Genomic DNA, 288,358 nt, shown 5'->3' with positions numbered 1-288,358 from the left:
GCAAAAGAACAGAAAAAAATAAACCAAACAAGCTCTAGAGATAGGACAGAATTGAGGACACCAGAGGTAGAGAGGGTGGGAATAAAGGGGGAGGGGGCCCAATGGACTATGATGGAAGATTATGGGTGGGCTAGAGGGAGGAGAGAAAAGACTTATACTTTAAAATTTCCAAAAGCTGTTAAACTGAACTGCCCCACTTTCGAGATAAACACAAGAGGAATGAACACATTACAATCTCAAAGAATTATAAATAATAAAATCATAACATGCATTTTAAAAGGTTAATCTCATGAGAATATGTTATAGGCAAATGAAATGCTAGCTGGTATGAGCACAAAGTTATTCTGGAAAGCTTTAAAACCTAAAAAGCTTATTAAAGAAAATTATGCAGGAAAAATATGATCAGTGAAACTTTCCATAGAAAACTTGGTGTTGTGGGCAAAACATTCAGATACCACAAATAACCTTTAAAAACCCTCTTTTGTTTCTGCGAGTATTGCCTGGCTATGTAGGATCTATGAAGCAAATAAAACATTATGAGAACCAAAGTGAAAAATGAAGAAAAGATAAGCTCAGAAAAAGGGCAGGCTAGTAAGTCTTCAGAAAAATGTTTCATTGTAACAGGCAAACCCATCCATAATAATGAAGGTTAAGAAAAAGCTTCTATAAGGAACTTACATACATAAGGTATTTCTATCACATAGGAAACACTAGAGATATTCCTATCATATACCATCATCTGTATAAAATGATTAATAGCTTATAAGAATACCAATACTGATATAATACATAAACTCACAAGTCAGGAAAATAAGGCCAGAAAGTTTTAGAGTTATTACCCTTCTATATACTATGTACAAAAGCAAAAGGAATAGGGAAATGTAAGACTAAAAAAAGATATCAAAAAGATATGAGAACGCACAGATAAATTCATAAAATGACATATGTTTAAAAGAATTTGGGTTCACATTCCATTGCTGCTCCCAACAGTGAATGGGCAACTTTTTCAACTTCTTTGAACCTCTTATTTCTTCACCTCTAAAATAGGAAAAAGCAGAATGCACAAGGACTTTAAGGATTAAGTTAGGTCTCACAAAGACATTTCTATCTCACACAGAATCTGCCAGGGGATTTACAAAGTTGTACTTTCAGGCAGCAAGGGAAAGAACTCTATGTGATTTCCTCAGTAAGGTTTACTTACTGCAGCACTCTTTCCAGGAAAGTTGAAAAAGGCATCAGGACCATATTTCTGAGGTACGTGCTTTAGCACAGACAACAACTTCCCAGCATGTGGAGGCTATGAAAATAATCAATGCATTAACCATGTTATTCAACATAAAATGAAATACCTATTTTCAATATAGTCATATTTTAATATATATACAAGAATCACCAAATAAGCTAAAAAACATAAGCAATAACCAAAGGAAGTTAAAAACAATGCACTCTATGTGTTTCTGGTAACATATCACAGGACATGTGAGCGTTGATAAACAAAAAGCAATCAGTTGACACTTGAAACTCTACTCCACACTGAAGTAAAAAGAATTCTTTAAAACTACACACTGGATCGACCCATATGAGCGGTTTCATTTATGTGTGGAATACAAAGAAACAAAGCAAAAGAAGATTAAACACTAAACCAAAACAAACCCTGAAAATCTGACTGCAGAGCTGAATCACAGGAGGAAGGGGGTGAGGTGGGAAGCACAGAGGGAAAGATACTAACAGACTAAGGTGGAAGGTTATTGAGGCTCGGTGGTTGGCTTCGGGTAATAACACACCTCTATACTCCATGCACACAGTGTTGTAAACCATCTGTAAACCAACTCCATAAAAATAATAATATTTAAAAACTTGGGCAGAAGAAAGATATGTAAATTAGAAGATATAAACTCCATTGAAGTGAGACTCCATTACAGAGTTGCTTATATGGTACCAAAAAAAAAAAAGTTCTCCCTAGGCCTACTACTGCTGTTCCCTCTCAACTACATAAACCTTACCCATATTTGAGGGCTAATCTTAATGGTCACTTCCTCGGGGCAGTCTTCCCTGACCTCTGTGACTGGATCAAATCTTCCTATCATATTTCACTGTGATACATCTCCAGTATATGGCATGCATAAAAGTAGTAACATTACATTGATTGAATTAATGCCTCTTCAGCCCACAAGTCTCCTCTAATACAGGAAACAACCAAAAGCTAAAATGAAAAAGCCTACTTAAAGTTAAAGCAAAAGATAATCAGAGCTATATTATCATTTTAATCAGGTTACAAGCGAATAAAGTACAGGACATTTCTCCTTAAAGGTTCAAAACAAGGTCACACTACAAGTGAAATTACTGGTTTGCCTTTACCTTATTTGATAGCTGGTAGGTTACCATTACTAAATGTTAATGTAAAATTTCATTCTTAAGTGATCAAGAAACAGAAACATAGAAAATTAGAGAAAATTAATTTTCAACTAGCTAAACAAAACCTGAATAATATGACTGTCTCTTACTGTTATTAATAACTCATTATTTTTCCCTTTATCCCCTAAAGCTAATCACACTCAACTTCCAATCCCATATGCAACTATATTAATATATTTGATGTTTTTATGTTCCTCTGAAAATATATTTTTGTGTTTATATTTACCTGACCAAAAAAAAACATAAAACTAGCTTGAGCGATAAAATTGATCCAGAAGTAACTAATCTACCTGCAACAGCCTAACAATGGAAAATGGAAAAAGCACTCATCAAGCAGTTAACAAGGAGTAATTCACTATGTCTCACATTTTTTATGTCTAAAATCACTAATATAAGCAGCAGGAAAATGTGAACTGTGACCCCTGAGAACAAAATCAGCAAGTAAAAAATTGGTATAGAAACTGACAGACAACGGAATTTTTAAACAAGACATAAAAGCAATCACTATAAGTAACTATTCCAAGGATTTTTTTTTTTTTTTGGTAGTTTGGACAGCATTAGTTTATAATAAAGGAAATTATTTACATGATGAAAGATTTCCGATGATACCATGATACCATTTTGTCATTTACTTCACCCTATTTACTTTCCAAGAATATCACTAAACAAGAAATAATCCTTGTCTTCTAGAACTACTTTGGTGCCTCCATATTCATGGAGAAGAACATGTTATCTCCAATTTTCACACTAACTGGTTGAATCTCTCCTCCCTTTAGAGTTCAATCCATCAGCTACTACTGTTTCTTACAATACATTCCCTTGAGATTCTTCTGGGAACATAATGATTCCTTTACTTACAGTTTCAGTCACATGCCTTTCAGCCTTTCAACTAATACTCTATAGACACTTTCTAAAAGCCTGCCTATTCGGCCATGACTCTGGCAGTAGCAGGTCATTCTCTGTTCTCATCTGCCACTGAAAGGAGAGACCCGCAGTCCAGAGTTCAGCCCTCTGGACACATGAAAGTGGGAAAAGACCATTCTCAAGCATTTAAAGGAAAACATAAAAACATAATGAGGAAAAATGAAAGATAATGAACCAATGTGCCAAAATAAAAAATATCTGAAATCTGAACATTTTAATGGATGTAATTAACACACTGCAGAAGAAAAGATTGGTTACCTTAAAAATATAGCCAAAAAAAGCAATCTGAAATGACTCACAAAGAGAAAAGATTGGAGAAAAACATGAACACATCACAGTGACCTGTGGGCTGACACATGTAGCCGGAACCTCAGAAGTAGGGAGGAGAAAGAAGAAAATGATATTTGAAGAATTATGATCAAGAAGTTTCAAATTTGATTTAAATTATATTATAAACCCAAGATACAAGAAGTCTATTAAGAATCAAAATAAGATACACTGTACAAAGAAAAAACTGCTGAAAATCAACGGTAAAATCTAAAGACAGAGAACAAGAGCTTCACACTAAGAAGCCAGAGTCTAATCAATTTAACATCATAAATTAGGAGTACATAATTGCAGAGCAGAAAATTCAATATACTTAAACAACTAGATTAACACCAGCTGGCTGGTCTCTAAATGATACTAAAACAAACCTAGAAATGCAACGAAAATAAGAAAATGTTCGCTAGCTTTCTCTATAGGATAAACAAATGGTAGGAAGAAACAGCTGATAAGGCACTTGGAGTTCAAAATAACTGTGAACACCACTACAATTCATTGCAAAGGACAATAAATTGAATCTAAAGAGGGTAGACACAGTTAATTGCAGAGTTTTTGTTAAGTATATTCAACTTTAAAGGCCACAGTGAAACTATTCAGATCAACGTAAAGAGAGGCTAGGTACTGCTACTGAACACTTCTACTTCTCTCTCTGTCCTTAATCTTCCTCTGGTAAGTTTTTGAACATATTTAAAGAAAAACAACTTGAAAAAGGGCCAAATGATTAGCCTTCCTGGAATATGCCTTTGTCTATACTTCTGTCCTGTCATGGCAAAAACAGCTATGGATATTTAAATGCTATTTTAATCTCTCATCAATTTGACATTAACATTCATAATAGCCATTTTTTAAAACCTACTATTGTGTTTGGGCAGAGAGATCCATTAGACTACCAAAGAGTATTTAGGCTTTTTTACCCATTGTCCTTTATCTCCTTGAAGTTTACTGAAGAATAGCTTTAGTTCTCGAACTGTCAAATTATAGCTAGCCAGCACTCCCAACATGTCAACTAAAAGATCTGGAAACAAAAGAAAAAAATTAAATTAAGTGACTGACATTTTTTGACTATATAGTGGGCTTACTTAAGAGTTTGTATGCTAAATAGTTCTGTAAACTACTATCATATTGTCAACTTTTTCAATTTTCCAAAAAAATTGTCATACCTGCTATCATATTGTCAACTTTCTCAATTTTCCCAAGCACTTTTTCAACAAGGCCTACTTCAGTGCAGACATGAAGATTTCGTATGCTTTTCTTCAGGATGGCAGTAAACATGCTCCAGACTTCTGCTTGGCAAGTAATGTCACATTTTTCCAGTAGGTCCACCATGCAGATGATACTCTCACCTTCTTGAATGATAAAATTCATTTCCAAATCAAACTGCCCTCCTACAAGCTTTCCAAGAAAAAAAAAAAAAAGATTAAAAAAACATGATGTCTTAGTACTTCTTCAACAGAACTATACCACACCCCTAAACTTTAGATTAGTAATAACTACCCAACACATTCTAAAGAGACACACACATGCTCCAAAATATAAAGCTTTTAAAGAAACCTTCAAGTCACAATAACACAAAGTAAAGCCTAAAAATGAAAATGGAAATATTGTTAAAAGCAAGTATGTCATGTAAATAAATCACTACCTACTGTCCTGATTATAAAGATCTAACTTATCCTTGACATATCACAGACAACATCCTCTCACAGAAGGAAGATTTTTAAATTTTAGCAAACCCCAATTGTTTAAAATACTTTTGGAATTACTTTCAAGAACTACTCTTTTTAACTAGATTTTTTAAGAACTCTGAGTAGTAGTTAAGATACATGAATCACATACACTCCTACCCTTCTGCATACTTCCTGGTTTTTCAACAAGCACTCCTAAGCCCAAAAGGTAGGCACGAATAAGAAGAAAACAAACAAAATCTAACAGCTCACAAAAGAATAATGGACATGTTCATGTTTGGGATAGAATTTATCCCAAAAAAGCAAACAAGGTTCAGAACTAGGAAATCAATTAAAACAGCTTGCAGCCAGGAACCCATATGTGTCCTCTGTTCGTTCTGCCAAAGATACACACTGGTCTGAGAATGAGAAAATGAACATGAAGCAGTATCTACACGCAGGGTGATAAGAATTCCTGGCGATTCAGTGATAAAGGCATCTGGTTCTTCTAGGAAAGCCCTGGCGGAGATTTTACTGTACAATTTTTTGCCTCATCAGTCACAAGCAGCATAAAAAGATGACAGCTGGATTTCAGCTAAAAGAAACAGCATAATGTGATTGGGTCTATTCTCCCAGCTACATGGTCCTCGCTATGCAGTATACACATGTGGTTCCCAAGTCCACCCCAAAATTCTGTAAACTACTTAAGGACTCTCGTATAGACTTTGTTCTGTTTTGTTTGGGTAATATTATTTATTTGGTGTTTGCTTTTTGTGCTGAAATAATTTCAAACATTGCAAGATAGTACAGGTTTTCTGTATACCCTACTGTAGCCAGTTTCTCCAACTGTGACTATGTTACATAATCATGGCAGTCATTAAAACCAGTGAATTAACACTGATACACTACCCTTAATAACTTACTCACTATGGACACCTGTAATACTAATGTCCTTTTTCTGGTCCAGGATCAGCATTCTTTAGTGTTCTCCAAACTAACACAGTTGTTTGACTTTCATGATTCTGACACTTTTGAGCATATTTGACAGCTATTTTACAGATTGTATTTCCACCTTGATGGTGCTACTTTTTTAAATTCAGACTATACATTTCATGGCAAAAATACCCAATGTATGCCCTTAGTGTATTATTTCAGATGATGTCAATATATTTCACTATTGGTGATGCTCACTAGTTCTGAGCACTGGTTGAAGATAGTCTGTCAAAAACATTTCCATTTTAAAGTTAGAATCTTCCATTTTTTTAATTACTAAGCACTTTGAGAATATACAAATATTCCTCAAAGGAATATTTTGAGGATACAGAAATACCTTGTTTCTCATGCAAATGGCCAACAGGCATATGAAAAAAATGTTCAACATCATTTATCAGGGAAATGCAATTCAAAACCACAATGAAATACCACTCATACTTGTGAGAATGGCTGTATTAAAAAGAAAAAAAACAGAAATAAATGCTGGTGAGAAGGTGGTTAAAAAAAAGGGGGGCGGAGCCTCTTACAGTGCTGGTGGAAATGTAAACTGGTCCAGCCACTACGAAATGTTGTATGAAGGTTCCTCAAAAAACTAAAAATGGATCTTCCATATGACCTAGTGAGTCCATTCCTAGGAATCTACTCAAAGAATACAAAAATATTAATCCAAAAGGAAACCTTAACTCCTATGTTCACTGCAGCACAATTTACAATAGCCAAGATACACAAACAACCTAAATGGCCCAAAACAGATGAATGGATCCAGAAAATCTGGTGCGTGTACACACGTACGTACACACACACACACAGTGGGATACTACTCAGCAATCAAAGATAAACTCATACCCTCTGCAGCCACATGGATGGAACTGGAAGGGATTATGCTAAGCAAATAAGTCAAATAGAAAAAGATAAAATATCGGATGGTTATACTTACATGTGGAATATGAAGAAACCAAACAAAGGGTCACAAAAAAGACAAAACTTGAGGGGGAAAGGGAAAATAGTAGGAGGAGAACTATGGAGACTACACCTTAGGGGAGAAATCAAATAGTGTCCAAAAATTAACACCAATTTAAGAAAATAAATGGGAAATATATTTATCTTGTTTCTCATCACACTTTTAGGCATTCACTGACAGATATTAAGTGCAGCCATTATTACTGTAACTTTGCTCAACAGTGGTTTTATATTTCCATCATAATTCCTACATAATTAATTGGTGAAGATTCCTTTAAATATAAATTAATCACACCTCAAAAGCCAGCACCATATTAAAATATGACTTCCTCACCGAAAGTCAGGAATAAGACTTGGATACAGAAGTCACTTTCATCAAAAGATAGCAACATGTAAATACCAGAATAGAGGCATTTAAATTACAATTATTTTCAGATGATATACTATATATATCAGAATAGCCAAAAAGCTTCAGATGAAAAATTACTACAAATGAGAAGAATACTTTTGGGTGAATGCTCTCACCCTCCCGAGCACCTGGCCTGTACCCTGGTTCTTGTATAAATAAATAAACAAATAAATAAATAAATAAATCTTTAAGAAAGAAAGAAAAGAATGAAGCACATTCATCTGACACAAAAAGATTTCTAAACTATATAGCTTAGACGAGAAAATGAAGGCAGAAAAAAAACATGTTAATAATAGGCTACAAATAGGGCTTCCCCAGTGGCGCAGCGGCTGAGCGCTGGGTTGCGAGGCTGACCACAGTCTCTGCAGCGCTGGTTCGATCCCAGGCTGCTCCCCGGCCACCAGAGGAGGGTCCCACATGGCGCGCAGACCTCTCCTGCCGCCCGCTGCTCCCCTCAGCAGTGTACTTCGGTCCTTCTGCCTGCTCTGCTCCCCGCTCTGGCGAATTCTCTCGCCCTCCCGCGCTTCTGACTGTACCCAGTGCTTGTATAAATAAATCAATCTTTAAAAAAATAATAAGAGTTGTCATTTAAAAAAATAATAATAATAGGCTACAAATATAAAACCTAGAGCAACCTACATCTAAGATTGATACACAAGATACTAAACTGGAAAAGGTCACTGAAATATCTAAGGGAAGAGGGCAAAGGAAGAGTTTTTACTGCACACACTTTCAGACATCCTCCACACTGATCTAAGTGGTCAAAAACTGAGTTGCAACTAACTTAAGAGACCTGACCTTCACCTTAACATTACTTACATTTAGTCTTTCATTTTGATCTGTGTTTATTACCACCAGTAACCATCCTTCTAAGAAGCTATAGAATTAATTTTTGAAAGTAATTTCCAAAAAACCCCAAATATTTCACAAGCTTTTAAATTGAGTTTATACTGGGGAGCAGCATCCAGACAGGTGTTTTAAGTACTTCTCCACTGCTTTAAATATTATAAAATATGCCTTTCAAGGAAAAAATTGATGGCAGAAATTGGTACATACAAATGTGTGGCATGTTTGATATACTATATGTATGCATATCTATTATACCTAGAGAGCATGCATGGGGTCTACAGTATGTCACGTTAACCCTTTCTAATAGTTATTTGAAGCTGATCAACCTTCAAAACACAAATTTGTTTCCAATGACAGGGATCATAATCCAGGTCCAGGCATTGGCTAGTTATTATCTGAGCTGTAGTAATGGCTCTGCACTACAAAATGTAATCTTCCCGAATGTCACAGTAAGTTATGAATATCTGAGCAGCCTAATGCACTTTACTAGCCATGAAATGTGAAAATGTAATCTTATTACCTTTTTTATGGTTGTATTTTTTTGAATAATGTAGCTTGGAAACTGATGTATAGTCTTTTTCTGCATTTTAGTATGATTTGGTCTCCTTTGCTATATAGAACATTTTTCAAAACTCTCCATTTCAACATATTTTAGTCTTGGCCTGAACTTCATAAACAATTTTTATAGCTACCTTCAGGGTGGCATAACATGCTTTCTATAGGTTACAGTTTAATGCACAAGATTACAGAAATTTTAAGGCATACTATTCAAGAATTCAAATAAACCTTTACAAGTTTTATATTAGGACTTTAATTGGTCATGATTATTATTTTCTTCTCAATGTTTATATTAATAAAAGGCTTTAGTGGAAATGAATCACTAAACCTAAGTCACTTGTATTTTCAGAAAACCAAGAAACACATAATAACCAAAATTAATTATCCTCTCCTCAAAAGATTTATGAAACCAGAAAATGTGTAATACACAGAAAATTCTAATACATCAGTTTCCCCCCGAAATTTGCTTAGTTTTTCCTTAAAGATGTGTGTGGCAGGGGTAAAGTAGAACAAAAAAGCTAGACAGAGTTTATCTTAGCTTATGAATCTAACTATCAATAGATACATCCTAATTCTTGTGACAAATTACCTTTTCCCTATACCTGTCTATTAATTTGTAAAATGAACTAACTAGAATAAGCTTCTTTTATTTAACTACATCCTTCAAAAATATATTTACTTTCTAAAAGTGCCAATCTCAAGGTTTCCAATTTATCCCCTAGAATCTATTCCTAAGTGAAGGTGGCCCTACACATGTTCAGATGCACCAGAAATTTATTAATAGGGAGAAGTTGGAGAAAATGACAATGCTGTAGCAAAGACTGTGCTATTTCCCAATGTACATTATTTTCTTTGCCATAATAATATAAAGAGCTAAGTTTGGTACATGGGACCAAAGCAAAGAATCTGATCTCCCAGCTTTCTCTCGAAGTTCCTTGAAAAGGTTACATCCATGGGACCAGTGATGACATGCAGTAATATGTGCAACTTTAGGGTATACACTGCTCTTAAAGGGAAGGAACATGACTTTTCTTTCCAACTTTCCTCCTTCCTGTTACCTAAGATGCTGAAATAATGGCAAGAGCTAGAGAAATCACCTGGGAATATATGTTGTCAGTGTCATGTAAAAGATAATAAGATAGAAAGATCTATGGATCCTGACAATTACAGAATTGCCTTAGTAGCCCTGGGCCCTTTACCCAAACTTTCACTTAAAGAATACACTTCTACCTTATTTAAGTGGCACTGCTACTTGGGACATTATATCTGCTGAAAACCTATATGCTGACTTATATACTACACTGAAAAATATATATCTACACAAAACTGGAAAAAAATTTAACTATCTCAAGTGACATATCCTCATTCCTACCTCTTACACTATGAATATTTTGACCTATTTTTAAGAGATGGTGGTATGATCTAATAAATTTAGAAAAGGAAATTACAGAACAGCCTACTCTAACTATAGTCTTACTAGGTAGCTTAATAATTGTTCTACACCACCACAACACCAAAAGCCACTTGTCATGGGTAAAATGATATCCCCCCACCCCAAATTCTTACATTAAACTCTTAGCCCCATAGTACCTTAGAATGTGGTAGACTCACTTGGATACAGAGTTGCTTCAGTTGTTATTAGTTAAGATGAGGTCATTAGGGTAGACCCTAATTCTATATCTGGTATCCTCGAAAAGAGGACAAAGACTCCCACAAAGGGAGAAAAGAACATCACATGAAGATGAAGACAATGTGGGTGATTCTCCTTAAAGTCAAGGAATACTAAAGATTTCTAGCAAACCACCCGAAGAAGAAAGAGACACGGAATATATTATTTCTTATGATCCTCAGGAAAAAACCAACTCTGCTCATGTATTTATCTTGGAATTCTAGCACAACTTTGAGGTAATAAATTTCTGTAAAGTAGGCCACCACTTCTTAATACTTTGTGACAGCAGCCCTAGCAAACTAATATACCGCTATATTCCCCAGGGTTCATTTTAATGTCACCTACTAAATACCCCAGGAAGCATTCACACAAACTCTTGGGAAAGCCAGACCGTGACACAGAGACTCAGTTCAGCTTATCCTGTACCAGCACCTTCATTTAAATGGGAAAACACTGCACTTCTCTTACAAAAATAGGTCTGTGATTAGTGGTCAGTTTTTCAAAAATAAGCAGTACATTGTTGAAGAATATAAAGATTCTTTTCCTATTGAGGAAAAAAATAAATGGCTCACACCAAAGTTAGAGATATGATAACTGTTCCAATGAGGAAAAAAATTTCAAAGTATTAATATTGTTGTATTACTAATCTGTTGTTGGTGTGTATATATATGTGTGTATATATATTTAAGTATATGTATTTATTTTACACATATCCTTGGTATTTTGATACATTTTACAATTTTAAAAAAGTGAAGTGGTTCCATGCTGAAGATATCCCTAAAGTAATTGGCAGAAAGATACATAAATTCAAACTAGAGAGGCAGAGGCTGCAATATAGTCCCTCAGATAAAATAAACTCACAAACCATAATCAAAACACACATGAGAAATTAACACAGAATAAGGAAAAATAAGTAGATACATTAACAATATTAGGCCTGTAAGAACTTCAAATTAGAAATTTATAAAACATAAAATTAAAGGTAATAGTAAAACTGTGATATTACATGCAGACTACGTAAAAAAACAGCTTTTAAAACAAAAAGGCAGTCACTGAAATGACAAAAATTAACAGACATGGAAAAATAGATAAGGGAAAGTTGGATAAAGAATTTGGGAACTGAAACACAAAACTTAGGAAATCCCCAGAGGGAGGACAGAAAGACAAGGAAACAGAAAACAGGAAACAGAAATATGGAGGATGCCAGGAGAAGAATCACATATACTTAACAGAAAAGAAGAGAAGATAGTATATTCAACAGTGATAACTGAAACTTTTCTAGTAATAATCAATGATGTGAATTCTCAGAAAAAATGACCCCAAGCAATTATTTACATAAAATTTACATTACAGACATTGCAGTGATAGAATCAGACTTATTTTGGTAATGTCATATGTTTTCAGATCAAGTATTTCTTTTTTTTTTTTTTAAAGATTTATTTCCTTATTTACACAAGCACTGGGTACAGTCAGAAGCGCAGGAGGGCGAGAGAATTCACCAGAGCCAGAGCGGGGAGCAGAACAGGCAGAAGGACCAAAGCACACTGCTGAGGGGAGCAGCGGGCACAGCAGGAGAGGTCTGCGCGCCATGTGGGACCCTCGCGGGGCGGCCAGGAATCAAATCAGCACTGCAGAGCCTGCGGGCAGCTTCGCAGCCCAGCGCTCAACCGCTGCGTCACCAGGAGAGGCCCTCAAGTATTTCTTTTATAATTATATTTCACTCTACTGGAATCTTATATTTCTATAAGACAAAGTTTTTCTCACAGCTATTGATATAAGTAGAGAAAATTATTCAACATGTATAAGAAAAAACAGTCAGTTTAATATAAATTATAATAATTATGAGCCTTAGTAAAATGTCATTGGAAACAAAAAGGAACTTTCAACATATCCCCACCCAAGAAACAATTTATTCAAATATAAGCATCTAAAATATTTCCTAATACTTTGGTACTGACAATCAAATCCACTATTTTAGAATCCAATTTGAATTATAAAATGCCTAGAGTTGGGTTAAACTTTCCTTACAGAAATACTTGGGTTGGATTGAACAAATTTTCTTTTCAGCAACTTGCTCTGGTTATTTCTTATTCCTTCTAAAATCATGGCTTTAAAAAACTATCCACATCCCAGGAATTGTAGGACATTTACTCCAACATCAGATAGTTCTCATTTCATAAAATTAGATTAAATTTGCTATTGCTTACCCTTGGCTTCCCTCTTTCTTGCATCCTTCAAAGTACTGTATCTTAACATTTCTTTCTGGTCAGGCTCAAGATTTGTCTTTTTCAAGCTCAAGATTTGTCTTTTCCAAGAACCATTTTGACCTTCCAGCCTACAGTAAACCTGAGTGACCAATGTGGTTTTACCATTATTCAACTGTTTTTGACTATATTTTCATGACTTCACCTAATATTTCAATCATATCAGACTTAACTTTTCCACATCACGTATTTTAATAACTTGTTCTCTAATTATTTCCTGTCAGTCTTTTCCACTCAAATAGCAACGGATGATGATCTCTAAAAATAGGAACCATTTCAAAAACATATATTTATCCTTTATAACCTTAGCACTGTACTTGATATGTAATGGATCTTTATTAGCACAATTATCATTAAGTTTAAAGACTATTCATTATTTATATTTATTTTTTTTAATAGAGGCATGTTATTTATTTATTTGTTTGTTTGTTTGTTTTGTTTATACATGCACTGGGTACAGTCAGAAGCGCAGGAGGGTGAGAGAATTCACCAGAGCCAGAGCGGGGAGCAGAGCAGGCAGAAGGACCAAAGTACACTGCTGAGGGGAGCAGCGGGCGGCAGGAGAGGTCTGCTCGCCATATGGGACCCTCCACCGGTGGCCGGGGAGCAGCCGGGGATCGAACTGGCACCGCAGAGGCGCGGGCAGCTTCGCAACCCAGCGCTCAACCGCTACGCCACCGGGGAGGCCCTATTCATTATTTTTAACAGCAAAAAAATTAAGGAAATATACCTGAATTCTTACTGTATCCCAGTGCAATCAGCAAGCAATCTGAAGCCCAAATTTTTAGTAACTTTAACCTTTCCCCAAAAGCTAAAAAAGACACTAAAGTTTCAATACTATAATAATGTACCAAGATTCCTGCAATAGTAAAGCCATCTCTTCAAAGCATTTGTCCACATAAAAAGCGTCACATGAACATTTATACCAAATCTATTCATAAAGAATAAATTGTGGGATGGATACCATTAATAGCATGAATCAATATCAAACATTATGCTAAGACAAAGAAGCAAAAGACAAAAGCTACACAGCATGATTCCGTTTATATGACATACCAGAAAAGGCAAAAGTATAGGGAGAGAAGATGAATCAATGGGTGCCAGGGATGGAGATGAAGGGACAAATTTAAACACACAACAGGGAGAAATGTTTTTGGGTAATGAAATCTTCAGTATCTTGATTGTGGCATTGGATATACCCAAAAAAAATTTTAAAAATTAAATAAGCTCAAGTCACTTACATTAAACAAAGAGAAAAGTAAAATCCACGGACTACAAGCAACAATTCAGGATTCAGACGCAGAAGACAAAGGAATATAAGGCAATTAGAAGAGATGAACAGAAAACTTTACCCTTAACATTCTGTAATGTAAACTACATTCACAAATATACCAGGAAGACTAAAATGAATAGAAATATACCATAGTCTCACAAAAATACTAGTCTAGATTTGAAAGTTTTCTGCTAACCCAGTAACAAAGATTACCAAAACTTCCTACAGTCATAAAATTCTGAATTTGCAGATTAAGAGGATTAAAGTAAACACCATGGGGAACAATCCCATCATTTAATATTCTGAACCGAAAAATACTTTGTGGTTTTTGTCCCCCTTCCTCTCTGACTGTTTTCTGGGTCTCTTGCTACTTTTTAGAATGCCCAGAGCACCAACATACTGAGAGTCATATAAAAATTTCCATTTCTGTCCTTACAACTAATCCCTACAAAAACCTGTCAGTAATACACTCAATTATTGCACATCTAGATTATATTAGAACAAAAAAATTCAGTCAAATCTACAAATCAGACTTTCTGACTCAGTCTCATGCTTTCATCTTAACAATCTACCATTTAAGCTAAATTTTCAAGTTTCATTATATAGTGAGCTAAAACAAATACTTGAAAAATTTGTGATGTCACTGTTATAAAAAGTAGTCAAAATGCACTTAATGATAATTAAATATCTTTATAGTTTCTTAAATCTTCAAATGTACTACAAAGTATCAAATAATCACTTCTTCCTCGTTGTTCATTACACCTTTCATAAGAATTAGAAATTTTCATTAAACTATAGCATGTTGGGGGCCTCCCCGGTGGTGCAGCGGTTGAGCGCTGGGTTGCGAAGCTGCCCACACCTCTGTGGCGCCGGTTCGATCCCCGGCTTCTCCCCGGCCACCAGTGGAGGGTCCCACATGGCGCGCAGACCTCTCCTGCCGCCCGCTGCTCCCCTCAGCAGTGTACTTCGGTCCTTCTGCCTGCTCTGCTCCCCGCTCTGGCTCTGGTGAATTCTCTCACCCTCCTGCGCTTCTGACTGTACCCAGTGCTTGTATAAACAAAACAAATAAACAAATAAATAAATAAAAACATGCCTCTATAAAAAAATAATTAAAAAAAAAAAAACTAGCATGTTGGGCCTCCCTGGTGGTGCAGGCAGTTGAGCGCAGCACTGCGAAGCTGTCCACAGCGACTGCAGAGCTGATTCAATACCCGCCTGCCACAGAGATACCCACATGGTGCGGCAGACCTCTCCTGTCTCGCCCACTGCTCCCTTCAGCAGTGTATTTCAGTCAGTCTGCCTGTTCTGTTCCCCACTCTGTCTCTGGTGAATCCTCTCACCCTCCCGCACATCTGGCCTGTACCCCAGTTCTTGTACAAATAATCTTTTTTTAAAAATAAAATAAAGTGGGCCTCCCCGGTGGCGCAGCGGTTGGGCGCTGGGTTGCAAAGCTGCCCGGGGCCTCTGCGGCGCCGGTTCGATCCCCGGTTGCTCCCCGGCCACAGGAGGAGGGTCCCGCATGGCGCGCGGACCTCTCCTGCCGCCCGCTGCTCCCCTCAGCAGTGTGCTTCGGTCCTTCTGCCTGCTCTGCTCCCCGCTCTGGCTCTGGTGAGTTCTCTCGCCCTCCCGCGCTTCTGACTGTGCCCAGTGCTTGTATGAATAAATGGATGAATCTTTAAAAAAAATAAATAAAAAAAAATAAATAAAAAAAATAAAAATAAAATAAAGTATAGCATGTCCACAAAAGCAGTAATAAACAAAAAGCTTTTATGACAAAATAAGTCTGAGAAATACTGAATTAAACAAGGCAAGAGGTATTTACGTGATTAACAATCTCAGCCTTTGTTATGCTACTGTGCATTATATATCTTGAAGAGATGCATAAACAATAAGATTACTTTAGGGAAAAGAAAATAAGCAGTCAAACTCTATTAAATGGATCTACCACCCATTCCTAAACAATTCAGTCCAAAACCCAGTGAGATCACATGTCTACCATATGATGGTCTTCCCTGTATACAGTATACCTTAGCTACACCTCCATTCCATAATGTATAAATGTCTAATCACATCTTCTCCTTTCAAAGAATGTTTTCTTCATCTCGTTGGCTTAACTGAAATCTGACTCTTCTCAGAGGGTGCAACCACACTATCTCTCTCCTTTTAAAAATATTCATTCTTTAACTCTGACTAGAAAACTCAAAAACAGATTGAGATTCTCTTTCTGCTTCCAGAGCATTGTTATTTCACCCTTGTGAGAAAGTTCACCTTTGAAGGTTTGAACAATCAATCCAACCTCGCCACCCTCAATCACGCCTCATCATTGTCATCTTAACTGTATCACCTTCGCTCGTTAAAGAGTTTGGGATCTCAGTCATAATTTTCCACTTTTCATCTGCTATAATCTTGCTAACTTTCAGTTACCATATAGATGGTATAGCTAAGCCCTAAAACATGATTTTAATATCTAGCTTGACTTCCTAAATCCAGTTACTTTCTATCCCTTTCTACCCACTAGGACTGCATCTTAAATTTTGAAGTCATCCTACCTAAGACAATGAAAAATGTCACAACTTACTCTATTCATAACCCCCTCTACTTTCAGCTATCACACCATCCCATCGCCACTATACCCGCTCTTTCACATCTGAATGACTTCCAGACACAACTACTACAGATCAAGCTGGCTTCTCCCCCAAGTTTTAAATCCATGTGTTCCATGGCCTATAAACATCCACACATACTGCCTCGAAATAAGCATGAACAAAACATTACCGATTACCTCCCTCATATCCCTGCTATTATTGTTAGCCAAATCAGTAATCCTAGTCAGGCAGTCCACATGCAGAAACCAAAACATCATCTTCAATTCAGCTTCCTCCATCTACAATGTCCCTTTAACCAAATTTTAACAATTTTATCTACTAATATTTCTTAAATTTTTCCCTCCTCTTCCCCTTTCAGACCATCACCAAATTAGTTGAGGATCCCTTCATTACATACATAACTATCAGTACTAGATTCACTTGGTCACGTCCATAAAATACAGAAGGATATATATATATATATATATATATAAAATGCACACACACACACACACACACACGGCTTTCAACAGTGGTCACCTTATAAGAGGACATGGGAGAAAATGTCTGGGAAAGGTGGGGATAGGCAAGAGAGAGCGCAAAGTTTAAAAAAACAAGAACCACACATAATTTTTTACATGTACATGTAATGTTTATATAAAATTATGTATGTGACAAAACTTACACATTTTATAATGCAAAACAAATTTATTCTAAGCTTTATTTCTAAGGGCAATTATATATATCATATTTGTGCTATTCTTTACTATAAATTTTTTAAGCACTGAGAAAAAAATGCACTTTCCCATGTTCGCTGAAGCATTACTTCTAACACACAAAACATGGGAGCAATCCAAGTGTTCATGAGTGGGTTAATGAGTAAAGAAAATGTAATACACAAAATGTAATAGCATAATGTTATCAGACAAAGACAAACACTGTATGTCACACTTAATTTGAAAAAGAAAAAATTAGCGCATACCAAACTCACATAAAGAACAGACTGATGGGTTTCAGAAGCAGGGCATGGAGCTTGGGTGAAATGAGTGAAGAGGGTCAAAAGGTACAAACTTTCAGTTATAAAACAAGCAGCATGGGAATGTAATGTATAGCATGGTGACTGCAGTTTATAATAATGCATTGTATATATGAAAGCTGCTAACAGTTCTCATCACAAGGGAGAAAGATTGTGACTATTTGTGGCAATAAATAATAACTAGCCTTATTTTGGTGATTATTTAGCTAGATATACAAATATCAAATTATATGTTGTACATCATATATCTCAATATTTTTTTTTAATCTTGAACTGACAAAGTTACCAAACTAGAGAACAGACTGCTGATTGCTAGGCCCTAAGGAGGGAGGCAAGCAGAAAGTGGGTTTGGCTTTAAAAGGGCAACAGGAGGGAACTGTATGACATGGAAATTTTTTATATCTTGATTGTATCAATGTTGGTGGTGTACTATATTTTCCTATTGGAGCAAACTGAGTAAAGGGTGCAAGAGATAGTTCTGTTTCTTATAACTGCATATCAATCAACCAACAGTTGTCTCAAAATAAAAAGTTTAATATAAAAAAAAAAAGTAACTGTGTATGTGAGGTATTTCTTTGCCATGGGATTAACTGTTTTACTGATTATTATTCCCACTGAAAAGAAAACCATATTAACCCAGATGAATCTCTCACTGGTAGGTCAAGAGAGTCAAGCTAAAAGGCAAGGACACACTCATGAGTGCAAATTCTAAAGCCATCTATAATACCTACAGTTCCAGTTTATTTAACTGTGCCTTCTTCCCCACCCAAGCCCAGGAAAAAAACTGTTAATATATTTAATCACTTGCCCCTAAAAAAGGGTTTGCCATATAACAAAAGCTGATCCAGCATGTATTGATATCACATAGAGTTTAACTATATATCCTATTGACTCAGATCACATATGCGCATTATAGGATAAATATGCAAATTTGAACCTTCACACAGGAAATGAAATTTTCTAAATCCATTACATAACTTCAGATTCATATGTATACTGAGGGCTAATAAATCACTTAAACCTTCATACTCAGAACCTTTTTAAATTTGCATTTATCTACAGTAAATACTGCCATGTTCTTTAATAGCTTGCTAGTTCAATCTAGCAAACTAGTGATTTATAGCAATGACATATTTCAAAAATCAGAAATCTGTCACTGTTTGACAACCACTCAGAAGTCCACTGAACTTACATTACTCAGAATCAAAACATCACAGTATTTGAAAGAGACAGCAAAATGTCATGTTTTACATGATCAAGCCAATCATTCCAGTTTTTGAGTTTAATGTTTATAACTGTTTAAAACTATAGTATCACACATACTTTAAGATCCTTTATTATTTTATCAAACCCTGATCTATGATGTTATCATTGTCTCAACGTTTCCAAGCTAATTTTAAAATACATTGCTAAATTTCACTTTATATTTAAAGACTGAACAACTTCTATTTTGAGAAGTAACAAAATTTATAATTTATATAACTAATAAGTTCTCTCATAAGAGATGGACTTTTAGAAACTTGTAATAATTTCATATCAATATGCAGGGAGGTTTCTCAGATGCGAAAACAGAAACTGTATATTAATAGAGAAACTGGAAATATCCTAAATGGTCAGGGCAACATCTGCTGTAACCTATACACACTGGCTCTGCCTTTCATCTCCCATTCCATTCACAGGAGTCTTCCAGCAGACAGCAACAGTACCTCACACCCAGGCCACAGAGAGAACACTTCACTCAGATTTGGCACACACAGCTCCCCGTTCTTTTAGTCATATTGACACAGGGGTAAAAATGTGACCTAAGTCAGGCCAATCAACATCATTACCAAAATTTGTTTTCTAATTGGGAGGTGGCAAAGAGAGGTTTTGACCTTTTTCCAAACTTGAAAAAATATATAAGTGCATGACTGCACATGGAGAGAGAAACCTCACCACACAGTGAATAGAGAAAGAATACTTGGTGGCATCAACTCTTTATTCCAGCAAAGCTCCCCTGGCTCTCTAGCTTTATTCAATGATTTGTCCTGTTCCTATGGACCAATACTCCTCTTTATACTTATGCTAGCTTGGTGTTTGTTTCTATCTTGCAACCAAAAAGTCCAGACTAATTTGGACTTAATTTTTTCAAATTATTCAAACTTTCTCTAATGAGAGTCTATTAGTTCCAATGTCTTCCGTTTTATAAAAAGTACTTTTGTAATATCTCTATGCTAAAATAAAATTTGTATGCCAAATTTCATCAATTCTGAAAAAAATAACTCAGAAATTTAAAATGTGTCTTACAATGAATGCATCTTAAATTGGACTTACTATGGTGATCATTTAGCAATATATACCGGTTTTTCCTGAATGTTGGATAAAAATAATGGCAAAGGTTGTAACTGATGGCAACTTAGATTTAATAAAATGCAGTCAATAAGTAACCAAGAAACAACAAAGCTACACAGTATTCTAAGCGAAATAAAAGAGGATAAAAATACCTTAGATTTATCAACATATACTTGTAAATGTTTTTCTATGTAAAGAAACCATGTGAACATGTGTGACAATAGGTGTAACACATTGAGATTTATTTTATATATATATATATATATATATATATATATATATTTGGTCTTAAGCCCAGTTCTAGTGCATAGCTGCTAAAATCGTTGGAATTCCCAATGATGAACAAAGCTGTCTTTTGTTACATTAATGAAGAGAAGACTCAACAGTCCCAAGGCCACCTAAGGGTGGGGGCTCGCAGCCAGGGCGAACCACAGGATTTGAAGATTGGATCTTTCAGTTCCATCCACTGACCTCCAGGGAGAGAAGAAGGGCTGTATATAGGGTCAACTGTCAAAGTCCAGTGATTTAATCAATCATGCCTAGTAGTCAGGCCTCAATAAAAAAAATCAAAAGAGCTTCCAGGTTGATGATCAGATAGAAATACAAGCCTGGCAAGGGTATTGCATGAAAGCTCTGCACCCCTTGCTATATACTGGTCCTATGTGTCTTTTTCACCTGACAGTTTCCTGAACTATATCCTCTTATAATAAACCAGTAAATGTTTCTGAGTTTTGTGAACAACTCTAGCAAATAAACTGAACCCAAAGAGGGGATTTTGAGAAGCTCCAATTTACAGCCAGTGGGTCTGAACCACAGGTAACAACCTGGACTTGCAATTCGCATCTGAAGGGGCACCCAGGTTAGAGTCTTACAGGACTGAAATTCTTATCCTGTGGCATCAGATGTTACCTTGGGTAGTCAGCGTCACAAGTGAGTTGAACACCCAAATGGTGTCCCAAACATACTACCCAAATCATACCCTGTATCTTTTCCAATCAAAAGAAATAGAATAGAAATAAATAATAAGAGGAAAAGTGGAAAATTCACCAACATAGGGAGATGGAGCAACATGTTTCTGAACAACATGTTCCTTTGGTCAATGAAGAAACCAAATGGGAAGTTAAAAATTATCTTGAAACAAAATGGAAACACAACACAATTTATGGAATGTAACAAAAGCAGTTCTAAGAAGGAAGTTTATGCTATAAATGTCTGTATTCAGAAAACAGAAAGATCATGAATAAACAACCTAACTTTATACCTTAAGAAGTAGAAAGAGGACTAGACCAAAGTAAGAAGTAAGGAAATAAAGATTAGAGCAGAAATAAATGAAGTAGAAATAAGTGAAATAGACAAAAGTCAATGAAATTAAGATTTGGTTTTTCAAAAGAAGCAAAATTGACAAGCTTGTAGCTACTCTTAAGAAAAAAAAAATGACATCAGAGGTTAAAGATGTTACAAATGATATTACAGAAAATACAATGGATTGCAAGAGATTACTCTGAAAGTTATATATGCCTACCAACTGAATAACCTAAAAAAATGAATTCTTAAAAGTATAAAAGCCTGTAAAGGCTAAATCATAAAAAAAATAGAAAATTTGAACAGCCACATAGAAGTAAGGAGACTGAAACAGTAATCAGAAATCTCTCAACAAAGAAATGTTCAGGACCAGATGATGTCATTGGTGAATTCTATCAAACATTTAAAGAAGAATACAAACCAAACTCTCTCAAACTCTCAAAAGACTAAAGAAAAGGGAACACTTCCAGACCCACTTTATCACACCACCATTATCCCGATACCAAATTACAGGTCAGTATCCCTGATAAACATAGATATAAAAATTCTAAGGAAAATATTAGCAAACTGAATGAACAGCACACTGAAATAATTATACATCATGAGCAAGTCACATTTATCCCTGGGATGTAAAGGTTTATCAATATATGCAATTCAATAAGCATGATACATCACACTAACAAATTGGAGGGTAAAAAAATCAAAAGATTGTATTAATAGATGCCAAAACCACTTGACAAAATTCAACATCTTTTCATAATAAAAATACTCAACAAATTAGCTACAGAAAGAATGTATCTCAACACAATAAAATCCAATTATGACAAGTCCACAGCTAAGACTGTACTCAATGATGAAAAGCTGACACCTTTTTCTCTAATACCAGTAAGACCACAAAGGTGTCAGGTGAGGGAAGCACATGCATATATGAGACTACAAATATATAACCCCAAAGCTAGATACATAAATGACTGATGGATAAAAATTTAAAAAGCAAGGGTGTCTACTCATATCACTTTTATTCAACATAACACCAGAAAGCATACCGGAGTAATGAGGCAAGAAAAATAAATAAAAGGAATAATACTGTCATAATGAACCGCCACACCATTATTATTACTGTGAAAATAATTGGAAATTTACAGCACAAGATACTCACAAATTCTTTCATAGGCATCTTAAAAAAACATCAACACTACAAAAATGAAACAAATGTGCACCATCTTATGGGCATTTGAAGTAATTTGTATAAATCCAGTCATTGCAAGGGCTTTTAAAAGCCACATACTTAATAAAAGCTTGATTATAAAACTTCTAAAATTTCAAATTTCGTATATACCAAATAAAGTTAGCAAGTGGTATAAACAGAAATATTTTAAAATTTGAATTCAAAATAGCTTCAACAAATATTAAGATAAAGACCTTGAAAATGATCCTCAATGACTAAATATAAAACAAATGCTGTAGAAGAGTTCAATAGAAGCGAAATCTCAAACAACAGAAAAAGTTAAATAATACATCACTATTTAGCAAGATGAGCCAGGCATGTGAACTAGCAAGATAAACCATACAACTCTGAAGGTAACATAAGCTGAAACTTTCTTTTTAAGAAAAAAAAAAAAAGATTTATTTATTTATACACGAACTGGGGTAGAGGCCAGAGATGCGGTAGGGTGAGAGGATTTGCCAGAGACAGAGCGGGGAACACAAGCAGACTGACTGAAATACACTGCTGAGGGGAGCAGCGGGCAAGACAGCAAAGGTCTGCTGCACCATGTGGGTTGCTCCCTGGCTGGCCGGGAATCAAACTTGTGCTGCAGAGTCTGCTGATTGCTTCATAGTGCGGTGCTTACACCCTTGCACCACCACTAAGGCCCCTGAAACTTCTTATAGTTACTGATTTACTACTTTTAAAAAGTCAGAAGAGGGCCTCCCCGGTGGCGCAGCAGTTGAGCGCTGGGTTGCGAACCTGCCCGAGGCCTCCGCGGCGCTGGTTCGATCCCCAGCTGCTCCCCGGCCACCTGAGGAGGGTCCCACATGGCGCGCAGACCTCTCCTGCTGCCCGCTGCTCCCCTCAGCAGTGTACTTCGGTCCTTCTGCCTGCTCTGCTCCCCACTCTGGCTCTGGTGAATTCTCTCACCCTCCCGCACTTCTGACTGTACCCAGTACTTGTATAAACAAAACAAATAAATAAATAAATAAATAAATAAACATGCCTCTATAAAATAAAAAAAAAAAAAAAGTCAGAAGACATGCTTAAAAAAAAAAAAAACAAGCTTCACATTTCCTCTACTGTACATTAAAAAAAATAAAGCCATTTCCCATTGGGGGGGGGAAGCACTTTAAAGCAATTTTTGCTAGCTTCTCTTTGTGTAAAATAAAAGTTAATTTTCTAAAAGCAATTGAGTGGAATATACTAACCTGACTAACAATGCCAAACAATGCAGTTATTTCCTACCTGAAATTTCATCCAAAGCAACATACACTCAATGGAGTGCTTCAGTGTCACATTCTCTCTGGTTCAGATTACGTGAACTCATTTTCTGTAAGTTAATAGTTTGATCAAGTATCTTCTTATAGTGTTAGAAGGGGTGGCACACTTAGAGAACAAAAATTGTAATTTTAAAAATCTTACCAAGAATTGACTGTTAACAAGTCAAATCTCTGCTCTATATTAACATCTCAAAAGAAAATACATAAAATCAATCTTCTATAATGTAAAACATAATAATTCTGTTCTTAAGATATTTTAAATGTCTGAAAGAAAATTTCTGAATTTTTGTCAAGTAAGCTATTACTCAATTTCCCTTAAATAAACCATCTCATTCTGAAAAATGGGAAACAAAAGGAAGGAATCAAGTACTTAACCCTATAGATAACTAAATTGTTTCATAAAGTTCTTTATTACAGAGAATTCCAGTTAATGAATTTAGAAAAAGATAGATTTAAAACCACCATGTGGAACCCCTGATGAAATAATGGCTATAAACAATTGTTATTAATGACTGTGAAAGCCACTAAGTGAAAGGTAAAAGGTTCAAGGGAACTTGAAAATAGATGGATCAAGTTAACAAGACCTAACCCTACTAGAGGAATAATCTCACTGATCTTAACATCATAGAGATACACCAGACTTTAGGTGCTTCCTCACTAGTATGCAATAATTAGTACACAGCCTGCCTATAAAGAATTCTCACTACAAAGAAGTTTAAATCTCAATTCAGACTACTGGAAATTTATAGAAAAATGGCCCAATTCTATAGGAAAAAAAAAAGAGAGATGACAAGAAAAAATGAAAGTGATGGGAGATCTATCAACAGGGGGAAAATTAAGAGACTCCTATATTAAATGAACTGTATATACCTTCTTTTGCTCAAGACTTGATAATCCAACTATCTTCAAAACAAATAAAAAACTAATAGAAATGAAGGAATTTTGAACATCAAATACTTGATGAATTTAGAAACTCATGAATTTTTAAAAAATAATGGTAGTTTGATTTTTTAATTGTATCTTTTTAAAACAGACTGAAATACTTAGAAATTAAAAGGGGAGAAGGTAAATTTTTTGCATTGCTGAGCTAGATAAGGTTGTTATATGATGTTAATTAAATGTTAAATACTGGGGCCTCCCTGGTGGCGCAGCGGTTGGGCGCTGGGTTGCGAAGCTGCCCGCAGCCTCTGCAGTGCCGGTTCAATCCCCAACTGCTCCCCGTCTGCCAGAGGAGGGTCCCACATGGCGCACAGACCTCTCCTGCCGCCCGCTGCTCCCCTCAGCAGTGTACCTCGGCCCTTCTGCCTGCTCTGCTCCCTGCTCTGGCTCTGGTGCATTCTCTCACCCTCCCGCGCTTCTGACTGTACCCAGTGCTTGTATAAATAAATAAATCTTTAAAAAAAAAAAAAAAAAAAAGCTTCTATACAGTAAAAGAGACAACAACCAAATTTAAAAAAAAAAAAATTTAAATACTGAAAAGTTGAAAACTAAACAATTAAAGTCCTTACTTAAAGTCCTTTCTACCATTTTTAACAAAATATAAAAAGTTTCAAAACATTCACTTGACATTAAAGTTTATGTTTATATGCTATCTCAAACAATCCCCCAAAGGTGAATTTAAACGTTCATTATCCAAAATAAGACGTCTACTGCGTTTATCATGCCCACATAGGAATTTGATAGCTTCAGTCAATCTTCAACAGCTCTAAATTAAAAATTAACCAGAAATGCTTTTAGGTATCAGCAATAAAGAAGTTAGAACAGCAGAGCACAGAGCATAAGAATGGATCACTGCAAATGAATCTATCAACAACCATTAAGATACATGCTGATTACGGATAACATTCAAATACAGCAGGCAAAATTAACAATGAGATATAGGCAAAGCAGTACAAAAACACAGAGAACCAAAACAATATACTTTATAACTCAGAGTAAAACAATGGCATAAATTTTGTCTTAAATACCAATTTGAAAAAAATGAAGAAAGGTCATACTTAATCCACTCACTTTGTGTTCTTTGCATCTACTGAATATAGATGATCCAAAAAATTATTTGAATAAATGTATTTGAACAAACATGTTTTTGTGTGTATATATATTTGCAATAATACAATAAAACTGATACACCACCATGAGATTATATATCAATGCAAGTCTCTTGTAAAGAAATGTAGTTATAAAAACTTCAAAAACCTTAAGGAAAAATTCATATCACTTTATCCAGAAATAGGACTTCTAGAAGTCTATCCCAATAAACCAAAATATTTAAAGTACTTGACACACACTAGTGAAGTTACTGTAATATTATTTAATACAAATAGTAACAAACTACTTAGATCTCTAACGGCACTGTAAAGTATCAACTAGGCCAGGCCAAACTATATTTCCCAGAATTTTCTTTCTTGTACATCTCCCCTAATTAGATAATCTGATTCTTATGGGAAATTTGGAGGGCTGAATTGAGGCTGCAGCCATTTTGTATCTCACACACATTCTCTTACTTCAATGGCTGGGGCTACCACTGCCCCTCCTTCCCCTGTATTTTCTTTCAGTTTCTCATACTTCTATGCCAAACATGTATGTCAGCTTCATGACAAAGCAACCCGGCTTCTGTACATTCACACCACCAAAGTCAGCAGCAACAGCAAGACTTCATCTGATACCGTTCTACTCTGTCCTTGTAGGCTCCCATTTGTACAGCTCGTTTATTATGGTTTCCCCTCCACTTTATATCCATCTTCTCTTCCTGACTGCTTGCCTTATATATATATATATATATATATATATATATATATATATATATATGAGGCAGAATAAAGAGAAGCCTGTGGACCCCCAGAATTCTACTGGCAAGAAGCAAGCTGAGACTTCTGCTCAGCTCTAAAAATACGCCACCTTTCTGAAAAAAGGAACAAAATTCTGATGGCAGAACCAAGGAGCTAGAAAGCCAACTAAAAGCCATGTAAAATTATTTTCAACTTGAGACCTAGCCAAGAAACTTTCAACATTTGTCTGGCTGGATTTCAGAACTGCTTATAAACCAGTGGCTCCCTTGTGTGTTCCCCACCTTTTAAAACATGAATGAACACAGCAGTCATTCAATGCAGTTCCACCACTGAATGCTGGAGGTTGGGGAGGAAGGACTCATCTCTAATAACAGATCTGCAGAGCTAGACGAACAGTCCTGTGGAGTCTTATCCATACTTGGCCTTTGATTAGGTAAGATTTTGTACATGGTTGGGTGTTGTTTTAAGTCTCTAAATTCTGGTTTAATTTTTCATGCAACACAAATCTGTTACACTGAAAAAAACCCTGACAACGTGTCTCCCACTGGCCATGACAGAGTTTCTGACACTGGACTTAACGTCTCATGATAAACTGGGAAACTAATCAAACTACATAAAGTAACTCTTCAGATAACGGCAAACAGGCAAAACTGATGTGTGATCCCTGAGGAAAGGTAAGCAAACAAGCTAAGACGTCTCCCTACTCTATACCTAGAGATGTCAGAGGAAGCCCCAGGGCTCTAGTGGCAGCTAAACTTGCCTGACCCCAAAGTGAGCCTTGGGGAGAGAGGCCCACAGGGCGCTGGGGCCTCCAAGCTAAGCTACAGCCTGCAATCAGGAGACACACCAGATTTGAACCTGGCCAGTGGCATAGAGATGCAGCAGAGCTTGCATGACCAGCTCCACTTCAGAGCCCACTTCCAAAATAACACCTCCTGGTGGGGTTTCAGCTTTTGAATATCACACCAGAATTATAAATGGACCAATAAGAATCAAGCTCATCCGAGACCAATCAAGTCTTAAAAATGGAGGTGGAACTGTAAACAGACCAAGCAGGTTTGAAAGGTGGGTACCCTGAAGGACCTATAAGTGGAGGTTTCAGGGGGCTTCCAACAGATTTACTGGACAGAGTCCTTTGCAACTATCATGTCAGACCTTCAGCCCTATCTCCAACAATGCTGACTGGCAACATTGGTTTGGGCCCATAATCTCAAAAGTACTGTCTTCCATTGGCAGCATCTCTAAAAGCTGTAACATTAGTGCCTGGTTCTCTGGCACCCCTACTTGCTGACCAGCACTGTTGAACTGTGACCAGTACTGCTAGCCTATGACCAGCACTGCTGACCCATGCCTGGCCCTCTCTAAGACCCTCCAGCACCACCTTCTTCTGACCTTACTACCCTACTACCCTCCAGCACCACCTACTTCTGACCCTCCAGCACCAACTCCTGATTCTGTTGCCTCTGGCACTATTCAGTCCAGAGTCTGGTGCCAACCAGCCCAGCCTCTGGAGAGATACTGCTGGCTGCTGCAATGCCACCTCAGCAGCAGCACCTGTAATTACCTCTGGTTGTCACCATGAGTTGGTTCCTGGCCCACTGCTTATTGGTCTCTCATCAAAGGGAAATGCCATCTTGCAAGAGCAGCCTTCGGTTTGGGCTTCTGGACACTGGCTACCATCAAGGGTAGGACAGTTGGCCCTCTGTGGCCTTAGAAACTCTTTTCTTGGGCCTCCCTGGTGGCGCAGCGGTTGAGCGCTGGGTTGCGAAGCTGCCCGCGGCCTCTGCAGCGCCGGTTCAATCCCCGGCTGCTCCCCAGCCACTGGAGGAGGGTCCCACATGGCGCGCAGACCTCTCCTGCCGCCCGCTGCTCCCCTCAGCAGTGTACTTCGGTCCTTCTGCCTGCTCTGCTCCCTGCTCTGGCTCTGGTGAATTCTCTCACCCTCCTGCGCTTCTGACTGTACCCAGTGCATGTATAAACCAAGCAAACAAATAATAAATAAATAAGACATGCCTCTAGAAAATTAAAAAAAAAAAAAACTATAAAAAAAAAAAACTCTTTTCTTTTCCCAATTTCACCTTTGTTAATAAAATTCACTATTCTTACACCCTGAGTCTGAGTCATGTCTCGCAGTTGCAAGCATGTGGGTGAGGACCCACAAAACATACATATCTCCAGTCTTTGCACAGTTTTAGAGGCACTTCCTAAGTCACTCTACAGGAAAGAGAATCCAAGCAAAGCACAGCACTCTCAAAGTGTTAAAAAGATGGCAGTATCACAGAGTTGAGGAGGTAACTTTCATGAGTTGAGGAAACACAGATCACAATTCACAAAGACTAAAGTGACTGGAATCCAAGTTGCAGAGTACCAGAGGAGAAGGTTACCTGAGAAATTGCCCCTGAAAACTAAATAATGATCCCCTTGAGCATTTGGATAAATACTAAGCTACACAGGCATATGGTGAGAACTACTACAAAGTTGCAAGCAAAAAATTCTCACCGATCACACAGGATTATAAGAAGTCTGAATTCTACCCAAAGTAGAAAAACCTGGGAAGCCCAATAACCTTAAGGAAAGACTCCTAAAGGATCAAACCACAGCAGTATAGCTAAATTAATTAAAATTACCTCTAAAGAGGTAACTCGAGGTTCACAATAGCAATGTTGGAAAACAAGTCTTGAATCTGCCTTGAGGGAGATACATAACAGAGCAATGGAAGGGAAAGTTAAAAACTCAAATAGAAACCTGGTCTTTCAAGCCATACAAACAGAAAGGCTGCAGAGTTAGGTAAAAGAGTCATAGAAAGGAGAAAGTTCTCTATGAAACCACACTGGTCTCAGGCTCATCCCTGTACGATGCACCCGGCCATACTGGCAAACAAAAACTTTGATAATTTAACTAATCAAGTCTCTGACTAATCCCTGAGTGGCACATGCACAGGGCAGACCCAAGAAAGACAATGGTGTAGAAAATTGAACTGATATTGAAACCACCATACACAGAAACCAAGAAAGAACTTACGGTCTCACTGTAGCCAACTGAACACCTGTTAAAACAACAAATTTTCCCCAAGGAATGTAATAAACTAAGGGCTTACCAACATAAGATTCAAAAAATCTAGGAAATAATCCGAAATGACTTGGCATGCAAGAGCCAGGCAAATGTGACAAATTTTAAGAGAAAGGATAATGAACAGATGTCAGTACCTAGATGACTCAGAAGTTGGAATTATCTGAAAAAGTTTTTAAAGCAGTGATTATAAAAAGATTTTAAAGCAATGAGTAAGCTTTGGGAGGTGGTGATAAAGGTAAAGAAACATGAAATGAACAAAAAGAGGTTCTCAGCAGAGAAATTTTGGAAGTGAAAATCTACTGAAATATATATTCAATTTACATAGGCTCATTAGTAGAATGGAGATAGAGAAAATAATCAGTAAATATAAAAATCAATTATCCAATCTGAAGAATAGAGAGATGGCTTTATTCAGTCATATTGCTCTGTAGTTTTAGGGACAAACAGGACAAATATGAAAATTCTGACATACATGTATATACTGGAGACCAAGAAGAGGAGAGTAGAATAAGATTGAAGAAATATATTGGACTAAACTTGATAAACTTGGTGAAAAACATAAATTACTTTGAATATACATCATCATGAATTCAAACTTCACGTAACGGAACATGGGTCCTTCGAGTAAAAGCACTTCATCAGGAAAGAGAGTTGAAATTTCTCCTCTATAATAACAGACAATAATCTGGACTAAATGATCTCCAAACTTCAAATTATACATTCCTATAAGTAAAAAATTAAGTAGTTAAACCATGCACATATTAATGTATAAATTATGGATTACTGAATACTAATCTTAAGTTATAAAAAAGCATTAAGTGAACAGATAACTAATTTTCATACAGATACAAAAAATCCTTTTGTACTCTTTGAATTGTTGTTTAAGTGAAAGGAATAAGCATTTTTTTAAATCTTGTTTAAACGGTGATAACAATTATAAATCTAGTTTAAGTTCAGTTTTAATGTCAAAATATATTTTAAAAAGAACACAAATATATGTAAATCCACTACTAAGTTAGGATCCATTGGCTTTGCTGAAAATCAGATATAACTTTCCAGTTTCTCTTACAAACTTATTATAAAATGTTACTTGTAAAATTAAAGTTAAAATGCACTATAACTGTAAAAAACTGAAAATTTTGTTCCTGCGTTTTTCAAAGTATAACCTCTTTTGTAAGTGGCATATGCTTTGCAGCAACAAGATAAGGAAATAATGTAAACATTTAAAAGAGGTTCTCAGTAAATTTTTTAATGTCCTTTTCACAGGACAAATTTTATGCAAAAATAAATTACTTTTGCACTCATAACTAAAATGCTAACTTTAAATATCAAAGGACAGACTGTATGAAAATTCCACTGTCAGTTACTTTGAAAAGATAACAAATTTAATCTTTTCTATAATAGAAAGATGCCTAACTCATCTTTAAGTTTAAAGACTCATCATGCTGTAGGTAGTGATTCTTTGAATATTTAAAAACACATAACCACTTCTCATCACAAAATATTAAAAGTCTATTATTTAAAATAATATTGAGTTTAGGGCCTCCCTGGTGGCACAGCAGGTTGAGTGCAGCTCTGTGAAGCTGTCCGCAGCCTCTGCAGCACCGGCTCAATTCCCAACCAGCCAGGGAGATGCCCATATGTCGTGGCAGACCTCTCCTGCCTCGCCCACTGCTCCCCTCAGCAATGTTTTCAGTCCTTCTGCCTGTTCTGCTCCCTGCTGTCTCTGGTGAATTCTCTTACCCTCCCCGCCTCTGGCCTGTACCCCGGTTCTTGTATAAATAAATCTTTAAAAAATAGTAATAATAATAATAATAATAATAATAATAATAATGAGTTTAAATTCACTCACCCAGGTACAGTAAATATAAATTATCAGTAAATTTAAAAATAAATTATCCACTCTGAAGAATAGAGAGATGGCTTGAAACCACCAATGGTCAAATCTGTTTTGTTTGGTTGGAAGTATGTTTCCAGAATACAATCCTAGAAGTGGACTGGTTGGTCAGAAGTGCAAACACATTTGTAGTTCTGTTAGATACTGCAAATTATTACTTTTCATTTGGGTTGAACCATACACATTACAATAAACTGAAAGGAAACAGGTATGCCACACAAGCTAGAAATCTCACTTGTGTCATCTGACACAATGAGGCACTACTGCAAAGGGAAATGTTTTTCTTATTATTTTCTAATTTGATAAAGAATGAATACAAATTTCCATAATCCCTTTATGCACTTTAATGATTCATCTTAAGCATTCCATTTTGAAGACTACTGTTGCTCCCATATTTTATTAAAAACAATTATATCTATATTTGACATTACAATTCAACTTTTACCAAGTCTTATCCTTCCAAGGGGAAATTATATAGATGGCTTGGATATCTTTTCCAGAATTAAGGACCAAATACATATTTTATCTGAAAATAACATGAAATTAATATGAACTTTTTCTGAATAACTGAATATTTACTTCCTACTGATAGAATTTCATTTAATGTTAACAACCCTGTGAAAAGCACACATTAATAATGGCTACTCTTTTCATTTTAGAGAAAAAGTACCCTATCTAATATTTTTTTAAAGATTTATTTATTTATGCATACAAGAGCTGGGGTACAGGCCAGAGGTGTGGGAGGTGAGCAGATTCACCAGAAACAGAGCGGGGAACAGAATAGGCATTAACCAAAGTGCACTGCTGAGGGGAGCAGCCAGCAAGTCAGGAGAGATCTGCTGCGCCACGTGGGTTGTTCCCTGGTCCGCCAGTGATCGAACTCGTGCTACAGAGTCTGCCTATTGCTTCATAGTATGGTGCTTAACCCCTTGCGCCACCGGGGAGGCCCTCTCTAATATTTTTAGCCCTTTTTATTTTCAGTATTTTTCTGATATATTTTTAGTAAGAAATGCAGAATTCTCCTCCTTAAAAAGGTTACTAAATGTAACTTTTTCATGGTAACATTCACTCATTAGTCATATCATTACTATTCTCTAGATAAGGAATCCTGTAGTTGTGGTTTTTAAATTTTTAATTTTAATAAAAATTTCAGAATTTTTAAATACTGAATCCTCCTTGTGAATGTATTTTCAGCTATCACTCCTGTTATCAGTAAGCCAGTTTAAAATACTCAAGATCCTTCCAGCGTATTATTTCAAATGTGCCAAGGAAAGAAAACTAGACAAATTAAAAAGTTCGATGCTAAATACAATTTGATAGAAATAAGATGATCCCAAAGCCTAAAGGAAAGAAGACTGAAGAGTGACTGTTAATAAATACAGGATCTCTTTTTGGGTTGACAAAAATATTCCGGAATTAGATATTGGTGCTATTTTTATAACCTTGTGAATACACTAAAATATACATTCAAATGGTGGATTTTAAGATACGTAAATTACATATCAATGAAAACAAATATTTAACTATTGAGTCAATTAAGATCATTTATTTCTGAACGCATTATCTGAACATCACCCTATGCTAAATATGCAAGTGCTCTCACTTTCCAGATAGCAGCAACTGCAATCACACAGTGACTAAATCTGGAACAGCTGGGGTGGAAAGGCTACCGGAGAAGCCCGTGGCTGGACTCTCTCGTATATTTTCAGAGCCTCTGTATGTTTTCCCCTTGGACTAGTCTGAGCCGCCCCACAATGTGGTGGCCTTAAACAGCTGAACTTGAATTGCAGCTCAGGATTCCAAGCATAAGCTATGACTCAGAGGTCACATTGTGTCACTTCTGTCATACTCTACAGGGTGAAAGCCACAAAAACCACTTTCAGCTTTAGAGGGAGGAGACACAGGCCTCACCTCTACTTACAGTGTAAAAGCACTTGAGATGGGAGTTACCATTGCGGATATCTCTGGAAAATACTATTGGCCTCAGGTCTATTTTCAGTAAGCCAAGGTTGTCCAAAGTCTGATCTCTACATTTGTGATATATCAATAACATTGAGTGTGTGTGTGTACACATATACGCTAGATTTCATCAATTCTGAGGTGCCTTTAATTTTCATATTTTAGCTTCTCAGAAAAACAGTGCACTTGGTGGTATTTTTGCTAGCCAAACAGAAGTCTTGTAGAACTCAAGTTGTTACTTCTAATGGTATGACCAGACAATGCAACCATTCTTGTCAGGAAATCACTTAAATCATTTGAGAAAGGAATATGACATGAGTACTATTTATTTGTTTAAAAAATCTTCCATTGGCCTCCCCGGTGGCGCAGCGGTTGAGCGCTGGGTTGCGAAGCTGCCCGCGGCCTCTGCGGCGCCGGTTCGATCCCCGGCTGCTCCCCGGCCACCGGAGGAGGGTCCCACATGGTGCGCAGATCTCTCCTGCCGCCCGCTGCTCCCCTCAGCAGTGTACTTCGGTCCTTCTGCCTGCTCTGCTCCCCGCTCTGGCTCTGGTGAATTCTCTCACCCTCCCGCGCTTCTGACTGTACCCAGTGCATGTATAAACAAAAAAACAAACAAATAAAGAAAGAAAGAAAGAAAGAAAACGTGCCTCTATATATATAAAAAAAAATAAAATAAAAATAAAAAATAAAAAATCTTCCATTACCACCATCTGATAAATTCATGAGTAAGAGAAAATGTAAATGAAAACTATACTACCATAGTATTTCTCACTATTCACACTGGAAAAACATCCAGAAATTGCTACTACACACTATGAGTAAAAAGACACTTTCATATATTGCCAGTGGCTATGTAATATGGTTCAACCCAAATGAAAAGTAATCATTTGCAGTATCTAACAGAACTACAAATGTGTTTGCACTTCTAACCAACTAGTCCTCTTCAAGGATTGTATTCTGGACATATACTTCCAACCAAACAAAACAGATTTGACCAAAGTTATTTATTCCAGCATTATCTGGAAATATTAAAAACAATCTAGGGCCTCCCTGGTAGCACAGGGGTTAAGTGTCTCAGCGCTATCAAGCTATCATCAGCCAAGGCAGCCTGAGTTTGATCCCCAGCCAGGGAGCTAACCCATATGATGCAGCAGACTTCTCTTTTGCCCGCTGTTCCCCTCAGCAGTATGTTTCAGTGGATCCACCTGTTCTGCTCCCCACTCTGTCACTAGTGGATCCTCTCACCCTTCATGCCTTGCATACATAAATAATTTTTTTTTTAAAAAATGATCTAAATGTCCCAGTATGTTTGACTGGTTGAATTGCAGTGGCACAAACATACCACAAAAGAAAACTATACAACTGTAAAAATCAGTGAGGATGATCTCTTAAGAGACACAGACTGATTTCCATTAGAAACTGTTCGAGGGCCTCCCCGGTGGCGCAGTGGTTGAGCGCTGAGTTGTGAAGCTGCCTGCGGCCTCTGCGGCGCCGGTTCGATCCCCGGCTGCTCCCTGGCCACCGGAGGAGGGTCCCACATGGCGCGCAGACCTCTCCTGCTGCCCGCTGCTCCCTTCAGCAGTGTACTTCGGTCCTTCTGCCTGCTCTGCTCCCTGCTCTGGTGAATTCTCTCACCCTCCCGCGCTTCTGACTGTACACAGTGCATGTATAAACCAAACAAACAAACAAACAAATAAATAAATAAATGAGACATGCCTCTAGAAAATTAAAAAAAAAAAAAAAGAAACTGTTTGAACAGTTAAGTTCAAAAGAGCACATGCTGGGTGCCAACATACAGTTGCAATGATAAGACAGGTAGAACTGACTTTTAATAATAGATGAATCTACAATGTAAAATACGCAAATGTTTTTAAAACTTTCAAGCTTGTAGTTATTAATAAAAAAAATGTTTTAGGTCTAAGTTTAATAAATGTTTTCTCTTGATGATACATAAAATGACATATCCTATAATTGATAACATCTTAGAGTCAACAAGTAGATAAGCAAAAAGCAATTCAAAAGTTTTCTTACTCCAAATTGTAAGATTTTAAATAAAAAGAAGACCCACTATATATACTAAAACAAAACAACCTACAGGTATGAAAGACAATCACATCTCTTCAAACAACTGAGATGTTGCTTATTAATTGTTCCTTACATCTCATTCTATTTAATCACAATTTAAAATTACCTAAACACACTGTGAGGAAATCAACGTACAGCTATTTAAAACTTGAGTGTATTTTTTAAAATAAGCCTTGAATGTTCAAAAACTAAAATGCCCATTGAAATCCAAAATCAAATACTGAAAAGAACTAACTCAAAACAAGTGCAAAAATGTTACAGTGTAGCAAACATAGGATTCAAATACAGTAAGTAGTAAAAACAAAATTCAACTGCCAGAGAATTCCTCATAAAAATATGATAAATGCTAGAATTATCAGAATTGCTTTTCTCAAAAATCAGAATTGTTTTTCTCTCCATGTTACAGTATTTGACAAAAAGCAAAATACACAAAAAAAAAACTACAGATTTCTTTAGTAATCTGTATGATTTTTACAACCTCATTTCTACTTCTGGAAGAAGCTAAAGAAAAATCACTAAGATAGATTAAATAAATTACTTAGAGACAGTGAACAAAGTAACCACAGAATGTAGGACAATGCTTATCAGTATAACCAAGTGAATGTAATGGAAGAAATTTAGGCAATTCACTGAGCTGGGAAAACAATCTGAAAATGCTCACTGTGACCTGTGTGCACTTACACAAATGACAGGTGCAAACTGCAAAGTGAGAGAATAAACTGTGTACCAAATAATTTCCTAGGAATGATCCAGTCTGATGATTTTTCCACTCTCTTTGAAATGTTCCATTCCAACTTGCAGCCACCAAATGCGAATCTAATGAATATCTTTTTTAAAACGCATTTATACTGAATGATCAAACTTACAAACAGAACTGAACATTGCTACATGTGGTATCTCCAAGTAAGTCACAAATCATTCACCATAAGTTAGTCCAATAATGTGGAATAGTCCATCTAAATTTCTTTTAAGATGCCAAAATTAGAAATCTGCAGTAATATTTTTCTCCAGTTTATATTTCTTTAATATGAAAAAATTTTAATTAAAAGAAAATACATAGAGACAAAGTCCCAAAGGCAGAGTAAGGGGCAGGGGGAGTGGATATGGAGTTACTATGTAATGGGTGTAGAAATTGAGTGTTACGGGCCTCTCCAGTGGCGCAGCGGTTGAGCGCTGGGTTGCCAAGCTGCCCGCAGCCTCTGCAGCACCGGTTCGATCCCCGGCTGCTCCCCGGCCACCAGAGGAGGGTCCCACATGGCGCGCAGACCTCTCCTGCCGCCCGCTGCTCCCCTCAGCAGTGTCCTTCGGTCCTTCTGCCTGCTTTGCTCCCTGCTCTGGCTCTGGTGAATTCTCTCACCCTCCCGCGCTTCCTACTGTACCCAGTGCTTGTATAAGTGAATAAATAAATAAAACTTTAAAAAAAAAAAAATTGAGTGTTACAAGACGAAAAGGGTTCTGTAATGTTAATGGGGATGGCTATACAACAATATGAATGTACTAAATACCACTTAACTGTATACCTGAAAATGGATATGATAAATTCTATGCTATATATATTACCACAGTAAATAAAATTGGGGGGGGGGGGAAATGAGCTGATAATGGACCATCTAGAGGTGAAAAATCACATTAAAGAACTCAACACCTAACAATCTCCAGATATCCAGCAAAAGGGCAAATTATACTACCTAATTCAATAGTTCTCAAGTGTATCATTCTGTTATCAGAACATTAAAGCTAATAATTCAGTTAGTTTAAATATGGTTAAATGACTTGTATTTTTAAATTTGATGTTTAAAGAAGCAGGATTAGGTATCTGATGGGCATTGGCAAGACAAGGGCAGGAAGAAGGGACAGGTATCTACTCTCCTGAGGAGGCAGAGGCATAAGCACCTTACGTGATAAACTCGATACTGAGTTCAGGGTAGCAGGCAATCCGGAAGCAGGCCAACATGGCTGAGGCTAGGCAAAGCTGTGAAGCCCTGGCCTAGGTATTCACATCCCTGAATGTGTGGTTGATGCACTCACCCCTCAGATGTTGCTGGCACATAATCCTTCACATCTTTACTCAATTCTATAAAGAAACTACATCTTAGGATCATGTTTTATACCAGTTTTGGAAAGTTTATAACCTTTGAAACATGTATTTCACACAAGGAGATTCTTTAAATTCTTTTGAGAAACATCATTAAACATCATTATAATACTTTGCCTCAAAAAAATGGGATAAATGATTACTCTAGAGAGGATATAGGAAATCAGTCAGGAAGAGGGAGTATGGCAATCAGATTGATGCTCAATAAACACACAATTAATGAACTCCTTTGGCTAATCTCATTCATTTCTGTCTCAACGTGTCACATGCCTACTACCACTGTTCTCTCCCTTAATGCTACCCCACCCCACATGACCTTAATTATCTACTCTCTCTTCCACAACAAATATGTAACTATTTCCTAAACACAGCATTTAAATGAATCACAAAATAAGTAATAATAAAGGGGAACACAGTAATTTCGTTTAAAAATACAACCAGGGACTCCTTTTGGCACAGGGGTTGAAGTCTCAGCACTATCAAGCTATCACCAGCCACAGTGGCCTGAGTTCCATCCCCAGCCAGGGAGATGACCCACATGGCACAGCAGACCTCTCCTTTCTCACCCACTGCTCCCCTGAGCATTGTATTTCAGTAGATCTGCCTGTTCTGCTTCCCACTCTGTCCTGGTGAACCTCTTACACCCGCCCCCACATCCGCACCTCTGGTCTATACCCCAGTTCTTATATGCATGAATAACAATGAATCTTTAAAAAAAAATACAACCAGTTCTCTCTCTACCAAATAGTTTTTTAAATAAAATTTATTAAAATCAAGTTTTTGAAATTCTGTTACCTGGTTGATACAAAAAGTATTCCATAAAGTGTTTAATTATTTTGTGCTGAAATACTTAAATGAGCAAAGTGCAGGCACACAGGGATTTTTTTTTCCCCAGGACCCTCACGCAGATCAGTTTTTCTTATTCTCAACTTGCAGCTGGGAATCTCAAAAATCTACAAGTGATTAATAGGTAAGAATTATAGATTAGTTATCAAGTAAACACTCAAGATACTTATTTGACAGTGTATGGTCATGCCCATCTCTCTACTAATATATATATATATATATCTCTGGGCTGCTTTCATTCACACATGCATCCATGTATTCATTTAACAAATATTTATTCCATTCATATTAAATGCTCTTTATAACCTCTAAAGATGGCATCTTAATTCAAGCCACAAATCTCACTTCCTGTACTGTTCTCTAACATTATTTAAAGACAATTCAAACTTTTCTGAACAGGAAGATTAAGAGCATGAACCACAAAAAAAAAAAAAAAAAAAAAAAACCCTAGAGCCTGGTAATTACATTCAACCTGGTAAAATTCAATAAATGAAAAAAATAAACCATACATAAAAACACACCTGAAATCTAAGAAACTGCACTTAGGGTTTTTGTTGTATCTAATATTCAAAAAAAATATGCAATTTCCTAGCTGACTGCCATCTTCCACAAAAACTAAATGTCAATCTGCTACAAATTCTAAACACTGGCCTTCTTTCACATGCTAACACATTCCAAAGAAATCTAAAATTATGTTTAGGAGTGTGCAAGTTTGTGTGTAATACAAGTGAAAAACAGAAGGACTTGGAGTTTAATTCTAATATATTCACATTTTAATGTGAAAGAAAGGCAGAAGTAGCAAAGGGGAAGAAAGAAGGAAAAGGAATTATAAAAGTGCTGGTATAACCGCATTTACAAATTAAAAAAAAAAAAACATTCCTTATAGCAGCATCAAATTCTTTCATATCTCACTCTCGCAGCTAGCTATCAAACTCATGTTTACATCCAAAATAAATCAAATATGGAGTAGTAAAGCAAAATTAACTATTTTATGTTAACTGGGTCTATGTAAATTGTACTTTAAAGTGCTGTCATTTAGCATTTTAGCCAGAACAAAATTTCAATGATTACGTGTTGATACTGAGAATATTTATAACCAACATACTTCTGTATCTTCCTGTTGAGGGAGAAAAGGAGATGAATGACAGTAAAAAATAGAAATAAGTATTAACTAATCCAATTCCTAAACCAACATCAAATCTTTCCTAATACATTGAACACATAAGTTTTATAACTAAGTATATTTTAAACATAGAAAAAACAACTTTTTACAAACACTCAGGCATATTTACAATGTACTGATACAAGTGAATATGGTCTGCTAATAGTGTAATGGTGGTGCCCAGTAAAAAGGGGAGGTTTCAGGTTCCCTGCCGCACCCAAAGGAGGGTGGAGCTGAGCAGGGAGGAGAAGAAGATGGAGAGGAGACTGAGAAGGAAGGAAGCAGGATGGAGAGCAATGAGGAGACAGGAAGGAGGCACATGGAGCAGAGAGACATGTAAAGAAGCTGCACTTGGTTTCTGGTCGTGAACTGGTTGAAACAGATGTGGGTGGGAGCACGGGGGTGGGGGTGGTTAACAATGACAGCTTTTATCTTGATTTTGATCTTTTCCTCCCAGACTTGTCTGGCTGTTTCTGACCCTTTTCTATAGGCCCCCACCGGAAGGTGCTTTAGACTTGGGGCAGGCTTTTGGGCCTTGCTTTGGGCCAATCCTGTTTGGCAGGACATTTACCCACGAGGGGATGGGTAACTTTGGGTGCTTGATTTGGAAACTATATTCTTTGTCTTTTCTGTCTTTTCTTTTATATACTAATTGTATTAAAGTTCCTTTCTATTAAAGGTCTATATGTTTTGTCTTGATGCTGCAGATGGCAGATCCTATTTAGAGTGGGCAGGTTTGGGGTTCTGGGGTGCCCCTCTCCCTGCCCTGTAACAACAGTGCTTTCAGGTAATCAGAATCTAAAAATTATACTTTCAAAGGAACTAAACGAAGTTAAATGTAATGTAAAAGACAACAAGGTAAATGTTCCACTATTTCAAACATGCTTTAGATATAATTACAAGCCCAGTAAGAAGAAACACAAATCTGGTTTTGGTTGTTTGTTTTTACTACTAGAAAACAAATAGCTCAAAAAAAAATTCCAAAATCATGTATGAAAAGGTTCATGTAAGAAAACACTGAATAACATTTCATACTTAGGGGGAAAAAAATACCATTTCCATCTAGATTTGACAAACTCTAGGGAATAAAATTAGTTTTATATCCTGAAGGTCTCTACATAGATCAGATCAATTTTAGCATCATCTTATCATCATTGCCCAGTAAGGACCAAGAGCAACATGAGTTTTGATTTTGCAATCTCTGACCTTAGTCAAAGATTACTTAATTTTTACAAATTACAATACTTAGATTAGAAAGTAGCTATTCTCAAATTTTAGCTGAAGCTCTTCTAAAATAAAAATGAACCCTTCAATATCAGCCTATTAAATATTAATTAAACTAGACAGAGAAAACTTCTTTCAAAAGCATAGTTACTTTTCTAAGTAACTAGCACACTATAATTACAAAAGTAATACAGTAATTTTTCCCTTTTATTTACTAATGTATGACATTTTGATGATTGAAATCAAGCCTGATATGTTTGCAGACTTGAGGTATTACAGACATGGCCAGTCTTCAACCTACTCCTTGATCAGCAGAGGATGCCAACACATGGTCTGAAACAGAATGTGGGCATCTGGCAAAATGATTAAAATAAAGGGGAGGGGATGGGCTGGTGTAGTAACTGTTTCCAAACCAACTGGGGATGGTCACCAAAGTCATCATGCTAATTTTTTCACTACATTAATGATAACAAACATAAAAACAAAATAGAGATCTACTCACCTATGGTAACTGATAAGAAAGCTCTTACCAGCTTTCTGGCTGAAGTAGAATGCCATGGAAGCTTCCAATTCAAAAAGAACAGAATACGGATGCTAAGGAAAAGAGTAGGCAAGCTCAAGAGAGGAAAGGGGGAAAGGCAGTTCTATTTGCCATAAATAAAGGGAGAGAAAAGAAATCTTTGTGGAAATTTCCATCTTCCTCCATAAGATAAAAAAATAATAGAATGTTCCAATCAAATGACAATATACCCTGTGGGGCCAGAGAGCTGAGAAGCCAACTGAAAACATGCTCATTAGAGTGAAAATCTGACCTGCCTCTGGCAAATGTATTCTTAAAACTTTGTTCCATAGCAACTTTTCATGTCTTTAGATTTATAGAGGAAGGGATTTCCTCATCCATACCAATTAACTATATTTCCAGATAGAAATAAGAACTTAAATTATGCAGTAGTCCCAACAATTGGGACTGTGATGGGCTATGATTCAAAATTAAGAATATCTTAAAATCCCCTCCTAATAATAAGAACTGAAAAAAACAAAAAACCACCTATATAGGAATTAGAAAAAGTATGCAAATGTATCTGGACTTCCTGAGAACATGGTAATAACAGGAGTATGCGTACAGATCTCTAGGAGCTTGGACAAAATCGACTCAACTAGCACACTCACTTACTGAAAATCTTCCCTACAATATCAGACCCAAATTAGTATCCATTATCTTTTTCATTTAAATTATTAGACTTCTACCTCAGTGACTCAAGAGGAAAATAAAGTGAAACCATATATATAAACTCCTGGACTTCCAATTTCAAATCCAAAATCATTTCAGGAGACAAAGTAAACTGCACTGCTCTCGTAATTGTATAGCACCCAGGGGAGACTGTCAGAGGTCAGTACACAACACAAACCAAGGATACCAGCTTATCAATTTCATATCAACTTTAGCAGCAGATTTTATGTTCCTAGAAAATTGTACCTGAACATTTAGTAATCTTAAGATTCTAAAGATCTAATTGTAAAGAGTCAAAGAAAATTAGCATATAGAAGTCATATTGTAACAGGGTGGTGCCCAGGAAGAGAGGAGGTTCCAGGTTCTCTGTCCCACCCAAGTGCCTGTCAAGCTTTTTAATATGTAACAATCCTTTATTAGATACAGAATCAGCCCTATTTTACATAAAAGAACATTAGAGAATCAGAGGGGTAACTTACCCAAAGTTCATACAGGTATGGAACAAAGATTCACAAGCAAAGGGAAAGAGAGAAAGAAGGAAGGAAGAAAAAAGGATGGCTCAGAGAAACAAACACCAGAGCCTCCCTGGTGGCCAGGGGTTGAGTCTCGCCACTATCACCCTAAGACCTGAATTCCATCCCAGCCAAGGAGCTAACCCAGATATGGCACAGCAGGCCTCTCCTCTCTGGCTTGCAGCTCCCCTTAGCAGTGCATTTCAGTAAAGCCACCTTTTCTGCTCCCCACTGTCTTTGGTGAACACACACACACACACACACACACACACACACACACACCACCTCCGCTTATACCCCAGTTCTTCTACACACAAAAAAAGGAAACAAACACTACTGCACTAATATACAAAACCAGAGAATTTATAGAAAACGTCACAAAATAAATGATGCTTGGTAAATTATTAAATGACAAATATTCAAGGAAAAACAGACAAAAGTACAATTGTATTTAAAACCCTGTAATTATTCTGTTGTTATATGTATTGTGTACTTTAGCTCCAAAATATCAGATCTGGAGAAACTCCCTTTTAGCCATTCTGCTAATCAGATAAATATACATACACACACATGAACACACATCAAATTACCCTAAACCTAATTTAGTCATCTAAGCATAAGTTAGAATAAACTAAGACAAGACTGTGAAAAAGTACAACATATTTAAAATGGTAATTTATATTTGCAATCCAGGAGAATTTAGTATATATTCATTACATTTAAAATTCACTGTACAAATACATTATTACATCAGCCCCCTAGTGTTAAGGCAAGTATCTAGTAACACAAGCGTGAAAATCCATTTTAAGTACATGAACCTCAAAAAAAGCCAGTTTCCTTCCTCACACCTCAATTGAAAAAAAAAAATCCTAGTTCCTCAATTTGTCTGTAATGTTAGAGTAGAAAACCAGTTTCTTGTAAACCATTGATCTTCAGAAAGAAACAATCAATTGAAAACTACATATAAACAGCTATGATCAGATTGAGCTTTTTATTTGTATGTAAGTTTTAAGAAAGAGGGCAAGAAAAAAAGATGTGACTAAATGAAAAGGAGAATTACAAAGCTTGATCCACTAAAATGAAAGCCATAAGGGCTAAGTAAAAGAGAAATGTTTAAAAATGTAGGCAATCTGGGTTTCCAAAACCAGTTCAAACTCTAACCACCTAGCCTACCTAAAAATTGGAAGGGTTAAACTGGGTTATTTCTAAGATATCTACCAGCCAAAACAGGGAAAGAAATGCAAATAATTCAAAATAAAAGTCACATTAATGCTAGTTAAGAAGGGGTAAAGCTGTCAAGGACCAAAAATGAAAAACCAAAAGATAATCACCTCAAGGAAAATTTAGAAAAGTTGAGATTATTTTAATTAAAACCATATCCTACAAAAGAAATTCAACAAAATTACCAACAAAGAAAGTTTGATGATTTTTAATTATTTATATGTTAGAATTGGAAGATAATGTCACTTTCACCACAAGTAGAACTGAAGTATGATTCTTATTCTTATGTCTTAATTCAATCCATTCCATGTTAATGATTTGGCTTAAAATGATACATTTCAAGATGGACAATACCATACTAACCCACTAAAAGACTCTTGCCTGGTAACAGAAAAGTAAATATTTTGTTACACCAGAAATGTTAAATATTGCAGGTTAAGAAAATTTAGAACCACAATGAAACACCACTATAAATTTAGTAAAACAATAAAAATTAAAAACACTGACAATAGCTGGGTCCTCCCTGGTGGCCCAGGGGCTAAAATCTCAGCGCTATCAAGCTATCACCAGCCACAGCAGCATGAGTTCCATCCCCTGCCAGAGAGCTAGCCCACATGGCATAGCAGACCTCTCCTATCTCGCCTGCTGCTCCCCTCAGCAGTGTATCTCAGTAGATCCACCAGTTCTGCTCCCCACTCTGTCTCTAGTGCATTCTCTCACCCCTCACACCTCTAGCCTACACCCCAGTTCTTGTATGCATAAATAAAAATAAATTTAAAAAAAAACTGACAGTAGAAGTTGTTCAGCAATTTCTTAGATTTAAATACAATTGAGAAGCTAAGTAACCATTTTCTAAAATACTAATATGAGCACCTAATTTATATTAATAGTCATAGTGAGCAAGAGTGAAGTTCAAAGAACCTTATGTCAAAATCCCATTTTTCATGGTACTTGAGTATCTTTAACCTCTCCAATCTTGTGTTCTTGTTATAAAACAAGCTTAATAAAGGAGTTGTGTGGATTAGTGAGACGATCCTTGGGCAACACTCATGTTGGCTATATGTAATCAACAGACTCGTCAAATACCTGACTTATATCCAGGTTCACCCCTATTACAATGTAATTGGAGTACAAAACAAAGCATTAATTTCAATCTTTGTTCTGAAGCACTACTTGCATAATATGATGTAACAGTTCATGCACCACAGAATAAGATACCAGTGTCTAACAATATAAACTGGAAATATATTTGAAAGATGTTATGCTGAATTTTTTCACACCGAATGTAGAATTTGACTAAGTGAGGAATTTCCCTTAATGTCTCAAATATCTAAACTAAATAAATCAATGACAATAGTGCCTACAAATAAAAGTGAACCTTGAAATCTTTAGGTCAAAAGTTCCTCCCTGGACTGATAAAAATGTTCAAAACAGTAAAATTATAAAGCTTCTTGTCAATACAAATGGTATTTCTAGGAAGACTTAACATTCCATATAAATGACTGAAAACTTCTCACAACATTCCACAATTCTAAAAACTCAAAAAACATATTTAAATATCAAGATTTAAAACACTACCCCTACACATAAAATTTCCAGTAAATAAGTGTGTGTGTGTGTGTGTGTGTGTACTTGGTATAGGGTTGCTTTCTAACATGAAAATTGTTCACTGACTGTATATAAAATGTAAGAATTTAGGAAAGATGACAACTGTACAATCTGTATGCTAATGTGCAGTAGAATTATCTGTAATTATCTAAGGTACTCCTGGGCTGGTTATAACTGGCACACTGTAGCCAAAATTGCTACTAATTTTATTCACTGGTTATCAGATACCCAATGCTTTGTTACACCTTATAGTTTTAGCAGGACAGTAAATGGACTAAGATTACCTAAAAACTATCACTTTACAAACACCTACAAATATTAGTGAAATATAATAAAAATGTTTTCCAATGTAGAGCTGAGCTTGCAAGAAAAAAAGGGCAACTCCCCAAGGATCTAAAATGTAGGGTTTGAACTGCTATTACAATTGCTGAAGTACCACAGGAGGGAAAGCTAGTACCTCAGGAAGCTTGAATTTTAATGCCCCTATAAAAACAAGAAATAAAGTACACAAGATGGGGAACTAGAAATGAAATCTGAAAATACATAACTCCCAAAAGGGAAATAGTAGATGCCCCTTCCCAAAAAATCCATCCACTGGCACTGGGAAAACACAAGTAACTACCCTTTGGACTACTGATCTACAGAGCAAACAAAAATCTCCTCTGAGAAAATTAAGTTTAGGGATAGTCTTTGCATAGGTTTGTGACTTCGAATTCACAGTACTGGCATGAACTGGAAACCCCACACTGATTTAAAAAAAAAAAATTTAAGATGCCAGGTATAGCATCCTCCTGAGACTCCTAGCAAAGAAAACCAGTATGTTCAGTTTATAAACATTTTTTTGTAAAGATTTATTTATTTATTTATACAAGCACTGGGTACAGTCAGAAGCGCGGGAGGGTGAGAGAATTCACCAGAGCCAGAGCAGGGAGCAGAACAGGCAGAGTGACGAAGTACACTGCTGAGGGGAGCAGCGGGCGGCAGGAGAGGTCTGCACGCCAAGTGGGGCCCTCGCCGGCGGCCGGGGATCAAACTGGCACTGCAGAGGCTGCGGGCAGCTTCACAGCCCAGCGCTCAACCACTGCGCCACCAGGAGAGGCCCAATAAACATTTTTTAAGCACCTACTACATGGCAAGTATCCTTCCAGGAATGCAATGAATAAAATGGACAAAAACCTCCAGTCCTACTGTTGTAAGGCAGGGAGAGGAGCACCCCAGAACCCCCAAAACTACCCGTTCTAAGTAGTTTCTGCCATCAGCCACATCAAGACAAAACATACGCTAGTGCGTAACACTTTAATAGAGGGCCTCATGGTGACGCAGGGGGTTGAGCACAGCGCTGTGAGGCTGTCCGCAGCCTCTGCAATGCAGTTTCAATACCCTCCTCCACTAGCCAGGGAGATAATTCGCAAGGCAAGGCAGACCTCTCCTGTCTCGCCCACTGCTCCCCTCAGCAGTGTATTTCAGTCAATCTGCCTGTTCTGTTCCCCACTGTCTCTGGTGAATCCTCTCAACCCCCACATACCTCTGGCCTATACCCCAGCTCTTGTATGCGTAAATAAAATAAATCTTTAAAATAAATGATGAGTACCTAAACTAGTACTAAAGAACTAAGAACTAGAAATGTAGAAGAGGGAGAAGGTTGCAGAAATATTCAGTATTCCAAATCACATCCCAAATATCAACATTCAAATCAATGACTCAAACTTACAGGAAAGAATAAATCATAGTCAACACATTCTATTCAATACAGCAAAAAAGTCACAGTTCAAATTCAGTTCTATGAAAAAAGATCAAAATAGAAATGTATCAGGAAGAAAAATTCACCCATGGCACCCTTCACCTCATTCCAGATTAGGTGGTAATATACTAAGAAACCAAATATCACATTGTATTTCACTTTTATACTTGAATGACATTGTCCTACTAGATAACTCTCCAGACTCACTATTCAATTACATGATTGACAGATGCCTTAAACCACTACTATTTCACATTCAAGGTCTTTGCAATTATAAACCATATATAGTTCAGTGGTTAAAAGCTCAGAATATAGCAGCAGTCTGTTCTGCTATAACATCTTTGCCTTGAAACACCTCCTACTGATTGTTAAGAAGTAGAATAATACAGGAACAGTGTGGAAGTGAGGTTGGTTCATTTACTGTTTCTTCCAACAAAATGAAAGAGAAATTCCTAGCAACATATAAAGATCTTAAGTCAGAATATTTACAGAATTGCTTTCCTTTAATGCAAATAGTGCCTGGATTAATGACTGCAAGAACTGCTGTGCATTAAACGTGATAATTTGCAAGTACAGATTAAGAAACTGCAGAGATATTCCCCCCTATATTAAAATAACGAATAAGTAAAAAAAGCTACACCATGTATCAGATGCTAGTACTAACAAATGTTCTCCATCAGAAGCTATGCTACCAGGCCTACTCCTCAAAGAAGAAGCAAAAGTCCAGAAATCAGTACTACAAAAGTGAATGTGATGCTAAAGTGGAAATACCTGAAGAAATTTCTCCTTGTGAGCATTTTCATTAGAATCATTGTTCATTTTGTTAATATTCTGGTTACAAAGTTCCAGAGGTTTTCAGTGGTCCATTCTAGTCTTACTCCCCTCCTGCCCCCCACCATAGGCCTTGCTATCTTCAACTTTTGCAGAAAACAGAACATTCAGCAGAAATACCAATACCTATCTGATTGTGGCAAGTATAGGAATTTAAGTAATACACACAAACAAAACTGGCAAACTTAGTTACTGTGATACCTGTAACTCAAAACTATTAACTTTATCTCAAAAACACACAAATTATCTATACTGTTCCCACAACTCCACTACCTCTTACCATAGCTGAAAATTAAAAATTACCCATCAAAAAAAAAAAAGCTTGAAAAGATTAAGAAGTGTAAATCCACCAAATGTTTCAGTAAGCCAGCAAAATAACCCCCTCTCACGTCTGCCTACAGGCACTGTCTTCGGCAGCCACTGATAAGGAAAATATTTTGAAATGCTTTGATGCTGTGTCTCCTTGATATCTATTAATTTCATAGCAGCTAAATCTAAGAAAATGATATAATAATCATTTCAATATACCTTTATATAATTTTGTTCAACAATTAATATTTTTCTCTATTTTAGAAACCAATGAGCCTTTTTAAATAGAAGCCTACTTTAATTCTAGAAAAGACAGGATTTCTCTTTTTAATTTTCATGTGTTAACTTTAAATCAAAACTTTCTTAAATGCTTTGTGTTTTATACATTTATTTACATACTTATTAGCTCTGAGATATTATGATTATTTCATTCAAGATACTGAAGCCCAAAGATCATAAAGATTAGATTCAATTAGATATTTCATTTATCTATATTACTTTATGAGAAAGATATTTTCACTATAAACAACAAAATCCAACAACTCATCAGAGGTCTAATTATTTAAAACTCCCACAGGTTCAAGAAATTTACTATAGTTTATATACAAAAATACCACACCAATGAAGTCATTACTCACTGAACAAAGATCTTGTTAGGCAAGAAAAAAATCATTTTCATTTCTCAAGCAACAAATTTATATCTAGCAAAACATAATTGGGACCTCATCAATTTTTCATTTTCTATAATAGAGAAAATCCAGCCCCTCACTTGTCTTTAAAACTCATTTTTAAAAAACTAATTACTAAAAGACTGAAGGTGTAAGTCGAATCAAGGGAAGTGAGAAATAAATACAAAGCCCCACATGCAAAAGAGACAATAAAACCTAGAAAATGAACATCTGATATTTACTTAACCTTAGAAGTCACTTGGTGTCCAATTTCCTACCCAAAGTAAGAATCCATTCTACAAAATAGCCAATATGCAATCTTCTAAAACCTCCAGCAACAAGAAATTCATTACCTTAGACAAAACCAATAAAACCTTTGAGGAATCAAAAAAGATATGCACACAAAAAGATTTTTAAAAGGTAAAACTAGGTGTCTTGTATAAAATAATTGAGAATTTGTATATTCTCGATAGCCTTTTTTTTTAACTGTTTCCTTTCTTATTTTGTTTTTTACCTTGAATTTTGTCCCAATAATACTTAAAACAAAGATTCACTAGATATCTACAAACAAGAAGGTTTCTGAATATATATTCCTTAGATGAAAGCCAATAAAGATAACTAGAATAAAAGGAAAAAAACTAGAATAAAAGGAAAAATGAATGCTGCTGGACATGTATCTTCTTAAATTCAAAAAATAATAGAAATATGTGTTAAGATTTTAACATAGCTTTTGCAGAAAGAATAACAGAAACTATGTTTCCTAATAAAAAGATTAACACAGTTCCACTTAATTGAATAAACACTTGCTATATCAAGCACTGTACAAGTTCTGACAGTATAAAAAACAAGTATTGTTTATCTAGGTAGTTTAAAACAAAATTGTATTATGGACATCTTTCTTTCATGCACACAAAAACTTTTAAATGTTTAAAATAAGATGTTTGATTAAATATACCCCCAATAGCTACCTTGGTCAATATGAGAAAACTTAGTTTCTTTTGCTATTAATTCACACCCAAAAAATTATTTTTTCAGTTCCCAAATGATTTCTCTTAAAATGAACCAATTCCAAAGGGAACAAGACTATACCAGCAGGAGACGAAATCATCAATTCTATCACTTCTACAAACCTATAAAGTTTTTAAAACTCACCAATTCTTGCAAATTTCTTTTAATTAACAATATAACAATATCTACTCATGAGCTATATAAATGTTCCTATACTTGGAACCATTTATTCCTCTTCTGGAAATTTCAACACACAAAGATGCCTTCAGAGTATTTTAATAACAAAATAAAATTTACTAAAAAGTAACATCTCATATACTAAAAATTACAAAACATTAAGAAATTAAAGACAACCCAAATAAATAGACATTCCACATTCATGGGTTGAAAGCTCAACACCTCTCCCATCAAAATCAATAGATTAACAGAAATCATACCTTTAGTTTACAAAAATTAAATCAAAATAGGTCTTAATAGAAGACCTAAAACTATAAAACCTCTTCAACACAGAACGTAAATATTTTCAATTAAATTGATAATGCCTGCACAATCCCGTAAAAATCTTTATAAAAACCAAGTGAATTTTATGGTTTATGGTAAATTATAACTCTATAAAGGTGTTTAAAAATAAGTCACCCCTGAAAAATGGTGATGGCTATTAAATGAATTTCAAAAGATGAACTATATAGTATGGTGCAGAACCAATTAGGTCAGTAATGGCTATGCAAAAATTATATGGCTGGAATATGATGACTATATCTAAAATTACAAATACTGAAATAATAGCAAATAGTTAAAATAGCACTTGTACCACACATTATCTTAAGGTATTTATTCACTTAATTCTCACTACTACGTAAGGTACAAAAACTAGAGCAACATCAAAAAAGTTAGGATCAAGAATGATTTTTTTTTCTCTCTACACAAATGAATATCATTAACATTACTAATATATTATTATGCATTTGTAGAGATGAATACCTGACATCACCAGTTGACTATGCAGCATCCAATTCACCTTTTCACTTTCTTACCCATCTTTTTATGTATCTACCACTCCTCATACAAAGATGTCTGAGAAAACTGTCCCTATTTTTAGGTTATAACATCAAGTACCAATCACAACATTTCAACAGTCACAGTTTTCAGTTTAGTGGACTCTTGTTAGAATTGTTAGGACAGAGAGGTTCTCTCTCCCAAGAGATGTGAATAAGAATATATATGGCCCCAAATGCCACTGGAAGTCACACTACAACCATGAGGAAAACATCAACAAATTGAAGTTCACATCATAGAAAAAGAAATCTTTACCATTATTTTGTTACTAAAAGTCTTACCCTACTTTGGACTTCCAAATAAGTGAGTCTTTTTATTGCATTTAAACTAGTTCAAGTTTTCTATTCAACATGAAATACAAATTGAACTGGGGGAAGTCCATTAACAAGCATGTCTCTAAAATGAAGTACTCTTGGGCCTCCCCGGTGGCGCAGCGGTTGAGCGCTGGGTTGGGAAGCTGCCTGTGGCCTCTGCAGCGCCGGGTCGATCCCCGGCTGCTCCCCGGCCACCGAAGGAGGGTCCCACATGGCGCGCAGACCGCTCTGGCTCTGGTGAATTCTCTCACCCTCCCACGCTTCTGACTGTACCCACTGCTTGTATAAATAAATAAATAAATAAATAAATAAATCTTTTAAAAAAAAAAGTGTTAAAATGAAGTACTCTTAACCCTTAAATTTCTGAAAGCAGATAACAAGAAAGAAATAATTCTAGATATATACATCAGAATAAAAAGCATGCTGAATGATTATCGTCATTCATGTAATCATTCATGAAAGATTAAAATCACAGTAACTACCTGTGATTTTATGTGTCCCATATTGTATTATTTTTTTATTTTTACTTGGTATTTTAAAATGTCTTTTTAAATCTAGATTTGAATTCTTCCTGAAAGATCAAAAGACATGACACCATTGGATCCACGTTATTGCAGGACAATAATCAACTAGACAGGAATAGCCACTGCCCATTTACGTTTACAAGCACACTCTCCACGCAGTCAGTACAAATAGCTTTTGTGCGATCTCCTCAGCTCCTGTACTAGGAGTTTGCACAATTAATTTTTAGCAGGACCTATGTATCAAACACTATATAACAAGTAATGAAAATTTATCTTTTAGCTTTAGCATTTTAATTAAAACCAGTTACCTTTTAAACAAAAAAAAGTTTCATTAATACATATATTTATCACCAGTCCATGGTAAACACTATTCCAGTGTTTAATAGCATTGAATACCTCTAAATAACTGATGGAAGCCTTAAACTTAGCATCAAGTGCCCGAAAATGTCAACACGTTAATTATTTTGGGTCCAAGAATGTGACAAATTACCTTAGCACAGATGAAGACAAAATAAAATGATTGTAAATTGCAACAAGAAATATGTAAAAGTTGAAAGTTTGAAACACTTGCATATACAGCTGTATTATTATTCAAAACTGAACTATAAAACAGATTTGCAAGAGAAATTATAGGAAGGGTGGAATTCATAACAGAGAAAGGTCAAACTACATTAGCAAAGCAAGGAAAGACCTCCTGAGTTATATGGTGGCTTTACCAATTACTATTTTGGACACAACTCTGGGACAAGGGGAACTTAATTTTAATAGTATAAACTTCATTGTTTAAAGTAGTTGATACGTAATCAGTAACAAAAAGAATCAAAACAATGCATAGGGTCAGAAAAGTCATAATGCATTTTTTCTGTTTTTCAAACATAAAACAGTCATGACTTTTCCAACAGCCCAATATTTTAATCAAATGCCTAAAAAAAAAAAAATAGGAGGAAGTTATGACTGCTACAAATAATGAACTGATGAAAATCTACTGCACAGGATAAAGGGGGAGCACACCTGAGGATTAAGTGACAACACACTAGTTCCTTAAGTCAGATGGAAGGTTCACAGGACTGATATTTTTGTAAGATTTCACTGCTCACACAAGTCACATATTCTTTAGTCTGTATCCTATTTTGCACAGTTTAAAACCCTGCATACAGAGTGTGGAGGATTTCTGGGTTAAGGAGAATTTATGGCTTCTACGGCTTTGATGGAACCTCAGATGCAAGGCCTTCTGGCCAAGCGTCCATGATTTCATATTGTTGGAGCAATGATTTTATCCCCAGGTGTTGCAGCTTTCTGGAAATCTGCTAAGGCTGAACCAAGAAAGAAGGCACACACTGATTTTTACAGAAATTATGATTTCCTGAAAGATTTGGTGGAAATAAGAAAGGTTAGTGTTTTTCATAATGCTGTGATTTTGGTACGAAAGGATTTCTTTGCCTTGACTTCCATCGAAGTTTATCACTGACATGTGTTCCTAACGGTGAATGTTTGGGCTAAGGAACAGTTTCTCTTGGTAATAATAAATACTGTAGGTTTAAAAATGTCTTCATTAACCCAATATACTACCTCTTAAAAAAACTTTATTATCAAGTTTCTGCATCCACATTTTGAGTGAGATAAAACTGACCAAATGACCTGGAAAACGTTTTTCAATTTCTGTCTTTTTTAAGCAGTTCTTTGAAAGTTATCTGAGTGTTAAATAAAAAGAAATAAAATCTACTGATGGAAGTTGCACCATTAATATTTAGTGGAACCAAGAATTTTTGTGTCCTTACATAGGGGAAAGCTATGCCTAAACTATAAATACCTGCTTAGGGAGGCAAACAATTCTACACCAATTCAAAAAAAATGATGTAATCCTGGAAAGACTGATATTCTAAGAACCACCCAATTGTAGGCAATCTACTTAACCTTCCACTGTCTCTGTTTCCTCATCTATAAAATGAGATATATGTATGTTATTGAGAGAAGAATTAAAAACGTGTAAAGCATCTAGCCCACTGCTAGACAGTAGTAGCTAATAGATACTAGTAATTTTTCTAACATCACTTACCAGTTAATATAATTTCCAGGACCTCCCTGGTGGCGCAAGGGGTTACGATGCAACCTATGAAGCTATCCACAGCCACTACAGCATGAGTTCAATTCCAGGCCAGGGAGCTACCCAAATGGCACAGCAGACCTCTCCTGACTCGCCCGCTGCTCCCCTCAGCAGTGTATTTCAGTCAATCTGCCTGTTCTGTTCCCCACTCTGTCTCTGGTGAATCCTTTCTCCCGCCACACCTCTGGCCTGTGGCCCAGTTCTTATATGCATAAATAAATAAATCTTTAAAATATATATATAATTTCCTTCTTTCAGTAGAATTAAGACTAAGGCAAGACCCCAGATATTCGCAAAGGAGCATGGGAAGTAATGGAAAGAGAGTAACTAATCTATTCCTCTTTACACATCAGAAACGAAATAAGGAAGAGCAGGTGGTGTAAATGAACAGATTTCCCTGTCCTTAAACCACACAACCATTACCCTGAAAACATGCAGCTGTGAATGACTTGACCAATAACCTTAAAATTTCTACCAGGCATACGGCTCCAGGTAGCATATAAGCAAACTACTACTATAGAATTTGGTTTTTTCTTAACAATAGAATACAAGAGGGGCCTCCCCGGTGGCGCAGCAGTTGAGCGCTGGATGATAGAGACCAGAGCTCATTATACTTTCTTTATCTTTGTGTATATTTGAACATTTCCTCAAAAAACATGTGTTATATGTGTATTTGTAGGTGTTTATATATAACGTCCCAAAACACAAAACTGGCAGAGAAATAACCTATTGTTGAAAGTTTCATCCTTCAAAAGCAAGTGAAATTCATCTAGCTACTTTCTCACTATATAAGCTGTATATATCTTTTAGATACATCTGCAGGTGACCAGAATATTTATAAAGGTCTAGTGAAAGAAATAATGAGCTGTCTTGGAACAAAACAAGCTTACACTTGAAAATTTAGAGGCAAAGGAGAAGGGGTACTACACAGTTATTACAACTACTGCCATCTTACTTGTTCCCATGTGTTATTGTCTCCATCAGGTGAGCAGGTGAGCCAAATTTAGCTTTTACTCTTAGAGTTGATGAGCAAGAGGTTAGAATAAATAAATCTAAAACGTTCCCATTAGAAATGATTGCTATTTCAGGCCTCTCTGGTGGCACAAGGGGTTAATCACCGCACTATGAAGCAATCCGCAGCCTCAGCAGCAGGAGCTCAATCCCCAGCCCACCAGGGAGCAACCCACATGGCACAGCAGACCTCTCCTGTCTCACCCGCTGCTCCCCTCAGCAGTGTATTTCAGTAGATCTGCCTGTTCTGTTCCCCGCTCTCTCTGGTGAATCCTCTCACCCCCCCGCATCTCTGGCTTGTACCTCAGCTCTTGTATGCATAAATAAATAAATCTTTAAAAAAAAAAAAAAAAAAGGCCTCCCCCAGTGGCGCAGAGGTTGAGCGCTGGGTTGCGAAGCTGCCCGCAGCCTCTGCAGCGCCGGTTTGATCCCCGGCTGCTCCCCGGCCACCGGAGGAGGGTCCCCCATGGCGCACAGACCTCCCCTGCCGCCCGCTGCTCCCCTCAGCAGTGTACTTCGGTCCTTCTGCCTGCTCTGCTCCCCGCTCTGGTGAATTCTCTCACCCTCCCGCGCTTCTGACTGTACCCAGTGCATGTATAAATAAATAAATAAATAAATAAATAAATAAATCTTTTAAAAAAAATGATAGCTATTTCAAAGAATGTAACTGAAAAAAAGGAAAGTACTGCATATCCATCTTTTAAAAACAATATTCACAGCCCATCGTAGTATAACCAGCAACTTCCAGTGACCAAATATACTTTCCTTCAAGACAAAATATAGACATATCTGCCACAATCCTCCTTTCAAAATGCCCTTCAATTTTCACATGTAACCCTAAAGTCATTCCAAAATTTAACTTTTGATACTTATATCTAAAAACTCGTCAAAATTAAAAATAAATACTGACTGTGCAAATTCCTCTTTCATCAGTCCTATGAACAAGAACTGTGTTCAAAACTTAGATCAGACTCAAAAGAGTAGGCAGGACTACCCATGCACGTTACTTCTCAAGTACAATAAAAGGCCAGGAGAACTTTTTTTAAATGTTAAAGAGAAATGCAAAGTTCGCAATACATTCCAAGGGAGAGAAAAGTTTTTCTAGAATAAAAAACCCCTCCACTGGAACTCCCCAAAATACACCCATGGCAACAACAATTTCCTTCCTTAGCACAAGAGAGCTATTCACTTTCACAAAACCTGGAGCGTGTAAGTTTACATAATGCCATTAAACTGAAACATACACGAAATCGCTTCATGTAGGTCAGCGGAATTTCGTGTTTCTATCCATGGAAAAAGCCATCATCACACAGTCTGAGGAAAGCATCTGGCTCCAGCTTCAATGTCTAGTGCCCCAACCCGGTGAGAATAAATGCTGATAAAATTATCTACTTACCAGGTTAAAGACAGTTTCCACGATGTCCCTGTTGGATACTTCTCCAACTTCCACCAGCCCGGTCAACACGGCGAATTTCATTCGAATGCCCCTGATGGGGAGTCCTGGTTTCAGGGACAGTGCACCCCCTTCTGCAAGGGTTTCTTCTGCTTTCCCTCCACCTCCCCCGTCATCACCTGTTGGTGGCGGGGAAGGGACATTCTTGTTTTCGCTAGCCATTGCCAGCTCGGGAGGAAGGACAGCTCGGAGTCGCTCCGGGACAGCAGCCGCTGCACGGGCACCGAGCACACCTCCGGCCACGCACCACGAAGGTCACTTCCAAGTTGTGGAGACACCCCAAAAGCGGTTGCTGTGGAAAGTCCTTGGCGTCGCCCTCTTCCTCGTGGAGAACACTTGTCCAATCTCTCTCCCCGAGGCTGACAACAACGCCAAACCCTATTGGAAGATTAGATCGATGTTAAATAGGTTAGGTTTGCTGGGGGGTGGGGGGGTGGAGGCTGAGGGGCGCGGGGAGCAGTTACTGTCCGTCAAGTGAGTTCCCGAGGGCTCCCGACGCCCCGCGACCCGCTCTCCCGGGCTCGGAGGCCGGCTCGGCGCGGCGGGCTCGAGGGCCCGGGCGCAGGTCCCTCCCCCCCCACGGGCGCAGGTTCCCGGCGCGCGGCCGCCTCGCCTCGCAGGTGCGCGGGGAGCGCGGCCGCGGGCGGCCGGGGAGGGGTCGGGAAGGGAGGGCCCGAGCTCGCGGGGCGGCAGAAGGCGCCCCTCACCCGGCCCCTCGGGCGTCCTCACCCCGCCGGGGAGCCGCGCGACGGCGGCGGAGATCCAGGGCAGGAAAAGGCGGGGGCAGGGGGCGGCGATTGCTCTCGGCGCGCGGCCCAGGGGGAGGAGTGCCGCGGCCCCGGGCACCTGAGGCTCGACGGGCGCGCAGGGAAGGTGTGTGGGGCGGCGGGAGGCGGGAGGCGGGCGCGGGGGGCGGGGGGCGGTCCGTGCACCTGGCCGCAGCCGCCCCGTTTCCCCGGCCGGGGCCCCCCGCGGCGCTCAGCCGCTGCGCGCACGGGCCCCGGGGACGCCGCGGCCGAGGCGACCGCCGCCGGGGAGGATGCTCCCGCCCCCGCCCGCCCCGCCGCGGCTCGCGCGGCGCCCCGGGTGCCCACGGAAGCCGCTCCCCGCCGCCATGACAGCCCGAGGGCCCCGGTGCGCGTGCGCGGGGCGCGGGGCGGGCGGGCGCGCAGGCGGAGGCCCCGCGCGGGGTGGGGGCGCGCGGGCGGCCCCGGGGGCCCGGGCGGCGCCAGGTGCGGCCCGGCGGGGCGCGCGCCTCCTTCCCCGCCCGCCGCCCCCACCTGGGAAGGCGCTGCGGCCCGAGCCGAGGCGGCGGCGCTGACGCTCCTGCTGTTGTCAAGTTACGGGAGGGCCTCTCGGCCGCCCGCCCGCGTTGCCAAGGTGTCTTCTGGGCTCGGAGGAGGACACCTGAGGGACCGCCACGCGCCGGAGGCGGCCGCGCGCGAGCCGACGGGGCTGGGGGGAGCCGAGTCCCCACCCTCGACCGCCCTCGGCGCGCGCTCGGCCGAGACTCGGAGCGAGGTCTCCGCGGGGAAGCCCCGCAGCTGCCGCCGCGCGGGAGGGGAGCGGGGTTGGGGCGAGGAGCCTGGGGAGACGCCGGCTCTGCAGCTGCCGCCGGCCGGGCCTCGCCCGCAGAGCGGGGACGGGGACACCCGGGCAGCTGCTCCCGCGGCGCGCGGGCGGGGCGCGTGGGGCCCCGAGCGCTGGCTCCGGGGGGCTTTCCTCCCTCGATTTTTCCAGCCTGAAAGTTAGACCATTCTCCATGGATGAGTTTAAGAGACCGATTATATTAGGATAGAAGCCAGCACAGGTGCTCAGAATGTAGCCTTGCACCCCCAACCACCGTTACAGCGAAGCATCCTTGATGCGTTAGGGAAAAGCAAACCAACTAGTACAGAAGAAGGTGATTTTTCACCTTTTCGGTCCCCTTTGAGATCGTAAGGCCTTAAAAACAGTGGTTAAAATACGCCTAGTTCACTAAAATGAAAGTGACGTAAAAAGTGGTGTCAAGCAGAAGTTAGGAAGTGCTATGGAGGAGTCAGATAATTATATTGGTTTAAGAGAGAAAATAGTTTCCTAGAGGAAGGATTATTTGAGCTGGACTTGAAAAGTCGACTGAACTTTAACTATCTCGTGGAAATTTGGGAGGTGGCTACAGCTTGGAGACAAGAACCACAGGAGTGTCTTAACTGTGTACTGAAATGTTTGCATACTAGAATGAACTCACCTGTATCACATGTTTGCAAATACTTGTTAGATTTGTTTTATATAAGTGGGTTAAAATAGTCCAAAGATGAGGCAGACATTTTTCTCATGAACTGAATTGGTGACTGGCACATTGCTAGGGTAAATGGCACATCAGTGGCTCGCCATTCCTGAAATCCCTGAAAAACTAAATCCCTGGGTTTGGATAAATCTGGACTAAGTCGGGGAGGGGGAAGAGCCTTACAGGAAAGACAACTTTCACTTGACCTTTAGCACCTGTGAAGGGAAGATGAAATAGTGAAAGGCTTCTAGCAGCATTTTGCTTCAGTTTTGGTTAAACACTATAATCTTGAGTATGTTAATATATCTGGCATGTATGTGCAGTAAAGTACTTGTTAAATAAATGAATGCCGTCCATTAAAGAAGAGCAAATGATAGTGAAAATACTATACACATGGCATGACTGCCAATTATTCAATCTAAATGATCTAGGGTTAAGGTTTGCGTCATGGATTTTCCAGCTCGCAGTGAACTTGCTTCTACTGGTGAAACAAAAGGGGATGTTAAATTATCAAATAATTACCAACTATTTCAAAATTTTCAGAAGTATTCAACCTCCTGCTTCACTTTGCCTCTTGTTACAGTAAAATAATTTGTAAAAATCATAGGAAGGAATCATAAAGCGAAATTTCACTTCCAGTCAAGACACTGTTGAAAGTAACAATAGCTGTGGATTATCGTTTAGGTATAAAAAATAGAACCATGGTGTAGCAGCAGGAAGGGACAGAGTGCAGGTTTTCTATGATTCGAGCAGACCGGATGAAGGAGGAGTCCTGGAGCCCTCAGTTGCTTTCCAGGCTTTTATTAGGATTTACCAGGCACACAGCAGGCAGGGGCGCTGGGGGGCCGGGAGGCTGGCAGGCCAGCCCCCAGCAAGTCTTCACGCTATCTAGGCTCTCCGACGTTCTCTCACATTCTCTCTGCTTCTCTCGTAGTTCTGCTTCTGCATTTCTCGTGGTTTTTCTCGTGGTTTTGGTCGCTGCTGGCATCCCCGTGACGCCGCCCTTATAAACCCAGTCTTAGCCCAGGTGAAGCCCATCTACATATGCCCACACCCTACTCCAGGTGCCCGCCATCAGGCATGCATTCAGGACTGCAGGGACCCATCATCAATCCTAATGGCAGGAGGGCAGAAAAGCCTGATGTCATTTTCACTTTCCCTACACATGGTGTTCACTTGGGTAGCACATACTAAAATTGGAATCATACAGAGAGGATTAGCATGGCCCCTACAGGAGGACGACGTGCAAATACATGAAGTTTTGGAGGTGAGAAGGTGAAGAACAGTTTTCTGTCCATCAGCTCTGAAATCCCTTCATGGTCTCACAATACTTTGAGCATTGTAGATATTCCATACATATTACTTGAACTGAGTTAGGACTCTATAAAGTTCCATACTTGAATGTCTCTGACTAGAAAGCCCTTGCCTGGGTCTCTACAACTGGAACCAGTTAGAAAGAGAAGATCCTGAAATAAATGCCTATCTGAATATGGAAAGCAGTTTTATCATTTGTCAAAATTTGTATTTTTGGTACTACAGTGTAGGTTTTCTATCAAAAGCCTTCATATGAACTATCAACAGATGAATTTGGAGGGCTGACTGACTTGTATGCCTGTATCACACACTCAGCTGCTACACAGGAAGGGAGACAAGATTAACCTCCTGTAAAGCCAGGCTCAAGTTTCCTATCACCATCTAAAAATTTGTATCTCTCTGACATCACCATTTTGACGGAATTAAGAATTAAAGTTTTCAAATTTTTATCTGTCTCTAGTATACATTGAAATCATAGGGAAAAAAATAATACATGGGGGATTCAGAAGAGAAGCCTTGGGCCTATCTTAGAAGAACTCAAGCAAAAAGAATGTAATTCCATGGTGAAATCAAGATTATTGATCTATAAACCCCTGCATAATATGGTACCAAATAGAACAAAACATATTTAAGGCAAGTGGAAATTCATTCAATTCAAATCATTTTTTAAAAAAAGTGAACATTTACAGACTGTCCGTATGTATTAAGCACTAAACATTTAGGTTTGAAGAGAAACATTCATCCCTACTTTGAAGACTAATGATCTAGTTATTGAGATAGACATTTCAGTGAAGTTTGTTAAACCTATGAAAACCTAGAAGATTTACAAGGAAAGGTGATATGAGAGTTGAATAACAAAGAATAGGAACAAACCAGGTGGAAAAAAGTCAGAGAAGGTCACTCCAATATGAAAAGTCTCTGGAAAAAAATGAATCCAATTGTAACTCTTAAATAGCTTTTTCTTCTGGGTAGAACTATAGAGCAGCAAAAAGGTTACTCTATTAACCATCTATAGGGGAAAAAATGCATCCTACCACCTCTACTTTGATCACATCCTCTTTATAGGTACTCTATGTATGAGGAACCAAGTGCAGATAATTCTTATTACACAGCATTAAATAACATTATAGTGTTTATTTTCCCTGCACAAAGTGGGAAATAGACCTATGTTTACACAATAGACTAAAGAAGGGAAAATTGAATAGATTATGACCCATTCTTGGTTTTATTGTGAATAAAAATTATGTTCGCGTAACCAAGATCCCATGTCTGTATTATAATAGTATATAAACATGGTGAGTTTGGAAAGAGCAGTAAGTTGTTAATAGGAAGTTGGCTAGAGGCAAAACTAGAGAGGTCCTGTGAACCCCAGAAAACCAGCTGAAGAACTGGACTCTATGCAGATGGCAACCTGCTACCTTCAGTGGATTTCAGAGGACAGAGGATTTCACTACCCACTTAAGAAAATCACTAGCAGGGCCTCCCTGGTGGCGCAGCGGTTGAGCGATGGGTTGTAAAGCTGCCCACAGCCTCTGCAGCGCCGGTTTGATCACTGACCGCCCGGGGAGGGTTCCACATGGTGCGCAGACCTCTCCTGCCACCCGCTGCTCCCCTCAGCAGTGTACTTTGTCACTCTGCCTGTTCTGTTCTCCGCTCTGGCTCTGGTGAATTCTCTCACCCTCCTGCACTTCTGACTGTACCCAGTGCTTGTATAAATAAATCTTTTTAAAAAAAGAAAGAAAGAAAAGAAAATCACTAGCAGCCCCAGCTTTTGTGTGCATAAATAAATAAATCTTAAAAAAAAAAAAAGGAAGAAAATCACTAGCAGTCACCCAATACCAATACATATTTGGGTAGAATCAATTACCTAGGCTTGGCGGAATGCAATGTTTCTGTAACTTCATAAAAATTTGCATTTATAAAAAGTGTAAAAGTGTATGGGATAGGGCCTCCCCGGTGGCGCAGCGGTTGAGCGCTGGATTGCGAAGCTGCCCGCGGCATCTGCGGCGCCGGTTCGATCCCCGGCTGCTCCCCGGCCACTGGAGGAGAATCCCACATGGCGCGCAGACCTCTCCTCTCCTGCCGCCCGCTGCTCCCCTCAGCAGTGTACTTCGGTCCTTCTGCCTGCTCTGCTCCCCGCTCTGGCTCTGGTGAATTCTCTCACCTTCCCACGCTTCTGACTGTACCCAGTGCATGTACAAACAAACAAACAAACAAACAAATAAATAAATAGATAGATAAATAAATAAATAAATAAACATGCCTCTATTAAAAAAAAAAGATATTTTAAAAGTGTATGGGATAATGAGATGCTTAACATATCCATAGCAGGAGGATGTTTTAGGATTTTCCTCTATATGCTGAGAAACTGAAGATTAAGTAAAATGTCTTAGATTATTTCCCATAGATATAACACTATTCTTAGTGATCAGCTATGGACGTTTGATATTCTTTAGCAGTTAAACACACTTGAATTGAAACATATTTGGAAGATTGATGTTATTGTATGTGCCACACAGTTCTAAGAAACCGGTGTGGTACAGACCTAGGAAAATGTGTTGCCACCAGAAAACAACAACCACATGCAGAAAAGTGAAATTGGACCTCTGTCTTATACAACTCACAAAAATTAATTCAAAGTAGAATAAAGATTTAAACATAAAACCTGATACTGGGAAAAAACATAAGGTAGGAACTCCTTAACACTAGTCTTGGCAATGTAACAAGCAACAGACACAAAAATCAGCAAATGGGACTGCATCAAACTAAAAAGCTGCTGCACAGCAAAAGAAACAACAAAAGTAAAAGGCAGTCTGTAAAATGGGAGAAAATCTTTGCAAATTGTATATCTGCTAAAAAGTTAATAACCAACACATATAAAGAACTCACACAGTCCAATAACCAAAAAAAAAAAAAAATACAATCAAAAAATGAGTAGAGGAAATAGAGATTTGTTCCAGAGAAAATATCCAAATGGCCATAAGCTACATGAAAAGATATCATCACTAATCATCAGGCAAATGCAAATCAAAATTACAATGAGAGATCACGTGGAAACTATGAAGAGCTAGCAAGTATTGGCAAGGGCAGGTAGAGAAGGAACCCTTGTATACCATTAGTGGGAATATAAATTGGTTCAGCCACTATAGATAACTGTATGGAGGTTCTCCCAAAAATTAACAATAGAACTATCAATTCCACTTCTGGGGATATAACCAAAGGAAATGGAAATAGGATATCAAAGCAATACCTGCACTCCCATGTTTGTTGCAAAGTTATTCACAATTATCAGGATATGGTAAGTGTCCATAAATGGGCAAATAGATAAAGAAGATTTGGTAATAAAAGATTACATAGCCATGACAAAGGAAGCGATCCCACCATTTGCAAAATCAGAGATGGACCTTGGGGCATTAGATTGAGTAAGATGTCAGAGTAAGACAAATACTGAATGATAATATTTATATGTGGAATCTGAAAAAGACAAACTCATAAAAACAGAGACAGGGAAGGGGGAGTTGGGGAGATGTTTAAGAAGACATGCTTCCAATTAGTGGATAATAAGTCCTGGAGATCTAATGCACAGCATAGTGATTACAGTCAACATTACTGTATTATAAACGTCATTATTACTAAGAGACTAGATCCTAATTGTTCTCATCAAAGTTAAGTAACATGATAGAGGTGTTAGTTAACACTACAGATGAAATCATACTGCAAATATAAATATATCATCAACACACTATACACTTACACAATTCTATGTCAATTATATCTCAATTTAAAAAAAAATTGCGGGGGAACTCCCTGGTGGCTCAAGGAGTTAAGCATAGCACTGTGAAGCTGTCTGCAGCCTCTGAAGCACAGGTTCGATCCCCAGCTGGCCAGGGAGCTACCCACATGGTGCAGCAGACCTCTCCCGTCTTGCCCGCTGCTGCCCTCAGAGGTGTATTTCGGTCAGTCTGCCTGTTCTATCTCTGGTGACTCCTCGTACCCCCTGCATCTCTGGCTTGTACCCCAGTTCTTGTATGCATAAATAAATCTAAAAAAAAAAAAAATTGCAGGCTTCCCTGGTGGCACAAGGTGTTAAGACACAGCACTCTGAAGCCATCCATAACTGCTAAAAGCAACACAAGAAGAGTGCCAACTTGAAAAGTTATTTCTAAAGCAAAATGTGGTTAGTAAACAAAAAACTGCCATTTAGGAAAATGTACATTAATAGCCAGGGTCTTAATGAGATTATTGGAAGTTTACGATCAGTATCTACGGAAGAAATACCTGGAGGTAACTATTTTTTGTTGCACAGCAAAATTAGAAATTCTGTTCTTCTGCTAAACCCAACTGCTTTTAATGAGAGGTTATTGGTTTAACTTTGTGTTTAAGCTTCAGGAAAACAAAATGTAATTTGCTTATGTCATTTTAAACAGTTGAGAAAAATCTAATATAGAAACTAACACATAGCAGTACTGATGTAGTTCTGGTTCCATGAGTCATAGTCATAGAAGCTTAGAAAGCAGAAAAAAAAAAAAATGAACTACTGAGTTGAGGCTCTGGAACAATGAGACAGGACTAACTTAAATGAAAACAAGTTTGAGAAACCGCCCCTAAACTGAAATACTCATTTATTTCAGCCTTTCGGTTTTGTTCTGTATGTATGGATGGATGAGAAATAAGAATACAAAGCAATTTTCTTTCTTTCTTTCGTTCTTTTTTTCAGTTCTCCCTTAACCATTGTTAATCAAGGTGGTGGCACACAAGGTGAGAACAACAACTGAGCAAATACATTTTGTTCTTTCCTTTAAATTTTTTTTCTTGACCACTTTTTTTTTTATTTCCTTTTTTTCTCTTTGTTGTTTTGTAACAATTTTTTTATGAAGTGCCTGCTCAGGTTTGTTGTTTTTTTCTTTAAGTTTTTTAAGTTCCTAAATATTTCACTGCTAAAAACTAAGGTGAATTTTTTAGTACTATTAAATTATTCAAAATTGTGATGATTCAGACAAGCTTGATAAATCTTACCTTTTCAATAGGAAAAATGAAGACCAGTGCCTCTTCTGAATTTTCAAGGCCAAATATAGAAATTAGTACAATTGATAGTACATGAAGAATGGATTGTGGCCATCAAGAACAAGGCAAGGAGATCATTTAGGATAACCCTTAAGTCGCCTAAGCAAGATGGAGGTTGAAAGGGAAACAAAAGGACTCAAGATATATTTTGAAAGTAAAACCAAGAGAATTTGCTAATGCATTGAATGTAAGGGGGTGACAAACAATGAGGATACGGGAGGGATGAAAGATGGCTTCTAGATTTTTGAATTGGTGGTTTTGCAGTGGAGATGAAGAAAGTTGGGCTGGAAGAAAGTTGCCCTTGAAATCAAGGACTTGCTTCACTAGTTACCAGCCTGGCTCCTGAAGTCATTTAACTCGCTCCCCACCCCACCCCAAGATTGATGGTAAAGAAGAAAACTAATGCCAAGCCTTGGGCTATGAAAGGTAAAAGGAGGTCAGGAGAAGATAAGGAAGTAGCAAAGGAGATTGAGGAAGGAGACAAAGAAGCAGCTGAAAAATGGGAGTGGGGAGTCTCAGAAGCCAAGGAAGGAAAGCAGTTCAAGGAGGAAATGACCAGAATATGATTGTGCTCACTCACCACCCTGGTTAATGATATCAGCTAGTGGAAACTTATGAAACATATCAGCACTAGAGGCTGCACCTGAGAAAGTGCTTGCCTTTGTGGAATTCTCCCCAACCTTCTTTACCCACAAAATTTTTGTTATCTGTCACAAAACTGATAATGGTATATTTGTTAATCCTCTTACTACATTTCTCACCTCTACTTTAAATAACACTGAAGGGGCTTACATAATTACTCAAGCAATGCATGTTGACTGAAAAAAAAGTGGAAAATGTAGCAAAGTTTGAAAATGAAAGAAAAAATTACACCCATATTTACAACACAAGGATAATAAATATGTATTACAAAACTGAGATCACATTAAACACAATGCTTGTAGTCTGTTTTTTTCACTTAGAAATAGTCTTTTAAATCTAACCTTAATCACTAATATTAATTCACTATTGGCTAGATCATAACATAAAACTGTTTACTAGTTAGGAGCATAGGCTTTTGTACATAAGACATCTGCTTTTTCTACTTCCATGACTTACTGCCTATGTGTTCTAAAGAAATAGTGAAAAATTATTGGAATTTCAGTTTCTTATCTATAAAATCACCCTTGAATAGTACCCATTCAAGGATTTCAGATAAAATGCTAGCATGGTACCCCAAAAGAAATTAGTGCTTAATAAGTGTAAGCCATTATTTTAATAATTATAAGCATATATCACTAAATAATGTTACTTTTTAACTTTTGAAAATAATTTATAGAAGCTTGTTTGATCAAATTAGCTATTTCTGTTCTATTTACCAGCTAGTCTGGTTAGCATTTAGGACACCCATACAATCTTTGATTCAGTCACAAATTCCATTAGGTTCTGGGACCAAGAGGGGTAACTCTTGACAACCGGTTTTTCTTTGATCACTGGGTTCATTAGAAATCCATGAAGCAAAACAATTTCACTGTTTTTATTTTCCAGAATTAGAATCTCAGATACAGAATTAGAATCTCAGATACAGTTCTTTCAAATGACATTAACAGTACCACTCTGTTAAACTATATCATTTCCCCCTAACACTAGGACTAAGCACAACAAATTCATATGAACTTCTGTCTGCTCAGACAGAAGTGAGCCACTTTTTTGTAGACAATGAAATGAGAGAAGGCTAACCAAAGTTCATGAAGCACCTAGGAAGAGGCATTACTGAATTCTATCCTGCCTGACACAACACCCCGATGGCCTGACACCCTCCCCTATGTTCTTTCACTGCGCACAGACTGCCTGCTGCACTAGGTTTCCCCTTATCAGATCCTCTGCTCCTGTGTCAACAAAGAATTATTCTGAAGTCCTTGGTAGTGAACTACGCTCTCACTTACACTTTGGTCACTTTTTTGCACTGAAACTTCTTCAGTGCTCCTGCATGTGTGCTATTTTATGAAAAGTTTGGGCCAGAATAGTGTGGGACTAAAGCTGCAGCAGCCACACCTCCTCCCCTCTTCACCTCCACCTCCTCCAAAATTCTGTTCTGTGAATTGTGAATTGTCTACTGTGATCTCTTTCTGCAGGATTCTTAGTGTTTCATGGAAACTAGAGAGATTACCAATACTATGTTAACATAGCTTTCATTTGTTTACAAAATCTTACTGTGAAGCTTGCTAAGTATTTTCTTTTTCTCAGGGAGGCACACCTGTCAATCCTCCTCCAATGAGCACTAAGTTCTGAAGCCAGCGTCTGAAACTTCAGTTTTCCACTGAAGCCAGTGGGAGGGGTACCCATCAAACTGGTTTGACCGCCTGAAGATGACTGATTACCCCAGTCTTAGGGGCAAAAAAGTGGAACATATACAAAATAATGTCGGTCTGGATTTCCCTTTCCTGGGGACCACCCTGTTACACCAGTGCTGAAATTCAATTTGAGGGCTAAGAACAACTACTGAAACACTTTTCACTTTTTACCCATTTTAGGACTGCCATGCAAACACAGCTTTAGAGACCTGCATTGTTCTTACCAACATCACAGATTTTATTGTTCTTCAATTGAAAGAGTTTTTATGTCTCCAAGGACCTAACTGATTGCTGGGTCACTTTGACAATGAAGTAAATGAGTCTCCTGGAGTAAATAAAAGTTACTGAATCTGGGGGCCTATGAGTTCATTCAGGTTAAATACTGGCATTTAGCTTCCTGTTTTAGTAGAAAACAAAACCAGGAGTATACTTAAATAAAGATTTGGCCAGTAGTTCTGTTAACAGGGTGGTCCCCAGGAAAGGGAGAGTTTCCAGGTTTCCTGTCCCACCCAAAAGGAGGGTGGAGCTGAGCAGGTAGAGAAGGGGCTGCAGAGGAGACTGAGGAAGGAAGGAAGCAGGACGGGGAGCCAGAAAGAGATCTGGAGGAGGCACATGGAGCCGAGAGACACGTGAAGAAACTACACTTGCCTCTTGGTCATGGACTGGTTGACACAGATGTGGGTGAGAGACCCGTGGGAAGGTGACAATGGTGGGTTTTGTCTTGATTTTGATTTTGCTCTTTTCCTTCCAGACTTGTCTGGTTGTTTCTGATCCTTTTCTGTGGGTCCCCACTGGAAGAGGCTTTAGACTTGTGACAGGTTTTGGGGCCTTGTTCTGGGCCAATCCTGCTTGGCTGGACTTTTACCCACGAGGGGACGGGTAACTTGGGTGCTTGATTTAGAAACTATACTCTTTGCCTTTCCTGTATTGTTTCCTAATTGTATTAAAGTTACTTCCCATTAAAGTCTCATATGTTTTGTGTTGATGCAGCGGATGGCAGAACCTATTTAGAGCAGGCAGGTTTGCAGAGTTTGGGGTGCCCCCTCCCTGCCCTGTAACAGTTCCCTATAAAATTCATTTCATATAATGAAAAGAGAATTTAATTCTATTGGAGACCAATTTGCTATGTTCTTATTTAATTCCTCTGAGTCTCATTTTTACCATCTATGTAACAAGGACTAACAATTGCTGTTATTAGCTACAATGATCACTTTAAAAGGGAAGCTTTGATATAGACAATGAACCAATAATGCAGGAAGAAAAACAATTTTAGGGCCTCCCCGGTGGCGCAGCGGTTGAGCGCTGGATTGCGAAGCTGCCCGCGGCCTCTGCGGCACTGGTTCGATCCCTGGCTGCTCCCCGGCCACCAGAGGAGGGTCTCACATGGCGCGCAGACCTCTCCTGCCGCCCGCTGCTCCCCTCGGCAGTGTACTTCGGTCCTTCTGCCTGCTCTGCTCCCCGCTCTGGCTCTGGTGAATTCTCTCACCCTCCCGCGCTTCTGACTGTACCCAATGCATGTATAAACAAACAAACAAATAACTAAATAAATACATAAATAAAAATACATGCCTCTTAAAAAAATTAAGAAAAACAATTTTAAGAATCACACAACATTTGTAACTTCTATTTTTTTCTTAGTCAATGGGGCATTAGTAATAAATTCCCTCATACCTGGAGAGATTTGAACAATTCTTATCCTCAAGGTCATATATAATTGCTCCTCCTTTTCACATCCACAGAAAACTGCTTATGTTTCTTATCAGCCCTATCTTTTTCTGCTTTGAGTTTTAATTACTTGTTTACCAATCTCTCTCCTCCATAGACTGGCCATTTTAAGATTCTTTTCCTCCTTATATCTGAAAACTCACCTTGGATGTAATATATTTTCTTTTTTTTTTTTTTAAGATTTTTATTTATTTATACAAGCACTGGGTACAGTCAGAAGCGCAGGAAGGTGAGAGAATTCACCAGAGCCAGAGCAGGAGGCTGAACAGGCAGAAGGACCGAAGTACACTGCTGAGGGGAGCAGCGGGCGGCAGGAGAGGTCTGCACGCCATGTGGAACCCTCGCCGGTGGCCAGGGATCGAACTGGCGCTGCAGAGGCTGCGGACAGCCTCGCAACCGAGCACTCGACTACTGCGCCACCGGGGAGGCCCCTGTAATATATTTTCAATAAAAGTTTGTGTTGAAAGGAAAGAAGTTGGATATAGAACCTGTTATAGCTATGTTGACAGCCATGTCCTGATTTGCACCTCCTTTTTGTTCTCCTTCAATAGAAAAAGGATCAGAAGAGCCAGTAAAAGTACTGTAAAGATGAACTGGAGAAGAAAGGGTTTTAAGAAAGAAGATTACATATTTAAATGCTGCAGATTGGTGGGGAAAGATGATCAAAACCTATTGGTTGGTCTGGTGGTTAGAGGTGACCTTCAATAGAACAGTCTGAGAGATAAGGAAAAGTCAGATTACTGTGGGCTGGACACTTGAATGGGTAGAGATGATAAGTGGCTGGGAAAGACATTCTTTCAGGGGTGAGCTTCAGTCTAGTATGACACATCAGCACCCTGCACAGTTCTATGCTCCCACCAAGCTGGCCACATCACAGCTTCCTCTTCATACACAGTGATTTCCATCTCTGGGATTTTATCTTTGGTATTCTCACATGACCTCAGTGTTCATTGACAATTACTCTGAAATTCAGAAGTCTTTTCCCAACTGCTCCTGTTTAATGTGCTGTTTTGCCCTGAAACCAGTAACATGTAATATGTAACTTTTTGTGACACTTAACACATTCAGAGTTAGAAAAATGTATGATTTAACTTATCAGACTTTAAAGGACAAATTTTAGTAAATACTAAAGCATAGTATTTCATATTAAAATACTACGTATTCAAATAGTATTTATGCAGATACAGATAAAGAGTTTAAAATCAGAAAAATTAAATCAACAGACTTTAGAGTTTCAATTTAACCCAACAAACAGGTATTGAGTGGCTTTTACGTGCAATACACTGTGCCCTCAAGGAGTCTAAAAGATTCTACTAGTTTCTACAAATAGTAAATATTTCGGCCTCTGTTGCAACTACACAACTCTGCCTTTGTATCAGGCAAACAGTCATGGACATCACTTCCCCCTAACAATAGCATCTAAACCAGTAGTGATGATTAAGTTCCAGTAAAAATTAATTTTTGAAATTTGAATTTCATATAATGTTCACATCATGAGACACTATTCTTTTTTTTCCAATGATCTAAAAATGTAAAAACCATTGTTAGTTTGTGGGTCATACAAAAAAAATGTTCTTAAGAGATCAAGGGGGAAGTATTTCATGGTGAAATATGATATGTGTAACTTTCAAATGGTTCAGAAAACTACACACATATAAAGAATAGTAAAGCAGACATATAAAATACTAACAACTGGAGACTAGGTAAAGGATATATGGGTGTTCTTTACACTATTCTTTTAGCTTTTCTGTAAGTTTGAAATTTATCGAAATAACAAGTTGAGAAATTTTTTAAATAGAGAGAACAGATGTACAAATCTCTGGCCCTGAACTGTATATTCCAGTGGGAAAGCTAAGCAATATACTACTAACAAATAAGTAAAAGCCATTCACAAATTGTAAATTCAGTGAAGAAAATAAATAAGATTATATGAGGGGAGGGTTACTTTGGACCCTGTTCAAAAAAACTTCACTGTGGAGGTATCATTTCAGCTGAGCCCCTCAAGATAAGTCAACCAAGTCAAATGCCAGCAGAAAAAGTATTCCAGAATTCTGGGTTTAGGAAATAGAACTGTAAAGGCAAGTGTGTCATACAATAAATTTGAGAAGTACATGCAGGCAGGACCCAAGATTATACAAAGTGATAGGTCGTTGTTAAGAGCTTAGATTTTATTTAAAAACCCAATGAGAAATGTTTACATGACTTTGTGAGTTATAAACTTTTAAAAAGGGAGTTTTAAGATATGTGAATTCTGAGGTGTTTTTTTTTTTTTTTTTTAATGTCTTATTTATTTATTTATTCAAGCACTGGGTACAGTCAGAAGCGCGGGAGGGTGAGAGAATTCACCAGAGCCAGAGCAGGGAGCAGAGCAGGCAGAAGGACCGAAGTACACTGCTGAGGGGAGCAGCGGGCGGCAGGAGAGGTCTGCGCGCCATGCGGGACCCTCCTCTGGAGGCGCTGCAGAGGCTGCGGGCAGCTTCGCAACCCAGCGCTCAACCGCTGCGCCACCAGGGAGGCCCTTTTTATTTTTTTTTTGAATGTTTTAATAAAAATAAAAGTAAATGCAGCAAACCCATAGAGATTTTAAGCAGGCTCACAATATGGCCTAATTTACCTTTTCAAAGGTTACTCTGACTGACTGCAGCTTTCTTAATCACATATCCTTCCTGCCTTGTAAAGTTCCAAGTGTGTCTGATCCCCCCAATAATCTGTAAGTGCCTGAGTCGTGGAATTGGTGTCCAATATATCTTTATTTTCTTCAGAGTGGTAACCCATTGTCTTACTTGTATTTTATGTTCAGAAAATATTTGCTAAACAAAGGGAAAAAACACATCAGTGATAATTATATACACTCTGTAGAATATATACAATTTACATTTTTGGAATCAAGAAATGAATGTCCAAATACATAATAAAGCTTATAATCAATTTCAATTATAAAATACCCCCAGAAAGTTACCCCCAGGCATGGGATTGTTTCTGAGTGACTTGAATTTAATTTTTGTGTATTTTGGGCCTCCCTGGTGGCGCAGCGGTTGAGCGCTGGGTTGAGAAGCTGCACGCGGCCTCTGCGGTGCCTGTTCGATCCCCGGCTGCTCCCCGGCCACCGGAGGAGGGTCCCACATGGCGCGCAGACCTCTCCTGCCGCCCGCTGCTCCCTTCAGCAGTGTACTTCGGTCCTTCTGCCTGCTCTGCTCTCCGTTCTGGCTCTGGTGAATTCTCTCACCCTCCCGCGCTTCTGACTGTACCTAGTGCATGTATAAACAAAAACAAACAAACAAACAAATAAATAAATAAAACATGCCTCTATAAAAAAAAAATAAATAAATAAAAAAAAAAATAATTTTTGTGTATTTTGTATATTTGTATATTTTGTCATATATTTCAAGTTTCCTACAAATGAATTGGTAACACTTTTATAATCAGAAAAACAAAATTTTTTTTTTTTTTTTGTGGGACCCTCGCCGGCGGCCGGGGAATGAACCGGCGCTGCAGAGGCTGTGGGCAGCCTCTCAGCCCAGCGCTCAACCACTGTGCCACCAGGGGAGGCCCAGAAAAACAAATAATTCTTTTAAACTTTTGAAATGATCATCTCTTTTGGGTTATAAGTAAAAATCAGAAACAATAGCACAAACTAGCATTAGGTGTCTCCTGAGTACACATACTCTGTGGCACCCCCCTTACCCGCAGGAGGTCACTCATTCATGTGTGTATTTATGACTGAAATAAGCAATATTGTCAAGTCAAGAGGAGTTTAACGATTAGAGAAGGAACAGAATCAAGGGAGAGTATTCCATTAAGAAAAAGCAGTAAGGGGGAAGACAAGAGAGGATTGTGTTTGACCTCATCTGTTTGCTGGGAAAGAGAAAGAGAATAAGCATGGAGAGACTCATCCTGGAGGGATGAATGAGACACAGTAAAGAATTTGGACTTCATTCTAAGGAACAAGGGACCAATGAAGAGTTTTAAGGAGGGGGAACGTTTGATCAGATTTATGCATGCCCAGACCAGATGCTGGGTAGAGGCAGGAATGGGCTCAAGACAGTGGACCTTGTTTAGAAGCCAGAGCCTAAAGCCAGAGGCACATAACATGGATCAGTAGTAGACTGAACTCCGGGGGAAAAATAACTTTATTTTTACGGTCTCAGTTGGAAGTTAGGAATTCTTCCAGTTATGCATGTAGACAATGAATTATCATTCTGTCAACAATATCTGTGACTTGAGAACCAATACAATCACGTGCATTCATAATACATTCTAGCTTTGTAGACATCTTACACATTGCTCCTGCTCATTATTACTGTGAAATTATAATTGTTATTACATCCACTTCTGGACCTTTTTGTTAATGGGTTAATAAAGAAATACAAGTTGCTGTTACGTTTAAAATGTTCTGATAATTGCACTGCAATAAATAGGTTTCTGCTTTATATATTTAAAAACAGTACTGGAGAAAGTTTTACTGGCTTTACCACATGGATAAAGTGGGTTGTGGCACAAAAAAAGGCTTAAATAGCTGCTCAGTTGTAGTTCTACTGAAATCTCAGTGATTCCTCTAAAATACCAGGGTCCCTTCTCTGACCTCCACCGACTTGACCTATCTCTTCAGGTTTAAAATTCATTTCTTGGGCCTCCCCGGTGGCGCAGCGGTTGAGCGCTGGGTTGCGAAGCTGCCCGCGGCCTCTGAGGCGCCGGTTCCATCCCCGGCTGCTCCCCGGCTGCTCCCCGGCCACCGGATGAGGGTCCCACATGGTGCGCAGACCTCTCCTGCCGCCCGCTGCTCCCCTCAGCAGTGTACTTCGGTCCTTCTGCCTGCTCTGCTCCCCGCTCTGGCTCTGGTGAATTCTCTCACCCTCCTGCGCTTCTGACTGTACCCAGTGCATATATAAACAAAACAAACGAATAAATAACTAAAAACACATGCCTCTTTAAACAAAAAAAAAATAAATAAATAAATAAATAAATAAATAAAATTCATTTCTTCACTCCACTCTCGGAATAACTCCCTAGACTTCATCTCAAGATTCCCTGCACCACCCATCACCCCCATCCCTCAGGTGTCCTTTCTAGGTACTTTCATGACAACCTGTTTTTACCTTCAACACAGTACTTACCACATGGAACATTTGAGGTTTTAAATATCACAAATGGCCCTGAAACTCCAGGACATGTAGTAATTTATCTGTCTGCTGAGGCATGAAATAGGACTGCCACTGCTGAGCTAGAGTCGCTCAGCCAGCCAGAAGCCCGCCCGCCTAGGGGCCACATTGCTACATGATGTTATTTAACGTGCATAACATAAGCTATTATCCTCATTTTACAAATGAAAAATTTGATGAAATCACAAAGTTAAGTGGAATCAGAGGGCCTGGAGATTTTCATATGTCTTCAGTCATGTCTCTTTAGATGACTGGATTGTATTTGCCAGCATCATATTGTTCAGAATCAACTACAATCACTGAAGCCAGATAAACTTATCTTGCCACCCCTAGAGTACATAGTGGGCCTGACAATCACTAGGTACTCAATAATGGCATCCTGATTAAGGAGAGAAAGACCTTCTTGGAGGCCATGGCCTTCAACTAGATCCCCATGAATTCCCAACTCCCAGAAAAATGCTTGGTTCATAAAAAGTGAAAGTTAATTGACTAGCTTGTCTAACTGCTTTGATTAATGTTTGACACTTGACACACATTTTCTTTGATGAAAGATTTTTTATAAAGTCTTTGAACAATAAATCCATAAATAGAACAACTTTATAGATAATTGATGATTTCTTTTCAGTTTCTAATGTTCATATTCTTTTCTTTTTTAAAGAATTATTCCTCTATTATAAGATTTTTTTTAAGATTTATTTTTTATTTATACAAGAGCTGGGGTACAGGCCAGAGGCACAGGAGGGTGAGAGGATTCATCAGAGACAGAGTGGGGAACAGAATAGGCAGACAGACTGAAAGCACTGCTGAGGGGAGCAGCGGGCACAACAGGAGAGGTCTGCCACGCCATGTGGGCATCTCCCTCACTGGTCAGGAATCAAACTGGCGCTGCAGAGGCTGCCGACAGCTTCACAGCACTGCACTCAACCTCCTGTGCCACCTGGGAGGCCCTATTATAAGATTTTTATTTTATTTATTTTTGCATAGAAGAATTGAGGTGTAGGCCAGAAGCACAAGGTGGGGCGGGGGGGGGGGCGTTGGTGAGAGGATCCACCAGAGACAGAGTGGTGAGCAGAATAGGTAGATCTACTGAAATACACTGCTGAGGGGAGCAGCAGGTGAGACAGGAGAGGTCTTCTATGCCATGTGGGTCACCTCCTTGGCCTGGGATCAAACTCAGGCTGCTTTGGCAAGGGAGGGTCATAGTGGTGGTAGCTCTGAGACTCAACTCCTAGACCACCAGGGAGGCCCTCAATTTTCATGTTCTTTAGAATGACTTGAATATCAGTCACCCTGATTGTTACAGGAATTGTTTACTTATAAAATATAAACAGAGGGGTCTCTGATGGGTCCTCTCACACCCCCCCCCCGTGCCCCTGGCCTATACCCCAATTCTTATGTGCATGAATAAATAAATTGTTCAAAAAAAACTACAGACAGAGAAATCTACATTTTGTTTCAACTCTTGATCATCACTAAGCAAACAACTGGCACACACAGGTAAAGTGTACTTTACATAACCATGTATTTTAAGTTACAATGAAATATGTAACTATTTTCTCAGACCAGTACTTTATCCTTATAGAATAAAATGAGACAAAATAAATACAATCAGGAAAAACTCCTCATGAAAACTTTCATTATATTAAACTAGAGAATTTACTTAAGCTTAAGATTTGTTTTTGAGGAGAAAAAAATGTTATGGTAGTATTAGGCCAAATGTGTTTTGTGTGAATAGTGTCCTATCGCAAAATGCTTTCCTTCCTGGCCAATTCAGAGACAGAAAATCCAAACATTAAATGTACAAATTTCTACTTGACAGCTCTTTGCCCTTTTCCCTCATTAGTTTCAGTTGAACTGAGCTTGCTCAGACAGTCACTAATAACTGCATGTTCTGGGTATATTTAGAAGCCACCTTGCAGAGGCATTTGTCTTTGCCTCTAAGGCTAGAGTTCCAATAAGCATTTCAATTTCTACTTCTTACATATCACAAAAGGCCCAGTTTTGTAAAATTAATGACTTTGACTTTTTAAAAATAACAAATTTTCACATGGTAAGAGATGGCAAAGGCATTTGATACTATTTCTTTATATGTTATACAAAAAAAGTAAATGTAGTAATATATATTTTATTTATTTTTTGGAAGACTTATTCCTTTGCTGTAAGATTTTTATTTTTTTAAGTTATTTTTGCATAGAAGAACTGAGGTGTAGGCCAGAGGTGTGGGTGGGGGCTATGTGTGAAAAGATTCACCAGAGACAGAGTGGGGAGCAGAACAGGCAGATTCACTGAAATACACTGCTGAGGGGAGCAGAGGGAGAGACAGGAAGAGTCTGCTGTGCCTTGTGGGCCATCTCCCTCGCCAGGGATGGAACTCAAGAGGGCAATCGCAGTGGTAATGCTGAGATTTATCCCCTACGCCACCAGGAAGGCACTAGTAATACATTTCAAAACAATTCACATAAATATATGCATAAAATGTAATAAAAGAAAAATTATTTCAATTATTTGTGAAATTTGGTTGTATCATGACAAGTGGTATTCTTTTATTGGATCCTAATGCATCCTGAGCCTACATGTAAGTGGGGTGATATAATGGAAATGCCATTGTTCTGTCACACCTAAAAAGTCAACAACAGGATTAGTCATTAAAGGTTTTCTTAGCACATAAATATCTTGAACTGTATTAAGTAACTCTGTTAATTTTTCTCTATGAAGTCATTACTATGCATGTCCTCCAGAGAAAACCATGGTCCTAAAGCAATAGCCATCATGGTCATTTGTAAGTTTTTATGGAGAGAAAGCTATGCTACAGGAAAAGGCCCACCTCTTGGCATACCAAAGTAGGGACCCAGCATAGCCAGGAATGAAGGACTGAATGTGTCACCATCTTTCTCTACAGCTTGTTCTGAACTCAAGGAATAGTGACTTTGAATGGGAAAGAGGTAAAGAAATTTAGCAGTGTTAACCAAACCTCAGACATGTCTTGCTCAGTGACAAGAACAAATCCATAAAGCTCCCACAAAGGAGGCAAAATTTTAGTTAAAAAAAAAAAGTATATTACAATCTTAATAACTAAGTGATATTTAGTAAATCCAGAAAATATTCCTAAATTTCTGCAGTAGGATAGCAGATCAATTGGAGGCAATTCTTTTACTCCTTTCAAAATGCCATCAGAACTAAAGAACAGAGAAAACAGATGGCAGCATCCAAATTTTGGAAGCTGAAATCAAAATAGACCAATGGTCACTGACTTAGATCTAAGAATTCTGAATCCCAAGACATCACTAGGAAAACTGAAAGTCAACTCAATTTATTTTATAGAATCTTCGACAGACATGGAAAATGACATCAACAGGAAGTTCTAGAACTTTCAGTAAGGAAGACTAGGGTGAAAGAAGTTTGACCTCCACTTCAACTGGGAAGCAAGTGCTCTTCCTCAAGCCTAAAGATGTATCAGAAATTTACTCTCTAAAGAAGGCAAAACTTAAAGTTTCTAAACTATTAAAGTATCTGTGTAGTTAATAGTAGACTCTTCCTTTGTGTGAAAGAGCTTTCATAGACTTAGTGTTCACAGAGAGGGAAGAAAGGATTTTCCTAATAGTAGTTTCCCAAGAAACTCCCCAAAATTATCCATCCCCTTGTGGCAAATACCTAGCCAAAAAGGCTTGGCCTGAAATGGTGTTTCTAAGGCCTGAAAGCTTGCCTCAAATCTAAGGTACCTCTGGCAAGGAACCACAAGAAAGGGGCTAGATAGGTCTGAGAGAGCTAGGACAGCAGGAGAGATTTAAAATTCAAAATTAAAGCACAAATCAAGGTAACAGCTTCCATTGTCTCTACAAGAACAGCCTTCCCACATGTCTCTCACCCATGTACCTCTTCCAAGTATCTCTACATGTCTCTCCTCCACGTCTCCTTCCATATCTCCCTCCAAGTAACTATGTGCAAGTCAAAGCCAGAGAAGTAAGAGAGAGTACTTAAAGTAAGAGAAGTAAGAGAGTGTACTTCCATGTTATATTGGCCCAACTGTCTGCTTCCTTCCACCCTCAAGTCCCAGTAGCTCCCCTACTCAAGAATTCTGATTCATGGCAGATTGGGACTTCTAGTCCAATGTGGGGTCATATAAGTTGGAGATGGGGAACATGGCACCTCTCCTTAATGGAGGTGTATCTGTAACAGAAGCAAGAAGATAAGCTTTCAAGAAGCAAGAGAAATGCATTAAAAATTCTGAACAAAATGACCACCAACCTAGAATCCTACCCTCAGAAATTATCAGTTAAGAAAGAGGATTAGGGGCCTCCCTTAGTGGCGCAAGCAGTTGAGCGCAGCGCTGTGAAGCTGTCCTCAGCCTCTGCAGCGCTGGTTCGATCCAGGCCGGCCAGTGAGAATCCCACATGGTGTGGCAGACCTCTCCTGTCTCGCCCACTGCTCCCCTCAACAATGTACTTTGGTCTATCTGCCTGTTCTGCTCCCCATTCTGTTGCTGGTGAATCCTTTCACCCCCTCAAGCACCTTTGGCCTACACACCAGTCCTTCTACACAAACATAAATAAATAAAATCTTAAAAAAAAAAAGATGTTTAGGCAGCCAAATAAGAAGGACTCTATACCTATGGGTGGTACAAAGCAAATTCACAGGTCGTAAAGCACCAACAAAGCAACTGGCTACAAAAGCCACTTGCAATCATGCGCCCTCTATTGGAGGGGTAAAGAAACTTCAGTATTGTGGCACTTAGATGTGACCAGCCATTCACTAAATTTCTGATTCACCAACTTTCCTTTTAGCATTTGGTGGGAGAAATTGCTCATGACTTCAAAGTAGATCTGTGCTACAAGAGCACAGCATTGGTGCTTTGCAGGAGGCTAGTGAGGCCTGTCTGGTTGGCCTCTTCGAAGACAACAATCTGTGTGCTATCTGTGCCAAACATATAACAGTTATGCCAAAAGACATCCAGCTACAGCATCACATGCGTGTGAAGAATCCACTATGATGGGAAACATTTCGTTCTCAAGAAAATTTTTTTTGTCTCTTCTTCCTGTTACTGGTATTTCTGAATGTTAGCTATTTTTTTCCCCATGTAGTCAAAAGGTACCTAAGTATATGATTGCAAGTGGAAAAATAGGGGACAGAAATCAGGTATTGTAGTTTTTTCCACTTTCATTTGTATGTGAATTTTTAAAATAAATGCAGGGACATAAAGCATTAATGCAAGGGGAAATGTTTCAGCAGTTCAACTTTATAACAATTATAAATAACTGTTAAATTTTCCTGGACAATCCCAGCATTTGGATTTTTTAAAAACAAGTATATTTCTAATTGACAGTGATTAAATGGTGTGTGTAGTATTTTTATCATACAGTCGATTCCATCCATTCACTATACTTTTCTGAGTTGTACTATATGCAAGTACATGTTTGTTTGTTTTTTTTTAAAGACCTCAACAGATTCCTTTTTTTTTTTTTTAACATTTATTAATTTATTTATACAAGCACTGGGTATAGTCAGAAGTGCAGGAGGGTGAGAGAATTCACCAGAGCCAGAGGGGGGAGCAGAGCAGGCAGAAGGACCGAAGTACACTGCTGAGGGGAGCAGCGGGCGGCAGGAGAGGTCTGTGTGCCATGTGGGACCCTATTCCGGTGGCGGGGGAGCAGCCAGGGATTGAACCCACGCTGCAGAGGCTGTGGGCAGCTTCGCAACCCAGCACTCAATCGCTGCACCACTGGGGAGGCCCGCAAGTACATGTTTTTAATGCTGTATTCTGTGCTTTTCCTGTACATTTGCTATTAAAAATGAATTAAGCTATAAAAAGCAATAATATTGTCTTTGGGGAAAGAGATGAAGATGTGATGGAGAGGGCTACACAGTCCCGGCACTGGTACTATTTCTTCATCCAGGTGGTGAGTATACAGATTTATCATGATTATTTTAAACTATGCACATGTGGTTTACACACTGTTCCAAATTAGTGAAACAGGAATTTTATTTTAATTATTAAACTGCATTTTATTAAGCGATCTTTCTGTTTTATCACCAACTTTAATTTCAGATCTTAATCAAATACTAAGTGTTTATAAAACAATCTTTCCTGGTGCAACAATTTTTTTGGAATAAAAATATTTAGACAAAACAAAAAACCTTATCTTGCCTGTCACGGAACATTCCTTTCAAAAGAAAGTGAGATGATTAAAAAAAAATTGCTGCTATGTAGAAAATAGCAATTTCCTCCCAAGTAGGCATAATAGGACATGTTTTGGACTACACACGTTTTCTTTTTCCTGAATGGCAATCTAATGGGTTATATTATAAATATAAAAAGCTAGGAATATTTCTCAATATTTGTGATAGTTGTATAAGCAGCTCTATAAATTATGCAATGAGCTATTCAAATAAATAACAAATTTATTAAAAATATCATTGTTTAATTCAGCAATTTATCAAAAGTATATTAAAATGAGAATCAGAAGATCTAATTTGCCACTACTATATCAATATCAAGTACTACTTATTGTTCTTAAAACACTCAAGATCCAGAGCCTTCCTTGTGGCGCAGGTGGTTGAGCGCAGCGCTGTGAAGCTGTCCGCAGCCTCTACAGCGCTGGTTCAATCCCAGCCGGCTGGGAAGAATCCCACCTGGTGCAGCAGACCTCTCCTGTTGTGCCCACTGCTCCCCTCAGCAGTGTATTTCGTCAGTCTGCTTGTCCTGTTCCCCACTCTGTCTCTGGTGAGTCCTCTCACCCTCCCACACATCTGGCCTGCACCCCAGTTCTTGTCTAAATAAATAAATCTTTAAAAAAAAAAACACTCAAGATCCAGATTTATTTATTAAATCAACTGTGGCAATCTTAAGTGAGTCTGCTTACCTTTGATTTTGAGATGAGTTTATAGAATACAGTGCTATCTTTATGTTCCTGTTTTGGATTTTGGTTTTATTTTCAATTTCTGAATCATTGCTGAGGTCAGGTAAGGAAATTTTACAAAGATTCATAAAACATACAAATATTTTTCTAGCTTGACTAAATGTAAGCTCTAGTTAAAAAACTTAGTTTTCAACTGGGCACATTTGCCTCAGGCAAATATCTACTTCTATCTATGCCCAAGAGTTGTCTGATTCATCACTTGTTAAAACTGCAATTCACCTTGTACCTCAAAATGCTAATTATATCTACCTTTTCTAGCATGTACTACAATTGCAAAGTAATTGTCAATCCCAATTTAAAAATAAGTCATTTGCTGAAGTTATCAATAGCCTAACTACTTTCCATAAATCCTTAATACAAACAATGATTTCTTACTAATTAATTGAATAAAATTTTATTGCATTCCTACTAAGTACTCAGCACTGTACTAGGTGTATTTGATATGCATATATTTAGTACATTCATGTATAAAATAGGCAAATCCCCTTATAAAGCATATATTCCAATGGGGAACAGATGATACAAAATATATACGTGTGTAACATATGGTATATAAGGAAGCAAGAAGAAATGTGTAGAAAAATATATCAGGCAAGGCAAGGCAAGTACATGTCATGAAAGTTGCAATTTTAAATAGGGTGGTTAACAAGGCAAGTGTGACCAGAGATGTTGAGTGAAGACTGCTGTACATGAGATCAGGAAATCAAGGAGCCCCATCAAGGATAGCCTTGTAGGTATGGGGTGGAGGTAGAATATACCAGCCTGAGATATAGCACTTTGGCATATTGATCATTTTGTGTTGCATCGGGCAACACAACACTGATAAGGAAATGGGAGTCATGTAGTAGGCTCCATAATGCAGGGTGCAACTGAAGAGCAAGATCCTGGCCTTTTTATTGATACAAAGCATTAGTTGTAAGGGGGAGGGGCAAAAGGAAAGGGGAAGGAGATTAAGGGGAAGGAGATTAAAGAAAGGGGAAGAATGTAGAAATCAGGGATTGTGAGTCTGCCTGCCCTCCAGGCACTTCTCATTTGCTTGATGACTGGGTATTGTCATTGAGATCACGCCCTAATCCCCCAGCCATGGTTTTAATCTTATCAACAAGGCTTTTACTGATCAGCTTCCAGGGTCCCTTGTCATACATTGGTCCTGGGCCCTGGGTGTTCCTGGTCATACCTCGTGATGCATAGCCTTCCCAGCGTGATCCAACTTTGTGCTCTTGTTTGATTTGAAAGGCACATTGCAGGCTTGGGCTCCTGTATCTAACTGACCAGGCCATTTTGATCTTGCTTAGGATTTAGAACTATAGGTGACAAAATGGTGGCTGAACAGGCCACTTAGGAGTAGCAGACCCACAATTTTGAATTAAAGGTACTCAAGAAATGACCAGTACACAGGAGACTCGGATCCTCCTCACCAAAAAGGTAATGGATAAATCTCCCATGTAAAAGATACCCTCCCTGTACCAGGAAGGTAGAAGAAGGCATCCTTGTCACCAAAGATAGGGAACTTAGGGCAGAAAAGGTTGTTATAAACTAATCTTGTTAATCCTACCCAAAACCCAAACCCCTTTGTCTTGTCAATTCCTGATAAATTTGTTGCTTTTTAGACTAAAAGGTACAAAAGCTCCCTACTTTGGTCACTTTTTTGAATCTCATATTTTCATGTGCTTCTGTATATACACAAGTAAGTTCATTTTTCTCCTGTTAATTTGTTCTGTGTCAATTTAATTACTAGTAATTAAAGAACCTAGAAGGGAAACACTCTGAAGCCCTATATACCACATGGTGAGGAGTGCAGTAGCTAGCCCTAGGAAGATCCTTAGCGGAGGAAGGACCTGGTTGGCTTATGTGTTTAAAATCACTCAGGATGCTGGAATGAGAATAGGTTGAAGGTGGGGCAGAAGTCAAAGTACAAGGTCAGTTAGAAGGGTGAATCCAGATGAGAAAGAGATGGTGACACTTCTCCCAGGATTGCATCTGTGGAAGTTCTAAGAAGTAGTCAGATTCTGAATGTATCTTGAAGATAGAGTTGAGAGATTTTAGGTGTAGAATATGACCAAAAGAGAGGAGTTGAAGATAATTCCAGAGCGAGCTGGAAAAAATTCAGTTGCCATTATTGAGCTGGAAAAGGCTGCTTTCTATCATGAATTTGAGTGTCTGGGTTTACAAATGTTGTGAATTTATTTCTAACTAATGTTTCAGTACTTATCAAAGTATTTCACAGGGAAAATAATTATAACTAAAAAGCAATTTGAATCACAGAGTAATTTTTTTTTTTTTCCTGAGGATCTGGTAAATGAAAAAGCATTCACAATTGTTCTTTTAAAAAGAACTTCTAATATAATTATTAAGTGAAACTTGCAATCTTTGCTTTACTCAAGCTGTTTAAGTCCTTGTTGTCTTATTGTGTGAGTCAAAGTGCCGGTGACACACGCTGAAGCTGTATATAGAGAGCTTTAATTGTAGGAATTATCTCTTAGCCTATCCATCTTCTGATTTTTAATTATCCTTAGAGAGAATTATACACAGAATTTCCACAATGATCACCCACTCTCCCATACTGGTAACTCCTAAACCTGATCATTATGATGTAAATAGGATGAGAATATGTTCTCTACCCCATTTCATGGGTATATTTCACGATAGTCACCCTTTCCATTTCTACAAATAATTCAAATCTAAAAATATATGCTCTTCCTTTCCCTTTTATTTCTTGAGAAGTAAAAAGTCTTTGTTTTCAGAACTTTACTCTTATTTTGATAACAGTTACTGTGCCTGCAGGTAATTCTGGTATCCCTTAATGGAAATGTATTATTTATTTCTATACAGTGAATTTTATTTTTGTGTTTAAGATTCTGAAATTCTGTTTTTTACTGCCATGGTAAATATTGGTCTGTTTTATATTGCTTATAATCTGAAAATTAATATGGAAACACAACTCAAAGTTGGCTGGAAGTGTGGAATTAATCTGATTCAACTTAGTGTTTAATTAAGCAGATACACAATTTGATTATTTTAACCACTTCTTTTAGGGAGAAATGATGTCCTGAGCTAATCCCATACAGGCTTTGTGGACTCCACGTCCACTCCAGACTAAAGCCATCAAGACATTGGGAAAGACAAATCCCATCCCCACCAAAGGGAAGGTGGCTGGGACCTAAGGGTGGAGTTAAGCAGCCAGGTTGGGTATAAAAACCAAACACGTATGGCGCGCAGACCTCTCCTGCCGCCCGCTGCTCCCCTCAGCAGTGTACTTCGGTCCTTCTGCCTGCTCTGCTCCCCGCTCTGGCTCTGGTGAATTCTCTCACCCTCCCGCGCTTCTGACTGTACCCAGTGCATGTATAAACAAAACAAACAAACAAGCAGACAAATAAATAAATGGAACATGCCTCTATAAAAAAAAAAAAAAAAAAAAAGATAAAAACCAAACACGTGGGCCTTGGGGGGGCTCGCTATGGCTCGCCTCCTGGCTTCACGGCTCCTGGCTTGCGGCCAGCTCTCAGAGTGCCATTTTGGGATTCCTGATCGGCGGATCGGGTAGGAGTCATTTAAAACTTTGTCTCCCACTTTTCTCCCTGAGCTGTACATTTCCTCATTTCCCCATCCCTTGTAAATAAACCTTTTATTAACCTTTCACGTGTGCCTGCAGTAGAGCATTGATAAGTCCTTTTAAGCGCGTGGGTGAGGACCCACAGTCAGGCACCCCGTTTTGTATCGGGGCTGCTCTACAACACTTCCAGTATCAGGGACCCACTACACCACACAAAAGTACACATTTTTTTAAAGAGTTCTTTTTCCAAAACTAATTGAAGTTGGTCTTCTTATAATTTTTACCTATATATCCCTGGAGTGACAAAATGTACAATTGCTTTTGATTCAGGCATCCATGGTTGGATTCTCAGGTTAACCATGAAATGCCAGACCAGAATCATAACCCCTATGAGCCTCAGTTTTCTGATCTATAAAACAGAATACCTTAAATTCTAGGTTTCTAGTAGCTCTTCTATAGGAGCTTAAGATACCTGAAGGTAGCTATCATATGCCTCCTTAAATTTACTTTTTTCCCACCCTAATATCCTTAGTTCATTCAAGGATTCCTGTGTAATAGGAGTTCTAGTTCTTTCACAATCTTTCAGTAAAGTTGAGCAATCATTTGTATTTCTTCCATCATTCATGATTCATGGAATTCTCATCTACACTTGCTAAGGAACGGTGACAAATTTAAAAGAAAAACCTAATAGCTCCTACAGTTTCTCTCTTTTTAAAACTCCTATTTTTAAAAAAAAAAGGCTGAAAGTGCATTATTTAGATGATAACTGACACTTGGCTCCCTTTTGAAATCCTTTTGACTTTGGAAACACTGGCTGGAACAGATAAATATGAGTGCTAATTTTGACTCTACCCCCAGTTAGTGGCAATAGATGTGTTAGGGGAAGGGATGTCCTGAGCTAATTCCATGCAGGCTTTGTGGACTCCACCCCCACAGGAGACCAAAGCCATCAAGACATTGGGAAAGACAAATCCCGTCACCACCAAAGGGAAGGTGGCTGGGACCTGAGGGTGGAGTTAAGCAGCCAGGTTGGGTATAAAAACCAAACACGTGGGCCTTGGTGGGGCTCGCTCTGAGCTCGCCTCCTGGCTTCACGGCTCCTGGCTTGCAGCCAGCTCTCAGAGAGCCATTTGGGATTCCAGATCGTTGGATCAGGTAGGACACATTTTAAACTTTGTCTCCCACTTTTCTTCCTGAACTATACATTTCCTCATTTGCCCTTCCCTTGTAAATAAACCTTTTATTAACCTTTCCTGTGTGCCTGCAGTAGAGCATTGATAAGTCCTTTAAAGAGCGTGGGTGAGGACCCACAGTCAGGCAACCTGTTTTGTATCGGGGCTGCCCTATAATAGATGGACTTTTTTTTTTTTTTGCAGGGAGGGTTATTTTCAAAGATAATTGTTATCTCAATGCAGAGAACAGTACTTAGGGGAAAAGTGTATATAAATCATAGGGAAAAAATTTGAGAGAGTAAAATGTAAATTTGGATGATTCATCATTGTTGACTATTGATATTTTTCTACATATGTCTTACCCTGATTCTATTTCTGAAATTAAAGTTTTGTTACTAACACGACATAGATAGAACTTATTTTATTTTAACTGAGATATAGTTCACATACCATTCAAGTCACCCTTTCAAATTACAATTACATAACTTTTAGTGTCTTTGCTCAGTTTATCTCCATCCCCACCATCTAATTTTAGAATATTTTTATCACCCAAGAAAGAAATCTCAAACCATTAACAGTCAGTCCTCATTCCTGTCTTCTCCCAGTCCCTGGCGATCACTAACCTATTTTCCAACCCTGGATTTATTTATTCTGAAAATTTCATCTAAAGAATGATACAATAATAAAAAAGAATCATACAATATGTGGCTTTTGTGTCTGACTTCTTTCAGTTAATGTAATGTTTTCAATGTTTCTCCATGTAGAGCATGTATCCATTACTTCACGCTTCACAATCTTAATCAGCTTGGGCTGCTATAACAAAAGGCTCTCGTCTAAGTTGATTAAAAAAACAGACATTTATTTATCATAGTTCTTCTAGAGGCCGCAAAATCCAAGCCAATTGATTGCAGGGTTCTAGGTGAGAGCCCTTTTCCTGATTTGTAGATGGTCACCTTCTCATCATATCCTCACACAGCAAAGAAATTTCCACCGTCTCTTTTTTTTTTTTGAGTGCAATAATCTCCTCACCGGGGCTGCACTCTTATCTAAACCTAATTACCACATAAAGGGCCTACCTCCTAATATCATCACACTGGGGATAAAGGTTTCAATATATGAATTTACAGGAGATACAAACATTCGGTTCACAAAATAACCCAATAATATTTCATTGTATGAATGTACCACATGTTGTTTATCCATTCATTTGTTGGCAGGCTTTTGGGTAGTTTTTACTTTTTGTCTATTATGAATAATTCTGCTAATAATACCTGTGGACACATTTTCAATTCTCTTAGGTATACCCAGGAGTGGAATTGCTAGCTCATGTAATAACCATGTCTAACTATTCTAGGAACTTCCAGTCCCAAGTAGGAGAGCAATATATGAGAGTTCCAATTTCTCTAAATCATCAGTTTATAATAGACGTAAACTAGTTACTGTCTTTTTTTATTACAAGCCTCTATCCTACTAGGAGTGAAGAGGTATCTCACTGTGGTTTTGATTTGCATTTTCGTATGACGAATGATGTTGAGAAGCTTTTCACAGGCTTTGGTCATTTGTATAACTTCTTCGGAGAAATGTCCATTTGAAATCTTTGTCCATTTTTATTTATTCACTTTTTCCAATGCATTTACCTATGTATTTATTTATATGGAGGCAACACTGGTTTACAACACTGTATTTGATTGAGGAGAATGTGTTCATACTTTCTCAGACGTATGTCACCACGAATGCATCCTAGAGGCCTTTACCTAGATCACTAGGTGCTTCCTTCCTCCTCACCCGCCCTCCCTCACATCTAGTAACCTTAATTCTGCAGACATAGTTCTAGGGTTTGCTGTGGTTTAGTTTTGTCCGTTCATTTGTTTCATTTCTCTGTATTCCACAAATGAAATCATCCAATGTCTTTCTCCTCCTCACTTATTTCGCTTACCATAATCTTCTTCAGTTCCACCCATACTTGGCCTTTTTAAAAACTGGATTATTTGTCTTTTGATTACTGAGTCTAAGAACTCTTTCTATATTCTGGTTGCAAGTTCCTTATCAGATATATGATTGGCAAAATATTTTCTCCCATTCTTTGTGTGGTCTTTTTTTTTTTTTTTTTGTAGTGTCCAAGCACAAGATTTTTATTAAATTTTGATGATAAATTCCTTTTTAAAAAGCCTTTGGAGATTTAGATCTACACTAATGTTTTCTTAACACATAATGAACAGTTTTATAGAATTTAATAGCAGGTAGGAAAGTAATTCAGGAATGTTTTACAAGAACAAGAGAACATAATTGATAACTAATTAAAAAGAAAATATTTTGATGGGTAGGAAATTAAATTTCACATATAAGAATAAAGACTGTAATATATTTTAACTTTTCCTTATATGTAAAAATGCACATAAAGCAGTCTGCTATGAGTTATTTTTACAAACACAAGCCAGAGAAAAATTTATGCATACCCCTAAACCTGACTAACTGGAACTGAAGGGAAAACAAAGTTGATTACTCAGGTTAATGGGCTGTGCCAATAAATGACAAATGGCTATATTAAAGAAGTTATTAACTTTATATACTGAACTATTGCTAATGATATTTTAATTAATAAAACTTGCTCTTGAAATAAACCTTTCTGGTTATTTTCTCGTTTCTCTTTGGAATTGTTAGTACTAACAAAAACTAAATTCAATACACATCTGAATTTTTAACAACAGTTCATGCAGAGCATACAAAGTTAGCAGCTTGTAAATTCTTCTTCCCTCAAGAAAAAAAACAGGCATAAGAAACTATGAACCACTATTTTGGCCACTCCTGCTAATAGTTCGCCAACGTACTTTGGGGTACTCATTTCCTTTTTATAAATACACTTTACCAGTAATGTTTTAAGTGAGTGAAGGTACAGAAAATCAGGGAAGGCAAGGATCAGGAGTTCAGGTAGGAAAGTGAGCTTAAGAAGAGAGCTCTTGAAGGTAAGCTTGAAAGTAATCTTCAACTTTTGTCAGTAATCCAATCAAGAAGAAAAGGAATATGTGATCAGAAACCTACTTAAGCAGTCTAGTCAAAGATGTCAGAAAGTAAGCAGAGTTTAAGTAACAGATATGGTATCAGCTACAAACAAGAGCTCGATACTCAGGGACTTTTAAGGAAAGAAATTCTGAAACAAGGGCCTCCTTGGTGGTGCAAGGGGTTAAGTGTTATGAAACTATTGGCAGCCAATGCAGCATGGGTTAGATCCTGGTCAGGGAGCTACCTGGCACAGCAGACCTCTCCTTTCATGCCCTCTGCTCCCCTCAGCAGTGTATTTCAGTAGATCTGCCTGTTCTGCTCCCCATTCTGTCTCTGGTGAATCCTCTCACCTTCCCATACCTCTGGCCTATACCCCAGTCCTTGTATGCATAATTAAAAAAAAAAAAGAAATTCTGAAACTTAGTCAGTCTGCAGTGGAAGTCAGTGAGTACCAGGCTGAACAGAAGCGAATAGCAGCTTTTGACAAAACTAATCCTGACAATACACTGAGGCCTGAGTATGTGGGTGAGTTTCTAAACTTTTAAATTCACATGTATTTTCCAGAAAATTCTCTAAGGACTTGGAAAGTACAGGATGGGTTACAGAAAGCGTTCTATTAGCATCTGGGGAAAATCAGTATTACCAAGTGGCATTAACATTTAGTTAGAATGCTTTGTCTGTAAATAATTAATAAAACCTACTCACACTGTACATAAGACTCAGACAATAAGGAAATTTACTGTGTCATGTAACAAGGAAGTTCAGAGGCAGGGCAGGGTTGATAGATGTAGTTGTATAACAATGTCATGAAGAATCCAGGGTTCTTCTATTCCTTTTTATGTCATTTTGCAGATAACACTTCATCCTGCAGGTAAGCAGCTTCATCCTCAAACAACAGAAAGATGATAGCAGAAATTCTTGGCATCATAACCCAGACATCCCAACATCCACATAAAGAAGCCCACTTTTAGGAGTGAGGAAGTATTTCTAAGAATTTGGCATAATTGGTGACATGTCTACCTGGAGCCAAATGCTGGCAAGAGAATACAATAAATCATGGTTGGTTTGGTCTAGTCATCTGGGATAAATTAAATGTCAGTCAACTATTTATGCCTAGTAAGATCTAATTTTACTTTTGTTGGAATTTCCTTAGTTTCCCCTTAAATTGTCTATAAGTTATTATAAGTCATAATGATTGACTGATGTTATTCAAAAGATATCAGTTAGGTTTTTCTTCATGCTTTGGTAAAGAATTTTATTTTTCCAAAGCCATGAAGTCATAACTGCAGTGCTACTGCCCTTCTGTGTAAGCAAGGAAATGAATATCTGAGTACCTGGCATGTAAGCCAAATTTATAAAGTGATGAAAAATGTCTGGGAGATAAGTGAATTCACATTAACTATGGCATACACATATGAAACCATTTAGTCACATGTAATTCAGTATGATTAAGGTTCAGAATTAAAGGTATAAATACTATTGAACTCAAGAGAGAAGGGGGTGTAGAGGGGACATTGTAACTTGTCTTGATTCCAGAAAGACAGGTAATTAAATTATGCAAACGACACTTGAACTTATCTAGCATCCCAAGAAAGACCACAAAAGACAAGCAATTAAAGGATGATGAGTTACTAGTAGTTCACTGCCTCTGACACCACAACTGGCAATCTTTCAGGTAAAGAGTCACTGCCCATCGGCAGAGAAACATCTGAATGTTCAAAGTGAACAAAAAAATGCAGTGAAATTGCAAGGACCCCATTTTGATAACTCTAGCTGATTTCACTAGATATGTGCTCATAGCAATGGTTTTCAAACATTACTGATCATAACCCATAGTAAGAGATACATTCTACACAGTGACTCATGTTTCTCTAAATTGAAACAAAAGTTCATGAAATAATAAACTTTCTAACTACAAAATAATTGCTGTTTCATTTCCTTTAAAAACAGTCGTGATTGACTGTTTGACTGATTGACAGCCACTAAATTTATTTTGTGACCTATTAGTGGGCCTGACCTGCTGTTTGAAAAACACTGTTCTAATGGCCCCTTCAAAATAAATCATCCTCTGCTGCTCCTTTCCCGGTAGTGGAGGGAAGGAGACCATCCTTTGGAAAATGATGTCAAAGTTGCTTCGGCCCCAGCTTTAATGTCCTGAGTTTCACCTTCCTTTTGGAAGCCCCAGTAGTGCCGCCACCAAAGGGATAGTCCCAACGGGACCTACTTTCCACGTTTAGTCTCTGGTCAAAGGAGGGCAAGCTGTTAACTCACTGTGGCCTAGTTAAAACCAGGCTGATACATACAAATAAGATTTCACCAAAGCTGAGGGATAATACGAGGGAAATGAAGAAAGAGTAAAGTGAACCTAGATACTCTCCTGTGACGAGAAGGCTCATTCTTCTTCAACTTTGGTGTCTAGGCCTGTCTACCTCCCAGGTGCAGAGGTAACTGTTCCTTCCTACAGGAGAGCCCTGGAGTGAATTCTCACTCCAGAATGTAACAGAGTGACTCCCAGCCAAACACCTGCACATCCCCTCCTGGAGTGCTAGTCTCTGTTGTTTCAGTTCCCAGCTCCTCTCTGATTCTCAGCACAGTGAAAGTCCAACTCCTTGGTGGAGGGTTTTAGAGAACTGAATCCAATTTTGAAAGACAAAATACTCCAGCTCCTCTCTGATTCTCAGCACAGTGAAAGTCCAACTGCTTGGTGGAGGGTTTTAGAGAACTGGATCCAATTTTGAAAGACAAAATACTATCAAATAGCATCACATGCTACAGAGAACTCTTTCCTGAAAGGAAGAGTTAGATGATATGGCAAACATCGTTGTTGGTTTATTTTTGAAAATTGCCACAGACACCCCAAACTTCAGCAAGCACTACCCTGATCAGTCAGCAGCTATCTACTTAAGGCAAGGCCCTCCCCCTGCTAAAAGATCGTAATTCACTGAAGGTGCATGGTTAGCATTTTTTTAGTAATAAAAGCATTTTACAAATATGTACACTTTTTTACATAATGCTATTGCATAAACAGACTATAGTATAGGGTACAGTATAGTGGAAGAAACTTAGATGCACTGGGAAACCAAAAAATTTAATGACTTCCTTTATTTATTGCTTTACTACAGTGGTGTTGAACTGAACCTACAATATCTCCAAAGTATGTCTGTATGGTCACTCTAGTTCTCTTTTGCTCTTTCCATGATATACTCTTTTCTATTTTTTAAACTTCCTATTTATATATTTGAAATGAAATGTTCTCTTGTAGGTATTATACAGTTGGATCTTTTTTTTTTTTTTAAGATTTGTTTATTTATTTATATAAGCACTGGGTACAGTCAGAAGCGCAGAAGGGTGAGAGAATTCACCAGAGCCAGAACAGGGAGCAGAACAGGCAGACAGACGGAGGACACTGCTGAGGGGAGCAGCAGGCGCGGCAGGAGAGGTCTGCACGCCATGTGGGACCCTTGCCCCCGACTGGGGATCAAACCGGCCCTGCAGAGGCTGCGGGCAGCTTCGCAGCCCAGTGCTCAACCACTGCGCCAATGGGGAGGCCCCAGTTGGGTCTTTTTTAAAATAAATTCAATCTAACAATGCCAGCTTTTTTATGTGACTGATTAACCATTTACATGTAATGTTATTGGATTGGATTTATACTTGCCATTTTCATCTTTGTTTTCTGTATGTCTCATGTGTTTTTTTGTTCTTCCTATTTTTTTTATTTTACAAAAAAAGAGTGTATATGTTTTATTATTTTATTTATTTATTTTTTAAAAAAGATTTATCTATTTATTTATTTATTAATACAAGCACTGGGTACAGTCAGAAGCGCGGGAGGGTGAGAGAATTCACCAGAGTCAGAGCGGGAAGCAGAGCAGGCAGAAGGACCGAAGTTCACTGCTGAGGGGAGCAGCGGGCGGCAGGAGAGGTCTGCGCGCCATGCGGGACCCTCCTCCAGTGGCCAGGGAGCAGCCAGGGATCGAACCAGCACTGCAAAGGCTGCGGGCAGCTTCACAACCCAGCGCTCAACCGCTGCACCACCGGGGAGGCCCAAGAGTGTATATGTTTTAAAAGGAGTGCTCTAAATTATTCTCTCATCAGTATATATTAGGTTTCCAATTCAATGTTGAATACCACGTTATAAATGTTAGATGATAAGCAACAGAATTTTGCCCAGTGTTTCTTAAAACATGGACCCCAGATCACCAGAATCAACACCAACTGGGGAATCTTTTGGAGAAAAAATTTAATTTTTATAATCAAATTTGGATATGCATCCCAGCTCTTGGCTCACAGTTTTGCAATTTGAAGCAAGTCACTAACCACTGAATCTTGTTTCCTAATGTAATAATCCGCCCTACAGTTTATTTGTGAGGACTAAAAGAGATTAAATTAAACAATGTAAATAATCCTACCACTGGGTCAGGAGTTCCACAATGTTAATTTTCACTCCATTGCAATAATATAACAAAAGCAGCTACTTGATCTCTCAGTAACTTCAGTGTGCTTCTAAGGGTTTAAATAATTTAAGCTACTTCTCACTTTAGCAATCACTAAGAAGGAAATTGGCAAAAACAGGAATAGGAATAGAAAACATGAAGTTGTGTGGTAGTGTAGCAGAAAAAAAAGAATAATTCTGTGTGAGTTCATCTTTTGAAGAGCTCAGAATAAAGTGGCAACTTAAATACCATCTAAATACTGGTTTATGCTCAAGGCCTGAAATTATATCAGCTAAAAAAAAATCATTGTTGTTTATATTTTTTTTATTTTTACTGATCACCTGGCAATAATCCTATGAGATGGTTAGGGTAGGAATTTCTATCTCCATTTTATAGGAACCTGAAGCTTTGAGGATTAAGTGACTTCCTAGGATCACACAACTAGTTGGTGGGAACACTGGGATTGAAGCCATGTCATTTAATTGCAAATTACACAGTATCACAATTTTTTGAGAAGTCTCAAAATAGACCTACTGAGAAGACTAAAGTTTCCATGCAGCTAGAAAACAGTATTGAGTGAATATGTGATTTACAAATAGAACTCTTGTTATAATGAATAAGAGGAAGCTCTCCATGCTATTTAAGAGGAGACCTCATGTGATACAGATTTCAGAACAAGACAGTAGAAAGTGTGTACTTGAATTCACTCTGACCAAAAGCTCAAATAACAAGTATGGTGTTTTTGAAGGCTTTGTAATTTGACTTGACTATCGATGGATTTTATGATAGTACATGCATTACTTTACTAGAACCACTTGAAGGTGTCACTGAATAGAATCCACATAGTTTAGGTAATGCTTCAGTGTATAGGCCTATATTACTTAATCTCTTTAGCACTAAGCCATAAGATTCTTGAGGGCAGAGTCTATAGCACCTCTTCACGCCCCCTATTTAACAATACCAGAATTTGGAGGGAATCTTTTTTCTTTTTAACACTGACTTATTCCTTAAGTGACAGATCAAGTTAACTATCATTAGGACCCCTATATTGGGGCCCCCTGAATTGCTCACATATATTTACTCATCACCAGGCCTCCCCTGGTGGCGCAGGGGGTTAAGTTGCAGCACTGTCAAGCTATCAGCAGCCACTACAGCACGAATTCGATCCCCAGGAGGTGGGAGATGATCTGCATGGCGCAGCAGACCTCTCCTATCTTACCTGCTGCTCCCCTCAGCAGTGTATTTCAGTAGATCCACCTATTCTGCTCCCCACTCTGTCTCTGGTGAATCCTCTCACCACCCCTACCACCCTGCACCTCTGGCCTGCACCCCACCTCTTTTTTTTTTTTTTGTGGGACCCTCGTGGGCAGTCTCACAGCCCAGCGCTCAACCTCTGCGCCGCCAGGGGAGGCCCTGCACCCCAGCTCTTGTGTGCATAAATAAATAAATCTTTAAGGCAATAGCCCTCTGTGCCACCATAGAGGCCCCCTCCTAGTGCTACACATTTTAATAGAAAAATGAATTTAAAGTCTGTATCATTCTTACATAATTCTTACTGATCTGCTGTTAATGTAATGCTAATGTTGGAAACAAGTTTCCATTTTGAGTAAAAGGGTTAGGAGAGTAAGAAAGTTAGAAAGGAAATAAACATTTTTTTACCATCTACTTTGTGTCACTTTGCTACATGTGGGTCTGCTACTCCTAAGCAGCCTGTTCAGCCACTATTTTGTTCTAAATCCTAAGCAAGGTCAAAATGGCCTGGTCAGTTATGTACAGGACCCCAACCCTGCAAGGTGCCTTTTCAAATCAAACAAGAGCACAAAGCTGGATCTTGCTAGGAAGGATATGCATCACAAGGTATGACCAGGAACGCCCGGGGTGGGGGATGAGGGCTGAGGAACGATGTATGACAAGGGGCCCCAGAAGTTGATCATTGGAACACCTTGTTGATAAGATTAAAACCAGGGAGTTGGGAGGGAATTAGGGCTTGATCTCAATGACAACACCAAGTCATCAAGCAGATAAGAAGTGCCTGGAGGGCAGACTCACAATCCCTGATCTTCTACATTCTTCCCTTTCTTTATTCTCCTTCCCCTTTCCTTTTGCTCCTCCCCCTTACAAGCAATGCTGTGAGTCAATAAAAAGGCCAGGATCTTGCTCTTCAGCAGCATCCTGCATTGTGTAGCCTGCTCCACAACTCCCACCTCTTTGTCAGTGTGGTGTTGCAACAGCTATGCATTTCATTTTCATAAAAACTTTACAAGGCAGAGAGAAATTATTACTAACTACCCATTCTTCCCTTCTTGCAAAGTAATAAAACTTTTGGAGAGGCACATAGTTATACAGCAAAAGTCTACATTTTTCAGGCTGGGAGTTGACTCCAAAGTGATATGAGCAGAGTGGATATGTGGAACTTGTGGATACTGTTCTGCGAGGAAAGGAACGTGCCGTCTTTGCTTTTCCTGCTCCCTGCTGGAATAACTGGTGACTGTTCCTCTTGCACCACACAGGTGAAAGCAACACATTACGAATGGTGGGATAGTAAGACTGGTGAAGCCTTGGGAATCTAAGCCCCCCAGTGTCCTGGATCCTAGGCATCAGCCCTGGACTGTATACACTTGGACTGCCACATAAAGGAGTAATTCCTACCTTGTCTTTGTCACTTTTTTTTTTTTTCATATATAGCATGTTTATTTATTTTTATTTTTTTTTAATATTAAATTTTATTTTTATATTCCCCCATACAATTGCAAACGCCCCATTCTGACCCCAATCCTTCCCCTCCTGCCCCCTACCCCCCAAAAAGTGTCTCTGGTTCATAGTTTTTTGTTGATTTTGATTTTCACTTTCTTATATTCATTTTCCTGGTCCCTTATTTAAGTTTTCTAGATTCCTGCTATGAGTGAGACCATCCGGTATTTTTCTTTTTCTTTTTGGCTTATTTCGCTGAGCATGGTCCCTTCCAGCGCCATCCATGTTGCTGCAAATTGCATGTGTTTATCTTTTTTGAATGCTGAGTAATATTCCATGGTATATATGTACCACATCTTCTTGATCCAGTCATCTATTTTTGGGCATTTGGGTTGTTTCCAAAGCTTAGCTATTGTAAACAGTGCTGCTATAAACATAGGGGTGCAGGTGCTCTTTGGAATTGATGTTTCTGTGTCCTTTGGGTAAATACCTAGGAGTGGAATTGCTGGATCATATGGAAGCTCTATGTTTAGTAGGTCCAGAAATCTCCACACAGCTCTCCATAGTGGTTGGACCAGTTTGCACTCCCACCAACAGTGCAGAAGAGTTCCTTTTTCTCCACACCCTCGCCAACATTTGTTGTTGCTAGTTTTTTTAATACGTGCCATTCTCACTGGTGTGAGATGGTATCTCATGGTAGTTTTGATTTGCATTTCCCTGATTACAAGTGATGTTGAACATTTTTTCATATGTCTGTTGGCCATTTGCATTTCCTCTTCAGAGAAGTTTCTTTTTAGCTCTTCTGCCCATTTTTTGACTGGATTATTTTCTTTGTTGTTGCTGAGTCTCATCAGCTCTTTGCAGATTTTTGTGATCAGTCCTTTATCATTAGTGTTGGGTGCAAAAATGTTCTCCCAGTTGGTGGGGTTTCTCTTTGTTTTTGTTATTGTCTCTTTTGCTGTGCAGAAGCTCTTTAATTTGATATAGTCCCAGCTGTTTATCTTTGTCTTCACTATCACTGCTTTGGGTGATGTGTCTGTAAAGATGTCTTTGATGTGCAAATCCCGTAGTGTTTCGCCTATATTTCCTTCTATGTATTTTATGGTTTCAGGTCTTATGTCTAGTTCTTTAATCCATTTTGAGTTGATTTTTGTGTATGGTGTGAGGTAGTGGTCAAGCTTCATTCTTTTGCATGTAGCGACCCAGTTTTCCCAGCACCATTTATTGAACAAACTTTCTTTGCTCCAATGCATAGTCTTTGCTCCTTTGTCAAAGATTAGTTGACCATAAATCTGTGGGTTTATTTCTGGATTTTCTATTCGATTCCATTGGTCTGTATGTCTGTTCTTGTTCCAATACCATGCAGTTTTGATGATTATGGCTTTGTAGTATAGTTTGAAGTCTGGGAGTGTGATGCCTCCATTTCCTTCTTTTTTTTTCAGTAGAGCTTTGGCTATTCGGGGTTTTTGATGATTCCATATGAATTTCATCAATAATTGTTCTATTTCTTTGAAGAATGCCATTGAGATTTTGATTGGAATAGCATTGAATCTGTATATTGCTTTTGGTAGGATGGCCATTTTAATAATGTTTATTCTTCCAATCCATGAGCAGGGGATGTCTTTCCATTTCTTTGTGTCTTCTTCTATTTCTTTTAACAGTGTTTTATAGTTTTCTTTGTATAGGTCCTTTACCTCTTTTGTTAGATTTATAACGGACACAGCAGAAATCAAAAGAATAATAAGTAACTACTATGAACAGTTATATGGAAACAAGTTCAACAATCTAGAGGAGATGGACAAATTCCTACAACTCTACAATCACCCAAAGCTAGATAAAGAAGAAATAGAACACTTAAACAGACCAATTACAAGCAGCGAAATTGAAATGGTAATCAAAAACCTCCCCAAAAACAAAAGCCCAGGACCTGATGGATTTACAAATGAATTCTACCAAACATTCAGAGACGAATTAGTGCCTATCCTTCACAAACTCTTCCAAAAAATTGAGAAGGAAGGGACAATACCAAACACGTTCTATGAAGCCAACATTACACTAATATCTTTGTCACTATTATTGAAGTCATGTTAAAGTTTTGGAACCAGTGTTGCCTCAGTCCTGTCATGTGAGTGGTGCTCCCTGGAATTGTGAAAACTGGCAGCCTTGAGTTGAGCTTCCAACAGAGTGAGGAAAGAAGTTCAGAAAGATGAAAAACTCATGATGTTCAAATACTAGGTGGTAAGGCGAGGCTGAGCCCAGATCTATATGATACCAAACAGTGACAAAACTAGACTTGAACCCTAGATTTTCATTTTTTGAAATGCTGACTGGAAGGAAGTTCTACCATTTATAGCACAGGGAACATGGTTTCAATTCCCACCTAAGAAGAGCAAGAACAATGGGTGTCGGGATTTAAAAAAAAAAGATGCTTGTCCTCTGAATGGGTGTTGGTCTCAGTGAGGGCAATGGTAATAAGGAATCTAGCCTGACTACATCACCATACTTTTGTAATGACAGCAGTGTCAGTGTGTACAGATTTATTTATTTATTTATTTTTTGTGGGACCCTCACTGGTGGCTGGGGAAAGAACCAGCGCTGCAGAGGCTGTGGGCAGCCTCGCAGCCCAGAGCTCAACCACTGCGCCACAAGGGGAGGCCCTGTGTACAGATTTAATCTCACTTTTCCATCTCTTCTCTTGTTTTGTTTCCTGGAACAAGCCCCTTAGTTGTATCTGCCACCAATGAGAAACCAGCGGACAGGTAGGCTTAGGAAACAACTCCCAAAAGGGCAACAGCAGCCGTTTTACAAAGTTAAGGATAGAAGGATGATATTGATGTGTGTGTTCATGGGCAGCTGAGAGAAAGCGAGATAATATATCTGATATTTATTTGGAATAGAGAAGTTAATATTTACTGAGTGCTTACTACAGGCTAATCTCCACGCTACACTGCACTTCTGGTGACTGCTGAGTCATTTAAACCTTATACTAACTACAGTAGATAGGAATTAATCCCCCTTATTGGTGAGAAAACCAAGACAATATAAGGTCACATAGTAGTGACAGAGCAGTGATTTGAAACCATATTTGAACTGAAAATACAAGTTCTTTCCATTACGTCATGCTGCCTTTAAACTTTTTCAAAGTCCTTTCAGAAACTTAATTTTCTCATTTTCAAAGACTTCATCTTCCCTATGCAACTCTGAAGATCATCTTGGGACTTTTAAGAATCTTGCCAGGCCTTTAATATGTTTGTCAATGGGCCTCCCTGGTGGCGCAAGCGGTTAAGCACCGCAGTATGAAGCAATCTGCAGCCTCTGCAGCAGGAGTTGGATCCCCGGCCGGCCAGAGAGAAATCCACATGGCACAGCAGACCTCTCTTGTCTTGCCCGCTGCTCCCCTCAGCAGTGTACTTCAGTCGGTCTGCCTGTTCTGTTCCCCACTCTGTCTCTGGTGGATCCTCTCACCCCCTGCATCTCTGGTCTGTACCCCAGCTCTTGCATGCATAAATAAATAAATCTTTAAAAAAAATAATATGTTTGGCAGGCCTAACAAGATATTCTGCAGCACTCAGGGAAGCCAGCTCATCCTTTGTTGTAGCTGCAAGAAAGGTGCCAGTTGGCAACAAGATAAGGAGCTTATGCCAGAATGCAAATCAATGTACTACTTCCTTAATAGATAAAGTTTTACTATGGGAGGGGGGGTGGGGGGTGGGGGGGGTTCAGCTACACTAAACATCCTGGTTAGTGACACAATTGATTTCATTCTGTCAAAAGCTCCTTATGTCAGTCCCAACTTTCCATAGCTTGTTGACTTGTAAATATACTGATGACTTTTACTTTAGGAAGCACTGACCTAGAGTAGATTTCAATAATCCCATTAGAACACCTCTAATGAGAACTCATTATACATTATTTTCACTTTGTAAACAGTGAAACAAGGAGAAAAGCTAAATTCCCAAAGAAAATGGGTAATCTATAAAGTAAAATATTAATCAGGATTCGTCTATTGGCTGATTGAGTCATTCACTCATGTATGACTAGTACACAGAGAAAGATATTTATAATTCTTTGTCTTCTCCTCAAAAGGGGATGGTGTAGCTAAGCACTAAAAAAAAAAAAAAAAAAAAGTCATTCTAATACAACATAATTATATTATATTTGATTCCTCCTTTCCTTCCCAGAGCAATTAATCAGCAAATTCTATTGGCTCCTATCTTCAAAGTACAACCAAGTTGTCAGTGCAAGCCTCCACCCAGGGCAACTGCATCTCTCAACTACAGAGGACACATTTGCATCTTAGTCTCCAAGTGTGGGGTTCCATTTCCACTGTTCCCCACCCTCTGCACTTCCTCCTCTACCTCCCCAAGCCAAGCTATCATCATGTCTTTTACTTCTTGACTCTGCTCTTGCTCTGCTATTCTGTATTCTCCAAACAAGTGCCAGTGTGACTGTTCAAAGTCCTCCAATGGCTTCTCGGTCCATACAGAAAAACATCCAGAGTCCTTACTGACTGTCACTTGCAAGTCCCCACATTATCTAAAGAAGGCAACAGGATCAATTTCTAAAAATGATAGGGGATAGGACTCAGTTGGTGACAGGAGGCACTTGGTGAAGGATTGGACTAGTCAGACATTGAGAGGTAGGGGAAAAGGAACCGATTGGTAAAAGGACTCACAGGGGTCATAAAACCCAAATGAAATGTGATAATGTTATAGGACAGAGAGAGGGGCAGCCCAAACCCCGCAAACCTGCCTATTCTAAATGGGTTTTGCCATCCGCCGCATCAACACAAAACACATGAGACTTTAATGGGAAGGAACTTTAATAAAATTAGGAAACAATACAGGTAAGGCAAAGAGTCTAGTTTCTAAATGAAGCACCCAAAGTTACCCGTCCCCTCGTGGGTAAAACTCCATCCATATGGGATTGGCCCAGAACAAGGCCCCAAAGCCTGCTACAAGTCTAAAGCATCTTCCAGTGGGGACCCACAGAAAAGGGTCACAAACAACCAGACAAGCCCGGAAGGAAAAGAGCAAAATCAACATCCAGATAAAAGCTGCCATTGTCACCTCTCCACGGGTCTCACCCACATCTGTGTCACCCAGTCCACGACCAAAAGACAAGCGCAGTTTCTTCACGTGTCTCTAGGCTCCACGCGCCTCCTCCAGGTCTCCTGGCTCCATCCTGCTTCCTTCCTCAGTCTCTTCTTCAGCTTCTCCTCTTCCTGCTCAGCTCCACCCTCCCTTGGGTGGGGCAGGGAACCTCCCCCTTTCCTGGGGACCACCCTGTTGCAATAACATTAATTTCTAGTAGTTCCTGCCTGAAATGTGCATTTTTCTCTAATCCTGCTATGAAGGTATGGCTACTAGATGTCCATACAGTTCTTATCCTGTTTATACAGTTTTAGTACTGACCACTTTATCATAAACATTTTCCCTATGTCTAAATAATGTTTATACACATAATTCATAATTCATAATGGCTGTCCATCAAGTGGACATATCATAATTTATTGATCATTTCCTTCTTTTATAGCAGTTAGGTTTTTCCTAATCTTATAATTTTATAATTAAGATGAATACTATCTTGATATATGTAGTTTTTTGCCCCCCAATTTGGGGTCTTTTCCTTATAATATGCTTCTAGGTAGCAACAGGATGGCTTTTGAATCATACTGACAAATTACTTTTCAAATGACCTATCATTGTGGAAAACCCAAGGGTACTGATGAGAGAGCAACAGTTATACTGTCTATCAGTTAAGTATTTTAGATGTCATCAGTGAAAAGCAAGCTAAAATTCATAATTTATTTTTACTAGAATGATAACTAGAAAGCCCAATTTTAAAATTTAAGATAACAAACCAAAATTTTTTTAAATTTCCCCTCAAATCTGATGGGAGACATTTCTAACCAACTAGTTAAATACAACGACTTACTATATATACCCCATGCTCCAAAATTATAACTATTTTAAAACATGGACTAAACAAGATAAACAAACACCAAGTTACATTTTCTCTAAGAGTATTTTTTGGTTCCAGAAAATCAGAAATTTGGATAGCCACTCTGGGTGACAGGGACATAGATCCAATCTCAGACTCTAACAGGGGATCATCCACTCGTTTAATTGTGACCTCAAAGACCAACACCCTCAAGGTGAGAGCTGAATCCAGAGTGGGGAAGTTCCGTCAAAGAATTACAGCTGGGATTGAACCCCCTGGGACAGGATGCTCAGGAAGCCTCAAGTCAAAAGCTCAGTGGAAAGTCGTCTTGGATAAGTACACAGGACTCTGGCAGGAGGTATGCATATCCTTTCTGGCAGATAGTGTCATCAACTTAGGCCTCAAATTATTCCCACAAATAAGTTTTCAAATACAGTGACCAGTACCCAAATCTAAGTGGGCACACAAGGAAACTAGATCCATGAGGGAAAATCAGAACAAAAACAGACCACAGAAACAGACTGGCAGAGACTCCAGATAGTGGAACTATTATGATTACGCTTACTGGGTGTATTAAAAATTACACAAAATGACATAAATTGAAAAAGAAATTTTCAAAGGAACTTTCAGAAATAAAAAAACACAAGTGATCAAAATTTTAACATCATTGGGTGAATTTAATAGATAAGTCACAGAAGAAAATTAATGACAACTTACTATCTTTGAGGTAGTCACACATTTTTCTGTTCCATTTTATTCTGTCGGAATTTTGAAATTCTTACTATAAAGGAAATATAATTTTTTTCAAAAATGGTTTTATAAATACATACCTCTCTGACAAATTCCTTAGGAGATGGTGTAGCTAGAATATACTAGATGTAGCTGACTTCATTAATGCCTCCCCTGTGGCTCTTTCACTGAGGGCAGGAAGAAGGCAAATTCAGTTTTTATTCTGGAATCGGTACCTAATACTCTATAACATTTTCCATTGAGAAATTTTTTTTTAATTTTTTTAAATTTTTAGAGGCATGTTTTATTTATTTATTTGTTTGTTTTGTTTATACATGTACTGGGTACAGTCAGAAGCTCGGGAGGGTGAGAGAATTCACCAGAGCCAGAGCGGGGAGCAGAGCAGGCAGAAGGACCGAAGTACACTGCTGAGGGGAGCAGTGGGCAGCAGGAGAGGTCTGCGCACCATGTGGGACCCTCCTCTGGTGGCCGGGGAGCAGCCGGGGATCGAACCGGTGCCGCAGAGGCTGCGGGCAGCTTCGCAGCCCAGCGCTCAACCGCTGCACCACCGGGGAGGCCCTTGAGAAAGTTTTAAGGTAGTGAACTGCTACTTAGGAAATAGTCAAATTACTATAAATATAGAATAAACAGTTTATTAGATCAATATTATATTTGGAAAGACTCATTTTCACTGGCTACTAGTTTTCACCAATCTGCAGTGAGACAAGAAAAATAAAGTCTATAGTTTTTCATAAAGCTGATTTATTTATTTAAGGTCTGATTTTTTTAGAGGATTTTTTTTTTTTTAGGTTGGGGCAAAATTGTAATTTTAAAATGAAATGACAATGCTAGGTAGTTGTTTTTGTTTTGAAGTTTGGTAAAATTGAAAAATTAGTTATGTTGGTTCCCAAAATTATTTTGAAAATGTGAACTGATTCGCAAAGGTAAGAAAGCTCACAAGTATCACCAGTGTAGTGTAGCTCTTATTTGCTCATCCAACAAATATTTTGAAGGCTGTTTGTGCTCAGAAATGGGGCACAAATAAGACAATTACTGTACTGTGTGCCTTCCTGCCCAGAGTGAGGAAGGGACAGGTTTGATCAATAGCTACTAGCAAGTTAAATGGTGCTTGGTCCTTTGGGAGTGAGGAAAAGTTCTAAGGGAAAGTTTGGGGAATCAACCTCTTACTCTAAGAAAAAATGAAGTTGAGCTATCTTGAAAAATGTATTTGTCTGCTGATGCAGGAAAAGAAATGGAGACTAGAGAAAACTACCTGTTCAGTCCAGGGAATATGAAATACTTCCAGATTCACCAACCAGGTGTAGGTTAAGATATGGTGGGGATGAAAAGGTATAAGGAGTAGGCTCAGGAAAGTGGTTTTACAGTCTCACCTAAGAATTTATTTATTTTTTAATGTGGTAAAAATGTCTAACACAAAATTTACCATCTTAACTGTTTTCAGTAGTGTTAAATATATTCACATAGTTGTGAAACAAATATTTTTACTTCATTTTATAAACAGCAATTGAGATTAAAGGAATTATTGAAAGATTACAGGACTGAATTGGAGATTTAGGATGAGCATTTTAGAGAGTGGGGGGAAAAGGAGTAGAGGGTGGAGGCAAGAAGGGCTAGAAGGGACTATAAGAACCACAGACTTGCTGGGGGTGGGGGGCAGGGTTGGGAGCGGGACTTGGTTTCTGATTTTGTGTGTGTGTGTGTGTGTGTGTGTGTGTGTGTGTGTGTGTCTCCAGTGGGGAAGGAAGGGAACGCAATATACCTATCTGAGCACCAAATTGTGTGGCCAGATTTCCAGGACTGCACACTTAAAGCAATGGGCTACAGGTAGCCAGGGTGAATTTTGCTAAGCCCCTACAATTAAAAATATTTTTGAGGGGTCCTTCCTGGTGGCACAAGGGGTTAACCACCACACTATGAAGCAATCTGCAGCCTCTGCAGCCGATCTCCATCCAGGGCAGGGAGATACCCACATGGCAAGGCAGACCTCTCCTGTCTCACCTGCTGCTCCCCCCAGCAGTGTATTTCGGCCAGTCTGCCTGTTCTGTTCCCCACTCTGTCTCTGGTGAATCCTCTCACCCCCCCTCCCCCCCGCATCTCTGGCCTGTACCCCAGCTCTTGTATGCATAAATAAACGAATCTTTAAAAAAAATAAAAAAATAAAAAAATTTTTTTGGTTAGTTGCAAACACTTAAAGATTTTGAGATTTCAATTTAAAATGTAGACATCCAATTATTATTTTAAAATGAAAATATCTGGGGCCACTGCCCCTCAGGGTAAGAATGAGAAGAGCTGACGACATTTAAAAAAAACTGCGTCCTTTTGGGGCCCTAAAGTTATTTGAGGGCTTCCCTGCTGGCGCAAGGGGTTAAGCACAGCACAATGAAGCTATTGGCAGCCTCTGCAGCACGAGTTTGATCTCTGGCCAGGGAGCAACCCACATGGCGCAGCAGACCTCTCCTGTCTCCCCACTGCTCCCCTCAGCTGTGTACTACGGTCCGTCTGCCTGTCCTGCTCCCCACTCTGTCTCTGGTGAATCCTCTCACCCCACCCCACCCCCATGGGCTACCCCCCAGCTCCTGTATGCACAAATTAAAAAAAAAAACAACCCCAAAACAAGTGACGTCTGGGTGTTCACGCCACAGTGTGAGAAATGCCTCCCTGAAAACTTTGTCACCATGTCGGCATGAGCCCTCTGACGTGAACTTGGGGGGGGGGCACCCCACACTTTTAATCAATAAAGTTCACATACAGCCAAGCACACAAATCCGTGTCAGCTTGACATATGTCCACACAGCGAACATACCTGACTAACCGCCTCCTACCAGCAGGCAGAACCTCTCTAGCACCCGGAGTGCCTAGGCCGCCGAGGTGGCCCCATACCGGGGGCCTTAAGCACGGCCGGGTGACTAGGCTAAGCAGGCCGAAATTAGCATTTGAACCCGGTATCTACTGTGACCCCAAATCCCTTGCTCTCGAAAAGAAACAAGTTTGCAGGGGCGCTCCCGAGCTGCGCCCTGCATTGGGCGTCTCCGTCTACGGAAACTTACTTCCGGGCGTCGCCGCCGCGGAAAACAGCCAGGCCCGGGCGTCAGCGGGTGATGACGCAGTCTCCCACCACCAGAGGGCGCTGTCGCAGCCAGACCCACCGCCTCTTTCAGTTATCGCGATATTCTGAGGCAGGAAGAACGTAAGGTCGAAGGTCACGCAAACGGCGGCGCGCCCCGGCCCGTGCGCCTAAGTTCTCGCGCGAGTTACACTTCCGCCCTTTTGGCTCTCCGAGCGGCACCATGGCGGTCGGCAAAAACAAGCGCCTTACGAAAGGTGGCAAAAAGGGAGCCAAGAAGAAAGTGTAAGTGGCGACTGTCGCGGCACCCCGCTTTCTGGGTTCCTGCTGGAGTCAGCGGGCGGGTTCTGGATCACGGCGTGGGCTGGATGGCAAGGATGCCCGTCGGATTGTGCGGGCCGTGCCGGGTTGGTAAAGTCAGCCGCGGCCTGGCGGGGCCGGGTGCTGTGGCGGGGAGGCCGGCTGCGGCTCCTCTGGCCCTGTGCGCGCGGGGTGCTGCCGCGAGCCGGGGTCGGCGTGCTCCAGGTTACGGGCTCACGGGCTTCAGCCCACGGGGAATCGATGCCACGAAAAGAGCTGCCCTGGGGAAGTCACTTGTCCGCCGGGACCCCGCGCCGCCCCTCCCTTTGGGCCGGAGGGAACCCGAGGGGAATCTGGGGGGACCCTGGGGGGTCCTGATGGGGCCCCGTGAGGCCTTGAGGAACCCGGCCTGCCAGAACGTGACGTCTTGTATCACTAAAGTTCGAGAGACGTGCATGCTGGGCGGTGGTGTCTGTACTTGAGGTTGCAGTGGGGTTGGGAGTGTGTTTGGGCATAACTTTTTCAGAGTGTGTGGTTTGTCCTGTGAAACAGACATCATGAAAGAAGCTGGATTTGGGCCCCTCTCCTTAATGTGGCAGGAGTCGTTTACTCCAGTATCTGCCTGCCTGTTAGCCTTTTAAAGTCTTCACACAAACTAAGGTTAGCAGTCCTACAGGAGGAGGAAAGGAAAAGTGTCTGATCTGCTATAAAAGTGCTTTCTTTTCTTAAAATCCAGGGTTGATCCATTTTCTAAAAAAGACTGGTACGATGTGAAAGCACCAGCAATGTTCAATATAAGAAATATTGGAAAAACGTTAGTCACGAGAACACAAGGAACCAGTGAGTACCTTACTCTTCACTTTTATTTTTCTGGAGATGTATGTATCTGGGTCGTGTTGGGGGGGAGGTGGGCACATGCTAAGGACATGCCGTGCAGCTTTGCCCTGTGGTGCTTGTTTTTGGTGCAGCACTAGTAGAACCAAGACAGTGCTTTTAAGTTACTAAGACAACATGTATGGTTAGTTCTGAGTTTCTGATGAGCGCTGTGCAGACAGATTTGGTTAACAAACATTAGCGTTTTTATAATTTACCCATTGCCTTATGTGTGAACATTATTTTTGGAAGCGTGTCTTGTTGCTTATGTGGTTGCTGATGTTAATGAGACAATTGATTATTTTATAGAAATCGCCTCTGATGGCCTCAAAGGTCGAGTTTTTGAAGTGAGCCTTGCTGATCTGCAGAATGATGAAGTTGCATTTAGAAAATTCAAGCTAATTACTGAGGATGTTCAGGGCAAGAACTGCCTGACTAACTTTCATGGCATGGATCTTACCCGAGATAAAATGTGCTCCATGGTCAAAAAATGGCAGGTGAGACCAAAAGTTCCTTGAAGTGAATGTTGCTAAGGTATGCCCAGGCAGGGATATGGTAGGTGGTTTTACAAAGGTGTCATGATGTAATGACAAAATATGGAGCAATTGACGTGTGGGTTTATTATTATTATCATGTTTTGCTTCACGGGTTGACTGTGAGGAACTTCTGGGTGCTGGTTCGCAGTTCTACTTGTCTTTTAGAATGTTTCGGATCTCGAGACAACTTTATAGTGAAAGGGTGGCTTGGGTGGTTCTTGTTGAATCCTTCCCTATTTCCCAGTTGTGTGCTCTTTGGCACGTACTTTAAAGCTTGCTAAGTCTTGGTTTCTTGTGGAACTATAGGTAAGACTATCTCAGTTAAGTGGCTGAAGTAAAGATATATGTAAATAGATACTTAGCACAGAGTTTGAGAGACCGCATTTAGCTAACAGTATTCTAACAAATAGTTAAACTGGTTCAGATGTGTCTAAACATCCAGATTTGGCATTTGTGTATGGGAATGAATGATGACAAAATGTTTCGGTCCCAGATGATACTTACTGATTATACCGTTACATTTATTTCTGACGCTCCCTCAGGTTTTACAGTTGCATTTCTGAAAATACTTTTAAGGTCCTTTTGCTATAATTGTTAAACTGAGGTATATTTATAAAATGCAAAGGAAGCAATTAAGTTTTTGTCACTAAGAGAGAGCTTTTTTAAAATTTTTGGCACTAATAATTTATTTTTCATTTTCTTTTAGCTATAAAGATGAATATTTAATCCATAGCATGGCTTTTGTTTGAAACAAATGGCACCTAAAAATACTTTAGTGTTAGTACAGCAGTATTTTACCTAATCAATACATTTTTTTAAAAAAAGATTGAAAAAATGTAGATGTCTACATTGTGGTGTCTCAGAACTTATCATGTTCCTCTGGTATTTATGAGTTTGGAGTAGGGACAAACTGTTAGAGGTTGGTATTTATTTTTAAAAGGTATGGTGGTAGGTGCTGTTGAGATAATGTAGTGTGGATAGAGAAGTTACCTAGAGAGAAGACAGCTCAATGGATATCAAGAATAGTAAGAATGTGGAGTGATTGTTGGTGAGTTTACTTCAAAGAACCTGATTTTGTAAATCAGACATGTAACATTAAGTTTCTGTGGTGTCATATTTCCAGCTTTTATTTTAAAGTAGAACTGGAGTGAATAAATAAACATTAAAACTGTATTATCTGACAGTTTTTTTTTTCTTTCTTTAAACTAGACCATGATTGAAGCTCATGTTGATGTCAAGACTACGGACGGCTATTTGCTTCGTCTCTTCTGTGTTGGTTTTACTAAAAAACGAAACAATCAGATTCGGAAGACCTCTTATGCTCAGCACCAGCAGGTCCGCCAGATCCGGAAAAAGATGATGGAAATCATGACCCGAGAGGTGCAGACAAATGACTTGAAAGAGGTGGTCAATAAATTGTAAGTGTTTGTTTCCCACATTCAACACAACTCTGGACCCCTCCTTATCCCTCAGATAAGGGGAAAGCATGAGAAGAGAGCCAGACCTTTGTTAAAATCCTGTCTTTGAAACTACCTACTCCCCTCAAAATGAACACATGTTAAATGCTTAGGTTTCTTTATCTTTTGGGGCTGGCAGGGGAGAATGAAGTTATTTCATAGCAAAGTTGAAATACAGGAAATGTTTTTGCTTCCGTGTATGGGAATAAGTGATGACAAAATGTTTCGGTCCCAGATGAGGTCCAGTGATAATACTTAACATTTTTCTGATGTTCCCATACAGTTAATAGTGTTAGAAAGGCATAAGACCCAAGTGCTAACTTGGCTACTAACTAGCTGTGCAATTACATCATTTAGTCTTTACCTGTGAAGGACGATAGATAACTGTGTGTTAAAGTGTATTGTATGTGTGGGCTTATTCTAATCTATTGTTGCTGGTTTGCAGGATTCCAGACAGCATTGGGAAAGACATAGAAAAGGCTTGCCAGTCTATCTACCCACTCCATGATGTCTTTGTTAGAAAAGTAAAAATGCTGAAGAAGCCAAAGTTTGAATGTAAGTTTCAAAATAAGGATTCCTGGGAGGAAATGTGGTCAAATACATTATTTGACATTTTGGGGGGTTTTTTTGAGGCCAAATAATTTCTTTTTTAAAAAATGCTTATGTATTATTGACTGCCATCATTTTGAGATACGGTTAATGTATAACAAGTTTTTTTCTTCCTTTTAGTGGGAAAACTCATGGAGCTTCATGGTGAAGGCAGTAGTTCTGGAAAAGCTACTGGTGATGAGACAGGTGCTAAAGTTGAACGAGCTGATGGCTATGAACCACCAGTTCAAGAATCCGTTTAAAAATCAGACTTTGATGACAAATAAAAAGTCAAATTTGTGATGTTTCATTTCTGACTCTTTTTAAAATAATATGGTAACTGATAAATCATGTTCCGATGGGATAATAATGGAACTTTTCTAAACTGATGTCTGGATTTTATCCATTGCTCTTAGTTACTATGTATTTGAAGAAGGGTGGTGGCCTTGTCATTTTACAGATGGCTAATACGAGGAACCCTTATGTGGCCTAAATTTGATGGTTTTCAAACCTCCTGGAAGATGGATTGCAGGACCCTGCCCCTAGAATTTCTAACACAGTAATTCTAGGGTGAGAACTGAAGAACTTCCATTTTAAACAACTTTTCAGGTGTTCCTAAAGGCCCTGGAGCCACAGACATTCCCTATGCTAAACTGAATATGGAAAAGGAGGAAGAGCCCAGGGATTTTTTTTTAATCCAAATGCTGTCTTAATTGTACTTAAATTTAACTACAATTAGATTTTTCTTCCCATACCTTTGAGAGCTGTCGTCATCAAGAGGACAAGTGACTTGGCTGTTTAGTGGCCCACTCTTGGCCTTCATTTTACTTCTATTAGTGATACCTGACAGTTGACTTACACCTAATTTTATTTTTTTCCACTTTCTATGAATTTTTTCTAAGCTTAATTGCATCAAATTTTATTTTTTTAATTTTATTTTTATATTCCCCATACAATTGCAAACACCCCCCCCCCCCCATAATTTGTCTCTGGTTCATAATTGTTTGTTGATTTTGATTTTTTTCTTATACTCTTTTTCCTGGTCTCTTATTTAGGTTTTCTAGATTCCTGCCATGAGTGAGACCATCCGGTATTTTTCTTTTTCTTTCTGGCTTATTTCACTGAGCAAGATCCCTTCCAGCTCCATCCATGTTACTGCAAATTGCATTTTTTGAATGCTGAGTAATATTCCATGTACACCTAACTTTAATTGTATTCTAGAACTGCACCTCACAGTTTTTTCCCCTTTTCACTGGCTACTCTCCTGTGCTAGTTTATCAGACTTCGGTGTTAAAGAACCTTAGGGCGTAGGACCCTAGATACTTTGGCTTTTTCAAAATTTATGTGGAATTGGGTCATTTCTTATCTCCATTATAGTCACTTTTAGAACAAGGCACCTACATTGTTAGGGATACCTACTCCGTCACCCCCACTTAACAGAAGTTTGTGTGTTAGATTGACCCCAAAAAATACCGGATCTTGTCTTCAACTTGTGTCCCCACCATTCTTTCTAGCCAAACTGCCCTTCCTATTCCTAGACACATGGGGTACATTTCTACTTTAGGGCTCTTATGTTTGGTTCCCCTGTGCTTGAAATACTCTTCCCTTGATATGGCAACTGAGCTTACTTCTTTAACCTCTTGCGTCTGATGATTTGTTAGCCCTGTTAAAAATTGTACTCACCCTCAGCACTATTTTTCTTTATTTTGGTATATTTGTACCCATGAGGACATGGTTTGCTGCTATACCTTCCATTGCCAAGTGCAGTATTTGTTGAACAAAGGAATGAATGACATTCCCTATTACATCAGTGAAAAAGCAAGTGCCTTAATGTTTTCTACTGGAAACCTTTGCAGATTTGGGCCTCAAATTACAGGGGCTTTCTTTCAAGGGTATAGATAATAATTGGGTCTAAAGTCACAGAGTTGCAGACCAGGAATTACATAAATGGTGGCTTTCCTTTTGATGTTGGACATCATTTAGCAAGATAATTGACAGTCAAGTTCCAATCTTCTATACCTAAATGGGGTTGGCGTGTTTGATTAATCAAACTGCCTCCCCATAGTCTGGCTTAACGGTGGTTAAGATTCACCTAATGAAATTCTAATTTTCCCATTTAAGTATCTTACCTCATATGTAGGTGAGTTTAGAGGTTTTTTTTTTTTTTTTTTTTGCCTTGTGATTGTACTCGAGTCTGTTTTACCTTGATTTTTCATAGGAAAATAAAAACTGACCAGAAATACACGATTATTCAAAAATAGGTTACTGAAGTCTGTTTTATTGAGGCATGACTGCCTTGTATTTTGTGACTAAAACAGCAAATGGCTTGAAATTGGCTTTGCCTATAAGTGTGTACAATCCCACAGCACCACTAAGTATGAAAGTGCATGCTAATGTGAAAAGGAGAGAAAACGGTTAGGGAGAATAGTCTCTATTATTTGTGTGGGCCTAATGCAATTACACAGGTTCCTAAATGTGGAAGAGTGGCAGAAAAGGTTGGGACAAAGTTGTTAGGATGCTGCCTGATGTTAGCTTTGATCACAAAAAGGGCCACGAGCCAAGAGAAGGGGATGGACTCTTAAAGCTGGAAAAAGTCGCTGAAAGAATATCCCATCATTATCCCACATTGCATTCACAACAATCTCAATACCACCGCCAGCATAATTACTCAGAACAGGTAAAAATGTACTATTAACATTGTCTTAGCACAAGGCCATTATGTATACTCAGTTCTCATTCAGTCTCAGGGCTGTGAGTACCTGTTTTAATGACCACAGCTATTCCCTAAGTTGATGGCTGGCTGTGGTTATTTTGGTTGAAGCTTGTTCTCTGCTCATGAAGTTTTCATGGCAATACTTTTTTGTGTTCTTGCATACAGAGTAGTTTCTCAGTATGCTTTATTACTAGAAAAATCCATATAACCTGGTTGGAGAAAAATTAAGGTTTTCACATGTGAGAATTATTTGAAATTCAGATTTCAGTACCTACAAGTAGTTTATTGGAACACAGTAAGCACTCCTTACATAGCTGCTGCACTTTGCACCAAAGTGGCACAGTCATGATGGCACCAAGGCAGCATTACAGATGGCAGTGACAATGATGATCAAGTTCCTCACCACCTATGTGAAAAGACATCCTTAAAGATGCAATATAAATTCTCACTATAAATCAGCATTATCTGGTGAACATTTGCAATCAGTGTGACAGCAGGGATCACTAACTTTGAGCCCTAGTTAAGTGAAAAGTAATCTCATCCCAAAGGAGGTATCCCAAAAAAGAAATTACTTAATTATCATCTTAGTTTGAACTTGAAATTTTGTGGAGATTCATTTCCTCCTCTTCCTACACATAATATCTTCATTTTGGTCTCTTGACCCTCTATGGAAAAAGCTTACTGGTGCCTGCAATAAATAAGAAAATAAAGCATCCAGATCAACTAATAGAGCTTGGGCAAAACTTGCAATGAACACAAATTAAGCTATGTTTTATTTATAAAATATTTTGTGTGTGTGGGCTAATTCAGAGTACTATTTACCTTTCACTGCAACAGGAGATTGATATGTGCTTGTGTTGTAAATGTGGATAAAGCTTTAGAGATTAGCCCAATTAGGGCACTGCTACATTTAGAAGTGTTAATGGGACAAAGTTCCCTGCCATTTGCCACCATCTGATGACCAGTGTTTTCACGATAAGGCTGATTTGTGCCTGCTGATCAGAGAGTCTGGTCACTCTTGTCCTCTAGGGGAGAGGCCAGTTATTAATAAGACCTAGCAGAATCAGGCTGCTGGTCCAGCCTGCACCACTGACTGCCCTCACGTGTGGCAGGCAACACATGCCCCCATGGGCTGTGCACACAGTAAAGAGTTCCCATGCAAGCCAGACTTGACTCCTGCCCATGTGCCATCTGCCTTGCAGTGAGGCCCTATCACCCAGACTGACTATACTGGACCTTTGGACACTTTGGTCCCTACAGACGCCTCAGCACCTGATACATTTTTAGGTTACAATGTTGCTGCTCCAAGGGCCCTATGCATTTTAGGCAGGATAACTGCCTTGTGAGGTGTTAGCAGTATTGCTACCCACTAGATGCAGTAGCACCTTTCCCCTAGCTGTGAAAAACAAATGTCTGCAGACATGGCCAAGTATCCCTGGAGGCACAACTGCATTCCTTCCCCCTTTCTGGTGGAGCACTAGTACCTTTGATTCCAGAACTGCTGCCTGAATCAAGCAGCGTTGCCATCAACAGCCTTACCTGCTGATGGGTTCGCCGTCGATCCTTGTGAGAGGTGAGCTGGCATCTGGCCCAACGGTCCTGCACTTTCCCCATGGGTATGCCGAGACGACAATGCCCTAACGCCCTGACTATGCTTCACCTGGCCCATTCTCAGGATTGTGTTTTCACCCTCTGAGCAGACTTGAGGGATGAGGTAATGTCTCCCCTTTGGAAAAGAACAGGCTTGCTTCTGCTTCCTGCAAAGGTGGCAAATCCCTGTCTTCCTCTTCTGTAACACAACCACTGCTAGATGGGCCCTTTGCATCCCCTCTGTGGGATCTGGAGAGGCCTGGGAACTGACACACACATGAAGCTCTGTTGCTTTGCCTGTGAGAAACAAATCCCAGCAGTTTCATATCTTTTGCCAACATCCATAAAACTGTGGCAGGCTAACTTTTTAGCTTACAGATTGAATAGAATGTCAAGCAGCACACATTTCTGACACTTCCTTCTCCCCAGTTACTTGAAACAAATTCCAGACATCAAATATTTCACCATGTATCTTAAAATGCTTCCTTAAGAAGAAAACACATCCACTATCTTACTAATCCATCTCCAAATTTCAATAATAATTCTTTAATGTTATAAATTACCCAGTCACACCAATCTGATGGGTGGTCAATTCTGTTAGACACAACACTGTGATAGGGAATGCTAGTGTTAAAGTTATGAAAGGCAGCGAACTTTCATGTCTAAGATTATTCGTGAAATTAAGATCAAGAAATTACTGCAGGTATTATGAGTTTTTAGAAGTCTCTTTGCACTTCTGTAAGGTTTCTGTGCAAAACTCATGTAGTGTCTGAAATTGCCACTATCAGTAGATTGGTAAAACCAAATGCTGATAAGGATGTGGAGTAACAGGAGTGCTCAAATATTGCTAGTTGAGTATAACTTGGTAAAACAACTTTTGGAAAAGAGGCAGTTTTTAAAAATAAAATTAAACATAGTTATTTTACTCCTAGGTATTTAAACAGGACAAATGAAATTCTATATGCACAAAAAGACTTGTTCAACGATGTTTACACCCGTCAATTAGATCTCATTAAAGCTGGGGGAATAAAGAATGTTCACATCAACTTTATTCTTAATAGCTAAAACGGGGGGGGGGGAGGAGGGAGAGTAAATAAAAAACTAGGGTATATTTATAAGAATGAAAAATTGCGTAATATAAGGGAATGAACTATTAACACACACAGTAACATGGATACATATCAAAAATAGGGTGTTGAGCCAAAGAATCCAGAAGAGTAAATTCTATGTTATTTCATTTTTCCGAAGTTCCAGAACAGGAAAAATCAATCTTGCAGGACAGAAGTCAGAACAGTGATTGTCGCTGCAGGCGCAAGGCTGAGGTGGAAAGCAAGGAGAGTGGCGATTGCCTGGAAAGGTCGTAAGTATGAGGAACCTTCTAGGGTGATGGAAATGTTCTGTATTATCCACTGATGATGATACAAGTGTATGCAATTGTCAAAACTTACAGGAGTATAGATTTGCCATTTATGCATTTCATGCAAATACTCCTCCAACTTTTTAAAATATGAGTTCGGCCAGTTAGGCCATGAACTTGCTTATTTTAGTGCTGGTCCCACTCTGGGGTATGCTTTCAATCAGCTCAGCCTTCAAATCCATTTAGGTCTGGAAACAAACCTAGATATACTTCTTTCCCCTCCTGTTCTGGGTTTCTCAGCAGCCCAAATGTGTAGTGCTTTGGATACGTGTATGTGTTCAGCAGCCCTATTCAAGAGCATAATCCTGATTCTCATCTTCCCTGAGGTACTCAGTTTCTATGGTCTCATCAAATTACCCTCATGCTTTTTTATAAAGTGGTCCTTCCCTGTGTGCATCAGTAGAATATGATACAGAAGTGTCCAACACCATTTAGAGGGACAGTCTGATACACCTGCACTGGAGCAACTGTCCGGTCAAGTGGCCTTAGAGAGGCAGTGTCTTAGTGTGCTATTACGTTGTTCTTCAATGGTGCCCCAACTCTCACTGCAGTGGATACCTAGACTTTCGCATATCCCAAGCAGGTTCTCCTGACCAGCAAAGATGCTGGCCTCTGCCTGCTCCCCCACATTCACCTTCCTCAAGAATTGTTCTGTATAAATGAATGGATATTCTTTTCTAACAACACTACATGCTTATTTTTTAATAGCTTTGGCATTTCATATGTCTAAAGAGAAGATGACACTGTCTCTGCTGGTATCAAGAGCACAGTCCTATAGACAAAACTTTTTGAGATCTGATGCTCCAAACATTTATATATTCCTATTAAACACAAAAATACATCAATTCATGTATTGAGTTTCTAGGTAACATTAGTACAAGTTGAGCAGGAATTTCCTTTTCTTCTTGAAAGAAATAAACACAATTCTTTAATTTGCTCTCTGCAACTCTAAACATAAATATATCTGAGTGGACACAATTTTTACAGGGTAATAAAACATCAATTCTACTTGTTAAACTACTAAAGAAAAACGTATCACTTTAGTACAACAAATTTAAAAAGAACTGGATTGGGAATCAATAGAACTAGGTTTGCTTTAGGCTCTGCCATACCTGTATGACCTTGGGCAAATCATTTAACCTCTGCAGGTTGAGTTCTGGTCTGGGGACTCTCTTCTGTGCTTTAACAGGATGAGCATGCAATTAGGAGAGAGGCCCCTAGATGGTGCTGTTGTTCTGAGTTAGGCATTGTATTTTTGGTCCCTCTATAATTACAGTGAAGTAGAAAGGTATAGGTTAGAAAATGATTCCCTACTACTTCTGAAAATATTCACTGTTAAAAAGAGTTCATTCAATGGCATTCAAAGTGGGATTTAATTATGAATCATATGGCCCATGTGCATTTGACATTAATTAGAAGGAATAGACTATTATGATTATACCAAAGCGAACACATCTCCTTATAATTAGCCCATATATCCATCACTGTTTCCTCTAGATAGGTTTATCTAAACTGAAGAAAATGAACAAAAACTAAATAGTGACTGTTAAGAGTAATGATGTATAACAAAATGATTTTTTCCCACATGCTAGTTCTAACAGATTTTGATTTTTTTATAAGATTACCATTACTATTATTCATTATAAATGTTTCAGACTACCTTCAAACCCTGTTATTTACATGAGCATAATGAGATTATTGTATCAATCTTCTAGTCATGTAAACAGGGGTACCTTTTTAAGAAGTCTGCTGTTTTTAGTGTCGAAAAGGATATGACTAATGTATTAAATGACTTCTGTAGTTTTAACCCAACAAAGAAAAAGGACTCACAGTCTAATTTGAGGAGGTTTAGAGTAGCAATTTCAGAATTTCACCTGACTTCTGGTTAGTTGAGTGGGAAATAAAAGGCAAGTCAAACATCTAGTGCGGTGAAGTGAAATGACATAAAATAACGAAATAATGAATTTTGTTTCCATAAATATTTTTGTCTACAAATTAAACAAGATATTGATCTTGGTGAATCTAAGATAGTATTGCTACATGTGAGTTATCCATCCATCCATCCATCCATCTGTCCCTCCGTCCATCCACCCACCCACCCATACACTCAAGCAAGCAACCTGTGCATGTTGCAAAAGACTAGAGATGTAAGATACCATCTCTATTCTCAAAAAAACCCAGTCTGGTAAAAGGATTGAAAAGTTCAGTTCAATTTATTATAGCGTCAAGTAGATTTACAACTATTGCACTTATCATTCTGCTGACAGGTCAAATTTTAAGAGGGATATTTTTCTCCAATAAAGCTAAGTATCCACAATCTTTAATATAAGATGTTAAAATTACACAGACAAAAAGGTACACCTCACGTCCTACTCCAGACAGCTTGCCTACATCTCTGCCCCCGCTGTTGTACGGCTCTCTGCAAATGGGAATTTAGTTGAGAAAACGTTTCAAATCATCCATTTTTCATGAAATCACTTGAGTAGTATTTGACAAGAATTTTCTTTATATTGTCTTCTTTACTCAAAACATGTGGAAGAAACAGTTTCTGTCCTCCAAAATGAAGTGTAACCATGTGACTGGGAGATGAGCGTTATCAAAGGCGAAGTAAAACTGCATTCCTCACGGTGCTCACCTCATGGCTTTGACCTCTGGCTGCCTAAAACTTTTTGGACAATGAGAAACAGTAACAAAAGCATCTGAAACTCTTCTCAAAAACAGAAGAAGTTGTGAACATTGCTGGGAAAGTGGTTTACATTTCCAGTGAAATTCTGTTCCATTGATCTGTTTGGAAGATTGTCTTCAACCTATTTGGGCTGTTGCCCACGAAGTGTAATTGATTGAGTCACATCAAGAACCACTTTTTGTCTCAAGCCTGGAATGCTTAATGGGAGAAAGTAGGAAAGTGGATTTTTATTTACTCTAATAATTATGCAGCGATGGGTTGAGCTAAGAGGAAAAACCCAAAAAAAGTAACAGCCTTCAGTCTTCTTAAATTATCTTTCACTCTGCTTATACTGGGAAGAGATGGGCCGCAGGGGGTTGGCACAGTTTTCTACCTTGACAGTTGCTCCGTATTTTGAGATACATGTAATTCCTAATGTGCCACTACTACAAGAAACAGCTTTTATATATTACTGGGGTAATGCAAAGAAAATGAATTTCTTTGGGTACCAGTAATTGTCAAAAGAATGATTGCATATTCAGAAAATGTACTTTATAAAAACCCTGTTAACATAAAGTATACATGGGGGAAAAATAAGTACAGCAGGCATGTGGAAGGGTTAGTTGTATTAGCAAGACATTTCAGGATGATTTTGGTTCTTCTGACTAAGACACATCAAATACTTGGACAAAGGAAACACTAACACAGGGAGCGTTTGGCGCGTGAGCTGATTCACCACGTGCCTAGAGAGGTTCCACCTGGGCCACGCACTACCCCTCCCGAAGCAAGTCTTTGCCCTGGTAACAAGGATAATGCGCTCAAGCTGTTAAAATTAATCTGAGTATCAAAAATGAAATTTAGATTACCAAACGATGTCTTGATAGTTTCAGCAGGTAGACTATCAAACGTCCTCTTTTTAAACGAAAGCAGAAACTGAAGAAGCATGGTTAATTTATTTGTGCTGATGAAAACAGATGTGCAGTGCCACTTCAGCTCGTAAGCCTCCCTCGGCTCCTGTGTCCCTGGGGAGGGTGCACCTGCCCTCCAGGCCCTTGTAGCGTTTCCCTTGAACACTGACTCGTGGGCTTCCCTGGTCATGTTTCCACTGTGAGTGAAAGCTAACTGCAAAACCTAGATGCTGTCTGCTTTCAGGAAATTCTGTGTACCACGTATAGCATAGGCATGTCTATCAGTTTAAAAAAATAGTGCAAAAACAAATCTGATAGTCAAAGTGAAAGTTCAAGTGAGTTCTTGTGCCAAGGAACACAGTCAAGCTTCACCTTTAGTTGACTTGTAAAAACTGAACATAATTTTTGGGAAATATTCCCGACTTTCCCATTAGTTCTCCGCTCAGCCAGTCATTATCTACAGATTCCAGCTCTGTTATTACATCTCCAACCTGTGAGAAAGGGAATCAGAAATAATCATTCATTAGTGGTAAATACAAGCATGGTGAGCAGCACAGCCGAAGAGGCGGGTGTCATCTTTGTTTTATATAATTCCTTTATCTTGATTTGCTTAGAGGGACAATCTATACCTGATGATGCCATTTGCTCGTGTGCCTCTTTTTCACAGAGTCCATTCCTTTACCATTGTCAGCCTTGCTGTACTTTATTTTCTGCTTATACTGTGTCTCCAAAATTCACCATTCCTAATCTAAAATTCGTCTTGAATAGGTAACAATACCATCCACCATATAATATATTTATACTCATATATATACATATTTTTTTCATCTAAAAATTATTTGTTGAATGCCCTCTGTGTCCAACACTGTTCTGGGCACTACGGGTACAGCAACAAGTGAGATCTCATTCTAGAGTGGGAAGTCAACTACATAAGCAGCAGAGGAGGACAGAAAGTGAAAGGATTGGGTTGCCAACTCATAAGGGCAGTTAGGGAAGGCCTCACTGAAGGGGACATTTAAGCAAAGACTTGGAGGGGAAAGAGTCACATGCTTACTGGATGCCTTGTTGTATTCTGTATACTTTATAGGAACTAATGCTTTTAAACAACCACAGCCCTAGAGGGAAGTATTATTAATATCCATTTTAGAGACAGACTTTTTAATAGATTTCTTTAGGAAACTAAAGCTCAGAGAGATTAAGTGACTTGTGCACTGTTGCATGTCTCTTAATGACAGAGGATTCAAATCAAGGATGATTCAGGACCTATGGTGCTAACCACTAGGCTTTGTGGATCTTTTGTATTCTACAGTCATTCTTCCACAAAACAGTTTTCTCTTCCACCATTTGTTTTATTCCACTATTCCATGGCCTCAATGTAAAAGTTGTATTCCTTCTGTACTGAGGCGCTTCACCTGACTCAGAACACTGACTTAGCCACATCAGGTTAGTTGAAGGACCGCGCATCACATATGTGTGAGTTATAATTTCTTCAACAGGTAGACATAATTTCTGAAATTATATCCAAAGAGTATTTTGATCTTCATGGTTTTGTAATCATTTCCTAGAATTTAATTTCTACAATGGTCCAAAATGACCTTGGCTACTTTTAAAATATCTTCATCAGCCAAATGAATGTATTTGTAGCCCTAATACACCGCCTTCTGGGGAAAAAAAAAAAGATTTGATTTAAGACTGTTTTTTATGGAAAATGGAAATAAAAAGGCTGTTTATCAGCATTAATGTCATTAATTTACTTTACTCTGCCAAAATCTCTAAAAATTCTAGCTACTCAAAATTTCTATTATAAATAAGTTTCCTCTGGTTTCTATTTTTTTTTTAAAAAGATTTATTTATTATTTATTTATACAAGAACCGGCATACAAGCCAGATGTGTGGGAGGGTGAGAGAATTCACCAGAAACAAAGTGGGAAATAGAACAGTTAGACTGACGAAATAACACTGCTGAGAGGAGCAGCAGGTGAGACAAGAGAGGTCTGGGTGCCATGTGGGACCCTCGCCAGCCGCCGGGATAGAACCTGCGCTGCAGAGGCTGCGGACAGCTTCAGAGCACAGCGCTCAACCGCCTGTACCACCAGGGGAGGCCTCCTCTAGTTTCTAAATTATAATATGCTGGTTTAGTAAAACTATTTTCTGAGCTCTGGCTCATCTGTACATGTCAGTTTTCTGAAATAAAAAATGTATTTACTATTATTGTGAATATTTAATAAAATATTCATTATCAACACTACTGAAAGGACAGAACTTATTAACTAGAAAACTCTAGAAACATTTTTATAGCCAGTTATTTATAAAATGGAACCAACCTATTTTTGGAGGCTAATGTGAATTCTGTTATTTCTATTGACCTAACTTAAATAAAGGCAAATATAACATCTTAAACGTTTGAGTCCAGAGTTTTCACTTGCAGTAACATTTTATGTCAAGATAAAAATGAATTTTGAGATGCTAAACTCTCAAGACTGAAAAGTCCTAGGGCAATAGTTTCTAAACATTCAGATTTTAGGGATCAAGCACATTTATTTTTATCTTTTCAAAAACCATTATTTAAATAAAAACTTGATAGGAGTGATGTGGTAACATGTATCTGAGGAGGTGTGAACCTATTCCTCTAGGTCATATACAGTGTTGTAAACCAATGTTACCTCAATAATGAGAACAAAAAGTAATAAAAAATTTAAAAACCCTGACAGAGATGATCAAATTATAATTTTGCATAAAATTTACTAGTATTTTGTCAGAGAAATGATATTTTCGTTTGAAAAAGGTAGAAGAAATTCTCAGAAGGCAAACTGGATCACAGAATAGGAAAGTCAGCAACCTTATTCTGATACATCGCCATGAATTTCCACAAGCCTGCACATACAAATGACCTTGTTTTCTTCATTTTGCTCTAGACAGGTGAAAACTTTGTTTGGGCAGTCTCATCTTGCTGCCCGTCTTACAACTATTTTAGTCTCATCTTGCCCACTCATGCCCACTCAGGTGCTTCTTCAGTCCCTTCTGTGGCCTCCCTCCTCCTGACTGAACCTTTCCACAATGGAGAGTTCACCTCTGTCTGACACAGGCTCTTCTGACAGCAGTGGCTGAGAAACCACCCTCCTTCCTCTGGCCAAGTGCTACCCTGAGGGATTTCTTCTGCCCATGATCCAACTATGGCCTGGGCAAACAGGGTCATGGACATACTCTGCTTTTACGTGAAAAATAAATCTAAGAGGTACTTCTCAATGAAGTAATATGATTAACATTAAATTGTAGGAGTCTAAAAATTCCTTTTCAAAGCAGTTTAATCTTAAGGAGCCATTTCCGGAAGATCTTGTCTTGTTGTTAGGGACAAGAGTCCAGGGTCACGAGTGCTGCAGTGGCAATGTGTCCCCGAGGTAGGGACCTTTTGATTTCTCCACTCATGTAAAGACATGATACTTGTGGGCTGCCAGCATCATGTGGAGAGTCATCCCTTACTAGGTCCACTAATGAAACCACACTATTGCTGAGATCTGATGCTAAAAGGCCCAGGGATAAAGAATTAGTTCGGGAATTGTGGGGCTATCAAGCCAATAAGGTTTAAGGACCTAACCACCTTATAAGTTACACTTGCCTTATTCACTTTCTTGCCTTCTTTTGGGATGACGGCCTAAGATCTGTTCATTCTTAGCTAATGATCTACATCCCACCTAAATGTTCTACCTTCCAAAGAAAGACATTTCAAACTTTACAGCTGCTTATTGCAGTTACAAAAAGTTGTACATTCTGACCTTGAAGGAAAGCTCATCTTCATTCTCTCCATGGAAATCATATAGGGCTTTCGCTTTCCTCCCCTTCAGTGATAAAGCAGGCATACTTTTTGCCTCAGCTGTGAAGACAACAAAAATTCAAATATGTTAGAAAAACATTGGACCAAACAAAAATCAAACATTGTAAGAAATCCCCTTGTCATTCCCAGAAGAAAATATTTTTCAATTATTTAACTTGCAAAATGATGCAGGATAGTCTCCTAGCAGGGAAAAACAAAACAAAACAAAACAAAAAAAACACTAAAAAATATATTTAGTAGACAAAATTAGCCATTGTTAAGTGATAGCATTTTAATCTTTTCCCCTCCCATAACTCCAACAAAATACATGAAGGGAGTTTGCACAACTGCATTAACCAACTCTTTCAGATGCAGGCAGTGACTTAAAGTGGCCTGGCGAGAGGGAAAGGGAATAATCAGCAAGTCCTCACGCAACACTGCTAGGTTCTCGGAAACCGCAACTTTAAGTGAAATGATATACATTGAAAAATCAATTTGACCATAAACAAACTTTCTTATGGCCTATTTTTGTCACAAAAACATCACCCAGGGCCCCTCTGGTGGCATTGCTCATTGCTATCAAGCTATTGCCAGCCACTGCCTCATGAGTTTGATCCCTGGCCAGGGAGCTAACTCACATGGTGCAGCTACCTCTCCTGTCTCGCCTGCTGCTCCTCTCAGAAGTGTATTTCAGTAGATCCACCTGTTCTGCTCCCCACTGTGTCTCTGGTGAATCCTTTCACCCCCCGCCCTGTACCTCTGGCCTACACCCCAGTTCTTGTATGCATAAATAAAAAGAAATCTTTAAAATAAAATCACCCAACTTCTAAATAAAGACCCAAAACTTCCAGTAACAATCAACAATTGTTCATTCATTAGTTCATTCATTCATCCTCCATCCCATTTATTCCAGTTCAAGTTCTTTTTTTTTTTAAGATTTATTTATTTTTGCATACAAGAACTGGGGTACAGGCCAGAGGTGTGGGGCAGGGGTGAGAGGATTCACCAGAGACAGAGCAGGGAGCAGAACAGGCAGACGGACCGAAGACACTGCTAAGGGAGCAGCGGGTGAGTTAGGAGAGGTCTGCTGCGCTATATGGGTAGCTCCCTGGCTGGGGATTGAGCTGCAGCGGCTGCAGATTGCTTCACAGGTTGCATCTTAACCCCTTGTGCCACCCGGGAGGCCCTCCAGTTCAAGTTTTGGTACTCAGAGCCCATCTCAACAACACAGGATGGAAGGTGGGACCCCACCCTTCTATCTCAGGGCACATCACACACACACACACTCCTACTGGGACAGCTCAGACGCGCCAATGAGACCTCATGGGCACTGCTTTGGGATGTGGGTGGAACCTGGAGCACCTGCAGAAAACCCACACAGACAGTGCAAACTCCACACAGACAGTGGTCCCCGTTGGAACTGATGCTTTTTCTCATCAGCTTAGAATGAAACAAAGGTTTTGAGGGCCTGTTATATATCAAAGGTGTGGGGATCCCTTTGGAAAGGAGTTGTCATGTCGTGTAGCTGACATACCTGGGCAGAGTCGCACAAACACTGCTGGGAAGATGCCCTCCCTGTCGCGTAGTCTGCCCTTGTACCAGTCGCTGTCCAGTCGCTCAAGGATGAGGATCCGGTCCCCTCTCCTGAAGGATAAGTCGTCACTGGTCTCTGCCGTAAAACTGTGAAGAGCTTCACACCATTCTCCAGACAGACAGTTAGCCTGCTACAAATCAGAAGTTTGGTAAGAAATATGAGATTTTATTTGAAATTCATTCTATAAAGCTACAAGTGGTAGGAAGAGAGCTGAGGGGTCGTAACATTTCAAGGCCTGAAGCTTCTTTAAATTACCTAACACTTTGTTGCTAGCAAGTTTCAGAAATAAAAGTTCCCAATGCCTTTTTCCTTAACATATAATTTTAAATGACAGTTGGGATCAAATTTATGGCTATTCTGCTTTTAAAGGATAACAATGTTTAACCAAAATCTTTTTTTTCTAGTTATGATCTGTAAGAGTCCTATGTTGAAGAGGCTCAAGAGGAAGGAGAGGATAATGATAATTTGAAGAGCCAAGACTTGGAGACACACAGGCCTGGGTTCTAGATACAGCTCTGCCACTTCCAAGCTGGGTGACAATGGGCAACACCTCTTCTCTGGGTTTCAGCTTCATTAGGGCAGCTATGAGGATTAAATGACATAATGCTTGCGGAACACCAGTGCCTACCCCATCTTAAGTTGTCAACAATTGGTGGCTTATAAATCAAAACCAAAACACCAGGCAAACAAAAATCCCTAATCTTGGTCCTTTATTACTAAATATTTTCTAATATTTTTATCCTTTTCTTAAGGTGATAAATGATGATCTCTATACTTTCTCTTTTAAAACACATATAAACTTACAATTAACTTGCTTATTGTTGAGTTGTACTGAATCTTTGTTAACTGGACAGGAGTCTGGAAGCAGATATTGGTGTTGTAATGCTGCTTTTACAAGCCGTTTCTTTGACTACTAGCAAGGCTATATATTTTTTAGTCTCAGTAGTCTATACCACTGTCACTTTTATTATCTAGTCATGCGTCTTTCCTCATTTTCTATCAGGGTTTGCCTGTCTTTCCACTTATATGAGCTCTATATACTAAAAAGATATTAGCCACCTAACTATTTATTTTTAACATCTGCTATATAAATTGAAAAATGATTTCCTAAAATTTCTCTTGATAGCCGTGATTTTAATATTCTTTCCAGAGTTAAAACTTGGCTTTCACTGCAGTTTTTTTATGAAAGCAGCCTACCTGAGAATTTGTGCCAGAATCTTCTTTTTTGGTCTTCAGGGCTACCTTTGTGCCTACATTAGGGGGAAAAAAGTCAAAACTTTAGATATAAAAACCACATAAAACTGGAGAAAAATCACAGAAGGAGAGTGAAAAAAGTGTGAGATTCTAGACTAGTCTTCTCAAATACTAGTAGCTATGTAACTTTGAGCACAACCCTCTCTGGCCTTGTTCCCTCTATTGTAAAGAAGGATAGACATTATAGTCTCTTTAGTCTCCCTTTCTACTTAAAAGTCTGATGTTTTGTCTGCCATTTCTGATAATGAAGCGATTGCTAATTGCCCATAATACCAAAACCAGTTCTTTGAGAAATTATAATAATAACTACCTCACGAAGATTACCATTTTAAAGTCATCTTTCTTTCTATCTTAGCATTGACAATGTGGATTACTACGTAGCTTAAATATTATCCTAGTATTCTATTTATTTGAATTAGGACAGGACATAATAAAAAAACACACTCCCTATACTCACTTAAAACATTTGTGACAGAGGTGGGTTGATCCTCAACAAGTTCCACAAAGTTAAGGGGGAAAATCCCAGTTCTGTCTCGAAGTTCTCCTCTGGCCCATTCTTCATTCACATACTCCTTAAGAATAATAATTTCACCCTCTGAGAAACTTAACTCATCTTTCTGGTCTCCAATGTATTCAAATCGAGCAATACATCTTGAACCTCTGAACAAAGAAGGTCACATTTGTGGGTTAAACTGGACAGTACCAACTTTCAAAATGCTTTAAAACCTTCATTCAATCTTTTGATAAAGATTTATACTGTGTTTACTATGGAATATGTCATACTAGACATAATTCAAAATTTTACATGAAAAAGAGTAAACTACATTTCTTGATGGTCCTTAATTTTTAGACATGAACCTATTCATTCAAAAAAAAATAAAGTTCCTTAACCTGCAAAAAATGGAGCTTCCATGTGATCCAGCAATTCCACTCCTAGGTATTTACCCAAAGGACAGAGAATCATTAATTCAAAAGGGCACCTGCACCCCTATTTTTTCAAGCAGCACTATTTACAATAGTTAAGCTATGGAAACAACCCAAATGCCCCAAAATAGATGATTGGATCAAGAAGATGTGGTACATATACACCATGGAATATTACTCAGCGATCAAAAAAAAAAAGATAAACTCATGCAATTTGCAGCAACATGGATGGAGCTGGAAGGGATCATGCTCAGCGAAATAAACCAGAAAGAAAAAGAAAAATACCGGACGGTCTCACTCATAGCAGGAATTTAGAAAACCTAAATAAGGGACCAGGAAAAAGGCTAATTATAATAAAGTAAAAATCAAAATCAACAAGCAACTATAAACCAGAGACATTTACGGGGGGTGGGGGAAGAGGGATTAGAGTCAAAATAAGGGGGTAGGGTGGGAATTGCACAGGGACTATAACCAAGATGAAAATGCATACATTGTGCGAAAATGAAAAATGATGTAAAAAATACATAAAAGAAAATAAGAAAAGGAATAAAGTCCAGGTCACAGAGTACATGCAGAATTCCCAGTGAGTATACATGCTTTTGACGCCTTTGCTGCATTACAGAATCTCCCCATTCTCCATGCAGTCTCTAAGGTCTTTGTATCATTAAGCCATGTAACCGCTGCTGAGTCTCAACCCTCAGACCCATGTACTGAGTCATCAGTGCACTGAGTTTAGGCATGCTAACACTGAGATTTCAGGGCAAGACATCATATTCTATGGCAGAACACAAGGGCATCTGCTGGGCAGAGTCAATGTTCAATATAAATGTTGGGTCAATCAATAAATTTTATAAGTAAGGGAAAGGCCTTCAAAATGGACACATTTCAAGAAAACAAAAAATTGGCCTATCATCTTACAAGAAGCAATTTTATAACTACCACTGTTGTTTTAAAAATGATTTTTGTATCTCCCTTAAAAGGACTTCACGTATAAGTGTTAGAACAGTCCTTAAATGATCTGCAATTTTTACTGAAAATAAGATAAAAGCAGAGATAAAACTGTGTCTTTAGAAGTCATGATTTAATACCAAACCTTTGATTTGAGGTCTTAGAAAGGAAGTTTCAATACCAAGAGGCTAAGAAGAAGCAATTAGTTGAAGAGAAAAGGTTGGTCCTGGTTCCCAACAAATTCTGATTGAACTCAGCTGAATGGACCAACAGCTATGAAAGCCCACTTTAAATTCAAGCTGCTGAACAGTAAACACTCCTTAAACACAGGAGAAAACTTGAACCTGAAACAGAATTCAACTATTGTGGCATCAGAAGTTTTCTTATTTGTGAATAACCTTTCCATTTATTTTCTAATGTCCTCGGGGAGCATCATCTCCTTATGTCTGACCTATTCAAAGACAGGTTTACAGTCTTGAGCAGGTAGTGAATTCTATTAATTTGCTCATTTAACTAGAATATAAAGTTGCATTGTGGCAGTGTTTTAAATCACAAAGGAGTTACAATGATCCATAAAAGTGTATATAAATTCTTGGAAAGGTCTTTAGAAATAAAGGAAGGTCTCCCTGACTTAATTCTTCCTTATTTTTTTCTAGATCCTCTTGAAAAAGAAAACAATATATGTCTAGCAGTTTTCATAGGATCCATTTTTCTATAAGATTTAACTATTTTCGACCTTTTCAAAATGCACTGGTAGGTAAACAGCAGAAGCCCCATGCCAGACTATGGTCCCAGTTCTGCTCAAGCTGAGGCCGGATGGCAGGAGGAAGACAGACTGAGTTGCGTCCGCACGTCCTGTGATATGGAGAGCTGGCGTGCAGCTTCTGTCAGTTTGTCACGTTCTCATCAGAATTTTAGTCTACTTGGTTTTATAAGCAAGTAAAATTTCCCTCATAATTAAAAAGATAAGCTGACAATCTGAATAATCACATAGCTAAATCATTTATGCTTGGTAATTCTTTATAATAGAAACACTAGTTTCCTTTGTATTTTGTATAAAAGAACACAAGACTTACTTAATGCAATTGGATGACATTGATTCTCTTTTCCCATTTCCTCCTCCTGGAACATCAATCTAGTAAAGACAAAATCAAGGCAACAACTGTATTTTTTTTATTTTCCCAGAATTCAGTAAATAAACTTAAGGCTAAGTCACTGGGAAATGCATGACTGAAATTAGCTAGAAGTAACACTGGCTAAGTGGTATCATAAGTGATAAAAATAAGTAATTCATGTGGGTCTTGGGGAAAAAAAATGCGTGAAGTAGCTTTCCAGAACAGCCAATCAATCTTTCTCTCATTTGCTAGAATAAGCACATTACTATCATCCCACCTATGAGGGAATATTCCTTATCCCACGTTCTCTACATTGAAAGCTTCAGATGAGAGGGACTTTAGAGAAAAACCAGTCAGAAGGTGTTTGTGCCACTACCGCAACTACTCGAAGTGTTGGCAGAATACTGCAATACTTTCCTGACCCCAAAATAAAACATTTTAATCAAATGTGTGGATTCTCTCCATTGTCCGAACTCTGGGACACTTCTTTTCCTTCCTCAATGTGAAAAAGGGAAGGTGAAAAGAATTGGCACCCAATGGGCACCTTACTAAGTGGCAAGCACTTTATACAATACCTTCACAAGGCACAGTCAACTGGGTTGTAATAGAATATTTAACCAGAATGCACTAAGTCTGAAAACTACCTAAAGCTTTGAGGTTTACATTAAATAGATCAGCACCCTTCTTGATGAATTCTAAAAGTTTGAAATTTTCAAACAATTTTTAAACTTGTAGACACAGAAATAACACTTATAGCAATAATGTGGCAGAGTCAGTGTGACTGATTTCAGTGTGGTAATTGTGCTTTTTAAAGTACTGCTACATTAGGCAGAAGAAAAATGAGGAAGAGTGCTAAAACCAACATTATTCTTAATATTAATTTAGAGAATGTGGTTGGATTTCTCCAAAGAATCTGGGCATATATATACACTAGACAATTTTTAAGACCCATATTTTGTAATTCAAGAGACTCAAACTCATTTATATTCGAAAATACAGGTTTTCTGTTATATTAGTTTTCTACATTAAAGATGTAATAGAAATTTATTTGCTTTTTCCCTCCCAAATAAACTGTTATAATGTTCAACCATTTAAGCCAGCTTTATTGATAGTTCCAGTATCAATAATTTATATAAAAAATTGAGTCATGTTCACCCTATTGATATAAATGTGCAAGTGGCAATCTGATTTTATCTCCATGTTTCATAACCACCTGGTGTAGCACTTAGGGCTCTCCCATATGGCTTTGCTTTCACAAGCTAGGCTGTGAGGATGTATAAAATTTTGAGGCTTTAATATTTTTCCCAATTTGAATGACAAACTCCAATGAAAATACATTAGCATTCCCAAATCTTTTTTTTTTTAAAGTATGACAAGAATTGGGAATGGAAAGGATGAAAGTAACAAAAATTAAGATATGCTTCAAAGAAAAGGAGAAGCAGTACCATAGCCTCAGAGAATATTCTTCCAGAACAACCTAGCACCATTTAATTCTTGTTTACTAAGTGTTTCAAAGAATAAACATTATCCTTAAGTGCTTACCAGCCCTCCAAAAATAGCAGATTCACCAGCTGACCTGTAAAAACTTTTCACCTTAGGATTTCAGATAGAATTCCAATACCCCATAAAGATAATAGTAATCCATTATTTAGTTAAACCTCTATTTTTTGAGTTTTCCATACACCAGATAAATTAATAGGAGAACGAGAACTAGAATTTAAGAATCTTATCTTCCAGTTATTTTTTTCCCAATCTGCAAATAACACAGAACCCACTGAATATATGACCAATTTAAAGCAGCAGGACCCACTTACAATAACTTTGACGTAGTTGGCAGGAAACACACCTGTCTGGTTTCTACATTTCCCTCTATACCAATCTGTACCTATTTTTTCGAGAAGATAAACAATTTCTCCAGAAGCGAGGTTCAAATCATCAGCTTGTTCTGTAACATAAAATTATGTCTGATGAATTGTCTTGGTTAAAGACTTGATTAAAACAGAGCACAAAACAGCATTTAGTTCTGTCTACTGAGGCAATATATCCTACTGCCTCCGAGAACAGATCATACTTCTAAAATTGACTTTAAGAAATACTCTTTTTCTGGGATATTGCTGTTAAGAGCTTCCTCTTTTAAGACCAAATCATGTAATCTACCTCACACTGACTGATAGGAAATGGTTAAACACAAAACACTGCACTGTGCTATGATTGCCACTGTGTCCAGGCAGACCCTTTGCTGAATTCATACTCATCTCTGGTAGCTTTCATAGACATAATAATGCTATTTGTATCATTCTCAATCGTGTTTAAAAATTTCAATCACAAAATATTAACTGAGGGAGTACAGCTCTTTGGCAAGTACATTTGAATGAAAATAAAATCAGTCTACCAAGTAGATTAAAAAGTGGTTATAAATAAATTAGGAGTCTTACTTGTAGCCTCAGATAGAAAAGGTATTTAACAATTGGTTACAAAAAATGTATATTTCATATTTTCATATCATAAGTAATACCTGAGGTATGTGTGTAGATTTTACAACTAAGAGAAAAGCAACCTCACTTATTAGAATTAATTTCATTATAAATACTAATTGGCGCCCAGATTTTTTAAATAGTTTAAAAGTTTGCAGCTGGTAGGCAATTTGTTATTTGTTCATTTGCAAGGGAAACTCTCTTCTCTCTTTCTCACACAATATTTAAAAGGTAGGGGTATGCAGCTATGCTCTTGGGAAAGGCGGGGGACAATCGAGCCTCTCTGTGGCCGGGTGATGGATAAGATGACCCCTTGAGTCCAGGGCTCTGTTGGTACAGAGGATAAGGAAGGATGTCCTTGAGAGCTTAGCCCAGGGAGGAGCACTGCTCTCGACCCCAGGGCTCGCCCACCTCATTATCTATGTCTTTACCTGCTGCGAAGTCATGAAGCACAACAGCGTGAGGAGTGCTCCTGTCAGCAGGCTTCTGAGCATGGCTTGGCTCCTTAGGGGGAAAACAGGGCTGTGAGTGAAGTATGCAGGATAGATGTTGCCATTTATTACTTACTCTGAAATCAATTTTTTTTCTCATTAGAGTCCTCCTGACACAATTACATTAAGAGTACAAGATGCAAACCACACAGGTCAGTCAAACAAGGGAATCCTTAAGTTGAGAAGGCACGTGTCCTTGCCAAGCAGGACAGCAATAATGTTCAGGCTTAGTGCCCTTGAAATAAGCTTAAACCAAGAGAATAAAATAAAAGAAGATTACTAAACTATTTTTCTTTAACCAGTACCCATTCTACCAGAAGTGGCTTTTTAACCTCTGTTTTTATCAAGGGTAGCTTTTTTGTTTAACTATGATGAGGACTAAACCTTAAAAACCGAGCCTTAAGGGGAAAAGATGGTAAAAGAAGAAAGTTCTTGCCTTTCCTAATGAAAAAAGCTAACAACTTCCACAGAAGTATAATTCACAAAAAGGAAACTCCATTTCATGTATCACCACTTAACTGAATGCTTTCTCTAATTTGAAAGCCAACAATGCCTCCCATGCTTGGCCTCGATTTTCTATTTAATCTGAATGGAGAATTCAATATTCTCTACCCATTGAGCCAACAGTCCAGATTAGCTAGAAGACAGCAGCTAGAAAAGAGGAACCTTTTCCTATTGACAAGCAGTTGCTATTTTTAGTTCATTACATGAAGATGCAGGCTTATCCACATCATCATGATCAGGAAATCTCAGAGAAGATTATGAAATTATAACCTAAGATTCTTCAACATTGTCCAACCTGTGAGATAAAGGCATGCTGATCTTGTGCCTCATCCTGTCTTTCCACCTCCTCCAATGACTCTTGTTCCCTTGGGAACAGCCGCCCACCACTGCTCTCGGGCCAGGATGCATGCCATGGGTTGCTTAGACTGCTCTGTGGATTCAGTTCACCTTCTCTGTTTCCATCTCACAGCACCTCTGTCTGATTCTTTTCTCAGTCTCACTTGCTTCAACCAAAGATTGTGCCTGTGGAGGCAAGCTGCATTCTCTTGTGTTAGGGAAACCAAAACTAATTTAGATCAAGAAGGCAATGGTTAATAGCTCCTTACTCAATTAGCTTACCAGAGTAACTCTGACATTTCCTTAGGGGCTGTTCAGTGTTGTTCTCTCAATAAATGAACATCAAGGGAATTTCGGGGCTTGCAGAAAGGAATTGTGCGATATTTAAGTCTGGAGGGCTTTCAAAAATCATTATTTATACAAAATATTATATGTGTGTATGAGTGGTCATCCTTCATTTTCCTGATTTATATCCACTGAAAAAGAAATGATTACTCAATAAATGGTGTTAGGCTAGCTGCCTATCCACTGGGAAAAAATAGTCACCAGAGGCCTGTACCACACCAAACACAAACATGAATCTCCAAATGGACCAAAGATCTAATCATAAGACCAGGCTGGGGAAGGCAGAAGAGGTGGGACAGTCACACTTCCTCCTAATTAATGTCCCTACTCTGCCTTCAGTGCATGGCTATTCCTGGCAGTGTGGTCATCAACCTGGCCTGAACAAGCTAACAGAGTTGGCCATAGGGTCAGTTCAATTTACACCACACCACGACAGTGGATATGGGGTAGGTAAATCTAATATATTTCGAAGCGTTTTCTACTATGACAGTAATTGCTAATACAAATGAGTAATATGAATAGCAGTATTTCACTGTTCTCTTGCTAGGCACTTCTCACTGTGTTAATCACCTTATAGGTATGAATTAGCTCATTTAATTTTTAAAACATCTTTGAGATATAATTCATACCATAAAATTTACCCATTTAAAAGGTACATCATTTTAGTATATTCAGAGAATTGTGAAGCCATCACCACCACCTAAGTTTAGACTATTTGTATCACCTCCCAAAAGAAGCCCCCCCACCCATTAGCAGTCATCCATCACTCACCCCACCTACCATGCCCCACCCTAGCAGCCACTAATCTACTTTCTGGATTACCTATTTTGGACTTTTATATAAACGGACTCATACAATATATAAATTCTAAAAACAACCCTGTCAGGGTTGTTTCACACATTTAATAAATGAAGTTTAGAGCATTTAAACAACTGCCTAAGGTAGCAGAAGGACCTCTCCCTGAAGCCCAAATCTGCATCCCCATGTTCTACTTATGTAGCAGTTTAATTTCAGCTGATAATGCTCCATATTTTCTGTCTACTAAGGAAAACAGAACATAGTTTTAGAAATTTGTAACTTAAAATTAGGCTTTCACATAGGTAACTTTTCTAGAAAACACAATGCTCCCCCTGAACACAGAAACCCATAAAGGAGGCTTCTACTTTAGAATTGCCAGTGGCTGGCCCCTGGCGGTCACCTCTCTGTGAGTCTATGATACAAGATTACTGCTTAACAGGTACCGTTTAAGGTGGAAACAATTTTGGACTGTTATAAAAGAATAACTTCTAATTTTTTAGCTTCTATTTTTCATCAAGGAAAGCTTTTCAGTAGCACAGCTCCTGCTGTTACCACCAGTATATTCTGAGTGAGGAAGGGCATTGGTGACAAATGGATAATGTCCTATCAAAGCAAAGAAAAAACAAGGACCAAACACTTCCCTGTGTGAATTAAAGTTACAATTTTCAATATTTCAGCTACAACTAGTTTAATACACATCTTTCTCTCCAAAATATAAATTTTTAGTTTCTTAGCAAACGTCAAAAGATAAACTGCCATCTAAGAAGAAAGGATTGGACTAGATTATGAAAACTAGGACAAATGGTAAACCAAATACTTTTACTTGAGTTAAATGATTGGTGGGTATTATTTTTCATTAAATATTGGTGAAAATTTGAATGGATAACTTAAGAAACCTTTATAAAAATATATCTCTATAAATTGTTCAATGCCGGTTTTTTTTTTTTTTTTTTTTTTTTTTTTGGCTAAACAGATGACCTTCAATAATCAAAGCATTCTTCCAGGTGCCACAAATCTGTTAGGCCTAAATTGCAAATTCAGGTTGTTTCATTTCATTGCATGATTTTATGAGCTACAATCAGAGAAACGAGGTTTGCACTAAGCTTAAATCTTAAAAGTGTTGGGGTTTTTTTTAATGTAAGACTTAACATTTATAGGGCCCCCTGTAAAATAAATTACCCATTCTGCTAGAAAACCAATCTCTGGAACTTTGGTAAACATGTTTACATTATTTAAAAAATAATAATAAATAAACAGCTCTCACAGTTGAAAATTAACGGCTAAGTGCTCTGGTTGCTATAAGTCAGCATGGTGAGAAGGCAGAACACACAGTAGCCACTCTGTGTATCAATGTGATTAATAAGGCAGCAGCAAGTCTCTTAGAAGTAATTTATACTGAAAAATGGAATAAAATGCTATTGCAGTTTTTACTCTGGTTAAAATAAACGTGCTAATAAAAATCTGCAGATGAGATATAATTAATAGTTCTATGAAATGTGCTGCCAAGTGTGATATGAGGACTGTGCAATATTAATTCCTTACGTTTGGTCTGCTTCTAAAATGTTCATCAAGTAGGATGATAATCTTAATCTGAGACAGGTGAACTCTGCCAGTGCCTTCTCCCTTTGGCATTCCAAGTAATTATTTTCTGCTTGCTTCAGTGTCACAAGTACATCTCCACATGGTTAGGTACAATACCACTCTCTGAAGCGATTATTATTTAATAAAACATTATTACTTTTTTCACATTTTAATCTTTGGAGCCTAAAGCATTTAATAATGTGTAAAGCAGTAACAGAGGCCAGCAATTTTTTACATTACTCAGTAAAGAAAGAGCTCTACTTTACCTTACAAGACTGTTCTCCGGGGTTTTGCGAGACAATGTCTTCACTGGCAATTCCACGAGGCACAGACAACTTAAAGGTAAACCAAAAAGGATTATTCTTAACCAAATAAACTTCACCGGCACTGCTGGTCACATGGGGGAATTGGGAATGTTTGCCTAAAGTGTAACTTCTCCAGAAGCAAGTTCTTTATCTGCCATCCTTAAGCTCTCGAGCTGGGCCTGCCATTCTCAAGGATAATGAAGGTCTAGGGGTGTGGAGTGAGGCCGCAGGACAAGAAGGCTGGGTATGGCCCAAGTTCCCTTTAACACCCACAACCAGGAAGTTCTCCTCTATAGGATGGGACCACAAAGACCCTGGGCATCTGAAAGGTAACTACTAAGAGCCTGAGCTCACAGCTCATCAAGGTGTGTCTTTGGGTCAGAGATCTCAACAGCTGTCTTCTGAGGACTGACAGGGGACTGGTGGCTCCTCTGGAGTGCCCGATTGACTGCTCCCATCTGCCCTGAGTCTAATCTTCTAGAGTCTCTCTGCTACCAAGTGTTTGCTATGTGACCCTAGTCACTTCCTGGCCCATTCAGCTCTTTCTGATCATAGATGGTTTTTACATCTGTATCCCACCTTACCAAGGAATGCTGTTCCCTGTCTTTATAAGTTTGTCTGCAGGTCTGGATTATAATATTACACACACAGGAAATGTGATCATAGAAGGTGACTTCCAACAAGGAAAGGGAGGCTGCCTGGACCCCTGGGTCACTCAGGGAGCACAATGAAGGGTGTAGTGTTGCTTCTCAGTATCTTTGTCAAAGTTCGCGGCTCCCAGTGTACCCAGATTCTTGGTTAGCAATTTGATTGTAGGGTAGCCATGAGAAAAAATGAGGGATTTAAGGAACTTTTTCTTTTTCATAATGAGGTATACTCTTTTTGAAATATATCATCATTTTCAATTTATTTCAAATGATAAATCTTGAGTTCTGCAAATGCTTTATTACATTAAATGGCTAGGCTAAGAACCAGGAGCAAAATCTGGTTTCTCCTGAATAAGGCTCTTAACATAGGGTGGCCAAAGCATGTAGAAACTTTATAACTAATAAACCTATTTTCATAGGAGGAGATAATGGTTAAGGGAATGGCCTTAGAATTCACTGATCTGTATTCAAACCTTGGCTTTGTGACTTTGGACAAGTTCATTTCTCTGTGTCTTATTTTCCTCACCTTTATAACAGATATAATATAGATAGTATATATTACTAGACAGTATATATTAGTCTATATTACTATCGATAGTAATACCTTCCAGAATTAGTGTCAGGAATAAATGAATTATTTTATATAATGGGCTTCAAACCCTATCTAGCTCATAATATTCAACACATCAGCTACTGATTTTATTTATTATTTTTAAATAACCTATCCCAAAGAACAACCTGGGGTTTTAGCAATCAAAATCCCATTAATTTAAATTAATATGAATATATATGAATATACTACTACTTCCTTTCTCCTAACTATGACCTTAAGAGGATTTAAGAAAAAGTCTCATATAACTTAAACTGAAAATAACTTCTGGCTTGATGGAAATGTTGAACAATATAAAATTATTAATTGCTGTTTTCATTAAGACTCTAGTCATACAACTATTTAAAAAGTACAAACAGGGCCTCCCCGGTGGCGCAGCGGTTGAGCGCTGGGTTGCGAAGCTACCCACGGCCTCTGCGGCGCCGGTTCGATCCCCGGCTGCTCCCCAGCCACCGGAGGAGGGTCCCACATGGCGCGCAGACCTCTCCTGCCTCCCGCTGCTCCCCTCAGCAGTGTACTTCGGTCCTTCTGCCTGCTCTGCTCCCTGCTCTGGCTCTGGTGAGTTCTCTCACCCTCCCGCGCTTCTGACTGTACCCAGTGCATGTATAAACAAAACAAACAAACAAACAAATAAATAAATAAAAAAAAAAAAAAAAAAAAAAAAAAGTACAAACAGTCCTACTCCTCTTACCACTTTTGTTTTAGAATTTATCAGGTTACCCTAGCCAAGGCAGAGAGCAAATCAAGTCTGTTCTCAAGTATGGGAAATGGAGACAAGGTTTAATAAGGTCATATGATAAGAAAAAAATTCAAAGAGAACAAAACATCGCAATTATTAATGAAAATTTCTGTATTTTCATTTTTGACACAATATTGATATTTAAAATTTTTTCATTTTTAATTGAGGTAATATTGGGATGTCCCTATCACACTGATGAAAACTTCTAAGTGGTAATTATTAAATGAACCATGAGCATTAGGTTTACAAAAAGAGAAAATGAGGGAAAACCATGCACCTTAATAAGAACTATCTATGTCATTTTAACTTTTACTACATGGGCCAGTTTATGTAAGATATAAATTATAATGATATAAACATAAAATCTGCCAGTTACTCCCATCAGTATAATCTACTGGGTCAGGTTTTTCAGAGTTTCCATTTGGCCAAGCCAGATAACAAGTTATAATTCCTGCCTGTTCTGCTTCATTTTTCTGTATTTCTCCTAATAATGAGAAATACAGAAGGTTTTATTATGGCCTGTTTATCTAAAGCATCTTAGGGTCAAAGAGAAAATTCACATTTGTTTTATCATCTTTTCGAAGGAATAGTGGATATTATAAATACTTTAAGGCAAAGTTCTTGATCATAAACATTTTTAAAAGCTAACTTTACCATGTATTTCTTGTAGAGAGGGTGTCCTGGTTTGGGGCGAGGGGGTAGCACCAGATCTTGATTTTTAAAGACTTGACTCTTGGCTTTTGAGAGTCCAGATGCCAAGCTACTTTGCTTTTTCTGAAGATCCATGTCAGAAGAAGATCGACTAAAAGGCAGTTTTTGATTTGATGTTCTGGTTGCAGGAAGTTTGGGGGGAGGCGGTCTCTCAGGAGCCCCCTTGGGAGGTGGCTGTCGAGCTGGAATGACTTTTCCATTTACAGGTCTGAAATCAATGTGGCAGCTGGGAGTCAGTGTTTGATCAACATTAAGTTCTGTTTTGTCCTTTCTTAGGACATGCACACGCGCACACACACACACAACAGCTTTTGGCTAGTATAGTATAATTTACTCAGACATGCAAGGTATGCTATTTTTGAGCAAATGACTGCTGCACTAAACATGATATGACTGGAGGAAATGCCATGGTGCTCGGCCTTCTCTTATCTTGCACTAGAGAGTCATTAGTTCAAGACAAACAAGCATTTACTATCATGAGCTCTCCAAGGTCCCTTTGGTTCTTAAACACACCATGACTGTTTCAGGAAACTGACCACTTTCTATGAAAGTTTGAGATGAGCAGCTTATTATAAGACATCAATGTATATATGATGGGGTCTTGAACATGATTAGAAAAGGAACATTAATATATTCATGTCATAGGAATTATTAAAACTAATTTAAATTTAATATAAAGAAAGCTAGTTCTGAAAATGAGACAGGACAACTATTACTTTGAAAATCTTTCCTTAATCCCTATAACAAAAGTAATTTCTAACCAATAGTTCCTTCTGATGGCATTAGTTTTCTTTTTTCAAATAGCACTGGACACAGGAGGGTAGGTCACTTCTGAGATCATGAAGCCTAGTCTCCCTTTTGCAAATGCCAGAAACCAGGCTGCTTTTCATCACCAGGAGTGTGTATGTATATGAATGTGTATGGAGATGTGTGAGTGTGTGTATTCATTCCAGAAGATTCCAGAAGAACTGTCTTAGGTTCAGAAAGAAGTCTTGTTCATTTATTTGAGGAAAAGTGATAGAGATCCATGGTTGTGCTCTGTTTTTAGATTATTGCTAAAAAAAAAAAAAAGTAGAGACTCCTATAGTCTGCTGTCAGAATCAGACTATAGGCTAGGGGCATGGGTGAATCTCTGAGCTTAATGTATTATTAAGAGAAAAATCTAAGGCCAACAACATTCAGTTTTGATGACACAGAATGCAGTCGGAGCCATTAGGTTTTCTCTAAATTTTCTGTTAAAGACTTTTCCTGCACTCACTCACCTTGGCGGCAATCTTGGGGGTCCTCGCACAGATCCTCCTGTTTGACCAGCATGGTGGGATTCCTGCAAGTAACAGAGAACCCTTTTTAGTCAAGGTTAATCTGAAACAAGAGCTTATCAGGACGAATTTTAGAAACATTTTTGGCTGGATCTAGAAGTTGAAATGTAGCTGAGTTATACAAAGCAGCTTAAGAGCGTTTTTAATCTTAAATAACTATTAACTCATTACTGTTCCTGCCAAAATTGTCCATTTTTGACTACAAGTGAAAACAGGGTAGACAAGGCAGTCTTCTGATGTGGCCCAAGGCCTGATCACCTGCACTTCATGGCTCTGCACTAGCAGATTCAGGAGGATTAAGGTTGATGCTTACATCAGTGATAGTTTAATCAGGCACTGTAAGGAACTAAAAATTATATGGTCTTTATTTACCTCATGACACCAACGATAAGCACAGCTCCTATGTTTAAACACATAGTGAGATGGTGATTAGTTTGTTTTGCTTGCAAAAGACATCTCATTGCTGGACAGTTTTATACATTGTGCAGTGGGTTTTGAACAAAAAAGAGGAAGGAAAATGAAAGCAGCTTCAGGCAGGGCCTGAATAGAAAGCATGTGAGCAGGAATAGAAAAGGCTTAAGAAAGCAGAGAGCTCAAGAAAGCAGAAAGGGACAGGGTGTACTCAGTTTTCAGAGGAGAGAGAAGGGAATGATATGAAAAATGATTCAGGTAGAGTTGTAATGCTTCAACCTAACAGCAGATGGTAGAAATCAGACATGTGGAGTCAACAGGAGGACTTTGCTAGGGGAAGGAACTCAAACTGTTTCATTTAAACAGATTTTTCAAATATGTTATAGCCCAAAAATGGGGAAATGAATATATCACTTTTGGAAAATATTTTCAGATTTTCTGTTGAATGAGAAGTTTAAATGATCCCAATGCTAGAGCTTATGTTTTTTTTTTTTTTTTTTTTTGAAAAATCCTCCCTAAATTCTTCTAATTCTGATTGAAATTTTTTTCATCTCTCCTATTTTCCTATGCTGACATCTAGGAAATACTTCTCCAAGACCTCTAAAAGGGGGAAAATGCCACCGATTTAAAATTACACTGTCTTTCTTTATAAAGTAGTTTTAATTATATCTTGGGAATCTTTGGACTAATTCAGACTGTTTTCCTCCTTTACATCATATAAATGAGTTATAACTCATTCCATGGTTTTTAATTCGAAGTGATTATTTACAACTTTCGTTAAATACCAAATGATTAATTGCGAATAACTGTGATCATTTAAATATGTTTCAATATTTTAAAATCTCATTTTTAAAAACAAATTATGCTTGCCCTTAAAACTTGGTTTCACTAATGAATTCAGTTAATGTTGTGAGGCAAGGCACCAGCTCATAAACCCAGCAATATTCCTGAATATAATCCATGCCTTATAAGTATGCTACTGCCTAAGTTTCCTCCTGACAAATAGTGCTATGATATTTGAAAACTTATTTATACTTACGGCCACCATTAAATTAAAACAAACCAACCAAAAAAATCAGCCACGCTCCAGTAGCAGGGCAAGAACTTCTTTGCTTTTCTCAAAATTATAATTGTTAGATACCTTAATAATTATGGTACATTTAAAAATATATACATGATTAAATCTGACATTAAAAGTTATACACAATATGCTGTAATAAACACATACCACATAATCCTGCTCTTGTATCAAGAATTAGTTCTAATTTTCTTTGGGTGGTGTTATTTCATGGGTAATCTTAAATATCTTTTTTTCAACTATCTATAATAAGGAAATTTTAAATCAGAAATAAAAGCCACTATATTCAAATCCCCCAGAAACGTTAGGCACCATTTGAAAACCACTGTTGTATCTGACAGATTTCAAATTCTGAGAGCAGGGGATTGGTTCCTATCAAAGTCACTGTCTCAGTGTGTGCTCAAGTCCAGCTTTGCACTTCTGCAAAGCCTTTGGAAGAGTATTAATCAGGGATTTCCTCTTCAATATTCCTCATGTAACTGGAAACTCTCTACATCTACTTTTTCTAGCTCTGACATCCCTGAACTTGACTTTTGATGTGTCTGGATAAGCATGGTTATTCTGCTTGTATTGTCCCTGCAGATATCTTTTTATTCATTTATTTTGGAATGATTTCTTATATCCTAATTTCAAAATAATTCCCCAGTTTCCCCCTATATTTTCAAAAGACATATTTTTCCAATACCATACTCCTGTCGGAATTACTGAACATTCTCTACAGAGATTTCTTGTCTTTTTTCAGAACCTGGAATGCTTCTTCTGTCCTGAAATCAGAATCAGTCTCTGTGCTCTTTCAGCCAGCTTCTGGGCTGTAGTTTTGATGCCTATAACACACTGGACAGCATCTTCTGATTCTCTTCCTGCATTGGTGGCGCGCCACAGTCATGAAAGAGCCTGTGAAACCAGGTTATAAAAGAGCCCCACACCCTTCTTCCTGCACAGATGCTATCTCTATTCTCATCCCCTGCTCTCTTGAAGGGTATTTCAACAAATCCACCTTTTCCGGGGTCTTGGGTTCCCAGAGTAAACAACAGGACACACCAGAAGCATTTGTTCCTGCTGACAGAGTGGGTCCAGTGGCCCCTGCAGCATCAATCTTGTCCTGAGATGGAAGTTCCTTTGCACTCAAGGCAGGAGAAATAGTAGAGGGTTTTTTCATCAGAACACATAGTTGGCAAAGACTGTGCCTGGTCTCGTGGGTCATTACAATGATGAACTATTCTTTCTAGAGAGCCTCATCCACACTTGAAGATTTTATGGCCTAAAATTCATTCAGTAATGATAATTTTCAAGCGAAAGAACTTTCTCAAGCACAGAGTTGACTTTACAGCTCTAGAATTCTGTATGTGTGACTTCAGCCTAATCATAAAGCTTGTGGTCTGTTTCTCATCTCCCCTTCCTTCAGACCCAATGAGTCAACTGTGGTATTTGTTACCAAACAGCAGAGAATGTTGTGACCTCCTCTGTGAACAGTGCAGAAATGTATTTTCCTCATCATCATCATGTGAGATACAAAGACAATTATGATTTTGTACTTTTCCCAATGGTTTATTCTAATTTCCTTTCCTTGTTTTTCTAAAGTATAGGAGTTGCTTTGTGGACTGCTTAACACCAAAATGTAACAATATTTAATATTTTAATAGAGCTTTACAAAGCTCATTATATCACTTAATGAAGGATACGTATTTCTACCCATCATCCTCTCACTCCCCTTTATAGCCTTTTAGAGTAGAAGCCAGTAATTGTCCAGGTATCATTTAACAGAGTTAAAACTTAGTCTCTGCACTTTACTCAGCTGGACAATGCTGGGAGACATAAAATAGACAAGAAAGGGAAACCAACGGAGTTGCCATGGGAACCTGCACATGGGTCCACATGACCAATAAGGGTGTATCAAAAATTCTGAGGAAGACGGAAAGAGGGCAAACAGAACAGACAGGACACCCCCTGTGCGGAAGGCCCACCGAAACCTGATGTCCCAGAAGATAGCAGCCAGCAGAGACAGACTTCCCAGTCATGAAAGAACCTGTGAAAACAGGTTATAAAAGAGCCCCAAACCCTTCTTCCTGCACTGATGCTATCTCTTATCTCATCCCCTGTTATCTGGTAGAGTATTTCAACAAATCCACCTTTTCTGTTTGCCACTCTGTCTCTGATGAATTCTTTTACCCTATGCCTCCCGCCTCACCCCAATATTAGGTCACAACAGTAACTTTCTCCGGTAACTTTTCCTCCACAGACATTTGGGGTTGGTTTTCCTATTCAACTATAATATGTTAGGGTGCTATCATTTTCTTTGGGCTTTTTAAACTGGGTTTTAGTAAAAAATTATTACCAAGTACTTTGAAAATATGTGATGACTAAATTTTAATTCAGCTTGCAGGAAAAATGTCATTAAACTGATATTGGCTGGAGATATTAGCAGAGAAAATTCACTAGATGAGTAGATGGGTCAGCATGTATAATAAGCATGTTAATATAACAATGTAAAACTATTATGAACTTGAACCAAAAATTTGGTTCAAAGACTTTAAGAACTAGTTTTTTTTTTAAACAAACCTTAAAGATAATATATGAGAAATTTAAACAGTATAGGGAAATTATATTGAAATAATAAAAAAAGATGTATGCGAGTGTGTGTATACACACAAACTTTTTGGCTATGATTTATAAACAAATATAGTAAAACACTTTAAAAAATTTTTCCCCTAAATTTCAGATTAACAAAGTCTTATGGCAATTATCTTAAAATTATGTCACTAATTGGGTATTTTAAATAAAAACTGATAATTGAACTAAACCTATTTCCAAAAATACTAAAAGTTTTTATGTATTTTAATAACTTCCTCATTACTAGTGTCATTTAAAAGACAATGCCATTACACTGGTACATGGCAGATTATTTTATGATGAAATGCAATGAACTGACATAATTTGTTTTATAGGGATTTTAAAAATATTGAACATCACATTAAATAGGTATATTGGACATAGAAATTGGCTTGTAATAAAGATTTTTTTTATCAGTAGTAAAAAAATTTAGACATCAGCTGAGTATTCAAAATTAGCACATAGATTGGTTTTCAGCCCAAGACAAACTATAAATGACCACTTACCAAGTTCCTAGTTCTGTCAACATTGAGTTTTCCAGCTACTGTATTGCAAGTGTTTCCAATAGGTTTTTCAGTAGGGAGAGGTGGTGGGCTTTGTGGATCCTCATGTAAACCTGGAAGAGTGGCAGTAATTCATCAATGATTTCTAGTATTTAAGGATTCCAGAGGTTGAAATGATTTCAGCTTGGTTCCATAGGAAAATGACTAATCATAAAAGATCCATGCAAAGAATGGAAAGCTACACAAATTAGAAAGAATTCCCACCAAATCTCAGAAAATCACTGGGCTAGCAGATATCAGTTAATTTTACTGAATGTTTTACAGAGTAAAAATAATACTAAATAATTACATCAGTAGCAAGCATTACTGAGAACCTTTTATGTGGCAGGCATTAAATTAAGGCACTTTAGTCATTTCATTTCCTCAGCTGCAACAGCCAGATTTCAAGTACTTAACAGCCACATGTGGCTGGAAACTACTATGTTGAACAGCATAGCTATGAGACATTTCCATCTTTGCAGTAAGTCCTATTCAACAGCATTTACTAGATAATCTCCCACCCTTTTTACAGAGAAGAAACTGAAGCTCAGAAGAAAATTAATGAGCTATATAAGGTCTTAATGCTATTAATTGTCAAATCCAGGATTTTGAACCCAAAAGTCTGTCTGTGCTCACTATAATAAAGCACTGCTTCTTAATGGGAGGTGTACCCAGGCCTCCCATTCCAGAGTATTAAATGGGTTTTCTAATTCATTAGCTTCAGATTAATGGGCTTAACGGCCCTCAATTTAACAAACAGTATCTTTATATCCAATCTACATCCTTAACTCGATGACAATGCAACCCGACTTATTTAAAGAAAAAAAAAAAAAAAGAAAGCACAGATGACCAGATTTAATTAGTGACAGCTAATTAAAATCTGTGCAAAAACACTTGGAGAGAGGATGATTATATGCTAAGACACACTGTTTTAGGCATTTAGAGGAGATAGGAACTCTTCCCACTCTTTCAAATGAACACACTCCTTCCATTTCACATGAAAAACCTATAACAAGATGATGATTTATCAAGTTCCTGTTTTATCCACAGACAGGAAAACACTCTCAAAAGGAGAAAAATACCCAAGCCAGCTACTAGGGAAACAATGATATAGACACAGGCAGGCCATCTTAGTGAGGGGCAGGGTTGCCTTAGGAATTAAGACACACACAGAATATTCCAACTCAGTCACCATCATTAAAATTTTCCTCTATGTAGCACTTTTCCTTATTATTACAAGGAAATAATAAATCAGTTAGGAAATAATATTGTCATGACAAATATTTAAGGGTACGGAGTAGCAGTAATATGAAAGTTGAGGAGAGAGTTTACAGGCGGGAAGGAACATGGGGATTATCTGGTGTGAAAAGGGATTATCTCCTATTTCAGATAATGTGGAGGTTTCAAAAAGAAAAGTGTCACTAGGCAAAAAGATCTGAAGGAGTTGTGAGCAGGGGAGCCATGCAAATGTCTGGGCAAAGAACATCCCAGTCAGAAGAAACACGTGCCAGGTGGAAAGTGTTGACAGGTTCAAAGAAGAGCAATGAGTTTTATGGTGCAAAACAAAGCTGTTCCTTTCTGTCCCCATTCATTCCAAGCTCTTCAGATGCCAAAAGTTTTACAATTTTTTTTTTTCCTGTAGCATATATGCACTGCTTAATAATTATAATAATAAAATTCTAGAGAACTTATTTTTGATATACATGAAATAATTCTCCAGAAACATTTGGGACTTCGTATCTCTCACATCCAGCAAATAGAATTCAACTTTCTAAAGTTCCTAGAGCTTTGTTAAGATAATAAATACAAGTGCTCCCTCAATGTATCCTTCTCAGTATTTCAGGACCATGAATCCAATTTATAAGGTTGCTGAAAAGGGCAAACCTAGTAGGTCTGAAGCTAGGCCTGCTTTTACAAGGTTGGTTTTACTGGCACCAGGGAACTTGGACTTCAGGAAGGTTTCCATCATTCATCAAACAGATAAAATGAAAAAAATGTGGCTTTGCTGAACATCTGCTTTCCTTCTAGGAATCTGGAATTTTGGTACATGCCAAAACTGCTAATGGTGCCTATGTGCCAGCCCCCAATAAAAACCCTGGGCACTGAGTTCCTTTGACAGACAACATGTATTACAAAATTGGAAGAAGCTGGGGGAGTTAAGAACATCCTGCATGGCACTATTTATAATAGGTAAAACCTGGAGACAACCCAAATGCCCAAAAATAGATGACTGGATAAAGAAGATGTGGTATATATACACAATGGAATACTATTCAACAATCAAAAAGATAAACACATGCAATTCGCAGCAGCATGGACGGAGCTAGAAGAAACTATGCTCAGTGAAGTAAGTCAGAAGGAAAAAGAATAATATTGGATGGTTTCACTTACAGCAGGAATATAGGGGAATCAAACAAGACATCAGGGCAAAAAAATAATAACAGTACAAAACACAACACAACACCACACAACAGACAGACAATTATAAACCAGAGACATCCTGCAGGATGGAATCAGAGGGAGGGAGAAGAGGAATCAGAGGGAGGGAGGAGCACAGGGGACTGCAGTGACAATGGAGAGGGAAGCAAACATTGTTTAAAAATGAACAATGAGGTCCTTCCGGGTGGCGCAGGCAGTTGAGCACAGTGCTGTGAAGCTGTCTGCAGCCTCTGCAGTGCCGGTTCAATCCCAGCCAGCCAGCGAGGGCCCCACATGGTGAGGGCCCCACATGGCGCGGCAGACCTCTCCTGTCTCGCCAGCTGCTCCCCTCAGCAGCGTATTTCATCAGTCTGCCTGTTCCCTACTCTGTCTCTGGTGAATCCTCTCACCCTCCTGCACATCTGGCCTGTACCCCAGTTCGTGTATAAATAAATATATCTTGAAAAAAAAAAACAACCTGGAATACATTTAGCAAGGAAATACCACCAGGCAAATAACCCAGTGAGCTGTCATTTCACGGATTTGGGGTTTATACAATTCTGTCAAAAGAAATATGCCACCAGTTCTTTATCTAACATGTCCATATAACCTCCTAAGCAAGAACCCCCCAGAATTGGGTGACCTTGACTTTCCCCCCTCATTCTTTATAGCAACTCAGTTCAATTATCTTGCTACTTGGCTTAGAGCCACTCATTAATGACAAAACTATCCACAAGAGACAAAAACCAAGATGGTTCTTTAGGTAGTATTTTCCAGAGAAGCCAAATCCCTAAACTAAAGGGATTATCATGGCATTCCAAAGAATACCTGCAAAATAATCCTGCAGTGCCTTAAGGGAAGGACCAGGACACTCGCTCTGCTGTTTGGAAGCATGGAGCAGGTAAAATCTCCTGTTAGAGAAAGGTGTCTCCAGGCTCTGCAGAGGCACTGGATAAAATGAAATGGAAGCAGAGGCTCATGTAGAAAGCTGTGTGATCACACTGACAATACCCAGAACTGCTCTGGAGCCCATGGTACAGGCGTGCACACGCATACACACACTCACACATGCTCCTGAATAATATCTGGGGTTTAAAGTAAGTAGTTCTTACAATGATACCACATTTGTTTCTGAAGTACTTATCAAAGCTCATACAAAATTTCATTGACTGTACCATTAATAAAACAACTAAGGAAATATATCAAAATGTAGTGTTACATTAGTTAAAAAAATTTATAATATTTGGTTATTGCTCTTGATGCAATTCACACATAACTGTCTTTAGATTATGTTGATTGGATGAATGTACTCCTAATAGACAAATACAACATATACAGTTGAATTACCTGCTGTCATTTATTTGCTATCAGTTTCAAATATTTTGCCATAGGTCTTACCCAGAGGCTCTAATCTAGGATACTCCAACTGCTCTGAGTTTCAGTCTCCCTTGATTCTCTCTATCTCAAGACAATGTTAGAAGGAAATAAAATCCAAATTTATTGTACTAATTGTCCAAAAAGTTGTGAAAAAACAACTTGCTTTTAAATGTCCTTGACTATGAGTAATAATACATGGCTGATTACACACAAATTCAAAAGGAGACACTGACAAATTAGCATACATTTCTCTCAGGCTTTTGGAGAAGCAAATAAAGAAGGCATAAGTGCTTACATTTTCCTGGTTTGGCTGGAATTCGAATCACAGTGGGCTTCCTGGTGGGTGCTGGTTGAACTGCTCGTTCTTTTGTTGGTTCTGTTTTTGTGGGAAGCTGAAAGGGATCTAATGAAAAACAGAGTTTATTTTGCATGTTTTAGTTAACACGGATTCAAACAAAAAACCTCATTCATAATTAAAGAGTCATATTTTTCAAGCCCCAGGGAAAACTATTCATGGATAAACAAAATCTCAGTTTGCAGAGACAAAAACAAAGTCAGAGCTCATGAAAGGGAATAGCTTGGCGCTCTGTAAATAATTCATATGGCTTTTCTTCCCTTCTGATGAGCAAGACCCAGGACAATCTTGAATTATGCAGAAGCTGTCTTTGATGGGAGTGCCATCATTTCCTAAGTATCTGCTTGAAAATGAGGGGCAACTAAAACAAGGAGACAATCTTTCCTCTATTATGAAGACTCCTTGGTCCCCCTGGAAAGGACTCTTCTCTCCCACAGCCCTGAGCACTCACCCACACAACTCACCAAGGACCCTCATCCTATCCAATATGGTGGCCAGAGCACAGAGCAGGTAGCCAGAGCCACAGATTTAGTAGTTGAGTAAAACATGAAAAACACTTTATCCTGGAAATAAAATATGTCCCTTCAAATATTTAATTCTGAGGCAAGGATATATGACTTGCCAGCTTAACTGTGTCATTTAAAATGCACACTAAAGGGCCTCCCCTGGTGGCACAGCGGTTGAGCGCTGGGCTGTGAAGCTGTGCGCAGCCTCTGCAGCGCCAGTTTGATCCCCGGCTGCCGGTGAGGGTCCCACATGGCGCGCAGACCTCCCCTGCCATGCACACTGCTCCCCTCAGCAGTGTATTTCATCAGTCTGCCTGCTCTGTTCCCCGCTCTGGCTCTGGTGAATTCTCTCACCCTCCTGTGCTTCTGACTAACCAGTGCTTGTATAAATAAATAAATAAATCTTTTTAAAAAATAAAATAAAATAAAATGCACAGTACATGCTTAGAGAAAGTATCTTAAACAAAAGCAAACCACCACTTTTATTTTTTAAAAATAGTTTTTTCCTTTAATGTAAATGCCCTTTTCAGTAGTTTAGGAAAATGTCCATAAATTTTTTGAAAGATAAGCAATCTAAAAATAGATTAGCAAACATAAAATAAAATGTTGTATAATGGATATTCAACACAGCCCACAGGATCTCATGAGGCTGCCTCTGCTTTAATTCGACAAGAGTCTGAATGCGGATCTACTGTAATTCTGCACCTGTTCTACGGATCTTGCCTGTAGGGAGACTCTCCGGTAAAACAATGCATTCCATAACTCCTGTGATAAATAGCATCCATGTTCTGCCTGTTATGAGCTGCAGTTCAATAAGCACCTTTTGCTGACCAACCTCTTTCAGGATATATGAAGAGCTGAACTCTGGCTAAGAAGCCCCTCAGCTTCCTAATCCTCCTCCTCCTTCCACCCAGCTCTCTGGCAACCGACCAAAGGCTTCCCTTGCTAACCTGCCACCAGCTCACGTGTGTGTGTCTATCATGTGCCACTAGGTGGGGAGATATGATGGTAAAGTACAACCTGACTTAAAGTTTATTACCTGCCACCTAAGAGGGACTCTCAGAGGGCATGCAAGGTAAAACAACTGTTATTAGATTACTGAGAATAAAAACCAAATGACCCCTCTCGGAAACTTGTCTATTAGCTCACAAGTGAGGTGACTCTTACTAAAAAAAAAAAAAAAAAAAGGCAGCAACTCAAGATGATCAAAACAATAAGAAATTTATAAAAAAGGCTGTTGGAATAATATTACTTCCACTGTAACCCATGCCCCCACAAAACAAACAAAGCTCCTTCTTGTAGGTGTAAACAAATGCTTTAATTTGTTACTTTGCTGCAGCATTATCTTTCATTTCAAAAATAATATTTATTGCAAAATGGAAAACTAAGAAATACATGATAGAAAATATCCTATAGTCCTGTCCCTCTGGTAATGACTTTTCTACAGTTTGGTGTATCTGTCTACAGATCTTTTTATTATACAGGTATTATGAAAACCAGGATTATTGTATATGCACTTCGTTATCATCTGCTCCTTCACTCCTGTTCAGGGGCCACTCCAATCAAACACCCCTACAGGTGCTGGGAATACTTCAGTGAAGAGAGCAAAGAACCTGCCGCATGGCACTTACATTCCAGCAGGGAGAGGAAGACAATAAAAATAAGTGCAAGAGACAGTGATTCATGTGGTATATTAGAAGGCGAGAAGTACACTCAGCGAGTAAGAGCGGACAAGGTGAGGGACTTCAGGTGTGGGCAAGGGAGCAGGTTGCAGCAGGAACAGGGGCTGGGGAGAAGGCCCTGATGATATTGTTTGTCTTGCCAATAACTAGATTTAATATTCTAATAGTTGTTCCAGTTTGAACAATATACATCTGGTCTTTAGGAAACAGCAGTGCCAATGGATAAAAAGGGTTAGGTCCACTTGTGTTAGAATGCAGGATTGCAAATATTATCCAAATCTGGAGTCCCTGAGTGCAGTCTTCTATTCTAAGACTAGCTAAAATGAAAGATTCTGAAATCTTGGCATCTATTCAAACACAGAAATAGTGTATCTGTACTTTGTACATTTTCCTTCTTTATCTCTCTCTCCCTGCCATTGCCCTGGCTGTCTCCTGGGTCCTTGCTGGAAGCCCATGACCTCCCAGGAGTCACAGGGCTTCCTGCTGTCTAAGGCCCTGGCTGCTGCAGAGACTTGCTTGTTCTGGGACTTGAACTCTCTCCCTTACACCCCAAAATAAAAAACCCTGGCTCTTATACCCACTTCTCTTAGGGGTCTGTCTTCTGCTGGGAAAAAAGACCAAAATTCAAGAAGAGGATTAAGGCCGATGCCTCACGTGCATATCGGCCTTAACAGCTGCTTTGGGTACCTATCACCTGTCGGTTATTAGTACAGGTTTTCACTTGATGTTTTGAGTGGGTGTGAAGGGGAAGAAAATCTTGAGCATGGAGTGGCCTCCATTGTTTCCTATTACATTGTGTTCTTGGCTAGTATTCCACCTACTTGCTCTCTCACACATTCCAGGAGTGAAGGCATGAACAAGGAGGGCAAGGAAAGGAGAAAAGAAACCAACTATGCCCTTGAAGGGCTGCGCACACGGGGTATCCAAAATGTGCTTGCAGCTGAAGGATGGCTTCAGAGAACCCGCCCCAAATGCTGCACCTGTCGAGGGGTAGGTGTCCTCCATCATATTAGAGGGCCCAGTCACTTTTGTCAAACCTGAAGGACTTGAATTGTAGAAGATACATTATACAGAGCATTCAAAGTGTCCTTCCTACACACTTTTTCTCTGCTTTTGTTTTTATTTTCAGTATCATTAGCTGCTCTTTAATAACTGGCACTCAGGTCATGGGTAACTTATTCTACTATGCATGTCTCTGGGAATAAAAATTGTCCTTAATATGGTGAAACCAGGAAGCCTTAGTATCCCAGCACCAAGGCCTGGCAGGCAGGGGAGGGCTGGTCAACACCTGCCCCGGCTGTGCGCAGTGAGTCAGAGGATGGCCCGTGTGCCTCTCTGTTTGCATGGTGGCTGGGCCCTGAGCCAGGCCTGCAGATTAGATAGGAGGACAAACAGCATCACTTCATTGGAAGGGTGGGACAGAGGCCTGGTTTGAAGAGGCTATACAGTATGAAGTTACTTTCTATGTCTTCACATGAGAGGGACAGTCCCTGCCCCCAACATAAATGTAAATGGGCAACATATAAAGAAAGAATGGCACCTCATGTTTGGGAGCCCCAGGCACTGCCAGGGGGGCATATGGAACCACTGGTACTACTAAAAGGCTACAAGTTCATGGGGCCTCCCTGGTGGCGCAGGTGGTTGAACACAGCCTCTGCAGCGTGGATTAGATTCCTGGCCAGCCAGGAATTCCCACATGGCATGGCAGACCTCTCCTGTCGCACCTGCTGCTCCCCTCAGTAGTGCTTTCAGTCCATCTGCCTGTTCTGCTCCCTGCTCTGTTTCTGGTGAATCCTCTCACCCTCCCGCACATCTAGCCTGTACCCTGGTTCTTGTATAAATTAATCTTTAAAAAAAATAAATAAAAAGGCTTGAAGTTCAAAACCTTTGACCTCATAGCCCCACTTCTGGAAATTTATTATTTTTTAAAGATTTATTTATTTATGCATACAAGAGCTGGGGTACAGGCCAGAGATGCAGGGGGTGAGAAGATTCACCAGAGACAGAGTGGGGAACAGAACAGGCAGACTGACGTAAGTACACTGCAGTTGAGACAGCAGAGGTCTGCTGTGCCAGGTGGGTTGCTCCCTGGCCGGCCAGGGATCGAACTTGTACTGCAGAGGCTGCGGACTGCTTCATAGTGCGGTGCTTAACCCCTTGTGTGGCCACTAGGGAGGCCCACTTCTGTAAATTTATTCTTCAGAAATAAAAGCATCAGAAGCGAAAAAGTTTAGGAGAACATTGCAACATTTTTTTTGTAGAGTCAAAAACAAAACAAAAACACAGCAATCAAACCAAATGAAACATCGTAAATGTCTACCAACAGAGGAAATGTGGAATCAACTGGAATACGCCCATACAGGTAGTATAAGGAAATAAGGAGTTACAGGCTGACCCACTGGTTTGAAGAGAACTTCATAAATCTCATTGTTAAACTGAAAAAGGCAGCCTACTGAGTAATGGGTATGGTATGGTAAAAACGTCTGTAAGAAGTAAATGCATGTGTGTGTAAGCTTTGGGCTGATACCTCTGAAAGCATGGAAGGCTTATACACCACATTGTACTGCTCCCCACTGTTTACATGGGGGATTAGGATGAGCTGAAGGGAGATTTTTTTCTTTCTTTTACTACTTGTGTGTTTTGTTTGACTTGTTACAGGAAATACATTACTGCCCAGTTCCCACATGAAAGACCAGCTTTACTACCATATTTCCAAAAATAGCACATTTGTGTGTTTTAACAAAGCAGTAGCTAAAATACCATGACTACTATCTATAGCTTGCATTTTTCACCTAATAATATCTGGGAGGTTGGTCCACAGTAGGACATAATCGGTGATATGCCTCCTTTTTAATTACTGCGCAAGGCCCACTGTATGGATGTACCATAATTTATGTAAGCAGTCAATTAAAAGTTGTAGCCAACATTTTGTGGATACTCTTAATATGGGGTATAAGAATGGGCCCTTGGGGTTATAGATATTGCTCCTTGATTTGAGCATGAGTTAATGGGCTATTTTCAAGGAAGATGGAAGAGTCACATGCTAATCAGATTCTCAGAGTTCTGTGATCCTAGAAAGGGTTAAGAACTACAGTGTCACAATTTTATCACAGACTATTTGTTCTTTTGCTTTCATAGGAAAAAACACAAAGCACCATCAAAAGAATATCCTATCCAAATCTAAAGAACGTCCCCAGATTTTTCTCTACTTTTATTTGCAGTGTTTATTCTGCCCTCCAAGTCCCTCACACCAACACCTATAATTCTACACCTGCTGTCAAACAAGTAGGCCCCTTTACACCTGTATCCACATGGCCTTGACTGATTGAGAAAACACTGGTGATAATGTAGTTTTCTGCCCATTACCTGTCTCTAATAATATGCTTGTCATCATAATTAGTTTCACCATCCTTGGCTTGTTTTTCTGTCATTTTTTTTCCCCTTGAGTTCTGTTACTAGCAAAAATTGGCACTAAACTATTATTCTGGTCTGTGTAATGGGGCTGACAGCAGGAAGCATACTGCTGTTTTTTTTTTTTTTTTTTTTTGACAACTGGGTATGATTTGTAAAGGTGTGAAGAGGAATTGCTAATACTTCTCAGCTCCATTACATTAACCTGGAAGGCATTCTACCCACAAAATGGATCCAATACTAAATTGCCTGTTTTATGAGTTTTCCTTTAATAATTTTTTCTAATCTTTACAATGTTTTCACAGCTTTGGTATTTTTTGATCTCTATTTCCTGAGATTAATGTGGCAGCTTCATTTTATGAAAACTGTTTTATTAGATTTGCTTTATTTTTGAGGGAAGAGAAAGAGAAGGAAAGACAGATTTGTGAGATTCTCTCCTTTCTTCCATGCTCCTCTCCCAGTTCCTAGATAATGCCAGAATGATTAGGTAAGGTTTCAGAAAAGGATCATAATGCTTTATTTGCAGAGACAATACTATTGATGTACTAGCAAAAAGTCAGAAAGTCCCAAACCAATAAGGAAACAACCCTCTACATGTTGAGGACTTCACAGGAGATCCTGAAGGCCTCTAGAGGGCGTAAGTGGGAAAGCAATTCTGAGAAAATCCCTTCACAGGGATGATGGGGGGTCCAGACTGAAGCAGTGGCTCCAAGTAGCAGGACACTGTGGTAATCTGGGCATAAAGGCCTAAGTGGGTCAGTAGCAGAAAGGATGGAAATGGGAGGGAGATTCAAACACGATTCAGAAAGCAAAAGTATCCAGATGGCAAGTTCAGAAGAACTACTCAGAAGTTGCTAACGAACTGGATTTAGAGGGTAAGAAATAACAATAATGACTACTACTTAATGAGCACTTAGGATATTTCAGACAATGTAATAGGGCTTTCCTGCATAATCACATTTCATCCTCGAAGTATCTCCAAGAGGAGTATTATTATCCTGTCTTGCAGGTGAGGAACCCGAGACACTGTGGGGTTCAGTAAATTGCCCACAGTCACAGAGTCACTTGGCAATTAAGTGGTAGATCATGCCCTACCTGACTCCAAGGCCAAACAACTAGCCACTGTGTGACACAGTGGGAAGACACAAGGAGGGCCTCTAGATCCCTTCAAGGGAAGGCTGGGTATATGAGGGTACATGAGTGAGCTGCAGAATACAGGAAGAGGAGCAGGTTTAGAAAGATGAAGTAGTCCATCCAGTATAACTCAACCTTCCAGAACAACAGTTAAAGCGCAAACAAATTACACATTTTGCTAAAAGATTACCTCGGTAATTAAATGTTGTGCAACGAAGTGGTAGAAATCAGGAAACAGAAGTCTTAGCATGAAGCATGAGGCTATGTTTACGTTGACTGTATATACTGTTGACCTTTTTTTTTTTAAGATGACTATAATTATCTGCTTGACAACACAGAACAAATCCCTGGCAATTATTAACCAAGTTGCCATCCCCACAGACTCTAGCAGATTGACTAAGTTTGATCCTGCCTTGGAAAATCTTTTACCACCAGGGCAGTATCATTTCTTCTATTGCAAATGGAGGCCCATGACACCTTGCTAGGGTTACTGTAAGTATTTCATTAGATATGTATGTCTGGCTATGTAGCAGAGGTTGGAACACCACATGTGCTTAATATTTTAACTATTTAGACTATTTTAATAGTCTAACATTTTTCCTTTCACCCTTTATGGACAAGAGGCTGCTATATAGCCAGTTACAATGCAATGTGCATGATGATAGATATTAATGTTTGCTATCATTTAAAATATACCTGTGTTGTGCAGAATTTGGTTCTGAATCACACAGCTTATACCATTTTGATCCATGTTAACCATCTATAAGATGACAGCTAACCTTTTGAAAATACGATTATGCTTCCAGGTTCACAAATTCCACCCAAATTAAGTAAAGAGCAGGAAAAAGAATCTCATCAACAACAAGTAGGGCAGCTTAGTTTGACAAATCAAAGATAAGCTTTACCATCACACCCTCCATCTGAACAGTATGAGGAAAGAAAACACACTCTCTGCCTCTAGGGAAATTTAACTGTCCTGATTCTTGGCAGAAAACTTAGAACTGTTGCATTTTATTTACAAAACTTTGCATTCCCAAGGGAGATGTTCTGTGAAGATTATGGGGAAAAAATGTTGCAGCATACGGCTGGATACACACTCCTGCACTGCTCTTGCCACAGTCCTCCCTGGGCCTGGCCCCTCTTCTGGCACAATCAGAGGGGCCAGTTCAATCTGAAGAGCCTTTCTGGGGCCACTGCATGACTTCCCATCTATGAGAAGTTTCCCCTGCATCTTCCTAGTGCTCTCCTGCCAAAGCAAGGGCGCCGGCCTCACATCTAGTCCAGTCCCTCACCTCAGTCTGCTCATGCCTGGCTCCTGTAATAGTAATCCAGGTGTGTGTCCTCTATCACCATCTCTATCTCCCCCATTCTATATTGTCCCTCTCTTCTCTGTGTCTACCTCCTATTCAGCTCCATGTTTCTCAGTCTGTTTCTACACACACATGTATGTGTACACACGCACACAGAAAACTCAATAAACTGATATACTAGAGGGCCTTCCCTGGTGGCGCAGCGGTTGAGCGCTGGGCTGCGAAGCTGCCCGCAGCCCCTGCAGCGCCAGTTCGATCCCCGGCCACCAGTGAGGGTCCCACATGGCGCGCAGACCTCTCCTGCCGCCCACTGCTCCTCTCAGCAGTGTACTTTGTCAGTCTGCTTGTTCTGTTCCCCGCTCTGGCTCTGGTGAATTCTCTCACCCTCCTACGCTTCTGACTGTACCCAGTGCTTGCATAAATAAATAAATAAATAAATCTTTACCCCCCCCCCAAAATTGATATACTAGAAGTGAAAATAGCAAGATCCATTCAAGATACCCTGTGATGAATTTCAATTCCTCTCCACCTCTGACTGTGACTTACCCAGAACCGCCTCTGAACCAGCAGATTCTTTCACCAAGTTTTCAGATGGGGTGGGTAAAACATCATCATCAAAGCTGATGAGGTCAAAGTCCCCAGGAGACTTGCTTTGCAGAACTGGAACTGCGGGGTTGGCCGGGGATCCTTCTCCCAGTGACCTGAATGCTTTGGCTTGTGATGCCACTGAGAGTCGGGGAGGAACAGTGAGCGGTTTCAGCAAAACTGCAGGCTGGGTGGGGTTTTCTGAGGAAACTGTTTTCTTGGGCAGCAAAGGCCGAGGAGCAGGGATTGGGGCCTTCTTCTCATCATCTGGGCTCCCAGCCGAGGGCCCTCCTCCCGCAGCCTCGTGGTTAACACTTCGTTTAAGGCCAGGATTTGGTTTCTTTGGCAGTTGAGGTTTGGTTGTTGAACTGGCCCCTGCTTCTTGCACTGAGGAATGTGGGGTAAGCCCTTCCCTGGAGGCCACCTTGTGTCTGTTTTCAGTCCAGGAGTCCCATTCTCCAGATGCTCTGTTAGCAGCTGGTTTGGGAGCCACTGAGGGTTTCCCTGAGGAAACAGGAGGCCTGGCAGGGAGTGAGCGCGGAGCAATTTCTGGTTTCTTCGGCAGCCCCGAGGTTTCTGTATTTGTCTGACCCTCAAATGCTTTGATCCGTGAAACAAGACTATTCTGGCTTGGTTCGGTGTTCATAATGTTTATTACTGCCTGACTGTCCACGCCGTTGGCGCTGTCCAGCAGAGATGGGCGCTGGCTGGGGGAGGGTGCAAGGCTGGATTTCTGGGGATTCTGCTCTTCAATGTGAGTATCTCTGGCTACTGGTCTGAGGTTGCTTTTGGATCTTGGTCTTGGCACTGGACATCTTGTAGCACTGGAATTTTCTGGACAAGGCTGTTCGTCAGAAATATCAAAGACTATTAAAGGCCCCACGTTTGTCAGAAGATCACAGGCTGAGGCGGCCGGGGAAGGCTGAAGAGGCTTGAGAGGTGCCTGTAGTGCTGATGTGACCAAAATGAAGAAGAGAAGTTGCAACATTATAATATAAAAGGAGATACACATAGATTTTAAAAACACATATGTGGAACATCAAAGTATTATGGCATCTTTAATTAGTAAAAAGTAATTCCAAAACCAACGGGGAAATATAGCCAGCTTCCCACAGGGCTGTTCTTGAAGTTGTATTTATTTAGGGAAAAGGTAGCATTATAAAATATTTTAAAATATATTCAATTCCTGATTATCAGTTGACTTACCACAGGAACCTCTTTTCTCTTGTCAAAATCCCAACATTTCTTGTTTTACTTTTCCAAAGTAACTTTCATCTTTGTTATCCTAATACAATGCTTTTAAAAAGCCTAGCAGGAAAACTATTTTTAAGCATCCCATCAAGGGTTGCTAAATATAACATCCTTCTCAATGGCAAGAAAGGGCATCAGCAGTAACACCAGCCATGAATTAAAAGGATGATGTTTCGTGAAACAAACTAGGGTGAACCCAAGAGATTGGGCTGCGGCTTGAGAATGATCTATTATAATAATCACAGCGTACCCAAATAAAGAAAGCATGCAGTGATCACACTGACTGGGAAGCAGCACTCAATGAATTATGCACAAATTGCAAATTATTTTAAAGGCTAGAAGCCTACTGATTACTTCCCTAGAACTAGGTCAGAATTAGGGAAGACAAATTACTTGCATTACTTTGAGGCAGATGGCTGTCTATTTCTTCTGAAAAGTCAGTCTGGGTTGCAGAAGTGATAGTGTGCCTTGGAGTGGCAGCAGCATTATTGTTATTTGTAGTATTAACTTGAACTTGGTTGATTTCTTTTATGACTTGTTCATAAGATGGTGGGAGCTACAAAGTAAGAAAAAAAAAGATTTTAGACTTATCTGGGCAAGAGTCAGCCTGTTAACAGTCTCACTGTTATCTCTGCTGTTCATTTAAAAAATAAAATGCAAAGACATAATGTGACACTATTCACCTCAGCAGGAACAAGTTCATTGGACCTCCATGGGCTTGCTGCAGAAGATGGGGGAAATCCCAGCCCTGGGGGTGGGGCTCCTGGAAACCATGAGGTCGGCCTCAGCGGCTCAGCTGCCACAATGGTGATCTCAGGGCGTCTAATAGACAGAAGACTCAGTGAGGTTTTACAGGTTGATAGAAAACTATTATCTATCTGCAAATGTTCAAAGAGACAAGAAAATAAATCACCACCCCAAAAAATTACACAAGAACTGCCACAGTCACAGAATCAACCTGTCTGGATGGGCTCTCTCTAGCAACATACCCAGGCAGGCTACGTGGGAGCAAGCAACAGCCATCCTTAATGACTGGCCTCAATAAGATCATAGATTAGAGATATAGCCTGAGCATACTTAACTCTATCTAACTTGTATGAAAGGAGTAAGGACTAAGTAAACCCATACAACTAATCTCCTCATTTCAGGACTCCGCTCTCTAGTTTCAAGGACAAACAAATATATCTGATGGTTACATGGTGAGACAGTGAAGTCAGGATTTGACTTTAATTATGTGTGACTTGAAAGTCAATGTTGTTCATTACTTTACACTATACTGCAAGAAATCTGACAGCAGGAACCACGTCTTATAAAAACCCATCCATTTATCCATCTGTCTACCCGTCGATCAATCTATCTGTTGGTCCTTCTTCCAGTGAGTCCTTCCACTCCTCTTTCTTAACAGACATTACCCAGTCTGCCTGCCTGTTTTCCTTTCTTTATGCCCTCATTTCATTTTCTATCTTGTCGTCTATCCCTTTATCTCTGCAACATTAACTAAGTAGCTAGGAAGTACAAAGCATTTCTTTAAAGCAGTTATAACAACGCTTTACATACAGTAATTGCTTAATTAACATTTTTAATTGATTTAAGAGTTATTACTATCAAAACAACCTTTAAGGCTTGTACTGCTTCACCTCTCAAGAAAAATGTTCCTCACTCAAACTTAAAGATTAATTCAGGAAATATAGTACATATATTACATCTACAATAGCGTACTATATATTATGTATATAATATATATAATTATAAAGAGAAATATTTAACCTGCTGGTGGCATGTTTTTATTTCATTAACAGCACAGTTATACCCTATTACAAACATAGTCATACCTCCTATCTCGATGAAGCTCACTCTGAATAGAAGGTCGAGAAGCTGTAGAAGAAAGAATAAACTGATATAGACAAAGTAGTATATTCAATAAAGGGCTAAATTTTTACTGGGCATACTGTGGGGAAAAGTTAGCTTACACTTGGCATCATATAGAATGCATGGATTTTAACATTATCAGTAGAAAAGTAAATGAAAATGATCTCTTTATATGGTGTAAATTATTGTCATGTATTTGATTTACATTAAGAAAATATAGATTTAAAAAACTCCCCAAAGCATATTCTGTGGCTTTGAAAATAATCTGAAGAATGAACAGAAAAGACAGCAATGAATAGAAATTGCATGGTAAGAGCATTATGACGATGACATGAAGTAACAACGGACAGAAAAATTTTTTTAAGCATCTATTCTAACCCATATAACTATACTTTTGTAACATTTGTATGTAACTCTACTATAAACAGAGTGGAAATGGTCAATTTTCATCTATTTTCTAACTTTCCTGAAGTTTTACCACCTTTACATTGTCTTATTACTTAAATTGATAAATAATAATAAATACAAGAAATGTTCAAATCACTTTTATAAACATATTTCTGGCACATATTATTTATATGAAGCACTCACCTATCCCTTGAATCTCAAACTCAGAAACTTAAATTTTTTCCACATTTTATTTAAAATTAAGTCTTAATCAGACGATCTGAAAAAACATGGTCACACATGGGGTCAAATATTGCATATATGTGTAACAGAGAACATATTCCTATTTTTAAGGAGCATATCCTAAGAATACCTGTTTCCAAAAAAAAAAAAAAAATCTTCAACTACCCTACTGTCAAGATTTGTGCACAGAGGGCAAATTGTTTCAGGTATCAATTATTTCTCCTAGTTGCCTTCAGATCTCTCTGGCACAGCACTCCACTTCCAGTTCAGTGATTTGAAAGGTTCAAGGCATGATCTTCTCCTTCTTCCTTCTATTAACTCCTGGTTCTCTTTGAACAAGGAGATCTCTGCGCTGGAGAGGCAGAGATGGAGGTGGGAGAGGGATGAAATTTAGGTTGGAATTGGAGCTGTGACAGCTGAACCGACCCTGGGTTGGCAAAGCAACCCAGTATTTTATATTCATTATGATCAATTGGTCTGATCGACTGTTGCATTTTTTTTTTTTAAAGCCCTAAGATTCAACTTTATTATTTATTTTTATTTGTTTGTTTTGTTTATACATGCACTGGGTACAGTCAGAAGCGCGGGAGGGTGAGAGAATTCACCAGAGCCAGAGCGGGGAGCAGAGCAGGCAGAAGGACCGAAGTACACTGCTGAGGGGAGCAGCGGGCGGCAGGAGAGGTCTGCGCGCCATGTGGGACCCTCCTCCGGTGTCCGGGGAGCAGCCGGGGATCGAACCGGCGCCGCAGAGGCCGCGGGCAGCTTCGCAACCCAGCACTCAACCGCTGCGCCACCGGGGAGGCCCTCGACTGTTGCATTTTTATCGAGCTAAACCAAGCTGAGGTGCATTTTGTCAATTGAAATAAAGGAGAAGAGACAGGCTAGTAGAGCTCTGCATGGCGTGTCTGATTGGTAAGAATGGGTTCATCACGTCAGGGGCTCACTGATAAGCCACAACCACATCACCACCACCATGAAAGGCCCGATCAGCAGACACAGCACTTTTAAAAAAACATCATGTTACTTATTGTCATGAACATACCTCTTCCACGGGGCATTTTGCTGTGCACTATTCATGAGTGCTAAGGGAAAAAAAGAAGGGGTTATGGAGAAGAAAGGGAGATGAAAGAATGAACCCAGTGTCTATGCTCTAGAGGGAACTAGGAAGCCAGACTGTCTTGCCATGCCGTTGTTTTCCCCACTCTGCACACTTCAACAGAAAAGCCGAGGAACCCTAGTTTCACGGTAAAGAAGTACATCACTGCAAAGATATAACTGTACAGACCAGAATATCCACACATAAAATGGTAAAAACCAGTAACAAAAAACCTACCTATCCTTATTAACAACAGTGCAAAAAAACCTAAAAAACATTTTTGCAAAATCAACATGCTTCTTCAATAGGGATCAATTTTAAAGCATGAATAATAATTAATAGGTAATTCGATAGTCAGTTTACAATCACTTGCTGCTGATGCTTCATGGAGGTAGTCAGGAACAGCACTCCTGCAGTGGAGTGGTATTCCCACTCTGGATACTGCAGAATGAGTGGAAAAAAGGGTAGAAGTGTGGCATCCCCGGCTCCCCTTGTTCTTGGGGCTATTGTCTTGGTGCCCAGAGTTCCTGCTGGTCAAGCTAAAAGTCCTGTTATGTGGAACATACTGGGAAACCAATATCTGCTGAAAACAGCTCACAGACATTATGGCCAGATTAGCAAGATCGGCTAGAATTCCTTCCTTGTAAAGAGCAGCAGAAAGTTAGATTAGGGACTAGAGATAGTATGCCTTGATTAGCAGAAACTATGGAGCCCCCAAGCAATAGCCCTTGGTCACTCCACCCTTGCTGTACCAGACGATGACGCATCTTCATGTGTGTACATTCCTCCACATACCCTGCCCATCTTCTCTGAACCTGGTTCTAAATAAATACGAGATTGCCCATAGGTCAGGCCTGCACTTTTTTCAGGTGTAAGCCCCTCTAGGCCTCTCTCACTTGGACTTTTGAGTCTTCTTTCTCTCATCCTGCACCACTTCCAACACTGCTGCCCCTTGAGGCAAAAAAAAAAAGGTCTCCCAATAATACACCCCGATCTCCTCCACAGCTTTTGAGGATCACTGCTTTCCTTTCTCCTGTTCTGATTCTCCCCCCACCCCCACCCCCAGTCACTCATCTATGAAATCTCTTTCCTCTCTCGATCCTTTATGGAATGATTAGCACTTTTTTGTCAGTGTTGAACAAGTGTAGTGGCTAGAAACACTTTATCTATACATGGCGGGTATTCATGTAGTGTCTCGCACTCTTCCTGCTAAATTCTCAACTATTCGCTTATAAATCTCATTCTCACTTTCCCAGATTTGATGTGGTTGTTGCCAGGAGAATCAAATTTGCCAGCAATGCCTATTCAGACCAACATGTTCCATTTAACCTCTGCTACAGCTGCCAGTCTCTCATGCATTTTGGATTAAGACCACAGAATAAAGGCAGTATTTTCAATTAAAGTTTTATCGTTTTACAGAATTATTTTAAAACTTTTCTTGTTCATACAGTTAAATTCTGCATACAAAATGAATGCATATTCTACTGTTTACCGAAGGGCTGAGATGTGGATTCGCAATGCTAGCACTAACAAAGAACCCTTTTAAATTACACCAGGACCATAAGCCTGGAAGGACCCTCAGTGGTCATCCTACTTCAAACTTACAAAAGAGGAGACTAATAAACAGAGGAGTCAAATGAACTCTCCCAGGTCACACAGCCCATTAGAGGAAGGGGAAAACTGGGGACAACTTGTGCAGTTTAACTTTTATGGAATCAGGAGAACTAGACAACAGTCTTGATTCTGAATAATCTAAAATTATTGATTAAGTGCTCATAAAAGGGTGATTATATTACAGGCATCCTTGCCTAACTACTATCTTATCAGCACAAATCACAATAAAAAATAACAGTCACTACATTTGCTTGGGACAGGATAGGAGCTAGATGCATTTGACACGATACCAAGAACATCCGTGGAAAGGAAACCTCAACAACCTTGGAGACAGGAAGTTTAGCTTGGAATCTTAGCTAGACTGTGAAGTCATTTGACCTCTCTGAGACTTAAGTCCCTACCACCTGTTCAACGACCTTAACACCAACCACACAGACTGTTATTTTACATGTATATGAACAGCCCTGACTTACAATAGGTACTGTTAGCTAAATCTGAAATTCAGAGAATAATTTTTTCTTAAAATGTTAATGAAGGGAATTAAAGAGCTTCTGCACAGCAAAAGAGACAATAACAAAAACAAAGAGAAACCCCACCGACTGGGAGAACATTTTTGCACATAACACTAATGATAAAGGACTGATCACAAAAATCTGCAAAGAGCTGATGAGACTCACAACAACAAAGAAAATAATCCTGTCAAAAAATGGGCAGAAGAGCTAAAAAGAAAACTTCTCTGAAGAGGATATGCAAATGGCCAACAGGCATATGAAAAAATGTTCACCATCACTCATAATCAGGGAAATGCAAATCAAAACTACCATGAGATACCATCTTACACCAGTGAGAATGGCACATATTAAAAAAACTAGCAACAACAAATGCTGGCGAGGGTGTGGAGAAAAAGGAACTCTCCTGCATTGTTGGTGGGAGTGCAAACTGGTCCAACCACTATGGAGAGCTGTGTGGAGATTTCTTGACCTACTAGCCATAGAGCTTCCATAGGATCCAGCAATTCCACTCCTAGGTATTTACCCAAAGGACACAGAAACATCAATTCCAAAGAACACCTGCACCCCTATGTTTATAGCAGCACTGTTTACAATAGCTAAGCTTTGGAAACAACCCAAATGCCCAAAAATAGATGACTGGATCAAGAAGATGTGGTCCATATACACCATGGAATATTACTCAGCATTCAAAAAAGATAAACACATGCAATTTACAGCAACATGGATGGCGCTGGAAGGGATCATGCTCAGCGAAATAAGCCAGAAAGAAAAAGAAAAATACCGGATGGTCTTACTCATAGCAGGAATCTAGAAAACCTAAATAAGGGACCAGGAAAAAGAATAACTATAAGAAAGTAAAAATCAAAATCAACAAACAACTATGAACCAGAGACACTCTATGGGGGGTGGGGTGCGGGGAGGGAAGGGATTGGGGCCAAAATAAGGGGATTGCAATTGTATGGGGAATATAAAAATAAAATTTATTTAAAAAAAATGTTAATGAAGGGAAAAGCATGACATTTCAGAAATATCCAGTTACAGTACTTTTAAAATCTTTGTCAAAAATACTTGAGCTCTGAAGAATGAATGCAAAAAGAAAGTTCTCGGAGCTTGACTGGAACCAGAATCATTATGAAAGAATTAAAAAAACAACCAGTTAAGGGATACTGCTTTAAATTTTTGATAAGGTCATTCTTCTTACTGGAGTTAGAAAGGAAAGCTAACATTTCAGTGGTTTAAGACCAAAAATTGTTATAATATTTTCTTGTAGAATGGGAAAAGAGAAGAGATGACAATTATTCTTCTTTCTGTATTTCAGGTATCATCTGAGAATGTCTGGCCTTCTTGCCTGAACATCAGGAATAAACACAGTTAACACAGACTTCCTTACTATACACAAAATGACTGACACATAAGAATACAAAGACAACTGGGTTAGTTAAAAACATTAAACTGACCCTGTTCGCCAGTTTTATTCTCTCATGCTCCAGCCTCATCTCTCCACTGCCTACAAATGTCTCCAGGCCTCTTCACCCTACACAGTCTGTGAAGATTTTCTAATCTTCTCCCTGCTTGATCTTTCTCCCTTCTCAAGCTGCAGCCTGTCTTTCTCCTTCTGTTCATCACCAAATTTCATCAAAGAGCAGCCCACCTCAGCTGACTAAACTTCCACAGTCCATTCATTGTTCAAGCTGAAGTGTGGCTTCCAACTTCTATGTCCTACTGATACTATTCTCTCAAAGGTCACCACTGACCTTCTACACTGGTGGCCTTTTGTTCAACCTGAAGTCAGCATTAAGAGCTACCTGTGATTCACTCATTCTTTTCAAAAGCCTCTTTCGCCTCAACCTCCAACACATGGCTGTCTCCTGATCTTTCTATTATTCTGGTCATTATTTTTTAGCCTTTTTTTTTGCCCAGTCCTCCTTAGATGTCTTCTCCTTAATCCTTTATGGGCACAGGGTAAGCAATATGCATCCTGATAGATTTATCGGAAACCAGAAGCAGATTATGATCTCCAACAAAGAGGCACTAAAATCCCAGAAAAAGGAAAGGGAAGAAGTCGGCGAAGGCAGGCAGGATCCAGCAGACAGGAGTCCGTGAAAGGAGGCTGACTCCTCAGGAAGGCTGGGTTTTTTGGGTCATGCATCTTCTGTCCTCTGGCACCTTAAAGGCGTGGCTTGGCTTCAAGGCATTGAGGTTTCCAAATATTCTGTCCTTTGTCATCTCCTGTATCCTGTACTCTTTCTTCCTAAGCATTGAGCTACTTCAAGGTTCCACCTGCATCTTTGATCACTCCAAACTATACCTCCAACAAGAAATTATCTAACTGCCTATTTAAATTCTCTCCTGTCCTTTCTTACTACCCATTCCCCCAACATTCTAAGGCATGTAAAACTATGATGAATTTTTCATTTTCATATCTGAATTCCCTTTAACATAAACTGTGGCATTCCTACATCTCAGTAATCCACCACCACTAACAAAATGAAGTGCAGAAATGGGAAATATCTTTCTGTATTTGCCAACTTAGAAATTTTTTCACTGCAATGGTTCAAATGCATGCTTTTCACAAGTCATGGATATCCTAAATTCATGGCAAATTATTACAAATTAACTTTCTAAATATAGGATGTGTTCTTCTCAGGGTGATGACCTCAGCTCAGATAACACAAAGAATATTTGAAAATCATTTATCTTTTTTTCAAATAACAGGCAATTCAAGTTCTGTTCAGAAAAGGAAACTCTGAAGAGTCCTTTATTTAAAAAGAATGTTAAAATCCTGCACCACGAGCATGTATAAAGCTTAGTCAGAAAGTATGACTGCACCACTCTGGAGAGGATTCCATCATGGCACTAGAACCTTGGATGTGAAAGGAAGAGTGAGCCGATCTCTATAGGCACCTAGATAGTTAAATTAAAAAAATGCCATGGAAGCAAATGAACTGAAAAGAACAGGTTTTGCTATTTTTTAGACCCATCAGATGTCTCTACCTACAGAAAATGGTTACATGAAGTTTGTATTAGATCATAAAAACTGACTAGATAATCCAGATTTGTTTTATAACAGCTTGGTTCTGTAAGAAAAATTACAGTTCTGAGGAACTGGCTTGTCAATAAATGAAATTTGAAAGGAAAGGTGAAAAACTAAATGCTTGTCTGAAATGGTTTATCACTCCTAAAGAGAAGAGCCCCTTACTGAATTCTTAGTAAGATTCATTAACTACAATTACTTGCTGGAAATCTAAATCATCATTTAAAATTATTACAGAAGAAAATACAGAGCAGAAAAAAACAAACTTACATCTCTTGATCACCGCTCTAATCGATGACAAGGGTCCTTGGCTAGAAAAAGAAAGAAAACGTATTACACATTTGTTCATCCTTTGTATAAGTCATTCATAATGTCAGGTCATATTCGGGACTCAATATGGTACCAAGCATCAACTCTAGTAGATTAGTTACTAGTTTAATCTCTTTACAAAAGACAAATTAAAAAAAAAAAAGTGACTGATATACAAGATGTTTATAATAGCCATAACTTGGCTATTATAAATAGTGCTGCAAAGTACAGAAAAGTGCACATTCTGCTTCAACTTAGTGTTTTTGCATCCTTTGGGTAGATACTGAGGAACGGAACTGCTGCACTACATGGTTGATTTATTTTTAGTATTTTGAGAAACCTCCATACTATTTTCCTAGGGGCTGAACCTGTCTACATTCCTACCAACAGAGTATGAAGTTTGTTTTTCTCTACACCTTCACCAAACACTTATTTCTGGTCTTTTTGGTATGGCCATTCTACAGGTGTGAGATGGTATCTCACTGTGGTTTTGATTTGTGATTCCCTGATAAGTGATGATGAGCATTTTCCATGTTCCTGCTGGCCATCTGTATGCCATCTTTGGTGAAGTATGTCTACTGGCTCTTCTGATGAGGCTGAAAGTGTGGAGCTGCCAATGCCAGTTGAGTTGCCCTATAGTTATCATAAACCTACCTAATAAATTCAAATAACCGACCATTTGTATTTCATTTGCAATTATTATTCACCACTTCAACCATTCTGCATTTCACAATGCACACTTCTCATATACCTAATCTCCTACAAAGCTAAAGCAGTAACAAAGCAAAGAGAACAAAACAGACTGACAAGCTTTTGTGAGCACTCTATTATCCCGATTGAAAACGCAGATCTCTGTTCCTTTAGGTCTTCCTTCCCACGATGTTTTTTCACAAAATGGGCATGGCTATCAGTAGCTCTGCAGATTCAGTTTCCTATTTCTTTAGCTCAATTATAAAAGAAACCCAACAAAAGTTTTCAAAGACTGGGAAGAGACTTTCAACTCTATTATTAATAACTACAGTACAGTTAAAATTAGACTATGTTGCCCTGTCCTTCCCAATTCTTTGTTTTTTCTTTTTTCCTACATCTGCATGTCTGGATTCCCTAATTAGACTGCAAATTTCTGAGGAGAAATGGGTTTCTAGTCATTTTTATAGAGCAACACAGTAGAACTGTGTCATATACTCACTGAACTAATATGAACTCAATTATACTGACACAGAGAAAGAAATATAATTTGAATAGTACAGGTGATTCCACCTACAATCTACTTAATAAGCAAATCCCCAGGAATAATTTTGCTGCCAGTTCTGTTTTTCTGGTCTCAGTTCCCAGTTACATCGTGTATGTGTGTCTTGCCAAAAGTCTCTGGGTCTAATGTTTAAAAATAGGTATTTCTCACACAAAATGTCACCTTGATGAGTATCTGGTGCTCAATGACAAACAGTACTGTCTTCTAATGGAACCTGCCTGGTTTGTCTTATTAAGAGATGGTACATTAGACTCCAGGGTGGCGCCTAATTTGGCAGTAAATACTGTATTTTAAGCACCAATTAATGGATTTACAGGGATAAATATGCATATTGAAAACTTTTCATTGCACACTATCTTTAGAAATTTTTTTATGTAAGTTACTCCTCTGGTAATTCCAAGAAGAAACAATACAAACTCTTCACTGGTTGCTGCTAAATTTCAATCCATGAATAATACATGAAAATATACAATGATGTTAATAAGGTATAATGTTGTATGATGTAGAACAAGTACAACTTAGTCTGAGAAAAGATATGGGGCACCTGAGAAAGGTGGCATTTACATAGAAGAACAGCATCTTTAACCTCTTCAAATGTGAACATGAAAAGGTTGAGAACTATGGGTCTAATGTTAAACTGTGTTCAATAAACACCTAATGAATCAATCAAAGAATTAATCAGAATAAGTCATACCTCCACAGTCAACCCAAAATGACTGATGAAGAGTTTATACAGAAAACCTAGAAAGACTAAAAGGGGTAAGATCCAACCCTCTCTTTTCTGGACACAGAGCCATGTACAATAGGATTAAATTTTGTGATTAGAAGTTTTTGTTGGCAAAAGGCTTAAAAAAGCATAATTCTAAAGGGGTGTCCATTATAGGCTATAAAAAAGAACAGAATAATAAAATTAGATATGTGTATGGAAGCTTTAGCATGAAACATCTCAATATCTAGACTACTTTTCCAATATTTTTATTAGTTGATTTCCATATTTTTGACCAAAAAACAAGTGTGCACTTAACTGTTTAAAGTCAATTTTAATTTTCAATCAAGAAAATGTAATGCTTACTCTATTCCAGGCATTATGCCAGGTACCAAGAAACAGGGTCGACAGGGGCACGGTTCCTGTCTGCAAGGGATTCACTGAGTAGTGAGCAGCTATAGACATGAGAACAGCTTACAATTTGCAGTTCTGGTTTCTTAAATTCAGTACTTTCACATATTTTTTATCTTGCATGGAAGTATTTTGGTGTGTCATTTCTTCTGCTAAGCTATTAACTCCCTCAGGCAATGTACATATTGCGATGACATTGCCTACAAACCTTAAATTAAAAAAATAATTATGACAATTTTTAAAGTCCTCTTGGCACATTCAAGATTGCAGGTCATAAAATACTTTAGTTCACATGTGAAGAACAAGTCTGTTAAAAACAACTGACTCATCCAATCACACCCTATTTAACAATGACTTTTAAAGAATGTAAAGAGGGCCTCCCCGGTGGTGCAGTGGTTGAGCACTGGGTTGCGAAGCTGCCCACAGCCTCTGCAGTGCCGGTTCGATCCCCGGCTGCTCCCCGGCCACAGGAGGAGGGTCCCACATGGCGCGCAGACCTCTCCTGCTGCCCGCTGCTCCCCTCAGCAGTGTCCTTCGGTCCTTCTGCCTGCTCTGCTCCCTGCTCTGGCTCTGGTGAATTCTCTCACCCTCCCGCGCTTCTGACTGTACCCAGTGCATGTATAAACAAAAAAACAAACAAATAAAATAAATTTAAAAAAAAACATGCCTCGGGCCTCCCCAGTGGCGCAGCGGTTGAGTGCTGGGTTGCGAAGCTGCCCGCGGCCTCTGCGGCGCCAGTTCGATCCCCGGCTGCTCCCCGGCCACCGGAGGAGGGTCCCACATGGCGCGCAGACCTCTCCTGCTGCCCGCTGCTCCCCTCAGCAGTGTACTTCGGTCCTTCTGCCTGCTCTGCCTCCCGCTCTGGTGAATTCTCTCACCCTCCCGCGCTTCTGACTGTACCCAGTGCATGTATAAACAAACAAACAAATAAATAAATAAAAACATGCCTCTATAAAAAAAAAAAATTAAAAAAAAAAACATGCCTCTAAAAAAAATAAAATAAAAAATAAATAATGTAAAGAGAAGTTCTTAGAAAAATAAAAAGAAGGAAATAAAACCCAAACCCTCCCCCAAAGCCTATTGTCCTGGTTTCAAAACCTGTATGCAGAAGAGCTTCCACCACAAAGGAAACACGTCCTTTTGGGGACTTCTTAATGGACAGAGAAAACATGGTATAAACTCCAGTGACAGACATGAGACTGAAGGGACACATCTAGTCAAGGGAAATTAGGATGCAGGAACCAGCTGAAAATCCAGTCAGCTGGTCATAATCCAGGAGAAACTAAAGGCAGGCATTTTCTACAACGCAGTCCAAATAGAGAATCATAATACCTATATAAGAAGCAGCAAATACCAGGTAAAAGCCCCAAGTTCAAGGTTAAAAAACAACCAAACTGTAGAAGAAAAGAGAAAGAAAGTTTCTCATAACATACTTTTTTTCCCATGTATCTGGACAAATCTACTTTACATGATGTCAGTTTGTATTTTACTGAACATATATAAATATTCTAGTATGCTGACTCTCACTAGCACATATAATCTGTTTCTCTTTTCTCTTGATTATATTATACAAAAGAATAGAAAATGGCAGGATGGAGAGAGAATAGTAACATACACGACCTCCTACATATGCTACTGGAAACCCAGAGGTATACTTGGAAACACTGATACCAGATCACAGAACTCGTAATTTTAATTGATGGCTCTTAATTCTAATATTTCTGCCCCTAGCTTTTAGTTATCTTTTTATTCCTTTGTGCACGAACAAATCTAATGTTCTAAAAATAAATAAGGTTAATTTTATTTCTTTGGAGATGCTGACAATCAAAGGAACATTAGTGTAGAAAAGTCCCTGACAGTATCTGGTTAATAGATTCGAATTTTAAGTCACACAAAAGACACAGGAAGAATGGGTGGGAAGGATAGATGGAGGGAAAGAGGCATGAAGACTCCCTACACAAGCTGGTAAGTCTATCAGGAAAAAAGTAGGGGAATTAATTGTTTAGTGGAGGTACAATTAGCGAAAACCAATAGTGTTGGTGTTTTGACATCATTCTTAACTCATTATGAATCAATTCATTATTGAAATCTAGAACACATAATAATGTAACATAGGTGCCTGGTGAATCCTGATGATGTGGCAATCAAAATCAGAACCAAGACTCAAAAGTTCGAGAAGCAGCTGATACTTGAAGCTGGACTAGCAACAAAATGTTACCAAAAGTGGGGGGCACATTTGGGAGGATGCCTTAACCTAAGTGTGTGGTAGTTTTCAAATGAGACCAAATTCATCGATTAACCAGTTTAATATTCTCTTGCAAAGAAATCAAACCTTACTATTAACATGCAAAAAACATCAGTGGGTTTAGTAGAAGGCAGCAGGGAAAGAAGAAAGTGAGGAACATGATTTCAAGTTTCTCCATTCTTTATGAGATTAAAATTAAAATGTCATGAGGAATGATGAGTGTCTCTCATTTTTCATTGGAAAAACAAATACATAATTAAGCATATGAGACTGATAAAAATATAAATGAAATGATGCTTTCATCATCATTCATTAGTGTTTGTTTCCTTCCGTTAAAAACCCAGAAATGGAACTTCTGGATTATACAGTAGAACCTAGTCTTAACTTTCTGAGGCAGGTCCATGCTATTTTCCATAGCAGCTGCACCATTTTACATTCCCACCAACAGGGCACAAGGGTTTCCTTTTCTTCCTGTCCATGACAACACTTGTTATTTCTTGTCTTTGGGAACAGCCATCCTAATGGATAAGAGGTGATAGCTGACATGGTTTGGGCTGCGTTTCCCTGACCACTAGTGATGCTGAGCGCCTTTCAGGTGCCCACTGGCCATCTCTCTATCCTCTTGGGAAAAGTGTCAATGTAGAGTCCCTGCCTACTTTTTTTTTTTTTTAAGATTTATTTATTTATGCATACAAGAACTTGGGTACAGGCCAGAGATGCAGGGGGTGAGAGGATTCACCAGAGACAGAATGGGGAACAGAACAGGCAGACTGACTGAAATACACTACTGAGGGGAGCAGCAGGCGAGACAGGAGAGGTCTGCTGCGCCATGTGGGTTGCTCCCTGGCAGGCCGGGGATCGAACTCGTGCTGCAGAGGCAGCGGATTGCTTCATAGTGCAGTGCTTAACCCCGTGTGCCACCAGGGAGGCCCCCTGCCTACTTTTTAATTGCACTGTTTATTATTTTGCTATTGAGTTGTATGAGTTCTTTATATTTCTGGGTATTAGCCCTTTATCAAACAGATGATTTGCAATCACTTTCTCCCATTTGGCAGGGTGTCTTTTCATTTTATTGACAGTTTCTTTTGGTGTGCAAATGTTTTTTTTTTTTTTTAAGCTTAAAGTAATCCCTCTTAATTTTGTTTTGCTTTTGATGTTCCATTAAAAAAAATTTGCCACCAAGCCTGATGTTAAAGAGTTTACCATGATGCAGATATTTTAAAGGTAGGTTTAAACGTTATTAATACAAATGCATACATTATTTAAGGCCTTACAAGACACCATAAGATTTTTCTATACCAAAAATTTGGTGATTTTCTATACCAGTAATTTCTATACCAACACCCACTCCACTAAAGGGAGGTGAAAATGGACCTCCTCATCTTGTTCCTGATCTTACAGGAAAACTTTCAGTTTCTTACCAGTAAGTACAATGTTTGGTTGTGGCTTTGTTATATGTGGTACACAGAGAAAACAAACATGAACTAAATAAGACAAAAATAAACATTTGAACTCTAAGACCCATTAGTGGTTACCAGAAGGAAAGGAAAAGGTGGGAAGGGATAAGTTAGGGAAAAGGGGACAACAGCATGGTAATAGATTTGGACTTTTAGCAGAGACCTTAATGTAGTCTCTACACATGTTGATTCTCCATGATGGACACCTAAAACTTACATAATATTATAATGCAATGCTCCTTTAATAAAAAAAATTTTAAATTAAAAGATAAAATCTTGTGAAAAGGCATTTACTTTACTAGTAAAACCAAAATGACCTTAAAAAGTTATTTAGCCAAATTCTTCAAAAACAGGCAATTCTGGAAAAAAGTTTCTTTCTGGTACAAGTCGAAGGTTTTGACCAAGAATGTACAATGGAACAGAAACAGCTGAGTTCACTCTAACAACACATGTATTTGTTCTCGTCTGAGAATTGGAACAGAAACTTCAACAGTGTGTAGGCACAGAACTTTCACTGCAAGTATCCAACAATTTCTCCATTACATAAGAATGCAAGCAGTGCTCCCACTGGCTAATGTCTATTTTTTGCAAAGTCACTGGAAAACTTTTTTCCATTGGACACAAAGAAAACATTTGGTAACTAAAGAGCATTAAAGACACTTAAAATTATTATGAATAGTTCTATGAAATTATCCACAGGGTATAGTAAACTTTAAAATTAGAGAGCCAAAAGAAAAGCAAGTTTTAGGGTACACATGTATTTGAGTATACATTTAAGAGTTTAACTAGTTATTGCGCCTGCAGACACTGAACACAAGTGCCCCCAAACACATTCTTCCATCTTTTTCAGATGTTTAAACAGTTACAGAGAGTAAGTAATTTCTCTGTGAGCATCAGAAAGCAGCAGCAAAGAGGAAAGCAAGAAGATGCAGAAGAGAATGTAGCAAGAATGACAGGTGGGGGAGTGAACAAAGGAAGTGAACAGGCTCCCATGTGCCCCCTGGTAAGGACTCTGCCTGAGGAGTGATGAGCCTACATGGCAACACACTTAGAAATAACCTGCCAGCAACACAGGAGAGGGATGCTACTGCTGTCTCTATTCATCCTCGCGTCTTTCCTCTCACACTGGGGAGTGGAGGTCTTTTATTAAGCCATTCCTAGCCTGTCCCCCTGTGACAGGTTCTACCCACTGTGAAACTGACTGAAGTGGTCAATGGCAAAGCAACAGAACATGGCCAATTGATACTGGAATTTGCTTCTATAAGGTGCATGAAGAGATATTGAGATGATTAAGTCTATCATGTCTATATAGTGGAAAACCATATAATGATGTGCAGCTGTCTAACTCTTTCCAATTATCCCATCATTGGTGATAGCTTACCACGACGGGAATATAAACACCACAAAACTTGGCAAATCAGGCTTAATTTGCCATTTTACTGGTCATCTAGACTTAAGAAAGTGATGAAGAAATGTGAATTATGCAGATTGAACATAAAAGCATTGTGTTTGTAGCTGTTACATTATAAATAGCACCCCCAAATTAAGGAATAATTCCTCCAATATTTGAAAACTGTTACCTGAACTTGCAAAGAAGTTGTTCAGGTCATTAACAAAACTGGTAGAAATTCTAACATGACAATTTCATCTACTTATTAATATAAATAAAAATATCAACCAGTACGCATACTGGAATTACTCAGAGAATTGGTTGTTAAACATTTACCAGAACACCATTCAAAATGTTCAACAATTGTCTCTAACAGGTCTAGAATTATGATTTTTTTATCTCTGTATTTTCCAGGCCTTATATAATTGCCATTATTACTTTAATAATTTGTAAATTCTTTCAAAAAAGATTTGTAATGGCAAAAAACAAAATAAAAATAATTGATTTGTGTCAGATTCATGAACCTTGAATAATTAAAATTCCATTCAAACTAACAGATTACTTTCTGAGAATGGCAGGCTGAGGTCAATCTAGAGGGCACTATAGGTGTGCCAATACCCCAGAATCCTACCATGAACAGAAATAGGATTCCTAGCATAATGAACTTTAAACAACTTATGAAATATGAACTTCAAACAACTTATGAAAATGAAATGATCTATGAATTTCACAAATCCCTATTGCTCCAGCATGAGAAAAAAGGAATGTAAACATTTTAGAATTTAAAAATCTTTTTTTTCCACTTTTTTCCCTAAAGATTTACTTATTTATGCATACAAGAAGTGGGGTATAGGCCAGAAGCGCAGGGGGTGAGAGGACCCACCAGAGAGAGAGTGGGGAACAGAATAGGTGGATCAAGATCAACCAAAATTAACTCCTGAGAGGAGCAGTGGGCGAGCCAGGAGAGGTCTGCTGCGCCATGTGGGTACCTCCCAGGCAGGGGATTGAACTGGTCATGCAGTGGCTGCAGACAGCTCCATAGGCTGCATCCCACCCCCCTGTGCTACCAGGGAGGCCCTAGAATTTAAAAATCATTAATGTAACTGTTAAATCCTTAGTGTCTTCTATATTCCTAGAATGCTACTTGCTGAGGGCAAGAGTAAAAATGGCAAACACCCACACTGAAAGAGCTTACAACTAAGTGAAGACAGAAAAGTAAACAGGCAAGTTTTTTTTTTTTTTAAGCAGGAAATTATAATAAAGATTAGGAAATATAGAATAAACTAAGGATATCTTAAAAATAATATTACAAAAAAAAATAAGCATGAAAGTCAATTCAAATGGAATACAACTGGAAGAGAGGGTAAATTATAACCAAACTTTAAAAATAATTAGATTTTCAGTGGCAACACTGTACAGCTATGAATAGTGACATTTACCTCCTTGGAGCTGCCAAAACTGGAGTCACTCCTCAAACTCCCAGTGTCAGCATTTTTAGAACTGACTTGGCACAACAACACAGTCCTAATTCAAACTTCTGGTAGAACTTAAGTTCACCCTGCTCACCATCTGTAAGCAATGGCTATGTCACCTTAAGAATGTCTATAAAATAATATTGATTGTGTCTTGAGTCATGTCCCCTCCTATTATAAGAATCCCTTTCAACAAATTAATTTGGAAGAAGGACTAGGGGGGAAATTATTAGTTAAAATGAATGTGTGAATGGACAAAGGGATGGATAGGCAGATGGGCAGATAGGTAGGTAGACTTTTTCCTTAACAATCTTACTTTGAAAAAAGAAGATCCATTATTTAGTAATTCCCATTACTTGTGAGTCCCCTCTATCTAGAGAGCAACTACCATCTCTATTTTATTGAAGGAGCAGCAGAGAGCTGAAGGCCTTTCCAAGCTCCTGAAGCTGATATACCAGAATGGCAGGTTTTCCTTCCAGACCAGTACTCTGACTGATGGAGCCAGGGTTGTGATTTTCCTAGAGACAGTTGTTTGAGGCTGAGTTGAACCTCGTCAGAGGCTACTTGGAATTCTTCCTGGAATTAAAAAAAAAAAGCAGAGAAGGACATGGAAACAAGGGAAAGGAGAAAGGAAATGGTTGGTGGTGGATTTAACAAGCTGAGATGCTTCAGAACTCTCCTGATTCCTCATCAGTCCCAAAGGCCACAACCCTGACAACAAGAGTCAAAGAAAGACTGGGTGACTTCCTGTGACAGGACAGTCAACAATATCAGTAACAATTACCCCATCATGACACTGCCAGTCCTTTCCTAGAAAGTCAGCTGATGTGCAGCAATCCTGAGTAGGGCAGCAAGGCCACTGGATGAGTTTTGCAAGCTAAGAAGACAACAGTCTTCCAGTTGTGAAGGTGAGCAACACAAAAGTATAAAGCAGAAAGGTTTTCTCTAGCTCATCTGTGGATTTTTGCAAGGAGAATCCAAAAGGAATACATTTCTTGAGGCCCTCAGATGTCCAGTTGTTCCTAGTTCACTTGAAAAGTATCTCATCTCAAATCAAAGATGAGTAACTGTCCTCAGGTAGAGAGCCCGACTCAAAACAATCATAAACTATAGTACAAGTGCTCTAGTCAGACATACACCGAAGTGATAAGGAAGCCGTCTTTGTTGGTTTTTGTCCCTGTGATGTCAAAGTGTTTCAAGTAGTACCTTTAATTTTAGCATAAAGACTTTGTATTATATTTCCTTTCAACTCTGACATTTCATTAGAAATGTCTGTTTTCAAACTAACTTTCTATAAGAATAATGACATTTCTCTTTCTGAAATAATTCAACTTGGTCATTTTATATTTGTAAAACCGTATAAAATCTATTTACCATGGTAAAATTGAATTGCTGCAACTTATTTTGTGATAATGCTTTTGTATGTATCTTTGGGGAGAGAATCTTTTTCCTAAAATTTTAAATTTTGTAATAGTTTTAGATATACTGAAAGGTTGTGAAGAGAGGGGGGCATTTCCATGTACCCTGCACAATCTCCCTTTCTGTTCACATCTTACACTCTTGTTAGTGGAGTCACAGTTGTGTTTATAAATACTCTGATCATGCAAACTCTTCTTATTTTATTTGAAAGAGATTATATGGGTCTCTCTGGTGTTGCAGGGGGTTAAGTCTCAGCACTATCAAGCTATCATCAGCCACTGCAGCATGAGTTCGATCCCCTGCCAGGGAGCCAGCCCACATGGCACAGCAGACCTCTCTTCTGCTCCGCCTGCTGCTCCCCTCAGCAGTGCATTTCAGTATATCTGTGTGTTTTGTTCCCCACTCTGTCTCTGGTGAATCCTTTCACACACACCAGCACCTCTGGCCTATACCCCAGTTCTTATATGCATACATAAAAAAATAATAATAAATCTTTGGAAAAAATGAAGAGATTGTAGAAGATACTAGGAAAGATTTCCTACAGGAATTACTGTCACAATGAACTCTAAATACCAATTTTATGACATTGTTCCTCAGAGCAACAAAACCCAAAACTTACTGAAAAATGAGGTAAAGAGGTTTATCAAAGGGCTCAGCACTTTGTCTATTCCATGTAAAGACAGCATATTTGGGGCGATACTTTACAAAGAAGAAAAGAACTAGTAAAAGAAAGAAAAATTTAGGAAACAGGAATATTGCTAACCTTAACAGAGTTTAAAGTAAACAGTGGGGCAAAATATCTGTAAGTTAATTTTTTTAGGGTTCCCATTCCCTAGATTTAGTATAAACTACCTCAATGCCTAGCAAAGTGCTTATCATACACATACATTATTTTCTGTATATAAGTGAATCCTACTTTCAAATATATCATTGTATAGGAAGCTCAGTATTTGTTTGATATCAAATTTGCATTCATCAATGTTTCATAGAGTTGTAATTTTTTAGGTCATGAATATTCCAACCATAAATGCAAGTTGTGCTTTTTTGCCTTAGGCTTTAGTAGAAAAAAAAAATCTATGGGAAATTTGATGGCTATATTTTAACAATCACTCTGTAAAATAATAAAGGGTAGTACTTTATATACTGCATATCAACCCTCTTCTTTCTGTGAGTAGAAGATCAAAGAGAAGAGGGCAGAGCTTTCCACCCTGTTCACACAGCATCTGCTTGCATTAAAGCTATAAGTCAATTCCTGGAGACAGAGCATATAGGGCTCAGGCCCAAAGATCCTTCTGGTAGTTGTCAGGCACAGGAACTGAACTGTGTGAGTTCTTAGAGCCAAGGTTCAATTTTAGCCCTTCTACTATTTACTTTGTGAACACAATCACATACTCAATGTCAGTTTCCACATCTATACTATAACATTATTGGATTGGATGATCTCTATTTCACCCACTACTCTGAAAATTTTAAATATAAAATCTAAAAAACTACAAGAGCTCAATTTAAACTCTACCTATGTGTGAACTATAAAGAAACAAAAATCAAATCTCAGATACAGAGAATAGAGTGATGGTTACCAGAGGGGAAGGGGGTTGTGGGTTGGGTGAAGTGGGTGGAATGGTCAACTGTACAGTGACGGAAGGAAACTAGACTTGGTATGGTGATCACAACCCAGTATATGTAGACGTCCAATTATAATGCGGTATAATTGAAATTTACATAATTCTACAAACTAATGTTAATAAAAATTTACTTAAAAAAATAACACATACAGGGCCTCCCCGGTGGCACAGCGGTTGAGCGCTGGGTTGCAAAGCTGCCCGCAGCCTCTGCAGTGCCAGTTTGATCCCTGGCCATCCTGCGAGGGTCCCACATGGTGCACAGACCTCTCCTGTTGTGCCCGCTGCTCCCCTCAGCAGTGTGATTCGTCAGTCTGCCTGTTCTGCTCCCTGCTCTGGCTCTGGTGAATTCTCTCACCCTCCTGCGCTTCTGACTGTACCCAGTGCTTATATAAATAAATAAATCTTAAAAAAAAAAAAATAACACGTACAATATGGGTGTGGGTGTGGTTTTGTAAAATACATGTGAACACTGGGAAATATTCTACTTAATAAGAACCTATTACTTTTTCTAACCAGAGTGAAGGAATTTGATAACTAATTCATTCCAATGGTAATGGCCTACTTACTTGCATATTCTTCTAATACCTTTCATCTTTTAACTTAATCCACACGTCTGGCTTTAGAAGGAGATACTAATATTATTCCAATTTTACAGATAAGGAAAGAGTTTATATAATTTAAACATCCAAGGCCTCTGCTTGTGAATGATGAAGCCAGATTTAGACATGGATGATGTGTCTCCAGAACTGGAATTCTTAGCTATTGTTGCTTCACTGCCTCACAAAAGCCAAATATTGAGAAGAAAATCACTTATATAAGTGAGAATTGTACACAATTATGAAGGAATCCTGAGAACTTGTCTACTCACACTGAACATCCCATGGCTGGAAGATTTAAATCAGAAGTGATGGTGGAGGAAGGGGGAAGGTGTGTTGAAGAGTATTAGAAAATGATTTAAGACTTTTCATCACTTCTGGGATTTATTCATAATATATAACATGTCAAGGAGTACATGCAAATGAGTATTTGGAAATTCATGAATCTTACTGTATTGTGATGTTTTAGGATATCCCATATTATAGAGTTTATTTTTCCCTTTTGTTGGTAGAAGAAGACAAAACAATAAAGGCTTCTTTTACTCACTAAGGCACAGATCTGCTGCCAGTGTTCATAAAACAAGCAATACGTTTCCCTCATCACACAATATATTATATGGCAGGGACAGGGCTTGGACATAAATAGTTTAAAGCACTACTCTCTTTTTTTCAGTTTATTCATGGAACCCTACCCATAGTACAAATAAATCCTAGAGCCAAGGCTACAGTCAGAGATAGCCCTAAAGTCAGTGTAAATACATTAACTATATTTATTTATTTATTTATTTTATAGAGGCATGCTTTATTTATTTATTTGTTTGTTTGTTTGTTTGTTTTGTTTATACATGCACTGGGTACAATCAGAAGCGCGGGAGGGTGAGAGAGTTCACCAGAGCCAGAGCGGGGAGCAGAGCAGGCAGAAGGACCGAAGTACACTGCTGAGGGGAGCAGCGGGCAGCAGGAGAGGTCCGCGCGCCATGTGGGACCCTCCTCCAGTGGCCGCGGAGCAGCCGGGGATGGAACTGGCGCCGCAGAGGCTGCGGGCAGCTTCACAACCCAGTGCTCAACCGCTGCGCCACCGGGGAGGCCCAAATACATTAACTATATAATTTTTGCTTTTAGTTACAACATTGTTATTATTTCCTCTATTATATTATCTAGTGAAACGGAAAGTAACAGAAACCCCTTTAATCTCAAATTAAAAATAAGGGAGTTTAATTATGCACATACACGTCATCTCAGGAATTCCCACACACAGGAAGTCCAGCTGAACTCACATCAACACTGGGAAACAGGGTGCTCTCATGCTTCCTCTTTCCCTCTGAGACCACATCATCTCTACTTCTCTCTTCAAATCTCCTGCTATAGCTGGTTCCCCAGCATACCTGGCCAGTATGCATCAGCATATATGTTCCACCAAGCCCAGATCTAAATAATTTTCAAGTTCCAGAAAACATGGCTCTCAGCTCTGTCTTTAAACTTTTATGTGAAAGGACTGGATTATTAATGTATGTCAGAAGTCCACAAGCTTGTGCTCAAATGGGATAGGTCTGTGGGGAAACCAGGTCACAGGAGTCTATACTTTAGCTAGGAGGCATTTCTCAGAGAAGCAGGTGTGTGGTAAGGTTTAGTAGTACTGCATCACCACCCTGCTGTTCATAACTATGGAGGTGAAGTGAACACTGAAATACAAGTCTAAAGAATCCACAGGAGGATCAACTACAGGGCTTCTTTCCAGGGCAACTGCTACAAGATTTGAAATCCAAGACCACCAGGAAGTATCCTAACAATGACTATTTTGCTTTTTCCATTAGTTATTTTACTTCTGAGTGACCTATCCTTTCCTATCTTAAGTGAGGGGACAAAGCCATCTTTCCGTATTCTCGCTAGGAGGAGGTTATGGCTTATTACGCTCAAGGGAAAGCAATCAACTTTGGAAAAGAAGTTCATGGCTATGTGGGAAAATCAGCACTAGTGAAAGGAGAGGACAAAATCTGTACCATTCCTTTGGTAGTGAAAGATAATGTCTGGTTCCCACATGAGAATCCCGTGGGACCACTCAGCAGTTCCTGACAATTCCAGACTTTACCAGTGCCCACACAGAACAGGCTTTTGTGGCAATGTGCCTATCCGGATAGACATGGAAAAACAGCAGGCATCACCCAGAGGTTAGGGTGTTTATGAAGAACAAATCAACAGTTCACTTAGAAACTGAAACAAAAAACTGAGCAACAGTGCTAAAGACAGTAACGCACATATGGAAAAATTCTGAGGAGTGCAGTTCAACTTCAAAGGATTCTTTCTACCTAGAGCCTTTCTTTAGAATCTATAACCAAAGAGAAACTATTGAGTAATAGATGGTGATAAACTTTAAGTCCTGTTTGTCATCCCTGATAGCATCCCAGGCTGCCTGCACTGCCTGTCAGGGACAGTATTATCGCTAGGAAACAGGTTTACAATTGAGGGGATGTTTGTATTTTAGATACAATGCTACTCTGAAGCAGTCAGACAAATGATACTTTCCTTCTATTTTATTTTTAATTACCAATGGGTACTGATTTTCAATCCTCAAGTGGAAAAGGGGAGAGAGTTCCACACATTCCTTTCTTATTTTTGCTGTCTTTACAAGTGCTGTACTGGGGAGGAGGCAGGCTGTGGCGATCTGCTCCACTGCTGGACCGAGATCAGAAGTGACTAAACCTGTCTCAGGGCAGTGCTCCGATGTAGAATCTAGAGGAGGCCCTCTCATACACCCAACACTGAAATTGCATTTTGTGAACCAGGCCTGATTTCCGGTTTCGAGAAGGGCTTGATGTATAAGGACAAGACTCAATTTTGATTCAATCTTGAAGGACAAGACTGTGAATGAGAAGGGATGTGAACGGGCTAATGAATGATTGTTTGGCGAGAGACTTTGTTTAGTTGATAGACTTTTGTGGTTTATAGTCTGAATCAATACATTTGAAGAGTGTGATATATACTGCAGCACTTAAAAAAAAAATCACCATCCAGTTATAAGGATATTTATTAGTTGGGGTAAAACCACAACCAAAGAACAGATTAGGTCCATAAAGACACAGACAAAATTCACTCAATGAAAGATGACTTAATATAGATTTTATACAACTGTGTAAGTAACTGCTTCTAAATTATACCATATAAAAGTCAAGAACTAATATAAAGTATAACCCAAGTGAAGAATTAGGAAGAACAAACAAAAGGACCACTGTTCCACGTGTTCCCTGGACTGCTGAGGAATGGGAGGTCGAATGGAATGGGTGGACCATCTTGGAAAAAAATAGAGGACTAGCTGCAATTCCAAAGAGGCCCCCACACTAGTACTATGACAGTGGCAGGCCAGCTGATAAAACTTTTCAATTGCCCAACTGATAGAGCGCACAAATGCTTCATTCTCATCCCCATCACACTAGAGGGAAATGCTAAAGTCACATTTCTTAAAACCACAATAAAATGACACAATATATCTATATATTCTATGCAGAAGAACATGAAATGTTAATAATCCTTTCACATCTGCCATTGCAAAAGAATTTTTTTTTTCCTCACAAAACCGGTATACACTTTAATTTTTCACCTCATTTATAGCATTACAGATGCTACAGTGAAAGAAATGTTTCTCTTATAGCTTGGAAAACATTCTGCCATAAAGTAATTACACACAAGATATAGCTTATGGAGATATAGGAATCAAAACATAAGGGCAGGAAAAATGCTACAGAATTTCAGTGAGTAAACTAAGCCCAGCAAAGCATAGCATTTTAACAGACATATTTAGAAGGGAGAAAAGAAAAAAACAAGTTAAATTTTTTACTTTAAGCTAATCCATTTAAACCACAATGTGATGATGGTAAAGTGTCAAAATCTTCCACATCTTTGTAAGATAAACAGTGTACCCATGCAGCAAACCAAGACTGTTTCAAGTTCTTAAAGATAAAGGGATTGCTGTGAATTTCAACATCATGAACTACTAACTCTTGAGTGTACGCAACTACTGCTACAAATATTCTGCATGTTGACCTTGAGTCCCTCCCTGTCCGGAGTGACACTTCAGGCCACCTTATGGGGAAGTGAGTTAAAACTGGCCCTACTGAACCTGGGGTAGCATCAACTCGCTATGAAGCGATCTGAGATTTACGAGGAAAGAGAAATGTAGGCCACAGATAATTTTAAAGTTTAAAATAACTGAATGAGAATAGTTCAATAGAAATTTGAGGGAAACTTGGAAGAAAGAAGAGAGGTTTTCTTATAACCTGTAGATATGAAGATATGAAGAATGATTTATTGCAGTATCATGTCTGTTATGATTCAGAAACAACTCAAATGCTTTATCTACATGAGAAAATTCTATGTTGCAGTTTAAAAAATAATAAAACAGAGACTGAAGAAAGATCGGTCTCCCCAAGATGCTCCAGAATAGGCCTTCCCAAGATGTGTCACTTTGGCACAGGGATTATTTTGAACTGAGGTCAAACAAGGCCCTGCGGCCTCATGAGAAATTTTTACCACTCCCTTAGCTACTCAGAAGAAGAATGAAAATTAGGGTTATTACCCAAATTGGGAAATAACATTTCTATCAGAGAAAACAATCTATATAGTAGGGCAAAAGTAACTGCAGAGCTCTGTCTTCATCACGATTCACCTTCTCCCTGTCATGTGAGTCCCCTCCTCCTTGAAGCCCCAGTCCTATATCCCACTCCTGAGCTCAGGACATATACCCTCATTTTGCCCCATAGGGTTCACATTTGCATGTTAATTAAATGTGTTCTTTTCGCCTAACAAATCCACCTGATGTTAATCTGAATGCTCAACCAGTCTGGGGAGAACCCACAGTGGTAGGGGGGAAACTTTCCCTCCTCTGGACACTGACATGGTCACATCTCCTAAAATACAAGTAAAAGGCAAGGTGGCAGGTATTTGTGTGTACACACAAACACACACACACACACCACACACACACATGCATCCCCATTTACTTTAAATAGTTTTTGAACACATACTATATATACAGAGAAAGCAGACTAGGATAAACACTGATTCACCAGACTCAACAGTTGCCTGTGGAATAAAGGCAGACGCCACATATTTCTGAACTATTAGAAACTGTTTTCAAGTATTATTTGTTGTCTCCTACGAGACGAAAAAATTAAAAACTCACAGAGCAGTAAACAAATAATGCTTCTAGTAAGATGAACCACAGGGGCAGGACTATGATTAGAGGTGAGTTAAACTAGCTCATGTTTTTTTCTGAACATTCTTGATTTCTTCACTCCTTTTCACATTCGTCTCTCACACTCAATTTTATGCTCATGTCCTTTAAAAAATTATTATTGGGACTATAAGTTTCAAGGTCTTCTGGAAGGCCTTTTTTTTTTTTTTTTAAAGATTTATTTTTTATACAAGAACCGGAGTACAGGCCAGATGTGCGGGAGGGTGAGAGGATTCACCAGAGACAGAGTGGGGAACAGAACAGGCAGATCTATTGAAATACACTGCTGAGGGGAGCAGTGGGCATGACAGGAGAGGTCTGCTAGCCATGTGGGTTGCTTCCGAGGCTGGCGGGGATCGAACTGGCACTGCAGAGGCTGCAGACAGCTTCACAGTGCGGCGCTCAACAGCCTGCGCCACCAGGGAGGCCCCTTAAAGGGCTTTTTTTAAATCATGAAAATTTATGCGCTTAAAAAAATATAGATAAAAAGAATGTACAGATAATATTGCAAAACTCATTAGTTTAAGAAATACTCTTGGGCCTCCCCGATGGCGCAGCAGTTGAGCACTGGGTTGCGAAGCTGCCCACAGACTGCAGCGCCGGTTCGATCCCCGGCTACTCTCCGGCCAGCGGGGAGGAGGGTCCCACATGGCGCGCAGACCTCTCCTGCCGCCTGCTGCTCCCCTCAGCAGTGTACTTCGGTCCTTCTGCCTGCTCTGCTCCCCGCTCTGGCTCTGGTGAATTCTCTCACCCTCCCGCACTTCTGACTGTACTTATATGTATAAATAAATAAATACATCTTAAAAAAAAATACTCTTGTACCTCCTTATAAAACCTTCCCTAACCCATTCCTTTAATAGCCAATATCCAAAATTCACAATTATTACCTCCATGTATCTTTTTATACTTTCATTAAATACATATGTGGTCATAAAAATACTGTTGTATTTGTAAAAATAAATACTGCTTGTATTTTACCTGTGATTAACATTAATCTACAAAAATTTTGTATCTAGATTGGCAAACTTTTTATAAGGGATCAGAGTGAATATTTTTCAGTTTTGAAAGCCATATGTTCTCTGTTGTAATTAGTCAACTCTGCAATGTGAAAGCAAACAAATAGGCATGGCTGAGTTCCTATAAAACTTTACAAAAACAGGTGGTAGGAGATTTGGTCCATTTGCTCACCTCTGCTTTATATAAATGGTATATTGTACCTATCCTGCTACAGCTTGTGTTTTAGCATTCAAAATTGTTTCTCAGATTTATCTGTGTTGTCATGTAGCTCTAGTTTCCTTAATCCAAACTATACTACCCTCAATATTCTTGTGCATGGTTCCTTTGGCACCAGTGAAAAAGTTTCTCTAAGGTATACATACCTGCTGGGTTGCAGGTTATAAGCATTTTCAGCTTTGCCATCTGATCTACAGATGATATACCTACTTACTCTCATACATACATGCTTGTTTTCATCAGTCTTTGAGGTTTCTGTGCCAACTCAATGGAAATGAAATATCTCCTTGTGTTAGTACACATTTCCTTAAGAGTAGCGAATCTTTTCAAATATCACTTGGCTACTTAGGCCTCACCTTTTGTGAATTCCTTGATCATTTTTTACTGAGTTGTCTGCTCTTTCTCTTTCTGAGGTGTAATTTTTTATTCACACTGGACATAACCTTGTCACCTGTGCACAGTCACCTCATGTCGTCTCACGGATTTGATGTCTCCACGTACATAAATTCTCAATTCTCACACAGCCAATGTAAGTCCTTTTCCTTGTGGTTTGTACTGTTCAGTCTTGTTTAAGAACTCATTCCCTACCTTAATGTCATAAAGATATTCTTGTGTGTTTTAAAGAAAATTTTTAACTTTTATAAAAGACTTCGTATTCTACTTCACATGCTAAAATAAAGCATGCCATCTGGATTTTTAAAATATGGGTAGACAACCACACTGTATGTTTTCATTCATATATTTTGTGGACTCTATTCTGTTTATTGACCAGTTTCTGTTTACTGACAAAACACTGTCTAAATTGTTGCTGTGAGTCTACCTCTCCATCTTGATCTTCAAAACTGCCCTGGTTATTCTGGCTCTTCCTTTAAAATTTTAGAATCACTTTCTGAAGTTAAAAAAAAAAAATCTCCTCTGGGTCTCCCTGGTGGCACAGCGGTTGAGTGCTGGGTTGCGAAGCTGCCCATAGCCTCTACAGCGCCAGTTAGATCCCCGGTTGCTCCCCGACCACTGGAGGAGGGTCCTGCATGGCGCGCAGAACCCTCCTGCCGCCCGCTGCTCCCCTCAGCATTGTACTTCGGTCCTTCTGTCTACTCTGCTCCCCGCTCTGGCTCTGGTGAATTCTCTCACCCTCCCGTGCTTCTGACTGTACCCAGTGCATGTATAAATAAATAAATAAATCTTTAAAATAAACAAATAAATAAATAAATCTCTTCTGATTTTTATTAAAATTGTACTGAATGTTATGAATAGGTATCAAAGGGGACTATAACAGGTGGGTAAGGCTTTAGGCAGACCAACATTTAAATGATAATTTTTTTAAAAGATTTATTTATTTTTATACAAGAGCTGGGGTATAGGCCAGAGGCGCAGGAGGGTGAGAGGATTCACCAGAGACAGAGCGGGGAGCAGAACAGGCAGACGACGGAAATATACTGCTGAGGGGAGCGTCGGGCGAGTCAGGAGAGGTCTGCCATACCATGTGGGAATCTCCCTAGCCGTCCGGGAATCGAACCCATGCTGCAGAGGCTGGGGACGGCCTCACAGCGCTGTGCTCAACCCGCTGCGCCTCCTGAGAGGCCCTAAATGATAATTCTTGAAAAATGGATTTAGGACTCAATGTTTCACTGTTCTTTTTCTTTTTTTCTGCTATAAATAAATCCTCATAGCAGACAAAATATTTAAGCTGAAGTGGCTAGGGTTTTTACTCCCATGAGTCATTGGGATCCATTATTCAAAGCTGGTGGGCTGGTAAGAAGAGTTCCTAATTTTCCATTCATGGCGCTGACTGCCACGGGCACCAGCTTATTATCTTTAGCTCCTACTTCTCTCAATTAGTTTCCCAAACTGCCATTCCATTGTACATTTTTCTAGTTGTTATTAATATTTGTGTCTCGGAAAGGAAGTTATAAATTCAAACAAATTTTTAAATCCTGTATAGCAAATCTCTTACTTAAGAGTTTATAAAGCATTTTGGTGAATGAGACTCTAGATTCACATTTTACATACTTTTACATAACTTCTTGCATGATGATTAAGAGCCTATAGAAAAATGTTTCTTGGGACATCAATTTCCGAAGTGGTCTATCTTCATATCATTCTGACTTTCACATGGTTAATCAGCAATAAGTAAATTTTTTAAGTGCCATGTCAAAACATACTAATCAGAGAGTACCCAAGAAAGCCTCTTAAAAATGCTTCAGTGGGGTCTCTTAGTTGGTTCTTAGTGTTGGCCCATATCTGATAAAAGTTTACCTTGACAAAAGCTCTGCTTTCCTTCTTTTAACCCTGAAATGAAAGAACAGGCACACAGCCCAGATTTATTCACATCTCTCCATGGAAGCTATAGGAATGTTGACCTTACGAAAGCCCAAGCAAAAGAAAGGCATTTCTCTGATGGGCTCTGAGCCCATCATTCCTGGGCTGAGTGGCCTGAGAAGAACCAACAAACTGCTGCTGAGTGGCCTGAGAAGAACCAACAAACATGAAAATTAAGTGACTTTGTGTTTATATATTTTTTTCTTCCTGCTTTGTCATGCAGCAGGTGTTAACCTCTGTGATGCAATGGTGGCCAAGTGGGGTAGCCCTGCTCAACTGAGGATGGCAGGGCAAGACCAGGTCATGCCAATCTAGGCAGACGCCCTGGGCTGAAATCCATTTCTCCTTTCTCCGACGGCTGACTCCTTGCGCTTGCTGTGACAAACATAGTCAATAACAGTCATGGGTGAGTTTGTGAAAGTCGAGTTTGCCCCAATTTGCAAGGGAAAAACAATGGCATTTCCCTTTCTCTCTCTGAACTACATCTGTCACTTATTCAACAAATATTTATCTATTTAATGCTCATTGTGGACCAGATAGTACATTAAGTGCTAGGGTTACCAAGACCAATAGCACTGTCCTTGAGAATTTGACAGTATAAGTTAGAGATTAAAGGATAAAATATTTCCTGAACACCCTTGAGAACACAAGCTCTGCCTGATGTAGAACTGTAAGGACTTGGATCTTACTTCAGTGTTAAACAGGTTCAGAGGTTGGGAGTGCAAGTCCAAAGTTATAGCACTAGATACTCCATGAAGATAAAGATCTTTAGTTTTATACTCTAGCCTAAGTCCAGAAAAGGGCCTTCCCAACAAACATTTATTGGCTATTGAATAAGCAAGGGGCTGGAATCATCAAGACTGCTGACTTAGGCATATGTAAATCTTTTCTACTTGATTCCTAGCACCACCTTGTCTAGTTTTTCCTTGATAAGTGTTCCCACAAAGAGCAGCCCATTCCATCTGTGACCAGTTACACCAGGAAATCCTTCCTCACACTCTACAGAAACTTACCCCCCACCTCTGTGCCCTCAATTTCCACCAACAGATGAGCATTTGGCCCTCTGGAACTCTTTGGAACACACAGAACAATTCCTCCACTGCTACATTTTATTCTGAAATTTTCAGATCTATGGAAAAGCTGAAGGAACTGTACAAGTAACATCCATATACTTTTTTTTTTAAAGATTTATTTATTTATTTATACAAGCACTGGGTACAGTCAGAAATGCGGGAGGGTGAGAGAATTCACCAGAGTCAGAGTGGAGAGCAAAGCAGGCAGACTGATGAAATACACTGCTGAGGGGAGCAGCGAGCGGCAGGAGAGGTCTGCACGCCATGTGGGACCCTCACCCAGTGGTGGGGGATCAAACTGGCGCTGCAGAGGCTGCGGGCAGCTTTGCAATCCAGTGCTCAACCACTGCGCCACCAGGGAGGCCCATCCATATACTTTTAACCTGCTCACCAATTATTAATATTTTACTACATATGCTGTTTTAGCTCTTGCTCTTTTATTTCTTGTGAATTATTTAATGGTATATTGCAAACATAAGACTACCTTATCCCTAATACTTTGGCATGTATCTCCTAAGAGGAGACTGCCACAATAACATTACTATTAAAATCCCAAAGAAAGTAATGCCAATAAAATTCATGTTTAAAATTTTTTAATTATCCACAAAGTATTTTCTTTTTCTTTTTTTTTAAATGCTCAGTGTTTTTCTTTTGTTTTTTTTTTTTGTTTTGTTTTTTTAAAGATTTATTTATTTATTTATACAAGCACTGGGCACAATCAGAAGCGCGGGAGGGCGAGAGAACTCACCAGAGCCAGAGCGGGGAGCAGAGCAGGCAGAAGGACCGAAGTACACTACTGAGGGGAGCAGCGGGCAGCAGGAGAGGTCTGTACGCCATGTGGGACCCTTCTCCGGTGGCCGGGAGCAGCCGGGGATCGAACCGGTGCTGCAGAGGCTGCGGGCAGCTTCGCAACCCAGCGCTCAACCGCTGCGCCACCAGGGAGGCCCCCACAAAATATTTTCTTAATCTTTGATTTTTTTAATTCCAAATTTTAAAACTTCTGTTTTTTAAAACCTAGAATATTTTTCTAGTCTTTTCATATTTTTCATGACATTATCTTTTTTGCCATCACTGTTACAGGTAATATCTATGTGTAGAGCTAACGCAATATTTGGAGGCACACATATTATAGGACTGTCTCAATAGGGATACATATAAGTTGATCACTTGATTAAAAATGTGATCACCAGATTTCTTCATTGTAGGTTTATTGTCCCCTTGGTAATGAAAAAATTTAAAAACATGATAAGGCGGTGTAAGTATCTGTTCTCCCAACAACTTTTACTCAAGCTTTAGGAGTCACTGATAAGCCTTGTTTGAATCAACAATTAACACTGAGAATTATAAGATGATGATTTTCTGATTCTATAATTTTCTTTTACATTAATTTTAAAATATTTAATGTGTTAGTATTATCAATTTAAATTTTTTTGATACGCAAACTGTCACAGATTTGGCCAGTGTGCAGTCTCTTGAGGTTGTCTCCTAGGTCTTTCTGACATTACTCCATTAGTTGAGTATTTCCTATCTTTCTGTTATATCAGCATTCCAGGCTCATGCATACTTTCCCCTCCCCCAGACTGGGAACCAGACATTCTTTTAAGTATCTCTGGGGAATAGCATTTATGAGAAAAAATTTTGCTAGGCTATTCTACATGCCAGCCCTTCAGGTGTTGAAGTCATTGATCTCAGCCCCATACACTTCCCCCATATAGCTAGATTCGCCCAATTCCTTGCATAGATCTTCCTGTGATTTAGTTTTGTTCTTCTCTTCCATTTTCCCTGTCCCAATTCAGCTGTCACCTTCCAGTCCAGTGGTTCCCAACCTGGCTATACATCTGAATTACTGGAGACTTCGTATCAGATTTTCAGGACTCATTCACTCCATCTGTACTGAATTAGAACCTTCAGAGTGGAGTATGGGGCTCCATTATGGTTTTTTTTTTTTCATGTTTTATTTATTTATTTGTTTATACATGCACTGGTTACAGTCAGAAGTGTGGAAGGGTGAGAGAATTCACCAGAGCCAGAGCGGGGAGCAGAGCAGGCAGAAGGACCAAAGTACACTGCTGAGGGGAGCAGCGGGCCGGCAGGAGAGGTCTGCGCGCCATGTGGGACCCTCCTCCGGTGGCCGGGGAGCAGCCGGGGATCGAACCGGCACCGCAGAGGCCGAGGGCAGCTTCGCAACCCAGCGCTCAACCGCTGCACCACCGTGGAGGCCCTGTTTTGTTTTTTTTTTTAAGATGTCCAGTTGATGCTTGAATTTTCAAAACCTTGTAGATCTAGAATTGGATGCCAAATGTGTGTTCTATAGTCATTACTTTTGTTATACTAAACATTATAGTTCTTTCTATGTAATTAAACCAATACTGATAGTTTTAGAGGGAATAGAGGAAATGATGTAAGATTTTGACTCCTGTCAATTTATGATGAATTGAAACCTTAAGACATTTTCAAGCATATGGTTAAGCAGAATCTACCTTTATCTTTTTAAGTTTCATCGATCTTTCATATTTAAATGGAAGGATTTATAATCCTCTCAATTAAAACTTATCATTAATTAAAACTTACACTACTTAATTCAGTCAAACCTTCATGTATGTCAAGGATCTTAATAGACCATGATTTTATCACCTTAAATATATTTTACCCTTCCAACTTTGTTAACTCGCAGCTAAGCAAGCTATCAAAATCCTCTTGTACATTTTTTTCTATTCTTTTTAGTTTAAAAATTCAATCTTATAAACATTTCTGTGACTGTGGTGGTAGTTTTATGTGTTCGTCAAAACTCATATACTAAAGAGTGAATTTTAATGTATGTGAATCATAATGAGAAAAAAAAAAATCAGTCTTCCATTCCAAATACTCAACTACATTTTTCTCCCAGATTAGGTCTTACTAACTTATTTTGGCTGATGATTCCTGCAAATCACATTGCTATTCTAACTAGTAGAGTTGTCACACTTGTATTTTTACTCATTTGAGATCAATGCATTCTAGGGTTTAGACACCTTGGAAAAGCATCATGACTTGGCTTACTAGGTCAGTCAATCTAGTGAATGCATTGTTATCATAATGTATCAGTTCCCACAACACAAAATGCAGAGAAGAAAATAATACATTGTGGAATAAGAATATCAGAAAAATTACAATCCTTCACAGATCTAGGTTAAAAATGTCAAATATCCTTTTTTTGCTTAGAATTAGAAGTTAGACAATCTGTAAATTTGACACGGATCTAGTGAAACACACTCAGACAGTGTGGGTGACAGGCTGAAGTGATATAACCTTTCTGGCCATTTGAAACTAATGAACTTAAGGGAATCCAATTGGAATACTATGTACTGGTATATCTGTATAGATGTTGTATATACACACACAGTTGGCAGTAGCCAGTCAACCGTAGCAGATAGAAGACTAACTTTTGTTTTCTAAAATTTTGTATTTTTAAAAATATTTGCAAAACTTCTACAGCAAATTTATGTTTACTTTTATAGTTAGAAAAAAAGCAACACACATTTATAAAATCACTGATTAAAGAAAGTGGAAGAAAAAAATAGGGATAAAATAATTTTTGGCAAAGATTTACCTGTCACTTCTAGGAATTCTCAAAATAAGTCTTCCAATTAGGCAATTTTATGGAGAATTTTTGCTCAGACAATGAATGTATTTCCTCTTGAAGTTTCTTTGAATGCCACCAAAGATTCAAACACACAGTAACAATAACAGGGATAATCTCACTGCCTCCAAATTTTTTTTTTTTCAAATGAGAAGTTTTATACAGAATTGTTAACTATTATAAATTCATACCTTGAAGAACGATGCTCTGGTTTATTTCGTTCGTTGCGATCTGTGAAAGAAAGAAGATAGCTACATGTCACAATGCTCTTTAGACGCCCTGGAAAAGAAGTTCTTAAATACCAGCTGCCATCCCATTAGATGCCACAATGCACTGCTCAAAGGTTCCTGTGTCTTCCCCACTAGGTCTCTTCCCAAGAGTTGAGAGGATCTGTCTGACAAGGAGGTAGGACAACCATAAGAAGGACAACCAAAGAAGGACAACCAAACAAAGGTTTTGTGGTTTGTTAAAATCATCTAGTTGAAAAATATTTTATTACATGTATTATTTTGTTTTCAAAGATCTTTACAGTTTTAAGCACTTGCTAAAACCAAAACAAATCTAGCTAAGGGAAGAAAGTTAGGAGACTGAAAAGCCACAAATTACTCAGCTCAAAAAAATCATTCCATGAATCATGGCTGGCAAAGGCTTCTAACAAGATGGGGAGGGGAAAAATGAGCAGTCAGCTACAGCAACATCTGCAAATACACTAAGACCAGTACAGCCTCATCCTTAACTCTCTATCATCCAACATATTTCAGAAGCTGGATTTTAGTGTTTCACAAATAATTAGATTTATTGTGCTACAGGGGGGGTGCTTCTAAATGAGGGGCAATTCTGTGTTCCTTCATCCCCCACCCCCTGCCAGGGGATATTTAGCAATGTCTGGTGACATTTTTGGTTATCACAATGGATGATGAAAGAGCTACTGGCATCTGCTGGTTAGAAACCAGTAGATGCTAAACATCCTACAATGTACACTACGTCAAAGAATTATCTTGCCCAAAATGTCAACAGTGTTGAGATTGAGAAACCCTGCTAAAGGGTAAGAGACAGAAGCAAAGTAGCTTCAAGTTTTCTGAGGTATCTTTTTGTTTTGTTCTAAAATGTTAATCAACTTAAAGATTGTCACATACAAGAGAAAGAAGCACACAACCCATACCCTGTCTTTTTTGACTCTTAGTAATGACATTTTACAACATACACTTAAAAATAAATACATGGAGTAAAAGAAAAAGAAAGAAACAAACTAACTAACAACAGAAGGCGACAATATCTGATGCAATGATGTTTTAATCCTATGCAGTATTATCAAAATACAATTTTCTAAAGCTTCTTATGAATTAATACTAACAAGACAGAATATAATGACAAGGCTTAGAAAAGACTTTCTTTTTTTCTCCTTTATTTTATTGCTGGTGGAGCAGCATTTTCATTATTAAAGATAATGAAAACATACTCTAAAACTTTTAGAGAATAATGGAAGAAAAGGTATGATTTACAGTCAAATATATATATGTGTGTGTGTATATATATCAATTCTTTCTGAATGGGTTCATAACAAAAAAGATTTAAAAAGTTAATCCAAAGAGCTAATTAATACACAGCAAAACACTGTTCTCTGAAAGACTAACTAGTAGGAAGAGTTACAATAGAACATGTTTATTTAGATATAAATGCTCCAAAAATGCACAATAATAATTAGCTTCTGGTTCCGATTTCTCTACACAGTGAATTAGTATTACTGTCACTTTTAAAACTTGCTTTAATTTAACTTGATTTTACCACTCCCTCAACAAAAATATGGCTTTTCACTTGTTAGGTACTAAAAGTTTAAAATCATAGCAATATAGCACACATTTTAATCATTTTTCAATAGTTCCTCTTCAGCTTTAAGCTTGCTAGTTTTGCTAACAAGAAAGTAAAGTACAATGAATGTCTCAAAGTAAAACTAGAGACTTGATGCAGATCAGCTATCCTCACACAGCAAAGCAACAGCTCTTACCTGTGAGTACGGATGAACTAGAAGTCAGCCCGTGACACCCTCAGATGTGGCTGGGATCCTAGTTTCCTACAGTGTACTAGGCATGCACTAGCGAGTTCCCCTACAGACCATCCTAGTGCTACGACACACAGGAGGAGGGGAGAAACAGAGTCACAATCCATGTAAACAAGACTCAACATCCCAGGCTTTCCTCCCGGCCTGTTCCGATTGGAGGGTGTGCTCTGACCAGGCTGCACAGCTTGGAATGCAGCCACTCAGGAAGTGAATGGCTCATAGCTCTCCCTCATTCTTGGTTGAAACAGGAAATTCTACACTCATTTTCATACTTTCTGTTTTATGAAAATACAAATGCCTGCCCACAGTATTTCTCTACAGAACCAGTGATTAAAATTCAAGGAAATAACTTGACAATCTGCTGGAAGGTATTTTAAATACTTACTCCCCAAATTCACTCATTCATTTATTTAAATGTGATATATTCCTAAGTAAATATGCAAAAACAGTGTTTATAACATGTTACACCTACGACCCATATATTGAATAATTTGGGGTAAGGGCTAACTATCATTACATTCCCCACTAGACTTACATTCCCCATCCCCCACCTCTTGGGGCTAGAAAACAAATTAAAACATTTGAACTTATTTTCAAAGTATACAAATAATTGGATTTCACATTTTAACACATGCCATCTCTTAGCTTGAAAACATATAAATATGTAGTATGTGTATGTTCTAGACCTGTGTCTATATATACTTTTATGACAGCAAAGACCACTGTCAAGAAATACATTACTGTTAATGCTCCATTTCTGGCAAAATAACAGTGGCTATTATTTTGGTGCAAAAGCCAAAGTGGAAAATGACAAAGTCCTGATGGCAGATTCAGGATCTGAATCTTGTCAACAATAATACAACATCTGGATAAAATCCCTTCAGAAAAATGAGAACAGATCTATAGCAAACACAGAAACATCATCTTGACTACACATAGTGCTTTAAGTGGATGGCCTTTATTTATTTCAAATCAAATACTCTTTGGTACAGTCCCCTTCCCCAACTTTTTTTCAGAGTCTCTAACTTAAATAATTATCAGAGAATATGCCTACAAAGGTTTCCTGAACTTTTATGAACTTAGAAATCATAAATAAATAACTTAATTAGCCCAACATCTCACCATTTCTAAGGAAAAGTTATTAAGAACAAGAATACTCTAAAATTTATTTCAAAATGATGCATATTTGCCATAGATAATACACTAAAACTCCAGGGTCCAACAAGCAGAGAAGATGATTTGAATCATTCAAAGATCAACAGCATATTCTCAGGGTGAAAGTCAGCTTGGCTGAAAGGTTATACAAAAGGATTGGTTCTGCATGTGTCACAGATGATGGGGGTTGGGGAAGCGTGTACACTTGGCATTTCCGGTCCATTCTCATCCATGTCCCCTGATTAATAAAGCCAATTGAGGAAACGTAAGAATACCCTGAGAGCAAAACAAAGGCAGAACTGGTCCCAAGGGTACTGATGGCTGTATGTATGTAAATGCTGTGGGGAGATGTGAAGGAAGTAGTGGGTGGACCCCACACACGTCCAGGGGACCTAAAATCAGGGGAGTTGGTAGAAGGCTACTACAGGTCAGTACTCTATGTGAGAATTCCAGATTACCCCCAATTTTCCAGCTATGGTGACACCTTGCTCCAAGTAACCTGGACAAGCATGATTCCAATGTTTATATATTAGATGATATACAATATGCGCAGAAACAAGCCCCTGTTGTAGCAGGGACAGCTTTTGGGGGGATACCCAGACAAAGTCTACCATATGTAACCATTCTGGGTGATTCTGAATCTAATACTATACCACTTTGAAGTAAAGATGACAAAGATGCAAATGTCATCTTCTGCATTAATTGAAGCTAAGAATGGAATATTCTGAACTTAATATCTCTAGTAAGACATTCAGGCTTTGCAGATTTGACTTTAATCACCTAACCAAAGAAACAAATGTCATTGAGTAGGAACTTACATGACAAATTCAGGTGATCAGCGAAAGGTGCTAAACCCTCCTGTGAAATGGGTAAGACTTGATCTATGTGAATGCACACACACTGACATGCTCACAACAGAGTAGGAGGTGGTATGAACAGAGTCTGAAACCTCATATCAGAGTCTCCCTTTGCAGTATTATCTATGAAAGGATTCGGTAGTGTACTTCTAAGTATTACAATCAAGGTCCAGCTGGGAGTTTATGTTATTTTGAAAGCATGGATCAATGCTACATAAATCCTTATGCCATTCAGTATTAATGGAAGGAATGACACATTCTGAAAAAAGAATTCCTTGCAGCAACAAGATCATTACCTCTTTACTTATGAGAAACAGAATAAATAAAGCAATGAGTCTGCCCACTAGAATATAGCAGCTATTCAGGGTACAAGAATCTTACTTTGGTGACTTTTTAAAAGACAGCAAAACTAGTTCCACTCAAATAGAACCTGGATGGTATTTCACAGAAGCTTTTCTAAAATTGTTAAATGGCTCATATTTATGCAGAAAATACTGAAAATACATATATACTTGAAAAGAAGCCAGTGTTCATTCTACAAAATTAGTAGCATCAACTAATACACACCCGCTTCCTCTTTCGAATTCTACTTCACCACCCTTTTCAGGTGTATCTCCAAGCTGACTTTAGTTACCTTTGAGACTCCCAAAGTGACTAATTTATTGCTCTTAAATGGTAGGTTTTCAAAAATATATATATTCGTTGTTGTTGAACATGAGTAAGATATATACTACTTTCTTGGTCAAAAAAAACCAACAAGAAGGAAAAAAACCCCAATAAGAAATTGGAGAACTCACTCCTAGTCACCACTGCAGGAGGGAAACGAGGCATCTATACTCTAAAGAAGTGTACCTGACTGCTGCCCACGCTTCTGTGGCAAGGGGAAAAGTTTGGTCTACAACACTGTCAATACTGACACCTTTCATTAATTCTAATTATAAAGTGTCTAAACTCATTAAAACACAGTGCTCTAATCACACAGGGAGAGAGAAATTAGATTTGGAAGGGAATCTTTTTCGACCCAGGGGGCCGCTTCAATAAGGAAGCAGACTCTCCTTCTCAGATCCACTGAGCTTACTTGCATTTTAGATTCGGATAAGCTCTTGTTTGGATTGTTTTATCTTGGATGGATTTTCTGGTCCAGTTTCTTCCCCTCCACGTCAACATAATGCTGGCCAGATAAATCCAGGTCTCAGAAAAATGACAAATCACCCCACACCATTGATCCCGAGAGGATTACATGAGATAATGACAGTGACATCCCTAACGCCTTGCTTGTTTGCCTGTGCACAGTAAACAATAAGAGCCAGCTGCCATTATGTTGATAAAAAGTCAGCTAATAATTAGTTGTGGTGACTAGTACCTCACAGTAGAGATTGACCTCTCTAAACCTCTTTTTTCTCATCTACAAAATGGGGAAAATACTACCTTTATAGTTTTTATGAGGATAAATTGAAAGGTACAAATAGCTTAGCTTGGCATTTGGAACATAAACTCTATTCTGCTCTACTGCTCTTATTATTTTTAATGTCTGGCTCAAAAACCACCTTCATAAAATCAATCCTGACTCCTCTTACTGATCGGTATCCTTGCATTAGTTTCCTATTGCTGCTATCACAAACCTAGTGGCTTAAAGAAATGAAAATTATTACCTTATAGTCCCAGAGGTCAAAAGTCAAAATAGGACTCACTAAGCTAATATGAAGGTATTTGCAGGGGAGACACCTTTGTTTCCTTGTTTTTTTTTCAAACTTCTCAAAGTTACCTGCATTTCTTGGCTTGTGCCTCCTTCCTCCAGCAATACAGTATGTTTAAATTTCCTTCTGACTCTAACCTTTTCTTTGATCTTCCCCTTCCACTATAAAAGATCTTTATGATTACACTGGGATCAACAGGAAAGTTCCAAATAATCTGTTTATATCAAGGTCAGCTGATTAGCAAATTTATTCTCCTTTGTCATGCAATTATAACATTCACAGGTTCCAAGGATTAGGGCCTGGACATCTTCGTTGGGGGAGCTTTATTCTGCCTATCATATCCTAGCTAAACTCTCATAACTTCTTTACCACTCACTCAACACACTATAGTGCTACTGTTACGTAAGGTTTTAGTTATGTGTTTGTTCCCTTACTTACTCTGCTACACAGTCAGTTCTCTGTAAATGTTTGTTGATAATAGTAATATCCAATGCCCTCCCATTCCTGTTGCTGCCCAGTGTCCTGTAGGATGTAGTTGGTTCATTGATATATCTGCTATCACTGAAAAATGTGTCTTCCTAGGAATTCTCATATTCTCATACATTTTTCACTTTTTGTTAACAGAGTAGTGATTTAAAAGTCATCTTTGTCCTGAAATGATTCACATTTGGTCTGTTCTTCTGTCTAGAAGTAGCTCTCATCAAACCAAATCACACACAGGAGAAAAAAAAACCACAACTATAGTATATTTAAAGTAGAAGAAAAACCAGCTATTGGCAACAAGTTGCTACTTCTTTTTACTAATTCTTTAAAATGGCTCAACTGAATCGTTTTGATTATTGAGTCAACTAACTATTGAATGAGGTCTTTTATGATTTGTGTTTTTATGTTAGCAGTTTCAGTGATGACAAATCAGAGTCAGCAGCTGCATTGCCTTTTTCAGCCAATGGTGAACTCAGCAGACTTTAGGAAGATGGGCATTTCATCAGTGCTACTCAAGCCCTGGAAAAAAGGTGGTGAGGGGAGCAGGAAGCAGGCTCAGGGCGTCTACAGTTCCTACCACCTCAAGCTCCCTAAGGAGTCTCTTACTTTAATAACCTCTTTTTAATTATAAAATCTCACTCGTTTTAGCAATTAAAACTTGCAAAATAAAGAAGGCTAAAAAACATAAATCTCTATTCCACCAACTACCAATTTAAAATATTAGGCTCACATCCAAAACACTGTTAGGCTGCCAAATTTGAGAAATAAATATAGAATGAAAGACATCTAAGGTTAGGAGAACTAGATGTGAGGGTACAAAGGACAAAGGGAAAGTGTTGATAATATAGGTAGAACTCAGGGTGTGAAGAAAATATATTGGGAGGTGGTATTATAAAATTAATTTAGGATCATATTGGGGTTAATTCATCGTGTTATATCTTAGCATTTGTACTAAGTGATAGAAAAAAGTAATTTGATGGGTTGGACTGGGTGGCAGAGTGCAGAAGCAGAAAAATTGCTTACAACAGTCTAAGTCATGATTAAGGCCTAAAGTAAGAGGTAACCAAAGAGGGAGGGTTGAATGGAGATGGATAAGATTAGAAATGTAGAGTAGGTTGAGGGGAGAAGCAGAACAACAATATGGAGCATGTTACCTGTAACCGTGGTAAGGAACAAGAAAGATAGGGAAGCAAGAAATGAGCATGGGAGGGAATATACTATGTTGAGGCTTTGTAAGTAAAAAATCACTTAGAAATGTTTATTGACACAGTCAAGATGGTTAACTAAGTAATTACACTGACCTCTCTTAATTGTGAAATGATAATAAAATAAAAATCTGAATGGAACAGTAACTAAAACAATACAAAACAAAAACCCAAGAATGAGAGCCATCAATGGATCGGATATTCTGGTTTGACACCAGAAGTACACATGAACTCTGTAGGGAACTCCTGAGTTAAAGGTTACAAAGGCAGTCCATCACTATTGCTATCTGCAGCCCCTCCATTTTAATAGTACAACTCTATAACCTTAATTCATATAAATGTATTTATTTTATACAGATTAAACAAAATAGTAGAGTCAAATAATAGCTACACCGTATATAATGTGACTACTAAAAATTATTTACTTCTAAGAAATTAATGTGAAGCTATACACAAGAAAGAACTTATAGCTCATTAAAGCTAGTTGGTTATTTATGAAAATAACAATAGTAAGATTGTTCTCATTCTCCCAAGTTTAGTGCTGGGACTTCCATAAAGATGTATTCTTAATAACCTCATTGGCAGCAAGCAATAGGAAAGAGATGCTAAAATGTGGTCACAACAATCACCCTGGCAACAACCACCCAGATATATCAGAAATGCCATTTTTTTTTTACCTTATGCTAACCAATTTTTCTAACTATAAGATGGCTTTAAATGATTTTATTTTTCCTAATTTCTTTTAAAAACTTTTCCGAACTACAGTCTGGAACATCTAGCTATTTCTGAACTGGAGAAAGTGTTTTACCCTCAATGCTCAGGAATTTAGTGCTGAGAATTAAGCCCAGCTGAGTGTAAGTCTAGCCAATATATTTTCAGTTAGCATTGAGTAGAGAATTCTCTACTTAGGAAGCATTAGTGTCATATGATTTCTGATCCTTGCTTCAAAGTTTTCCCCACAAAACAGGGAACATTAAGTTTAAAATTAAACTTAAAATAACAAGAAAATATTTTTACATGTTCAAACATGCATAATTTGGCCAGTAGCATAATTGGATCTAAAATTAGAAGAAAAATGTTCTGGGCATTGAGAATTTCTTCCAACGATAAAGGTCAATAGAAAACAGACCCTGAAAAAGTAAGAAAAGGCACTGACTTTGGTACCACAAACATGAGTTCAAATCCATCTTTTCTCTCTTTCCTTTTATTCACCCTCCCCTCCCTAGCTGCTCCCCCCACACCTACAAAAAACAAAATACAAATAAAAAACTTCAGTGAAAACATATTCCCAAGATTTTCTTTTTTTAAAAAATTTTATAGTTTTTATGTTTTTCTTTTACCCCAAGAGTTGTTCAACACATTTTTTTTTTTAAAGATTTATTTATTTATTTATTTATGCAAGCACTGGGTACAGTCAGAAGCGCGGGAGGGTGAGAGAATTCACCAGAGCCAGAGCGGGGAGCAGAGCAGGCAGAAGGGCCGAAGTACACTGCTGAGGGGAGCAGCGGGCGGCAGGAGAGGGCTGCGTGCCATGCGGGACCCTCCTCCAGTGGCCGGGGAGCAGCCGGGGATTGAACCTGCGCTGCAGAGTCTGCAGCCAGCTTCGCAACCCAGTACTCAACCGCTGCGCCACCAAGGAGGCCCTATTCCCAAGATTTTCTTACAGTGAATTTATACTCATTTCATTTTATTGTTATTTAAGAACTAAGGTAACTAAATTAAGTTGCTTCCTTGTCAACTTAATATCTTTTTAGACATCTGTTACTTTTAGATCATCTTCTTAAAGACATAAAATGAGTCTCCAAACATTGAGTGCTTATTACAAGATTGTTTTGAGTTTTAAACAGATGTGTACTTAGATGAAAGCCCAACTATAAAACACTCAAGGGTCTGTAATTATTGTGCTGACAAGTACAAATTCACCGTGAAGGTAACCAAAACATATATTCACCCAGATAGTCAGAGTCCGGACCTACCCACCCCTTCACCTAGGTGGTCATTATACTGATGAAAGTAAAATTGTTTTAAAATATTTTCTTAGTTACATTAAAAAAGAAGTATGCTTGACTCTCCCAATTTCTTACCTAAAACCTGTTTTCAAATGTTTATCTGAGAAAAAGTATTGGGAAGTTTTGAAGTCATCAAACAGAAATAGGACTTTTCACTAGGCAGATCCTAAACATAAGATTCTATATATATAGAATAAGCATGAGAAGATGAAAAAGCAGTATAAAACCTGATATTAAATATGTATTATTACAGATATTTCCTCTCAAAAAATGGCCAGATTTAAAGATCTGAAAACCTGACTACTGATATAAAATTACTTCCCAATTTAGTCACCAGAAACTTAACAATTAAACTCAGGTAAAATCTGAAATCAATACCTTTAAAGGGCTTACCAGAGAATCTGAAAACTACACAAACCTGCTGTTAAAAAAAAAAAAAAAAAAAGTTGGAAACATTTTCAGGGGAAAAAAAAAGAGCAATTAGGTCTATCCTTTCATTTTGAAGACTTCCAGTATTCTCCAGCCCCTCCACTGACCACTTTTCCTCTTTACAGAGTAAGAATAAAATATCTTCCTATTTTTCTTAGGGAAATATCTTCCCCAATTTCAGTTATCTCCCCCAATTTAGCACAGTACTGTTTGGTAAAGATATCTTCTCCTAATGGCTCTATCAAATCGGTTAAAATGGTAAAGGATGCAGTGATAAATAACCAGTATGGCTGAGGAGGTAGAAGAGATACACTCAATCGCTACGAATTATTGCCATCTTTTGAGGGTGATTTAGCAATAGAGATTAGACTTTAAAACGCCATCCTTCCCAACTCCTCGTCAGAGAAATTTACAATGTAGCAACTGCACAACTACTTAAGAATGGCAAAGAATATGTGTATTACAACATAATTTATAATAGCAAAAAATAAAACCCCAGTGTCCATCAACATGAGCATTTTAAAATTATGCAGCTTCTGTATTATGTCATGATTTGTAGCCACTGTAAAGAAAATTAATCAGGTGGGCATATACTGGCATTGAAGCTAAGTGACACAGAGAGTACTTTTTTTTTTCTATTGCACACACATGCCTGTTCATAAATATATGAACAGGCACAAAGAGAGGGAAAGACAGAAAGAAATGTCAGTCTACTTTCTACACTCAAGAAACTACCCATGAGGTCCAAGAAATAGAGAATAAGGAAGGAAGTTTCCTATTTTACTTTATACATTTCTCTATCATTTTTTCCAATAATTGTAAAGAAAAAAAGCCCAATATATATTATACCCAGAATGCTAGAGCAGAAGAGGAAGGCAGGCCTATTAATATTTTAATAACTAGGTAACCTAGATTCCTTTCTACCTTCTTGCCCTGACACAAAGGGTGTTCTGCTTGCTTATGTGCACTGACCCTGATACACAATCTCCCACAATGGTTTTGTGAACCAAATGGAAAACTACAGCGAAAAAATTGCAGTTTGATTAAACTGATGGTCAGACGAAGACCAGTCAACAAAGACTAATGGATGCATTCCGGGCTCAGGTTTCAGTGGCCCTCCAGTCTGGGGTCTTCAGATTCTCACCCTGAAAGACTCAGCAAAAAGTGAAAGGAGCGCCTGAGACTTCTGCAAGCTCCAGATAAGCCCCTGCCCCCAACATTCATTGCCTTTCCACAATAACCCGGCTTCAGGACCACATGAGCTTTCCCCCAACCTCAGATGCTACTCCTTGGCCTTGTTCAAACCAATAACTGCATCCTCTCCATGATCTCAAGTTTAAGAGTCTCACCTTTCCAGCACATTTATTATTGTTCTCATAATCATAGCAAGAATAACAATCCTAATCAACCAAGTTTGGATTTACAATCCACTGATTTTTACCAGTGCCTTGCTCTCTATACTCTCCTTCCAGTCTGGCTTAAGTTGGTGTCTTATGTTTACAATTATTCCCTTGCCTCTCCCTCTTCATCAAGCCTACTTCAGAAAACTCTACCCTGGGTATCAATCAGCAGAGAACTTCTACTACCACATCTCCTACCAACTGGCATTGTGCATATGCTCCTATTGTAGAAAGATTTGTCTGTGTTCCAAACTAAACATCCACATCCCCCAGCTGAGTTAGGTTTAGGCCCCTCCTGGCTCCTCCAGGACACCACTTCAGCAATTCTCATGCTTCTTCTGTATCATCATTTTTCTCCTGCTTTACTGGGTAATTCCATTAGCACACAAACATGACATAATTTCTCCCACTTTAAGCAAGAACAAAAAACTGCACCACCCAAGGTCTTTTGCCAGCTGTTTCTCCCCTTCCCTTCACAGCAAAACTATTTTTAAAAGTTGCCCATTATTTGCCTTCTCCAACACTCCCCTTTTCTCTTGAACCTATTCTATTTCACAATGCTAAATCCAATGATCAATTACTGGTTGTCTGTAACATTTGGCAATCACTTCTTCCTTCTTGAACACTTTCTCTTCTTGGCTTCCAGAATACTACTGTCAGTTCTCTGCCTACCTCACTGCTATCCTCCTAGTCTCTTATTGGTTCCGATTTATCTCATCTAAACTTTGGTGGAGTCCACCCTTAAAACTCACAATGGGCTTTACTTATACCCTAAGTGGCCTTATCTCATCTCATGGCTCTAAATATTATGACATGCTAGCAACACCCTAATCTAGCCCTTCAGTTTGTGGCAATGTATTGATTCCAGATTCATATATTCAACTGCCTACCGGACATCTCCAACTGGTCAATTATCAAACATTTTAAACATCTCTATAAATGAATTTCTCTATTCTCTCAAACCTGTCCCTTCTACAATGTGCCTCATTTCAGAGAATGGTGATTCTACACTTGTAGTGGCTCAAGATAAAATTCTGGTGTCATTAATGACTCTTGTCTGTCTCTCATCCCCATATCCAGCCCATCAATTAGTCCCTTTGGCTCCACCTTCAAGATTCAAACAGAGTTTTGATTTATCTATTTTGAATATTAACCCCTTATCTGATATATGATCTGCAAGTATCTTCTCTCTTGTTGTAGGTTGTCTTTTCATTTTAAATGTGGTTTTTCACATATGGTGGTGAGTAAAATCTAGACTTTTGGTGGTAAGCAAGATTTAGTACATACATAAATCAATGTTACTTCAATTAAAAAATGCAATCAGAATCTGCCACTTCTTACCACTTCTGCCTCCACAGCTCTGATTTAAAGCCCATCATTTCTGGTCTAAACCACTGCAATAGTTTTTTGACTGGTCCTTCTGCTTCTACCCCTGATCATTTTTAAACCAGTGGCCAGTATGATCCATTTAAAACTTTAAATCACTTTCTACCAGGAATAAAAACCAAAGTCTTCACAATGGCCTACTGGTCTTCTTCATGTCCCATCCCACCAACTCCTATCTCTGAAACCCTTCATAAACGTTGCACTACCATTCTCTGTGATTCACCCATCTTCCCTCAGCTAACCATTGGGCTCACTGCCTCTCTATCCTCAGAAGCCTGCTCAGAAATCATCTCAAAGAGGCCTTCCCTCACCACCCAATTCAAAAATTATACCCCACCCCAGCTTCCCTATCCAGTTTTATTTTCCTCCAAAGCACTTGTCATGATCTGACCTAAAACTAGAATAAACACTTAAAAAGAAAAGGGGCTTTTTCTATGTTGTGACTCTTCTATTCTAGAACAGCACCAGGTATGGGCATTAAAAAAAAAATTATTGCTGGGTAAATGAATGATGTCTTCTGTTCTTCGGAGGTTGCCGCAATATAGAGGCAAAGATTAAAAAGCAATGAATCTTAAGATCTGAATTTGAACCGAACTACTAAAGTAGTAGGAAACAGAAGCAACTTCCGTCTTTGCTACTGCACAGTACATAACTAATTAAGTCATTTAACCTCCAAGGTCTTCAGTTTCCTCATCTACAAAATAGAAATGAGAATAGCTTCCTTCACTGTGTAGAGGCAACTGTTATTATGGAAATGTAAAATACTGTCAAAAGTGTCTGTAACTGATCACATTAAATTATTTGAAATAAATTTAACATTTCTGGACAATGTCCTTTGTAAACCAAAAGAACAATATGAATGATAACAAAAACTTTCCTCTCAGGAGTTTGTAAGCATCTATATTAACTATACATATTTGTATCTTAATACCAGTTTCTAACTTCTAGTCATTGTAACTTATTTTTTCTTTCTCTTCTGAGAGCTTATCCATTACCTTCTCTATAGGGATAGATGAGACTTGTGATCTTCAAATCGCTGGAACTTCTATGTGGCTCTAAAACTGTCCTTCCCAGTGGCCTTCCTATATCCCATAACCAGACAAAACTGAAATGGCCCTCATAGAGGGAGCAATACAAGCCAGCTTCCTGAGTCAAGGAAATAAAATGCCAAAACATTCCAAGGGGTGTCTAGAGAGTGTGAGCTTCACCAAAGCACAAGGAGAAAGACGGTATTTGAAGGGAAAAAGAGGCAGCCTTTCCAAATTCTATTTTTGTTTCAAGTTACATAACGAGAAATAGAAATCATTTAAGTTAGTTTAGTTCTCCAGAGAAACGTCTTGATCATGATTCAAAATGAAGGCCTTAGCATTTACTGAGAGGCAATATAAAAAACAATTCTCCTATGAAACTGCTTAGTATGTTAACCAACATGCATTTTATAATATTGCAACAATCTCACTGAATGTACTGCCAAGGGGGAGAAAGCTATCTCCTGACTAAAGAGAATGCTTCCTATGATGTCAGCTATGTTGGGTTTTGTTTGTTTGTTTGGTCTTGGTCACTAGGAAGCTTTGCAGTTTTCAATTGTAATAACAATAATAATTCCATTCTTGACTTTTGAAAGTATAATCTCCCCTTCATTTCTCAGGCCTTCTAATCACGTTCATTTTCAGTGTACCCATGATGCCCAGCTGTGTGAAGCTCTGAGCTTAAAACATTAAAGAGCTTCAATAACGATTTCTTCTTCATCATCATCTTATTTGTATAAACAGCAATAAGCATTTTCTCAACACTTAGGGTATATGCCTTATCTAAGTGCAAAAGTTCTCCAAACCAATCTGTGGGAGAGCTGGGGATGAACCTGAGCAGCCTGTTCCCCACACACAAATGCGGTCAGTCAGCTTTCTGAGGCCCTTGTCCCCACCCCTGTTAATGAACAGTGTATCAGTTATAAGTGGAAAAAAAAAAAAAACCAAACACCTCCTGAGTTATTTCCATATTCCACTTCTTTCCAACTAGATGATCAGCCCTTCCAAGGCAGGCAGCCCTGGTGATTCATGTGTCACTGAAGATTCTGTCCCACGTTGCCATACTGTCTTAAGAAAGGTCCAGTAAATAAGCCGATGCAGGGCCTCCCCTGGTGGCACAGGAGGTTGAGCGCCACGCTGTGAAGCTGTCCACAGCCTCTGTAGCACAGGTTTGATCCTGGCTGGCAGGTGAGGGTCCCACATGGTATGGCAGACCTCTCTGTCTAGCCCACTGATCCCCTCAGCAGTGTATTTCATCAGTTTGCCTGTCCTGTTCCCCACTGTGTCTCTGGTGAATCCTCTCACCCTCCCGCACATCTGGCCTGTACCCTGGTTCTTGTATAAATAAATAAATCTTAAAGAAAAAAAAAAAAAAAGCCGATGCAGAAAAGCAAAGAACAAATTATAACAGGTAAAGATTACAAAAAAGGAAAGAAAGGAGGCTGGAAACATTGGTCAGCTGACTGACTTGTGTCCTCTTTTTTATTCTCTTGTTAGTCGTGGCAGTTCCAGAAGCCAAGGACTTGGGGCAGTCACACTGCACAGTTCTCTGTGATCTAAGCTTGGGGATCTGCCTCAGGGGTGATCCAGGGGTGAGGGTGGAATTAGATGGAAGCAACCAGGTCAGGCCCCAGAGATGTGTGGCTCACGGGGCAGACAAAGTCTATGAACCTGGCCTTGCCCCACACTGGGGTCACTGTGTGCTCCGAGGTCCACTCCTCCCGGTGCCCACACCAAACAGCCCCTCCCCTCCTCACCACAGGCAGGAACCTGACATCCTGCTCCCCCCGGACTGCAGGGGGCGCCTCCCACGGGTTGTCCTGCAAGTTGAGGTCTCTCTCTTCAGGGCCAGGCCCAGGGTGAAAAACCAAAGGAAAGGAGGAAGTGGAGCAGAAGAATCCATCTAAGAGGAGAAACTGGTCCTGCCCAGCCGCCTTCTCTATCTGCGCCCCTGCTGGCCTCATCCTGGGAAGCAGGACGTGTTAACAGCTGAGGAGACAGACATGGGCCCTGCTGGCTGTCTTTTCCTGCTGTCCCTTCTCATGGGGACTTCAAGTGAGCCCCGGGGGTGAAGAGAGTCCTAGATGGGTATAGGAGCTCCCGTCCTGGAAAGGCTTCACAGGTCGGGGGTTGTGGGCCTCCCACAGCAACAAGAATCCACATGGTATGTCACTCGTCCTTCCTTCTCTCTCCCTAGGCTCGGATGAGGAGGAAGCAAAGAATCTTCTGAAGTCAAGTAAGGCCAAGCACAGCGGCCCCGGGCGGGTCGAGGAACAGGGATTTGCGCCAAGATGGAAAGAGGGCACAAGTTTGGGAAATGAGCGGGGAGGGTTTGGGGCTGAGGGGCTGGGTTCCGGAGCTGTGTCCCAGGCCTTTCTCCTCTTTGCTGGCAGTCTGTGGGAGGCCTGCGGTCACTTCCAGCATTGCCTCAGGCAGGGAGGCCAACGTGGGGCAGTGGCCCTGGCAGGTCAGCATCCGCCAGGGCTTGTTTCACCTCTGTGGGGCCACCCTCATCTCAGACCGGAGGGCGCTGACGGCAGCTAGCTGCTTCTGGTGAGTGCTAGTTTTGCTTCCAGGAGATTCATGAGGGGATTCAAGAGGCTGGAACCCCTGGGCTCAGTCAGCGGAATTTAGTTTGCGCTACCCAGTCCAATAGGTTGTGCCTTAGAAGTAGATCCAGCTGCTTCCTAGTCTCAATGCAACTACTTTAGACTTCAGGCTTCCTAATAGTTGACAAACATTTTTAGACTGAAATGAGTGCCTGAAAAAGTTACCCATCCCCAATCTGAGTCTCTTCCCAAAAGAACATTCCTCAAGGAGGGATACTTCTTTACAGCACACCCACATCCTCACATCACCCTGGATGCACAATCTGGGGCCCTCTTCATTCTCCCTAAGTGATTGCATCCGTTTCCATGGTTTCAAATGTCATACACTTGCCGACTGATTTTGCTAGCCCTGACCTCTAGCTTTGACGCATTGCCATTTGGATGTCTCACTGGTGTCTCAAAGGGAGCATGATCAAAACAGAACTAGTCTCACCACCATTACTTTCCCCAAACCTACTTCTGTTTCTGGCTGCCCCGCATCTCACTCAGCAACAGAACCAGCTGCTCAGAACAGAAACATGATGCTTCATGTTCCCACAACCTCCCTATCTACAAGCCCGGCCCTGTCAGTTTTACTTCCAAAATACACTTTTTGACTCTACCCTAGCTGCTCCTGAACCACCACAATAGTATAATAGATTTTGCTACTTTCACACACACAATAAAGTGATTTTGAAAAAGCAGGGATGTTGTCCAGGCACCTAGAATAAAACCCCAATGCCTCAATATGTGCACAAGTCATAAATCCCAAGTATCTGCTCATTTTTTCAACTTCACCCCAATCAACTACCAGTTTATTTCAATTCCTAGAAATTGCCATATGCTTTTTCTTACCTTCAGAACTTTCACATAATCGATTCCTTGTCAAATGCTTTTCCTTGTAGTTCTTCCCATGGTTATTACCTTTGGGGACTTGGTTGAAAAATTACTTTTCTTCAATTAGACCATCCCTAATCACTCATTGCAAAGACTCTTTCCCTATCTTTTACTATCTTAAAGTCCTGTTTTCTTCATAACATTTATCATAATTTTAAATTTGCTTCTCTCTCTCTCTCAACACACACACACACACACACACACACACACCCCTTCAAGGGGCGGAGGGCTGGATCAAGTCTTTAATTATTCTCATGTGATGGGACTTACTAAGGGAATACTCAGAAAGAGCTAGAGGAAAAATACAACCTTCCAAACCATGGGCCCTGCTGGGACACTCCATGGCAGTCACAAGAAATCGACGGTACCTGTTCTGCTTCTCTTCTCAGGTCTAAGGACACCAGAAAATATAATGTAGTGGTGGGGTCACTTCAGGCCTTTGATCACCCAAAATCCAGATCAACGATAATACCAACATCCAGGATTATTTTCCACCCTGACTTTCAGGAAGACACTTCTAGTGCCATTGCTGTGGTAGAACTGGCCTACCCAGTTTCTTTCAGCCCCGTAGTCCTGCCCATCTGCCTCCCCTCATCTGCAGTCCAGCTGAAGAACGCAACCTCTTGCTGGGTGACTGGATGGGGCTATTCTGGGATATACCACTGTGAGGATAAGTATATTTTCTGAGCTTTATTTCCTCAACTGACATTCTTCACACCCCCCCCCCCAATATTCTTTACTCCAACTTATCAATAGCTATATTGTGTTATCTAGGCAACTAATCTGATACCACAGATTACAGATGCTCCTTGACCTTGAAACCTTCCCCCTTTGCTTCCATTCTATTTCTTTTTTCTATAATCTTTTTGCTTATTTATATCTGCATTTGTTCTTCCTAAGCAATAGTGCTAAAATCTTGAAAGTAAAAAGGACAGGGAAATGAAGTTAGATGATACTTCTGTTCAATATGAAAAGTAAATAAAGTTCTCTTTCTGCAATTGGTAGAGTGTGTGTGGGGGGAAATGGACAGGGGAAGCCGACTTGAAGATGTATTCAGGAAAGCAAGACCACAGCAAAACCCTGGGTCTGACTAGGAGAGTACAGATTCATTTATTTATCAACAGTCTTGATTTTTCTCAACATATTATTAAATCTACTCTTATTTTTATATAAGAATAAAAACATAGCCAAAGCCTAACAATTTAATTTTGCATTATTCATGGTTTAGGGTTTTCCTGAATCCCAAGATTCTTCTGTTATTTGTGCTATGTGAATGCTAACTGCCTTCAACCTTTGTTCTGAATCAGGGAGTTCACCTTTTTAGATTATTTCCCAAACTATCAGTGAGGATGTTGTCGGACATGTAGCGTATTTGAAATCAGAGCTATCCCTGAATTAGAGGTGTAAGATCTGTCCCCATAGCTACAAAGTGCTTCTTAATTTTTTAGCTTTCACTCTTCTTGACCTTACAGATAGCAAGCCACCTTATACACTGAAGGAGCTGAAAGTGCCCCTCATTGATCTCCAGACATGCAATGACTACTACCAAAAGAAAAATTTGTTCCATGGAGTCAAACCAAACATCAGTGAAGCCATGATCTGCTCCAAGTTCCCAGTGGAGCAGATGGATCACTGTATAGTAAGAATCCTACGCACCCTTCCGTGTCCTCCCTTCCCCAGTGTACTGCCTTCATGTCTCACGTCTTCAGAGTCCCTGAGTGAACCCAGGAGTACCAGGACTAACTCTACAGTTCTTTGCTAAACTATTGAAAAGTCTCCCCCTTTGCCTGTGCACCATCTAGCCATCTTTCCTCTCTCCCTCAGGGCAGCAGAGGAGACCCTCTGATGTGTCAAGTGGAGGATTTCTGGGTCCTGGCAGGAGTAATGAGCTGGGACTCAAACTGCACCCAGACCAATGAGCCAGGAGTGTATACAAACATCAGTTTCTACAAATCTTGGATTGAGAAGTCAGCCATCTCATTTACTGACTTTTCTGCTACCCCCAGTTTGGACTTCTCTAGGCTCTTCCCTGTTATAATCCTTATGTCACCCATTTTCCTGGTGCTACCCTAAATGGGTGAGGTCAGTATGGTCGGGCTGAAGTGGCAATTAAAATGAGGGGGAAAGGAGAAATTCTGGAAGGTTACAATTTTGCAGATTCAGCAAGACAGATGCAGATTCTGTTCCCTTCAGGCATAGTTTCCATTAAGCCTAATCTATTTGATGAACCTTTTATTTCCCTGACCAACATCCCCAGCACAAATAAAACTGGATTGATTTTAACTACTATTTCTGATATTCATTCTTTTGCTCAATCTGGAGACAGGGTCTAGGGAAAAAGAGAAGCACAGAACTTTACGCCTTAAAGGCATATGAAAATCACCTGGCTCAACCAATACCTGTATTCTATACACAAAGAAGCTGGGATCCAGACAGGTTAAATTACTTAGCCCTTGGCTGAATTCAAAAAGAAAACTATCCAATCTAGGGCTAGACTTAGCTCTGAACAACAAGAAAGAAAGACACAGGGACTTGGAAAATTAGAAGTTTCCAAATGAAACACACCAGGAAGGAAAAGCCTAAGGCAGTATATTAGTTATCTATTGCTGTGTAACAAACAAATCACCCCAGAATGAAACGGCTGAAAACAACATTTATTCTCTCACAATTTTTGTGGGTCAGTAATCAGGTGGGGCTGAGCTGGATAGTTCTGGCTGCTATTCAAGAGGCTGCTGCTTTACCTGCCAAAGTTGTAGTAAAGGGTCTTGTTTCAAGCTAACTCATATTCTATGGCAGACCTCAGCAGATCCACTTATAAGATCACTCACATAGGCCTCTCTGAAGTTTAGCCTCATTGTAGCTGGCTCCCCCCAGAGTGAGTAATTTGAGATAAAGTGAAAGCACCTAAAATGGAAGCCCTACCACATATGCCAAACCCATGGCCAGCATCATACTATAGCTTTAAAGCTACAGTAATCAAAATAGAATTGTAGGGCCTCTCCAGTGGCGCAGCGGTTGAGTGCTGGGTTGTGAAGCTGCCTGCAGCCTCTGCAGCGCCGGTTCGATCCCTGGCAGCTCCCCGGCCACCGGATGAGGGTCCCACATGGTGCACAGACCTCTCCTGCCACCCGCTGCTCCCCTCAGCAGTGTACTTAGGTCCTTCTGCCTGCTCTGCTCCCTGCTCTGGCTCTGGTGAATTCTCTCACCCTCCTGCACTTCTGACTGTACCCAGTGCTTGTATAAATAAATAAAAAATAAATCTTTTTTTAAAAAAATAATAATAATAATAATAAAGAATTGTATTTGGAATAAAACTGGACACACAGATCAATGGAATAGAATTAAGAGCCCAGAAATTAACCCATACTTATATGGACAGTTATGACATGGAGCAAGAGTATCCATTGGAGAAAGGAAAATCTCGTCAACAAATAACACGTACAAAACTGGGCAACCACATTCAAACAAATGAAATGACCATTAGCTCACACTAGACACAAAAAATTAATTAACTCAAATGGAGTAAAGATTTGGATGTAAGATCTGAAGCCATAAAACCCATAGAAGAAAACAGACAAAATGCACCTTGATAGTGGCTTCAGGGATATCTTGGGGACTCAATTCCAATAGCAAGGGAAACAAAAGCAAAAACAAACAAAAGAGATTTCATCAAACTAAAGATTCTGCAAAGAAAAAGAAACTATCATTAAAATGAAAAGACAGGGCCTCCCCTGGTGGCGTAGGCAGTTGAGTGCAGCACTGTGAAGCTGTCCGCAGTCTCTGCAGCGCCGGTTCGATCCCAGCCAGCTAGGGTCCCACATGGCACAGCAGACCTCTCCTGTCTTGCCCACTGCTCCCCTCAGCAGTGTACTTCAGTCCTTCTGCCTGTTCTGCTCCTCGCTCTGGCTCTGGGTGAATTCTCTCACCCTCCCGCACATCTGGCCTATACCCCGGTTCTTGTGTAAATAAATCTTTTGAAAAAATAAAAAATAAAATGATAAGACAAAGACATCCTACTGAATGAGAGAAAAATGTTTGCACATCATAATTCAACAAGGGGCTAAAATCCGAAATTTACAAAGAAGCCACAAAACTCAACTAAAGGAAAACAAATAACCCAATCAAAAAATGGACAGAAGCTTTAAATAGACCCTTCTCCATAAAAGACATACAGAAAGGCCAACGAGCACATGAAAAAAATGCTCATCATCACTTAGATTCAAAACCACAATGAGATACTACTTCATGCCCATGAGAGTGGCCCCTATCAAAAAGACAAGAAACAGCAAGTATTTCAAAGGTGTACAGAAAAACGAACTTCACACACTGTTGGCGGGCTTGCAGACTGATGTAGTCCCTAGGGGAAACAATATGGAAGTTTCTCAAAACATTAAAAATAGACCTACCATATGATCCAACCATTCCAGTCCTCAGTATCTATCTGAAGAAAACAAACCACCAATGTGAAGGGATATGTGCACTGCTATGTTCCCTGCAGCTGAATTATGGAAACAACCTAAATAACAAAGACACATAGGTGGATAGGATGACATAGTATATACATACACAAAAGAATACTACTCAGCTATTAAAAAAATAAAGTCAAAACCTTGCTGTTTGAGACAACATAGATGGAAATGGAGGGTAATTATGCTAAGCAAACTAAATCACAAGAAAAATACCACGTGAAAACAGTGAAGAAAATTGAATACAGCAAAAAATGCCAAATACACTTGTTCCTTCTGTGGCAAAACCAAGATGGAGAGGCGAGCTGTGGGGACCTGGCACTATGGATCCTGCATAAAAACTCAGTGGATGGTGCCTGGACCTACCATGCCACTTCTGCCTTTACAGTAAGGCCTGCCATCAGGAGACTGAAGGCAGTGAAAGACCAGAAGTTCACAATTTAAAAAAACTGCCAGCCTATAATAAATGGGTTAATTTATGCAACAGAAAAAGACAAGAAAAAAACTAAGATGGAAGCTATAATCTCTTAATAACCAAACTTCCAAAACTGACTCATTTTTCTCTTCTTGATAAATGACTGAACAAGATGAGAATATCAGGAGAATATCAGGGCTATCTTAAATATCTGTCTTCCATTTGTAGAGTAAGGGAAAGATCTAAACCAAGGATAAGGAAGGCTAAAATTGACTTGGAGTCATGGGTTAAAGAGAGGTGTGGAGAAATTTAAACAGAGGTACTTGGGGAAGAATACCTAGGTCTCCAGCTAAGTGGATCCACTGAAAGCACTTGATGGTTGTGCTCACCAGTGTATTGGGGTTAGGGAAGATGTTCATTGGAAAGAGTATTAACTCCCAGTATCTGTGACCAGAGGGTAGTCTAAGAATATAACCCATATAAAAATGTATGATTTTACTCCTATCCTTTTCCTGGGACTTTGGTATGCATGGAAGATGACTGGTCAATGTTGAGTCAATTTATGAATTTCATAAGATACTAATTAAAACAACAGGATGTGCTAAAATGACAAGTAGTAAAAAAATGGAATTTTGACAATATCGTGTTTACAAGCAACAGCAAAATGAAAACTCATTGCTCAAATTTTGTTAAGTTAAATACCAATAGAATAATTGTTTGAAAATGAAGATTTTCATTAAAATAACTGCAAGGATAAAGTAAATTAAATCTAAGTCATTAAAAGGCCTTCCTAACATATGAAGAAAATAGCCATAACTTTGAAAAAATTAATTCTCCAAATACAAAATTATACAAAGTATAGGATTCAAAGAATGATTACAATATATTCTCAGTGGGACACTGTTCATGTTAATAAGATCTCCTCAGGATTTTTTTAAGATAACATTACAGAATTCAAGCAAGGCATAATTAATACTGTAGAAAATTAAAAATATAAACTCACAAAATCTAGGATACCACATAAGGAGGGAGGAAAAAGAATGTGAGGGAAGATCAGGGATCTGGATACTAGAGTAACAAGGAAATGAAAAAGTTTTAGAAAAATAAAATAGTCGGAAATTACCTTAGAAGTTCCCTGATAACAATTCTCAGCTTAAGGCATAAGTTTGTTTGATTAATAGACCCAAAGAATGATCCTTACACTTCCACATGCTGTACTGTGCTACCCAGAGCACCAATAAGGACTGAAACATTCATTCTTCTAGCAAACAGGAGTATTGGCTGCTGAGACATCACAGCTAAATCCTATCCCAAGAACTGCCAAAGAGCCGCCTTACCCAAGGCAAAGCTCCATCCTGGGATGGCAGTGCATCCAATCACACAGACGTCCTAGGGCCCAGCCTTGCCTCTGTTCAGGACATCTCTAAGGGCTACCCCAGCTGCAGAGTGACTTATAGGGCTGGCGGAGGCATCTGCTGCATTGTGATGCAACTCTCCTACCCAGTCCTGCTTCCACCCTTGCTCCATCCCCAGCCCCACCCCAGGAATCGATCAGGCCTCTAATAACAAACTTCTTGCACACAAATCTATCTTAGAACCTACTTCCCAGAAAATATCAATAGAACTTGAGTCTAATCTATGGCCAGCACTGTAACCAAAATGAAAGCAAACAAAAAATTAGCCAGGAACTAGAATAATTTCCTCATTTCCATTTCATTCTTTGAAGAAACCTCTACATCTTTCCATGTCCTTACTCTACATAGGGCTCTGGTCTTTCTAGTGTCCTCAGGCCCACCCTAGTGAGGCACATACCTCAGACACCCTGCTCCCCCAGGACAACAGGAGGCACCTGAGGCCCCAGCAGCTGCACTTAACTCTTGTCCCCTCACTAGCCAGTCTGAAGTAAAGATCAAAGGAGAGAAGCTGGTGAAGCAAAGGACTCAGGTGAGGAGGAGAAGCTGGTCCCGATCCCACTGCTTTGACTGCCGCCCAGGTGGCTTCTCCCTAGGAGCCTGAGTCCACGAAACAGGACTTGCTGATTCTAAGGACAGAAGACATGCGCCCTGTCGGTTTTGCCTTCCTACTGTTCCTACTGCTGGGTGAGCCCCTGGGGAAGAGCAGGGGAAGGGAGAGGCAAAGGTTTTTGACCCAAGAAGGCATACAGAGAAATCTGACACATCTCCCATGGGATGTTACTTAGGAATAGTGTGCCCTAAGAAAGCCCTAAGAGGATACTATCATGCCAGACACCCTTCCAAGGCTCTAGGGTAAAGCAGTAAACAAAACTATGATCCCTTCAGGATCCCTGACCTTAGAGTACAGGGCTGGGAGGTGTGTTGCTAATTTCAAATAGGGTAGTCAGGGAAGGTTTCACAAAGGGGGCATTTGAGCCAATACTTACATGAGATGAGTGACTTAGCTAAGAGGATACCAGAAAAGAGCATTTCAAGCAGACGGAACTGGCAGTGCAAATGCTGATTTCAGGCATAAACTTGTTCATTTATTTTTATGGACCACAGTGATTTAAAAGCAAGGTAGGCTGACAGTAGCAAAAACAAAAAAAATCCCCACAAACACTGCAAAAATCCATTACTGTTAAATAGGAAAAAATTAAATAGCTGGGGCCTCCCTGGTAGTGCAAGGGGTTAAGTCTCAGAACTATGAAGCTATCCACAGCCACTGCAGCATGAGTTCAATCCCCGGCCAGGGAGCTAACCCACATGATGCAGCAGACCTCTCCTGTCTCGCCCACTGCTCCCCTCAGCAGTGTATTTCAGCAGATCTGCCTGTTCTGCTCCCCAGTGCCTCTGGTGAATCCTCTCACCTCTCCACCCCACCCCATGTCTGGCCTACACCCCAACTCTTGTATGCATAAATAAATCTTGTTTAAAATTTTAAATAGCTTATAAATCTCAAAAGCATCACTTTATTTACAGCCTAAACACCTGATATCTCTAATGATAGCCTTGAATGATTAGTAAAAGTTGAATTATGTTCCATGTATGCTGCTAAAAAAAGCAGTTATATACATAAATATCATGACATTTATAAACATTTGGCCTTTAACACCAATCAGAGAAATTTAAATATGCAGGAAATCTCTTGGTTCAGTAGATATATTATTACATGTTAATGATTCAGTGTGTCTGTCTTAGGATCCTGCTCATGTTCTCCTTCCCAAAAGAAAGATCTGCAACCAGGTGAGTGCTCTCACTTGGGGCCAAACTGACTACAATGGGCAGGAAGGTTAGGGAGGACCCAGGCCCTAGGAATGGATGAGAGTTTGGAGATAAGATGGGGACCAGACAAACACCATACCCAGATTTTCACGCTTCCCTCCCTCTAGTGTGTGGACGACCTGTTTACTCAAGCCGCATTGTGGGCGGCCAGAACAGTGCTGCGGGGCGCTGGCCTTGGCAGGTCAGCCTGCGCTATAACCAGAAACATATCTGTGGGGGCTCCCTCATCAGTAAGCAGTGGGTGCTGACGGCAGCACACTGCATACACAGGTGAGTTCTAGCTGGTTGCTCTCTAAATAAGTTCTCGTAAATACCTGAGTAATTTCATTAACAAACCCACAATCAATGAAGGTGAGAAGACCGGTAGGTGGAAGAAAACCTAGTAGGTTCCCTTGGTCTAGGGACAAAGCATACAGGTAGGAAAGAAATAAAAGAGACAGGCATCATATTAGAGCCATTTCATAATTTTTGCAAATCACTTCCTAATGCCAGTCAGAGGGTTTTGTCTTAGGCTTTTTTGGGTCACAAACACAATCTGTGCTCTCTCTAGAGCTACTGTTCTGAGAGAAACAAAGCGCCTTGTGATTAGTAGCCTAAGAGAGAAGCCCATATAAACTTGATGTCTCCAGGCAACAGTCGGTGAAGATTTGAAGCCTGCCTGTAACAAGTGACCTTAGAAGCACATTTTCCCTGAGTGGAGTCTTGAGACAAATGCAGCCTAGTGAGAAAACTTGAGTTGAAGGCAGTGGTTAAGTCACACCAGATTCATGATTCACAGAAACAAATAAATGTTTATTTTAAGACGCTAAGCTTTGTAGTAACTTGATATGAAATAGGAACCAGCAGATAAAGAAATCAAAATGACAAGACTTTTCAGTATAACAACTCTAAATGGGCAAAGGAAATAGAAAATAACTACAAAATGCTGAAGGAAATTATTTCTAAACTAGAGTTCTACCCATATACAAACTGTCATTCAAACATGGAATAGAAATATGTTCAAATATACAAAGCAGCAAAAATATTACCTCTGATGCACATTTCCTCCTGAAGCCCCAGAAGAATGTGCCTCCCCAAAATAAAGGGAGGAAAAAGTGGTTCCCAGAAAAAAGGGAATATATCATAGAAGAGAATCCCCAAGAAAATCATAAAGATTTGTGACTGATTGCCAGGGTTAGAGCAGAGGACTCCGAAAAAAGAAAATTGTATTGAATAGAATATGTGACAGCTTTCAACATACTGAGAGATTAATACTTCTGGAACAGAAGTATGAATGAATGATGAATTAGTGATAAGTATATAGAAAACTAAGAAAACAAAAAAGTGAGACCACTTCATAACTCCAGGAGAAGCAAAAGTTTTACAAGAAATGTAATTACAGTACCCAATATGGCTGGGTAGTGAATATTTATTGATTTATTTAAAAGTTTTTTTTTTTAATTTTTTACATCATTGTTCATTTTTATTTTTTTTTAAAGATTTATTTACTTATTTATACAAGCACTGGGTACAGTCAGAAGCACAGGAGGGTGAGAGAATTCATCAGAGCCAGAGCGGGGAACAGAACAGGCAGACTGATGAAGAAATACACTGCTTAGGGGAGCAGTGGGCGGCAGGAGAGGTCTGTGTGCCATGTGGGACCCTCGCCCGGGGGCCGGTGGCCGGGGATAGAACCGGTGGCCGGAGATAGAACTAGTGCTGCAGAGGCTGCGGGCAGCTTTGCAGCCCAGCGCTCAACTGCTGCCACTGGGGAGGCTCCATTGTTCATTTTCAAGCAATATTTGCTTTCCCCCCTCAGGTGTAGTCCCCATAGAATTTCCTTCTCCAATGCACCCATGCACCATCACCTCAATCCCCTGTGCTCCTTCCTCCTCCCCTGCAGGATGTCTCTGATTTACAATTGTCTGTGTTTGCTTTGTTGTGTTTGGTATTGTTATTATTTTTTTACACTGATGTCTTATTTGGTCCCCCTATATTCCTGCTATAAGTGAAACCATCTGATATTTCTCTTTTTTCTTCTGGCTTATTTAACTGAGCATAATTCCTTCTAGTTCCATCCACATTGCTGTGAATGGCATGAGTTTATCTTTTTTGATTGCTGAATAAAATTCCATTGTGTATATATGCCATATCTTCTTGATCCAGTCATCTATTTTGGGGCATTTGAGTTGTTTCCAGGTTTTACCTATTATAAAAAGTGCTGCAATAAACAGCAAAAATCAGTAGCCTTCCTATACATAATCAATCTGAAGAAGAAGAAATCAAGAAAACCATCCCTTTTATAATTTAAACAAAAAAAAAATCAAATACTTGGGAATAAACCTAACAAAAGAGGTGAAAGACCTATACAAAGAAATTTATAAAACACCGTTAAAAGAAATAAAAGACAACACAAAGAAATGGAAAGACATCCCCTGCTCATGGATTGGAAAAATTAACATTACTAAAATGGCCATCCTACCAAAAGCAATATAAAGATTCAACATTATTCCAAAAAAAATCTCAATGACATTCTTCAAAGAAATAGAACAAATACTGATAAAATTCATATGGAACCACAAAAAACCACAAATAGCCAAAGCTCTACTAATGAAAACAAAGGAGAAAAGAGGTGTCATACTTCCAGACTTCAAGCTATACTACAAAGCCATAATAATTAAAACAGTTTGGTACTGGAACAAAAACAGACACACTGACCAATGGAACCAAATAGAGAGCCCAGAAATAAAATCACACTCATATGGCAGTGAATACTTATACAGTCACAAGAGCAGACAGACATAATACATAAATACTGATCTAAAAAAAGTTATAATACTAGGTTAGGTAGATGGATGAAAAGTAAGGGACTGGCACTGGTTGGTGGCCAATCTTTACCTTCCACAATTCTAAAAGTGAAAGAAAAAAATTTCAATAGCAATATATAGGATTTCTTGAAAATACTAAGGAATACTAAAAGAAAGAGGTAAGAGTTGAAAGTGATTTGTTTTTGGATAGTGTAAGCCAAGGGAAGGTTAGAGAACTTGTTATTTACTTACTTTGCACATCTTATTAAACATTTTAAATGACATATATAAATGCATAAAACTGATCAGACTTTAAATTTTTATTTACTCTTTCTGCCATCTTTCTGTGCCTCCATAATGGTGTGGTGAAAATCCTGGCTCGTACTCTCAACAGCATCAACAAATACTGAAGAGAGGTGAACGCCAGGTTCTTATTGGAGTATGCTATAAAGTCATCATTATCCATTTTCAATGTGTGATGATGAAGCAAATTACTGGAAGATTTGAAATCATTGATGATCAGAGAGCTGGGAAAAATATGATGAACCTCACAGGCAATCTGATGATCAATCCCATATTTGATGTACATCTCAAAAATCTAGAAAAATGGGAGAACAACCTGCTCCAGTCACATTAGTTTGGTTTCATTGTACTTATAACATCAGCAGGCATCATGCTGATGAAAAAACACAGGAGGGAAAATCCTGGGAATTTTTTCTAGGTACATAATACATATGTGCAAACAAAATACCTCAGTGGACTTTGGTATTTCAAAAATAATTCATTAAAATTTTGCTTATAAATTTTGTGCTGAGAAATAAAAACTGGCAATAAAAAATAAAAGGTAACTATTAAGAATATGATGCATAAAATCACGGAGAATGGGAGAGGTGAATGCGAAAACCAGGGAGAAAATGCAGGATAAAACTCTAGCTACAAGCATGTAAGAAGAGAGCTTAGAAACAGCAAACAACAAAATAAAAAGTGGTCAGAGAGGGAAGGGAATAGACAAGGAGATAAATCAACTATAGTGCAAGCTGGAAGCCACCTGGTTAATTCTCAGTCTGTCACCCTCCCTTCTTGCCTAGAAACTTGGTGCTAACCTGTAGGCAGCTTGTCTTACCCAGCAGTAGCTCATAAGCAAGCTACATTTTTATTCTTCTCCATAAGCAAGCTACATTTTTATTCTTCTCTTTTTTTTTCTATTAGGAACTCCTTTCATTTCTTCTATTCTGTGAAGCTGGGAATGCTTGAAGTAAATAGTTTAAAAGAAGGCAAGGTGTACAAAGTGTCCAAAATCATCACACATCCCAAGTTTGAAGAAACAACTGCAGACATTGCCTTGGTGAAATTGTCCTCCAAAGTCACCTTCACTTCTCTCATCATGCCCATTTGCTTGCCCAATAACACAGAGAAGCTGACGATTCCAGAGTTCTGTTGGGTGACTGGATGGGGAAAACTTAATCAAGCAGGTAAAAATGGATGGAGAAAGGAGTTGATTTATATATCATCCTCTTGCAGCCACTAGAATATTCACATTGCAGGTATATCACCATAATGGCAAATATTTGTCATCAAAACTAGATCAACCTCGGGCCTCCCTGGTGGCGCAGCGGTCGAGCGCTGGGTTGCGAAGCTGCCCGCAGCCTCTGCAGGGCCAGTTCGATCCCCGGCTGCTCCCCGGCCACCGGAGGAGAGTCCCACATGGCGCGCAGACCTCTCCTGCCGCCCGCTGCTCCCCTCAGCAGTGTACTTCGGTCCTTCTGCCTGCTCTGCTCCCCGCTCTGGCTCTGGTGAATTCTCTCACCCTCCCGCGCTTCTGACTGTACCCAGTGCTTGTATGTATGTATGTATAAATCAATAAATAAATAAATCTTTAAAAAAAAAAAAAAACTAGATCAACCTATTGACGGTATCTTTTAAGTCTACCAATAAAATACCTTTCATCTGCCTAGAATCTAGCTATAGCTAGAAAAGTAAATACTAGAATTTTAGAACATAATTACCTAGTTCACAAGTTAATAGATCTGAATTAAAGTTTGGGGAAAATGTTAACGTTTTTGGGAAAATTTGTTAATAAAAGGTTGTGTTGACTTTTTCCCAGAATGGACTTAAGACAAGACAGGAAATTATCTGAACAGAAAAGTGGGAAAGAATAAAGTTTTAGAATATTTTAGAATGCTCACATCTTATTCAAAATTTATCAGAATTGCTGTTTAAAATACTAGGAAGTCCCCACATTGCACATTAGAATGACCTCAAACAAAGAAAAATTATAAATATCCACTGTCCTATTTTTTTAATTATTTTTTACATCCTTTTTCATTTTTAAACAGTATTTGCTTCCCTTCACCTCAGGTGTAGTCCCCATATCCATAGAATTTCCTTCCCCAAGGTACCCGGGCACCATCACCTCAGTCCCCTGTGCTCCTCCCTCCCTCCCTCTGATCCCTCTCCCTCTTCCTCCCCTGCAGGATGTCTCTGATTTATAATTGTCTGTTTTTGTTTGGTTGAGTTTTGTACTGCTATTTTTTTTTTACACTGATGTCTTATTGGGGTCCCCTATATTCCTGCTATAAGTGAAACCATCCAATATTTTTCTTTTTCCTTCTGACTTATTTCACTGAGCATAATTCCTTCTAGCTCCATCCACATTGCTGGGAATGGCATGAGTTTATCTTTTTTGATTGCTGAGTAATATTCCATTGTGTATGTATACCACAAAAGATAAACACCTGGGATTATCTCAAACTGAAAAGCTTCTGTACAGCAAGAGACATTAACAAAAACAAAGAGACACCCCATTGATTGGGAAAAAATTTTTGCCCTCCACACAACTGATAAGGGACTGGTCACAAAGACATACAAAGAACTCACATGACTCAACAAAAACAAAGTAAACAATTCAGTCAAGAAATGGGCAGAAGAACTTAAAAGATATTTTCTCCAAAGAGGAAATGCAAATAGACAACAGGCACATGAAAAAAATGTTCAATATCCCTTATCATCAGGGAAATGCAAATCAAAACCACACTGAGATACCACCTTACAACAGTAAGAATGGCACATAGGATGTGGTGAAAAAGGAACTCTCCCACATTGCTGGTGGGAGTGCAAACTGGTCCAACCACTATGGAGAGCTATCTGGAGGTTCCTCAGTCTACTAAAAATGGAGCTATCATATGACGCAGCAATTCCACTCCTAGGGATCTACCCAACGGACACAAAAACATTGATTCAAAAGACCACCTGTACCCCTATGTTTACTGCAGCACTATTTATAATAGGTAAAACCTGGAAAGAATCAAATGCACAAAAACAGATGACTGGATCAAGATGATGTGGTATATATACACAATGGAATATTACTCCACTGTTTTAGATTCACAAAAAGATCCTTCCATTAACAAATATGATTGGAAAGTGGCTGTGCTCTGGTTTGGATTCCCATTCAGACATTTCTGAACGTTATGACTGCATGTTGCCCCTGCATCATTCCAGGTTGCTTTAACCTTTCATTCCTGTCTGTCTCCACAGTTAATAATTATGCTACCATTCTTCAGGAAGCAGAAGTACCGATTATTAGCCAAAAGCATTGTGAAGAACTCCATAATCCATTAGCTTCCCTGCTACCACAGTTGGAAGCCATTATCAAGGATGACATGATTTGTGCTGGTAAAACGAAGGATAGTTGCAAGGTAAGGGTTTATTTTTAAAATTTTTTAAATGTAATCTTATGTTTTTATTGAGGTATAACTGACATAGCCCTATATTATATTCAACATATGTATTTTATTAGGAAGTGGTCATGAAATAAGTCTAGTTAACCTCTACCACTACAGTTATAATTATTTTTCCTGTGATGAGAACTTTTAAGATCTACTCTCTTAGTAACTTCCAAATATTGCACTGTTGAATATAGTCACCATGCTGTACATTATAGCCCCAACACATTACTTTTGTAACTTTAAGTGCATATCTTTTGAACCTCCCAACCCCTGCCTCTGGGAAGCACCATCTATTCTAAAGATTTGATTTGATTTTTTGTTTTTGTTTTTACATTCCACTTATGAGAAAGATCATATAGTATCTTTCTGCCCAAAAGATTTCATTTAGCATAATTCCCTCAAGGTCCACCCAAGTTGTTGCAAATGGCAAGATTTTATTCTTTTTTTGTTCTTTTTTAATGAATAATATTCTGTGTATATGCATAAAACTTTCTTTATCCATATAAGGAATTTTATCAATTCCATCAATCACACTTAAGTTGTTTCCCTATCTTGGCTACTGTAAATAGTATGCTATGAAGGGAGTATAGATATATTTTTGAATTAGTGTTTTGCTTATTTCAGTAAACACCATGATGTGGTATTGCTGGATCATATGGCAGTTCTATTTTTAAGTTTTTAAGGAATCTCCTATTTTCCATATTGCTTATACCAATTTATATTCCCACCAATAGTACACAAGGATTCCCTTTTCTCCATATCCTCATGAACATCTGTTCAATCTTGTCTTTTTTAATAAGTCATTCTAATGATATGAGATGATATCTAATTGTAGTTTTGATCTGCATTTCACTCATCATTAGTGATGTTCAGAAATATTTTGTGTACCTGTTGGTAATCACAATGTCTTCTTTGGGAAAATATCTTCAGTTGTTCTGCCCACTTTCAAAAGGATTTTTTTTTTATTCAGTTATAAGAATTCATTATATATTTTATTAGTAATTCCTTGAGACAGGATTTGCAAATATTTTCTCCCATTTAGTAGGCTGCCTTTTTATTCTATTAATGGTTCCCACTGCTGTGCAGCTTTTGAGTTTGATGTAATCTCACTTGCCTAATTTTTGCTTTCGTTGTCTTTGATTTTGGTGTCAAATCCAAAATCTCATAATCAAGACAGATGTCATGGAGCTTACAACCTATGGTTTTTTTCATGGAGTTTCTCTGAGGTTTCAGGCTTTCCATTCATGTCTTTCATGTACTTTGAGTTAATTTTAGTTAAGACAGTGGTCCAGTTCCACTTTTTTATGTGACTCTCCAACTTTCTCAATACCACTTATTTGGAAAGAGTTTGAGTAGAATATTTGAATATTGGGTAGAATTTACCAGTAAAGCTGTCTGGTTTTGAACTTTTGTTTGTTGGGAAGTTTTAGATTATTAATTCAATCTCACTAGTAATAAGTCTGATCAGATTTCCTATTTCAGCGCTCCTATGTTGGGTACATATTTACAAATGGTATATCCTATTGTTGGAATGACTGTTTTATCATTATAGAATGTCCTGTCCTAGAGAACCTTTATTTTAAAGTCTATTTTGCCTGATAGAAGTAAATCTACGCCAACTTTCTTTTGGCTTCCATTTGCATGGAATGTCTTTACCCACCCCTTCACTTTCAGTCTGAATGTGTCCTTGCATCTCAACTGAATCTCTGTAGGCAGCATATAGATGGGTCTTTGTTTTTAAATCCATTCAGCCAATCCATGTCTTTTGGGTGGAGATTCTGATATATTTACATTTACAGTGATTGCTGATATTAACTTATTGTGACTTTTAATTGTTCATACATCAACAAAATGTGGTATTTTCATATAATAGTCTATTTAGCAAAAAGTGATGGAATATTGGTACATGGGTGAATCTTGAAAAGGATATGCTAAATGAAATAAGCCAGACATAAAAGGTAACATACTATTTACACAAAATGCTCAACACCTGCAGATCTACTGAGGGAGAAAGTAGATTACTGGCTGACCTAGGGTTGGGAGATTTGGGAGGGAGTAAGAGTAACTGCTATTGGGTATAATATTTTGTTCATGAATGATGAAAGATGGACTGTGTGTGGATGACCAAAAAGTATAGCAAGATTAAGAGATTACAGCAGCAACTATTATCACCATTATTTATAAAAGGCTTATTTTAACATTAAAAACAGGGGGAAGGGGTAAGAACAGAAATATACAGTGAAAAAATTATCATATTCTTTTTATCACATAAAATTATCTTGAAACTAATGATATATTTAGCTAAGGTCTCTTCCAATTTCAAATTCTATCATTCTGGAATTCCCATGATCTCCCCCTAATGCAGTATGAAGATCAGTCCCTTCAGAATTCTTTAACTCCCTAGGCTCAACCACTCTATTCTTTTTTTTTTTTTTTGAATTTTATTTTTATCTTCCCCATACAGTTGCAACCCCCTTATTTTGACCCCAATCCCTCCTTTCCCTGCCCCCCCCCCATAGTGTGTCTCTGGTTCATAGCTGTTTGTTGATTTTGATTTTTTTCTTTCTTATAGTTATTCTTTTTCCTGGTCCCTTATTTAGGTTTTCTAGATTCCTGCTATGAGTGAGACCATCCAGTATTTTTCTTTTTCTTTCTGGCTTATTTCGCTGAGCATGATCCCTTCCAGCTCCATCCATGTTGCTGCAATTTGCATGTGTTTATCTTTTTAGAATGCTGAGTAATATTGCATTGTGTATATGTACCACATCTTCTTGATCCAGTCATCTATTTTTGGGCTTTTGGGTTGTTTCCAAAACTTAGCTATTGCAAATAGTGCTGCTACAAACATAGGGGTGCAGGTGCTCTTTGGAATTAATGTTTCTGTGTCCTTTGGGTAAATACCTAGGAGTGGAATTGCTGGATCATATGGAAGCTCTATCTTTAGTGGGTTGAGGAATCTCCACACAGCTTTCCACAGTGTCAACCACTCCATTCTAAGGAACTTGTGACCACTCTCCTTTTCATGTTCCTATTTCACCATACTCATATCTATTATCTCTTCCTTAGGGTGACTCTGGAGGGCCTCTATCATGTCATATTAATGGTGTATGGACACAAATAGGAGTGGTAAGCTGGGGAATGGGTTGTGGTTTGTCTATTCCTGGAGTGTACACCAGTGTGATCTACTACCAAAAATGGATTAACACCACTGTGTCAAGAGCAGAGGCCCTTGGTGTCAATCATCTGGACTTATCTAACTTCATATTCCCAGTTGTATTGCTCTGTCTGGCTCTCCTGGGAGCCTTCTAACATCCTACCAGGATAACAGAAAGAATAACTATTGCTGACAGCCACGCACAGAGTTAGGAAGGGAATATATGAAAATTAAGTCCCAAGGGCAGAGTAGATGACTATGGGAGGGTCACTGATAACTCTGGATGACCTCATTAAACTAATTAGAAATAACTATTTTTGAGGTTATTGAGTCTAGATGTATGTTTTAATGGTTGGTATGACTAGGTTTACTAAAAGGCTGCGGCTTCTGTATATGACATTCTTGGTCCATGACTATGCTTCTAACAAGGAAGACAGGAAGTATGTTAAGTATTTATTCACATAAATTAGATGGCTACTAGAAATGAAGAAAGATAAACCTGACGGAACTGGGCTGACCCAATTGGTGGATCACGCTTATGCTTACAACTGTAGGACATGACCCAAAAGCATGGGTCTCATGGTGTGAAACAACAATAACAGGATTTATTTATACAAAGGAAGAGAGTATTGATACGCTGGCATACAGTCAGATGCCATCTGTTCTACCCCAGATAGCATCTGCTGAACAGAAACAGAGGTCCAAATTGAAGTCCTGTGTGGCAACCTAAAGACTTCTCTGCAGGCACCTCTCCTCAACAGCAGTCAAACTGCCAAAGCCCTAGCAGCTTAACTGTCCCAAAGCTCCAGCAATTTAACTGCCAAAGCCCCAGCAGCTTAACAGCCAAAAACCTCAGCAGCTTTTTAATTGGTGAAAACCCCAGCTCTACCTTTCCCCCCCATCAGTCCCCTGTTCCAGGAGTGGAATTTGAAAGCTCCACCTTCTACCACTGAGTTCACGTCAGGGGTTGGACTGTGAAATGCTGAGTCTGCTATGAGTGCCACTCACTGGCTTGGAGATTATTCCTCACCATTTCTCTATTTATAAAAAGGCAATAGGGAAGCGTCTTTATTGAAATATAGAAACAGTTTACTTCAAGCCTGTAGTTTGCATTATGGGTTTCTTGTCTGTCCAGCTCTGTAGCAAGGGACCCGATAAAAAATGCATACATGTAGTTCAGCTTTATATTTTTCTGAACTCTTTACTTTTCAAAAAAAAAATTGCATTTTAAAATACCAATGTGCCTGACTACCAAAACTGTGATTAATACCATAATCTCAAAACTGAAGTTTTCAAACCGTCTGGATCTGTTCAAGTTGTTCGATATAACTTCTATAATAAAGTACTTTACATTTTTATAAGGAAAAGATTATTTTCCTTGCTTAACTAGCATACTTTTTGTGTTGAGCATTCACATGACCTACACTGCTTCCTTCTGTTAGGCTTCCAGGAGCTCAGAGCTAAATTTTATACTTGATTTCAGTATTATCTTTATCCTAGATTATCAGGTATACTTTCATTCACATTCCTCTATTATTTAAGCTCCTTCATTTCTCATTTGAATTAACTTTAAGTTTCATTGCATCTGTGTCTTTCATGGTAAAACAACTTTCAAAAACAATTTTTTGGATAAATACATTTAATGAGAAATGAACTGGTTTGGAAATTTAAAATTCTTGCTTACCCTTAACTTCACCTCTCAGCTGGACTGCCACTTAAGCCTCCTAACTTGCATCCCACATCCTTTCTTATGACCTACACCTATACTCAAGCATTTATTCTGCACAACATTCAGACTAAAGATTTTTTACTTTTTACAGTTTTATCTGTCACTCTATTTTTTTTATGATTTCTTGTATCTTTGACTCCAGCTTTTCCAACCACACTACCTTTTTCAGGATTTGTACATTCGTGGTGGTTTAGTGATTACTGACAGGCATTAAAATTGAGCTCCAAATTGGGCAGCTATGAACTTACTAAACTGATTATACATTTTTTTTTTTAATAGAAGCATGTTTTATTTATTTATTTATTTGTTTGTTTGTTTATACATGCACTGGGTACAGTCAGAAGCGCGGGAGGGCGAGAGAATTCACCAGAGCCAGAGCGGGAGGCAGAGCAGGCAGAAGGACCGAAGTACACTGCTGAGGGGAGCAGCGGGCGGCAGGAGAGGTCTGCGCGCCATGTGGGACCCTCCTCCAGTGGCCGGGGAGCAGCCGGGGATCGAACCGGCGCTGCAGAGGCCGCGGGCAGCTTCGCAACCCAGCGCTCAACTGCTGCGCCACTGGGGAGGCCCCTAAACTGATTATACAAGTGGGCCTCATAAAGTGTCAGGTACAGCAGGTACCTGAAAAAGTGTACATCTAGCATAAGTACAACATTTTACAGCACAAATTTGCTTACTCTATCCCTAAATATTTAATTAATGCCAATATTGCTTGCCTTTTGGTACTTCGTATTGTGCCAATGATTTGTATGATTCAAGTCTTTTTATTTCTTATTTTTTTTTAATAGAGGCATGTTTTACTTATTTATTTGTTTGTTTGTTTGTTTTGTTTATACATGCACTGGGTACAGTCAGAAGCGCGGGAGGGTGAGAGAATTCACCAGAGCCAGAGTGGGGAGCAGAGCAGGCAGAAGGACCGAAGTACACTGCTGAGGGGAGCAGCGGGCGGCAGGAGAGGTCTGCGCGCCATGGGGGACCCTCCACCGGTGGCCGGGGAGCAGCCGGGGATCGAATCGGCGCCACAGAGGCTGCAGGCAGCTTCGCAACCCAGCGCTCAACCTCAACCGCTGCGCCACCGGGGAGGCCCAAGATTCAAGTCTTTTTAAAAAAAACTATACTGGGGGGGTGGGCCTCCCCGGTGGCGCAGCGGTTGAGCGCTGGGTTGCGAAGCTGCCTGCAGCCTCTGCAGTGCCGGTTCGATCCCCGGCTGCTCCCCGGCCACCAGAGGAGGGTCCCACATGGCGCGCAGACCTCTCCTGCCGCCCACTGCTCCCCCCAGCAGTGTACTTCGGTCCTTCTGCCTGCTCTGCTCCCCGCTCTGGCTCTGGTGAATTCTCTCACCCTCCCGCGCTTCTGACTGTACCCAGTGCTTGTATAAATAGATAAAAACAAAATGTTTAAAAAAAAAAACAAAAACCTATACTGGGAAGTTGTGCTTTTTTCCCTCCATCAAACCACCCATGCCTATAACCCATCTGTGTCCCTCCCCCAACCTCTTCACTCTCTCTCCTGTTCCCTCTGGTAAGCACACTCTAGGAATGACAGGAATAGGGCAAGATCAGGACCTAAAGTTTTAAAATGCTAAAGGCATTCTGGATTTTAGTCATGAGTGAGAAGAGGAAAGAATCTAGATACAGTTGAATAGAATTGAGAAAATACCCTAACTTTATTTGGATGTTATTTGATGAACTGGATGTGGTTGGTGGGAGTGAGGGCGCTGATTGGAACAGGAAGATGGGAAAGAGAAAGGACTTACAAAGAGAAATTAAAAGTGACTCAAAAATGGGCTAGAAACGGTCATATTATTACATGTTATGAAGAAGTCTAAAGGGAGAACACATTTACCACACTATCAGATCCAGTGGTAGCTTGAATAATGGCCCCAAGGAGTCCATGTCATAATCCCTAGAACATATATATGTGTATATATCTATATATATGCATATGTTACTTTATGTGATAAAAAGGGACTCTGCACATATTGTTTAGTATCTTGAGGCAGATACTAAATTATCCTGGACTTTGTGGATGGGCCCAATATAATAAATCTTCTTGTAAGAGGAAGGTAGGCAGGTCAAAGCAGGGATTCTAATGAGAACATGCAGAAGACATAAAGTTGGAAGCAGAAGGAAGAGAAAAGTATAGACCCTATGCGCCTAGCTATGAGAATGAAGCAGAGGGCTAAAGCTGGCCTCTAGTGATTACAAAAGGCAAAGAACTGCTTCTCTCCCAGCACCTACAGATGGAATGCAGCCCTGTCAACACTCAGATACCCAGAACAAAGGACAAGGTCATGTGATCTGAAGCCACTAAATTTGTAGTAATTTGTTATAAAAGCAGTAGGAAACTAGTGTGTGTGTGCGTGTTAGATTTGAGACACCTAATAAAATATCCAAGCAGATTTCCTGGGAGAGGAGTCCAGGGCTCAGAGAGGACAGGACTAGAGAAACGAAAACAGAAATTATGTTTGAATTATGGGCCCTCTTCTCTTACTCCATTCAAAAGCACTCATGCACACACCAACCTTTTTTTCCTGTAATTTCAAGATGTTCAAGAATCCCTTTATTCACACAACCTCCAGAACACTAAGTAATCCAAGGCAACCTGTTCTAATCCTGGTAAGAATGTTTCCTCCCTAAAGAGGAAGAAACCAAATAATTCTCATTTTAAAATAAAAATCTTGAAAAAAAATTTTTCTCCAATTCTGTTTCTTAAAAAAGTCAAAATGGGCCTCCCCTGGTGGCGCAGCGATTGAGCGCTGGGCTGCAAAGCTGCCCACAGCCTCTGCAGCACTGGTTCAATTCCCGGCTGCCGGCGAGGGTCCCACATGGCACACAGACCTCTCCTGCTGCGCCCGCTGCTCCCCTCATCAGTGTATTTCGTCAGTCTGCCTGTTCTGTTCCCCGCTCTGGCTCTCTGGTGAATTTTCTCACCCTCCCGCGCTTCTGACTGTACCCAGTGCTTGTATAAATAAATAACTAACAATCTTTAAAAAAAAAAGTCAAAATGTTATAGAAATATTTAACATAGAAAGCCCAAATCCCCATGTAGCATTATTATAAGATACTGAACTCTACAGTTTATTTGTAATCACTACATTAACAACTCAGCTACTCAACTCTGCAGAAAGAGCATAAAAGCAGTCACATGCACTATATAAATGGCTGTTCCAATAAAACTTTATTTACAAAACAGACAGTGAACCAGATTTTGACACATGAGTCTGTACTTTCTAGATCTCTAATCTGATTCCTTCATATTATCAGTATGTAATTTGAGACCCACAGATTAATCCAAGGCCATACAGCTAGCTAGTGTTAGGAAGAGCATTAGAACAGAGGTCCCCTGAATCTAGAATAGGTTCTACTGGGCCACAAGATGAAGATGAAATATACACTAAAAAAAAGGTAGACTATAATATTTTATGTTAAACAGCTTTCAACAATTTGGTTATAAATGAGAATTTGCCACAACAAAGCAAAAACAGACAATTATAAATCAGAGACATCCTGCAAGGGAGGAGGAGGGAAAGAGATCAGAGGGAGGGAGGGAGGAACATAGGGGACTGAGGTGATGGTGCACGGGTGCATTGGGGAAGGAAATTCTACGAGGACTACATCTGAGGTGTTGGGGGGAAGCAAATATTGTTTTAAAATGAACAATGAAGTAAAAAATAAAAAAAAATTTTAAATGAAGATTTGCTTTTCAAGTGATTATGGCTTTCATAAAAACAGGTGAATGTCAAAAGACTGAACAGGTGAACAAATAATAAATTAGCTGGTGCTTGAAAAATCGTAAGAGAAACAATTATATACCTTCTTTCTACTATCACATCCTTGAAGATTTTATAATCATATCTTTTATCAACAGGACAGCATTTGGTATGATCACTGCAGTAACTCACCTTAAGGCAAAACAAGTTTAAAAAATACTATAACATGAGCAACAAATACACTAAAACAGCAGGCAATTATTTCTTGTAGCATTTTAAATTCATTTTTCTTTCTTTTAATTTCCAAATACTCACCGAAGGAAATGCAAACAAAAAGAAGTGTATAAAGTAATACACTCCATGCCCTCAATTCCATTCCCGATTATTAAAACAAGACTGATTTATAACCTCGAAGTGCAATAATGATAACTTTCTGAGCCATTCTTTTAACAAAAAAGAGGAACAAAGGAACAAAAGAAAACAAAGGAACCCTCCTGGCCAGATATCCCTTGGAAATCATGTTTTAAAAAGCAACAGAGCATTTAGCAGTGTCTATGGCCTGGAATTGAGAAAACAATATGCCCAAGGAGGGTTAAAATGAAGGTTTTTTTTGGTTTTTTTTTAAGATTTATTTATTTGTTTATTTATTTATTTATTCATTCATTCATTCATTCATACAAGCACTGGGTACAGTCAGAAGCGTGGGAGGATAAGAGAATGCACCAGAGCCAGAGCGGGGAACAGAACAGGCAGACTGATGAAATACACTGCTGGGGGAGCAGCAGGTGTGGCAGGAGAGGTCTGAGCGCCATGTGGGACCTTTGCTGGTGGCCGGGGATCAAACTGGCACTGCAGAGGGTGCAGACAGTTTCACAGCCCAGCACTCAACCCCTGCGCCACCAGCGGAGGCCCTAAAATGAAGGGTTTTGAACTGAGCACTGTAACCAGAGGAGTGAGACTCCTGAAATACCTTGAAAATGTTGCTGCAAGACATACATACACTTCAAAAATGAGTAAGAATATCCAAATCGTCTCTCTGGGTATTTTTTGGGAAAAGTTTATCCAATTTGCTCATAAAATTACTGACAATCTAAATCTGTTTTTTTAAATCCATACATGAGTAACATCAGTGAAAATGCCAGAGTAAGGAACTCCAAAAGTCCCTCCTTTCATAAAAGCAAAAAAAAAAAACAAATGGCAGAATTTACTTTTTTGGAACTGTGGAAACCAACCACAGTTGGCTTTACAGGAAGCATTTAATGTACTTAAGTACAATGAAACACTTAATGAGCAAAAAATAGCTGGATTTAGCTAGAGTAGGGAGCTTTGTGGGATTCTGGCATACCTTGGTCTCATTACCCATTCTCCAGCTCAATGGTAACCTTGAACATAACAGCTTGTTTCATGGTACCAGGCCCAGTCCCACAGGGAGCAGAATGGACTTCATTCACAAAGAATTGTAATAATTGTTTAACTTATTTGGTGACTCCTTGGAATACCAGCACAGACATGCCTTTATCTTGCATAACTCATTAATTTGCCTAACTCTCTAGGTGCTAAAGAAGTGGCTAGATGAAAGAAGTCTGGCAAATCATTACAGTAGTTCCTGCTGTGTGAAGCAAAAGATAACAGTCAGGGCAAACAACAGACTAACCAAAGAAGTTAGAAGCAAAGACTGAAGAATAAGATGCTTCAGGGAATACGGCCTTTGACAAGTTCTATTATCCTGAGAATCTAGAAGGCTGTGAAGATGAAGGGTGGGTGTATGTTCTAAAATCATCTAATAAGATCCTAAGTTCTCATCTCTGACTGACTGTCGGATTCTTCAATCAGGAAGTGAAGCTAAAGTTGTGCAATACTTAGCTGAGTGTTGAACGTGTGCCTTGATACACACAGAGCCCCTCTGTAAAAACTGGGAATGTTTCTTTGTTCTAGGCATCCAAGGAATACCCTGTCCATCACTAGCTGACCACTGTGCTAATGAAATTTACACCACATGTCATGAAGAATACATCCTTCACAAAATTCACTCTGCGGTCACTAAACAAACCACCACTACCATAACAAGCAACAATAACAGACTCAAAGGAAAGAAAAGAATCTGAATTGCTGAGTTGTTATATTTAAAATGTCCAGTAGTCAACAAAAAAATTAACAGGCATACAAATAAAGTATACCCATTGGCAGAAAATAAGCAATCAATATGAAAGGTTCCTATGAAGTTCCAAGATTAAACTTACTAAATGTTTTTTTTTTTTTTTAGAGGCATGTTTTATTTATTTATTTGTTTGTTTGTTTGTTTGTTTGTTTTGTTTTGTTTATACATGCACTGGGTACAGTCAGAAGCGGGCGGGAGGGTGAGAGAATTCACCAGAGCCAGAGCGGGGAGCAGAGCAGGCAGAAGGACCGAAGTACACTGCTGAGGGGAGCAGCGGGCGGCAGGAGAGGTCTGCGCACCATGTGGGACCCTCCTCTGGTGGCTGGGGAGCAGCTGGGAATCGAACCGGCGCTGCAGAGGCCGCGGGCAGTTTCGCAACCCAGCGCTCAACTGCTGCGCCACCGGGGAGGCCCAAACTTACTAAATGTTTTAAATCAGTACTTTTAAACATGTTGAAAGAACTAAAAACACTGACTATAATGAAAAAATAAGTTGCAGCCCCGGAGAAGTATTTTCAGTTCTTATATCCAACAAAAGAATTGAATGTAGACTATACAAAGAACTCTTAAAAACTCGATAACATGAAACTAATCATCTTACTTTAAATGTGCAGAGATTTGAACCTCCTTCACCAAGTGTGATACATGGATGGCAATTAACTACATGAAATGATGCTAAATATCATAATCCATTAATGAAAAGCACAACTAAACCGTAATAACGAAAAATCACTACGCACCATTCAAAAATCACCAAACAAGGAAAATCTGTCAATTACGTGCTAGTAAAGATAAGGAGCAATTAGAACTTTCATACATAACAAAATATACAGAACCTTTGTGTGTGTGTTAGAATTACACTGAGTTCCTAAGCACTAAAGCAAATGGTAAATAATTTTATCTAGACATGCTAAAAAAAAATGGCACTTTTAAAAAACCTACTACCGGAGTAAGAAATCTAGTTTCAATTAACAAAGATTTAGAAAGTAGTGGAATTAACCCCCCTCATTCTTCGTAATCTTCATTAAATATTCATTGGAAACCTATGAGGTGATCAGTCCCAAATGAAGTTGGGCAGGTTTGACAATATCCTTGCCCGCAGGTGCTGTGTAAGTGTTAGGGGCAAAAGGATGTCCTAAAGCTAATTCCATACAGGCTTTGTGGACTCCACCCCCACCCCAGACCAAAGCCAAAAGACACTGGCAACTCCAAACCCCATCACCACCAAAGGGAAGGTGGCTGAGACCTGAGGGTGGGGTTAAGCTGTCAGGTGTGGTATAAAGCCAGACACGTGGGCTTTGGAGGGGATCCCCCATTTTGGCTCCCCGCCAGCTCGCAGCATCCGGCCAGCTGAGAGTGACTTTGGGTTTCCAAGTCTGCGGATCAGGTAGGACGCATTAAAGACTTTATTTCCCTATTTTCTCCCTGAGTTGTACATTTTCCTTATTTCCTTTTCCCTTGTAAAGAAACCTTTTATTAACCTTTTGTGTGTGCCTATAGTGGAGTATTCATAAGTCCCTTGTAAGTGCGCGGGTGAGGACCCACAGCCAGGCACCCCGTATTATTTTTTATCGGGGTTGCCCTATAACATAAGGACTCGCCCTCACATCTCATGCGAATGGCAAACGCGCTCTAAGTTGTGTCGTTGGCCTCTCCTGGAGGAGCTGCCAATCGGGATCTTTCTCCCACATCGGGAAACAGCAACACGGTACCTGTGGCTCCCCCGGCGCCCCCATCCCACGGCCACCCCTTCCTCAGGAAGACGCCATCATCCACGCCCCACAGAAACCACACAGATGGGGCTCGGGACTTTTTAAGAAGCACAGTTACGGCTGCAAGTAATGAACGTGGCTATCTTTCCAGTGTCTCCCTCCTTACCTCAAAATTAGCCTCTTTTTCCGGGCCGAACCGCCACCCCAACACCCGCGCTTTGAAATCCGACTCAACTGGGGCCCAAGATGGCGGCGCCCAGACAGGGGAGAGGCCGCCCGCCCGCCCGCACGGAAGGGGCGGCCCGGGGCCTGAGGGGCCTGAGGAGCCTGAAGAGCCTGAAGAGCCTGAGGAGCCTGAGGAGCCTGAGGAGCCTGAGGCCTGGCCCCTGGCACGCGCCTGCAGGCAGCCAGGGGCCCCAGCAGCTCCTGTGTCCCGGGGCTGGAGGCCTGCAGAGCGGCTTCCTCACCTGGGCACTCATGCAGGACGGACATGGCTGCCGCCCCCCAGCCTGGTACCCGCGGTGCTGACGTGACTAAGAGGCAGACACCCAAAGCTCTTAGGATTAACAAGGAAACAGGAAAACGTGAGGTTCTTCGCGCGGGGAGCACAGTATTTCTTCTCAACCGAGTCAGAACAGGAATTTGTTTACATCACTGTGTCCGTAAAGGTCTGGGTTAGAATACAAAGTAATGGAACTAAGGGCTGCATGAAGTCATTTTAAAAATTCTGTTCTGTTCTGTTTGACTGGCATGTATGTCAGGCACTGTTCTGAGTTACAAAGCAGGAACAATGAACAAAATAAGTTGCTTTCGTCCTGGAACTTATTATTGAAGATCAGAGCGTTTGAATCATGCATGGGGTTTTGTCAGTTTTAACTCCCCCTCCGCCAATGCCCAAAGTCCCATCGGGCAGAAGGAGCTGTCAGTGGTTCTTGATTCTAGCATACAGGTATCAAGGTGGGTACCACTGAACAGGGGACATCCTCCTCCAGGGGAAGGGACCTAGCAAGGGTATGACGTGAAACTATAATTTTTTGTAGACAGCCGAAGTAAACCAGCATGAGAATCCTGCCAAAAGGAGCACTCTGCACAGTGGCTGGCGGACCAATTTAGAGACTTTCTTGGGGGGGGGGGGGGAGTTGCTGACTATAAGAAAAACAGGAGAGAGCCAATTATGCAGTAACTTCAGAAGCCATGGAAACTGGTAAACTGAGTCACAAAAACCGGTGGTGTCACTAACATTAGGAATAACAGCCATCCCAGTTTACCTAGGAATGTTCTCTAGAGTAGCTATAATAATTGTTGTCAGTTTCCTGGAGCTATTCTTATTTCCAAATGACTTCTCAAGACTGCTTCCTGCTGCTTCTGCTTTACACAGCTATCCTTACAATGAACATACATCAGCCCCCCCTTTTTTTTTTCAATTTCAAGAACATAACATTGCTTTTCAGTTACTTCAAGGATAGCTCACTACACCATTTCTTATGTAAAGCCTTCTTAGGCTATAAGATAATAGTGAGATAAACATGCATGTATAAAATGCATGGTGGATTCCATTTATTGTTTGACTAAAAGTTATCACAACAGAAATTACTTATGATGGAAAAATGTCACAATTCAAATTACAAGAAATCTTACTGAAACCACTCAACGTATTTTTATTTATTTTTTTAAGATTTATTTATTTATGCATACAAGAACTGGGGTACAGGGGCCTCCCCGGTGGCTCAGCGGTTGAGCGCTGGGTTGCGAAGCTGCCTGCAGCCTCTGAGGCGCCGGTTCGATCCCCGGCTGCTCCCCGGCCACCAGAGGAGGGTCCCACATGGCGCGCAGACCTCTCCTGCCGCCCGCTGCTCCCCTCAGCAGTGTACTCCGGTCCTTCTGCCTGCTCTGCTCCCCGCTCTGGCTCTGGTGAATTCTCTCGCCCTCCCGTGCTTCTGACTGTACCCAGTGCATGTATAAACAAACAAACAAACAAATAAATAAAAACATGCCTCTATAAAAAAAAAATATATAAAGAACTGGGGTACAGGCCAGAGGTATGGGGGGATGAGAGGATTAACCAGAGACAGAGTGGAGAGCAGAACGGGGCAGAGCTACTGAAATACACTGCTGAGGGTGTAACAGGGTGGTCCCCAGGAAAGGGGGAGGTTCCCTGCCCCACCCAAGGGAGGGTGGAGCTGAGCAGGAAGAGGAGAAGCTGAAGAAGAGACTGAGGTAGGAAGCAGGATGGAGCCAGGAGACCTGGAGGAGGCACATGGAGCCTAGAGACACGTGAAGAAACTGCACTTGTCTTTTGGTCGTGGACTGGGTGACACAGATGTGGGTAAGACCCATGGGGAGGTGACAATGGCAGCTTTTATCTTGATGTTGATTTTGCTCTTTTCCTTCTGGGCTTGTCCGGTTGTTTGTGACCCTTTTCTGTGGGTCCCCACTGGAAGATGCTTTAGACTTGTGGCAGGCCTTGGGGCCTTGCTCTGGGCCAATCCCATTTGGATGGACTTTTACCCACGAGGGGATGGGTAACTTTGGGTGCTTGATTTAGAAACTAGATTCTTTGCCTTACCTGTATTGTTTCCTAGTTTTATTAAAGTTCCTTTTCATTAAAGTCTCCTATGTTTTGTGTTGGTGCGGCGGATGGCAGAACCCATTTAGAATAGGCAGGTTTGCGGGGTTTTGGGCTGCCCCTCTCCCTGTCCTATAACAAGGGGAGCAGCGGATGAGCCAGGAGAGGTCTGCTGCGCCATGTGGATTGCTCCCTGGCCAGGGACTGAATTTGTGCCGCAGTGGCTGCGGATAGCTTCATAGGCTGCGTCTTAACCCCTTGCGCCACCAGGGAGGCCTCAATGTATTTTTAACAGGACACTGTACCAGTGAGAGTCTTACCTTGATGGAGGGAAGAATAGAAAACCTAAAGGAGGCATCACAAGACTAAAACCTGGCTCACAAAGAGCCAAGAGCTGGAGGAGGAGGTAGAGGGGATTAACATGACCATTAACCCAGCTATAGAAATCAAGATGGCCTTAGGCTCCAGTGCCTTAGCACAAGGCATAAGACCCAAGCCAGTATCAGACTGTTGTAGGGACTGTCTGGAGCACCCACACTCTGACCTGAGGGTAAAGATATGGAGATTGAGCCCTTAGTGGCATCTCCAGTCTATCTCAGGTCTCCAAAATCAGCAGCAAACAGGCCTCTCCACAGAGAAACGCGCCCCTCCCAGAGAGAAGACTGTATCCGTGCAGTCTCTGCACTGGCAGGGGGCAGCAGTCCATCTGCCCACCTGTGACTATGCAGGTGCTTCTTTCCACCAACTCTCTCCTCTTACCTGCCCGTGACCTGTACCTGCCGGGGCTTCTCTTCACTGACCTCCCTGAGCGGAGGCAGCTCTCCTCAAGGCCGCCCGCCTGTGACCACACAGGCCTCTCTCAGCAAACCTGTCCCTTTCAGGGCAGCTCTTTCTGCCTGCTTGTGTCTATGCAAGTGTCCTTTACTCTTCGGTCCCTTTTCTAATAAACCGGTTCTTTAAATATAACTACCATCTCTGTCTCGTGGAGAAACTCGCCTGGAAACTCGCCGCATGTTGCTGAAAGGGGAGCTCTGGTGACATCTTTCCCAGAGTGACCCCAAGGACCCTGCACTCCAAACCCATTAACTCAAAAAACTACATCAACCTCACATAAAACACAAATCCAGCTTCCCAGCAACTATTCCAGAAATGGTTAATCAGGAAATCTGAATGTGGGGTCATGCACACGTCTTTTTTAAAGCTCCCCAGTTAATTCTGATGCCCAACCATGTTAGGGGGAAAGGATGTCCTGAGCTAATTCCATACAGGCTTTGTGGACTCCACCCTCACCCCAGACCAAAGCCATAAGTGTTAGGGGGAAATGATGTCCTGAGCTAATCCCATACAGGCTTTGTGGACTCCACTCCCAGTCCAGACTAAAGCCATCAAGACATTGGGAAAGACAAACCCCATCACCACCAAAGGGAAGGTGGCTGGGACCTGACGGTGGAGTTAAGCAGCCAGGTTGGCTATAAAAACCAAACACGTGGGCCTTGGGGGGGCTCACTATCGCTCGCCTCCTGGCTTCATGCTCCTGGCTCGCAGCCACCTCTCAGAGCGCTATTTGGGATTCCAGATCGGCGGATCGGGTAGGACTCATTTAAAACTTTGTCTCCCACTTTTCTCCCTGAGCTGTACATTTCCTCATTTCCCCTTCCCTTGTAAATAAACCTTTTATTAACCTTTCGCGTGTGCCTGCAGTAGAGCATTGATAAGTCCTTTTAAGCGCGCGGGTGAGGACCCACAGTCAGGCACCCCGTTTTGTATTGGGGCTGCTCTATAACATAAGAACATTGGGAAAGACAAATCCCATCACCTCCAAAGGGAAGGTTGCTGGGACTTGAGGGTGGAGTTAAGCAGCCAGGTTTGGTATAAAACCAGACACGTGGGTCTCGGGGGGCCCTCTTCTTGGCTTCACAGCTCTTGGCTCACCACCAGCTCTGAGAGTGCCATTGGGATTCCAGGTCGGAGGATCAGGTAGGACTCACTTAAGACTTTATCTCCTACTTTTCTCCCTGAGTTGTACATTTCCTCATTTCCCCTTCCCTTGTAAATAAATCTTTTATTAACCATTTGTGTGTGCCTGCAGTGGAGTATTAAGTCCCTTTTAAGCGTGCGGGTGAGGACCCACAGTCAGGCAACCCGTTTTATATCCGGGCTGCCCTGTAACAGCCAGAGCTGGGCACCCTAGCACTGTGGGAGAGGTAATAGAGGGTCTCGTTACTCCAAACTGAGGTCCTGTTACCTGAATTATCACCTGTAGCTTGTTGGAAATACAGAGCCTCAGGCTATGCCCCAAACTACTACATCAGGTTTGCATTTTAATAAGATTTCCAATGGAATTTGTAGGCATATTAGTATACGAGAAGCACTGATTAAAGGTCCCATTACTACACAAATGTGAGAAATACCATGTTATAAAGCTGAAGACTTCAAAAATTTTCTATGAAGAAGAAATAGGAATAGAACTGTAGAAGATATAAAATGTTCATGACATTGCACATGTTACATTATTAAGCATCTAATTAAGAGAAATATTCAAATGCAAGTCTGCACATTTAAAAACTTGTAATACTACTCCCTATTCCAGGTAAACTCTACTAACAAACCACACCCTCCACTGGCAATAGTTACACCTCAACTGAGTAACACAATTCTATCTTGGAATCTCCAAATAACTCCAGTTATCTCCACTGAACTACTGTGTGGGTTGAAAAGAGTCTTCAGGAGGAAATAAACAAGGAATGCAAACAAAAAGAAGGAATCAGTTAAATGGATAAACCCATGCTGGGGGGGAAGGGAAGCTTGAAGTTTTATGTGAAAACCTCTGTATTTGTTTTAAAGGATTATTGGAAAATGGCAATATTGCCAGGAAAAATGAAGTCTCCACATTATGCAAATATTTTCTTGTGTGTCCCTTGTTCTTAACCAGGGCTCAGAGAAAGACCATTCAGCTGTCTCCCAGTATAGCAATTCCTTGACGAATATATCTTCAGGAAAAAACATTCCATATCAATGAAGTCAGCCATACTGAAAACAAATGAACTCTGAATCCTAAACAGCAGCCAAGCATTATAGGGCTGATCAGCAACATGATTGTTAACCTCACACAGGCATGAAAGTAGGGGGATGAAATCACCTTCTTTCACAGCTTCTATTATTTATTCCCTGAGAAGTATTCAGAGCTGGCACAAGGCAAAATGAAGAAATCAGAAAACTGTTTTCAGGTTCTATAGGTTTTCTTTCAGTAGCCTTAAACTTCCCAAAGATGACCAGAACCCCCTTAAAGAACTACACATCATACTACACATGAGAACTACACATCATGAGAACACATGAGTTTACAAACATGTTCCCCTAATATAAGCTTGTTAAGCAATTAGAGAATGAATAATTTTTATTCAAAAGATGCAAAGGAGATTTTTCATATTAAGTTTATAAAAATACCATTGTTGCTATGTGTAGTAGATTGAATTATTGTTTGAATTATTGTTCACCAATATATAGTGCTCATTTCGGGGGGGGTGATATTTTACGTTCTTATGCCAATACAGTGAGACTCAACTACATGACATGTTCAGTCTGATGAAATGGGAGAAATTATCATATTAAAAGTTTTAACCCCCCCAAAAAAAAAGATGCAAAGGAGGGGAGCTATAAATTAACTGTCCGAGGTCACAATACAATAAGGTACAAAGTAGCAGAAGAATCTAGGTATCCTAAGGTAACCTCATGTTAACAAAATGCGTGATGGTAGAGAGAGAAAAACAATAAGATCAAGTTATAATTTGCATATGTCAGAAAGTGCACTCAGTTGCTAGTACAGAGAACTACCTTAACAGTGGTTTCAACAAAAGTTGGATTTTTCCCCCTCAAATAAAGGAGGCAGGCAATCAGAAGCTCAAATGGTGATTCTATTATTATGTTGGAAGTTGAGCTTTCATCAACTTTTCAGCTCCACGACTCTCAGTACATGGCTTCCATCCTCGTGGCTCAAGATGGCTGCTGTGAGCTAAGTATCCTTATTCCTGATAGTGGGGAAGGAAGGTGATTAAGGACTAAAGGGCATTCTGCTGAGTCCTCTTCAAAGTTTAGTTCTTTTTAAAAAACTTGCCTAGACGCAGCGGTTGAGCGCTGGGTTGCGAAGCTGCCCGCGGCCTCTGCGGTGCCGGTTCGATCCCCGGCTGCTCCCCGGCCACCGGAGGAGGGTCCCACATGGTGCGCAGACCTCTCCTGCCGCCCGCTGCTCCCCTCAGCAGTGTACTTCGGTCCTTCTGCCTGCTCTGCTCCCCGCTCTGGCTCTGGTGAATTCTCTCACCCTCCCGCGCTTCTGACTATACCCAGTGCATGTATAAACCAAACAAACAAACAAATAATAAATAAATAAATAAGACATGCCTCTAGAAAATTAAAAATAAATAAATAAATAAATAAATAAAAAGCTTAAAAAACTTGCCTAGAAACCCATTCATCAACTTTTACCTGCATCTCACTAGCAGGCTCAGAGAAGTAGTTTCATGGATAGGAAAACCATCACATACACACACACCCCCATGAGGAAAGGAGGGGAAATAACCTTGGATTTGAGAACCCTAACAAGTACAACCTTAGCCAGGTGATTAAGGCCTTACATCAACAGTGATAATTGAGGTTAATATTATACACTCTTAATAAATGATAAAAATGATTCTTTACCTCTTTGGCAAACACTCATTACTGTCCCCACAACACCCCAAACCCCGGTGTAATCATGAGAAAAACATCAGACTAAGCCCAATTGAGGGACATTCTACAAAGTATTTCATCAGTCCTCTTCAAAACTGTGACAGCCATCAAAAAACAAGGAGAATCTGAGAAACTATCACAGCCAAGAGGAAACTTGACAAGCATACACAAAGTACTATCCTGAATGGGATCTTACAAAACAAAAATTAGGTAAAAAAAATACAGAAAACTGAATAAAATATGGACTTTAGTTAATAATACATCAATATTGGTTCATTAATTGTAACAAATGTATCACACCAATGTAAGATAGTAATATAGATTTTCTTATATGAAAGTAGAACATTCCTAATTGGTAGGTTATTTTCGGGTCTAGGAATGTTCAAAATATTTTCTGTATCAGTAGCATTCCCACGTCACCAAAATAACCTACCAAACCATAGCCAATAGGAATGTTCTACTGGATAGGAGGCGGAACCTGTAATAAGGGAAACTGGATGTGGGGTATACAGAACTCTGTGTTATCTTCACAATTGTTCTGTAACTTTGAAACTGTTCTCAAAAACAAACCTTATTTAAGAATGGTCCATGACCTGTACCCCTTACTTCCTACTCAGCCATCCTCAGTCACAGGGCAAGTTTACAGATCCTCGGGATGCAGTCCACAGCTACTGATAGGACAGGAATCAATGTTGTACCTCCTTACAAACAATGGGGCAGGGCCTCCTTCCTGCCTTGTGTCAGGCTGTATCCTCTTGGGAATAATACCAAAGGTCAAAAAGTACAAACTTCCAGATAGAAAGATAAGCAAGTATTAAGGATATAATGTACAACATGATGACTGTAGCTAATGACTGTAGCTTACACTGCTTGACGACATAGAGAAAAAACGTTGAGAGTAAATCCTAAGAGTTCTCCTCACAAGAACATTTTTTCCCCTTCTTTTTATTGATTTATATGAGAAGATGGAAGTTAACTAAATCTATTGTAGTAATCATTTCACACAACATGTAAATCAAACTATCAAGCATATGCCTTAAACTTTAAAATCCTATGTCAGTGATTTCTCAATACAACTTGGGTGTGGAGGCCAGGCTGGGCTGGGAAGCACTATAGGTTAAAAAACAAGAAAAACCTGGTAGCTTCCTCCCTCTTGGGTTGTGAGAATTAAATTAAATAAGGCCGGAGAGCCCTTCCTAAGCGGAAAAGCACCACACAAATATGAAGTACTTCTAAAATATAACAAGCAGCATTCAGGTATGGAATGTGAAACATGAACAGCAACTTTTATTAGCAGTCAGTGACATAGCTTGGAAAAACAAGGCCTTTCACGTCAAAAACAGACCTGGATTCAAGTCTCCATTCCCCCCTTTACCCTCTGAGGGATGGTGTGCAATTTGCTTAAATATTTGAGTCTCAAATATTTTTTAATCATACTTTTCAATTATAAAGTAGCGAAAATAGTACCTACCTCATAGGGGTAACATATAAGAGGCACCAGGTACATAGTGATTGCAACAATTTTTTTTTTTTAACCAGTGCACCACTTTAATTCAAAGAGTCAAAAAGCCACAAGTGAAAGATTATTCAATGTACATATTTGGAGATGAGAGAAAGGATATTCACTGCGATATATGCATCTAGTACATGGACTGGGACTGGGTATATGCAAGTTCATCTCTCCCATTCACAGGAGGGGATTCTGATCTGCTGGTAACAGCAACCTCCCTGGAGACATACCAACCTTCCTACTTTTTTTTCAAAAGGCCTTTACCCAGGGCCTTTCGGTACCAATTGTGACACAGCCAGTGTGAGCAGTCCTCTGTACACTGACACTATCAGTTCTTTCATTCAAAAAATATCAGAGAAGTTTTATCAGTCCTTCCAAAGTTTTTGATAAAGTCATTAACAGAGAAAAAGTAAATTTACTAAGTATTTTTTAAACCTTATCAAGTCTCTACCACTCTTTAGGGTTACATGAAGAGGACCTAGAATTTTATATACTCTGCCTTCGGAGAAACAATATAAAAATGCTATCAATCAGAGACTCTCAGCCTCATTTGAAAGTCTGAAGAAAACTATGACTCCATTCCCTAAAGAAAGCTATGTTGGGGCCTCCCCGGTGGCGCAGCGGTTGAGCGCTGGGTTGCGAAGCTGCCCGCGGCCTCTGCGGCGCCGGTTCGATCCCCGGCTGCTCCCCAGCCACCGGAGGAGGGTCCCACATGGCGCGCAGACCTCTCCTGCTGCCCGCTGCTCCCCTCAGCAGTGTACTTCGGTCCTTCTGCCTGCTCTGCTCCCCGCTCTGGCTCTGGTGAATTCTCTCACCCTCCCGCACTTCTGACTGTACCCAGTGCATGTATAAACAAAAAAAAAAAAAACAAACAAAACCAGCAAACAAATAAATAAAGCATGCCTCTATAAAAAAAAAAAAAAAAAAAAAAGAAAGCTATGTTGGGCCTCCCTGGTGGCGCAGCGGTTGAGTGCTGGGCTGCGAAGCAGCCTACAGCCTCTGCAGCGCCGGTTCGATCCCCGGCCACTGACGAGGGTCCCACATGGCGCGCAGACCTCTCCTGCCGCCCGCTGCTCCCCTCAGCAGTGTACTTCGGTCCTTCTGCCTGCTCTGCTCCCCGCTCTGGCTCTGGTGAATTCTCTCACCTTCCCGTGCTTCTGACTGTAACCAGTGCTTGTATAAATAAATAAATAAAATTTAAAAAAAAAAAAAGCTATGTTACTTTTAGGAGATAATACAAAAGGTACAGGAGAATATCTTCATGATCCTGGGTTAGAGAAAGCATTCTCAGCCAAGGAGGAGGGTGCAGGGAGGAGGGACTCTAAAGAAAAAGATTCATAAATACACCCACATTAAAATTTAAAACGTCCACATCAAAAGAACCATAAAACTCTGCATCAATTTAAAAAAAAATGACAGACAACAGGATAAATGATAAACATTTATATTACAAATATAACAAAATGATAAATTTTACATCTTAATGTAAAGTGAAAAAAGTATGTCACTAATGAATACACACATAATTTCACTTTATGACATTGTAAAATAGGTAAAACTAAGTAATAGTGTAGAGGAATGTAGATGTGTATGGCAAAACTATAGGAAAGCAAGAAAATAATAATCACAAAAGTAAAAAAAAGTGGGGTTTTTTTCCCTCAAGGGAAAGGAAGCGGCTGTGTCTGGGAGGCCTCAGAGTCAGCATCTCTGAAACTGACAATTCTATTTCTTGATCTGGCACTGGCTGCAAGTGTTTCACTTTATAATTTATAGGTTGTATAAGCGCTTCTGAAATTACAATGCAAAACGAAATAAATACAATTTCACAGCCACACCTTAGTTTTAGCAAGGAGAGAAGAGTTCAGAGACCTCCTCAAGTTCATAAGCCTCAAGTTTATGGTGTGAAGTTATGTGAGATCCAGGAAAAAAGAAACGTCTAGATTGTTAAAAGGAAGGCGGGAGCCATGAGAACAGAAAAGGTGAAAGATTAGAAAGACATTGAGCAGAAGAGACATTAAACCTCCCAGGCAGTTCCCACTCTCTCACTCAGAGTAGAACACAGAGCATGGATACAACAAATGCCCAAGCTTGGTAAGGAATGCAATGGTGCCTGAAACACTGCAGTGAGGGGGGGAAAAAGAGTACATTTCTTTACAGGAAACAGAGCTGTTAAATCATTTATCCCAAAGGAAAGAAAAATTGCAAATTTAATGCTCTACCCACTCCATAATATCTCTGTCCCGGACCACTTATTGGAAATGTTGTAGAGCAACCCCGATACCGGACATCATTTCTCCCTAACAGAAACAGCATTTTAAAGTTAGAAACTACAAACATCAATTTCTGAGTAAAAAAGGACACAATGTCAAATCTCAGCAAAATGTTATCCTAGTACCTACTGCTTCTGCCAACTTTGGGAAATTAAGGAATTGGTAAAAAAATAAGCACCATTTCCACCAATACACATACAGCAACCAAATGATAAACAATATATCTCGATCATATCCTGTCTGAACGTCAAAGTAGCCCCTCACAATATTAATCCCTCATAAAAGGGTGAGAAGCTTTTCGCCAAAGGTAATAGGAACCCAAAGTAGCCTACACTGTTTCAACCAGTAATTCAAGGGAATGCATCTTTATAAAGTTTTTTCATTGTATTCTTTCAAGAAATAGTATCTCATACCCAGCAATTACCCATTATTTCACGAGGGTTGGGTTTCTACCCTCCACACCGCCCCCACCCCAAATAAAACCAATCAGTTATTTTCAAAAAGATTGGTGTTCATGTAGTCAAACGCCTTGTTGTCATAAAATGTGCTAGCAATGATGATAAGGAATTTTTTGGTTTCAACATTTTACAAAGGAAATTACAAAACACTGTTGACAGAACAAAGGGGCGATATTCTGTGCTTATAAACAAGAAGACCTAATGTGCAAAAGTAAATTCTCCAAATTAATCTGTAACATCAACTCAACAAAATCAAAGTTCCAGGAAAAAAAAAAAAACATTTTACAAAGGACAAATTCATGGTGGACTAAAATTCTTTCCTTTCACCCATTTTCTAACTTCCCACAGACCCACGGGTCTTCTCTGGATTTTCCAGCTTTCTCTTGGTGGTGAAGGGACAACACACAACAACTTACGGGGTGATGGGATGTTCGCTGTATTCCACTTTCTAAAGAGGCTCTTGGTGATTGTTCAAAGAATTTGCTCTCTAGTGCAGGAGGCTGAAAAGCTACCCGGGGGCACGGGACGGGGTGTGGATCTACCCGTATTCCCTCCTTCACTCAGGCACCAAACTCTCCCTAGCGCAGCTTCTGTGCACCCCAAAACACCAGATCGCAGAAGTAAGAGTAAGGCCCAGAAAAGATTCTCGGTGTCAGTGCCTTTGGCAATGCTTTATTCTGGACTTCTTGGGGCGAGTGTCACAAAAAAACTCCATAAAGCCAGCCCTAGAGAAAACCGCAGAGCCCGGGCGGCGGGAAGGGAGGCGGCTCAGGTCCGAAGTCCAGGAGGCGCAGAACCCAGACAGAACCCAGAGATCACCAGCACGTGGCGCGCCCTGCGGGCCCGGGCCGGGCGCGCCCAGCCGGCGGGCGGGGTCCTCGGGCACCTGGGCGGCCCGACCCCGCGACGGCTGCCCGCACCGGCCTCTGAGTCACCGCGGGCTCGGCAGGCACCGGCCAGCGTTGCGCGCGCCAGGGCGCGGGGCTCAGCGCGCGCCCAGGGCGCAGAGCGGCCCAGCCCCCGGCAGGTGGAGGCCGGCGGGCGCGTCCTCGGGCGCCGCTCCCCGCCCTGCCCCCTGCGGGAGCCCCCGAGCCGGCCCTGTCCGGGCGGGACGCGCCCCGCGCGGCCCCCGGGCGCCCTCACCCCGCTCCCCGGCCCCCCGGCCCCCCGCGCTCCTCACCTGCGGCGGCGGCGAACGCGCGGCCCCGGGCGCGGCGCGGCCCCCCGAGCTCCCGGCGCTCGCGCAGCTCCTCGTCCTCGTCCTCGCGCCGCCGGCCCTCGGCCATGGGCGGGCGCGCACGGGCAGCCCCGGCGCCGGCGAGCGGCGCCCTCGGGGCCTGGAGGCGGGCCCGGGACGCGGCGGCGGCTCCCCGGCCCGCTCCACCTGCAGCCCGGGCCCGGCCGGCTCCCCCGCCTCCCCCGGCGGCTCCGGCTCCCGGCTCCCGGCTGCGCTCGCCCGCCCGCCCTCCGCGGCTCCTCCGGCCCGTCCCCTCCCGCCGAGTGGGAGCCGGGGCGCCGCGCCCGGCCCGGCCGCGCCTCCTCGGGGAGGGGTTTCGGGGGCCGCCGCCCGCCCGCCCGGCCCACGTGAAGGAAATAAATAAACGGGATGGGAAGGGGGAGCGAGGAGGCGGCCTGGCCTCTTCCTGCCCTTTCACAATATTCCGGTGTCAACAGGAAACCCATTTGCTTGACACTTAAACAAAAGGAGGCGGGAGGACGCGCGGCCCGGCCCGGCCCGGCCCGGAGAGACGGGACAGCTGGAGCCGCGCGCTGGAAGCAAACTTGCCTGCGAGTTAGTGAGGGCGAGCCCCGGGCTGCACGCTTTTCCTTGCCCTGCCTGTGAGATCCAGCCTCGCCAGAGCACAGAGGATTTGGGGCGGTGAAAATACTCTGTATGATGTTATTATAGTGGATCCAGGACATTACACATTGGTGCAAAACCATGCAATGTGCAGCCCCGAGGGGGAACCACACGGGAAACTGAAGACTTTGGGTATTAGGATGTGCTGTGATAGGGCAGCCCCTATATTGAACGGGTTGCCTGGCTGTGGGTCCTCACCCGCGCGCTTAAAGGGGACTTATTAATACTCCAGTACAGGCACACACGAAAGGTTAATAAAAGGTTTATTTACAAGGGAAAGGAAATAAGGAAAATGTACAACTCAGGGAGAAAATAGGGAAATAAAGTCTTTCATGTGTCCTACCCGATCCGCCGACCTGGAAACCCAAAGTCACTCTCCGAGCTGGCCGGATGCTGAGAGCTGGCGGAGAGTCAAAATGGGGGACCCCTCCAAAGCCCAGTGTCTGGCTTTATACCACACCTGGCTGCTTAACCCCACTCTCAGGTCCCAGCCACCTTCCCTTTGGTGGTGATGGGATTTGGAGTTCCCAGTGTCTTTGGCTTTGGCCTGGGGTGGGGGTGGAGTCCACAAAACCTGTATGGAATTAGCTTTAGGACATCCTTTTCCCCCTAACAATATCCTTTTCCCCCTAACAGTGCGACTATAGATTCATCAGCTCTAACAGAGGGAGCACTTTTGGGAGAGGGTGGAGGGATGTTGGTCGTTGGGGAGATCCTGTATGCTCTGAATCCAGTGCTGCTGTAAAATATGAATTTTTTTTTAAACTGAGACTTGCTGTTAATTTGAGATTAGTATCTGGCCAGGTTTTCTGCAAGGCCTGAAAGACAATGTATTTAAGAATTCCTTTCCGCATTATTTATAGATTTATAGATTTGGTGATTTGGTGAAGAAGCAAGAGCTCTGGCTCTGGAGTCATCATCTGAAATTTGAAGCACTTAGCTAGCCGTGTGGCCTAAAGTTCTGAAAGTTTTTTCAGAGCTGAAAGGAATGATGTGTGCAAGGTGTCGTTTGCATCTGTAAAGCACACATCTTAGGTTTGTTACCTGTACATTCGCCCTTGCAAAAAGAGGGCAGATCCTGGAATCTCAGCAGCAGCAGGCAGGAGCATCCTGGATGTGACCCGGTAGGAAACGCCCTGGGAAGTGAACAAGAGGCCTTTGTCTTCGGCCTCTTGTTCTATTTGTAAGAGATTGTGAGAGCACCTCAATGCTCAAGATATGAGGGGAGAAAAGGGTCACTGAAAATAGAATTGCCTCCTATAACTGAGTGCTGTTTCTTTGACTTCAGTAGTTGTTGCTGCCTGAAAAAATCTTTCTGTTTTTAAGCAGGTAAGAACCACAATCGATTTTATGGAATTGAGGCCAGATCCACAAGTTAAAACTGTATTACTACATCGGCAGTTAAATAAATAGACACCTGAAGAACTTGACATTAAACTAGAGGGAGGGGGGAAGTTTTGAAGCTTTAGGATTCTTTTAAATGTTTGAGTTTACTTTAATTGAAAGCTTATTTATATCACTTAGCTTGAAGAATGAGGAGGCCTCTACTCTGGCAACAGCACAACTTCACTAAGCTGTTGGGGTTAGTATCTACTATTATTCATATTCTTAGTTTGAAATGTTCTGGATTTCCCATCTAATCAGTACTTCAGGAAGCTTTTTAGTGTATGCTAAGTACACTTTACATTCAACAAACCTTTTATGTCTCTGGTGTGTATCAAATATCACACTGAATACTGTGGGGATATTCAAAAGAAGGAAAGAGTTACTCCCTGTGGTAGGTGCTTTTCACATAGATTTTCTTATTTAAAATGAACAAGATATGTACTCTGCCCTGCAATGACAAAAAAAAAAAAAATCTATCCATTTCTCCACAAAGCAAGGGGGGAAAATTGTTAAAGTCTATCATAAGGATGTAGCTTTAGACAGGGTGCCAAGATAATTCAATGGAGAAGAAATTGTCTTTACAACAACACATTAATTGAAACCCCTCTCCCCAATTAAAAACTTTTGTGCTTCAACGGACAGCCTCAAAAAAGTGAAAAGACGGGCCTCCCCGGTGGCGCAGTGGTTGAGCGCTGGGTTGCGAAGCTGCCCGCGGCCTCTGCGGCGCCGGTTCGATCCCCGGCTGCTCCCGGCCACCGGAGGAGGGTCCCACATGGCGCGCAGACCTCTCCTGCCGCCCGCTGCTCCCCTCAGAAGTGTACTTCGGTCCTTCTGCCTGCTCTGCTCCCCGCTCTGGCTCTGGTGAATTCTCTCACCCTCCCCTGCTTCTGACTGTACCCAGTGCATGTATAAACAAAAAACAAACAAACAAATAAATAAATAAAACATGCCTCTATAAAAAAAAAAAAAAAGTGAAAAGACAACTCTCAAAAGTGAGAAAATATTTATAAATGATATCACTGATAAGGTATTTGTATTCAGAATATATAAAAAACTTACAATTCAATAATTTTTAAAAGTTAACCCACTTTTAAAATGGACATTCTCCAAAGTAGATACACAAATGGCCAGTAAGAAATGAAAAGATGCTCAATATCATTAGTCATTAGGGAAATGTAAATCAAAACCTCAGAGATACCACTGCATACCTTCTAGGATGGCTAATTTTAAAAATATAGATAGTAGTAAGTGTTGACAAAGGTGTGGAAAAACTGGAAATTTTATACACTGCTGGTAGGGATGCAGAAGGCAGCCACTTTGGAAAATAGCGACAGTTACTCAAAAAATTAAAACCATGTAACACAATAGTTCTGCTCCTAGATATAGTCCCAAGAGAAATAAACAAAGCTACACAAACACTTGTACATGAATGCTCACAATGGCACTATTGTCATAGCCAAAAAGTAGATTCAACCAAATATGTGGTGATTAGTAGATGGATGAACAAGATAAGGCATATTCATACAATGAAATAGTATGAGGCATAAAAATGAATGACACATGGACACATGCTACCACACGGATGACCTTGAAAACCTACATTAAGTGAAGGAAGCCAGTTGTAAAAGACTGCTGGGGTATATGGCCATGTTGTCATAAAATATCCAGAATAGCTTAGTCTACAGAGAGAAAGTAGATTAGGCATGGCCAGGGACAGAGGAGGAGGAATCAGAGATAAGAGTTTTTTTTCTTGAGGTGGTATAAATTCTGTAAAATCAGATAGTGGCAATAGTTGCACAACCCTGTGAATATACTAAGGAATAAATTCGATGGCATGTAAAATATATCTCAGTAGAACTGTTATTTTAAAAAAAGAAAAACATAACCCACTCACCATAAAAGCACAGAAAACAAAGCCCAGTGAGAAGATTGCACTTTAAATCATCAGGTCGAAGTGGAGAAACCAGGTAGGAATTACAAGCAATGACAATTTAATCATATGAAAGAAACCCAATAGTGTGGCCAAATAGCTACTAAAAAAACCTGACAAAACATCTTACCCACCCAAGTAGCATAATAAGAAAGAAAATGTTAAGTAACTCAGAATGAAAATTTACAGACTGAGTGGTTCAAGAGTCACCCTCAAAGCTTGTAGTTATTTAAAATGTTAGAGATATTGGGGGGAAAAACCCATTATAAAGGAAAATATTCTGTTTCTCACTTTAGATATATAGCCTGGAACAAAATGGTGTGCAAATAGAATACTACAGAAAGTAAGAATATGCTATACAAATACGTATGTAATACATGGTTTGACAAATAAAGGCACAATAAGTATTTATTTAGTGACCAAATGAATATAATTCCTTATTTTTTTATCTTGAATCACCAGAAGGCATGAGTATAGTCATTTTACATAAACAAAGGGTAATTATCTGGAATTTTAAATTTATAGCTGAAGACCTTTAAAAAGAAAAAAAACAAGGATGGACAGAGGATTGCCAGTGGATTTTTATAATACGTATCTTCGAAGTTTTGTTTCTTAAACTATCTGAACCAAATATGACACAATTTTAAGATTTATTAAAGTAGGGTGGTGCCTCCCCAGTGGTGCAGGGCCAGTTTGATTCCCAGCCAGCCAGGGAGATACCCACAATGCGCGGCAGACCACTCCTGTCTCGCCCTCTGCTCCTCTCAGCAGTACTTTCGGTCCATTTGCCTGTTCTGCTCCCTGCTCTGTCTCTGGTGAATCCTCTCACCCTCCCACGCCTCTGACCTATACCCCAGCTCTTGTATAAATAAATAAATCTTAAAAAAAAAAAATAGAGTGGTGGATCTCTGATTATTGTTACCCATTTTTTCTATGTACTTTTAAGTGTACTTTTTTTAACAAATAAAAAGCAAAAACACAATGCAGTAGACTTAAATAGTTTCTGTTTGTCTATTGCACTTCACCCTAGGGAATTATCCCCGTGGTAGATGACCTGGGGTAGTCCCCATTTCTTACCTCTCCCCTTATCTTAATATTTTATAATGTGATTTTGCATCTCCTTCATCAAGAGGTGGTTCCTCCCCATGAAATTGGACTGGCATTGGGATTTGCTCTGGTCAATAGAAGATGACAGAAGTGACTATGAATTCCAAATCTAGACCTTTGGAAGCCTTGCTTGCTTTGCCTTTTTCTCTTGGAAGTCTTCTGTCATGTAATCAAGCCAAGAGAACCAACTAGAAAATGAGATGCTATGGTAAAGGGGGCCTTTCGTGGCCACCTAGCCCACAAACAGTCAATGCTCACCATGTGAGAGATCTCAATCAAGATCAGTGAGTGATTATCACACCAAGAGCTGACCACAGACACATGAGTGATTCCATGCTGCAGGTGGCCTTGTTGCCCCAGCCAGGTAAGACACTGGCAAGCAGCTAAGAAAAGGGCTTCACACCATGGGGCCCCGAAGCTCAAAGAGCCTCACACTGTGGGGCTAAAGAAAAAGGGCCTCACACCATGGGGCTGAAGACTTTTAAAGAGCCTCACACTGTGGGGCTGAAGATTGAACATCCTTTAGTTTTTTGTTCTTGGTCATAATAAGAAAGAACTTATCAGTAAATAAACTGGGCAATAAAATTAAGAATATTGTAAGTACATGGCATGGAAAATTACGTGCTTAAAATTAAACACTGAATAATTTGGCCCACTTGACAATGGTAAATAATTATTGTGCAAGGGCATGTCTGACAAGCAACCCAGGGCTGGTCATGATATTCCTTATATGGAAGTTCCATAAAGAAGCCTTGTAATGAATCAGAAAGTTGATTATGCTAGGAGTTTCTAGGTAGAAAAAAGTTCTAATAACTGATAACCGGAAAGCAACTGGTCTCTAGCTGTAAGCCATATAGATAGAGGAGTCTCCTGATATTGTAGCCTTGGCGACAGCATGGTACCAAGGACTGTTAGCTGACCTAGGTAGTTGTTTAAGCTGAAATAACGCGTCTAAGTTGTAATTATCTATTAACTCTTTTTTTAAAAAAATATTTATTTATTTATTTATACAAGCACTGGGTACAGTCAGAAGCGCGGGAGGGTGAGAGAATTCACCAGAGCCAGAGCGGGGAGCAGAGCAGGCAGAAGGACCGAAGTACACTGCTGAGGGGAGCAGCGGGCGGCAGGAGAGGTCTGCGCGCCATGTGGGACCCTCGCCCGGGGGGGTCGGGAATTGAACCAGCGCTACAGAGGCTGTGGGCAGCTTCGCAACCCAGCGCTAAACTGCTGGGCCACCAGGGAGGCCCTATCTATTAACTTTTAAGGTTGTTTCTTTTCTTAAAAACATGTAGGTGACAAAATTTCTATGGGAAAGGAATGTACTGATTGTTTTGTTTTGCTTCTATGCATATGATGATGTAATCCCATCGCTTGCCTTAACGTATAAATAAAGACCGGCTGAGACCCTCAGCAGGAGATGCTTTCACCAAAATAAGAGTGTTTGTATCTGCCTCACCTCCCCTCACCTCCCCTTCCCTTCAGCCCTTAAAGTTTCGCCTAGGCCATCTCATCCTTTCAGGGACACCTGACCCAACATTTTGCCGTAAGCTGGTCTTCCACAGCTCCACTAGGAATAAAACTGCTGCTCAGCTGGCCTGTAAGTTCACAGACACTAGGAAAAGCTTAAAGATTTATGTCACTGAGGTTTTGTGGTCATCCGTTATGCATACGGTGCTGGATTTGGATCTTCTGGGAATCAGTGAATGAAACAGTTGGGAGTGCAAAAGGAGTGTGAAAGGAGCCAGAGACAGAATCATTGGTCAACAGAAACTTTCATACCACTATACAGATCTGGCAAAGCTCTGCTAGTCCAATAGTGTAAATGGCTAGACCCTTGAATCACCACCTTGCTTAGTCATTGAGTAAGGCTGCTTGAAAACTAAGGCACCAACAGAGCTACCAGCCAGAGGCTGCCAACTTACCGACTCTTTTTAACCGAGCAGTGAGAGTTTTGTTGAAGGTGATAAATATCTCTGAGTCTGTTACAGTCCACCCATTGCATCATGCAAATCAACTTCTTCATACATATATTCATTTTCAGGGAGTAGCTCAGATTAACCTCTATCACTGCAAGTGGCCTTAGGGTGTTCAGTAGCATTGTAGTCTCCCTTTTCCACTACCCATTCTAAGTACCTCTTGCCCTCTGTACCACCTCTGCTGATCTTGGTGGCTTCCCTAGTGGTGTGAACCAACTTTCATTATTGAGGTTTCCTAATCCCTAGTAATCATATCTTTCTCAGGCTGGACTTGCTTCACTGATCTCTTCATAGTTACAGTCGATCAAGGAAGAACTTGTTTCCATCGTGTAAAATCAGTCTTACCCTCTTTGCTCCCCACTTTTTTTCAGAGTTAATTATCTAAACCAAGATGGTCACTTTTCTTACCTGCTTGTTGTGATTACAAAGAACTCAGTGTCCAGATGGCAGCCATCGTGTATAATTCAATTGGACCCTTGCTGCATCCTCTAATGAGAAGATACACATACTGACAATGGAAGCTCTAACCCTACAGAGCCCAGGAAGTGTCACTTAGAAGGTGTTAGGAGCGATAGTGAGGGGCCACTCCTGCTTTCCCTCGTTTCCAGGCCCATGTATTTTTTGACTGGAGATATATAAAGAAGCACCATATAAAGCAAGGTTTCTTTTTTTTTCTTTAATTTTTTTTTTTTTTATAGAGGCATGTTTTCTTTCTTTCTTTATTTGTTTGTTTGTTTTGTTTTTGTTTATACATGCACTGGGTACAGTCAGAAGCGCGGGAGGGTGAGAGAATTCACCAGAGCCAGAGCGGGGAGCAGAGCAGGCAGAAGGACCGAAGGACACTGCTGAGGGGAGCAGCGGGCAGCAGGAGAGGTCTGCGCGCCATGTGGGACCCTCCTCCTGTGGCCGGGAAGCAGCCGGGGATCGAACCGGCACCGCAGAGGCCGCGGGCAGCTTCGCAACCCAGCGCTCAAACGCTGCGCCAGCGGGGAGGCCCTAAAGCAAGGTTTCTGATATCATGTGCAGATTGCATTTGGGAGGATTAAGCCCCATCTTTGCAGTGTTTCCTCTAACTTTGCACTTTATGCTTTTCCTTCTGCAGAAACATATTGTATGTGTGTGTAAATGTATACCCACACACACGTATATATATGAATGAAACTAGAGGTAAGAAACATAATATATAATAGCTTTTAAAAATACTATTTCATCCATCAAAAATAAATCCATAAAGCATGTGGATATAAAATCCAAATCTCTCAAAGTCACATTCATAGAGTGAGCGATTATTATTAGTCCCTCTCTTCAAATAAAAATGAAGCCTGTATTGCAAAATCAAGACTAGGGCTCTCAGGAGTGGTAGCTTCAGGTTCAAGATATAATAAAATACATGGAAGTGTCAAAAATGAGAGTTCATTTCCTGACAGAATCATGTTTTTATCCAAAACTCTTGACACGTCTGAAAAAGAAAAATGTTAGTGATTTATATACTGTGACCTAGAGCTTCTAATGTTTTTGGCCAGGTCAAGTTTTAATCCTTTTTATTTGTACTTGTTTCACTTTTTCCCACCTAACAAAAATGTCCTCTTTCCTATCCTGCTTTGGCACTCTCTGATTTTTTTAACTGCCATGTGCCTCAGTTTTCTCATAAATATACACATGTATAAAACAGGGATAGTAGTAATAGTTCTCTCACAAGGGAGTTAGGAAGATCTTAATGAGTTGATATATTTTAGCAGCTGGTTGAGGCTGCCATGACAAAATATCACAGACTGACTGGTTTAAACAACAGAAATGTATTGTCTCATTGTGGTGGTGGTTGGAAGTTCAAGATCAAGGCACTGGGAGGGCCACACTTCCCCTACAGGTTGTAAAGAAGGGCCAGTCATAGGTTTTCTTCTAGCTTCAGACAGCTCCTTGATTTGGAACAGTGTAATTCATCTTTACACGCTGTTCTTCCTTCGCGCATATCTGTGTATCTAAATTTCCCCTTTTTATAAGGACACCAGTCACTCATTGGATTAGAGACTCACCCTACTCCTGTATAATCTCAACTAATTGCATCTGCAGCTGCTCTATTTCCAAATAAGTCCACATTCTGAGGCACTGGGACTAACATAGGTATTAATGAGTGAAGGGGGACACAATTCAATTTGTAACGCAGATGTAAAACATTTAGAATGATTTCCTAGCACCTAAGAAGCATATGTAAGTATTTGCACTGTATTCATTTCTTGAGTACATCCCATAGGAGGGGCTAGGTACTAAGGATGTTAACAGTTAAGTAGACACATGTCTGTTCCTCAAGGAGCTCATGATGTGGTAAGACCTTGGTAGAGGTGACAGAAGGGGACTAGCATCCCAGTTTGTTTACCCATGGGCTTGGGATGGGAGCAGGTAAGAGGGCAGGTTTCAGGGGTATGTGACTTTCACTGCTAACACAAGGAACTTCTGGGGCAAACCAGGCCAAGTCAGTTACCCTGATATAAGCAAAGTAGGGAGGATATAGGATCCAGGAAGGAACCTGGAATTTAGAAGCGGCTCTGTGGCAGAGACTGCTAGTTTCCTCCAATACCTGTTATCTCCTTGGCATTTGTGGTCAAGAATTAATGACTACAGGGCTTCCCTGGTGGCACAGGTGGTTGAGCACCTCACTGTGAAGCTATCCACACGGCCTCTGCAGCGTGTGTTCGATCCCAGCCGCCGGGCGAGGGTCCCACATGGCACAGCAGACCTCTCCTGTCTCTCCCGCTGCTCTCCTCAGCAGTGTGTTTCGTCAGTCTGCCTGTTCTGTTCCCTGCCCTGTCTCTGGCGAATCCTCTCACCCTCCCACGCATCTGGCCTGTGCCCTGTTCTTGTATAAAAATAAATAAATCTTAAAAAAAAAAAAAAGAATTTAATGACCACATTCTCCCATGGCTCTATGTTGCAGTCAATAGGAGAGAGTGTGTACAACTCTGAGAAATGTTTTGAAAAGCAGAGACATGTCCTTCTTCATCCCTTTCCTCTGTTGACTAGAAGTTGATTGTAATGGCCAGGACTGGATTAGCCATCTTTAACCACAGATGGAAACCAAACATTGAGTAACTAGAAGCCTTCTCGGACCCAAAAATAACCTACCAATTCTTACCAAACAGCACATAAAACCTAAAATAACATTAATATGCAGTAACAACAGAATGTGATAAATACACACATGTGTAAAGAGGTTGCCAGAGAAGGAACTTAGCAGTGGAGCTTTCTGGGGTGTGTGCTGCTTTAAATGACTGGCAAATCAAACACTGAAGTTAGGGCCTCCCCTCGTGGCTCAGGCAGTTGAGTGCCGCCCTGTGAAACTGCCCGCAGCCTCTGCAGTGCGGGTTCGATTCCCACCCTGCCAGGGAGATTCCCACATGGTGCAGCAGACCTCTCCTGTCACGCCCGCTGCTCCCCTCAGCAGTGTATTTCAGTCAGTCTGCCTGTTCTGTTCCCCACTCTGTCTCTGGTGAATCCTCTCTCACCCCCCGCGCATCTGGCCCGTGCCCCGTTCTTGTATAAAATAAATAAATAAACAAAACAAAACACCGAAGTTATTTGTGTTTCCCCACTTGTTTTAAAAGCAGAAGTCCTCTTCATAATTCTTTTGAATTAAAAAAAAAAAGGTAGTAACATAAGTCTTTCATAAAATTGAAGTACCATAAAGTGGAGGATACCAGCATTAGACTGAAAACTCTGCCACAGCAAGTGAGCCAGGATTGTGTTTCCCGGGATTGGGACTGTGTTCTCAGTGCCTGCTGCCAAGCAAGGCACATAAGAGGGCCTCAATGACCAGTTTTGTTAAATAAGTAAATAAATATTGGCAGAAAATGGATACTTTTTTATGAGAACAAGAAAGCATGATGTTGAAATGACCTCTCTTGGTTTGCTTTTATTTAAACACTTTAAATGTATACTTTAAAATGTATCAGATCTATAGGTAATGTTCTTAAATTATTCTTAATTGAAATTCAATGCTAATTTTTTCTTTTAAATTAAAATGAAATACATTATTAGAAATAACTAGACAGAAGTTCATTTTTTTTCTCCAAAAGAGGAATTTAAAATGTACATTGCTGGGCCTCCCAGGTGGCGCAGTGGTTGAGCGCTGGGTTGCGAAGCTGCCCGCGGCCTTTGCGGCGCCGGTTTGATCCCCGGCTGCTCCCCGGCCACCGGTGGAGGGTCCCACATGGCGCGCAGACCTCTCCTGCCGCCCGCTGCTCCCCTCAGCAGTGTACTTCGGTCCTTCTGCCTGTTTTGCTCCCTGCTCTGGCTCTGGTGAATTCTCTCACCCTTCCGGCTTCTGACTGTACCCAGTGCATGTATAAACCAAACAAACAAACAAACAGATAAATAAATAAGACATGCCTCTAGAAAATTAAAAAAATAAAAAAATAAAAAAAAATAAAATGTACGTTGCTTTCAAGGATATAAAAGATATCAAAGGCAATTTTCTACTTATTTTTATTTTTCAACTAAAGAAGTCATAGAATGACAAAAAGAACTGTTTCCACATGTAAACATTCTGGCCATATAGGGGGAATAGCAGATGGTTCTGTATAGACTTGGGCTTGGTCAATTTCAATTTTATTTACAGAGATTGTTATGTGTGGAATTTTGACTTACTGTGCTTCCCTCTAATTTTGCTTTTGGAAGACAAACATTTTTGCTTATCTTGGCTTGTGTCGCATCTCCATAGCAATTGTCAGAACTCTTCCTCAGCAACACACCCACCACATTGACCTTAGCAAGACCAGAAATGTCTTACACAGAGCTTGTCTTATTTTGTGCACTGCAAGGGGAATGTTTGGCTTCAGCAGTTCTTAGCTAAATTTCAGGAGCAAATCAGTGGAACTGACACAGTTTATGAGTTTGAGTACTTGAAGGCCCAACTGTAATCAGCCTTTTATGCCCACTGCTCCCCTCTTCAACCTCTGTGCTCCAGACACACCTAACCTGTCGCTGTCCCCAACACACCCTTCTCTTTAATATCTCTACCTTGGAATATGATCTTATTTCTGCCATGATTACTGAGTAGAGAAAGCATGGGCTTTGGGTCAGTCCATGGTCACTTATTCTTCTTATGGTGTTGAACAAGTAAATGAACTATTATGGACTATTTATTGATCAGAAGGGGGAAAAAGCTATATCTAGGAGTTCAGGCTATTGTAAAGATTTAGTGAAATAACATTAATAACAGTTTCATTTAATGAGCCTTCATCATATGACATTATTGTGCTAAGGGCCTACATTATCTGAATTGAATCTTATATCAACAAGATATCTACCCTTTAGTAGTCCTTTCTGTATTGTGAAATGATGAGTTTTTAATATAGCTTTTGAGACAACAAACTGTTAGTTCATCATGGACTAGGAAATTTACGTCTGTTGCTCTTGGAACCCTGACACAAATTAGGGTTGATAGTATGACATTGTTGGCATTTTGGCTATTTCTGCTATTTCTGCATTATTACCTCCTGACTTGAAGTCTCAGGTGTTAATCTACTAAAAATAAAACTTATCTTGCAGAGTTATTTTTAATATTAAAAATAATATGCCACCAAAAGACATGAAGGAAACTGAAAAGCATATTGCTAAGCCAAAGAAACAGGTATGTAGCCTTTATATTATATGATTTGAACTATATGATTCTGGAGAAAGCAAAATTATGGAGACAGCAAACGAAGCAGTGGTTTCCAGGAGTTTGAGGGAGGGAAAAAGGAAGGATGAATAGGTGGTGTAGGGTGGATTTCTAGGGCAGTGAAACTACTCTATGTGATAAAAATGTAACTATTTGTCAAAACCCTTAGACTATCTAATACAAAAGGTGTAAATTGTGGACTTTTATTAATAATAATATATCAATATTGGCTCATCAATTGTAATAAATGTTCCACCTTAATACAAATTGTTAATGATACAAGAAACAGGAAGGGAGAGTGAGAGTTATATGGGCACTCCATGCTTTCTGGTCAACTTTCTTGGAAACCTAAAACTGTTCAAAAATTATCTATTAATTATTTTTTAAACGATAGGCTTTAGAGGAATTACATTCAGCAAATATTTATTGTATATTTTTCTATAGTAGGTATAGTACCAGATATTATTAGAGTTTTATAGATGGAAGACTGTGGCTCTATCTTCAAAAAATTTAAATCTAAAATCTAATGAAGGACAGAGAGCAATAAGGAGATAATTTTCATATAACATACCCTCATATACACATAGCAAGCACATCTAACTGGATTTGGGGAGCAGTGGCTAGTTGAAAAAAGTTATGCCTGGCTTGAGCCTTGAAAATAAGTAGGCATAACCAGACAAAGAAGAGGAGAGCGTGTAAGAAGAGACTTCCAAGTGTGATCAAAACAGAGGGTTGTGAATAAGTATTCAGGGAATTGATTACGAATACAGTTGACCCTTGAAAAATATGGGCTTGAACTCTGTGGGTCCACTTATTTGTGGATTTTCTCATACACAGGTGATGTGAGTCTCTGGTATCTAGATGTGAGTCTCTGGTATAATAGAGCACAGTATTACAAATGTATTTTCTCTACCTTAGCATTTTCTTGATATGTCCATACACATATATGTACATATATATTTCAGACAACGGTCCCTGAGAAAGACTGGACAACTGGAGGATCACTATTTTTCACAGAGAAAAGTGAAAATGTCTTCTTTCAACTTCCAACCAGTTTCCTTATTTAAACTCTCCTGAGGACCCCATTTTTGGCTCTCCACCAGCTCGCAGTGTCCGGCCAGCTCTGAGAGTGACTTTGGGTTTCCAGGTCGTCGGATCGGGTAGGACGCATTAAAGACTTTATTTCCCTATTTTCTCCCTGAGTTGTACATTTTCCTTATTTCCTTTCCTCTTGTAAATAAACTTTTTATTAACCTTTTTAAAAAATAAATAAATAAAAAATAAATAAACTCTCCTGAATCGGGCCTCCCCGGTGGCGCAGCGGTTGAGCGCTGGGTTGCGAAGCTGCCCGCGGCCTTTGCGGCGCCGGTTCGATCCCCGGCTGCTCCCCGGCCACGGGAGGAGGGTCCCACGTGGCGCGCAGACCTCTCCTGCCGCCCGCTGCTCCCCTCAGCAGTGTACTTCGGTCCTTCTGCCTGCTCTGCTCCCCGCTCTGGCTCTGGTGAATTCTCTCACCCTCCCGTGCTTCTGACTGTACCCAGTGCATGTATAAAAAACAAAAACAAGCAAACAAATAAATAAAACATGCCTCTATTAAAAAAATAAATAAATAAAAAAATAAACTCTCCTGAATCTTCACATCGTCTCCAGAGGATTTCACAATGTCACTGTTAAAAATAAAAATCAACAGAGTTGATTTTAAAGATCTTATTGACTTTATTTAATGATTCATAATCAGATAGCATACATCTAGCAGACAGAAAGGAGCCTGAAGATTTGTACAGATGAAAACTTTTATAGGGAGAAGGGACAGGACAAGGAAAAGTGGATCATTTGTGCCAAGGCAACTTTCCTTTAGGGGATTTCAGAAGTCTGGAGCTGATCAGGAAATTCCAGACTGACTCATTTAAGATTAAATTCCTGGTGGGTCTCTCTGGTGGCGCAGGCAGTTGAGCGTCGCACTGTGAAGCTGTCTGTAGCCTGTGCAGCGGGCGCGGGTTCGATCCCGGCCGGCGAGAATCACACATGGCATGGCAGACCTCTCCTGTCTCGCCTGCTGCTCCCCTCAGCAGTGTTTTTCGTCGGTCTGCCTGTTCTGTTCCCTGCTCTGTCTCTGGTGAATCCTCTCAGTTTCCCGCACATCTGGCCTGTACCCTGGTTCTTGTATAAATAAATAAATCTTTAAAAAAGAAGATTAAATTCCTGGGAAGGGCTGAAACTGTTACTAGACGAGGTCTTAAATGTAGGTTTGTGACATGGGGTTTAGCACAAATAATCCCTTGGGGCCTTTTGTCATATTTTAAAATTTTAAATAATTTTTGTCTTTTTATCGAACTCTCAGTATAATTGAGAGGCATGATCAAAATTTAAGACATTAGGGCCTCCCCGGTGGCGCAGCGGTTGAGCGCTGGGTTGCGAAGCTGCCTACAGACTCTGCAGCTCTGGTTCGATCCCCAGCTGCTCCCCGGCCTCCGGAGGGGGGTCCCAAATGGTGCACAGACCTCTCCTGCCGCCCGCTGCTCCCCTCAGCAGTGAACTTCGGTCCTTCTGCCTGCTCTGCTCCCCGCTCTGACTCTGGTGAATTCTCTCACCCTCCCGGGCTTCTGACTGTACCCAGTGCTTGTATAAATAAATAAATAAATCTTTAAAAAGAAAAAAAAAATTAAGACATTTGCACCACTCCCTGCCACCACTTTTTGGGTTTTGCTTCTTCTCTGTGTGGTATTTACAGGCCATGACATCTTTTTGCTGAATCTTTGTGGTGCTTTTTTTTTTTTAAGTTGGACATTTTGTTTGCTCCTTTTCTGACATTCCAGTCTTAGGGGGATCATTGGTTTGGTGGTTAGTGGCTGCAAGCATGCATTTAAAGCTTTCAAAGAATACAGCACACCAGAGAGAATACTATGGTTATTATGATATCTGGAGTGTACTTTGGAGTCACACTCCCCAAGACCCAAACCAATCAAAGTGAAATAAATTAAAGAAAGATCCCATTGAAGGAGTCACTTTCTTTTTGATTTTGTTTCCTCAAAAAAAAGCTTAATTTTTTACTTAGTTTTTGGATTCTGCTTGTGCCTTCAACACTCCGCAATGGTAAAAGCTTGATCCTATCCCGGTTACACTCAGCACACATGGAGCCTCTGCAGGCTCTGCTAACTTGTTTTCTCATTTCAGCCTCATAACTCCTTAGATGCACAAACTTCCTGAAGTTGGCCTGGGCACACACCACGTGCTGATTTGGGTGCTTCGCCGGCCTTCTTGGTATAAAGGTAAACAATTCTATTACTAGGGATTCAGGTCAGCTGAGTTTTATACCAGGCTGTGTTATAGCAGAGCCTATGACTGTAAATCAAACACTGAACCCTTTGAAGTTCTCTAGACAGCGCCCCCGGAAGAGAGAAGGACTCACTTTCTTAGGTGAAGTGGTTTGTTTAGTAATCCTGTGTTTGAGTTTCATCTTTCTCAGAAGTGCTAATCCAGGTTCACCAAGTGGACAAGTGGTGTTGACCACACGTGGGCATCTCATTCTTCAACTGAAAAATAACCAAGGGCTGTCCTGTCATCAAGAACAACTTTGGGGCCTCCCTGGTGGTGCAGGGATTAAAGACACAGCGCTGTCAAGCTATCTTCAGCAGCCAGGGAGATGACACACATGACCTCTCCTGTGTCACCCACTGCTCCCCTCAGCAGTGTATTTCAGTACATCTGCCTGTTCTGCTCCCCACTCTGTCTCTGGTGAATCCTCTCACTCTCCCCGCCCCACCTCTGCCCTACACCCCAGCTCTTATATGCATAAATAAATAAAATCTTTAAAAAAAAAGAACAACTTTGGACTTGCAAGAAGGGTGCTGCTTGTGAGATCTTTTTGTGAATGGGGCAAGTCTATTCAAATAATCATAAGAACATGGGTGTACAAATGTGCTACTATTTGCATAGGTATTCATTCATGTCTAACTTGGTAAGTATACTTAAAATCAGAGAAATGTAATTTCAGGGTATTTGATATTCTGGTGGCAAAAGTTGGACTTTTCTAGATGTCGAATGGGGGCTGGGGAAAGAACTGAACCAACAGACCTCAAAAAGTGGGTTCTGTGCACTGGGATTCTGAGAAGGGCTTGGAACCATCTGCTAGCTCAAGCTGACCTCAGACTGGAAAGCAATTAGATCAGGAAGCTTTGGGGACCAAAAGTTAGAGAGTGGAGCTCAAGACCAAGAGGAACTTAGTCACAGTCCACAGAAATAGCAGCAATGATGGAGAACCCAAAGGGTTTGCATACCAATGCCTGTGTTTCTTGTTCCCAAGTGGTTAGAAGTTGCCATTGCATCCTACCACTGCCACCAATTACTGTTTGAAAACAAAATTCAACTGAGTAAAATGTAAAAATATTACTGACTTTATTCAATGATTCATGAATCATGCAGCATTCCAGTTGGCAGACAGAAAGGTGTTCTAAAGAGCTGAACAAAAATGAAAGGTGTTTATAGGTAGAAGGGGGCAAACAAAGAAAGAGCAGCTAGTTTGTGGCAATGTTGCCTTCGTTTAGGGAATGGCGGATTCTAGTGCTCATCAGGTAATTGCGAATTGTTTTAAGATTACATTCAAGGGGGGCTCCCCTGTGGCGCAGCGGTGAGCGCTGGGTTGCGAAGCTGCCCACAACCTCTGCAGCGCCGGTTCAGATCCCCGGCCATTGGGCGAGGGTCCCACATGGCGTGCAGACCTCTCCTGCCACCTGTTGCTCCCCTCAGCAGTGTACTTCGTCAGTCTGCCTGTTCTGCTCTCCTCTCAGTCTCTGGTGAATTCTCTCACCCTCCCACTCTTCTGACTGTACCCAGTGCTTGTATAAATAATAAATAAATAAATAAATCTTTAAAAAAAAAATTACATTCAAGGGCTGAAATTGCATTCTGATGTGCCATGTGGGTCAGCTCCCTGCCTGGGGATTGAACTCATGCTGCAATGGCTGGTGATAGCTTAATAGTGCTGAGACTTTAACCCCTGGGCCACCCGGGAGGCCTAAGCGGTGTTCTTTTATGATGTTTTTTGATGGAATAAATGTGGAAATTATCACTTTGGGGTCAGATTGGGTTGGTCTTCTAAAATCAGCAATCTTCTCTGTTCCCACCTCTGGCTGATAATCTTTTCTGACCCCACCTCAGATTGCTGGAAATTTCCATAACCAGGGATAGTCTAAGATTCGTTAATCTCCCCTACCACCACCTCTAGTATTTGTCCTTGTGAGAACGTCCATCCTAAATTTTCTACTCTAAGATTCCATCAGTGTCACCCACCCATTCCCCAACCTGGACTGTGTTTCTGACTTTTATTGAATGTATGTGCCAAGCAGTGGTACTTCACGGTAGTGACTCATTTAATTTAATGTTATCCCATAATAAATTCTTAGACATGGCAAAATTCTCCCAGAACAAAACAAATAATTCAAGTATTTGTCACTCTCTTTACATCTTTTCACTCAGACTTCATACTCTTGGTCTATAATTTTGTATTCTATGTCCCAGAATCTCTTGAAGCCAAATGGATATACTTAATACAATTCACATGCATATGAAGTCATGTTCTCAGGATATGCTGATAACCCTACTCAGCCTTCTTTTCATACTTCCAAGAGATGATCTGCATACAGTGAGCAGCAAGCCCACCTGTTCTGATGGCAGGTGTGGGGCACCCACAGAGCAGAACAGGCCAAACAGGCTCTCACTAGGACTAACCCCCATGAGCTAGACAGCCAGCTGCTATTTTTGCTTGAAATGTCAGAGTCCACTGATGATAAGGTTTTTACTTTGTGAAAACTTTCTTTTGGTCCCCAATCTTTGTCCTGACATTAAAAGGATATACAGCTCAAATGGGTTTTGTATTATGAAATTTCTGGCACTGACAATTAATCATAGTCTATGAAGAATTGAGAGAGAGTTATCTCAATTACTGGTATTTTACATTGACAGGGAACTGAAACACTTCTGGAGTTTTTAATCTTATACATTGAGTTCAGGAAACTCACATTTAGGACAACCATAAGTGATAATACATTAACCACAATATCATATTTTTGCATATGTACTTAGAGGCTACAAAGCATTGTTACATACACTGGTTCCTCTAAATAACCTTGAACTTGGTTTTCTTTGATTTCTTACTGTGCAATTCAAAGGTTACTTTGTAGATATATTAATGACTAAAACAATAACCCCCTTTATCAAGTAGCAATTTCCTAATCTCAGTTATAAACATATGGTTAATATTGAAAATCCTCCCCAACCCTGAAATAATAGCACCTGAAAACACCAGAACAAGGAACTGTGTGGCAAGCAAGCTGTTTGAACTTTAGAAGTTCCTTAAGGCAGAATCATAAAATCTAAGCAAGGGAAGAAATGTTGAAGGTCAGGTAGTTCAAACCTCTACATAATCCTGTTCTACATTCAAATATCCTTCCCCGAGAGAAGCTCTGCACACTTCTCAAAATATTTTGTGTTTCCTAGATAATGGATTGCCCATCAGGGCCAGAGGAGAGCTTATTGCAGGGGGTGGGAGAATATGGGCTGGTAAATAAGTAAGGAGTTGAAGACAGCGGAGAAGGGAGAGAAATGGGAATTGCATTAGGGAGAGAAGAGAGTTTACTTTTTTCAGTGGACATTGGCCCCTCACCATGGGTTTGGCATAGTAATGCTGTGGGAGATGCAAAGATGGAAAAAAATAACTCCCCACATTTGATGAGTTTATAGCCTAGTACTAGGCAGGGAGGAGCTTTTCACACAATATATAGTCAAATGTAGGTTGTGCCTGAAGGCCCTCCTTTGAACTTTGAAGAATTTGATAATAAAATAAAGGCAAATCTGATGACATTACTTTAAAGGAATGAATCATTTTGCAGGTCAGATACAGGATTTGTCTAGAGCAAAATTGGAGATTTTATCTAAACAAAATATATTAACTGTTGAAGGAGGCTGCATGTTAGGACCAAAAAAGTAATTCTCAGTGGGTCTTGGGCTCCTAGTCTAACTAGGATGAGAGACCTAAACACAGAAGGTTGAGGAGTCTCAGTTGGGGGACAAATCCTCACAGGTTCCTGGAAGCCCCACATCCAAGACTGCCTGTCACCTTTTGCTGTGAGTTCTCATGTAACAACCCTCTGCTTGAAACTTGGCACTGCTCTGTGAAGTTTCCCTGAATATGGTGACACACTTTCCAAGTGGAATTGTAACAGGGTGGTCCCCAGGAAAGGGGGAGGTTCCAGATTCCCTGCCCCACCCAAATGGAGGGTGGAGCTGACAGGGAGAGAAGAAGCTGCAGAGGAGACTGAGGAAGGAAGCAGGATGGAGCCAGAAGGAGACCTGGAGGAGGCGCATGGAGCCTAGAGACACGTGAAGAAACTGCACTTGTCTTTTGGTCGCGGACTGGGTGACACAGATGTGGGTGAGACCCGTGGGGAGGTGACAATGGCAGCTTTTATCTTGATTTTGATTTTGCTCTTTTCCTTCTGGGCTTGTCTGGTTGTTTCTGACCCTTTTCTGTGGGTCCCCACTGGAAGATGCTTTGGACTTGTGGCTGGCTTTGGGGCCTTGCTCTGGGCCAATCCCATTTGGATGGACTTTTACCCACGAGGGGACAGGTCACTTTGGGTGCTTGATTTAGAAACTAGATTCTTTGCCTTTCCTGTATTGTTTCCTAATTGTATTAAAGTTCCTTCCCATTAAAGTCTCATGTTTTGTGTTAATGCGGCGGATGGCAGAACCCTATATAAAATAGGCAGGTTTGCGGGGTTTGGGCTGCCCCTCTCCCTGCCCTGTAACAGATTTACCTATACTCTCCTTTGCCTCACATTCATTGTATTCATACCTCTTATTGACTGACCTTACCACATAGTGTTTGCAATATTTACGCTTCTGACTCCATTACCATATCAGACACTGAGGAGCCAGTTCTTGACATTTCTATGTTCTTGGTGCCTCAGCACAGTGATTAACACTTAACAGATGCTCCATATTTGAGTGACAAGGCCTCCCTGGTGGCACAAGGGGTTAGGACGCAACCCATGAAGCTATCTGCAGCCACTGCAGCACGAGTTGGATACCTGGCCAATCAGGGAGCAACCCACATGGCGCAGCAGACCTCTCCTGTCTCGCCTGCTGCTCCCCTCAGTAGTATATTTCAGTCAGTCGCCTGTTCTGCTCCCCACTCTGTCTTTGGTGAATCCTCTCATCCCCCCCCTCACACACACACCTCTGGCCTGTACCCCAGTTCTTGTATGCATGAATAAATAAATCTTTAAAAAATATATGTGTGACAGGGTGAGTGAATGAGCCAATGTGTGAATAAATGAATGATTGAATAAATGAAAAGATACATGGAGAGGTAATATGAGCAAAGACTTCAGCACCCAGGAAATACTGGCACCCAGGAAACACTGGCAAAAAGCATTTTTGGAAAGAGCCAAAAGAAAATGGGCTAATAGATTTAGACCAGATAATCGAGGCCTTTGACCACCAAGAAACATTCCTTTGTTTATTCATTTGTTTAACAAAGTATTTCCCGTGAACTCCTTTAGGTAGTGTGAATAACACAAAGCCACCCTCTGAGGAAACGTGTAGCCTAAGGCAGGAGCAGATGTGGTGACAAGAGCTGTATTGAAAGGCAAATGGTCAAACTCTTACTGCAAAGGCTGCCGATAGCTTCATAGGTTTTGTCTCAACCCTTTGCGCCACCAGGGAGGCCACACCTCTGGCCTCCAGTTCTCGTATGCATAAATAAATAAATCTTAAAAAAAAAAAAAAAAGGTCAAAATCCTGGGCTGAGGGGCACAACCAAGGAACTCAGGATTTCGAAGATTAACAAGTCAGGGCGGAGGGAGGCAAAGCAGTGGGGTGGGGCCAGGGAAGCTGAGCTTAATTCCCCAAAGCTGAGGCAAGTCAGGAAAAGGGTAAAGTAAAAGATAAAGATGTGAGGAGAGGTCAGGTGAGGTTGTGTTGGGTGCTTATGGGGCTAAGATGATTCCACTCTCTTCCAGAGGAGCTGGGACACTTGTGGTGACTTGCTGCATGTTAGGATAGGACTAATTACCAAGAGCACAGAGAACTGTCAACCCAGCCCCAGAGAAAAAGGCAAGTAAATCTTCTTGACAGGTCTACCTAAGGTTTAATTTTTTTTTCCACTCTATAATTGTCAACTGCTGAGACAGTTTCTGAGGTTTTTATACAATGACTCGTTCCTTGCATGCTGCCCTTTCATTGCAGCAGATACTGTCATTACCTTTGCTCAGTGTTTTCAGACAGTCCTCAGCGGAGACAGAGAACCACAGGAACATGGAAGGTTTTCTCCTAGTTATAATATGTTCTATCATGGGGTCAGAGAAGCCAGCAGAAGTAGTCTGGGAACTTTCAGTTTTAGTTAATTGCCTGAAACTTATTAAACCCTCAGTTATTGTTACACTCATGTATAGCTGTATTCAACAATTGGGAAAATAATTTATTTTCTGTGGTCTTGGAATAGAATCCAAGCATACGTCCAGTATTCTTTTGGTTGGAAGTGACAGAATGCAAAACCAGCTTATTTTTAGTATTAGGTTAAGTGAACAGATACTGTGGTAGCTCACAGAACTGAAAGAGAAGCCAGAGCAAGAGAGGATTCTGGGAACATGGTAGAATAAGAAGCAGTGGATCTGTTTCTTCACAAGACAATAATTACCCCGGGAGGATCTGTCTATGTTAAAACTCTGGAATCCACGGAAAGTTTGCAACTATCAGAGGAAGACGTGGATGGTAAATTGTGGTCAATTTTAGCTCTTACTGTAACTGGAAGACCAGAGCTGCAGCCACCTGTCACCACCAAATGCCAATAGAGAAAGGAGTTGAATCTTTAAGGTAAGCTTTAATCAGAAATGTGGCAATCTGGAAGACAGGGGTTAACACCCTAAAAAAACCACCTTAGGGCCTCCCCGGTGGCGCAGCGGTTGAGCGCTGGGCTGCGAAGCTGCCCGCAGCCTCTGCGGCGCCAGTTCGAACCCCGGCTGCTCCCCGGCCACCAGAGGAGGGTCCCACATGGCGCGCAGACCTCTCCTGCCGCCCGCTGCTCCCCTCAGCAGTGTGCTTCAGTCCTTCTGCCTGCTCTGCTCCCTGCTCTGGCTCTGGTGAATTCTCTCACCCTCCCGCGCTTCTGACTGTATCCAGTGCATGTATAAACAAAACAAACAAACAAATAAATGAATGGAATAAAACATGCCTCTATTAAAAAAAAAAAATTAAAAAAAAAAAAAAACCACCTTAACAGTTCATCTCCAGCTGTCTTTTCATAGTGGACTGAACAAAGACAGTTGTTCAGCAGTAAGCAGGCCTTCACGGCTGCCAGGAGCTGTGATGTGCAGCCCTGAGCTCCTTATCGTCCCCCTGGCCACCTGGCCTCAAGTACACAACCCGTGTGCTGAGTCTGGTATTCAGATAGTCTTGGTTCCCCACACTCCTCCAGATGTGTCCTTGGGCTGGAAAATTAACTCAGAGCAGACAGGCCATGATCAATTTGCATTCAGACTTCCTCCACCACGCGTAGTACCTGCCCGATCCCCCCTACCTAGCCCCTATCACAATTTATGAATATATTAAAACTGATTGAGGGCCTCCCCGGTGGCGCAACGGTTGAGCGCTGGGTTGTGAGGCTGCCCGCAGCCTCTGCGGCGCCGGTTCGATCCCCAGCTGCTCCCCGGCCACCAGAGGAGGGTCCCACATGGCGCAGACTTCTCCTGCCGCCCGCTGCTCCCCTCAGCAGTGTGCTTCGGTCCTTCTGCCTGCTCTGCTCCCCGCTCTGGCTCTGGTGAATTCTCTCACCCTCCCGCGCTTCTGACTGTGCCCAGTGCTTGTATGTATAAATCAATCAATCAATAAATAAATAAATCTTTAAAAAAAAAAAAATAAATAAAACTGATTGAGTACTTTCAATGGATGTATTTTAAGCTATGAGAATTATACCTCAATAAATCTGTTATTTTTTTTCCTAAATTTATCTGAATAGAGCTGTTATTAAAATTTTTTTTTTTTTAAGAAAGAGAGAAAAGCCAGAACCAGGCAACTCTGGGTTTTTGCAGATTATACCTGAGTTCCAGGAGACCAGGACTCTCCCTCTACCCTCCATTCTTCCTGCAGGTGGAGGAGGCTCTGACAGCTCCTGATTCACATCCTTCCTGCATTGTGACCCAACAGGCAGAAGTGAGCTTCCTCCCTGCAGTTTCACAGTTTCAGTAGAAAAGTCTAGATAAAGGCTTGAAACAACTTGGTTTGATTTATGTGTGCATCCTGGGCCTGACACTGAAATGGGGTGGGTGTAGGGACGGGGTAGAGCTCTGTGATCTACTTGCTCAGCCTGGATTAGATGGCCCCTTCTTTGGTCAGGCCCGCCACCCCCCACTCCCACCCTCGGGCTATTGCCAGAATTGGTGGTAGAGCTCAGGGCCAGACTGGCTGCTGCTTTGCAAAAGGCACAATGTCTCCTATACAAGCTCAGCTGATTTTGGCTAGAACTCTGAGGGCTTCATGATTCAAGCTCCAAAGGCTTAAATTTATGATTGAGTTCCACTCGGCTGAGTATGAATTAACTCTCCTTGCATTCCATGTACCTTAATGATGTCTTAATTACTTCGGAGTCACTGACATATGTGTCCTTCTAAGTCCTTCACATTGCTTAAGTGTTCCTTTTTACCTCTAATATCTATTTATCTTGAAAGATATCTTTTGTTTTTTAACTTCTTTAGCTAAGATATAGGAATTTCAGGATCTAAAAGCCAAGCTTATGCTTTTAAAGACATGCACAGTAGCTTTTGGAATTTTTTCCCCTGGACATAAGACTGGGTCATGACTTACCAGCTGTGGATCTGTGGCAGCAGCTCCAGTGTCTGAACCTGGAGTGGGGGGCATCACTGTCACCCCTGCTCTATCACCCCTGAGTCAGAGTTGAAGGAGTAACAGAGGGAGAGGGTTTACCTGCTCATTCTTTTTTTTTTTTTTTTTTTTTGTGGGACCCTTGCCGGCCAAAACGAACTGGCGCTGCAGAGGCTGCGCAGCCCAGGGCTCAACCGCTGCGCCACCAGGGGAGGCCCTACCTGCTCATTCTTAAGCATCCAATCTTACTGGATGCTGTTATAGGTTGAATTGTATCTCTCAAATTACATGTGATTGTGAGGATTAAAAAAGATAATAGTAATTATATGAAGTCATGGAAAGCCAACATTTAATGTACTAACGACTATGTGCGTGAGTCATTTCATTTCAAAATATTTTTAAGTGCTTAAGACAGGACCTGGGTAAATAGTAGAAACTTCTAGTGGGCAGATTAGGATTGGTGGGCAACCTACAGAAACATTTTTCTTTCTTATTCAGATATTTTGAATAAAAGCCTAGAATATCAAATATATTTGATTAAGAAAGAAAAATTGCAACAAATTTAAGGGTCTGTTCAACTTTTCTAATACTCTAATTATGTTGTATTTTATATTTCTTGAAATAAAAATGACTCTCAGTTGGAAATATTTCAATCTAATGAATTTTCATACAGTTGCTCTTTGTGCTGGATTGCACCTCTGTATGTATAGCCCATCAACACTTTAATTCAGACAATTTGTTCAACATTATTCTGTATCAGTGCTTCTCAACCAGGGACTGTCAGTCCTGGTTAACAAAGAATTATCCAGCCCCAAATGCCCAAATGTTAAAGAGTGCTGAGGTTGAGAGTCACTTCCTCTCTCTCTTTATATATAAATATGAATGTATGTATATACATATGCACACATATATATTTATAGGAGAGAGGACTCTGGGGTTATGGAGAATTTATTTCTTCTCCTGGCTTTGGTCCTCTTGTGGAAGTAAAAAATTAAAAAGGTTAAAACATAAGATTTGAAGTCAGAAAGATCTGTGTTCTAGAGGTGCTGTAACACCTACACACACATATATAATATGTACATACACACTTATATGCATGTATATATGTATACATAATGTATATAGACATTTTTATATAAAATATACATGACATGCAAATGTACTATCATTAAAGAGACAAAGTGAAAGTAAGCTACATAGTAAAAACAACTTTTTCAAGGAAAATGCTGGTCGGGGCAGTGGTGAGGTTAGACTGTGTGTCAGTAGAGTCTGTTGTGGAGCCTGGGATGATGAGGACATAGGTTTCTGAACAAGTCAGCCAACTTTCCAATCCATCTGCCAAGAGCTTAGCCCAGTTCTGCCTCAGCCGAGTGACCCATCTGGAAGCCTTGGCTACTGGAGACAAAAGTGTTGCTATCTCTTCATAGAACTGGGCACCACTGCAGAGCAAGGCACACTAGCATTTTTGTTAGCAGTTGGCAAGTTCACAATTAGCGCAATTGTTTTAGAAAGTGTGCGAGTGCACTATTGCTTCATGTCATTAATGTCTGCAGTGTGCTAGGAATAAAAGGATGGCTGGGGGAGGGGGCCTACAAGGTTTAATTATTCAAATACATGCAGAATTATACAGCTTAAAGATTCCATTCCTGAGGCTCCATCCTGCATCCACACAATGTGTCAGATTCTACCCAGTGCTCAAAAAACTCCCTTGCTTTGAGTTAGGATTAAGAAGAGGTCCAGGTGATCATTTGGTAATTCCTTTTGTGGGCAAAAGAAGAACAAAAAATCAGAAATGACGCAAGACTGGCCTGGTAAAAGTTCTTGGTCTACCACCACCTCTTTTTTGGACATTGTTGCAGCTCTGAGACAGTCTTACAGTGTAAATCCAGTCTGTTGTGTTTATCTCTGCTGTTATCACTGCTTTGCCCTCTCATTTTAAAAGCTAAACTAAATATTTGGAGTCCTATCATCCAAGTATCAAAAGATTCCCCGTGACATGTTAACATCTTACATTTCCAGAGAGTGACATGAACATAAGCCACAGTGATGCTATTTGATGTGTGGACTTCCAGGCCTCAGAGTGAATCACAGTAGAAACCTGCTCAGTCTGTTCATGAACCAACGAAATGTTCAATGAGTGACCACTGGAGCTCAGCAGGGTGTTTAGTGCTGTGAGACACATAAATACGGGATAGATCAATAAATGTAGAAGTAAATATAAATATATAAAGGAGGAAGATCAATTTTTTTTCCTAATTTAGTGGATTCAGTGGCAGAATTTGTAGTGAAAAGATGTTTTGGGAATAGATCACAAGACTGTCTATAGTTTCGGGCTTTCAGGATATCTTAATCTAGTGAGGGAGACAAATTATATTGCTAGTAGTGAATTAATGATTGCTGAATAGTTTGGTCTGAGTTATCAGCACAAGTTTACAAAAGGAAGAAACAGATTGGCTTGAATAAATGGTTTACTCTGTGAAGTGGTTGGAAATAAGGTGGGATGAATAATTCATGTTATGAACTAGTCAGGCTAGGAAGCCTGAAAATGATACCACACACTGATGCAGCAACCCTGAGTGCTTCAAAAGCCATAGTGAAGCCCAGGCCCTGTGTCAGGCGCTGAGTCTGTGGCTCACAAGGTGCTCCAGGAAGTGGATTTAGCTGCAGTCCTCGGGACAGCCAGGAGCGGGAGAGCTAGAACTGAAGGGACTAGTTATGTGCATGGGCAGGGGGGTGATGAGGGCCTGGCATATATGGCAGGCTCAATGAGCAGCAGAACAGCAGAAAAAATGAGTCTGAAAGGCACTGAAGTACTTAGAGTGGAAAAAGGGAATAAGAAGGTGGGACGCAATAAGGAGGACGGGATCTTAGGAACAATTAGCAATACCGCCAGCTGAAATGGTGCAATTTGATTATATTGAAAGTGCAACAATGGCGGGATGTACAAGTTGGAATAGACAGCAGGAAGACGGGATAAGGAGTGATGCAAGATAGATGAGAGTGGATGAATTCTCTAAGAACAGAGGAGAGAGAAAGAGAAAGACAGATCAGAACCTTGTGGGCATCAGAGTCATGGGCAGGGAGGTAAATCTAAAGTGTTCTAGAAGGTCAAGAAGAAATATGGAAATGTAATGTCATTGAATTTAAGGGAGGAAAGAATTTGAAGTAGTGGGTTGTCAGGGTGGTTAAATTCCAAAAGAGACCGAAGAGAGAAAACCAAATTAAAGCCATTCATTGTGTTAAGATTGTACTCTATAATAAACAGCCTGTGAGTTTTCTGTTTTAAAATTAAATGAAAAGTACAGATATCAATAAGTTCTGGAATAAAATATATAGGCAAATTAACAACATCAAAGATTCAGTGACCGTAGGGCTGAAATAACAGTGCCTTATAACCACCTAGCATTTTTGTTTTCAAATCCCCTCCAAATACATTATTTCAACTGATCTTTTCCAATGTTCCTGGAATGATTATAACCTAAAAGGAGTCAAATTTCCTGTTTTCATCATTTACTTGCTCAACTACAGTTTTCATTTGTATAACTACTGATACTACTAACGAAAACAGCTATTCAGGAACTTTGCTGTCAGACAGTGAAAAATGATGATACTCATAATAATAATACCCAACATTTATATAACACAAAATGGATTTAGCGGCATTTCACATGTTACTTCATTTCACTTTCAACAGTTTTGTGAAATATGGGGGCAGCTTCTAACAGTCCATGCCAAAACCAAATTACATTGAAAAAGGATAAACTAGACCAAATGAGTGAACTTCTCATGCTTAATAAACTTAAGCTCAGTAAGAACCTTGAAGCAAGTCTTATCATAGAACGAGAAAAAAAAATCTCAGCATATCAGGGCACCACAATGAATGGATCCTCTTTCTATAAGGAGACAGAATATAAAGTTGTCTATTCCATTTGAAACGTTCATAAATATCTTAGATATTTTTGGGTTGCAAATGACAAAACCCACTTTATTTATATTTTTTTTTAAAGGAAGGAGATTTTTTTTTATTTTTTTATTTTTTAATAGAGGCATGTTTTATTTATTTATTTGTTTGTTTGTTTGTTTTTTGTTTATACAAGCACTGGGTACAGTCAGAAGTGCAGGAGGGTGAGAGAATTCACCAGAGCCAGAGCAGGGAACAGAACAGGCAGACTGACGAAACATACTGCTGAGGGAAGCAGTGGGCGAGGCAGGAGAGGTCTGCGCGCCATGTGGGACCCTCCTCCGGTGGCCGGGGAGCAGCCGGGGATCGAACCGGCGTCACAGAGGCTTCGGCAGCTTCGCAACCCAGCGCTCAACCGCTGCGCCACCGGGGAGGCCCGACAAAACCCACTTTAAATTCATTTAGAGAAAAAAGTTAGAAGGGATTTATTGGCTGAATAATGGAAAAGTCTAAGGGTAGAAGTTCAATCTAAAGATTCAGACATGACTGAGTCCAATGCAATTCAACCTGAAAAAGGAAATTTAGAGCTTGGATGGGCTGTTTGGGCATGTACTCTGTGTGTGTGTGTGTGTGTGTGTGTGTGTTGGAGTGAGGGTGGAGAAACAAAGATGAGACTCAGCCCTACTTCCGTGGCAAGGCAGAATAAGAAAGGAGCTGGGGAGTTTCTGGAGGAGGGTCCCACATGGCGCGCAGACCTCTCCTGCCACCCGCTGCTCCCCTCAGCAGTGTACTTCAGTCCTTCTGCCTGCTCTGCTCCCAGCTCTGACTCTGGTGAATTCTCTCACCCTCCCGCGCTTCTGACTGTACCCAGTGCTTGTATAAACAAAACAAACAAACAAACAAATAAATAAATAAAAAAAAAGCCTCTATAAAAAAAAAATCATCTTTAAAAAAAAAAAAAAACTAGATTCCCAAAATTATTCCTCTTTGCTAATAGTGTTTCATCAACTAAGCCAAAATTCTTATCCTATTTTTCACTGTTTGGACTTTGGGATTCAGGCGTTTCCTGCATGAAGGAGTTTCCCCTGATGCAAAGATACTCAATACCTGCTACACATTAGAATCATAGAGGTGGCCAAAAAACACTAAAAAATATACATGTTTGAGCTAACCTCTCATGTGAGGTCCAGATATCAGGCACTTAGTGCTTTGACATGCCTATGTGTTTGAAAGGAACAATAAATTGTGGCAGTCAGTAGGAGACATCAGTTCCTTATATCATAGTTTCTCTCTCTTCTTTCCTCCTCCCATAATGTCAGTGAGAAATCTTGGACACATTAGGTGCCCACAAATATTGAAAGAATTAAATAAAATGGAACTTGATTGAGAGAATATATTACTCTCTCCACCTTCACATGCTTTCTTCCTTTGAGCATAGAATCCTGCTCTCTGTTGGCAACATACTGCCACTAAAGCAAGAAATAGTGGTGAAAAAAATGAGGAGGTCATTATGTGTGTGCTCAAGGACCTTGAGATCCACTGGGGGAGAGAGATGAGTTTTGAGATTTTCTGTTCAGAGTCAGGGAGCTCTCAGCCCCCCACAACAGCCACCTTAGGACCAAAAGGAGTCAGACTCTTAATTTATATTTTGAAGACAGGCAGAGCGGGGGAGCATGGGGTTTGCTTAGCTTGTGTTTACTCGACTTTCAAGCAAGCAAAAAGAAGCCTGGCTCTTGGAAGTAGTTCATAATGACTGCAGGATAGTACCTCAGGGTAGAATGACAAGGACTGAAGCGGGAGAAAACAGCAGGGGGCATGGTAAGTTTATTTTTATTCATGTGCTCAGAGCTCTAAAGAAGCACGTATTTCAGACCCAAATCCTATCATTTTGCACTTGTACATTTTTAGATGGCAGTTGAAGAAAAAAATACAGTTTCTAGTTGATGTAGAGAATCAGCCCAGAAAAGAATCCCACTAGCTTCCCTAAAACCACTGATTGGGGGCTCCTGTGCTGCAGCTCCGCAGCTCGGCCACAGGGGTGCAGTGCAGCTCGGCAGACCGTGGGAATAGGGACTCCCTCCCCAAGAACAAACACGGTTTTCCCCCAGCTCTGTGGAGAGTGCCTGCTTCTCCAAGCTTCCTTCCTTTACCATCTATCGCCTTCCATCCATCAAAAGAAAAGAAGCCCTATGTAAATAATATGTGTGGACACAAAATTGTAAAATGATGCCCCACATAAACAGTCAACAGTGGGCTTGCCTTGTAAAATGGAAATAACCAAAGGGTCCAATGATTGGAGTTAATTAAATGAGTTGTGGTATATTCATGTAGAGTAGTACAATTCTTTTTAGAGAATTGTTAAAAAATAGAATCGGTTCTAGAGAGAATTTAAAGAGGGAAAAATAAGAATGAGAAAATGTTAAGTGGAAAAAAGCAAAGTCGAAACAATATGTAGTGAGAATCCAGTCTTGTTAAAAATTTTATGTGCTGTGTGGGAAAAGGAGGGATTGGGGTCAAAATAAGGGGCTTGCAGTTGTATGGGGAATATAAAAACAAAATTTAAAAAAAATTATGTGCTGTGTATTTATATAGGCTAAAACCCTGGCAGTTACCAGTGATAATTTCTTGGTGGTAGAATTACTGTTGACTTCTTTATAGTGTTTCATTTTTACAAAACAATGACTATCTGTATTTTTATTTAGAAGAAAATTAATGAAGGAAATCCCAAACCAATAAGTAAGTATCCATCCATATCCTAGATGCAAAAACATGACCAGTCTTATAATATTATCATGGTTACAAGAGGCTATGTTGGCTCAAGGAATGATTCCATGTTTGATGTTAACAGGATCTTCTACTGATACAGGCCAGGGACTGAGAGGCACACTCACAGGTCCTTTTTTTTTTTTTTTTAAAAATATTTATTTATTTATTTATATAAGCACTGGGTACAGTCAGAAGCGCGGGAGGGTGAGAGGATTCACCAGAGCCAGAGCAGGGAGCAGAACAGGCAGACTGATGAAATACACTGCTGAAGGGAGCAGCGGGCACCCCAAGAGAGGTCTGCGCACCATGTGGGACCCTCTCCGGTGGCCAGGGATCGAACTGGTGCTGCAGAAGCTGCGGGCAGCTTCGCAACCCATCGCTCAACCGCTGCGCCACCAGGGAGGCCCTCACAGGTCCTTGAAAGAACAACGAAACACCAAAACATATTAATAGTTACTGTAGATAATTATTTTTTTCCTGAACACTTTTATTTTTTTTTCCAGATTCTCTTTAGAAAGCATATATAGCTTTTATTTAAAAATATAAAAAATAATAACAGGTACAGACTGACTACAAAATGAAAAACAAATACAATAACATGAACAGAAAGGGAGAAACAAAGATTGAAATTCTATCTTACCGTCATTTAGAGAGAGTTCCTTTCTCAGTTTGAAATGGGGTCTTACCTTGCTAAATGCAATTTGAGATAGACATTATTTTTCATTCTGAAAGTGACTACTTTGATACTATATCTTTCAAAAAATTTAAAACCTTTTAAAAATTACAAAAGCATTAGGTGAATTTTGTGGAAATAACAGGTAATGACTTATAACAGTAAACATTTTGTTATATATTCTTCCTTATGTATAAACAGACATTTTAAAACAAAATAGGAATCTATTGGTTTTGTTTGTGACCTGCTAAGTTTATATAATTATATATACTGATACACACACATACACACACGCACACCCGCTACCTACGAAGTAGGTATCTGTTTTCATCTACTCAGGTGTTCATGTGATTTTTCTTTTTTTAGTTTTATAAGGTGACTTACATTCATTGATATTTAAGCATTAAAGACTTTTAACTACGTATTCAATTTGTTGTTAGCTAGTAGGCTCATTAAGTTACCTGATTTTTTCCAGAGTGAGTTTTCGTCATTTGTGCCTCTCAAATAATTTTTTCATGAATCTGGTAGTTTCCTCACACACGTGTGCTAATCAATACTCAGCTGACTACTTAAGAGGGTCCTCTGTGTATCTCCAGGGTCTCTCTGTCTCTGCAGCTCTTGTTTCTCAGGTGCTCTGTCCATGAACACTAACTATCTTGGCTTTATTGGACTGTCAGCTCCATGTGAACTCAGGGATGGAGCCTGAACAACACTCCTGTTCCCGCAGTGTGTCCTGAAACTGTTAGGGGGAAAAGGATGTCCTAAAGCTAATTCCACGCAGGCTTTGTAGACTCCACCCCCACTCCAGACCAAAGCCAAAAGACACTGGGAACTCCAAATCCCATCACCACCAAAGGGAAGGTGGCTGGGACCTGAGGGTGGGGTTAAACAGCCAGGTTGGTATAAAGCCAGACACGTGGGCTTTGGGGGGGGGGTCCCCCATTTTGGCTCCTCGCCAGCTTGCAGCGGGTGGCCAGCTCCGAGAGTGCCTTTGGGTTTCCAGGTCAGCAGATCGGGTAGGATGCATTAAAGACTTTATTTCCCCATTTTCTCCCTGAGTTGTACATTTTCCTTAATTCCCTTTCCCTTGTAAATAAACCTTGTATTAACCTTTTGTGTGTGCCTGTAGTGGGGTATTAATAAGTTCCTTTTAAGCGCGCGGGTGAGGACCCATAGTCAGGCAACCCGTTTTATATCGGGGTTGCCCTATAACAAAACCTCTCCCAAAGCAGTGGCTGCAGCAACAGAGGGGCTCGCATCTTCTAGGGATCATTCTCCTTGTTGCCTGATATCCATAGCCTTGAAAACTATCGCAAAATTTAGTATTTTTCTTTTAAGAGAGTTTCAAACAGGAGACTGAATCTGTTACTCCATTTTCTGTGGGAACAGAAGTCCCTTAATATGTTTTTATATCTTCAGAGCAACATTTTTCCTCTTAATAGTCCAAAAATTCTCAATAAATACTTATTTGGCAGATGTTACATAGCTTTGAATAGCAAAGAATTCAGCAAGAATGTTTTGAAATTATTTTGGGAATTTCTGATAAGTCCTCATTACTTACCCTGTGAAAATGTTATAAAGTTCTATACAGTTTTAAGTATTACTATTTTTTTTTAAAATGTTCTTGCAGGTCCCAGAACCTTTTTTTTTTTTTTTTTTTAAGATTTATTTATACAAGAACCAGGGTACAGGCCAGATGTACGGGGGGGTGAGAGGATCCACCAGAGCCAGAGCGGGGAACAGAACAGGCAGACGGACTGAAGACACTGCTGAGGGGAGCAGTGGGCACAGCAGGAGATGTCTGCGCGCCATGTGGGACCCTCGCCCGTGGCCGCGATCGAACCTGGCGCTGCAGAGGCTGTGGGCAGCTTCATAGCCCAGCGCTCAACCGCCGCGCCACCGGGGAGGCCCTTAAGTATTACTATTTTTAAAGATTTTTTTTTTAAAGATTTATTTATTTTTATACAAGGATTGGGGTACAGGCCAGAGATGCACAGGAGGGTGAGAGGATTCACCAGAGACAGAGTGGGGAACAGAACAGGCAGATCCGCTGAAGTACACTGCTGAGGGGAGCAGCGGGCAAGACAGGAGAGGTCTGTCACGCCATGTGGGTTTCTCTCTGGCCAGGCGGGAATCGAACTTGTGCTGCAGTGGCTGTGGATTGCTTCATACGTTGCGTCTTAACAACCAGGGAGGCCTTTAAAGATTTGTTTTATGTGCTTTTATTCATATAAGAACTGGGGTGTAGGCCAGAGATGCAGCGGTGTGTGTGTGTGTGTGTGTGTGTGAGAGAGGATCCACCAGAGACAGAGTGGGGAGCAGAACAGGCAGATCTACTGAAATACACTGCTGAGGGGAGCAGCGGTCGAGACAGGAGAGGTCTGCTGAGCCATGTGGGTCAACTCCCTGGCTGGGAATTGAACTCATGCTGCAGTGGCTGGTGATAGCTTGATAGTGCTGACTTTAACCCCTGTGCCACCAGGAAGGCCCAGTTTTGAGTATTATGATTATGTATTCTGTGCTGTCCAAAAGCTTTCTATATATTCAGGCTTAAATTGAACTCCTTTCACACAAGCTTTAGAAGCAAGTGAATAATGAAACTCTGGAAAACAGATTAATGAAATGCTTAATTTTGGTAATTTTGCCAATTATATTTAATAAGTTAAAATTTCTGTCTTAATGATGAGTCATTACACGTAAAGATCCTGGATAAGACTATTTTTAAAGTTTATATTGGGGAAGGATCTCTCTTAATATCTTGCTTTTACAAGTTTTAGAACTTTAGGAAACATTTAAATGAAAGGAAAGTTAGCAAAAATTATAGTAATTAATGAACATTAAGGACAAAAGTTAAAATACCCATTTAGAGCTGCAAATGTAAAACTATATCTATTATCATGGTTTCAATTGAACACGCTCTAATGCACACTGAAATCTATCAAGTTCAATTATTTCATAAATGATAAAATAATTATAAGTTTCTAAAATGATGGCAGGAGTCACAGTAAATGCTTTTTGGGCACTGAACTCTATTCAGTTTTTTTTTTTTTTAATAACTAGTAATAGCTTAGTGAGTAGTTTAGCAAACTATTTCTCAAAACTTTTCTCATCCATGGTAGGTATTTTAAATGATTTACATGAATGGAAAGAAGAATAAACATACAAGTGCCTGAAGATTAAGTCCAGGGGAAGAATATCCTTTCCCAGAGAAATGCATTCCCTTATTCTGCCACTGCATGGCAGAGTAATAACCAACCAGCCAGTCAGCCTAGAAATGTAACAACCAACTCTTTCAAGACCACCTTATTAGTATTCACAGGTAACTGTCTCTAGAGATAAGTGAATTAACTGTGAATCCTTACTTGAGAAAAATTCTGTTCTGTTAATGATGAAAGGGGAAATAAAACTAGCCCTTGATGGGTGAAAATTAATTCAATACATTTTAAAAGGCTAAGGTTGCAAGTTGTCATAAACCGAATCAATCAAATAGAGTAAAGGAGCTCAGATTCTGAGTCAAACCCTACCCTGTATTTCAAGTCATCCAGTTACCGTGTCCTATCAAATACAGAAATCGGTGAGCAGAATAATTGAACACCTGACAGCTTTCTGGTTAAGCAGTTTTTACAGGCGCTTTCACTGAAACTATCAGGAAATTTCTACTTGAATAGAACTATGAGTTTCTTCAGAGAAAAAATGATTACTTACTATTGTATCAATTTGGTGACTCCTGGGTTCAATGACAACAAGCAAGGACAGTTCCCCCGTGGGAAATGCTTCACATTAGTCATAGAGTTTACCTTAATTTTCTGCTTCTTCCAAACAAATATGCCCTTGCTGCAGCTATGAGGTGCTGGTCACTGTGAATGATTTTTCAGGAGGGAAAGTTTAATCCTTTCCTTTAAAAAATCACTCATAATAACCCAATACGTGCTCCAACATGGGTGAATCTCAAAGACATTAAACTAAGTGAAATAACTCAATCACAAAAGAACATATATTGTGTGATTTCACATACACGAGTTTCCTAGAGGAGTCAGATTCAGAGAGAGAAAGTAGAATGGAGGTTAGCGGTGCAGAAGAAAGGGAGGAATAAGCACCTGTTTAGTGAATATGGAGTTTAATTTTGCAAGATGATTGAGGTGATTGGTTGCAGAACAATGTAAATGTGCTAACACTACTGAGCTATACCCTTCAAAATGACTAAGTTGGTAAATTTTATGTTAGGTGTATTTTATCACAATTTTAAAATAAAATTAAGAAAATAAATAAAGAAAAACTCAGGGTTTTTCCAATGTTATCTATAATAATTCTCAGCTGTTTTTTTTTTTTTTTTTTTCCACCAAGGCACACATAGAAATGCCTACTAGCACTCTGGGGCAAGTAAGTCAGACTGAAAGGTTCTTTCTTTTGAAACTTATATTAACTCATTCCCCATAGTAGGGAATATCTGTTCATATTCTTCAGCCTACCATAGCAGACACTTGATAGTCTTGCCCAAATCCGCGTGTAACTGAAATCCAACACAAATCTATTTAAACAAAATGTAGGGTATTGACTTACATATCAGGCTACTGACTATAGGCAGGGATGCAGTGAGGGGTGCAAACAATTTATTGGACTTGTGCTCATCTTCCATTTGCCTCTACATTCCATTGGATACTAGCTTGATTTTTAAAAAACACTCTTAAGGGCCTCCCTGGTGGCGCAGCAGTTGTGCCCTGGGCTGCCAAACTACCTGCAGCCTCTGCAGCGCAGGTTCGATACCTGGCCCCCTGGGTGAGGGACCCACATGGCATGCAGACCTCTCCTGCCATGCCTGCTGCTCCCCTCATCAGTGTATTTTGTCATTCTGCCTGTTCTTCTCCCCGCTCTGGCTCTGGTGAATTCTCTCACCCTCCCACACTTCTGACTGTACCCAGTGCTTGTATAAATAAATAAATAAATAAATAAATCTTAAAAAAAAAAAAAAACAACGCTCTCAAGTTACTGATTTTCAATCAGAAATGGAACTGTCTTGCAAAATGTATTGCAAAATTGCATCTCTAGTGTGAACACTTTTGTACATGCCTCTGGATGTACATAGGAAGAGATTTTCTAGGGAAATGGTTCTAGTAAGTGGTCCCACCTGCTTCTCAAACTTCAACGTGTTTACAAAGCGCCTGAGAGGACATTAAAATGCAGTTTCTGATTTTCTAGGTTTAAACTAAGCCTTGCCTTTTACGTTTCTAACTATCTCTCAGGTGATAATGCCACATTTTGAATATCAAGGCACTAAGAACATTCAGAAGTCACTGGGAACATTCATGGCAATTAGTCATAAGAGCAGGGATATTAAACTTTTTGTAATGACCATGTAAGTTCTAATAATGAAGAATTCACCCACCCCAAAACATCAGTAACTTCCCCGTTAAGAAACATGCTGTCATGTCCAATGACATCTAAGAAAGCAGAACACTGATTTGAGGTGAGGGGTAAAAGTTATTTATACAGAGGCACATCAGCAACCACATGTGGTACTTAGGGGAAGAGAGTAAAGGTGATAGGCAGCAGGGACAGCCTGGCTGTTGAAGACTGGTTACATTAAGAAAATGAGAAAATCAGTGGTGTGAATAAGTAAATATGTTGAAAATTTGCCAGGAGAGGCCCACTGGAACCTTGGCTTCAACAGAATGCAGTTTCAGAGCCTGAGTCTGGGCCTAGATCCTTGTAGTTGGAGGTCTTCGAGGAGCTTCTCAGTTTCTGATTAATGGGGTCATGATCAGGGCCTAAGAATTTTCAAACCAGTTCCCAGTTCATGCTGATGCGTCTGGTCAGGAATCACGCTTTGAGAAACAATGGTTTTTATCAGGATGTCTCACCTTTGGTGCTATTCACATTTTATGTCACATAAGTCTTTGTTGTTTGAGTGGCTGGCTGGCCTGTACATTTTG

The 288,358-nt window shown here is 39.7% G+C and overlaps 4 protein-coding genes across 6 annotated transcripts in view; 2 read left to right on the top strand and 2 right to left on the bottom strand.

Annotated features, from left to right (window-relative positions):
* The window catches only part of LRBA (LPS responsive beige-like anchor protein), a gene marked incomplete at both ends in the record, with an annotated part of 477,161 nt that extends 420,233 nt beyond the window's left edge, over positions 1-56,928 (bottom strand). For all 3 annotated transcript variants that reach the window (XM_084246225.1, XM_084246226.1, XM_084246227.1), the window contains 4 exons: positions 1,202-1,297; positions 4,578-4,678; positions 4,824-5,055; positions 56,710-56,928. In XM_084246225.1, the coding sequence (XP_084102351.1) occupies positions 1,202-1,297; positions 4,578-4,678; positions 4,824-5,055; positions 56,710-56,928 (648 nt within the window). The remainder of the gene's footprint in view (positions 1-1,201; positions 1,298-4,577; positions 4,679-4,823; positions 5,056-56,709) is intronic.
* A 49,424-nt stretch (positions 56,929-106,352) lies between these two features.
* RPS3A (ribosomal protein S3A) lies at positions 106,353-110,195 on the top strand. Its single transcript, XM_084245410.1, has 6 exons — positions 106,353-106,432; positions 107,184-107,287; positions 107,630-107,817; positions 109,066-109,274; positions 109,759-109,868; positions 110,043-110,195. The coding sequence occupies exons 1-6, from the start codon at positions 106,371-106,373 to the stop codon at positions 110,162-110,164; spliced, it is 795 nt and encodes a 264-aa protein (XP_084101536.1). The 5' UTR covers positions 106,353-106,370; the 3' UTR covers positions 110,165-110,195.
* A 9,373-nt stretch (positions 110,196-119,568) lies between these two features.
* On the bottom strand, positions 119,569-250,581 carry SH3D19 (SH3 domain containing 19; the record flags this gene model as incomplete). Its single annotated transcript, XM_084245593.1, is given in 22 exon segments — positions 119,569-119,685; positions 122,968-123,065; positions 124,540-124,726; positions 125,797-125,849; positions 126,311-126,513; positions 128,802-128,860; positions 130,655-130,785; positions 131,746-131,818; positions 135,331-135,416; positions 135,419-135,470; positions 135,636-135,704; positions 138,325-138,589; positions 139,644-139,705; positions 144,306-144,415; positions 148,432-148,539; positions 157,081-158,070; positions 158,773-158,926; positions 159,054-159,192; positions 160,203-160,245; positions 167,396-167,436; positions 193,670-193,709; positions 250,476-250,581. Coding segments are annotated over 22 exon segments (3,186 nt in total).
* On the top strand, positions 209,190-238,299 carry PRSS48 (serine protease 48; the record flags this gene model as incomplete). The annotated part of the gene is made up of 8 exons (XM_084244489.1): positions 209,190-209,241; positions 209,384-209,422; positions 209,580-209,739; positions 211,061-211,335; positions 212,144-212,310; positions 212,496-212,676; positions 218,899-219,061; positions 237,756-238,299. 8 exons carry the CDS (start codon positions 209,190-209,192, stop codon positions 238,297-238,299), a joined length of 1,581 nt encoding a protein of 526 aa, XP_084100615.1.
* Positions 250,582-288,358: the final 37,777 nt, after the last annotated feature.

Source organism: Talpa europaea, assembly GCF_964194135.1.
Source record: "Talpa europaea genome assembly, chromosome: 10".
In the NCBI taxonomy this organism is placed as follows: domain Eukaryota; kingdom Metazoa; phylum Chordata; class Mammalia; order Eulipotyphla; family Talpidae; genus Talpa; species Talpa europaea.
The sequence above is the reverse complement of the archived record's forward strand: the minus strand, read 5'-3'. Positions and strand labels throughout refer to the sequence as shown.

Bases quoted from the DNA above. Each gene is read 5' to 3' on its own strand.
- RPS3A (XM_084245410.1), top strand. From the start codon at position 106,371: ATGGCGGTCGGCAAAAACAAGCGCCTTACGAAAGGTGGCAAAAAGGGA. The intron at 106,433-107,183 runs GTAAGTGGCGAC...CTTAAAATCCAG, and splicing joins AAGGGAGCCAAGAAGAAAGT to GGTTGATCCATTTTCTAAAA. The intron at 107,818-109,065 runs GTGAGACCAAAA...TCTTTAAACTAG, and splicing joins CCATGGTCAAAAAATGGCAG to ACCATGATTGAAGCTCATGT.